The sequence below is a fragment of the Arvicola amphibius genome, chromosome 14 (genome assembly GCF_903992535.2).
Source record: "Arvicola amphibius chromosome 14, mArvAmp1.2, whole genome shotgun sequence".
Classification (NCBI taxonomy): domain Eukaryota; kingdom Metazoa; phylum Chordata; class Mammalia; order Rodentia; family Cricetidae; genus Arvicola; species Arvicola amphibius.
In genome coordinates, this window is record NC_052060.1 from 535,208 (window position 1) to 758,190 (window position 222,983).

Consider the following 222,983-nt stretch of genomic DNA (forward strand, 5'->3'; position numbering starts at 1 on the left):
GTATGTCTGTATGTATAAGTCTGTATGTGTCTATGTGTGTGTATCTGTGTGTGTCTGTATGCATGTGTATATGCATCTATATGTGTACATGTGTCCTTAACTCTCTGTGTGTGTGTGTGTGTGTGTGTGTGTGTGTGTGTGTGTGTGTGTGCATGTGTCTGTCTGCCTGTCTGTCTGTGTGTTCCTATCTTTCTCATGTTTTACCCACTCCGCAAATGGCAGCAGTTTTCTGGAGTGACTATTGAAATTTTTTCTGGCCAAGAGCCCACATCCCAGGCTTGGTTGGACAGTCTCCTTTGGGGCAAGGGCCTCCTGACAGCCTTGCCTCTCTCCTTAGAGTTTCAACTCTTCTGCCCTGGTTAACCAATTAAATCTCAGCGCCTGGAGTCAGACAGACCTGCTCCTGTCTGGCTCTACCACTTGGCAGGATCTTGAGTGAGTCTCTTAATCTTTTTGAGCCTCTGTTTCCTCAGCTTACAAAATGTAGCCAATACCAAACTCAAAAGTTTATTGTGAGGAATCAGTGGTAACTTAGCAGCAAGAGCGGCACCTCATCCAGAGCCCATGGCAGTTCCAGTTCACATCAGCTGCAGGCGTGGAGAGTGAAGCAGCTTGGGAGGTTTTCTTTGGAGCTGCGCCCAGCTTAAGCCTTCCTCCCTGTTGTTATCTATACTGCTTCTTCAAATACTGACCTAGAACCTACTTGTGTTGTAATGAACACTTATACCGGCCAAGGGGATTAGCATTATCAGGAATCGGAACGACGGTGATGATGATAATCATGTGCTGCTCTAGCCCTTCCAGAAACACAATGCTTTGAGACCTGTGATGATCATTCCAGACTGGGCTCTGGTCCTTTTTAACTTACGGTTCCCAGTACTCATCCTATCAGCTACTGTGATGATCTCGCCATGGGTGTTGCAGGGTTGCTCACAGCTGGAAAATAGAATGTGGCCAGTCTTTGCGTGTGCAGCCTACAGCACAAGGCTGCCAGAGTTGGTGAACAGAGAACAGGTCGGAGGGCACAGAGTGGGATGCTCCCAGTCAGGGAAGTTCTCGTGACACAAGAGATCAGCTAGATGGCTCAGAGATAAGCACTTGCAGAGCAAGCCTGGTGACCAGAGCTAAGGCCCCGAACCCATTCAAACTGAAAGGAGAGCACAGAGGCCACAAAATTGTCCTCTGACCGCCACACACAAGTGCACACACATACACACTAACACATTTTAAAGTTTTTGTTAGAAGTGACCCTCGAGGAATTAAGGTTAAGTGACAAAGACCACTGTCACCCGTGGTGGTAGAGCGTTCTTCTTAGGGAAGTGGAGGCTTCCCTAAGTGTCAGTTTGGGGCCTCGGGTAGGAAAGCAAGGATTTGCAGGAGACTGTTGGCAAGACTTCCTAGCACTAAGGTTTCCCACACCCAGAACTGGCATGCTTCTTGAGGACTCATGAACAACTCACATGGTCCGTCTGGGTAGGAAGCTACTGCATCAAGACCAAGAAACTCAGTGTCCCCAGCCCCATTCCATTCTGGTTGCACATTTGGGTTCTGACAGCCATTTGTTTATGCTGTGAGTGGTCTCATACAGCCCAGACTGGCCTCATATTTGCTGCATAGCTGAGGCTGGCCTTGAACTCTTGTCCCTTCTGCCTCTGCCTTCTAAGTTCTGGGAACAGTCATGCCCCACACTGTTTTGACTTTTTTCATATAGAGGAGGAGGGTGTCAGCAGTCTGCCTATCTCCATGGCTGAATTGTGTAAACATTCTTTCCTTCCTTCCTGCCTGCCTTCCTTCCTTCCTTTCTTTCTTTCCTTCTTTCTTTCTTCCTTTCATTCTTTTCTCATGGAGGTGTGAGGACAGCCCTCTCACAAGCAAGGGCTAGAGAACCTAAATGTGCCTAGTTCTAGGACTTATACATGTGATTAACTCTATATGTCCATGGCTCTGGATCCCCTCTTTTCTTCTCTCTTCTCCTCCTCTTCTTCTTTGGGTCTCACTGTATAACTCCAGTTGTCCTAGAACTCTCTATGTAGCCCAAGCCGGCCTCGACCTGTGATGATCTCCCTACCTCTACCTCCTGAGTCAGGACTTTATAGGCATATACACCATGCCCAACTAGAATCTTAGAAATCTTGATCTGAGGTCTTGTTTCCCAGTCTTTCACTTTGCGAATGACCTTGGGAAAGCTCCATAATCCTCTAAGACTTACTATGCCCTGGGGGTTCCTGACACTCAAACCACAATTCAGGGACACATGGCCACAACACCTCACAGCACATCAGATGTGTGCTGTCATAGGTCCCGCCAGCCTGTGTGATCAAGATCCACATTTTGAAAAGACTTCAGATGATTCTCATGCTCATTAAAGCCAAGATGCACTGCTATAGGTGACGTTTTCAAGTCCTAGGGAAACACTGCAGGCTCAGTTCTAAGACTGATTGTTGCTACTCTGGTAGGCCTTGTTCAAGTCACCATCTCTCTCTTAAGTCTTTTCTAGAATGACAGGAGGTTGCTGGACACCAGTCTCTGTGTGCCCTCCAGACCTACTAAGTTCTAGATGAGAACAGTACTTCTTTCATGCTGAACTCACCAGCATGGGAGTCCCAGAGCTAAGACCATGTAACTTGCCTGGCTATCCCAAGAGCAGGCTCCCCATCCTGCTCCGAAGCCCTCTCTTCTATCCTTCCCTGGCCCTCTTGCACACTATTCACATCACACTAATGGCAGCAGAAGCCAGCATCTTGCACCGATACCCTCTCTTCAACCCAGGTTTGCTTCAATGCCTCCTCTCCTCCCTTAGCCTACCTCGGGCAAGCCTGTCCTACCGAGGACAGTTCAGTCTCAGCCCCATCTTCTCATGTTGTCCATCTGTCTATCCATTCACTCAATTCTGTCCCTTCTCTCCAGGTCCAGTCTCTGGGAGATTTTAAAAGTGGGTGCTACCCCCAAGCTACCCTGAAAAGAGGCAACAACTTTTGGAGGAAAAATACAAAATAAAGACTAGATCCTACATAGTTTTGGAGTGACAGAAGTGAAGGTGGTAACATTTTTTTAAATGCCACAACAAAAGAATGAGGCCACTGGAAAGTAAGTGGCATCCATTTATTCTGTCAATCACATCTGGAAGACTGCTACTGTCAGTGTAGCATCAAGGAGGGTAAGAAGGTGAAGGAGGTGTGGGAGGCAGTTGCTAAGCCAACAGCTACCCAGGTCCAAAAGGCCTCATTTGAAACCATTTGAAGAGGGCTGGACTTTCTCCTATGAGCAGAGGGTCCAGGAGGAAGAGATATGTTTAGATTTTCATTTTATTTATTTGTTTTTTGGTACAGGTCTTTATATGCTCATCAAACACCCTATCAACTGAGCCACATCCCCAAGCCCTAGACTTCATCTTATAAAGTACAAAAGGTTCCAATCTGACAACGATTTAACTTAAGATTTCTAGGCCTTGTGATACAATAAAAAGACAATATGCATTCTGTGTCAGAAAACATATCTAGAATTTTGAAGTTTGACCTTCCCACTGGCTATCAACAGGAGGTGCAAGAAGCTGCCACGGTAGTCATCCACATATCCTGACAGTTAACACCCAACTCCACAGTCACTGCTGAACTGACTTATTCTGTAGGTTATAGACACCCATGCTTTTGACCTGTATTATTTTTAACTCACAGTGTGTTTATCAGCCCATAACCCTATCATAAGGTTACATACAGTGAGCAATTGTATGCAGGCTGTGTGTGGCTGGAATTAGAGAAGAAACTAGGCTGTCATTGGAAGGCTTTTAATTTTGTTTTTATTATTTTAAATTATGTGTAGGGGAGTGTGTCTACAAGTGGGTATGTTCACATGTGTGCAGGTACCCTAAAGAGACCAGAGGTATTGAACACCCTGAAACTAAAATTAGAGACAGTTGTGAGTCCTCTGACATGGGTGCTAGGAACAGACTTCAGGTCTTCCGGAAGAACAGAATCTCTCTTAACCATCGGGCCATCTCTCTAGCCTCCACTGAAATTTTGTTGTTGTTGTTGTTGTTTTGAATTTTTGTGGGTTTGGGGGGGGGTTCGAGACAAGGTTTCTCTGTAGCTTTGGAGCCCATCCTGGAACTCACTCTGTAGACCAGGCTGGCCTCAAACTCACAGCATTGGGATTAAAGGCGTGCACTACCACACCCAGCTTATTGTTGTTTTTAAGACGATCTGAGGAGAGTGTAGTGCCACGGGGTGAAGAAGAAGCCTCAGCTAACGAGAGGTAGACAAAGCTCATGTTACTCTTTCTTCTCCCATCAGACATTTAATTTCCTCCTGTTCAATGTACCAGGGTCTGAAGTCCAGATGTGAGCAATGCTGTCCTTCTAAGGCTCTTAGTCAAGAGGCTTAAAGGTGGTTGCCAATAGTTACACAATTATAACTGCTGCAAAACACAAAGGGGACACTGAGAGTGCTAGGGACAGCAGGGAAGACATCCTTGGCAAAGTGACTGAGCAGACATCCAACATGCACACAGGCTCAGCTGAGCTTACAGGGAGAAAAGAGACCAAGAATTTAAAGCCTGGGCCAGAAAGAGGGACTTGTAGCAAGCTAGGGGTAGCACTGCATAGTGCAGTGAGGGGAGAGGGTGAACACTGAAAGATGCTAGTAGCTCCCAAGGCAACCAGGCCTGGCTTTCTTTGGAAATATCCAACCCAGGTATCTTCTGCAGAGGTTCATGCCCCTCCACTTCTGGCAGTTTTGAGGATTAGGACCACAAACCTTTACCCATCCACAGAGCAGGCCATGGTGCAGGCCATGGATGAAGGGTGGTTGGACCATCAGTCCGGCATCCTAGAGCTACCTAGCATACAAGGTTCTTCTCTGTTCCTCCACCAGACCAATCTCCAAGCACCAGAGTGCTGAGGACACCAAGCTTACCCCTTTGGGAAACTATAAGCCCCAACTTTTGTACATCCTGCTTTCCTTCCCACCACACACACACACACACACACACCACCACCACCACCACCACCACCACACACACACACACACACATGCACACACACACACATGCACACACACACACACCACCACCACCACCACACACACACACACATGCACACACACACACCACCACCACCACCACCACCACACACACACACACACCACCACCACCACCACCACCACCACCACCACCACCACCACCACACACACACACACACACACACACACACACACACACACACACTTCCCCGTACTCGGGCCCTGAAGAGCATGAAGGCATGAGAACTGGCAGCGGTCATGTGCACGTGCCACGCTTCTGACTGGAGTTCCACTGCCTCCCCTACCTCCACACTCACTCAGATCATATGGTGCCAAGAGAGGAAACCACTGTTGGATAGAGGAGCACAGAGACACTCAACCAGAATCAGGAAATGGAAAAACTCCAAAATATCTCCTCCACATGCCTAGTCAGCTACAATGCAGACATGACCCTGACCCCAAGAGCTCCTGGGGTCACAATAGTCCTTACTGCATCTAAGAGCCCAGAGGGGAAGATACTGATCTACAGGAGAAAATTCCCTGGAAAGAGGAGTCCACATGTCTTCTCATGGAGAATTATTCTATTTTAACTCCTCATGAATCTGACTTGATAAGTATTCCTAGATAATAAACAGGTTATATTAAGTAATACTTGATCTGCTTTCCCAGTTTTCATTCATTATATTACACCCATGTGACCCCATTTGTCTCTTATTTAAATGATGTGGCCTTGCAAAAAAAAAAGAAAAGAAAGAAAGAGAGAAAGAAAGAAAGAGAGAGTGAGAGGGAGGGAGGGAGGGAGGAAGGAAGGAAGGGAGGAAGGAAGGAAGAAAGAAAGAAAGAAAGAAAGAAAGAAAGAAAGAAAGAAAGAAAGAAGGAAGGAAGGAAAGAAAGTGTAGCATTTCAAGGAGGCATGCTGAGACAGGAAAACAGAGTGGAGCTCTGTTGGCCATTTCCAGGAACCCCAGCCTGGGCCAGCCCTGTGGGGGCCTGGCATGTGGGAGGGAAATAAGGTGGATTTGAAGGGAATGGAAAGAGGAAGAGAACTATAGGACTAGTATCAGACAGAAGGGAAAGGCCGTGATCCCACAGATGGTCCTAGGCCTCAGTCATGAAGTTCGCCAGCCTCTTCTTAAAGCTACTCTTAGCAGATGTCATGTGATCTTAACCAGGAGAAAGGACTTTATGGATGAGGAGACAGAGGCCTCCATGTTTATGTGACAAGGGCTTGGTCCCACAACCAATTCTTTACCCAGCTAAAATTTGGCACCTTTGAGCAGAGGTAGCTAGAGGAAGGATAGATTCACTGGGTGAGGACACAGGCTGTTCATTTAATCTCTCAGTACATTTTTACTGAGGACTTGATCTGTACCAGATTGAGTCTGAACTAGAGTCAGGGGAGAATAAAGCTGTTAGCATTCTGCTGGCCTGCCCCCACCCCATCACCTGGAAGGATGCCCTTGCCTGTGCTCAGGTAGTACTCTGAGCTGCTCAGGGTCCTGACAAGGGCACCAGCTAAGTCGCTATAGCTATAGCCCTGTTTAAAAGGCAGACCCACCCACCCTTCCTTCCCTGCCTCTCTCTGCTTGTCTCTCTGTCTCTGTCTCTCTGCCTCATTCCCTCCGCCAATAAAAAAGTCCTCCACATGAGCCCTGTTGCATAATCACATGATGGCCTCTATTCTCTCTCTCTCTCTCTCTCTCTCTCTCTCTCTCTCTCTCTCTCTCTCTCCCTCTCCCTCTCCCTCTCCCTCTCCCTCTCCCTCTCCCTCTCCCTCTCCCTCCCCCCCTCTCTCTTTCTCTCTCTCCTGCACCATTTTTAAAATGATAACAAAAGCCAATAACAGTTCCTGCTCCTGCAATGCTAGGGACACCAACATTAAAGAAATAGGTACAGACCTAACTAGAGCCAAGTGTCCCTTGTCCCAGGAAAGGAGAAGAAAAGGAGGAGAGCAGAAGCAAGTGCTCCCACAAGACCGGCAGAGTCTCAGCAAGTTCCATCTAGAAGTAAGATGGACCAAACAAGAACAAAATAAAGGGAGGGAGATGAGCCTCCCCCGAAGCTGAAGGGGAGGGAGGACTGGTAGGGAAGAAACTGGAGCCCCATCAGGAGAGCACCCACCTAACAGGCAGGAAGCCCTGAGTCTGTGAGGCCAGCAGCACTCAGGAGGTGGGGTCAGGGCCAGCAGGAGTTCAAGGCCATCTTCAGCTAGCCTAGCTAGGGAGTCTGTCTGAGGGAAAGGGAAGTGAAGGGGTGGAGGGAAAAGGGAGGAAGGGAGGGAGGGAGAGGGAGAGAAGGAGAGAGCAGTGGGAGGGGAGGGAAGGGAAAGGAGGTGGAGGAGCATCTGAGGAGGGGTGTCCTCTTGACCCCACCCCCTCTAGGTTTTGGCTCAGCCTTGGGCCCAGGCTGGCAAGGCTCCTGCTTCTCTTTCCTGAACCTCCAAGGTGACCTTCCCAGCTTTGCTTCCTTCATTCCTGCACCCGCCTCTGCTGTGACTGGACCCACCTTCCAGGGACCATCTGATGTCCTTTCTCAGAGCAGCTACTTTCAGGGTCCTGCAAACCAGGTCCTCGGCTCCCAGAACCCCTCTGGCCAGGCTGAGAGAGGGCACTAGTGAGAGGCTTCAAAGACAAAGGGACTCTCCCAGAGATTCAGGAACTCAAATTTGGGAAAGGAGCCCCCATGTCCCTCAGCCCAGAGAACCTCGGACCACGTAACCTTTGGATTCCCCTTAACTGGAGAGAAAGAGGTCAAGTAGGGGCCCCTCCCCTTTCTCCCAGTCCCCACATTTGCTCTCCTCCTAGTTAGACACTGGAGGACCTGGTGGAACAAATGTGGGCATGGACCCTCCCTTCCTATCAAATCATTATCAGACTAAGGAGACATTATTAATCTTAACTCTTGGATGGGCGTGAGATTAAGGGTTTCCATCACTGAATTGCCCCCATGCCTGCCCACAGGAGGGAGTTAAGGGGCTAGGCTGGAGCAGACAGGGCTTGTTTGGCTTAAGTCTTAAGGTCTTTCTTCTTCTGGGTTCATTTCCTCATCATTCCTAAGGTTTCCAGGACCTCTCCCATCCCTTCATGTTTCTCTGTCCTACTCTGATTGCTCAGCCACCAGGAACCTCTGTCCCAGGAAGGTTCTTGCAAGTATAGAGTGAGGGAAGAGCTGGTTTTCTCATCTCTGCAATACTCCACTGCTAAGTGTGAATAAAAATGCTCTTGGCAAAACAAACTGCCCTCTTGGCCAACAGCCTCCCTCGAGTGCACCCCAGGCTTGGCTGTGTTCCTTCTGTGTTCCGATCATTGGTTGTACTAAATGCAAACCAGGAGTCCTGATGGGAAATCAGAGGAGGGCCGAAGACTTGGAGTGGGACTGGAATCACCCAGCCAAGCTCCTTTCTTCTACCATCACACCTTAGAGAGAGAAAGGTGAACCAAGCAGGAGCCCCGGAGTGTCAGGGAAATGTGGGAATTGGGTTCCAAAGACAGAAGAGCAGACAGAGTAGGGTCTTTGCCAAAGACCCTAAGACCTCTGTAGAGGAGCTCTGGGCCAAGCTAATGGTCAAAGTGGAAGAGGAGCTAGCTGGTGCTCAATTCCCTCTGCCTGTGCTGGGCTCCTAAGGTTGAGCAGCAGAGCGGACTTGACTGACGCCCTTGACGCCCTTGGTGGCAGAGTATAGGGAACATGTACGCATGTCTCTGCTGAACCTGAAGGCAGATAGTCAATGGGAGGAGTGCTGCAGAAGCCACGGCCACTGAACCATGCTGCTCTCCTCCCTCCAGGCTACCAATTACAGGGCTTGGATTTGTCTTCTGCCCTTCTCTGCAGAACAGCTCATGAACTGGAAAGGCCTAGAGGGTTCCCCTGCCCATTCCAAGTTCCTCTTGGAGCCTCTCTCACATTTACTTTCTGCAGCCTCTCGATCTTACGACAATGCACTATCACTCAGCTAGAACAGGTAAGGAGAGCTGCAGAGGTCAAGGCATAAGCCTCGTGCACAGAAAGGCCAAGATGATCCCAAGGAGAAGGGGTCTCTGTCCCCCTCTCTCAGACCAATGGTAAAAAACAACAAACAAACGCAGGCTCTTTCCCAGCATTCCTCACTGCCACAGTGAAAACCACTTCCTGCTTCTCCCAGTGCTTATGTCTCATTCCCAGAACTGTAAAGACCAGCACAGGTCTTTTCTGTCACCCTTCTCGGTTTAGGTGACAAAGCAGTGTAGCCTAGCATGGCACCAGGAAGTGGATGGTACTCATTGGGCCGGAATCCTGTTCAGAGTGGCTAGCCCTAAGGGCAAGGGTTTCTTCATAAAAAGAAATTATGTGTTCTTCACCTGGTCCCACCTCCTCCTAGTGGTGTGTGGGGATTGTAATCCCCATATTTCTGGTAATGAAAAATGCTTTGAGGCCTACATTCTAAGATTGTCCTTCAGCATAGGTAAAGTCCACCGTGAGGACTCACTTCCAGGTGCTCCTCTCTTTGCTGCAGGCCACAGATCTCAGTGAAGCAGACCTTTTCCACATGGCACCATTGGCATTTTTTATTGTGTAATTTATTGTTGAGAGCTGTCCTGGACACTCCTGAATCCTTATCAGAACATGGGTCCATACCCAGAAAACAGAAGCACCTGCCTCTACCCAGCTGTGACAACCCAAACTACCTCCAGACAGTGCTAGATAGCTACTGGGGGAAGGGGAGAAACTGCCCTGGGATGAGGATTGAGATCCAGTAAATTCAGCAAATCCAGGTTTTCTGGCAGAGATGGAAGCAGTGTTGACGATGTTGCAAGAGCGCCCTCTGGTGGCTACAGTTGGTACTCTGCACTCAAAGCTCTGAACTAGACTTGTGTGCAAGTTATGCTTCCAGAAATGAGAGATGGCACCTGGGAGTCTCTGAGATGAGGAAGTGAACTGGAAAGCGCAGGTGTATTTGATAGGTTGTCAATACATCAAAATGCAGGTGTATTCGATATGGTTGTCAACACATCAAAGTGCAGGTGTATTCGATATGGTTGTCAATACATCAAAGGGCAGGTGTATTCGATACGGTTGTTAATACATCAAAGCACAGGTGTATTCGATATGGTTGTCAACACATCAAAGTGCAGGTGTATTCGATATGGTTGTCAATACATCAATGGGCCAGTCTGTCTAGGGCAGCAATGGAGATCAGTCACCAACTCCAGACATCACATACTTGGCACCCTGTGACCTTTAGCCCCGTGTGGGGAAGGCTCAGGGAGCACTCAGGATTTCTCAGGAGCAGCACCTCGTGGCAATCTCAGCAACCACTGTGCTCCCGGGCCTTCCTTTGTGTTGCTAGAAACCCTGGGAGACTCATGAGGGCTTGAGACTTTAGGGAGTCTAACTCCTGGATGCCAGAAGGGACCTCTGAGATCCCAGAGGGAAGGGGTTGTTTCAAATCACAGGGAAGATGAGCCAGATCTGGAATATAAATTTCTTAGTCACCAGTCACCATAGCCACTTGGCTATAGTGTTTAAAAGTCGTTGGTGTGCGAGTTTTACTGTGTGTACAGGGTGCCTTTTAGAAGTTGACTCTGTGTGGTTTTTCCCATGTGACTCTATAAGTAAGCACTTTTCTTTCCAGGTGCTTGCCTCTGATTGTCTCAGGGCATCAGTAGTGTCTGGTGTTCTCGGGACAGTGCTGCACTGACTTTCAGCGAAGCCTCGGAAGAAGTGTGGAGGCTTAGAAACAACGGCAACTGTCCGCTTCCCAGAGCGGGTGGCAGTGTGGAGAGTCCTCATCCTCCCTTTCGTTTCCTAATGTTAGGTGATTCTGTCCCGGGGAAATATTGTTGAGCATGCATGCACGAGGGTAGATGGCAGACAGCAATCATGGCAAGTGGCAGCATGATGCAGTCAAGCAGGTATGTGGTGCATGAGGCTGATGCCCTTGGCATACACTGCCCTGGTACTCTGTTCTAAGCAGGTGAGCTAACATGATGCTAAAACACATACCTACAAGAGAATGACAAGTTGTGTATGATCATCTGCAAAATTAGGCATTCATACCGTTGAATGGCTATACTTTACATGGCCAGCCTTGCAGTAGGAGGCATGATAGGTTTATTAACACTAATATCACCACAAACATGTGAGTAAGAGGATCACTAGGCTCTATGAACTTTTCAGGTACATATAATCTTAAATGACCACATTCATACAACTATATATATATATATATATATATGCACACACATACACTTGTAATTGCAATTCAGCAGATATTTATTAAATGCTTATTATTAATTTGGCTGGTTGGTTGGTTGCTTGCTTGGTTTTTGGATTTTCTTTATTTATTGAGACAGTCTCACTATGTAGCACTGGCCAGGAGTTTTCTATATAAACTAGGCTAGCCTCAAACTTGTAGCAGTCCACCTGCTTCTGCCACACAAGTGCTGGGATTACAAGCTTGTGCCACTCTTCCCAGCTTTCAACTGTGCCCTGCTGTCATGAAGATAGGGACATGATGAAAATACTGGGTGAAAAGTCATGACATTGTAACAGATTTAGATACATGTCACTCAACTGACTTCCAGAAAGGATCATGTTTTTCAAAACTGCATTTAAATATCAGTCACTATGAGCCAACCTGTGATGATTTGAATAACACCTCCGCCATAGGCTCATGTATCTGCCTGCTTAGACACCAGTTGATACACTGTTTGGGCAGGGTTACATGTGTGACCTTGTTAGAGGAGGTGTGTCTCTGAGGCTGGACTTTGAGGTTTTAAAATCCCATGCCAGACCCAGTCTCCCTCCCTCCCTCTCCCCCGACCCCTGCCCTGCCTGCTGCTGCTGCCTGAGGATCAGAATGTAAAGCTCTCAGGTGCTGCTTCAGCGCCACACCTGCCTTTGTGCCACCACAGTCCCCACCATGATGATCATGGACTTAACCTCGGGAACTATAAGCAACGCCCCCCCCCCACATACACACACACTAAATGCTTTTCTTTATGCCTTGGCCATGGTGTCTCTCCACAGCAACAGAACAGTGGCTAAGACACCATGGCCTAAGTGCTTCCTATGTCATTTCAACCAATGCAGGGACTTCAGGAGGTAAGCCCTGTTATTAACCCATGGCACAGGTGAGGATAAGTACAGAGAGATAAAGCAACCTGCCTGAACAGCATTCCTGGTAAACTACAGAGGTAGGGTGCAAACCCAAGCAGTCTCCCCACACCCTGGCCCAGATGCAGCTGTAGGATGCCAACTGCAAAGCAGTCTTCCATTGTTACCAATCCCCAGCCTGAACCCCTTTCACTCCATCTGGACAGATGTCACAGGTAGTAAGAGAAGTCTTCTGAGCACTGGTCTTTGGAAGGCTGACTTGACAGTAAGGAGAGGCAGCAGTAGATGGTGCCCTCTTGTGTAGGGTAGGTGTATAGACCTAGGCAGTCAAGATTCCTCAAGCCTTCTCCCAGGCTCTGCCACCTCTCGCCATCATCCCCCTGCCCTGGCTGAGCTTGTGCTGTTCATCAGCTTCTTCAGCTCACAGCCCAAATGCTGCAGCAGCACGTGGAGAGGCAGCAGAGGCAGCACAGCAAAGTGTCTCTCTGTGCTGACAGCCTGTTTGCATAGCCATAGGATGGGTGTCTGCACCAATCACAGTCACTTACAAATGGTGCTTTGTGTTTGCACCAATCACAGCCCTGCTTCTCTGCCAGGCACAAAGGTTCCTCTGTGGGGCCACCAAAGGAGGTGCTCCCCCTCTAGCCTAGGCGAAAATGGTCGCAAGGTCATCTAGAGTTCACTGAGGTTTGTGGTAGCAAAGCTCGAACAGCTGCAGATTAAGGAACCAAATAGCCCCATCCCTCCAGTGTCTGCTTATTTCCTGGGAAATGAACATCAGGAGTGCTCACAGGAAACTTGACATCGATGCTAAAGAATGACTCTGTCAGGCTTAATAGTGTGTAAAACCTGCCAGCACCAAAGGAAGGAGTGAGTTCCCCTTCTCTGTCTAGCTGGGTGTCCTAGTCAGGGCGACTCCGGCTGTGATGAAACACCATGACCAAAGCAACTTGGGCAGGACAGGGTTGATGTCACTCACAGTTCCATGTAACAGTTCATCACCAAAAGCAGTGAGAGCAGGGACTCAAGCAGGGCAGGGAACTGGAGGCAGGAGCTGATGCAGAGGCCATGGAGGGTGCTGTTTATTAGCTTGCTCATCGTGCCTTCATCAGCTGCTTTCTGATAGAATCCAGAACCGGCAGCTCAGGGGTGGCTCCACCCACAATGGGCTGAACCCTCTCCATCACTAACAATGAAAAATGCCCTATAGCAAGATCATATAAAAGCATCTCCCCACTGTAGGTTCCCACCTTTCAGATAGCTCTAGCTTGTATCAAGTTGACAGACAACTAGCTAGTTATAATTTGGGTGTTCCTGTTTTAAAATCATGAACAAAGATATATCAGTAACAGATTATTGACCTTGAGAAGGACAGCAAGTTCAAGGCCGGCCTGAGATGTACATTAAAGCCCTGTTTATTTTTTAACGAAAATAACACACTATTGAAATGATATTTTAGATTTATACTGTATTTGTGGGGAATGGAGGGAGAGCAATAGGGAAAGCAAAGGGAGTGAAATGGTGGGTGGACAGCTCTTGAGACATTTCCAGCCACCAAACCGCAGTCCTGCATTTACTCCATCTTGTGTTTGTGGTTTTTAGGGTGAATGATGTTTCTAGGGTCCTTTTCAGTCACTTGAGCTAAAAAACCACTTGCCTGAAGTGTTAGTGCTATGGCTGTTTAATCGCTGGTGGGTCTCTCGCACCCTCGTCACCATAGGTGAAGCAAGGGCTGAGCAGTGGAGCTGGAGACAGCACTCAGACCAACTCATCCGTTTTCTGTTTCAAGTTCAAAGACCCCTGAAGAGAACAGTTGTTTTTGGGTCTCCACAAATAGCTAAATATGTGTTAACAATTGTTATGTGACAACCACACACAATTTTTCTGACCCCCACTTAGCAGTGAACTAATAGGAAAAAAATCTGGGACCAGGGAGATGGCTCAGCAAATAAGATCTCTTTTAAGCCTGGCAGCCTACATCGTCCCCCTGGAACACACATGGGAAGGAGAGAAGTGACTTCTACAAGTTGTCCACTGACCTGCACATGTTTACTGTAGCATGTATGTACACACACACACACACACACACACACACACACACACACACACCAGGCAATCAATGTAAAAGGAAAAAAGCTAAACAAATCCCACAGCCCCACAGCTCTAAAGATTTGCTGCCATAAAGTGGCTCCTCTTCAGCCTCTCCTTTCTTTTTCTTTTTCTTTTTCTCTTTTTGACAATGTCTCACTATGTGAAGTTGAGTAGTGACCCTCCTGTCCCCACCCTGCCACCTGAGTGTCAAGACTGTAAGTGCCACCACACCTGGCTCACATATCTGATGCTAGGCCTAGGTCAGCCCCAGCATCCATTCCAAATCCTCTTTCACCCTCCTTTTCTAGCCTCTTGGTGACTATTGCACTTCCCACTATGGCACCCTTCCCTGCTGTCCTAGTCAGGGTTTCTATTGCTGTGATGAAGCACCATGACCAAAAGCAAGTTGGGGAGTAAAGGGTCTATTTGGCTTCCACTTCCCCATCATCATAATTCACAACTGAAGGAAGTTGGGACAGGAACTCAAGCAGGGCAGGGACCTGGAGGCAGGAGCTGATGCAGAGGCTGTGGAGGGTGCTGCTTACTAGCTTGCTCCCCATGACTTGCTCATCTAGCTTTCTTATATAACCAGGACCACACCAACTCAGGGATGATACCACCCACAAGAGGCTGGGCTGATGTGGGATACCCCTCTGTGTGCTGTGAATATGTTTTATTACCATTGGTTAATAAAGAAGTTGCTCTGGCCTATGGCAGGGCAGAATATAACTCGGTGGGAAATCCAAGGAGAGAGAGAGAGAGGGGGAGAGAGAGAGAGAGAGAGAGAGAGAGAGAGAGAGAGAGAGAGAGAGAGAGAGAGAGAGAGAGAGAGAAGGTGGAGTCAGGGAGATGCCAGCAGCCTTCGGAGAAGCAGGATGTGAGGTAACAAGCCTTGAGCCTCATGGTAAAATACAGAACAATCGAAATGGGTTAATTTAAATTGTAAGAGTTAGTTCATAATAATCCTGAGCTAATAGGCCAAACAGTTTGTAATTTTAAAAAAAGTAAGCCTCTGAGTGGTTATTTTAAAAGCAGCTGTGGGAGCAGGTGAGCTGAGAAACCTCCAGCTACACTGGACCTTTCCATATTAACCACTAATTAAGAAATTGCCCTACAGGCTTGCCTACAGCCTGATCTTATAGAGACATTTTCTCAATTGAGGTTCCTTCCTTTCAGATAACTAACTAACTCTATCTTGTATCAAGTTGGCAAACCAGCAAGCACACCTTCTGTAGTCCTTTTCCCCAGAAGCCAGAGCACACAGCCCCTAAACCAACAACAGCATCTGCTCCCACAGATAACAAACAAGGAAGGTAAAACACCTACACCAACTTCAGTTAAGTTCACAAGGAGAAGCATATAGTTGAAGAGGATTCTGAATTGTCTGGAGCTTCAGGGAGGCAGGGTGGAGCCTGATTTCCTGTGCAGTAGAAAAGCCACAGAGGCACATTTTGATTTTTGTTTAAAACTCTATTCTGCATCTGAAATCACTGGCGACCTTTAACCACCAGGATCTTTCCCACTCCTCTCATTCTCAAGGCTGTTCCTATCCACTCTGGACTTCCAGCTTCAGTGTTCTGGAGAAGACTGCCCACAGCCTGCATGTTCTACATGTACAGATGCTTTGGCTTCTCTCCTTGTCTTATTCACAATACAAACGCTGACTCTTTCTTGATCTGTGCAGCCCAGGCATCAGGACCACTGGTCCAATCACCCACTGAACAAGCCGCATAAGCCTTCAAAATGCAGCGTGTCCAGTATGAAATGTCTTGGCTTCACATCTGGGGCTGCCTTTCAGCTCCCTATCTATCTAACGCTTTAATTAAGGATGCAATATCTCCATTTACACCCAAACAAAAACCAAGGTGCCAGCTTGTGCTGCCGTCCCCCTCAGTTGCTGTTCCAGGCAGTCCACAAGTCCTATCAGTTTCACCTCCTAAACGTTTCTTAAAACTATTTTCACCTGAACCACTCCACATTGGCATACGTTCAACCCCCTTCAGCCTCTTAGTGCCTAAAGTGCTAATATGATTTGTTTAAACACTCCTCTGAGGGCTGGGGATATAGCTCCGCAGTTAAGAGCACTTGCTCATTTAGAGAGGCCTCAGGTTCAGTTCCCAGCACACACATAGCAACTGGCTACCATCCATACCTCCAGTTTCAGGGAGTTCAATAACTTATTCTGGCCTCCACAGGTAATACACACATGTGATACACATACATGCAGGCAAAACAATTATACACATAAAAGTAAAAAAAATATGTTTTAAAAATTAAAATAAAACACCAATCTGATACTGAATGTGGTAGCACATTCTTCCCAGCAACAGGAGGCTGAGGCTGGAGGATAATAAATACGAGGCAAGCTCACACTATACAGTGAGACCCTAACTCAAAATTAAGTAATAACCAGGTCTGGGACTATGTCTGGGACTAAAGAGATGGTTCAATGCATAAAGACTACCATGCAAACACGAAGGCTTAGGTTTGAATTCCCAGCATCCATATAAAAGCTGAGCATGGCCACACACACCAGTAACCACGTCATTTGAGATAGACAGAGAAGACCTTGCTGTGTTCCAGCCTAGTTGAAAAGAAAGTTCCAGATTCAGTTAGAGGCTCCGTTTCAAGGTGATATGGCAAGAATTGATAGGGTAGGACACAGGCCTCTACACATATGCCTTAAACACACATACACTAGATGGATAGAGAGAGAGAGAGAGAGAGAGAGAGAGAGAGAGAGAGAGAGAGAGAGAGAGAGAGAGAGGAAGATACGTAGGTAGTATGGAGAGAGAGAGAGAGAGAGAGAGAGAGAGAGAGAGAGAGAGAGAGAGAGAGAGAGAGAGAGAGAGTTGCCCAGGCCTGGTGGCATGGGTGGATAGGCACATAGTCTCAGCTACTCAGAAGACTAAGGCAGGAGGATAGAAAGTTCAAAACCTGTCTGAACTACAGAATAAGTTCAAGGCCAATTTAGGCAATTGGGGAGATCCTGTCTCAAAATAAAAAGTTGGCAAAAGTCCAGGGGTATAAACCAGTGGCAAAGCCTTCACCTACCATATATGAGACCCTAGGCTTAATGCCGAGAGCCACAAAATGAATTAATCAGTTAATTAAAATAAACACCTGTGTTGGTTACTCTTCACTTGAGGTGTACCCCTAGGTGGGTCCCTGAAGCAATCCAGAGAGGATTTCCTGGGGAGAAAAACCTACCACAATTCCATGGCTTCAGCCCATGGGTTGGGGGCTTAGATGGAATAAAAGAAGAAAAAAATGTGCAAACATTCACAGCTCCCTGCTTCCTAGTCACTTACATGTGAGCAGACAGCAGTCACATGCTCCCCCACACATAGACATCCTTCCTCTCTGTGATGGACCACATCCCATCAGACTGTCAAAATCAATCCCTCCTTCCTTAAACTGTTTCTTCTCAGGCCATAGAAACCAGAAAAAGCAATTAACAAAACACCAGTCTTGACCATATCACTCAGCACCCTCCTTGCAAAGAAACATCCACAGCAAAAGTTCTCTATCTTCCCAGGAATGGTTGTTTATTTGTGTCATGTCACTGAAATACATACAGAGATAAGACTAGTATAAAAATGTACTTGCACCATATAAACTATAAAGGCAATGGCAATTTACAAGTTAAATGGAAACAGAACTATAAGATCAATATTCTTTAAAATGAAAACATGGCGCCAGGCGTAGTGGCACACGCCTTTAATTCCAGCACTTGGGAGGCAGAGGCAGGCAGACCTCTGTGAGTTTGAAGCCAGCCTGTCCTACAGAACAACTAAAGATACACAGAGAAATCCTTTCTCCAAAAGCCAAAACAGATAGGAAATGCAAAAAAATGAAAACATAAATTTATTGCAATAAATAATGTTTGCTGACGCCAAGAATTGTACATGCACTCCTGGGCCTGTAGCATCCGTGTGGAGCCACACTACATCCATGTGGAGCTGCACTACATGAGTCTCATCTTCCACCATGTCTGTCTGCTGGAACTTTCTTTCACCCCTCATTAACTCAGCATGGTACTAGGGCATTAGCCTCCCAGGGCAAACACAACCTTTATACATTAAGCCTCCCTCTACGCTCTTCTCATAGAAGTCACGGTACTAGGTGTCAATCATCACACATCACACAAGACAAACGCAGACACTGACGTCACTTGGCAAAAAGTGATAAAGTGCTATCCTGATGACTCAGAACGTAGTCTTCTTGTGTGTTTTTTATATCACATTTAAAATGTGACATAAAAGCTAGCCTTCCAAAGAAATTTCTTCTCCTTCTCTTTTTCCTTTGAAACATTGTCTCACTATGTAGCCTTAGTCAGCATGGAACTCTGTGTAGACCAGGCTGACCACAAACTCACAGAGATTGTCTGCCTCTACCTCCCAAGTCCAAACTTCTCCAACACAGGCTTCAAAGGCTCGATGCTGTACCCACACATGTATGGCAGAGACTGCAGTACAGCCCACCATCACTAAACATTGTGATGTGTCTGAATTACACATGCCACTGTGCTTTGGGTGACCACTCATTCCTTTGATCGGGCTCTACACACCCTCTTTCTCGCCCTCTCCCTTCAGAGCTTCATTGGCCTTTCTCTCCTCTGCACCTGATTTTCTGCAAACACTGAATAGGTCTTGTACAATGTGGTGCAGGTTGGTGGACACTCTCTTGGTAGCTGGCCTGGGCCTGCAGAGCTTGCTTTCGTGACTGTAGGTAATGAGCTATTTCAGGACCATCACTGTGAGCCTCATCTGTTTCAATCATGAAAACAGACAGCACAGACACACCAGTACAAATGCACTATAAGAAAACTTGCAGAAACAAGCTCCACCGGGAGCAGAAGCCAGGAGAAAATCCAGTCCCGGGAGCCAACCCAGCCCCCGACACTGGCGGATTAGGATTGAGCCAGCAACCTGACTCAGAGTCAGTGATCTCCCCTGGAACTGGAGTGGGTCAGAACCAGCTACCTAGGACAGAGAACGAACAACCTCCACCAGGAGCAGAAGCCAGGAGTAAACCCAGTCCCAGGACACTGGTGGATCAGGAGTCAGCGATCTCCACCAGAACAGGTACAGGGGAGTAACTGCTGAGCGAGTGAACCAGATCTAGAGACTGCTGAGGGTCCGGATGTGAATCTGGGACCTTCAAGGGAGTCGACCTAAGCCAGGACCTCTGCTAGTCTGGGCATGAGTGAACCTGGGACCTCCGAGGGAATAGGAAGGAACCAGAGGTCTCAGAGGGGCAAGGCGTGAGTCTGGGTCCTCAGAGGGAGTAGGCCTGAGCCAGGACCTCTGTGGGTCGGGGAATTGATCTGGGACATCAAAGGGAATCGGCAGGAACCTGGAACCTCTGTGGGTCTGGGACCTCTGAGGGAGTAAGCAGGTCCTCTGCGGGTCCAGGCACACCTGAGCCTGAGACATCCAAAGCAGTAGACCAGAGCCAGAAGTTTTTCCAGGTCCAACTCCAACCCAGGGACTTCTGCAGGAGAGGTTCCAGACCAGGATTTACAGAAACAGGGCAAAGCTGGAAACCTAGGCCAAAGTAGGCCTGAGACAGCAAACTCCAAGGGAGCAGAGCAAAGCACAGGAGTGCTGACCTATCTCCAGGAACACGGAGTAACCAACAGGGTAACTAGAACCGTGACACTGACTGTACCAAGGGGAACAATAATCTGAGCTTTGGATTCACTGGCACCTAGAAGATTATTCAACAGAATCTCAGACAGCCCCAACCACACCTATTAGAGGAAAAGATGAATAGAAAAGGTAAGAATACATGCAACACCACAAAGAACAACATAACACCCGTAAAACCTAAAGACCCTACAGCAGCAAGACCTGAACAACCAAATATGGATGAAGCAGAAGAAAATGACCTAAAAAATAACTTCAGGAGTATGTTTGAAACTCTAAAAGAGGAAATTAGAAATTCCCTTAAAGAAATGGAAGAAAAGACAAACAAAAAATTGGAATATATCAGCAAATCACTTAAAGAAAACCAAGAAAAAGAAATCAAACGTGAAAGAAACTATTCAGGACTTAAAAACTGAAATAGAGGAAATAAAGAAAATACAAACCGAGGGAATTATAGGAACAGAAATCATGAGAAAACGATCAGGAACCACAAACACAAACATGAACAGCAGAATATAAGAGATGGAAGAGAGAATCTCAAGCGCTGAAGATACAATAGAGGAAATAGACTCATCAGTTAAAGAAAACATTAAATCTTACAAGAGCTTAGCCCAAAATATCCAGAAAATATGACACACCATGAAAAGGCCAAATCTAAGAATAATAGATATAGAAGAAGGAGAAGTTTGACTCAAAAGCACAGAAAATATATTTAACAAAATCATAGAAGACAACTTTCCCAACCTAAGGAAAGATATGCCTATGAAGATACAAGAAGCTTACAGGACACCAAATAGACTGGATCCAAAAAAAAAGTCCTCTTGCCACATAATACTCGAAACATTAAACGTACAGGGTAAAGAAAGAATATTAAGAGCTGCAAAGGAAAAGAGCCAAGTAACATATAAATAAAGGTAGACCTATTAGAATTACACCTGACTTCTCACTGGAAACAATGAAAGCCAAAAGGTCGTGGTCAAGCGTTATGTAGTCATTAAGAGACTACAGAGGCCAGTCCAGACTACTATACCCAGGAAACCTGTCAATCACCACAGAAGGACAAAACAAGATAACCCACGACAAATCTAGATTTTACCAATACCTAGCCACAAACCCAGCCCTATACAAAATACTAGAAGGAAAACTCCAACCCTAGGAAGTTGGCTACACCAACAAAAACACAGATAATTGATGATCTCATAGCAGCACATCCCAAAGAAAGGGAAAATGCATAAATTAACATCACCAACTGTAGTGATGAGCGGTGGGCAGGCCTGCTTTTCATTCCACCCAGCTCCCACATAGCTAGCTTAGCCCCAGAAATAACAACACACAAATTGTATTCTTTTAAACACTGTTTGGCCCATTAGCTTCAGCCTCTTACTGGCTAACTCTCACATTTTGATTAACCCATTTCTAATAATCTGTGTAGCATCACGAAGTGGTGTCTTACTGGGAAAGATTCAGCATGTTGATCTGGTGGCTGGCTTCATGGCAACTGTCCCAGAGAGGAGAGGCAGGGCAATTGCCCGAGGCATCTGCCTCACTACCAGCATCCTGTTCTGTCTACTCCACCCACCTATGTTCTAACCTATCAGGCCAAGCAGTTTCTTTATTAATTAACCAATGAAACAGCAGATAGAAACACTTCTACATCAACCAACAATGAAAACTAAATTAACAGGAGATAGCAACCACTGGTCATTAATATCCCTTAATGTAAATGGACTCAACTCACTTATAAAAAGGCACAGGCTAACAGACTGGATACAAAAACAGAATCCATCCTTCTTCTGCATACAAGAAACACATCTCAATCTCAAAGACAGACATCATCTCAGAGTAAAGGGTTGGGAAAAAATACCAAACAAATGGACCTAAGAAACAAGTGTAGATGTCCTAATATCTAACAAAATAAACTTCAAGCTAAAATCAGTCAAAAGAGACAAAGAAGGCCATTTCATATTAGTCACAGGAAAAATCTATCAAGAGGAAATCTCAATACTAAACATTTATGCCCCCAAAACAAAAGCACCCTCATATGTGAAAGAAACACTTCTAAAGCTTAAATCATACATTAAACCCCATACACTAATAGTGGGAGATTTCAACACTCCCCTCTCACCACTGGACAGGTCAATCAGACAAAAAAATGAACAGAGAAATAAGAGAACTAACAGATGTTATGACTTAAATGAACTTAACAGATATCTGTAGAATATTCCATCCAAACAGGAAAGAATATACCTTCTTCTCAGCACCTCATGCAACCTTCTCAAAAATTGACCACATACTCGGTAACAAAACAAACCTCAACAAATACAAAAGAAAATTGAAATAACCCAATGTACCTTATCAGATCACCATGGTGTAAAACTAGAAATCAACAGCAATACTAATTCCAGAAAACCCACAAACACATGGAAATTAAACAATACTCACCTGAATCACCAATGGGTCAAGGAAGAAATGAAGGGAGAAATTAAAGACTTCCTAAAATTCAATGAAAATGGCCACACAACACCCAAATTTATGGGACACAATGAAAGCAGCATTAAGAGGAAGTTCATAGCACTAAACACCTACATAAAGAAGCTGGAAAAATCCTACACTAGTGAATTAACAGAACATTTGAAAACTTTAGAACAAAAAGAAGCAAACTCACCTAAGAGAACTAGATGGAAGGAAATAATCAAGTGAGAGCTGAAATCAACAAAATAGAAACAAAGAAAACAATACAAAAATCAATGAAACAAAGAGTTGGTTCTTCTAGAAAATCAACAAAATAGACAAACCTTTATCCAGAGTAAAAAACAACCAGCAAGAGCATCCAGTAATCCACTATACAATGAACAATGTACATACAGACAATATTCATCAGATCTTAATTATTTCTATCAAGTGTTAACTAAATGCCAGGTAACACTCTAGAACTTTATAGTCATATTTGCTGATTTTAGCACCATTGTGACAAAATTCCTGTTGTAAACTACTTTTAAAAAGACCTATTGTGCTCATAGTCTCAGGTTTCAGCCCTGGTTGCTTGGTCAAAACACCTTAGTGTCTGGGGTATGTACAGAGAAGGCTCTTCACCCTCTGGCAGGCAGGAAGCTAAGAAAGTAAGGAAGAGATAGGGACCAGACACACCTCCAGTGATGCCACACTGCCTAAAGTTTCCAGATTCTCCAGGAACGACTAGGAGAAGGGAGAGGGGCAGAAGAAGAAGACATGGGGAGAGATGATAAATTTGGAATAACCTCAGGTATTCTCTGTGTATTTTCCATCTTTATGCAACTTTATTTTAAACTCTATTTCTTTTATTTTTAATTTTTGGCTTTTTGAGACAGGGTTTCTGTGTATCTTTGTCCTGGAACTCATTCTGTAGACCAGGCTGTCCTTGAACTCACTGTCCTTGAACTCCCAAGTGCTGGGAGGTGTGTGTTGCCACACTTTGAATTCACGGAGGTCTGTCTGCCTCTGTCTCCCAAGTGTTGGGATTAAAGGCATGTGCCACCAAACCCAACTAATCTCTTTTTTATTTTAAGGACTTTAACCTTTTTCTTTACTCTCCCAAGCTTGCATACATTTTTAACACACTGTAAACCATTTAGAGGTTTTCTTCATCTTTGAATCTCTCTTTACTGTGTATCTCTCTCCTTTTCTGACTACATGAGTCTTTAATTTGCTAAGCAATATGGGTAGGACTAAAGCCATGGCTTTGACAGCTGGATTCAGCCCATTCCTTAGCTTTCCAGTCTCATGGCAGAGGTACCGGCCAGAGCCATGTTTATTGCTACAATTCTACAGCATTTCAAGGTCCCTGCCAGCAAGCAAGCTGCAGCAGTGTGCTCACAAATCACATTCAAATGCTCTGTGGTCAGACTGCCTGCCTGGAAGAGTCAGAGTTTGCCCTAGCAGGACGGCCCAGAAAGCCAGCATTTTAAAACAGCACATGTTTTTTCCTGCTATGGCTGAAAACCAAAAAGCATGTGGTCAGCTTTTCATCAACACCATTTAAGTGTTTCATGGCAGGGCCTCTTAAAAGAGCTGCAAGATTTTACAGCTAAAGCTGAGTCAGGAAGTCTCCCTTAAATGAGAGTGCTTGCCTCTAGCAAGCAAAGCCCACCCGAGAAAATGCTGCTATCAATAAGCCATGCTTAACTCTATTCTTTTCTGTCTAGAATAACTTCCCAAGCTCTCTCAGGTTTTATGTGGATGCAGTCGCCCCATGTTGGGTGCCATTTGTTGTCTGTGGTTTCTGTCCTGCCTGGTTTTTGTCCTCCCACCAGGTCCCACAGCCATTTAGCCCCAAAGAAATCACACAGAGGTCTATATTAATGATAAACTGATAGGCCCATTAAGCAGGAGTTTGGAATTTATTCAAATGCACAGAGAGACCTTAAATCTTCATTTTTACGTTTGTTAGGTATGTATAAAAAGTTCCAAGGAATGCACCTACTGAGTCATTCATACTTTAGAATCTGTTTATTATGACAGATGCATTGCCCTAGCTAACGCAGAGGTTGTGTGCCACAGTAACTAGAATATGCTTCCATGTGCAGGAGACAAGTTAGGGTAGGGAATAATAGAACCTAAAAATCCAAAAAGAAAAGAACTTCTGAGGGCCACAAAAGGAGAGGTGTGTGGGAAAGTGCAGAGACATAGAAAACAGGTCCTAAGAAGAGAGGGCGAAGCCAGCACAGCCTCAGCAGCATGGCTCCTAACCAGCATGGGAAACAAAAACCTCACCTGAAAGGTAGGCCAGAGGATCCTAATAGAGGGCTGCAGACCTATGCACAGGACAAGCCCCAGCTCCCACCAGCCTCAAATGTTGTCGTAGAGCTTGCTGAGACAGTGACTTCCCCAGCAGGTTGAGTCAGCAGTGAAGAGTTCTCCCAGCTCAGTTGGGTACTGAGCGACCACGGCCTGACAGAAGAGTCTCAAGGCAGAGAGCATGGACTCAGTCCACCACAGCTTCTGCATGAGAGACAGCCTGGAAAACAGAGGAGACTGGTAGGGCTAGATACCGACAAGCTGGAAAGTGAAGAGAACCCAGGCAGTGAAACAGAAAGGAAAAGCCCCACGCTTGGGCCTCATTAATTGAGAGCACCTTTGAAGTCTGAGGTCAGTGAGAAGACTGACCTCTGAGTCACCTCCACCATCTGAGAACCCTGCTGCTTCAGAGCACCACTTGTTGTCAATGGCTGCAAGCTGTCAGCAGAATCATAAAGATGCAGTAAGTTTAGAAAGTATGAAGGGGGATGTTCTGAGTGACTGACTTCAGGATCACTCTCTTACCAGAACAATAACCACCCTAGGGGTACAAACTGGGGAGAGTTGGGAGAATATGTCCAGACTATATGCTGTAAAGCTAAGTGTGGCCAACAGAGACTTCCAGTCTTCAAAGAAGGGAAGGCACTAAAGTAAAGGCAGCTCTGGTGGACAAATGTCCAAATCAGGCTTCACAGTATCATTGAATCATCCGATCACTGCAGAGACAAGAGCTCTCTCTCTCTCTCTCTCTCTCTCTCTCTCTCTCTCTCTCTCTCTCTCTCTCTTGCACATGCATACACACAGAGAGAGCATACATCTGGCAAACTCAGCTTCAAGGATCTGAAAGAATTAAAAAAAAACAGAAAAAACTCTAATGCTTCTTCCCCATCCTAAGTTTCTTTCTTTCTTCCTTTCTTTCCTGTCTCTTCCTCCTTTCTCTCTCTGTATTTATTTACTTTGCTCCTGTGTTTTTCATATGACATTTTAAATGTTTTAATAACTTAGGGCTTTTCATGACAATGAGACACCTCTGCTCCTGACAGCACCAATCTACTTCAAGAGGAAGACAGGCATCGAAGAGTTTTCTTATGGAGTTTGTTAGCCAATTGGGCAAAAAACTGCCCTTGCCTGGACTGTTGCATAAAATGGACACAAAGAACCCACAGAAAGAGGACTGCTGAACTTGCCTAAAGGTGAGATGGTCCTTCGAGGTTCCTGATTCATGAAAGAGTCTGTGAGACATTCTGCAGACAGTAGATAGTGACTGAACTGCCTTTGAAATTTTCTGCTTCATGGAAATGTCTGCTGGATACTATAAGCCTGTAGGCTGAAGATGGATGCCCCAAAGGTACAGAGGAACTTTGGGTAACTGTCCAGGCAGTGAGTTGTCTCTATCATTTCTAGAGTTTGGAAGCTGCTTATTTCTTGTTTGCTTAGGTAATATTATATCCTTCTGGAGTCTTTGATGGAGTTGAAGAATGGTTAGTTATAGTTATAATTTTTCTTAGTTATGATAAAAGATAAAGTAGATATAAATATTGTAACTGTAATTGTTGCTTGATAGCTGTTTTGTTATATGTAATTTTACTATGTTAAAGTGAAAGCTTTTCTTTTTTTGCTTAAACAGAAAAAGGAGAAATGATGGAGGAGGGTCATCTGTCTATGTGTTACTTTCATTGGTTAATAAAGAAGCTGCCTTGGCCCTTTGATAGGACAGAAAATTAGGTAGGTGGAGTAAACAGAACTGAATGCTGGGAGGAAGAAGGCAGTGAGGCAGATGCCTTGGAGCCAGTCGCCAGGTCAGACATGCTGAATCTTTCCCGGTAAGCCACCACCTCGTGGTTCTACACAGGTTATCAGAAATGGGTTAATCAAAATGTGAGAATTAGCCAATAAGAGGCTAGAACTAATGGGCCAGGCATTGTTTAAAAGAATACAGTTTGTGTGTTGTTATTTCAGGGCATAAGCTAGCCATGCAGCCGGAAGCCGGGCAGCAGGAATGCAGCCCGCTGTTCCTTCTACATGGCCCCGTGTGGTAGTATAGACCATCCTGATCAGCATGATCCTGGTGGTACCACCCTCAGAGGCCAACATGGCCACAGGTTGCAGCCCAGACCCTGGGCATCCGTGTGGCCTTTGGTGGTACCATAGACCATCAACACAGAACCTATCTGTGGTAGGACCACAGACCCAAACATGGTCCTTGAGAGCAGCCCAGGCTAGGGGGTCACCATGGCCTCAAGGGGCAGTTCAGGGCATTCAGATTTGGCATGGCCCCTTTGGCAGTGTGGCCCTTGGAACCAACATCACCCCAGGTGGTGACCCAGACCCCTGGCATAAACATAGCCTTCAAAGTATCAGGAGCTGTGGGCATCAACACAGATCCTGGCTGCAGTAGGGCCACAGACCCAGACATGGCCCTCAGCAGCAGCCCTGGATCAGATGACACCATGGCCCCAGGTGGCGATGCATGCCACTCAGATCAGCATGGCCCCAGCAACAGCACGGCCCATTTGGACACCAACGTGGCCACAAAATGCAGGCTATACCTCAGGCATCCACATAGCCTTTGACAATACCCCCAGGCCATAGACATTAGCACAGATGATCCCAGGTGTGGTAGGACCACAGACCCAAACATGGGCCCCATCAGCAGCCCAGGTTCAGATGTCACCTTGGTCCCAGGTGGCAGCACAGCCACCCAGATGGACAAGACTCGAGTAGCAGCATGGACACCAACATGGCCCCAGGCATCAGCATGGCCTTCAATGCTTTCAGGAGCCACAGACATCAACATAGACCCTGGCTGCAGTAGGGCCATGGACCCAGGCATGGCCCTCAGCTGCAGCCCAGGCATGTATATCACCATGGTACCTGGGACAGTGTAGGCCACTCAGATCTGTATGGTCCCAGCTGCTGCATGACCCTCAGATTCCCATCTGGTCTGAGGTTCCAGGTATTTCCACAGCCTTCAGTGGTATCAAGAATCATGGACATCAACACAGACCCTAGCTGCTTCAGGGCCATGGGCCCAAACAAGGCCTGATGTCATCATGTTTCCTGGTGGCAGCACAGGCCACTCAGATACCAAAATGGTCACAGGTGGTGTCCCAAGCATCCCCAGGGTCTTGGTGGCTACATGGGTCATGGACATCAACAGAGACCATGGACAGGGACCATGGTAGGGACCATGGTAGGGACCATGGACATAGACATGGCCTTCAGGCAGCAAGCCCAGGCCCAGACATCACCATGGTCCAGGTGGCAAGCAGGCTGCCAACATCAGCCCATTCCTCATTTCCCTCGCTTCTTCAGAACTGCCTCTTACCACAACACAAACAATTCTGCGTCTCTTTCACTCCTATTTCTCCACCATATTGTTATGGAATATTACTTTAACTATGTAGAGGTGTGCTATATTTGTGTATGCTGCGTTCACTTACTGATGTAAAGATGTGTTGCTGTTTTACCTTGTCTGAGTAAAGCACCTGATTGGTCTAATAAAAAGCTGAACTTTTTATTAGACTTCTGGCAGAGGAGAGACAAACAGGGCTGGCAAGCAGAGAGAATAAGTAGGAGGAGGAATCTTGGCTTGAGAGAACAAAGGACAGAGAGAGAGAGAGGGGGGGGGGGCCCAGGGCCAACCAGTCATGGAGGAATCAGGAAAATAAGACATGCAGAAGGATGAAAGGGGAAAAAAAGCCCTGAGGCAAAACATAGATGAAGAGAAACAGGCTAAATTAAGTTATAATAGTTAGTGGGGCCGGGCAGTAGTAGCGCATTCAAGAGGCAGAGGCAGGAAGATCTCTGTGACTTCGAGGCCAGCTTGATCTACAGAGAGAGTTCCAGGACAGGTTCCAAAACTACAGAGAAACTCTTTTTGCTTTTGTTTTTGTTTTTGTTTTGAGACAGGGTTTTGCTGTGTAGCCCTGGCTGTCCTGCAACTTGCTATGTAGACCAGGCTGACCTCAAACTCATGGAGATCTATCTGCCTCCTCCTCCCGAGTGTTAGGATTAAAGGTGTGTGCCACCACTGCCATTAAACCCAAATTAAAGCATTTCTAGAAGCATAACTTAACAGAACACTACAGATATCACTAATGCAGCTCTGGGAGGAAGATTTATGGTTAAATTACATTTGAAAAAGTTAAAAAGAGGCTAGAAAGATTGCTCAGTGGTTAAGGGCATGTGCTGCTTCCGCAGACAACTCAGGTTCACTTCTGCCTTAGTTTAGGTTTCTATTACTGTAATAATAAACCATGAGAAGGAGGTTATTTCACCTCAAAAATCTCTGGTCTCACCCCATCACTGAGAAAAAAATCAGGACAGAAATCCAAGGGAGGAACTGAAGCAGAAAACATGGATGAGCACCGGCCCACGGATGATGCTCTCCAGGACCCTTCTGCATCAATCATTAATAAAGGAAATGCCCTACAGACGACCAATCTTATGGAGGCATTTAGCTGCCAGAGTCCTTTTCTCTCTAAACTGTACATTTCCTATTTCTTTCTGCAGCACTTGCTCTTTTCCAGCATAAACATGCATAAGAGTGATTACTAATACCCACACGACAGTCAATAATATTAGGTTGTCTCAAAATTTCCTCCACCAAAGAAGTTAGCTCATTGCTTTTTAAATTTGTCTTTGGGGAAGTTCTTAAGACAAGGCAGAAAACAGCCACATTCTTTGCCAAAATATCAAAAGTACTCTCCAGCCCAGTTGCTGATACGGTCTCTCTGAAACCTCCTGAGCTGGACCTCAACATGGCTCTTAACTGCCTTCCAACTTCCTACTAGCACAGCACTTTACGTCAACTTCCTACTAGCACAGCACTTTACGTCGGACATGTCTCACAACACTGATTGATATTGCCAAAAAGACACCACTAGATAATAACCATCAAAACTCGGACTAGGAAACTCTTCAAGACAACCAGCATCAAAAATAAATAAATAAATAATCTACTGGAATGGAGAGTATGCTTGTGTGTATCTATTGTAATGACAGATAATTTATAAGTGAAGAAGCTTTAAAAACATCAAAATAGATAATGGTGCTCCCAGAAGCCATCGGTTATTAAGTGAAAAATTCAGCGCCAGGCTTGGTATAGTTCCCAATGAGTTGTATGTCAAGGAAGTCTCATAGACCCCTCCAAACAATACTGACTATGACCATACTCTTGGTTGCCTAACAGAACTAGATGGTAAAACCATACCGTTGAAGATGCCATATACTTTGGTTGCAGAACACTGATAAATAAAGCTGGAACTGAGCTGAATGCTTCCCCACTACTGGCTAGCTTTAGTAGTGGGGAAAAAAGTCATCAACAGTAGTGGCCTATGGTGGACACTGAATGATACAATATTATATCATGTGCCTATTGCTACAATAGTAGTATGACTGTTGAGAGAATAACCAACTGCCTTATTTTTTGACCATTTTAATTTAATTTTTAAATTTTTCCCAAAATATATTTTCTACCTTATTTATTTTTATTATTTCTTTATTTTTTAGATTATAATATAATTATAACATTTCCCTTTCTTTTTCCTCCCTCCAAATATCCTTCCTTGCTCACTTCCAAATGTATTGCCTCTTTTAAAATTCTTATATTTATATGTATGTATATTATTTACATATGTATATATATGCACACATCGTTCTAATATAAATATTATTTGTAATATAAATATAGTTTTAAACGTAATAAATATAAATATAGTTCTAAATATAAATGATACCTGCTTGTACTTATAATATTACTTGTATGTATACTTTCAGAACTGACCATTTGGTATTGGATAATCAATTGGTGTGCTCTTCCTGAGGAAGACTTTCTCCTAATCTCAGCATTCCTTGGATGCCTGTAGTTCTTTGTACAGTGCTTAGGCCCCTTGGGCTCTCCCCTTTCACATTAGCAAGTCTTTTGGTGTGGTCCTTGTTCAGTTCGTGTTTAGGCAATCCTGTTGGTGAGACTTCTGGCATCACTAGGAGACACAATCTCACAGCAAAATTCCCTGATCCTCTCACTCCTCCAGTCTTTCCCCCTCCTCTTCCAGTGTTCCCTGAGTCTGAGGTGTGTGAGTTGTTTTGTAAAGGTCTGCATTGGGACGGGGCTCTAAAACTCTGTATTTTGATAGGTTGTGGTTTTCTGTAATGATCTCCATCTGTTGCACTGTGAAACTTATTCCTTGATGAGGGGCAGTGAGGATTACATTTATCTATAGGTATAAGGATAAATGTCAAGAATGTAGCTAGGGGTTATGTTAGTTTAATAAAGTAAAGGTTATAGGCTCTCCTCTGAGATCCATTATTTCTCTAGACCTGTGTAAATGGTCAGATTTTCAGTACCAGATATAATTTACCTCTAGTTGAGCAGGTCTTAAATCCAATTAGAGATGTGTTAGTGACCACCAAGGTATGCATGCTACTACTGTACCCTTAGTATTACTGTGTCATGCTGATCATTGTTCCAGTTCATAGGTGTCAGAGATATGTGGGACTGTTGGTAGCTTCCCTTCTTTGAAAGCTTGGATGCTACCTTCTGGTACTATGGAAGTGAGTCCTCAGGGAGGAGGCTTTCAAGGTCACCAACTGATTTCAAATTGGAACTTAAGCCTACCCCACAGAAGAAATTCATGTCTCATCTCATACTGCAAACTTGGTCAAAATCCCATGGCTGGAGAGGCCATAGGCCTAGAGAAAAACACGCTACTGTCACTTTGTTAAATCAATATGCTGTCAAACTACCTCCTAAATATTTATGTTTATACCCATAAATTAGTGCTGCCCTCAGCCTCAGTCAGAGAAGTTTCTTTTCACAGCGAGCAACAGTGGTGCAGAAACTCATAACTGGTCAAAGTGCCAAAAATAAGTGAATACTGGGTTCTCAGCAACATAAGGGACATCCGTATCACTGTATAGGCCCAGGAAACATTGAGGAAGACAAGGCATAAAAAATATGCAAAAGCCAGAGGCTAGAGGAGGAATGCTATGGAACACGGTCTTCTAGACATGGCATGGCTGTTGCATTTGCAGCAGCTGTAGTTCTTGAACAAGACCTGTACAAAACATGAATGAGGAAGGGCTCAGGAGGTCCCATCCCTGGTAAAGGAGTTATTGGCAGTCAATGGCTGCTGAGAGACAGGGAGTAATCTTATTCTGGAGTATAGACTGGTAAGTTGCCCAGCTCCATTAAGTAATATCCATGCTCATGTAATAACTAAATAAATCACATAACTAAACTCATTTTAAAAAGGCATGATAGTAGGAACGGGACTTGTTGGAGAGAAAGAACTTGAGAAAGAAAAGAGGGAAACTGGAGGAGCTTAATGTGATCAAAATGTGTCATATACATATAGGGCATTGTCAAAAATAAAAAGTACTTTTTAAAAAGAACTATAAATTAACTTCAAGATCTCTAACTGAATTGATTCTAGTCAGAGTTAAAGTAGTTACTGAAGTGGGGTGTGGTGGCACACACCTTTAATCCCAGAACTAAGAAGGCTGAAGCAGGTAGATCTCTGTGAGTTCAAGGACATCCTGGTCTACTTAGCAAGTTTCAGGACAGCCAGGGCTACACAGAGAAACCTCATCTCAAAATGAACCAAAACAAAAAGCTGCTGGATATTTTCAGCACCTCAGACAGTACCATTAATCAGAAGGAAGTGTTTATTAAAACAAACAAACAAAAAATCCCCAAAGATGATTTAATTGAGCACTTCTCAAGGTTCTCTGATTTACAGAATTTTGTCAAAGTAATGTATTGTTTCTGGGGACGGAGAAATGGTTCAGCAATTAGTAACATTGGTTGCTCTTTCAGAGGACCAGAGTTCTATTGCTGGCACTTACATGGTGACTCACAACTGTCCATACAACTTCAGCTCTCAGGTGATCTGATAGCCTCTTCTGGCCTCTGTAGGTATCAGGCATTTACATGGTGAATATACATACAAGCAAGCAAAACACCCAGAAGCATAAAAATAAAAATAATTTTTTAGAAATAGTGTACCACCTCTTGAAAACTGGAAAAGTTAAACAACTCTTTTGTTGGGGGAGGAATTTTTAACTGCTTTCATAGTTGAGTTTATTGCATTTCATACTTGCACTATAATATAGATCATATTACTTTTCCTGTTTTATAGAGAAGTAATTTGGATAATAAATAAGTCACCTTAAAATAATTAATGGTTTTTAACTGAAAATGGAAACAAAATCATTTCAAAACCCATAGAACAAAAGCAAATTTTGGGGTTCCGGACAGGGTTTCTCTGTGTAGCCCTGGCTGTCCTGGAACTCTCTAGATCAGGATATTTTTCATGTTTTTATTATTATTCTCTCCCTCTGTGTCTCTCTGTCTCTCTGTCTCTCTGTCTGTCTCTGTCTCTCTCTCATGTACGTGGAGGGGAGTGTATGAACACATGTGTGCAGGTGCTCCTGGAGGCCAGAAGAGGGCATCAGATCCCCTGGAGCTATAATTGTAGGTAGTTGTGAGGCACATGATGTGGGAGCTAGGAGCTAAACTCAAGTCCTCTAGAAATACAACATATGCTCTTAACCACTGAGCCATCGCAACAGTCTATGAAAATGCCACTTAAGAAGACTGAACCCTAGGTTCAACCTTAAGAAACTAGAAAAAGAAAAACAAATTAAACTAAAAGGAAACAAGGGCCAGCATAGAATTCAACAGAACAGAGAAACAATATAGAAAAAAAAATCAATGAAACAAGAAAGCATTAATATAATGTATAAACCTATAGTTAGATAACATAAAAACAACAAATACCAAGAATAAAAGATAAAATATGGTATTCATATACATTAAAACATAGTAAAGGAACAGTTTAAATGAGAGAAGGTGAAATGGACAAATTTTTGCATAGAGTTTGAACCGATTGATCAAAATTTATTCAAGGGGCTGGAGAGATGACTCAACACTCAAGATACTTGTTGTTCTTACAGTGGACTTAGGTTTGGTTTCCAGCACCCACGTGATGGCTCACAACATCTATAACTCCAGTCTCAGTCTCAGAGGATATGTTCTCTTCAGGCTTCCGTGGGCACTAGGCACATACATGGTGTATACACATACATGCATATAAAACACTCATACACATAAAATAATAAATATATAACACTTTTGTTTGTCTTTTGAGACAGGGTTCCTCTGTGTAGCCCTAGCCATTCTAGAGCTTTCTCTGTAGACCAGAGTGGCCTTGAACTCAGAAATCTGCCTGCCTCTGCCTCCCGTGTGTTGGGATTAAAGGCATGTGCCACCACCATTCAGCAAAAAAAAATTAAGTCTAAAAGAATTATTCAGAAAATAACAGATAACCTAAATAGAGTTATATATACTAAAATGATAAACTTCATAATTAAAATGTTCTCACAAAGAAAACTCCAGGTTTGCATGGCTCTACTGGAGAATTTGTTTTAAAACATTAAGATTTATTTTTATGATTTTTAATTAATGTATGTGTGTATGTGTTTGTTAGGGTTTCTGTTACTGTGAAGAGACACCGTGACCACAGCAACACTTTTAAAGGACGGCATATAATTGGGGTTGACTTGCAGGTTCAGAAGTTTAGTCCATTGCCATTATTGTGGGAAGCAGAATGGCACACGGGCAGACAGTGCTGGAGAGATAGCTGAGAGTTCGACATCCAGATCTGAAGGCAGCAGGAAGAGAGAGTGGAGTCACTGGGCCTGACTTGAGTTTCTAAAACCTCAAAGTCCACCCCCAGTGACACACTTCCTCCAACAAGGCCACACCTACTCCAACAAAGCCACATGTCCTAACCCTTTCAAATAATGTCACTCCCTATGAACCTATGTAGATCATTTTTATTCAAACCACCACAGTGTGCATGTCTGTGTGTATGTGTACACAAGTGCAGGAACCCATGGAAGCCAGAGACAATGGCTCCCCCTAGAGTGGGAGTTATGAACCATTATGTACTGCCTGACATGGTTTTCAGAGCAAAACTCATAGCATCTGGAAGAGCAGCAAGTGCTCCTAATCTCAGAGCCATCTCTCCAGCTGGTTCATTTATTTTGTTGAGTGTGTACCTGGGTGCATGTATGCAGGTTAGAGAGGGCCACTTACAGAAGTCTCTTCTCTCTTCCACTATGCAGGTTCTAGGGATCAAATTCAGGTCATCGGTTTTTATTCTCAGATAGCATCATCTTTCATACAGACCATCCAATTCAACGTACACAATCCTAGGACCAAGAAGAAAGTTTATAAGACTGAAAGACTCAAGATGAATATACAATATGGAACTAACTATTTCTACATACTAGCAGTAGACAATCAAAAATTAAAAATTTTAAATGTCAGTAACTATAAAGTAGATATCCTAGGATACTGACATAGATGAATCTGAAATAATTATGCTGGGTAAATGAAATAATATGTAGCTTTAGATATATAATACTGATTTTGTTTAGATAATGGTCTAGAAATGTAAAGAAATCTATAGAAACAAAATGCACTAGGCACTACAAATGGAGAGGGAGAAAAGAGGAAGGATTGTAGGTGATGGATTAGATAGGAACAAAAGTCAGCTTTTCAAGATAACAAATACCTTTATTCCCTTCATTGTGCTGACAGCTTCCTAAATGCATGTTTCAAAACATAAAATTCTACATTTTGCTGTTGTGTAATTGATTCTGTCAATAATTCTTTTTTGAATATATTTTTATAACATTGTATATATGTGGTGTGTGTGGAGGAAGAGGAAATCAGGAATCATCTCTCTCCATCCGCAGAGTTCTAAGGGATGGAATCCAGCTTGGTCTCTGAACACCTTTTACTTCCTGAGCCATCTCACCAGTTCACCTTTCAGTTTTAAAGCAGGTTTCAGGCAGTTAAATCATTCCTCTCTTGGCATCTCACCTTTGTTTGTTTGTTTGTTTCTTACATCCAATTCTGGACACTCTTCCTGACAAGGACAGGAAAACTCACATGCTCCCAGCTTCCCAAAATATGGGCCTTGAATCTGAAACTGCTTTTCCTTCACACGTTCTGCCTTTGCTATTTATCTCAGGGCCTTCTCTGTTACTCAGTCTATCTCAGCTTCCACTGGGGTGATGGTACTAAGGTCACACAGACAGGAAAGTATCAGACTTGGGGAGATGAAGGGTCTAAGGATGTGGTTGTCCTCGCCCCTTGCAGACAGCACAACTGTCTCTCCAGTGCGAGTTAGAGGAAATAGTCTCTTTTAGCTAAATACTCTAAGATCCCTGAGAGGGACAAGAGGACAAATCTCCGAGGGAAATAATTCAGGAGGAGGGGTTTCCAAACTATGGGCAATTTAGAGAAATCACACTGGTCTCTGTGTTTTGGGAAACAGAAACCACACACAGTCACATAAGATCCGCACAGCCTGAAGATGGCAGGGAGCAATGGCAGAAAGGGAACACTTTCCTGGGCTCTAGTCTAGTTCTCCTTTTGACCACCAGCTGCTTCTTTATTCTAATGCTTTAGTTTGCATTTGGAAAAATCTTGTTTTCTAAACCAATGTTTGCACTTAGGCATAAAATGTTTGCAGAAATGCTTCCCAAGAAAGCAATCCCCATAATCTTCAAAGTAGAGTATGTGAGGAGATGCCATGGTGAACCTGAAGGACATATTCAAGAATGTACCCAGAGTAGCACTCAACTATAGAAAGGTAATTATTTAAGCTAATACTAATGCCCTAACATGCACACCATGTAGGAAGCAGAATGTAAGGAATGCCTAGGAACCAGAGGCAACATCACAGTTAACATTGGTTTTCTTCATATATCATGCCATTCACTGGTCAAAAACAAGACTGTCAATTGCCATAAATGTCACAGTTTTTCATGATGGCAGGGGATGATCATGGACTTCTTTCTCTTGCTGACATTCTCCCAGTAAAGGGCTAACACTAACTAGTGAGTATGATATACATGAGAAATGACTGTCAAGAACATGTAGTCTTGGGGTTGAAGAGATGGTTCAATAGTTAAGAGCACATACTGTTCTTCCTGAGAACTCAGGTTTGGTTCTCAGCACCCAACTCCAGCAGTTCATAACTGCCTGTAACTCCAGGGAGATCTCATACCTATAGCCTCTGGGTGGCACCTACACTCACACGCGCGCACACACACACACACACACACACACACACACACACATACAATTTAAAAAGAATAAGTGGCCCAGTACTTATTTTCAAAAACCAGACTAATCACAGCAAAAGCATCAATTTATCTGTCCCTTCAAAGTGAAATGAAAGCCTGTGATTGTGTGAGAAAGCCATTGCTTTCCCAGAGAAGCATTTTGAGATTGGGTTATTGGAAGCTGGGAGTTGGTGAGATGGTACAGCAGTAAAGGCACGTGTCACCAAATCTGATGACCTGAGTTTGATTCTGAGGACTCAGAAAAAGGTAAAAGAAGAGAATCAACTCCACAGGCTGTGGTCAGACCTCCACATGTACTCGCTGGCACATGTGCTACCACTGTGATAACAGGGAAGAAAAACTCTTTCAAAAGAAAAGGGGTTACTGAAAATATTTCAAATATTGTGTTTTTTTTTTACACAGCTGCATAACTAGGAAACAGGTGTGGGCACAGGCCTGTAACCCCAGCACCAGAGAGCAGAAGCAGAAGGTTTCCAGAAGTACTGTCTCAAACAATAACAAAGAAAACATTGAAGATAGAGCACGTTGGCATGTTTGGAAATTTTAAGCTTCTTAATGATGTATATCCTTTTTAATTATTTATTTATTGTGTACATATATTTATTTATTGTATACATTGTGTATGTATATATACATACACATATTTATTGTGTTCATATATGTGTGATATGGGGTAGGGGATTGTGAATGGCATGGCATGCATATGGAGGCCAGAGAACAACTTTTTATTTGTTTGTTTTTTCAAGACAGGTTTTGTTGTTATTATTTTGGAGCTCAGAGGTCAACTTTGTATGAACCCCAGGGACTGAACTCAGGTCACCAGTCTTGCAGAGTGAGTTCCTTTGCCCGTTGAGAAATCTTGCCAGCCCCTGAGTGTGTTTTAACACTATTGTTTTGCTAAAAATATAAAATTATAATACCCTTTTCTAATCATTTACAATGAACCAATTGCCCTGAGCTCTAAGGGAAGGGATTTAATGGAGACATCACTTAAGATTCACTGTTGCAAGGTCTCACACATTGTCCAGCTGTAGGTCTCTGTGCTTGTTCTCATCTATTGCAAGATGAAGCTTCTCTGATGATGGTTGAGCAAGACATAGATCTTTGAGGATAGCAGAATATATATCCTTATGTGTTATTTTATTGCTATGTTCCAGCAGTAGATCAGTGGTATGTGACCCTCCTCTAGGTACCTGGACTATCTAGTCTCAGGTTCTTGGCCACATGAGCAATGTTGGGAATGGGTTGCCACTCATGGAGTGCGACTTAAAGCCCATCAGATATTGGTTGGTTATTCCCAGAAGTTTGTGCCACTACTGCACTAGTGCAGTCTGAATTCCCCAGAATAGCACTCTAATCTTCTGTCTAGAAGATAGAAGCACCTAGTTTCCAGTCAAATAAGTTATTGTACCTGGCCTTTCCTACCACAAATAAGAAGTACAATGTTTAGTTGTTGTGGAATAATCTTTTTGTACACAATAAATATCTGTCACTCTGATTGGTTTAATAAAAAGCTGTATGTTCAATAGCTAGGCAAGATTTTCAGGCAGAGAGGATGCTGGGAAGAAGAAGGCAGAGATGCTAGGAGAAACAGTGTAAGCAGGATGAACAATATGGAGATGAGGTAATAATGCCCCAACAGAAAGTAAATTAATAGAAATGGGTTAATTTAAGTTATAAGAGCTAGTTAGAAACAAGTCTAAGCTATCTCTGAGTTTTCATAATTAATAACTCTCCATGTGGTTATTTGGGAGCTGGCTGGGGGGGGACAGAGAAAGACTTGCTACAAATAGTGCCTAACATAGGGCATGTATTTCCACATAAGTCCTGAGAAGGCTTTTTAAAAAGTTTCCAAACACACAAAAATGGAGCCAAATGCAACTTCCTAGTCTCACAGTCTCTCATATCAGCCATACAGAAATGTGTCTCCTAACCACTGCCTGTGGGCAGCGTGCATGAACTAAGCTGTGCAGCAGTTTAAGATTTTGGTCATGCAAACAGAAAAGGTTACAGATACAAAATAAAACAGGTTTAGACAGGGAAAAAAACTCTAAACAGGTTACAGTATGTTTAACAATGTGCATATGCTTAAGAAAGGAAAGAAAATGGGTATAAACAGTCACAAAATGGTAAATGATTTATAAATAATAAAAAAGAATAAGTCTGATAGAGATGTGAGATACACAGGGAGTATGGACCCCGTATGGTGCTGTGCTGATGTTAAACTTTGGATTGCTGATGAGTAAACAATAGCAGAGAGACACTGGATTATAAATACTACTAAGTTAAACAAACATATATATTTTTAAAATGTTTTGATTTCAAAATAAAAGTCAAAATATATTACATTGGGGAAGAGGTTATGCTTTTGTTTTCACAGAAAATGAAAGGCTGTGGACTGTTCAAGGTTGATAGAGATCAGATTTAATTGAGGGAAGACCCCCTGAAAATTCTGGTGATAGGCATAAAGAAATAAACCTAAAAAAACTACAAGACAGGTAACATATATTACCTGCTCTAAAACAAAAAAAATCATTTTGGCTGGCTTGTATACAACATGCAGTCCATACTTGTGTTAATGCAGCTATGTTGTTAACTTTGAAAGTTTGTGTTTTCAGAGCAAGGGGACCATACACCAATGAAAACAGGTGGCCCAGGTGGCCCAGCCTCTCAGAATGTCCCCTGTTGCAGTTTACTTCCAGAAGAGCTTCAAGGCTGCTGGCTGAGATGGTCCAGCCTCACAGACTTTTCTAGTTAGGTTTTAAACATTGTCTTAATTTTCTCAGGGTTCCTAAAAGATGCCAGCACCCCCAGACAACAGGAAGCAGTCTAGAGAACACAACTCCCACATTCCTAAGAGATGGGGTAGGTGATTTTTGGTCATTCAGTGGATTATGGATGTTTTTCCCTGTTTAGGACGTTGATTACAAATTGTTATTGGTCATGGTCTCCAAAACAAAGAAGATTAGATTCAGAAATCTCTTTCTGAAAGGTAAAGAGGATATAGTATAGAAATGATGGGATAAAAAGTTGTGTTGTTGAGTTTACTTTTGAACAATCACTAGTCTCAAATATTTTATATTGGTATGAATTTTGTATAGTGATACAAATTTAAAGTTATTTTTGTTTTACTGTATATATTTCTATTTTTAAGATATTGTACCTATGCAACCCATCAAAAATGTAATGTAAAACTTCTACCCTTGAAAGCTAATGAAGATAATAAAGAAATGCGTGTTATTAGTTAGTCATCTATAGCAATCAAACTTATAGTCATGCTACATATATTTTTAAGGTCATACAAAGATATATTTTAATAGTTGATCTTCAAACACTTCAAAGATATACAGAATATGACATTTAAAGTGATTAAATAGCATAAGGGTTTCCATGACAGTGAGACAGGTAGCATCAGTTTACTTCAAAACAGGATGATAGGCATCAAAGAACCTTCAATTGGAGTTTACTTTCTTTTAGGCAAAAGCTAGTCATTTGGGTAAGAAACTGTTCTTGCCTTGACTGCTAAAAGTATGTTGTCCAAACTGGACGAGCAGAACACAAAAGAATGACTGCCAGACTTTACCAAGACAAGGTAGAACAGTACTTCAAAAAATCCCCTGCTTCACAGAAAAGTCTGCCAGATATTCTAGGTCTGTAGGCTGAATATGGATGTTACAGATGTTACAGAGGAAGCTTGGGTGACAGAAACAACTGATTGTTCTTATAGATTTAGAAATTCCTTGCTCTTCACTTCCTGTTTACTTAGGAAATATTTTATCCTTCTCAGATTTTTGATAGGGTTGAAAACTAGATAATTATATTTATAGTTTTCCTTAGTCATGATAAAAAGTAACTTAGGTATAAACTCTGGACTCATTAACAGTGGGTAGTTAGTGTAGTATTTTCTCTGAATATTCCAAATGCAAATGAACTAGACACTGTGAATGTAATTATTGATAATTATTCTTATTGTATATAGTTTAATTTGTTAAAGTTAATACTTTTCCTTTCTATTTATACAATACCTGATAATTGTTCTTATTGTATATAGTTTTACTATATTAGAGTTAAAAAACCTTTTCTTTTTATTTAGACAAAGGGGGAAATATTGTGAAATAATTTTTTGTTCCTTTTGAATATGTGTCACTCTGATTGATTTAATAAAAAGATGAATGTCCAATAACTAGGTAGGATTTTTCAGGCAGAAAGGATGCTGGGAAGAAGGCAGAGATGCCAGGAGACACATAGCAAGCAGGATGGGCAATATGGAGATGAAGTAATAAAGCCTTGAAACAGAGGTAAATTAATAGAAATGGGTTAATTTAAGTTATAAGAGATATTTAGTAACAAGCCTAAGCTATCATCTGAGCTTTCATAATTAATAATAAGTCTCTGTGGAACTGGCTGATGGGACTGAGAAAGACTCAATACATTTAGTGTGTCTCTCTGGATTCTGTAGATAGTATATTCTTCACTTGGGTGTGTTACTCCAGACCATACACCAAGTAACTCAGAAAGCTGCTGGCTTTGTGTAGGACCTGGAATATGAAAAGGCTCTTCAACAGGTCCAGGCTGCTGTGAAGGCTGTTCTACCACTTAGACCATATGATACAGCAGACCTTATGTTATCTGAGGTGTCAGTGTCAAATAGGAGGGTAGCTGTTTGGTTGCTCTTTGGCAGTCCCTTATAGGTGAATCACAGAACAGACCTTTGGGATTTTTGAACAATGCTGTACCATCATCTGCAGACAACTTCTCTCCCTTTTAGAGACAGTTCTTATCCTGCCTTAGTGAAAAATGAACATCTGACAATGAACCACCAATGTTGAATGGAGGCTGCTTGTTGGTTCCTGGTTGCTCTCTACTTGTTTGTCCTTGTTGCCCAGAACCAAAATGATCATACAAAAACTGTATTAATTATATCACTATTTGGTCCATTAGCTCTAGCTTCTTATTGGCTAACTCTTACATATTAATTTAACCAATTTCTATTAATCTGTGTATCACCACATGGCTGTAGCTTACAGGATAAAATTCTGGGGTCTGTCTCTGGTGGGGCTACATGGTTTCTTACTGACTTGGCCCTTTTTTCTCTCAGCATTCTGTTTAGTTTTCCCTGCCTATCTCTGTTCCCCTATAACTCTGCTATAAACCCAAAGCAATTTCTTTATTGATTAATGATAATCACAGCATACAAAGGGGAATCCCACATCGCCTTTCCTCTTCTGCTTAAATAAAAAGGAAGGTTTTAAATTTAACATAGTAAAATTACATATAACAAAACAAGTATCAAGCAAGAATTACAAATATAATATTTATATATACACAACTTTTATCACAACTAAGTAAAGCTATATTATTACTATTATTTAACTCCATCAAAGATTCCAGAAGGATATAATATTGCCTAACTAAATAGGAAGTGCATTGTAAGCAAATTACAAAACTCTAGAAATGACAGAAACATCTTGCTACCTGGACAGTCACCCAAAATTTTTCTGTACCATTGGAGGATCCACCTTCAGGCTTCAGGCCCATAATATCCAGCAGACTTTTCCATGAAGCAGGAAATTTCAAAGACAGTTCTGCCTACATTAGCAGTTTATCAGTCACTTTATTTTATGTCCTGAATGTGTCTGGCAGACTCTTTCATGAAGCAGGAACCCCAAACACCTTTCTTACATTGAGCCAAGTTCAGCAGTCATTTTTTGTGGGTCCTGCATGTCCAGTTCATCAAGCAGTCCAGGCAAGAGCAGTCTCCTGACCAAATGGCTAGCAAACTCCATAAGGAGCCTCTTCAATGAAAGTCCTAAGTTATTAAAACATTTTAAATGCCATATTCTGTAGTCTTTGAAAATTTTGAAGAATTCCTATCCATCTGAAATATTATATCTCTATACATCTAGAAAATCTAACATACTACAAACTTGGCTATTATATATAATTATCTGAATTTCTTAATGATACATTACATTTTTAAATGAGCTGCACAAACACAATACCTTAATCAAGAACAGAAATATACATATAACAAAATTGACCTTAAATTTGTATCAATAAACCAAGATCCATACTAATGAAAATCTTTATAGAATATCTCCCTTTAAATGTAAAGAAACATTTATAAACAATATTTGGAAATACGGGTGTAGTTTACAAAGATTAACTAAGGCTATACAAATAGGGGTAACAGACCCAGAAGCTAGATGTGTACTAATTGAATCTTTGCTTTTGGGAATTTCAACTTAGAATGCAAAAAGACACTTGGGCCTTTAAAGGTCAGATCAGAACCCATGCATACAAGGAATATTGAGACACTTGACTATAGAACTGAAACTTGGGTAGGAGAAGCAATTTCCAATGGTATCTAAGGAGACATCAAAATGCCAAATGTTTGCATTGTGGTACAATAGGACATCTGAGAAGGAATTGTAGACAAGGAATTCCTAGGAATAATGTCTCCTCTGGGAATGGCAAGAATAGGAGGACTCAGCCTTTAGGTATATGTAAGAGGTATGGCAAAGGTCAACACTGGACCAATGAATGTAGGTCAACAAAAGACAGACAAGGCAAGCCAACCCTAAACTATCAGAAAACTCCTTGGGGAGCCTCTTGCAGGCCCCCATGATGAACAGGCCCTAATCATTCCCAGTTGCTGTGGAGAACACGTCTCACCAGGAAAATTAAAAAATCCAATGACTACTGTAAAAATCCATACTGGTCTGGATGATGGAATAGATGTGGAGGATTGTCCAAACCCTCCAGTAGGACATAGGAAATGTATATTCTGGCAGACTTCTATAAATTATCAAAGACAAAACACTCCAGTAGGACATAGAAAATGTATATTTTGGCAGACTTCTATAAATGATCAAAGACCAAAGTTAAGAGTATATATAAATGGCATTTTTATTGAAGGCCTACTAGACACAAGTGCAGATTCATTACCTCAGTATCTTGGCATCCAAATTGGCCTCTTCAAGAGGTATCAATTCCTTGGAATTGGAACACTATCTCAAGTAAAACAAAGCATGAGATGAGTCAAATGCATAGGGACAGAAGGATAGAGAGGGAAGCTGAGGCCATATGTAGCTAATATTGCAGTGAATCTGTGGGGTTGTGACCTATTGCAGCAATGGAATACCTAGATTAACATTCCTGCAGCCCCCAAAACTTATGTTTCTGGGGAAGATATTATAGATAAAGGTCATCAGCCATTCAGACTGTACAAGAACACAAAGCAATTGACAAACCTTCAGAGGTACTAATGGCCCTGCTTTTAAAGTGGTTAACTGATGGATAAAGAAGGTGTAGCACATATACACTTTAGAGTTTTACTCAGTGGTAAAAAATAATGACATCTTGAATTTTGCATGCAAATGGATGGAAATAAAAAACATTTTGCTGAGTAAAATAACCCAGACCCAAAAAGAGGAATATGGTATGTACTCACTCATAAGTGGATTCTAGCCATAAACAAAGGACATTGAGCCTATAGTTCATGATCCTAGAGAAGCTAAATAAGAAGGTGAACCCAAAGAAAAACATATATTTATCCTCCTGGATATTGGAAGTAGACAAGATCTCCGGGCAAAAGTTGGGAGCACGGGGATGGAGGGATTGGGGGGAAGGGGTGATGGGGAGAGAGAAGGGAGAAGGGGAGGATTTGGGAGAGTTTGGGGGAATAGGATGGTTGAGATGGAGGAAGGGTCAATATGGGAGCAGGGAAGAAGATATCTTAACTAAGGGAGCCATTTTAGGGTTGGCAAGAGACTTGGCTCTAGAGCGGTTCCCAGGTGTCCAAGGGGATTTCCCCAGCTGGGTCCTTGGGCAGCAGAGGAGAGGGTGTCTGAACTTGCTTTCTCCCATAGCCACACTGATGAATATCTTGCATATCACCATAGAACCTTCATCTGGCGATGGATGGAGATAGAGACAGAGCCCCATATTGGAGCACTGGACTGAGCTCCCAAGGCCCAGATGAAGAGCAGAAGGAGAGAGAATATGAGCAAGGAAGTCAGGCCCACAAGGGGTACGTTAACCCACGGACATGGTGTGACTGATCTAATGGGAGCTTACCAATGCCAGCTAGACTGGTACTGAATGAGCATGTGACCAAACCAGACTCTCTGAATGTGGCTGACAATGAGGGCAGACTGAGAAGCCAATGATAATGACACCAGGTTTTGATTCTACTGCATGTACTAGCTTTTGGGGAGCCTAGTCTGTTTGGATGCACACCTTCCTAGACCTGGATGGAGGTGGGGAGGGTCATGGACTTCCCACAGGACAGGGCACCCTGACTTCTCTTAGGTCTGGAGGGGGGGAGTGGGAGGAAAATGGGAGGATGGAAGGAGGCAGAAATTTTTAATAAATAAATAAATAAGAAACACAAAAAAATAAAATGGTTAACTGAGAAACTAATACGGGTTAAACAGTGGCCCCTAACAGGAGAAAAGCTGCAGGTTTTAGAACAGCTGGTACAGAAGCAACTAGATGCTCACCATGTTGAAGAATCTACCAGCTCTTGGAATTCTCCTATATTTACTGTTTAAAAAAATCTGGAAAATGGAGAATGGTGATAGATCTTAGAGCTATCAACAAGGTTATTCAACCTATGGGCCCTCTACAATCTGGAATTCCTCTGCCTTCTCGATTACCAAAGGGATGACTTCTCATAGTTATTGATTTAAAGGATTGTTTCTTCACTATACCTTTACAAAAAAGATAGAGAAAAATTTGCTTTCACAGTGCCTAGTTATAATAATTCTCAGCCTACTAGGAGATATCAATGGACCATCCTCCCACAGGGAATGGTCAATAGCCCCACTCTGTGCCAATACTTTGTCAGTCCGCCATTGGAAATAATACATAAGCAATTTTCTAAGTCTATAATCTACCATTACATGGATGACATTTTGTTATCTGATTTAAATGTAGATACTTTAGAAAGAATGTTTGAAGAAGTAAAGAAAATTTTGCCTAAATGGGAATTATAAATTGCTCCTGCAAAAATTCAGAGAGGAATTCTGTTCATTACCTAGGTTACAAAATAGGTTTACAGAAAATTAGAACACAAACAGCACAAATTAGGAGAAACCAGTTGTGGACTCTTAATGACTTTCAATGATTGTTAGGGATAACACCTGATCTAATAATTAATTTATACAAAACCTTAGATGATGATAAAGACTTGAATAGTCCCAGAGAATCAACAGCTGAAGTAGAAAAGAAATTGACAATTGTTAAGGAGAAATTACAGAAGGCACATGTGGGTAGGGTGAATCCAAATCATAATTGTATTCTAGTCATATTGCCTTCCAGAATTTCTCCCACAGGAATTTTAATGTGGGAGGGAGTTACTATCTTAGAATGGATCTTTTTACCACATAAACCAAGTAAAAAATTAAAAACTTATGTGGAAAAAGTCTCTGAATTAATTATAAAAGGTAAATTGAGACTTTATCAATTAGCAGGTATAGACCCAACAGAGATTATAGTGCTTTTTGCTACTGATGAAATAAAAAAGTTATGGGAAGATAATGAACCATGGCAAAGAGCTTGTGCTAACTTTTTTGGGAGAAATTAATAGCAATTATCCCAAAAGCAATAGACTTAACCTTATAAAGAGAACTTCTTGGAATCTTTCCCAAATTGTACGTGATGCACCAATAACTGTAACCCATACATTATATACTAATGCAAATAAATCAGGAAAGGCAGGTTACAAATCAGAAAAATTAAGTAAGGTGGGACAAAGCCCTTATAACTCTGTCCAGAAGGCAGAATTGTATGCTATTCTCACGATACTAAGGGATTTTAAAGAACCTCTCAATATAGTTAATTATTCACAATATGCAGAAAGAGTTGTCTTGCATATGGAAACCACTGAATTTATACCATATGATACAGAATTGACTTCATTATTCATTCAGGTGCAAGACATAATCAGGAATAGGCTTTGTCCTATATATATAACACACATCTCATATGGGTCTGCCAGTTTCTCAAACACAAGGTAATGCTGAAATTGATCAATTACTAATTCAAAGCATGTTGCAGGCCTCAGAATTTTATTTAAAAAAAATCAAGTCAATAGCAAAGGTTTAAAGGAAGAGTTTCCTATTACATGGCAACAAGCTAAGGAGATTATAAAGAGATGTCCTACTTGCTCTTTCTATAACCAAACACCATTGCCTGCAGGGACTAACCTGCAGGAATGAGATCTGGCAGATGGATGTGTTCCACTTTACAGAATTTAGAAAATTAAAATATGTGTACCATACCATAGACATGGATTCAGGTTTCCAATGGGCAACTGCCTTGAGCTTGGAAAAGGCTGACTCAGTAATCACACATTTATTAGAAGTTATGGTCATCACGGGTATTCTTGCACAAATAAAGACAAACAATGGTCCAGCATATGTATCTAAGAAAATTAAATGATTTTTTGCTTATTATAATTTAAAGCATATTACAGGTATACCAAATAATCCTACATGTCAGGCAGTTATAGTATTCTGCCTAGATAGGTAATCTTCAGCCACTTCAAGGATCTGTAGAACATGGCATTTAAGTAATTTAGGGTTCTGTTGACATGAGACATGATTGCTCCTGACAGCACCAATCTATTCCCGAGAGAATGTTGAGCACCAAAGATACTCCACTTGGAGTTTGTTTTCTTCTTAGCACAACTGGCCTTTGGGCAAGGGACTGCCCATGCCTCAACCACTGACAAAGTACATGGTATCTGGACTGGATAAGCAGGACACAAGGAAAAGGACTGCCATACCTTGCCAAGACAGGGTAAGACAGTTCTGAAAAATAACCTACCTCTGAAAATAATCTGTCAGTTATGCTAGGCCTTAGCCAAAGTTGGTTGCTTCAACATTGCAAATGAGACTTTGGGTGATTGCTCAGATAGCTAGTTGTCTCCATCATATATTGCTCGCTTTGGAAGCTGCTTGATTGCTCTTCCTGCCTACTCAAGTAATATTATCTCCCTTCTCAGGCATTCAATGGGGTTAAAGATTAGATAGGTGTAGTTGCCTTCCTCTTATGATATAGCCAAGATTATTTCCGATGGAAGACATAGACTCTTTGGAATAGAATGTTTATTAAAACGTTTGTCATGAGTTCCTTGCTTAATATTGTTTATGTTGTTTGTAATTTTATACTTGATATCTGTTCCTATTGTATATAGTTTGGTATTGGGTTTGGATCACTCTTGTTTAGACAAAATGGGGAGGTGATGGGGAAGCCTTGTTAACCAATCATCTTTAAGAGGTGGGACCAAGTTAGGGTGTGGCTTTCTGGGACCCGGAGAAAAACAGGCGCATGGCCCAGGTGCCCTCTCTCTGTGGTTCCTTCGCCACACAGCTGTCCCTTGCTGCACAGCTGAGTTTGGACTTCTCGTTCTGGTTTCATGAGTTTTCCCCTTATAATAAATAAAAATATAGTTGTTTATCTTTTAGCTAGCCTGGTTATTTCCCAAATCGAGTTAGATTCTACACACAAAGTTACCAAAAGAGCTAAGCTGCCCATCATGAGCTTGGTGGTATAAGCCATAAAGTAGGATGTGCAGAGCAGCAACCTATTATCAAATGGAAGTGGTACAGATATGATTGGCCCCAAGGAGGACCTAAATGTACAAGGAAGTTACATGAAGAAGTTACCCAAATGTCTAGGGTTTCTACTCTTATTACTATGCCATCTGCTGCCAAGCATGAACCTACAGCCTCATGGGATGTGCCCTGTGATTGACTGGCTGAGGAAAAGAAGACTAGGGCCTGGTTTACCATGTAGAAAAGGCTCAACACGTTATACAGGCACCACTCAGAAGTGGACAGCTACAACATTACAACCTCTTTCTGAGACAACCCTGAAAGACACTGACAAAGCGAAATCTTCGCAGTTGGCAGAACTTCAGGCAGTACATATCGTCATACACTTGTTTGGAAGGAGAAATGGCCAGATGTGCAATTGTTCACTGATTCATGGGCTGTAGTGAATGGATTGGCTTGATGGTCAGAGACTTGGACAGAGAATGACTGGAAAATTGGTGAGAAAGACATCTGTGAAAGAGGTGTGTGGATAGCCCTCTCCAAATGGGCAAAGGATGTGAAGATATTAGTGCCCCATGTAAATGTTCATCAAAAGGTGACTTCGGCCAAAAAGTTCAATAATCAAGTAGATAGGTTGATCCACTGTGTAGATAGAAAGTCTCTTTTCCCAGCCAACCTGTCATTGCCCAATGGGCCCATGAACAAAATGGTCACAGAAATGGAGGTTATATATGAGCTTGACAACATGGACTTCCAATCACCAAGGCTGAAACGGCTACAAGTACTGCCGAGCATCAGCTCGGCCAACAGCAGAGACCAACATTGAGGCCCAGATATGCACTATTCCCTGGGGTGACCAATCAGCAATCTAGTGGCAGTCTGACTACATTGGGCCACTTCCTCCATGGGAAGGACAATGCTTTGTCCTTACTAGAGTACATACTTAGTCTAGTTATGGATTTGCCTTTCTTACACATAAAGTTTTTTTTTCCCAAATCCACCATCTGTAGACTTACAGAATGCCTTATCCGTTGTCACAGTATTCCATACAGTATTGTTTCTGACCAAGGAACTCACTTCACCCAGAAAAGTGTACAGTGGGCCCATGATCATGGAATTCTGGTCTTACATGTTCCCCACCACCCTGAAGCAGCTAGCTTGATAAAAATATGGAATGGTCTTTTTAAGACACAGTTACAGTGGCAACAGCCTGGGGAGTTGGGGTAGAGTTCTTCAAAAGAAGGTATATGCTTTGAATATATCTGGTATTTGCATGAATCTAATATTTTGGTGTGTTAGTTAGGGTTCTTTTTGCTGTGAAGAGACACCATGACCACAGAAACTCTTATAAAAGAAAGCATTTAATGGAGTTTCACTTATAATTCAGAGGTTTAGTTCATTATCCTCATGGCAGAAAGCAAGGCAGCATGCAAGCAGGCATGACTCTAGAGAAGCTGATAATTCTACATCTTGATCTGCAGGTAACAGGAAGGAGTCTCACTGTCACACTGAGCATAGCTTGAGCAAAGAAGACTTCAAAGCCCATACCAACAGTGACACACTTTCTCCAACAAGGCATCTACTCCAACAAAGCTACACATCATAATAATGCCACTCCTTATGAGCTTATGAGGGTCAATTATATTCAAACTACCACATATCGTATGTTTTCTCCCATAGCCAGGATCCATGGGTTCAGGAATAAGGAGTGGAAGAGGGAATAATTTCATTCGCTATCATACCCAATTGCTTACTAGGAAAACTTTTGCTTCCTGTTCCCATGATTTTAAGTTCTGTTGGTCAAAAAATTTGATCCCATAGGAGGGAGTGCTCCTGCCAGGAGCCACAGCAAACATTATTAAACCGGAAGCTCAGATTGCCTCCTGGACTCTTTGGGCTTCTTATACCAGTAAGACAATAAGTTAAGAAAGGAAAAAAGTGTTAGGAAAGATGATTGGCCAGATTATCAAAGAGAAATTTGATTGCTTCAAGAACGATTATGTCTGCAATGTAGGAGATCCTTTAGGGCATCTCTTGGTGCTAGCATGTCTAGTAATTAAAATCAGTTGGAAACTACAACTTAATCCAGGCAGGATGTCAAAGGGCACAGACCCTACAGGAATGAAGGTATTTGTAAGCAGATATTTCCTGTCCCACAACCATTCTCAGATAACTGACTCAGAGGCTTATATTAATTATAAATTTTTGGCTGATAGCTCAGGCTTGTTAATAGCTAACTCTTTCACTTAAATTAACCCATATTTCTATCTATACTTTACCATGTGGCGTGCTCATCTGGCTCTCTCTGTGTCTACCGACTACTCTCTGACTCTGTCCTTCTCCTTCCCATCATTCTTAGATTGGTTGCCTGCCTGTACTTCCTGCCTGGCTACTGGCCAATCAGCATTTTATTGAACCAATTCAAGTGAAAAATATTTACAGTGTACAAGAGCAGTCACTACTTCAGGAAAAGAGCCAAGTGTAGGCAGATTTTTCTGTCTTGCTTAGCCAGCTCCCAAATAACCACACAGAGACTTATTGCTAATTATAAATGCTTGGCCAATAGCTTAGGCTTGTTACTAACTAGTTCTTACAATTTAAATTAACCCTTATTTCTCATCTATGTTTTACCACATGGCTTGGTACCTTTCCTCAGCACAGTATGTTCATCTTGCTTCTCCCATGTCTCCTAGAGACTCTGCCTTCCTTCATCCTAGCTTATGCACAAGTCCCCCCTAACCTCTTCTTGTCTAGCTATTAACCATTTAGCCCTTTATTAAATGAAAGCAACACATCTTTATAGTGTACAAAAAAAGATTATTCCACAATAGCCAAGACTTGCTGAGGTGTTTGCTGAGGGTGGAGGAAATACAGAATAGGTAGCAGAGGAAGGTGGTTATAATAAATACCAGCTAAAGCCATGTGACTAGTTGCAGAAACAAAGTTTATAATTGACAGGACTGTTTCTGCCATATTTTGTTAAGCATTTGTTTGTACAGATTTATCTGTGTTTTCTTTCCTTAACTTCTTTATAATGTTACTATCCTTGGTTATCATATTTAAATTTGAGATTTCAAAGAAACATCCCTCAAGGGACAATGGCATCTACTCTAAAGTTTATAATGTGTTTGTGGTTGTATGAGGGATAGTTATATTAGGTATTATTATGATCTGGTTTAAACATATAATGCATTTGCATATGTACATGGGACAGTTTTATCATATTAGATGTATTATGACCTGGTTATTGTTTTCATCTAGAAACTAAACATGACTTAGGGAAATGTGATTGACAAGGAGTGGACTGCAGTGGCTATTCTTAGTTGTCAACTTGACTAGATTTGAAGTTAACTAAAACCCAAGCTGCTGGGCACATCTATGTGGAAATTTTCTTAATCATTTGAAGTGGGATACCTACTTTTAATCTGGATCTTTTGAGGTGGGAAGATCCACCTTTAACCTGAGCCACATCTTCCGGTGGTGGCCTATATAAAGGACATGGAAGAAGGAAGCTTGCTCCCTGTGTCTGCTTTACATTGGACCACAGACTGTAGGACATTCTAAATAAATCCATCTCTCTCTCTCTCTCTCTCTCTCTCTCTCTCTCTCTCTCTCTCTCTCTCTCTCTCTCGTCTATCTTTCACCTATCTATGTAGATATCTATCATCTATGTATGTAAATATCTACATGATCAACATAGATATCTACATAGATAGATATCTACATAGATAGATAGATGATAGAGAAATAGATAGATTTTATAAGCTCTGTTCCTCTAAAAACCCTAATATACCAGCATACCCAGCACTTGGGAAACTGAGGTAGTGATGGCTCAGAGATTGAGCCCAGACTGAGATACTTAGTGAAAACATTGTCTCAAAACAAAACAAAAACCAACTAGGCCCTGGTAGATATGGCCCAGTTGGTAAAAAGTGCCTTGCAAGCATAAGAACCTGAGTTCAACCCTATTGTGACAGACATTTCCTGAGAAGGCATAAACAAGTATCTACTCACTCTGGAAAGGGACCAACAACAGACTACAGTACAGATACTACCAAAGTCCAACTTGGTGAGCCAGTGAGTTTTATTAGGCTTGCTTACAGGAATATGGGTAGGGACTTTCTCATAGGAGCCGAAATGACTTAAAGACAGCTATATCTAAAAGCCTAGCTCAGCATGGGTGACAGCTCACAAAAGCTAGAAACCTGGAGCAGAAATGACTTAAAGACAGCTACATCCAAAAGCCTATCTCAGCATGGGTGACAGCTCACAAAAGCTAGAACCCTGGAGCACAGTGCACACCCTGCAGCAGCTCGAAGGATGTAGTGGTCTTTCCAGGTAGGTGGCTCAGTGGGTCTGAGCCTCTTCCAGGCTGCTCGGTTGGTCTTAGAGTGCTGGACTCTCTTGATAAGTCTACAAAGATAAGTCTACAAACTACAAAGATTGTAGTTTGGCTTGTCTAAGAATGACCCTAAGCAGTCCTTATTGCTTATATATACTTGGAGACGGAGGGGCCTAGTGAATCTGGTCAGTTTCAGGACTTTCTGAAGCTAATTTGAGTTGTCTACTTCCTGTCTTAAGAAGCTTCTCTGTAGGATAGAATGTTTTACCTTCCCTTTGAACATCCTGCCTTAAAACAACCTTTTCCAACTCCCATTTCATATCTTATGTTTTAAAGTTTTCCTCCAAGATGGAAGGCTTTGACTGAGAGGAGACTGCTATACAACAAACCCCTAGGACTCACATAAGAAGACTGTTCACACAACAAAAGGTTGTGTGAACTTGTAACCACAATGCTGAGAAGGATGAAGGTGGGATGTTCATTCACCAACCGTGCTTGGCCTACTCAGCAAGCCAAGGCTGTTGAGAGGCTCTTGTCTTCAACCAGCAGGTGAAGTTGTTGGCACTTGGGGAAGAACACTACCCACAGTTGCCCTCTGGTCCCCACACGCACATCTGTGCAAGAGCACACTAGCTGTTAAGATTCTGAAGGTAAGCACTCAGAAATTTCAAAAAAGTTTCTAAAACAAACAAGATTCACAGTACCCCTCCTCAAGGTTATAGAAGCCCAACTGGCCACTGTCCTCACCCATGCTGACGGAGTGGTGATATTTTTTTTATTTATTTGTGTGTGTGTGTGTGTGTGTGTGTGTGTGTGTGTGTGTGTGGTGCAACTGCCTTTAACAGTCCTAGAAGTAACCCCAATAAATCTACTGGCTCATAGAATAGGCTTCGGTAAAATTGTTGGTGCTCTATCTGATGTGAACAGATGTGTTTATATCTCCCCTAGAAGTCACATATCTTACACGCGCGCGCACACCCATACCCCCTCACACACACCTATAGCAAAGTTCATTCATCAACCTATACAGAAAAAAAGTATAGGAAAATCTGATTTTATTAGGTCCTAAATAGATGCTTCATCAGTTTCTTTCCCTTTTGCTAACACAGGGGGCAAGCTGGGAACTTGGACGAGCTCAGGTAGGCCAAGACCAAGGCAGGCAGAAGGAAAAGTGATACATGGAAACACACCAGTGCCTGTACAGCTTCCCCAGGCAAAAAGACAATTCCTCCTCAGTCTCAACGTTTCTTTTTACTTCAGTCTTGGGACATTCTGATTACCGAGTCACTTAAGAGATTTAGAAACCGTGATTTCACGAAAGGGGTGTGTGTCATGAAAATAACATTGCCCTGAAAAGGCTTTTGCATTGAATGAAAAAGCAGCGCCATACAGGATACCCAAGCTAATCCGAGGGAAGCCGAGAAGGCAGAGCCGGTGGGCGTTCAGAGGGGCGAGGGCACAGCCAGAGGGCCCCTGGGAACTTGGAAGAGGACGCGACAAACGAGGGAAAACGAGAAGGACGGGGCAGCAGCGAGAGCGCCTACAGAGGCGCGGCCGGCCGGCGGGCACTGCGGAAACAAAGGTCGAACCTAGGGTACAGCAGCATAGGGAAGAGCTAGGCCGCAGCGCGCGGGTCTGGGGCGCGCGGGGCCGCGAGAGGTTGGGCGGTGCCAAGGAGGGGCCGGCGGCCAGCCCGGGCGAGCGGAGTCCGCGGCGGGGACGGGGCGGGCCGGGGAGGGGCGCCAGCGGGCCGGGCCTGAGCGAGCGCGCGCGGGGGCGGGGGCGGGGGCGGGGCCGGAAGCGCAGCGGCCGCGACGCGGACGCCGGGAGCGGCCGAGCGGGGTGGCTGTGGCGGGCGGCCTGGCGGGCACGGAAGCCGAGGCCGCGGCCAGGGCTCTCGGTGCCGCTGTGGAGGGTGCCCTGGCTCTAGCCGAACCGCAGCGATAGTGGGAACGGGTTGCCGGGCACGATCGGCCGGCGAGGGGAAGCGGGACCGCCGCTCCAAGGCGCTGCGGCGAGAGAGACTTTCGGAGCCTGGACGTGCAGGAGCACACAGCGCTGACTGAGGAAATTGTCTCAGAAAAAGGCCGATCAGAGGCTGGGTCTGAGCACGGGACTGGGCTAGGTGGAGGAACCTGAAGTTCGGAAGGGAAAGGAGCGTTTAAGATTTCCTGGGGTTTGGGCCAATGCTACCGTTTTGAAGGTAAAAGGCATTGCGCTTCAGGTGTTTTGTGGGTTTTTGGCTTTTTTCTTTTTATTTGAGTGTGTGTCTGCACAATTGGCTCATTTCAGAATTCAAAACCTTTAGTGTAAAAAAAATCGTTTTGTTTTGATTTTTTAAGAAATCCACCAATTTTGCTTACCAGAGCTCCACTGGACTTTGTATCGTGTACGTCCTGCTGTATGGTTTTATTTATTTTAACTGTACAAATCATCTGGAAGATTTTTCCTCGAGTGGCATTTCGGATTTGTTCAGCCTTTTTTTGTTTGCTTGTTTGTTTGTCTTGTTTTGTTTTCCTCCTTGGCATTTTAAACATTTGGAAACGAGAGATTTTTCAACCTTTGGAGCTTAAGGTTCGCTTGTCAACAGAAGGACAGTTGGGGAAACTGGATTGAAAGGATGGTTTTTATCGGTCTGCAGTTAAGACTGATATTTTGAAGTCGCATTCTTTCTGTGGTTCGTTTAGCCCATAGTGCTAACCTTAAAGAGATTTGTGGTTGACGTTTTGGTTTCTAAGAAGGTCATAGTTTTTCCTCTTTCATTTTTTTTTCCATTTTCTTCTTTTTCAAGACAAGGGGAGGGGAGGGTGGAGGGTCAGGAAAGGAGAAGACCATGTTAAGTGGTGGAAGTGGAATGGCTCTGCAGTTACCAGGGTCCTGACAGCTGGAAGAAGGATTCAGTCTGCGACTTGGGAGGCCTTCCTCTCACCTTCCTTAAAAATTTGCAAGGGATTCAGGCCTGGTCAAGACTCCCAAAGAAGCTCCAGGATTCAGGAACTGTGGAGACACGGAGAAACCATGAGCATAAGATTGCCCCATAGTATAGACAGGTAAGTTTGCAAATAATTTGGGATTTTTTTTCCCAACACTTATTAAAAAGAGTGGGAAGGAGGTGTTGTGTTTGACTGCCTGAGCTGTGGGATAGGTACGGTAGGATCTGTGGTCTCTGGGTACTGTTAGTGTACATATGTTTATAGCCTCTGTGTGTGTGCACGTCTAAAGCGTTCCACCTAGTTCTGTGCTGTCTATAACCGACAAAGAGTGACGCTAGAGGAGACAAGAAATGCTTTTGCCTTACACCAGGTGTAAGACTGACTCTGGTCCCCCCAACTTGCCAGCCTAGAGATTCCAAGCTTGGACGAAGCCTGGTCATGGGGACCCACGGGTGAATGGGGACTAGCTTTAAATATTTGGGGAGTGGAGGTGGGGTGACTGGCAGGGTTGTGGGCCTCCATCAGGCTGTCTGTTATGGGATGGTGGGACGTGGTGGTAGGGTGTTTCCCACTTAAAATGAGGAAGATGCTCTTCGCCTGAAATGTTGGGACAGAAATATCCTACATCCATATAATCAGAATTTTCACCAGTGATTGCTAGAGCTCTAAAACGTTTAGGCCACACTAGAATTTCATCCTCTTCAAATTTAAAGTTTACATCGAGAACTACCAACAGGCTGATGCTTGAGTTTTAATGTTCCAAGCTGTTCTTAATAAGCTTGACTCTGCAAAACAGGCCTTCCCTCTGCTTGAAGCCGGAAGGAGTTGTTTTGGCTCTTAGGCCCTTGAAATCAGCTGGAGGCACATGATGCCCCTTCCCCCATGAGCTTGCTCTGCCTTCCCTGTTACTGGTCCTCCAAGGGGATGGGACAACTTCGGTAGGTGTCTGCCTTGTACTTCCCCTTCTCCTCTTCAAGTCTTCTGCCTTAAAAGTCCTCCAAGGGATTGTTTTTTGTAGATATTCCATATATCCTAGCTGAATAACAGTCAAATGAAAAAACGGTATTTTCGAGGTAGAGAAGAAAATCTTTAAGTCAGCAGTTGCTGTCTCTGTGTCAGTTAACCTTTGGGTACACATGCTAATAGTAATTTCCTTTTGACTGTGGAATGCGGCCTAAAATGCATAATAATCTCCCCAAACACTACTGTTATGTTGTCTCAGGGTCCCAGTTAGATCTATTTAGCAGTCCTTCTGTAGAGAAACTGCCTTGCAATGGAGAAGAGGAGGCAGCCACAAAGGCAGTGTGGCTGGTTGGCATGTCCCTCCCTTTCCACTGTGTAAAGGATAGCTGAAGCTGTCAGAGCAAGGAGGTGAAAGGTGGTTGCATGGCTGCTCTTCTCATCTTTTTGCAGTTGGGGGGTTAGTACACCCAAATTAAGATTTGCGTGTCGAACGATTTCTATTAATTCAGGGATGTGAGCAGATGGAAACCAGGTTTTGAGGGGTGAAGGGCAGTCAGGGCTTTTGGGTTAACGTGAGATATTCCTCTGGGAGCTTGCACAACTTCACAGATACAGGTCCCAGTGTCCTAAGTGCTTTCAATAGATAGAGTGCTTCACAGATACAGTTCTAAGTGCTTTCATTAGAACATTTCTTCATTGAATCTCATAATGTTTCTCTGAGGTAGACAAATCAGAAGTTATTCACATTTTGTAGATGAGGAGACTGTGGATTCCTGGTTTGTCCAGTGCCATTTAATATTGTCTGAGGAGTGTCAGGATCTAGTCCCAAATCTCAGTCTTCTGATTCTGAATCCCTGATTCTTTTCATTGCCTCATCCTGTCTACAGAGGTTTAGAGACTCATCTAGAATGAGTAAGACACCATTTTGCGCTCTCTCTCTCTCTCTCTCTCTCTCTCTCTCTCTCTCTCTCTCTCTCTCTCTCTCTCTCTCTCTCTCTCTCTCTCTCTCTCTCCCTCGTATTTGGGTTAGGTGCTTGTCAAGTTTTCCCCTGTACTTTGTACCTATAATCTCTGGGGTTAAAACACTGTGTTCTTCAATGGGAAGAACTTACTTTGCAGGCAAGACCTTCCTTGCCTTTACCCTGCCTGCTTCTCTGCCCCAGTAACAAGGTCAGTCCTGGAACTGAGATTCCCTCCTGGCTTCCTCTAGCTGACTTCTCTGATCTTGCTGCCTTAGCTATAGAGTTATATTGTTGAACTTATGGACGTCCTAGGCTCTGTACCTTATAAATGTAAATAATTCACAATCTTTTCTTTATGTTACTCAAGCTAGCTTCCCAACTTGCTATGTATCTGGGATTCACAATCTTGCTTCCACCTCCCAAGTGATAATTTAGTCTTATGCTGTGCTGGAGGGATGGATTACAAGGAGCCATTGCAAATTATTGTTTGCAGTATTCTCGTCTATTCTATCAATTTATTATGTGAGATGGTATGTGTTTTATATAATTAATCATTTTTTATTGAAAGCAGGCAATCTAATTGGGAAATAGACATGGTTACATATGCTTATAACCATAACCACAGTACATGGGAAGCTGACGCAGGGAGGATTACAAGATTGAAGCCACTGGAGCTACATAGTGAATTTGAGGCCAGCCTGCCTCAAAAACACAGCAATCCCAAAGGCCACATAGAATTGCCACTAGTCTGAGCTCTGAAAGCAGAGGCTATGTTGGTTTACCTGTTTTTGTCCTGTCCACTAAGTTCAGTGCCTGGTGTGTAGTTGGTGCTCCATAAATACACAACAAATGCATGTTTGGATAAGTGTCGTTTCAGTGACTTCATCACATAGTTAATCTAGGGTAAATTAGAGAGAATTTCCTTGGTAATATGTATTTTCTAGAGATAAAGGGACAGGAGCCTCTATTTAGAGACAGTGTGGCTTCAATAAAGAAAACTGGGCTTCCCTCTTCGCAGCTTTTTCACCACTTTTCTCCTGTTGGTCCACAGAAGGCATGACAGTTCTTAGTTGATTTCTCTCTTAGTGATCATCAAGGAAGGGAAAACTGGGACTGCCCTGTCCTTTGCAGTTTTTGTTCATGGCATCTTTTTGACCCCTTATCCGAATTTCAGTATTTCTGAAGGTGTGTTTGTATTGCAAGTAGAGAGCATGTCTGATTCCTCGGGGTAAATGTTTTGGGGGGGCTGGGTAGATTAGGAGTTTGCTTCCACAGAACAGCTTTTCTCTGCACAAAGAAGTCGAAACCAGAAAAGTATTGTTATGCCAGGAATTCTTGGTCTTCTCCATTTCCTCCTGGTTAAAGCAGAAGTGCCATGCTAATGTCATCGCAAGGTCACACGTCTATGATTGTGCCATTTGAGAATTTCTTATTGTATCTTTCTCACAGGGCTGTTGAAAGACATAAATCAGATAAGATATTCCAAATTGCTTTTTAAATTGTGAAACTATATAAACTAGATGGTAAACTCATTTAGTTTTATTCACCACTACATGAATTAAATAATCCAAAACAAATTAAAACGGATGTGGTGGAGCACACCTTTCATCCCAGCACTTGGGAGGGTGAGGCAAGTGGATCTCTGTGAGTTCAAAGCAAATGTGGTCTACAAATCGAGCCTGAGGCCAGCCAGGGCTACACATTGAGACCCTGTCTCAAAACAGTAATAACAATAATCTTAAAACTTAAGGAGTGTCAAAAAGTTTTATTATTTGAGAAGTTTAAGAAGAACGAAATCGGGTTTTTTGTTGCAGAAATGTACAAAGTGAGGAGAACAGAAAGTAATACTGGGTAGGAGTACGGCTTAGTTGGTAGTATGCTTGCTAGAATGCAGGAAGAACTGGGTTCAGTCACCAGTACTGCATGCCTATAACCTCAGTACTCTAGAAGTGGAGGCAGGCGGATAAAAAGTCCAAGGTTGTTCTTGGCGTCATAGGGAATTTGAGGCCAGCCTAAGTTACATACAGACTCTGTCTCAAAAAGAAAAAAAAGAATACTGATAGGTGGGTGTAGTGGCCCACTTTCTAATCTCAGCACTTGGGGAATTGAAACAAGATTATGAATTCAAGGTCAGCCCACTGAAGCCTTGTCTCAAAAGACTAAAAAGAAATAATTTTTCCAGTGGTCACAGGAGTATGTTTGTGTTCACATGTATGTATGTGTGTATGTGTACATGTACTTGGTTGTGTGCACACTTGTGTGTGTGTGTGTGTGTGTGTGTGTGTGTAGTCCAGAGGTTGAAATTAGGTATCTTCCCCAATCACATTCCATCTTCTTTGTTAAGACGTTCTCTCACTGAACCTGAAGCTAATTTAATAAGGTGAAGCTGGCTGACCAGGAATCCAAATTCCAGGTCCTCATGCCTACAGGGCTAACACTTTTCCTGCTGTTTCCCCAGCTCCTCCCTAGGCATTCTGATGAATGAAAGAGACTTCTGTGCCCAATTAGATGCCACTTTGTGTGATACAGTTAGTTTGTTGTAGCTTTTGTTTTCCTCTTTTTTTTCCTTTTTTTTTGTTTTTTTTCCTTTTTTTTTGCGTTCTAGGCAAGTGCTCTACCACTAAGTTTCACAAGCAACCCTAAGAAATATTTATTGGTGATCCCAGGCCATTGTACAAGAATCTTTCAAAAGAAATGCAGACCCTCAAACTGTTAGTGTCAGGGACCTCTTCCACCTGACATTCTTGTCTCTGTCAAACTCTGGAACCAAAATCCCCAGATAGTTAACTTAGTTTGTATACTTTGTGAGTACTTTAGAAGACTGTCTCCCAGCACAGCAATAATGATCTAGAGCAACAAAGAGATAAGTGCCCTGAATTGCTACATCTTTTCCACAACATACTCTTGCTTCCATGTAGAGTATGAGATGGGAGCTGACAGTGGATTTGCAGATGAAACATTTGGTGGATAATCAGCATTGTGAGCCAGCAGCAGGCTAAGCTTAATTTTGATACTCAAAAATGTTCTAATAGAGCAAGCTGATACTTTTTTCCTGGTCAAAGTACTGTCCAGCAGAGAAACTGCCCTCCAGTTCAGGAGCATAAACAAAAAATAACGATGATTGCATCCATCAGAAACCAAAAACGAATCCTGTCCTAAGTGAGCACATAGATAAGGGGCTCTAGGCACCTACAGCCTCTCTGAAACAGGGTGGGAGACTGGAGTCTGTCCCTGAAATTCTGTAAGACATGAGTTATTTTAATTTATATTGAGTCTGTTTCACGTTATCATAGTGGCATGACTATTAAGCATATATTGTATGGGGGGGGTGATGGTGCACATCTTTAATCCCAGCATTCAGAAGGCAGAGGCAGGTGGATCTCTGAGTTCAAGGCCAGCCTAGTCTACACAAAAATGGGGGGGAGGTTGAATGAAAATTTTAAGTTAGAAATTAAAATAACTATCCACTGAATAAAAAAGGGAAAAAATGGAAGACACACAGCACCCAGGGATAAGTTTCTAAGCCATATGATAAATCTTCCAATTGAATCTTAAAAATAATATACTAGTTAAAATATATATATATATATATATATATATATATATATATATTATATTGTTGTTTTTCTAGACAGGGCTTCTCTATGTAGCCCTGGCTGTCCTGGAACTGACTTTGTAGACCAGGCTGACCTTGAACTCACAGAGATCCACCTGCCTCTGCCTCCAGAGTGCTAAGATTGAAGGCATGTGACAGCACTGCCTGCCTGATCACTTCCCCTTTTTAAAATTTATTTATTTTTATCTTATGTTTGTGTGTTTTTTCTGCATGTATATCTGCACCATGTGTGTGCGATGCCCTTGGAGGCCAGAAGAGGGCCTTGAATCCTCTGGAACTAGCGTGACAGGTGGTTGTGAGTCATCATGTGGATGCTGGGAATGGGAATGGAACTCTGGTCCTCTGCTGATACTTCTAACCATTGAGCCATCTCTCCAGCCCCTTCCTTTCTTTTCTTAATCACTGTGTTGGGGGAAACCCAAGCTTAGACCTGTAAATGCCTTCCATGGCCACTCACTCACCCCATTGATCAAACAGGATGAAAGTAGTGCTGATTCTAGTTTCAAGAAATTAAAGACAGTGGATTTTGTCTTTTAAATTAATCACAATGTATTTTGTAGGGAAAATGCCAGCTTCTTGAATTAATAGAATGGATGCTGGAGTTAGCTTTTTTCCTAGATACGTGGAAAAATCCTTATCTGCTCTGGATCTTTATTTTCTTAACCTGAAAAATGAGTCCATTGGGCTAGTCGGCCTCAAAGATTTGATCCTTGAAGTTGCTATGTTCTTAGAGCCTCTGGAAGTGATGCATGCCATGTGTTCAGTGAGCCGAGACTTTTTTGTTTAGGAATCATTATCTTGTCTCCCTGAAAAGTCATGAAGAAGGGGGGGGGGGAGGGCAGAATGCCAATGAAAAGGAAAGGAAAATAGAAATACGGGAGTGTGGGAATGGGAAGAGGAACTGTGGTCCCTGATAGAATTGGAGACAATAGATTTAGAAGACACCCAGGCTAGTTGGATTTGAAGGGAGAAAATCACAAGAGTGAAAAGAATGATACTGATAAAGATGGCAGGGACGGGATGGACTGGAAAGCTCACAACCATCCATAATTTCAGTTCCAAGATATCTGACTTCTGTGGGCACTAGGCATGTATGTGGTGCACAAACATGCATTCAAGTAAAATACTTATATACATAAAATAAATTAATCTAAAAAAAACTTCGATGGGCAAGAGACGAATAGTTAAATTTTTTAGGTGGAAAGGAGAAGCCATTTTGGGCAGAGGGAACATGAATAAAGCTTCTGGAATGGGTGTGGACTGAAAATGGTATGCTTGAGGGTATTGATAATGTGTACAAGTTGGTGAGTAGTTCAGACTTTATGGAGGAATCTGTTGAGTTTTATTATAGAGTGACTTTTAAAACAGTATTTAAAATTGGTTTGATGTTTCAGTGGGGTAAGGTGCTTGCCATCAAGCTGAACAACCTCAGTTCAATCCCTGGAACCCACATGGTGGACGGAACCAATTCCTGAAAGTTGTTTTCTGGCCCCTACATGTGTGCTATGGCAATCATGAATGCACATACACAATTAATTGTAATACAAGTCTTTAAAAAGTGATGGGTAAAGAGCAAATCCTGATGTTGATATTTAAATTAGAAGAGTTTAAATTTGAGAAACTAACTAGAAGTTTTTAATGCAATTTTTACAAAAAGTGAGTTTCTTCTGTGTCCAAATGGTGGTGACAGTGAAAACCCCGAGGCTGGGTGCACATGCATTTTGGAAGCAGCAGCAGTGAGGTTTGTTAGGGCTGAGTCTACTGTGGCTCCTGACTGGGAGACTGGTTGACTAGGAAAGGGACAGTGCTATTGATAGAATAGGAGCTTCATTAAAAGTCACTTGTCTCCCACTGGTACCCAGCAGCTCACTGAGCTCAGAGTATTGAACGAATTTATCTTGCTAAGGTTTTTGGGTTAGGCCATTTCTAACAAATAGTTTCTGGGTCCTTCATTGCAGTTTCTTAGAGAGATGGGAAAAGGACACTTGGTTCTAGGGTAAACTCTTAGAAAATTGGGTCATGCTTTGAGAAGATTAGCATATATTTAAGGTCCTGATTACTCATTTATATTCTGTTTCTAAATATTAGGCCATATTCAAGGGATTTAGAAGTTATACTAGTAGATGGATACAGAAAATAAAGGACTTTAAGGTTGAAGGTTGTTGTGTGAGCCCCACTCAGCCACTAACTAGCTATGATTAGGATTGTTTTTATAAAAGAATTTTGTGAATTCTATAGTGTAGTGTTAAGTGTTGTCAAAGAAATTGGTTGCCAAGGACCCACACTGCCCGAAATTAAACCTTTCTTGCCACTGGAGAGCCATACTTGGGCTACCCATCCTATTCTGTTGAGTCTCAACTGAGAATTGACAGGCATGGCTCTGGGAGCATAGTGAACAAAAACAGGTAGCTAGCTGGAGTGGTAACACACACCCTTAAGCCCAGCACTCAGTAGGCAGAAGTAGGTGGGTCTTTGAGAGTTTGATGCCAGACTTGTCTGTACAGTGAGTTCCATGTCTCAAGAAAGGAAGGAAGATAAATTGCTTAGGTGTATCAATCCAAGGCAAATTCTCTCCTGCTTTAAACCTGCATTTTTCTTTTCTAGGCTTATCTATCTAGCTTAGAATTCGTGGCTTCCTTCTTCAGTTCAGCCTACAGCTTGCTAATTGTGGTCATACTGCCATTTCCTACCGTCAGGTAGACCAACCTATATGAGCCCACTAAATTCATTTTAACCCCTTTGTATCAAATGTCTGTCTCCTCCAACCCCATTAGACTTCTATTTTTTATGATTAATACCACCAAGTTGTACCATACATTTGTGTTACTACTTCTTCACATACGCATAGCAGTTTGATTCTATTATTCTTTATTTGTGCAAAAGAATTAATATAAAAGGTCATTTTTAAATATACTTTTAAAAACTTGCAAATAAATAAAAGCATTACACACCAAAATTAACAAGATTCAATATCTACAACTTAATGAACCTATATATAGTTAGAGTTAGCATTCAAAACAACCTGTGACACTTCACATTAAATTTTTGCACCTATCCACCATCAAAACAGAACAAAACCAACAACAGAATTAGAACTAGAAAAACACTTAGCCGTGTGTCCTCTTTTACAACTTGTGTTTATTATTTGCATTCCTCATATAGTCAGCTTTTCTTGTTCTCTTTTCTTCATGTTAAACTGTACTCACAGGTATATTTGTTTTCATATATATCATTTTCTAGATCCCACATATAAGAAAGAAAATGTGAGGTTTTTTTGTGGCCTTATTTAATAGTATACATTCTAAGTCCATTCATTTTCTTACAATTTTTTAACTTCATTTTTCCTCAGAGCTGAGTAGTATTCCATTTTATGTATATACACCAAATTTTCATTATCCATTTATCTGTTGATGAACAACTAGATTGATTCTAATTCTTTGCTATAGTGAATAAAGCAGCAGTAAAATAAAATTTGAATTTACATAAAAGTTCATGCATAGCACCTAGCACATAGAAGACTTGGATTTAAAAAAAAAATGTGGTGCTGTCCTTTTCTTCACATTTTTTTGTTATCGCATCTTGTCCTGACCATCAGGGTTCAAGAACAGTGTGTCTTTTTTGCTTTTCTGGGTGACCTTTAGTTCCCAGGTCTTGTTCTATTAGGTGTTCTTTGTATATAACAAATACTGTTTCTAAATTTGAACTGTAGCTCACTTTTGACATTGTTAATTTCCTAAGAAAATGCCTCTAAACGCTGCCGTCAGATGGGCTGGAAAGATGGTTCAGCAGTTAAGAGCACTGACTTTTCTTCCAGAAGACCCAGCTTCATTTCTCAGCACCCAACAACTGCCTGAAACTACAATCCCAGAGGGTCCTAAGACCTCTTCTGGCCTCTGTTGGCACCAGTCATGTAGGCATATATGCAGGCAAAACACCCATATGCACAAGCACTGCCACCAGGAACTGAGATCAAGAATTCTTGTTCATAGCCCAGCATACACCTTCAATTCCAGCATGTAGGGAAGCAGAGGTAGGCAGATCTCTGTGAGTTCCAGAACAGCCAGAGCTACACAGAGAAACCCTGTCTCAGAAAACAAGAGAGAGAGGGAGAGAGGGAGGGAGAAGGAGAGGGAGAGAATTCTTGTTCATATTAGATTTTAATATATCTTGGGTACTTGGTAGTTATTGTAGGAACAGGCCAGTCTTGTTGGAGTTGTTCCCTTCGGCTTATCAGAGTTTTAGGGGATTCCCCATTGGCAGCTTAGTTTCTAGGATGTTGTTCCCCACAGAGGTCTGAAGGCAGGCTCTACCTTGCTGCTGTCTTTGCTGCCTAACCAAGGCTGGTTCCATTCATTCCATAGAGCAGGGCACTTAGAAACTTCTTTCCAAGAGACTGCGGCTGCAGAGAAAGGCCACTGTTGTTCTGGGAGGTGGTAACTGAAGAGAGTGCAGTGAAGAGCTTTGTGAAAGGGACCTTGTATCAGGCAAGAACTGCAGACCCTCTTCAGAGCCCTAGAGACAAAGGAGAACACCACTTAGGTTCCGTGTCTTCACAGGAACAGGGCTTCAGTATTAGGAGAATTCATTCATGTCTTCCCTCAAATAAGGTAGTATAACAAATCTTCACATGCCATGGTGCCACACACATTGATTCGACATGAAAAAAGATACCTACTGAACTGTTAAGGATTGGATGGTTTTGTTGAGAGGAGACAGATGTGAGGTAGTACATACTCCTCTGATACCATTTGGAGTATATGGGAAGGACACCTTTAGGTTTACAGACTTCCTGGAGGAAGAGACTTTCGGATTGAGACACAAAGTGGTAGCCAGGAAAGAGAGAGGAAAAGAAAATCCAAGCAAAGAACATCTTCCTCTGGAAGAGTAATCTGAGCTTACTAGTGGATATCATGGCCTTGGTGAGTGTTGCTGGGTAATGGTAAGGCAGGAGCCACTTTATTATGGGTTAAAGTGAGAAGAGGGTTAAGTAAATGGCGACAGACAACCAAACCAATTGTGACAATAAGATTTGGTCTATTTTTTTTCAAGATAGGACTGTTCCCAGACCAGAGGCTGTTAATCTTCAGTGTACATCAGAATCAGTTGGAAAGCCTGTTTAAAATATACTGTTGGGCCCAGGTTCCCTAATTCTGGCTCAGTGAGTCCAGGATGACGTTCCAGTCTCCTGAGAATTTGCATTTTTAACAGCTCAGGTGATAGTGATATCTGTGTTCCATGCTCTAAGAGCATCACAGTGCCTAGTGACATCTGTGCTCTTAATTAGCCTTCATTTTGTGGGTGTGTAAGTGTGGTTTTCTTGAAGCAGGGTCTTACTTTGTTACCAGCCTCCCGTGACATAAAACTCATTTTGTAGCTTAACCTGGCCTCAAACTCATAGTGATTTTCCTGTGCCAGGCTCCAGAGTGTGGCCACCACTGCTGTTAGCTCTTTCATTCTCACGGCAGTGCCTTTTTATGATTATAGATTGTCTATTTCAAGATTTATACAGCTGTGGCTCTGCTCTCTGCTGTGAATTTCTTCAGTGGATGTGAACACTGTGTTGTAGGTGGAGGCTGCTTGTTCGTTGTCTAGCTGCCCAGACCTGAGATTATAACACAAGAACTATATTAATTAAAACACTGGTTGGCCTATTAGCTTAGGCATATTCCTGGCTAATTCTTATATCTTAAATTAACCCATCTCTGCTAATCTGTGCATCACCATAAGGTTGTGGCCAATGGGCAAGGTTCCAACAGGCTCCCGTGGCGTCTTTCTCCTTCAGCGGCTACATGGCTTCTCTCTGACTCTGCCTACTCTCTCCTCCTCTATCTGCTTGCAATTCCTGCCTTGTCTATTTTGCACTGCAATAGGCCCAAAGCAGCTTCTTTATTAAAGAGTGGCATTCACAGCATAGAGGGGAAGCCCACATCACTGTGTCCTTACATCTAACCTTACATCTACCACACAGTTAGAATCCTGTAAGTACTCATTAAATGGGTTAAACTGAACCACACACATCACCTTCATCTGTGAAACGTTCCTCAGGCCTTTTCCTAGGATTGTTTATCATTCCGAATTCTGCTTTAGTCCTGCAGAGGTAGCAAAAAAATAATTCTTAGAGAAATATCAAACCAGACTGCCTAAATCAAGTATATGTAATTCGAATTTGGGATTAAATCAGAGAATTAATTCCCTGAAGTGATTCCCCAAACTGATCTCAAGTTCTGGATCATTCAATAAGAAGGACCTTTGGAATATCATTGATTTCTCTTAAAATGTTGGCACAGTTTTCATAATGTTCAGATTCCCCCTGAGCATGCTTCCTGTTCTGTTCTCTCCTTGTAGCAGCCACACCACAGCCAGGCTTCTCTGCTCAAGGCTTTGAGCGTCTGTTCTGGGGCCGTGGGCCCTTCTCTCGAAATGGCCCACAGACTACACAATCAGGTTGCCAGAGCGCTTGACCTTTAGCAAACTCCCTCATAGTGGGTTGTTTCTCGTTGTTTCTAGGTTCCCCAGACCAGTGACTCTGAGGTAAAGATAGAGGTCAAGACCAGGACAATGGCAGTTCCTGGGTCAGGAGTTTTTCTAACACTCCAGACCTTAAGGTCATTTAATTAAGAAATTAGAAGTCAGAAATTCTAGTCTGTGTGCGATGCCTGCCCCATAGCCTAGTCTTAGGCTAATAGCTGCTCCTCTGCTTTCCTGGAGACACACTCCTAAACTAGACCTGAACTTTAGGCCTGGCACATTGATTAAGGAATAAGCAAGACATGGTAAGTGTTATTAGGTAGTGTTCTAGGCTCTGAGGACACACTAGACATTCTGTGGAAGCAAGAGCTTCAATAAGCAACTAAAGAATTACTAGTTGTAATTCAAAGACCTGGATTCATACCCTATTAGGGGAAGGCAGGAGGAAAGATGTGACAGGACTAAAGGAAATGAGAGACAAAGCTTGAATTTTTTTTTGTTTTTTGTTTTTTGGGTTTTTTGTAGGGTAGGACAATAATCATGAGGGAGAAAAGAATTCAAAAGAAGATGGAGGCTTTAAAGCCGAACACGGGTGTAATGCTCTCAGACCCCTCTGTTTCCCTGTCAGTGTGCTGCTGGCAAACAAACCCTAGGCACTGCAGATTCCAAGCCCCATTTTGTTTTATGTTTTACGCTTATTTTTCTTGTGTGTGGGAAGAGGAGGAGCATGTGCCATGAAACAAGACTGGAGGTCAGAGGACCACTAGTGGCGGTCCATTCTCTCCTTCTACCGTTTGGGTCCTGGGGGTCAGACTCATGTCATCAGGTTTGTTAGCAAGGACCTTCACCTTCTGAGCCATCTCACCACCCATCAGTCCTGCCTTATAGATAGAGAAACAGGCTTAGGAAGCCTTAATGACTTGCCTAATGTCCATGAGCTAAAAAGTGATGGAGTTGGGGATTTTTCCCCCTTTTAATTCAGTGTTTAGCAAGCCCTGGGAGGACTAGTATTGTGTATTTTCTTACACTCTTGGCAAGGCTTAGGTGGCAAATAATTGCAAATCTTGTGAGGGAGCCAGACCTCAGTGTTGTTGAACAGTGGTGAAGATGACCTCTAGGAATCAAGTCTCCTGAGTTGCTATATATCTTCCAGCTAAAATTCCCTTGCCTTACAAGCTGAGGTTTGTATTTGCCATCCAGGAAGAAGGTGACTCTTCCTTTGTCTTTTGCTTGTTTAATGGTGGGGAATGAGTAGTACACTGGGCCTGGGAATTTTCTATTTCCATCCATTTGCATGCAAAATTCAAGATGTCATTGTTTTTTTACTGCTGAGTAGTACTCTAATATGTATATATTCCACACTTTCTTCATCCATTCTTCCATTGAAGGGCATCTAGGTTGTTTCCAGGTTCTGGCTATTACAAATAATGCTGCTATGAACATAGTTGAACAAATGCTTTTGTAATATGATAGGGCATCTCTTGGATATATTCCCAAGAGTGGTATTGCTGGGTCCTGGGGTAGGTTGATCCTGAATTTCCTGAGAAACCGCCAAAGTGGTTGCACAAGTTTGCATTCCCATCAGCGGATGAGAGTACCCTTACTCCACATCCTCTCCAGCAAAGGCTATCATTGGTGTTTTTGATTTTAGCCATTCTGACAGGTGTAAGATAGTATCTCAAAGTTGTTTTGATTTGCATTTCCCTTATCGCTAAGGACGTTGAGCATGCCCTTAAGTGTCTTTTGGCCATTTGAACTTCTTCTGTTGAGAATTCTCTGTTCAGTTCAGTGCCCCATTTTTTAATTGGGTTAATTAGCATTTTAAAGTCTAGTTTCTTGAGTTCTTTATATATTTTGGAGATCAGACCTTTGTCTGTTGCGGGGTTGGTGAAGATCTTTTCCCAGTCAGTAGGCTGCCTTTTTGTCTTAGTGACAGTGTCCTTTGCTTTACAGAAGCTTCTCAGTTTCAGGAGGTCCCATTTATTCAATGTTGCCCTTAATGTCTGTGCTGCTGGGGTTATACGTAGGAAACGGTCTCCTGTGCCCATATGTTGTAGAGTACTTCCCACTTTCTCTTCTATCAGGTTCAGTGTGTTCAGATTGATATTGAAGTCTTTAATCCATTTGGACTTAAGTTTTGTGCATGGTGATAGATATGGATCTATTTTCACTCTTCTACAGGTTGAGATCCAGTTATGCCAGCACCATTTGTTGAAGATGCTTTCTTTCTTCCATTGAATACTTTTAGCACCTTTATCAAAAATCAGGTGTTCATGGGTTTGTGGGTTAGAATCTGGGTCTTCTATTCGATTCCATTGGTCGACTTCTCTGTTTTTATGCCAATACCAAGCTGTTTTCAATACTGTAGCTCTGTAATAGAGTTTGAAGTCAGGGATGGTAATGCCTCCAGAAGTTCCTTTATTGTATAAGATTGTTTTGGCTATCCTGGGTTTCTTGTTTTTCCATATAAAGTTGATTATTGTCCTCTCAAGATCTGTGAAGAATTTTGATGGGACCTTGATGGGGATTGCATTGAATCTATAGATTGCCTTTGGTAGAATTGCCATTTTTACTATGTTGATCCTCCCAATCCAAGAGCAAGGGAGATCCTTCCATTTTCTGATATCCTCTTCAATTTCTTTCTTCAAAGACTTAAAGTTCTTGTCAAATAGATCTTTCACTTCCTTGGTTAGAGTTACCCCAAGATATTTTATGCTATTTGTGGCTATCGTGAAAGGTGATGCTTCTCTGATTTCCCTCTCTGCTTCTTTATCCTTTGTGTATAAGAGGGCAACTGATTTTTTGGAGTTGATCTTGTATCCTGCCACGTTACTAAAGGAGTTTATCAGCTGTAGGAGTTCTTTGGTGGAGTTTTTGGCGTCGCTTATGTAGACTATCATATCATCTGCAAATAATGAAAGTTTAACTTCTTCCTTTCCAATTCGAATCCCCTTGATTCCCTTATGTTGTCGTATTGCTATTGCTAGAACTTCAAGCACTATATTGAAGAGATATGGAGAGAGTGGACAGCCTTGTCATGTTCCTGAATTTAGAGGGATGGCTTTTAGTTTCTCTCCGTTTAATTTGATGTTAGCTGTCGGCTTGCTGTAAATAGCTTTTATTATATTTAGGTATGACCCTTGTATCCCTAATCTCTCCAAGACCTTTATCATAAGGGGTGTTAAATTTTGTCAAATCTTTTTCAGCATCTAATGACATGACCATATGTTTTTTTTCTTTCAGTTTATTTATATGATGGATTACATTGATAGATTTCTGTATGTTGAACCAGCCCTGCATCTCTGGGATGAAGCCTACTTGATCATAATGGATAATTTTTCTAATGTGTTCTTGGATTTGGTTTGCCAGTATTTTACTGAGAATTTTTGCATCAATGTTCATGAGTGAGATTGGCCTGTAATTCTCTTTCTTGGTTGAGTCTTTGTGTGGTTTTGGTATCAGGGTAACTGTAGCTTCATAAAAGGAATTTGGCAATGACTCTTCTGTTTCTATCTTGTGAAATACATTAAGGAGTATAGGTATTAGGTCTTCTTAGAAGTTCTGGTAGAATTCTGCATTGAAACCATCTGGTCCTGGGCTTTTTTTGGTAGGGAGGTTTTTGATAACAGCTTCTAATTCTTCGCAACTAACAGGTCTATTTAGTTTGTTCACCTGGTCCTGGTTTAACTTTGGTATATGTACTTATCTAAAAAAATGTCCATTTCTTTTACATTTTCCAATTTTGTGGCATACAGGCTTTTGTAGTAAGATCTAATGATTCTCTGAATTTCCTCTATGTCTGTGGTTATGTCCCCCTTTTCATTTCTGATCTTATTAATTTGTGTGTTCTCTCTCTGCCGTTTGATTAGTTTGGATAGGGGTTTGTCAGTCTTGTTGATTTTTCTCCAAGAACCAGCTTTTTGATTCATTGATTCTTTGGATTGTTTTCTGTGTTTCTATTTTGTTGATTTGAGCCCTCAGTTTGATTATTTCCAGTCTTCTACTCCTCCTAGGTGAGTCTGCTTCTTTTTTTTCTGGAGCTTTCAGGTGTGCTGTTAAGTCTCCAATGTGTGCTTTCTCCATTTTCTTTAAGTGGGCACTTAGTGCTACGAACTTTCCTCTTAGGACTGCTTTCATAGTGTCCCAAAGATTTGAGTATGTTGTGCCTTTATTTTCATTAAATTCAAGGAAGACTTTAATTTCTTTCTTTATTTCTTCCTTGACTCAGTTGTGGTTCGGTAGTTGACTGTTCAGTTTCCATGAGTTTGTAGGCTTTCTGGGGGTAGCATTGTTGTTGAATTCTAACTTTAATCCATGGTGATCCGATAAGACACAGGTGGTTACTAATATTTTTTTGTAACTGTGGAAGTTTGCTTTGTTACCTAGTATGTGATCAATTTTCGAGAAGGTTCCATGAGCTGCAGAGAAGAAGGTATATTCTTTCCTTTTTGGGTGGAATGTTCTATAGATGTCTGTTAAGTCCATTTGATTCATTACCTCCATTAATTCTCTTATTTCTCTGTTAGGTTTCTGTCTGATTGACCTGTCCATTGGTGAGAGAGGAGTGTTGAAGTCTCCTACTATTAGTGTGTGTGGTTTGATGTCTGTCTTGAGTTCTAGTAATGTTTCTTTTACATAAGTGGATGCTTTTATATTAGGGGCATAGATATTCAGGACTGAGACTTCATCCTGAATTGTTCCTGTTATGAGTATAAAATGTCCCTCTCCATCTCTTCTGATTGATTTTAGTTTGAAGTCAACTTTGTTAGAAATTAGTATGGCCACACCAGCTTGTTTCTTAGGTCTATTATGCTTGATAAACCTTTCCCCAACCCTTTACTCTGAGTAGGTGTCTGTCTTTGTGGTTGAGGTGTGTTTCTTGTAAGCAGCAGAATGTTGGATCCTGTTTTCATATCCAGTCTCTTAGCCTGTGCCTTTTTATAGGTGAGTTGAGTCCATTGATATTAAGTGATATTAATGACCAGTGGTTATTAACTCTGGTCATTTTTTTTTTCGGTAATAGTGTTTGTGTGTTTCCCTTCTTCGAGTTGTGCTGGTGAAGGGTCACTAGATGTCTGAGTTATTGTGGACATTGTTGGACTCCTTGGTTTGTGATTTTCCTTCTATTACTTTCTGTAAGGCTGAATTTGTGGCTATGAATTTTTTAAATCTGTTTTTGTCCTGGAATATCTTGTTTTCTCCATTGATGGTGAATGCAAGCTTTGCTGGGTATAGTAGTCTGGGCTTGCATCCATGGTCTCTTAGTTTCTGCAGTACATATATCCAGGACCTTCTGGCTTTCATGGTTTCCATAGAGAAGTCAGGTGTAAGTCTGATAGGTTTACCTTTATAAGTTACTTGACCTTTTTCCTTTGCAGCTCTTAATATTATTTCTTTATTCTGTATGTTTTGTGTTTTGATTATAATATGGCGGGGGGGGGATGGTTTTTTTTTTTGATCCAGTCTATTTGGTGTTCTGTATGCTTCTTGAACCTTCAAAGGAATGTCTTTCTTTAGGTTGGGAAAGTTTTCTTCTATAATTTTATTAAATATATTTTCTGGACCGTTGAGCTGTAATTCTTCTCCTTCTTCTACTCCTATTATTCTTAGGTTTGGTCTTTTTATTGTGTCCCAGATTTCCTGAATGTTTTGTGATGAGAATTTTTTGGATTTGTGTTTTCTTTGATCAGTGTGTTTATTTTCTCTATGGTATCTTCAGAATCTGAGATTCTTTCTTCTATCTCTTGTATTCTATTGGTTATGCTTGTTTCTGTAGTCTCTATTCGTTTACCTAGATTTTCCATATCCAGCCGGCCCTCAGTTTGTGTTTTCTTCCTTGCCTCCATTTCAGTTTTCAAGTCTTGCACTGTTTCCATTATCTGTTTGATTGTTTTTCCTTGGTTTCCTAGGAAATCATTTACGGATTTACTCAATTCTTCAAACTTTTTGTTATTATTCTCATCCATTTCTTTAAGGGAGTTTTTCACCTCCTGTTTAAAGGACTCTATCACTTTCATAAAGTCAATTTTTTCTACTTCTTGTTGATTAAGGTGTTCAAGTCCTCCTGTTATAAGTTCGCTGGGTTCTGGTGCTTTCATGTTGTTTTTCAAATTGTTGGAGGAATTCTTGCATTGGCACCTGCCCATCTCTTCCTCCGACTACTCCCCTATGGATCTCCTTTTACAGGTTCAGTTCTCCTTGCTGGCCAGGGAGCTCGCAGGCAAAAGGCCTAACTTTCTGCAGGCAGGCTGTTGAAACAAAGGAACTCCCACCCACCTGGTTGCACTCACTACCCGGTCCCAGCACCCAAACAGGCTGAGCTGGGGGATTTTATGGCCCCGAAGAGGGGAGGATGGGGGGGGGGGTTGTTCTGGGTGCAAGCTGGGAAGGGACAGGAAGAGAGAAGCAGTATCCTGGGAGAATAGCCCCTGCAGGAAGACCAGGAAGTGTAGGGGGTTGAGGAATGTCTGTGGTCCGTCTCCAGGCGGCTGCCGCAGGTTAGACACTCACTCACCACAATGATGGATCTTCTGGTAGAGAATCAGGTCTCCTTGCTGGCCAGGCAGCTCACAGACAAAGGGCCTGCCTTGCTGCTGGGCCTGGGAATTTCGATGAGGTTGAAGAAAATAAAATTTCAGAATTGGCTTGGTACTCTACCACCATGCAGGGTGACATCTTTAAGCTGCTTCAGGCTTATCTTCATGTGTAGTACATTTTAGTAACTAAGACTGTGCAGTAAGTAAATGACTGGTAAAATATGACTGTAGGTAGAGTTTTCCCATCCTGGGAGCTGCTTCCAGTTACTACACAGAGGCTTATATCAATTATAATTGCTTGACCAATAGCTCAGGCCCTCTACTGACGTTCAGACCAAAGGGGTGATCCTGTCCTCAGACTGCATCCTCAGACTTTATCCTCTGACTGCAGGGGTAATTCTCAGACTACAGTGGCAATCCTCAGATTGACCATCTCCACCAAACCCCAGACTGCTATGAGCTCTGGTCTCCTCCTGCCCAGCCATAATACTCCTGTCTCAACCTCCTTAGTGCTGGGATTAAATGCGTGGGATCTGAAGTGCTGGAATCACCTTTGTGTGAGCTCTGTTTCTCTCTTAGACAGATTCAATCTTGTGTAGTCCAGGGTGGCCTTGAACTAACAGATCCCTCTGCCTTTTTACACACAGTGTACAGAAGAATATTCCACAGGATACATATATTTATACAATGTACAGAAGGATATCCACAAAAAAAGGATACATTTTAAAATATTTTTTACTTAGTCTCCGGAAGTTTTGTAAGTGTATACAATGTATCTTGGTCTTATCCACCTCTAGTACCCCTTCCCATTTCCTCTGGACACCTCTTCCATCTTGTTCCCCTCCCAAATTTTTTATTTTTATTTTTTATAACTCACTGTGTCCCATTAATACTTAGGTAGAATGTTGCCTGATCTTGGGCAGGCTCTGTGCAGCTAACTATCAATGAAGTAAGTTTATGAGTGCAATGGCTGGGTTACTCTTCCCCATATTTGGGCTCTTACTTTCTTTGTGCCACATCTACAGTATTTCCTGAGCTTTGTGGTGTGGAGGATGGTACAGAAGTCCTGTTGGGGAGCTTACACCAGTTAGCTATTCTCGGCACTTTAGCTAGTCGTGAGTCCCCGTATCAATTGTTGCTGGCTGCTGAAAGAAGTTTCTCTGACCAAGGCTGAAAGGAGCACCAGCTATAAACATAAATATTTAGAAGGCAGTTTGACAACATGTTAATTTGTAAAAACAACAATGGTGGGTTCTCTCCCAGGGTCTATGACTTCCCAAGCTGTGGGCTTTTGACTAGATTTATGTACCAGACATGAATTCCCTCCTGTGGAGTAAGCCTCAGGCCCATTCACAAGCAGTTGGTTATCTCCCTTAACCTTCCTGTCACTGTTGCACTAGTGGGTACATCTTGCTTGGCAAATTGGTGGTGTAGCACTTCTAGGTTAATACCACCACAACAGCCTGCCTAGCACCTTCCCACACTGTGAAAGTCAGTCAGTAGGGAGGACGTCTCAGACAACTCCAGCTTGATTTCTCTGTCTTGTAACCAAAGTCTTCAGCTGTAGGGTCTTACCACTTAGCTCTAATAGTCAACCAACAGTGACAGTAGACCATGTTGCTTGCAAGGGTGGCCTCTCGCACTTACAGAAAGGCATCCCATAACTAACACTGAGATTTTCAGTCAATAACCCATGTCTTCTAGGAAAAAGCATTATCTACACGTGCAGCATGTTCATATTTCTTAAAAAAAATGTACTGTGGTGATATTACCTGAAGATCAGAGTGTAGAGCTAGCCACACTAGTTAGCCATAGAGGCAAGGCTGTGATGGCACACACAGTTTATCCCCAGCACTTGGGAGACAGAGACAGATGGATTTCTGTGACTTCAAAGCCACCCTGGGCTACGCGCGATTGATCCAGTCTAAAAGAAAAACAGCCAGGCAGTGGTAGCTCACACCTCTAATCCCAGTACTTGGGGGCCACATGCCTTTAATCCAAGCACTAGGGAGGTGGAGACTGGAAGGGAGAGAGGAAAATAAGGCAGGAGGAGACAGGAGCTCAAGATTCAATCTGAGGTTTCAAGAGACAGTCAGTCTGAGGATGTGTAGAGACGGCTACCCATTCGGTCTGAGGATTTCGTAGAGGTAAGACCTAGCGGTGGCTGTTCTGCTTCTCTGGCCTTTCAGCTTTCACCCCCTAGTATTTGACTCCGGATTTTTATTGTTAAGACCAATTAGAACTCATGCTACATTGTACTTTTTAATTAGTTTACAGAGTAGTGGATTTCTGTGAGGTTTTTAGACAGCTTTAGTTTTGATTAACCAGGAGTATAAATTTGTGTCAAATAGATCTGTATTTCTATATCTGTGTTATTTAAATGAGAATAATAGTATTCTTTCATTGGGGTCTTCTGAAAATTAACTGACACAGTACTTAGTTTTTAAGAACCCCATGGCTGTCAGTTTTTATTATACCATCCTTTCCTCATCTGATAGTTTGCAGCTGAGATCTGCTCCCTGGATGACTTTCCTGGTGGTGGAACTTTAAATGGGCCACTATTGTTCACCCTATCATTGCTCCTTAACAAACTGCCATAACAAGAACTTTATGTGGTATTACTCATTTATTTTGCTTTTTTTTTTTTTTTTTTTTTTTTTTTTTTTTTTTTTTTTTTTTTTTTTTTAGGGTTAATTGGGCTGAGCTGAGCAGTTGCTCTCAGCTGGAGTCTCTGGTACAGCTATAGTGTTGGAATAGAGGAGAGCTTCAAATGCTACTCTGGCACCTGTGTTACAGGACTTAAACAGCCAGGAACTTGGAACAACTAGAGCTCTCTAGACATCTCTCCTTCTCCATCCCCACACCCATTATAGAATCTCCAACTTTCCTTTCTGTTTGGTGCTAGACTTCATTCATTGTGACTTCAGGCTTCTTGAGCAAGCATCCCAGAACATTTGCGGAGGAAACAACCTAGCCTCAGGAATCTGCTAGTTACAAAGGAGTTACAAAGGCTTCCTCAAAATTAGAGAGGAAATGGAATGTAAGCTCTTAGGTAGGTAGCTAGGAAGTTAGGTAGGAAGGGCGGGGAGAGGAGGAAACAAAGGAAAGGAAAAGAAGAGTTTAGTTCTTTGGCAGTTGGGAATATGTATGTGAAGTATTTTGGTCAATTCCCCCCTCCTATTTCCCCTAAACCCTTTTGTTATGGGATAGCTTTCCCAAGCAAGTCCCCTCCTATTTTCATGTCTTTTGTTTTTTGGTTTATTGTGACTTCTGGATTTAATTAAGGTTGCTTTACATGAGTTTTGGCAAGGGGGCAGATACACTGGAGCATGGGCAGGCAATACCAGTGGCTACACTACTGAAGAAAATGACTTGTTTCCCTAGCACCTATTATTACCTGCTCAAGGAGGATTAAGCTTCCTGATCCCATCCCCCATCCATAATGGAATGGTGGTCCTAATCTTGTTACGTGGTGGCAAGCTGTAGCTACTGTGAGTTCAGAAGTGTCTTTACAGTGCTCCTCCACAGCATCCTGCTCTAATATTCTTTCCTTCCCTTCTTCCCCATGTTCCTTGGAGGAGTCATATAGGTAATATAGCTTCTTGGTAAGGAGTAGCCAGGGTCTAGACAGACAATTCACTCTTTCATTATTAATTTTTATTCTGTCCCTCCTATCCTTTAATTACTAGTTCAAAGTTAAGACACTCACTAATGAAGTCTTATTGGATTACGGCTCGATTTGGGTTTTTTCTTTCTAATAGATCTCTCCCACATAGATCCCTGTTGACTCTTTTTTAAAATAATTTAAGTAATAAATTTATTATTTATGTATAATAATAATTTGTTATGTATAGTGTTCTGTCTGCGTGTATGCTTGCACACCAGAAGGGGGCACTAGATCTTATTATAGATAGTTGTGAACCACCACGTGGTTGCTGGGAATTGAACTCAGGACCGCTGGAAGAGCAACCAGTGATCTTAGCCTCTGAACCATGTCTCCAGCTTTGCTACCCGCCCCCATTGATTTTTATGTTTGATTATTTTTTTGCCTCTTATCTATAAGTACTTTCAGAATATCTGCAACTAGACCCTATATTCTTTCTTCCTTCCTTTCTTCCTTCCTTCCTTCCTTCCTTTCTTTCTTTCTTTCTTTCTTTCTTTCTTTCTTTCTTTCTTTCTTTCTTTCTTTTTTGGTTTATTGAGACAGGGTTTCTCTGTGTAACTCTGACTGTCCTGGAACTCACTCTGTAGACCAGGCTGGCCTCGAACTCACAGAGATCTGCCTGTTTCTGTCTCCCTGAGTGCAGGGATTAAAGTGTGTGCCACCATCGCCTGGCTTATTTTTTCTTTTTTAAAGATTTGTCATTTTTATTTTATATGTATGGTGTTTTGCCTGCATGTCTGTCTATTTTTCTAGTGCCAGCAGAGGCCAGAAGAGGGAACTGGCAGTTGTTACAGGCAGTTGTTAGCAGCCATATGGGTGCTTTGAATCAAACCCCAGGTGTTCTGCAACAATTAGTTCTCTTAACCACTGAACCACCTCCCCAGCCCCAGGCTCTGTGTTCTTTAAGCAGTAACAGCTGCCTGAAATTTTTTGTCAGGTTTTTCCAGTAACTTTAATGTTAACTACTTTGCTCCTGGTTAGAACAGACAAATCCTTTACACTGATAGTTGATCCTGCACATTGGGGAAGTCTGTATATCACACTCCTTTGTTCTCCCAAATGGATCCTCCCATTAAGATCCTCCCATGTGAAAGAGCCAGTGAGGGAGATCCATTTGCCTAGTTCTTACTGATTTTGGAAAGTGCTTTAACAGTCTTTCATGACAGTTTTGAACTAGGTTTCACTGTGTAGCACAAGCTATCCTGAAACTCACTATGTAGCCCAGGCTGACTTCAACTTTTAGCAGTCCTTTCTACTCAGACCTGAGTATCAGTTTTGTACTTGTGATTATAGGCATGAACCACCACAGCCAACTGTTCTTAATAAGTTGGAGTGTATAGGCATTAAAGCTCGAAACTATATACAGTGAGCTTAGTGCTTAGACTGAGTGTCTGAGAGCAAGGTGTCTCATTTCCTTTCCAGTTTGGTGATCTTACCCAGAACTCCAAAGAGCACCTGAAGGACTGATCTCAGCAGTCTCTCTTCTACCTTCCAGTCTTCAGTGAGGAACCTCTTTCCTCCACAGTTCTAACATCCACTCTTCTGTAATCACCCGAGACCAGTCTCTTGTTTCCTCCCATAGTCTTATTTTGCTGCTCTGATATTTATAACAAAGATTGTGTGGCTTGGAGCCATCACTGTCTTGGGTTGAGTGGAGTACCAAGTACAAAACTGGTATCTGTAGACTGGCATTCCTACCAGTGTGGTTTCTTCATTAAGGGTCTGGTTCATTTAGTTTGCTGTCCTGGTGAATGGGCACTTGGTATGTATATTAGGGGGTGGGCACTTGATACTTTTTATTAGGGTGTTGTTGCCAGAACCAGGATGTAACCCAGGCAAAGAGTAAGACCCACTTAATACTCATTTCAGTACCATTTACCATGTGGCACTTTTATTGTTCAAAGCAATCTCCATCTCCTACTGTACTTTATTCTCACTGTCTACTTGTGAGGGAGAGCTTAGGGATAGAGAGGTAAGGATTGCTTTCCAGGTGACTTTAGTTTCTATTTTCTCCTCTCCTTGACTACTAGGGGTACTGTTTTTGACAGCTCTTTTAGAGTTGCTTTCCTTTTGATAAACCCTGCTCTCCCTTGAATGGAGTGCCTCCCCTCCATCCTAGTGATTAACTGGGGAGCTACTTATCTGTGTGGTCACCCAGTCTGTCCCCTAGCTCTTGGAGAGCCTTTTCCTATGCAAGCTTTAAGATTAGAAAGCAATTAACTAGGGCAGGAGGATTATCAATTTTTGTCAGAAAGATGCAGAGAAGGGATGCTGAGGAGGAAAGGATGAGATAACCAGCCTACTGGCAGCATGAGTCCTCCTGGATGGAGTCTATGGTCCTTTTCCCTGTGCCATCCTTCTATACCATCTTATGCAACAACTGTCATCATCTCCCTGGCCCTGTATTGTGTGTTTTTACATGCCTTGAAGAAGGTAATGTAGGTAAGTGATCGCAGCATTTGACTAACCCAAAGGCTGATTGGTAAGCAGAAGGCCTTAGAACCGAGAAGCAATGCAATACTTTCCAAGAGGGCAGGTTAAAGGCTCTGGCTCTCATAAGGAATGCTCACAGTGGGGTTTGGTAAAGATAAAGAGCCTTCTCTCCTTTCCTGTTTTACTTTGAAGTCATATTTGGCAGCTAATGGCTTCAAATAGAAATGTTTATTGATCCCAAGCTGATGTGCTAGGTTTACACTTGAGGTTGTATTTAATTTTGATAAGTACATGCTTAAGCCACAGTATGTGTTCAAAAAATATGAGAATAGTCATATTGGATGCCAAGGGAGTGACATCTGACACATCTTTTCAATTACTGAATTAATAATCTATTTATGTAACTATGGCACACACAGAGATTTCTTACACTATGGAATTGGTTTTTGTTTCCTTCCCCATGCATTGAATCTTCATATTGCCGTCAGAGATGAACTGCACTGAGCGGGCTGGGCACCTCTCATCTGCAGACACACTTTTAAGGATTAGTGAATTGGCTAGTTCATCTAACCTTCATGACTTCATAGTCCACAGCCATTTGAGTTATAATAACCCCTTATGTTTGTGCAACACTTTGCAGTTAGAGGGTTTTTTTAAAAAAATGTTCTTTTTATAAAACAGCTTTATTGAGATATCATCACATGATGAAGTTTACCCTTTAGGGTATATAGTTATCATTGTAACTTAATTCCAGACATTACCCCTATCATCATCCCCAAAAGAAATCTGTTAGCTATTAGCAGTCACCCCACCATACACTTACACAGACCCAACCACTAATCTACCTTTTTTTTTCAATGATTTACCTATTTAGGCATTTCATACAAAAAGAATCATACAGTATATCATTTAGCATGATACTTTGAAGGTCGATTGTTTTATAGCATGCTTATTCTTTGTATTGCCAATTAATACACTATTGTATAGTTAGTGCTACTTTTTGGTTTTACCCATTCATTGGTTGATACATATTTGGGATTTTTTTCTGTTGTAATATTGCTGTGAATATTTAGGCACAATTTTTTGGAGTTCATTTTTTTCTCTCTTAGGTATGTACTTTTGACAAAAATCACTGTATCATATGGTAGCTCTATAGTTAACATTTTGAGGTACTGTCTCAGAATGTTTTTCAGGATTGGAGAGATAACTCAGCAGGTAGAGCAAGTGAGGGCTGGAACTCGGATACCGAGTACCCATGTACGCATGTAAAGGTTGGGAGAGTGTGGTGGCTGTTTGTAAATCCAGTATGGGAAGTGGAGATTGAAAATCTCTGGCGCAAGATGGCTTGTCAGACTAACCAGATGGTTCACTGAGAGACCCTGCCTCAAGACATAAGGAAGATGCAGTCAACCTCAGAGCTTCATCCACATGTGCTTTCGTGTACACAACACATACACACACCCTCCTCCAAAAAATGTGTCAAAGGTAAGTACCGGTTACATTCTCTGCAGTTAAGGAAGGTCCAGTTCCTTCCATGTGTGAGGCTTTCAGTTCCTCAGCGCTTTTCAGACCTCTTTTTCCTGCAGTCATCCTATGTGTACACTGGGATTTCTGTGGTTTGGGTTTGTATTTCTGTTAGTAGTATTGAACATCTTTTCATGTGCTCACCCATCCTCTGTAAATTTTCTGTTCAAATCCTTTGTCTTTCTTTTGTTTTGGTTTTTGAGACCAAATCTGACAGTGAGGCTCTGGCTTGCCTTGAACTTGCTATATAGACCAAGCTAGCCTCATACTTGTAATTTTTCTGCCTCTGCCTTCAGAGTACTGCAATTCCAGTACTTGGCTCTTTACCCATTTTAATTTGGGTTGTTTCTCCTTTATTATCAGTTGTAAGAGTTAGTTTTGTTTTGTTGCTGTGTGTTTGGTGTCATGTCTAAAACCATTGCCCAACCCAAGGTCTTCCAGTATTTCTTCTAGAAGTTTTATAGTTTTAGCTTTGTTCTAGTTTTGTTCCCATTGCTCAAGTAAAGACCATGACCAAAAGAAAGTTGTGGAGGAGGAGTTTATTTTATTTTACATTTCCAAGTAACAGTTCATCACTAAGGGAAGTCAGAGCAGGAACTAAAACAGAAACCATAAAGGAACACTGCCTACTGGCTTGCTCCTCATGACTTGTTCAGCCTGCTTTCTTCTATACTGCAGGACCACCTGTCCAGGGTAATATCATCCACAGTGGGCTAAGGCCCTCCCACATTAGTTATTAATTAAGAAACTGTCTCACAGACTTACCTACAGGACAGTGTGATGGAGGCATTTTCTCAATTGAAGTTTCCTCTTCACAGATGAAAAATACCTATGGGTCACTTGGAGTAAGTTTTGTACGTAGTAGGAGGTAGGACTTTAGTCTCATACTTTTATATATTAGATATCTGGTTGTTCTGGCATTATTTGTTGAGAATGCTACTCTTTCTCCACTGAATTGTCTTAGCACATTTGTTGAAAATCAGTTGACCCTGGGACTAGACAGATGACTCAGTAGTTAAGAATGTGTACTGCTCTTTCAGAGGGCCTAAATTCAGTTCCCAGCACTACATCACCTGTAACTCTTGGCTCCAGGGCCTTTACTTTCTCTCTCTCTCTCTCTCTGTGTGTGTGTGTGTGTGATTTTTGCTAGTATCACATTGTAGCATAATGAATTTTGAAGTTATTAAGTACACATTTTTCACATGTGAGTATTTTTAAGACTGTCTTGGAGCCGGGCGGTGTTGGCACACGCCTTTAATCCCAGCACTTGGGAGGCAGAGACAGGAAGAACTTTGTGAGTTCGAGGCCCACCTGGTCTACAAGAGCTAGTTCCAGGACAGGCTCCAAAGCTACAGAGAAACCCTGTCTCAAAAAATAAAAATAAAAAAAAGATTGTCTTGGTTATTCATTTGTATTTACGTGTGAATTTTAGAATTTGTACATAAAGTTGTGGATTACTATCTTAACAATACTGAACCTTCTGATATCTTTCTACTTACCCAGGTTTCACTTGATAAGATCCCTAGTGAGTTGTAGTCTTCAGTGTACAAGTGTTAGGTCTTGAACAAATTTTGTCAAATAATTTTGCTAGTCTTCCTTTCATATTTCAATTTTCAAAACATTTTCTTAGTTTTTTGATAATAGAATGATAGATAGTGAAAGATTGGTAGAGTGATAGATGGTTAGTGTGACAGAGGTGTAGGTGCAATGTCAATGTTAACTGGATGTTGATATTGCATCCTGCAACTTTGTGGAGCTTAGCAGTTTATAGGATTTGTTTCTTTTCTTTTCCTTTTTTCTTTCTTTTCTTGTTCTTTGTAGAATCTTTGGTCTACAAAGATTCTAAGAAATCTTTCTAAGTCAAGATTATATCATCTGTGAAGAGTTAAATCTTCATTTCCTCATTCCTAGTCTGGATGGTTTTTATTATATCTTCTGCCTTATTGCCCTGACTAGATCCTCTACTAAAATGTTAACTAAACATGGTGATAATTACTATCCTTCATTTTCACTCCTAATCTTAGAGGCTCCATCTTTTTAGCATTATATATGATGCTACCTTGATATTTTTTAGACCATCCTCATTTGGAAGAGGATATTTTCTCCTTGCCCCACTGCTATGTTACTCTGACAGCAATTGATTGTCATGTATGAAACCAGCATTCTTGAGATAAATCTCATTTGACCATGCATCTGATCCATTTCCCATGTTGCTAGATTCAGTTTGTTAATGCTTAAATGAAGATTTTTTGCACTATTTGATCCTTACAACAATCCTGTGATTATAGTCCTCCAGAAAAACTGAAGCATGAATTAGTTTGCTTGTGACTAGATACCAAAACTGGAACGGGAATGAAGACTTTGTTCCTTGTAGTTTAAATAACTTACCATTAGTTTCATTTCTTTGGGCTGTTTGAGACAGGGTCTCACTATGTAACCCAGGCTTTTCTTGAACTCACAGAGATTCATCTGCCTCTTTCTCCCAAGTGCTGGGATCGAAGGAAGACCTGTGCTACCACATGCAGCCTGCTTACTTAAAAACAATTACCAATACCATCCTGGACTGGAAATTCCCAGAGAGGGCCTTTCCAGTGCTCTCATCACAGGGCCATATATTAGGATATCACATTGATTGCATTTTAGTTGTTATTCCTGCTTTTCTTTTTTTTTTATTTTTTTTCTTTTTTTTATTAAAAATTTCCATCTCCTCCCCTCCTCCTCCCCCTTCCCTCCCCTCCCTTCTACCCATACCCCCACTCCGCCCCTCTCCAAGCCAAAGAGCCATCAGGGTTCCCTTCACTATGTTAAGACCAAGGTCCTCTCAGCTCCCCCTAAGTCCAGGAAGGTGAGCAACCAAACTGACAAGGCTCACAGTGAGCCCGTCCGTGCTGTAGAGTTCATGCTCATCGCGTTGTCCTTGGTTTCTCAGTCCTCCTCCACCGTCAGCCACATTCAGAGAGTCCGGTTTGGTCCCCTGTTCCATCAGTCCCATTCCAACTGGACTTGGTGGTCTCCCGTTAGATCTGTCCCACCGTCTCAATGGGTAAACGCACTCCTCACGGTCCTGACTTCTTTGCTCATGATCTCCCTCCTTTTGCTCCTCATCAGGACCTTGGGAGCTCAATCCGGTGCTTCTATGTGGGGCTCTGTCATTTTCTCCATCCAATGCCAGGTGAAGGTTCTATGGTGATATGCAAGATATTCATGAGTATGGCAATAGGATCTGGACATTTCTGGCACCCTCTCCTCAGCTGCCCAAGGAACTAGCTGGGGGCGTCTTCATGGACACCTGGGAACCCCTCTAGAGTCAAGTCTCTGCCAACCCTAGAATGGCTCCCTTAATTAAGATATATAATTCCTTGTTCCCATATCCACCCTTCCTATATCCCAACCATCCTATTCCCCCAAGCTCTTCCCATCCTCCACTTCACCCTTTTCTCTCCCCATCCCTCCATCCCCCCATCCCACCCCACCCCCAGGTTCCCATTTTTTGTCCGGCAATCTTGTCTACTTCCAATATCCAGGAGGATAACTATATGTTTTTCTTTGGATTCACCTTCTTATATATCTTCTCTAGGATTTTTTTACGAATTATAGGCTCGATGTCCTTTATTTATGGCTAGAAACCAATTATGAGTGAGTACATCCCATGTTCATCTTTTTGGGCCTGGGTTACCTCACTCAGGATGGTGTTTTCTATTTCCATCCATTTGCATGCAAAATTCAAGATGTCATTGTTTTTTACCGCCGAGTAGTACTCTAATATGTATATATTCCACACTTTCTTCATCCATTCTTCCACTGAAGGGCATCTAGGTTGTTTCTAGGTTCTGGCTATTACAAATAATGCTGCTATAAACATAGTTGAACAATGCTTTTGTAATATGATTGGGCGTCTCTTGGGTAAATTCCCAAGAGTGGTATTGCTGGGTCCTGGGGTAGGTTGATCCCAAATTTCCTGAGAAACCTCCACACTGCATTCCAAAGTGGTTGCACAAGTTTGCATTCCCACCAGCAGTGGATGAGTGTACCCCTTACTCCACATCCTCTCCAGCAAAGGCTATCATTGGTGTTTTTGATTTTAGCCAATCTGACAGGTGTAAGATGGTATCTCAATGTTGTTTTGATTTGCATTTCCCTTATCGCTAAGGACGTTGAGCATGCCCTTAAGTGTCTTTTGGCCATTTGAACTTCTTCTGTTGAGAATTCTCTGTTCAGTTCAGTGCCCCATTTTTTAATTGGGTTAATTAGCATTTTAAAGTCTAGTTTCTTGAGTTCTTTATATATTTTGGAGATCAGACCTTTGTCTGTTGCGGGGTTGGTGAAGATCTTTTCCTAGTCAGTAGGCTGCCTTTTTGTCTTAGTGACAGTGTCCTTTGCTTTACAGAAGCTGCTCAGTTTCAGGAGGTTCCATTTATTCAATGTTGCCCTTAATGTCTGTGCTGCTGGGGCTATACGTAGGAAGCGGTCTCCTGTGCCCAAATGTTGTAGAGTACTTCCCACTTTCTCTTCTAACAGGTTCAGTGTGTTCAGATTGATAATGAGGTCTTTAATCCATTTGGACTTGAGTTTTGTGCATGGTGATAGACACGGATCTACTTTCATTCATTCTTCTACAGGTTGACATCCAGTTATGCCAGCACCATTTGTTGAAGATGCTTTCTTTCTTCCATTGTGTGCTTTTAGCTCCTTTATCAAAAATCAGGTGTTCATAGGTTTGCCAAAACCCAGGATATTCCTGCTTTTCTCAATGTGCTCATTATGTCTCTTGAGCACTAATGACAGACAAGGTAGGTATATGATTCCACTTTCTTTTTTGGTATTCAGCACTGGTGGTGCCTGTCCATTCCCCTTGCCTCAAATCTCATTGCTTCTCTCTTGAACAGCTCTTTACCTGGGACTGTGTACTTATCCCCTCCACTCTCCTCTGTCACCATAGCAACTGCTTTACCAAAGAGAATTTGCTGGAAGAATCTCAAGTTAAATCTTTTACTTTCTCCACCTTTTCTGTTTTGTATACAAACTGTTACACATTTCACTTTGAAATCTAACCAATTTTTATAGCAGCTTGCAAGAGAGAGTAGAAAATACAGGGCAAACATTTGCCCATGTCCATGTTGGTGGGAAACACATGAATTCTTTTGAATTTTCCATGTCTTCACCAATTTCAGCATTGTAATTTATCCCTGTCATTTATGAATTCCTGATCTCCAATTCTAGCATATAGGGTTTTAACATTTTTTTATGTGTATGTGCGTGTTGCCTGATATATATCTGTGCAACATTTGTGAGCCTAGTGCTTATGGAGGCCAGAAAAGGGTGTTGGATCCCCTGGAAGTGGAGTTATAGACAGTTGTGAACTGCTCTGTCGGTGCTGTGAATCAAATTCAAGTCTTCTGGAAGAACAGTGTTCTTAATTTGCCGAGCCATCCCTCTAGCCCCTAGTGTACAGCTTTTTTTAAAAGACACTTCATGAACCAGTGAAGTGGCTGAGTAGAGCACCTGCTGCCAATCCTGATGATGAAAGGAGCACATTAACTTCCAAAAGTTGTCCTCTGACCTCCTCTTCCAGACCATGACACATGTACATCTGCAACATGAGCATGCACATACACACACCCATAAATTTAATCTTAAAACAGTCATCTTAGTATTAGATCCCTGAGAGTGTATCTTCTGCAAGCCATATACTGATGTATTACAATGACAATAAAAAAGCATTTAAAAAATTATTTGTCCTTATTATTTGTGTTGCCTCTCCATTGATATGTGTATTTGGAACTTGCCTATGCATTAATAATTTAAATAACCATATGTATATTTAGACATAAAATGCAAGAGTATATGTACTTATTAATTTTCCCCTATTTTAAATTCAAACAGCATTGTCTTATTTTAGAATTTAACAGCATTCTGAAATAGACTGATTTTTATTGCCAACACAAAGAATGTATTCCTACACTCTATAGTTTAAGAATGAAATTTATTGTCTCTGATACAGATCCAATGCTGTAGTGCTGTTTTTCCTTTAATAGCTTTATTAAGATATATTTGTGCCAGGCGGTAGTGGCACGTGCCTTTAGGCGGATCTCTGTGAGTTCAAGACCAGCCTGGTCTACAAGAGCTAGTTCCAAGACAGGCTCCAAAACTACAGAGAAACCCTGTCTCAAAAAAACAAAAACTGTGTGTGTGTGTGTGTGTGTGTGTGTGTGTGTAATTTGTTTGTATACAAATGCATATATTTATAGAATTTAATTTGGTACATTTGACACATGTGTGCATATATGACACCATCTCCCAAATCAGGATAGAGAACATAGCCAGCATTCCTCTCAAAAGTTTCCTCATGCCTCTTCTAGAATTGTAATTACATATCCTTCTATTGTTTGATGTCTTTCACTTAACACAGTTGGTTTGAAGTTAGTGTTTGTCATGCTTTACATTATTTAGTATTCTGTTTTGTAGATACACCTTTTATGAACACCCACTCATGTCCAGGTCTTTGTGCAGGCAGGTGTTTTGCTTTTTGAGTTTTTCCTTCCGTAAATCTTAGAAGAATGGCTAAGTCATGTGCTAGGTATGTGTGTAATGCAGTTGGTCTGGTCACTTGTTTTGAGTTTAACTGTCTGTAGCTGGGCAGTCGTACTATATACTTCACTGTGGTGAGTGACATAGATAAACATCTGTATGTGTCTATTTGCTATTATTGCCCTAGTTTTCTTTTTGTTGCTGTGATAAAACACTGGCCAAAACCAACGTGGGGAGGAAGGGATTTAATTTACAGATTATAGTCCACCATCAAGGGAAGCCAAGGCAGAAATAGAAGTAGAAACCACAGAGCAATGTTACCTACTGGTTTATTTCTTCTGCTCAGCCAGCTTTCTCATACAGTCCATGCCACCTGCCTAGAGATGGTACAGCACCGCACACACAGTGGGCTAGATCCTCCTCCAGGATCAACTAACAATCAAGATGTCCACAGACAGGCTCACAGGCCAATCTGATGGAGGTTACTCCTCAGTTGAGGCTTCCTTTTCCCAGGTGTGTCAAGTTGACAACCGAGACCTGCTATCACAGCAATGTGTATGTCTTTTGTCCTTTTTTCACATGTTGAAGTCTTTTATCCATTTAAAGAATTTTATTTATTTTTTGAGAAAAGGCCTCATGTAGCCCTGACTGTCCTAGAACTCTGTAGAGCTCTTTGACCTCAAACATACAGAAATTTACCTGCCTCTATCTCCGAATGCTGGGAGAAAAGGTGTGTACCACTATTCCTGGCCTAAAGAAACTTTCTTTAACATTTATTTTGTATGTAATGGGGGAGGGGAGCAGTGGACATCAGAGAATGTGGTAGTTTGAATAGGTATGGCCCCATAGACTCATGTGTTTAAATGCTTGACCCATGGGGAGCACTATTAAGAGCAATAGAAACTCTTAACTAAGACAGGGAACAACTTAAGGTCTGCCCTTTTTCAACACGTTGGTTCTAGGGATACAACTCAGGTTGTCAGTTTTAATGACAAGTGCCTTTACTTGCTCCGACATCTTGTCAATTTTTTAAATTGGATATATTGCAGTATTGGCTCAGTTACTGCATTGTAAGAACTCTGTGTTCTGGACAGTTTCTGTTTTGGATGTCTTTGCTCTGTTCTCTCCTGGACTGTGGCATGTACATCTTTGCTCTGTTCTCCCATGGACTGTGGCATGTGCTCTGGTCTCTCCTGGACTGTGGCATGTGCTCTGGTCTCTCCTGAACTGTGGCATGTGCTCTGGTCTCTCCTGGACTGTGGCTTGCTATATTTTTGCCGCTGTTCTCTGCTGTTCTTGCTTCTTCATTTTGAACCATGCACACAGTGACTTACAATGATGTTTGAAGAGCAAAAGTTCCTAATTCTGATAAAATCTAGGATCAGTCTTTTTTCTAAAGTTTGTACTTTATGTGCTTAACCTCTGCAACTTCAAAGTCTTATGGTTTTATCCTGTGTTTCCATCTAGATGTGTTTTTGTTTCTGTCTTTTAACTGTGTTACGGTTTTGGTAACTTTGTACCATGTGTGAGAGAGCAGTGAGGTCTGTTGAATACACACTTGTTGGAAGATTATTCTGTCATTGAGTTACATTGGCACCAATGCAGAAAATTAGTCATCAGATGCACTTAATCTAGTCTACTCTGTTCCATTGACATGTACTAAGCAAAAGCTTTTATGATTCTTGCAAGTAACACAACTTTTCCAACATTGTTCTACCTTTAGAATTGTTTGAGTTTTTCTGCATTGTTTTCATTTTCATATAAATTTTAGAATCAGCTTATCAGTTTCTACACAAAAAGTAAATTAAAAAACATTGAAGCTATAACATTTGGCAATCACTTTGGAGAAAATTCTATTTTAGCAATATTCTGTCTTTTGACTTGTGGACATGGTATGTTTCTCCAAATATTTATGTCTGTTTTATGATGTTAGAATTAAACCCAGAGCACTTTGCACACAGTAGTTCTTTCAGTCCTAACAACCCTAAAAGCAACTATCAAGCCCACGGTAATTAAACATGAGAGTTATGCACCTTCCCAAAGGCCATGAAGCTGGTAAGTAGTAGAACTTGATTCAGATCCTGCCAGTTTGGCCACATCTTAGGTTTCTATTGCGGTGCTAAAACTCCGTGACCAAAAGCAACCTGGAAAGGAGTTTATTTCATCCTACATTTCCACATGACTGCTCATCAATGAAAGAAGTCAGGGTGGAACTCAAGGCAGGTACCTGGCAGCAGGAACTAATGCAGAAGCCATGGAGGAGTACTGCTAACTGGCTTGATCTCCATGACTGCTCAGCCTGCTTTCTTGCACAACTCAGGACCACTACCTGGGGGGGGGGGGCACCACCCACATCAATCATTAACTAAGAAAATGGACTACAGACTTACCTATAAGTGAATCAGGTGGAGGCGTTCTGTCTATTGGAATTTCTTTTCCCAGATAACTCCAGTTTGTGTCAAGTTAAGAAAAAGCCAAGAGCAAAGACCTTTGGAATCTTGGCTATTGATTACTATCCCATGCAGTTTTTGGAATCCACATAGGAGATGCAGAAATGATAAGTAGAAGCATCTTTATCGTATTGACAAAATTATTACTTAACTGACTGGGAATGAGAAAGACATAAGTGGGGGACAGGTGGAGAATGGGAAGTGAATTTTTCAGTGCATTGGACTTGAATATCTATAGGCTGTCCTCCAGGAGGTTCCATAGAGGAGTCTGAAACTTGAGAGAGTCCTAGCACTGAGAAGTATTATAAGGTTGGCTAAAGAAAGAGCAGCCTGTCTTCCAAGACAACATGAAAATCCCAGGTTAAAGACATCAACATTGTCTAATGAAGTTGAGAGGTCCATCTCAATGAGATCTGGTAAATAAAACCCTTCATATTTTTCAGTTGATGAGCTAGCTGTTGATAATTTTATTGAAAATAATTTCTTCAGGGTTCTGGCAGAAGTCAAACTGAAATTCCTTTGAGGAGTCAGTAGAAGATGGAAAACTCGCTGGTCATTGTGCACCACACTTTCTAGAAGTCTAGATGAGAAGCAGGCCAGTGCTTGGTAATAACTAGACGGGATGACTGTGTCAAGAAAATGTTTTTCCTTGGGTTAAAAAGAATTTGGTTGTGGTCTGAGTAGGTAGAGTTCAGAGAGGGTGCTGGGGGGTCAGAGTTATGGATGGGATATGAGCTTGTACTAGAGATAGAGGAGACAAGTGAGTGTTGATGTAGTGAGAGGAGGTTGAGGGAGAGGTAGGAAGTTGAAAAAACATATATAAAGGCTCCAGTTATTTTGTACTATAAGACTGCCTTATATTTATTATAACCTAAAAAATGGTAGTTGAGGAGAGCCATCAAGTTTTATAGTGGAAGACCTGACCCAGGCTGATAAACCTGGATTATGGGCCCTGAAAGCCTGACCATGACTGCTGACCTTGAAACTGCCTGCAACAATACACAGTGGTACGATTTTCCCCTAGCCGAGCGTAACTGTGTAGACGTCAGAGCAGAACTCACAAGTGGGCTCTTTGGTTGGACAGATTCAATGAGAAAATTGGACATGCAAAAGAAATCAAGAAGCTACTATCACCTGGGAGAAAGCCAGAAGGGTGTAGTGAGGTCTCCAGAAAGCCAATATGCTAAGATAAAATATGTGTGGAAGGGGGGATTTAATCTGTGTTTGCTGATTTGTTTTTTTGTTTGTTTGTTTGACTGATTGACTGATGATGTGTTTATTGAGATGGCTCCCACCCATCTTGATTCAGATACTTCTACTATTCCTTCCTCCAAGAGGAGCAGCCTCCTGAGCCTTGCTTTTATGTCTGTAGGTTGCCGGACAATGGTGCATAGCATTTGGGCATGGCCAAAGACCATGTGAATATAAAGAATTCTGGATATTTCACATCCATAGCATAGGAGTTGGAGCTCTTCATCAGATACTGCTTCTTCTTTTTCTTTTAGGGAGGGATGAAGGAGATCCTTTGTGTGAGACATGTTAGGGATGTCACTTTAGGAAAGGCAAATCTGTACTTTTGCAAGTGGACGTGTTGTGAGTAGTGTCAGGATTCAAAGTGTAGTTGCACAGTAAGTGCTAAAAGTGAAACCATAGGAATTAAAGGAATTCAAAATGGATTGTTAGACCCACAGGTTTTTTTTTTCTAGACAGAATGAGAGGAGAGGGGAATATAAGCATTCGTATCATGGATATTATAATATTTGTATTTTGAAATAGCCCCACTCGCTAGAAAAGGCCTTTGTGATATGGAATATGGAAAGAGTGGTTTAGAAATAGACCCCAGTACAGTAACAGCAAGGAAATGGAATTCATCCCTGTAATAAGACAGTCCTCCATAATATGAGCAGTCTTGACCAACCTTAGTCCAAGAAAGCATTCTGTTATTGATGTTCAGTTCAAGATAGCTCCATGTTCCCCCTACACCACCACCACGTGCCTGCCCAGTACCTCCCAAGAGCAACACCCTTACCTAAAGACTGTAGGACAGTATCAAGGAAGGGGGGTCTGACTTCTGTCTTGTCTGTTTTTCCCTTCAGTCTTGCAATACTTTTTTTTTTTGAGATATGCAGCAGCGCTTTTTAGTGTACACCGGGCTTCAATAAACTGTGTTAATATACGGCTTAAAAACCGTGAAAACAGTGACCCAGAAAAACAAATATCATATGTACCCACTCATACGTGGCTTTTAGACATAAAGCAAAGAAAAAACAGCCTACAATTCACAATCCCAGAGAACCTATATAACAAAGAGGACCCTAGGAGAGATATACATCTAATTGACATGCAAAGTAGAAAAAGACAAGATCTCTTGAGTAAACTGGGCTCATGGAGCCCTTGGGGGAGAATAAAAGGGGAGGAGAGAAGAAGAGATGGGAGCAGGGAAAAATATGTAGCTCAATAGAAACAATTTAATTTTTTTTAAATTTTAAAATTTAAATTAAAAAATAATATATATGTAATAAAAATAGAAAAATGGTGAAAATGGTGATGACTACTTTGTGCCAGACATTGTTCCAAATATTATTTAGTACTTAACAATGCTGTAGGGGACAGTTCTCTTTTTTTCTCTATTCAACACAGATAACACATTAATACCTAAACAGAGCAGTGGGCATGCAGCTAGCCTGTGTGTGAAATGTGAGGACGTTGTATGAGAGTGAGTGCCAGGAAAGACCTTTTTTACATAGCCTTACTGAGATATATTTCACACATCATAACCTTCACTCATTGGACAGTTAAGGGGGATATTAGAATGACCATAGTTTTACCATTATCACTGCCAGGTTTCATAATTTTTTTAATGCCACAGATCAGACCTTCATAGTCTTTCCCTTTGCTGTTCTTTTCAGTTTAGCCCTAGCTAGCCACTCTTTGTAAGTTTGCCTATTCTGAATATTTCACAGACATGGAATATAAAGCCTTTATGGCTGTCTTCTTTGGCTTAGCCTGGTTTTTGAAGACTCATCTATGTTGTAGCTCCTATTACTTCTTTGTTGTTGTTTTTTTAACTGCCAATTAATATGGCATTATTCATTCATCTGTTAACAGACATTTGGGCTGTTTCTTCATTAGGGCTTTTATAAATTCTGCTGTTGGAAACGTTCTTGTGTATTTCGGGTGAATGTAGGGTTTGAGCCTTGGGAATTGACTGCTGAGCCATACAATGCCTGTCTGTTTATCTTTTTGAAAAACTGCCTGTTTTCTGAAAGTGGCCCACTGGTTTACATTCCCACCAGCAACTTGTGAGTGTTCAGGTTTCTCCATTTCTTAATCAGCATTTGTTTTTTTTACATTATATGTTTTTGCTTTGGCTATCCTAGTGGATGTGAAAGCCATAGGGAACTAATAACAAATTTTATCTTTTTTGTTTTGTTTTGTTTTTTGAGACAGTGTTTCTCTGTGTAGTTTTTTAGCCTGTCCTGGAACTCAATCAGTAGACCAGGCTGGCATTGAACTCACAGAGATCCGCCTCCACCTGTCTCTGCCTCCGAGTGCTGAGATTAAAGGTGTGTGCCACCACCGCCTGACTCAACTTTTATCTTTTAAGGTATTTATAGGCATGAGTGCACACATGCATGTACATGTGGGGAGAGGGGTATATTCAAATACTTGTCTATTTCTAATCATATTTTTTATTGTTGATGTCTAAGAGTTTTTACATATTCAGGTGTAAGTTCTTTATTACGTATGTGATTTGAAAGTATTTTCTCCCATTATATCTGTTGTCTTTTCAATCTTTTGATGGTATGATTTGAAGCACAAAATTTATTAATTTAGGTAAATTTCAATTTTTCTTTTTTTCTGTGACTTGTATTCTTTTTTTTAAAAAAATATTTATTTATTTATTTAGTATGCAATATTCTTTCTGCGTGTATGCCTGAAGGCCAGAAGAGGGCACCAGACCTCATTACAGATGGTTGTGAGCCACCATGTGGTTGCTGGGAATTGAACTCAGTTGAACTCAGGACCTCTGGAAGAGCAGGCAATGCTCTTAACCGCTGAGCCATCTCTCCAGCCCTGTGACTTGTATTCTTAATCTCATGTCTAAGAAATTATTTCATAACTCAAGAACACAAAGATTCAGTAGATTTTGAAATCAGGAAGTTAGAGTCCTCCAGTTTTGTTCTTTACTCAATATTGTGTTAGCTACTCATTCATATGAATTATATATATAACATTCTGTGCCAAAAAAAAGTAATGAAAATCTGGGGTTCTAATAAAGGCTTCATTGAATTTTAGCTCAGTTAGTATGTCACATTCATATTCCAAAATCTCCTTCCTTTTGAGCATGCCTTTCTACTTGATTTTTTTCAATATTTTGAGAATTTCAGGGTACAAATTTTTGTATATATTTTGTCAATTTATTCCTATATGCTTTAATATTTTTGCTGTTAACATGGGATTGTTTTGTACGCTTGTTTGTTTGAGATAGGGCTTAGTATGTAGCCCTGACTGGACTGGAACTCTCTATGTAAGCCAGGCTGTCTTCAAGCTCATAGAGATCTACCTGCCCCTGCCTTCCAGGTGCTAGGATTAAAGGCTTATGCCAATGTTACTTTCTTAATTTTTTTAAATATTTATTATGTATACAGTATTCTCAGTATTCTGTCTGCATGTATGCCTGCAAACCAGAAGAGGGCATCAGATCTCATTACAGATGGTTGTGAGCCACCATGTGGTTGCTGGGAATTGAACTCAGGACCTTTGGAAGAGCAGCCAGTGCTCTTAACCACTGAGCCATTTCTCCAGCCCCCTCTTAGTTTAACTTTTATATTGTTCATTGTTATATATAAAATATACTTTTTGTTTGGCAATCTTGTATCTTTATTTTCATTGTTTAACTTTTATCTTTTTTGTGGATTCCTTAAGATGTCTGTGCACATTATCAAGTCATCTGTAAAGCAGGTTTTTAGTTCTTTTCAACTTGGATATTTTTCTTTGTATTGCCTGGTGGTCCTCACTACAATACCCCAAGTCAGCTAGAATTGACAAGAAGCAGACTTTCTTACCTTAGTTACATGATGCTGGGAGTAAGACAATCTTTCCTTCTTGAGCCTACTAGCTGTAGGCATCTGTGCTAGTTAGTTTTTTGTCAGCTTGACACAACTAGAGTTAACTGGTAAGAGAGACCCTCAGTTGAGAAGATGCCTCCAATGGCCTGTAGGCAAGTCTGTGGGGCATTTTCTTAATTAATGACTGACGTGAGAGGGCCCAGCCCACGGTGGGTGATGCCACCCCTGGGCAGGTGATTCTGGGTGCTATCCCAGTGATTCTCAAGCTGTGGGTTGCGACCCCTTTGGATCAAATGATCCTTTCACAGGGGTCTTATATCAGATACCCTGCATATCAGGGTAAATTACAGGATTTACCCTGTAAATCTTTACATTGTGATTCATAACAGTAGCAAAATTACAATTATAAAGTAGCAACAAAAATAATTTTATGGTTGGGGATCACCATAAAATAACATGAGGAACGATATTAAAAGGTTTCAACATTAAGAAAATTAAGAAATATTGCTCTGTGCCTTGTACTTCAGCTCCTGCCCTACATACGTTCCTGCCTTGACTTTTCTCAGAAATAGACTATGTGTAGCCAGTAGAAGTGTAAGCCACACAGACCCTTTCCTCCCTAACATGCTTTTGGTCATGGTTTTTGTCACAACAGTAGAAAGAAAACTAGGGCTGTCTCTCTTTGTTGTGGACAGAAGAGTGAGATTTAATTTGGTAGGTGCTCTGGGCAACAAACTCACATGGAGGTCTAAGCAGGATGTAATGAATTTAAAGTGGGTCTAGTAAAAGAATGACACGGTGGTTCCAAGTCCTGGAGACTTAGTGTTTTTCCAACCAGTTAAACTGACTTTATCTTCTGCAGAAGTTTTCTGTCAACTTAGACAAGACAATGAATCTCTATTTTTTTTAAACTTTAAAATTATTTTTATTATGTGTTAGTGTATGTGTCTGCTTGTGTGTATGTATAGATGAGTACAGCAGGTGCCCTCAGAGGCCAGAGGAGTCAAAACCTTGGAAACTGGAGTTAAAGATAGTGGTAAGTGGTCACGTGGGTGCTGGGAACCAAACTTGGATCTTCTGGAAAAGCAGCCAGTGCTCTTAACCTCTTAGCCATCTCTCCAGCCCTTGACTGTTTAAAACAAATCATGATTCAGACTTAACTTTTAAAGCTAGAAGGAAAAATATTATTCTTTGGTAATTTCATTCATGAATACAATTTTCTTAATTTTTCTTTTAGAAGAAAAAATTTTAAGAGTGTACTCTGTATAGTAGTTTGAATGAGAATGGTCCCAATAGGCTCATATATTTGAATTTTTGTTAGACTGTTTAAGAAGGCTTAGGAGGTGTGTTCTTCCTGGAAGAGGTGTATCACTCAGGGTAGGCTTTAAGATTTCAAAGGCTCAGGCCAGGCCAGTCTCTGGCTCATACTTGTAGATGAGATGTAAACTCCCAGCTCCTGCCCCTGCTCCCTGCCTGCCTGCCTGCCACCTTGCTCCCTAGCATAATAATCATGTACTCACCCTCTGAAACTGTAGGCAAGCCCCCAATTAAATACTTTCCTTTCAAAGTTGCCTTGATCATGGTATCTCTTCACAGCAGTAGAAGAGTGACTAAGATGGAGTATCCTAAAGAGTCTGACCTTAGGGTAGCTCTCTGTGATATGCTTTACTTTTGGATGATTGATGTCAGCATATCCTGTGTAGACTTGTGTATTTGGATATAACTTTTTGCATTTGTACATTGCACAGAGTAAACTATGTTTTGTATGTCTCCAAGCTTCTCAAGAGCTTAAGTCTCCCAAAGACGTTTTATACCTTCAGATATATTCCAGATATCGAATTCATTTCTTTTTCTGTTTGTTTGTTTGGTTTGGTTTGGTTTTCGAGTCAAGGTTTCTCTGTAGTTTTGGAGCCTGTCCTGGAACTAGCTCTTATATACCAGGCTGGCCTCGAACTCACAGAGGTCTGCCTGCCTCTGCCTCCCGAGTGCTGGGATTAAAGGTTTGCACCACCACCGCCTGGCGTCAAAATCATTTTTTGTACCAGTCAGTTCTTATTAGCCATTGGCAAAGGTGAACATGATTGTAAAGGTGAACCAGACACTGACAGACATTAAAAAATCTCTAAGTTACTTAGGAAGAATATTAAGTATAAATTTGTTTCATACTTGATAGCAGATTTTTCATAAGGATGAAAAAAGCCACTTGAAAGTTACAATTTTAAAGATCTAGTGGTATACAAAAATCTTGGTATTAAACTGCCTCCAGGGTTTTGTTAAGTCCAATCTTACTATTTGCAGGTAACTTTTTACTAGGCAGTCTGACTTTCAACTTCCAGTGGACTCAATACCAATTTGTAGATCTTAATCCTAACTGCAGCCTTGAGACTCAATAGTAACTAAGGAGGGGCTGGTGACATAGTAAAGCAGGTAAAGCTCTTGCCATGGCAACCTGAATTTGACCCTGGGACCCATGTAGACGTGGGTGGTGAGAACAATTGCACACATGCACTCAAACACATATGCATCATATACACGCACAATAATAGGTTTTTTGTTTGGGGGGTTTTTTGTTTTTTTTTTTTTTTTAAATAATAGGTTTTTTAAAGTAGCTAGGTGGAAAAGCTTTTGAAGGCAAAACCATACCGTAGTTTTTGTTCATATTATCCTGTGAAAGAACAAGAAATGAAGCTAGGCTCAGGAAAAGCAGAAGGTAAGTTGTTCTGGGAAGTGAACAGATTGAAATCTAGGATAAGTTGTCCATTTTTCCAGTCTCTCCCTATGTCGTTAACTCCCTAGCCTGGATGTGCCACCTGGCTACCTAGGGTGGAGCCCTGCATTCCAGCTCACACTTTGCCAGGAAGGAACACCTTAAAATTCCATTTAACGGCTCCCCCGACGAGCTTGAGCTCTGTCTTGGTTACTTTTCCTGTTGCTATGACAAAATACCCTGACAAAAGCAGTTTAAGGGAGAAAGGGCTGATTTTGACTCACAGTTTGAGGGTGGAGTCCATCAGGGTGGGGAAGTCGTACTGGCAGGAGCTACATCCATAGTCAGGTAGGAATACACAGCTAGCTTTCCACCTCAGTCAATGTAATCTATATAATGCTCAACAGACATTCCCAGAGTATAACTTTATCTGTGCCCAGAGGCTCGTCTGCCAAGTTGAAAATCAGTATACCACAGGCTCCCATAGATACCAAGGACTCAATAACTTAAATAATAGACATTTACTCTTCTCAACTCTGAAAGCTAGGAGTCTGAGATCAGAGCAAGAGTGTGGTTGAATTCTGATAAAACACATCACTGGTATGCAGTTGGTCATCTACTCGCCCATGTTGATGTGGCCTTCCTTTCTCCACACTGTGCTTATGAAAAGAAACAGGCTCCTGGCATCTCTTTTTCTATGAACACTAACCCCATCATCAATGCCATACTCTCATGACCTCGCCTGACCCTAATCACCCCTTAAAGCCCTGTTGTGTGACAAAACTTTTTCTGGGAAGATGCAGCATACATGTCTACCCACCCCAGATAGGGAACCCATGACAGATGAAAGTACAGATACCATAACACTCCTACTTGGTGAACTAAGAGTTTTGTTGGGTTACTTACAGGAACATGGGTGAGGGGTTACATACAGGAGCAGAAATGACTCAAAGACAGCTGCATTACTGAAACCTATCCAGCAGGAATGACAGCTCACAAAGCTAGGAACCTGGAGCACAGTGTATACCTTGCAAGCAGCTTAATGGGTTGCAGAGTGTCCTTTCCAGATGCCCCAGGAAACATCTTCCAGGCCACTTGTCTAGTCTGAAAATCTTTGTAGCTTTCCCCTGGCAGAGTCTTCTTTGCAGCTCAGTTTTTCTGGGAGTCTTTGTATCATGGCTTCCTTCCTTCTAAAGGGAGTCTCCCCTTTCATTGCTTACTCTAGCAGAGAGGGAACCTAGTGAATCTGGTCGGTTTCAGGAACTTCCTGAAGCTATTTCGAGTTGTTTACCTTCCTGCTTAAGGAGCTTCCTATAGGATGGAATTTTTTAATCTCAGAGAAAACTGTTACATAACAAGCCCCTATCTCCAAATTCTATCACATTGGGGTTTAGGCCTTCAGCATATGAATTGGAGGGGTCCATATGATTGTATAGACACAATCACTCAGTACATAGAAAAGGTTCATTCTGTTCCAGGTTCTTCATATGTGAAGTGATTGAACTTCTCTCTAGCTCTTAACATTTATATATGTAAAGTGTTTTTACATTATTTCGTAGTTTGAGAGATAGGAAGTATTTTCTCCCTACGTTGTCTGAAAAAAACAGAACTTCATAAGATTGGATTCAAATAGAGATAGTCTTGTTCTTTCATTTATTATATACTTTTTGAACTTCTGCTGTGTTCTAAGAGCTATTGCTGACACAGAAAATAATAGTAAACAAAATGGACAAAACTTCTTGTCTACTTTGAACTTAACATTTTAAAAATTAAATTAGAAATGAATTTACAAATAGATGAGGTAATAATGACTAAGATAAAATGGGTAATATTAGTAATGTGGAGCTTATAATTTTAGAGAAGGTGATCAGAAAGAAGGTTACTTTAGGTAATAGTTTAGTTAAAGGACGAGAACAAGTGTTGACATCTATGAGGCCATATTGGAAGCTGAAGTGCTACTAGGGAGAGAGCCTTATCCAGAATCTTAGCTGAGGCAAACCTTCTTGTCCTTAGATGCCAGCCGCTCACTTCTTGTCCTTAGATGCCAGCCGCTCATTTCTTGTCCTTAGATGCCAGCCGCTCACTTGTGGCTGCAGTCCGCTCTCCTCAGCACCCTTTTCTGCTTTGTATCAGACTCTCTGCTCGAATCAACAACTCTACAGTCTTTTTATAAAACAGTTTGTAGTGAATACCACCGCTGCCAGAACTGAGCAAATCTGCTGGCTTAGAGTCTGTACCAGGTCCTGAGGTAGTGTGATGCTTAACCAGTTCTGTGCCCTTCTCTCCCCTTTCAGTGCTTAGTTGCTTTTGCCTGTCATCCTTTATTCCTCTACATTTTTCTGTATAGCCCTCCATCCAAATCTTTACTCTCATCCCTTGCTCTTCTTCCTTTTGGGCTTTCCATTTTCCTCTTGCTTTGTTTTTGCCGCTCATTTGTTTTTCCTCTCTAAGTCATACTTTCTCCCTATATTTTTATTTTTTCTCCGTCTTGTACCTTGTGATGTTTATGGAGATCAAGGATAACCCAGGTGAGGAGTTCTGTGCATTTCTTCAGAGTAGTTCCACCTTGGTATCAGTAGCCTCCCCTGACTTTGCTGCCTGCACATTTAGAACCTGCAGGAGAGAGAGTCCAATTTAGCCAATTGTCAGTCAGGATAGAAACGACTGCTAATCTTGGCCAGCCTGGCCTTGCAAGAGCCCATGTCCTCTGACCCATGCCTATGGCACATTCGCACATAGTAGATTATGGGGATGGCATTCCATATTAGTCAAATCATTAAAGGTTCAGTGTGATCCAGGGAAGGAGGTACCAGTAGGTGATGAAACTTATATGTCACTGCTGCTGTCTTTACACTGCCTCTCCAGCATGAGCCTGCTGTTCCCAGGAACAGTCTTAAGTCCTAGTCTATGGCACTCTTTTGCCCATAGGATCATTCTCGGCACTTTTACTCCCAACCCCCAAGACCTGGAAAGAGAAGCAAGATTCTACCCAGTTCTGTCCTGTTACATCAGTGCTTTTGGTGAACTATGTCCTAGCTCCTTCCTTACTTTCTCAGTCTTCAGATCAGAATCCATTTCAGAGTTAAAAGGACCCTTGTAATCATCTAATTAACCAATCCTCAGATACCTAGCCCATAAGATTGTGTGGTTCTATTTTGAATATCCCTAGTTTCTCTTTAGCTATCTGACCTCTTAGATTTGTGGCTGTCCCAGTTATGCATTGTCATCTGGTTGCCAAACAAGTAGATTAAACAATGCAGTATGTATAGAGCCCTTCATCCTGAGGTAGATGTTCTGTGTGTGTGCATGGGTGCATGCACTAACTACCACTTATTCATCCTCCCAGCTGACCATCAGAAAAGGAGGGAGTACAGAGACACTTTAAGTGAAAAGGTTTGCTCTTCCCTTTAAAAAGGGGCTGGAGAGATGGCTCAGAGGTTAAGAGCATTGCCTGCTCTTCCAATGGTCCTGAGTTCAATTCCCGACAACTACATGGTGGCTCACAACCATCTGTAATGAGGTCTGGTGCCCTCTTCTGGCCTGCAGGCATATATTGTATACACAATAAATAAATAAGTGTTTTTTAAATATTTATTTATTTATTATCTATACAATATTCTGTCTGTGTGTATGCCTGCAGGCCAGAAGAGGGCACCAGACCTCATTACAGATGGTTGTGAGCCACCATGTGGTTGCTGGGAATTGAACTAAGGACCTTTGGAAGAGCAGGCAATGCTCTTAACCTCTGAGCCATCTCTCCAGCCCCCTAAATAAATTTTTTTTTTTAAAAAAAGAGCCTATCCCCTACTGGGGAAAACAAGAGGTGTGGAAGTACTTTGAGATACAAATGAAACGCTACTACAAGAATCCCTTAGTACAGTGCAGAACTCCAGGATGGTGTGTTTGTATCTGGGTTGTGCTAGGTACGTCAAACATAACTTAAAAATCAGTGGATGGAACGGCTGTGTATTGTGTTTTTCTTCTTGATCTTGTAAGACACTTCGTGTGTTTATGACAACTAAGATAGCTAGAGGAAGTTCAGTCAAGAGGCACTAAATCAAAGAAAGCTTTCTGGACTTAACTTATTTCAGGTCATGCTTTGATAAAATTAGGTCTGTACTAGATTGCTCTGGAACTTTTTCCTATCGGTTGTATCACCACAATCCTGGGCCGAACAACCTTCAGCTTCAAAAACCCTTCAGGATTTTTAAATCCATTTCCTATTTGAAACACCATTCCATCCTTCTTTTTTGTACCATCAACTTTAACATCATATTGGGAGAATCAGGCCCTGGAGGTGATCCAGTGTTCTGAGACTTCCTGAAGGCCTTCAGCATTATCAAGCAGTGCTTGGCAGAAACCACAGAACCCTGGGCCCTGAGAATATGAGGAGCAGTAAAGGAAAGCGTACGCTATTAAAAATAATTTGTTTGAAGCAGTCATAGGACTAAACTAAGCAAATCTACTTCACCAAGAAAGAGACAGTAATACTGAACAGGAGGAAGACGGTACTTGAAAGTGCTGCTGTGCTAGACTTTGAAGGAAGGGAGCATCAATCCTGCCATTTCAGGGTAGAAGAGCAGCATATTTAGAAATGAGGGCAATTGCTGGTATTCCTTCCTGAACCAAATTAGGAGCAATTTAGACAAGAGAAAAACTCCAGGACCCCTCTACTATCTTGAAGATAAAACAAAAGTTAGAATCCTAGATGCCTTTGACCTTTATTATGTCATGTTTGCCATATCCTGTTTCCAGGGCTAATCCCATTCTGGAGAGTTGGAGATTGCTTTCTTCCTTCCTCTCTTCCCTTTAGATTGATTTTTATTACTTTTGTGTTTATGAGGGGTAGAGAGAGAATGTCATATGTGTAAGGGTGCCTGTGGAGGCCAGAAGGATATCAGATCCCTTGGAACTGGAGCTAGAGGCAGTTGTGAGCCACCATGTGGTTGCTGGGAACCAAACTGTTCTCTGTAAGAACAGTCAATGCTCCAGCTTCAAGGTTACTCCTGTTTCACAAGATCCCTTTCCACATTTGGAGGAAGAAAGGACTCTCTCCTCCAGGAGGCTCCAGTGCTGTCTTTGTGAGGTGTAAGAGGCAGGTGAAAGGTGAAGAATGTTTCTCTTTTTGTGAATGCTGTTACCATTCAGCATTATTTATATCTGTGACTTGGGTTCTTTATTTTCGCACTCTACTTTTTCAGTTTCCTGGAAGTGGGTTAAGGGTTGGAAGAGAGGACAAATGGAAATTTCCGTTGTATCTCTCCCCTGTGCAGTGGTTGAGATGGGGTTTGGGTGAGTGGGGTGGAGGAGAGAGAGATGGAGTCAGCCCTGGAGGGAGAACTGCTGAGCTGATGGTATGGGTCTAATTACTCCTCTGCTTTGAGCTTGCCTGTAATTGTGGTTTCTGGGAGCCAGCATGTCCTGGAAATCTGCTGGAACAGCAGAGATTTGGGGTTTCCGCCTGGGATAGAGTTGAATTTTCCATTTGGAATAGCTTGCCCAGCACCCATTTTTGGCTGGGATAAGGGCAAATCCCTAAAGTTCAGAAGGGACAATAATCAGTATAGTTGTAGGACATAGGACTTCCTTTGGAACTGAGTAAGAGTTATGTACTCTGAAATTCTAGACATTTTTGAAAGGTTCAGAGAGGCAGTAGATAGCTAGATCTGGTAAAGAGTAGATGCTGAAAAGTTAGACCAAACTCTGTCCCTTACCTCGAACAGGGATTTGCATGTCAGTTCCTTCTTTTTATAGGGATGTCCCTAAATAATAATAGGTGAGAAAACATTATACTAAGTCGGCAACTTAAGTTCTCATTTCTCATGGTAATGAGGGTGGTAAAAGCTGGCATATTCTGAACATATATTATGTGCCCCTGTACCAAACACTTAAGTGAATTCCACCATTTACCTTCCTATTGATGCAGTGTCATAGTTATCTCAACCTCAGATGAAGCTGAGAGATTAAATATCTTGCCTGAGACAAGTGAGGATGCACTTCTGGATTTGCATCTGAGACATGAGTTCAAGTGCCAACTGTAGGTCTCATGACCCCAGGAATCTCAGCCAAGCACTTTATCTCTGTAGTTATTTTCCAAGAGTTACTCTGAGTATCAAATACAATACTTAACTACTCAGCCTACTTGCCGCCCAGTACTTAATAAATGATAAAATGGTTTTTGAAATTTTCTGTAGTACTAGATATGTAATTTAGGGCCTTTTTCATGGTAGGCAAGCTCTCTATCACTATTCCCATCCCTCAGTTTTTAAAGACAGGATTTCGCTATGTATTTCAGGTTGACTTCAAACTCGTGATCTTTCTGCCTACACCTCCTGCATGCTGAGAATACAGGTGTGTGTTTTATATGGTCATAATTTGAATTTGAATACAGAGAAAACAAGCAGCCAACGTTTGCTTTCCTGTGTTTGAGATCTGAGGTTTCAGAACATTGAAGTAAAGTTAAGACAGATATGTAATGAAGTAAAGTAGATGCTGAGGACTCTGTTTCTCTCTAGCCAAAGAACAAAGCTTTGGTACTGGGAATTGAACTCAGGGCCTCATGCATACTAGGCAAGTGCATTTTTACTGCTCCATCCCTAGCCATTGAAAGCAGAGTTTATCTAAAAAAGCTGCAGAGAAACCCTGTCTCGAAAAACCAAAAAAAAAAAAAAAAAAAAAAAGAAAGAAAGAAAGAAAGCAGAGTTTCTAGAGGTTGTGCTTTTACACTGAACTGCTTGGGTTCAAATACCAGCTCTATATTATTTATTGGATGCTTGTAATCAAGACAGTCAGCCTTTCTATAGTCCTGCATTCTTATCTAGTCCTGCATCCTTATCTGTAAAATAGTAAAGTTTTGTCCTCTCAGGGGTTATCGTGAGAGTTGTTACTGAATGTCAGCCGCTGGCCTGAGCATTTTTAAGGTGTGTTTTTAAATAATCCAGTCTTAGAAATCCTATGAAGTACTGGGTACTATTATTATCTATTTAATGAATAAGGAAGCTGAGACAAGAAATTAAGTAACCTTGAGGTGACATAGAGAAACTGGGGCATTTAAAACTGTAGCAGAGGCTCAGGAGCCTGTGCTCATAAGTGTGCTTTGTTTCAGTAAGTGCTTAAAAACAGTCTACCCCTGCTTTCATCATACTCCGTAAGAGCTTGCTAAATATATGCTTAGCACTGTGGGGTTGGTCAGCACAGGATATGGCAGGCAGGATTTGGGCTCTTAAGTTATTTATTATACATTTGGAAGGAGACATGACCAATACTGATGAAGTAATTTGAAATAAAGTAATGAAGTATGAACTCAAAACACACTAAAAGTTAATCTCATTACAGGAAAGATTATTGGGAAAGTTGGACTAGTTGAAAGAGCTTATTGGAGATGGTCGTATGTTGACAGAAGTTTCTGTCCCACCCGGTCCCACAGCTGTTCAGTACCCAAGAAACACACAGAGGTCTACATTAATCATAAACTGGTTGACCTATAGCTTAGACTTCTTATTAGCTTTTACATCCTACATTAATCCATAATTCTTGTCTGTGTCAGCCATGTGGCTTGGTACCTTTTATCAACAAGGCATTCTCATCTTGCTTCCTCTGCATCTGGGTGATGACTGCAGACTGAGCCTTTCCTCTTTACAGAATTCTCCTGTTCTCATTGCCCCATCTATACTTCCTGCCTGGCTACTGGCCAATCAGCATTTTATTAAACTAATACAACTGACAAATCTTTACGGGGTACAAGACCATTGTCCCACAGCACTTCCCTCCCCCTTTTGTTTTTCTTTTTTTTTAAGATTTATTTATTATGTATACGACATTCTGCCTCGATGTATTCCCACACGCCAAAGGAGGGCACCAGATCTCAGTACAGATGGTTGTGAGCCACCATGTGGTTGCTGGAAATTGAACTCAGGACCTCTGGAAGAGCAGCCAATGCTCTTAACCTCTGAGCCATCTCTCCAGACCCCCCTTTTTGTTTTTCAAAACAAGAACTCTGAGTCTAATCTCCTTTGTTTAGCTTTTTCCCTGACCATTATCCATAGCAACTTGTAACCAACACTCTAAACAAAGACAAACATCCATAATCAGTTTTTTTTGAGAATGTGGGCATAGTTTTCCTGGATACTTCCTGCTGGTTTGGGGCACTGATATTCTTTGGGGACCTAAAGAAAATTTAGGATTATGGTCAAGTCCTGACTGGAATATTCTATGAAGCTTGATCATCTCAACCAGCAGTCTTGAGCCTGTGCTGTATGTAGAACTCAGACATTTGGGACATCTGCTTCTATTGGAGATTTCTCAGGGGGTCTTCCTTGATCAAACCTGATTTTTCTTAGCATAGAATGAGTCCACAGCCTCTCATTTCTTATGAAAACAAAAGCAAAACCTCTTCTCCAAAGTAACATATCTTTTGACTTAAGTTTTGAAGCCAAAGCATTTTCAAAATATATGTTGGATTAATCTAGCAGTATTTATAATCAAATGTCTTTTTAGCAGCTGTTGTTCCTTCCTCAGCCATCAAACCATTCAAAGGCAACACAGTAACATACAGTATCCAGACTCTGTATTTTCCATTTTACATGGCTTTATTTTAAATTATTTTATTTTTAATTTTTGGTTTTTTGAAACAAGGTTTCTCTGTTTATCTTTGGCTTTCCTGGAACTCAATCTGTAGACTAGCCTGTCCTTGAACTCACAGAGATCCGCCTGCCTCTGCCTCCCAAATTCTGGGATTAAAGGCATGTAGGCGAGTGCCACCACATCTAATTTCTCTCTCTCTCTCTCTCTCTCTCTCTCTCTCTCTCTCTCTCTCTCTCTCTCTCTCTCGACTTTATTCTTTTTCTTTTCTCTCCCAAGCCTACATATATTTTTAAACACACTGTAAACCGTTTAGAGGTTTTCTTCATCTGAACCTATCTTTACTGTATATCTCTTTTTCTGACCACACGAGTCTTTAATTTGCTAAGTGATATGGCTAGGATTAAAGCTGTGGCTTTGACGGCTGGATCCAGCCCATTCCTTGGCTTTCTGAGCGTCTGACCTCATGGTGGAGGTACTGGTCAGAGCCATGTTTATTGCAACAACTCCGTGGAGTTTCAAGGTCCTTGCCCACCACCAAGAAGCATGCTGTCAGCTCTTCATAAACACCATTTGTTTTGTGATGGGGCCTCTTAAAAGAGCTTCAAGGTTTTTGTATTCAAAGCTAAGTCAGGAAGCCTCTCTTAAATGAGATGCACTTGCCTCTAGCAAACAGAGCCCATATGAGAAAATGCTGCTACCAAATAGCCATGGTTAACTCTGTTCTTTTTGTGTCTAGAATTTCTTCTCAAACACTCTCAGGTTTTATGTGGATGCAGTTGTCCACGTTGGGCACCATTTGTTGACAGAAGTTTCTATCCCACCTGGTCCCACAGCTGTTCAGTACCATAGAAACACACAGAAGTTTACATTAATCATAAACTTTAGCTCAAGCTTCTTATTAGCTCTTACGTCCTACATTAACCCATAATTCATGTCTGTGTCAGCTATGTGGCTTGGTACCTTTTATTAGCGAGGCATTCTCATCTTGCTTCCTCTGCGTCTGGATAACAACAGCCTTTCCTCTTTAAAAAATTATCCTGTTCTCATTGCCGCACCTATACTTCCTGCCTGGTTGCCCTGCCTATAATTCCTGCCTGGCTACTGGCCAGTCAGCATTTTATTAAAGCAACACAACTGACAAATCTTTCCAGGATACAAGAGCATTGTCCCACAGCAGTCGTATTTGAATTTGGCCATAGGAAACTGTACTGAGGGGTAACAGGGAACTATTTGGAGTCCTGGGGTTTTGAAAAAGTTTGAATTTCAAAGTTAGTCATTCATCCTTCAATGCATTTTCATTGAGTGTATATTTAGACACCGCACATTGAGGCTTTAATCATCCTTGAACCACATTTTTGATAGTAGTTCTTTCTGTAAGATGTTATCACCCATTGATGTTGTAGCCATATTCGTTTGTCTAAGTACACTGTGATATTCAAACAGCAATTAAGTCACCTAACACTCTTCTTGGGATATATTCCTGCATTAGGCAACACTCAGTGGAGACTGAGATCTACGTAGCTTGCTCAACTGCTGGGACTTTTCCCTTGTCCATCCAGATTTCTCTTTTAGAGATTACTTTTGCAGATTGGCATTTTCCAAATTGAAGTACTATTATTTCCATACTCTGGGTGGGCCCTCATTGTCATGATAAAAAAAAATCATTATACTATGATTTGTGCCTGGATAAAATCAATGTATATCTCTCCTTGGTCCCCGGAAAAAAAGTAGAGTCTATCTGGGTCATTCATTTCTTCTATCCATTATTCCCCAGCACACCACACTTTAGAACTAAGACTGTACTCTAAATTCTTAGACCCATAGTACACCATATTTAAACCTCTCTGCTACCTGATAATAAACGTAGTCAAATGCATGCTCTGGAGCAAATCTTATCATTTATGTTAATCTGTGGAAAGAACTGTAAGCCCACCTCCCTGAACCAGTAATTGTTGTCTTAATACTCTTTTCATTGTTCCTCTCAAAATAAAACTTAATTCAATAGACAAGTGTGTGTGTGTGTGTGTGTGTGTGTGTGTGTGTGTGTGTGTGTGTGTATGTCACAACATTAGCTGGAAGTAGCAGAAGCTGTTCTACAAACACTTCGTCTTCCCACAAAAGGGCCTTGGACCACCCCCCCCAAAGAAGGCAGCAGCTGATTTCCTCTATATGTGGACAGACTAGCTCTGCAGACTTGAAGAGCTGGGTGGGCAAGACTACTGGAGCATTCTCTTGATTTATAGCTTGCCTGTTTCACCTACAGTCACAGTCACAATCTGAGTTTGTTGCTGTGGATTATTTTAGGGTAGTGTGGTAGCTTTAATGTAATTGGCCCTCATAACCTCATAGAGGGAGGCACTCTTAGAAGGTGTGGCTTTTGGAGTGGGCATAACCTTGTCGGAAGTGGTGTTTCACTGTGGGGTAGGGCTTTTAGGTTTCCTATGCTCAGGATAACTCCCAGTGTCTTAGTTGACTTCCTGTTGCCTGCAAAATGTAGGACTTTCACCTCCAGCACCACCACATCTGCCTGCATGCTGCCTTACTCCCCACTGCAATGGTAATGGACCAAACCTCTGAAACTGTAAACCAGCCACCAATGTTTTCTTTATTAGAGTCGCCGTGGTATGGTGTCTCTTCATAGCAATAAAAAAAAACTCTAAGAAAGTGAGGTAAGTTTGTTCTACAAACAGTGCCTTTTTTCTGTGGTGCCAGCTCATCAGTCAACTTGAAGGGATGGTGAAGATCAGAAAGAACCAGAGTGGATCTCTTACTGATGGAACTATAATGAGAGCTGCAGGAATCTGGCTATTAGAAAAATTGATTTAATTTTTCCCTGTTTGGCCTTCTGTCAATATCCTAAGCAGATAAACCAGTTAAATTGGAATATCCATGAGGGACAAAGAATTATGCAGTATTAGAACAAGAAAGGACCTATAATAATTCATCTCAGTCTCTCACTGAAGGGAAGACAAACCCAGGAGCAAAGAAGAAAGGATTGAGCTCATATCCTATAAATAGTTTTTTCTCAATCTCATTTCTTCATCTGTAGAAGAAAGTAGCAGTGTTACCTCACCATGTTATTGGCAGGATTATATGAGTTCCTGTTTCATATTAATGCATTAATGCTTGTTATTTGCCATTTTTTTCTGCCTTTTCATGAGCATATAAAAAGACATAGACAGAGTTGGTTTAGAACCCAGGTATCTCACTGTGCCCTACCCACTTGCTTCCAGGATTTGTTCCTTCTCTCCTGTGGCAGCCTCAGTGATTTCTTCCCCTTGGGCTTTGTCTGCCTTAACTGCTCCCAGACATATCTTAGGTCTCCTGAGACTTGGTTTTTAATGTCAACTTGCACAGCTTATTAATGGCAGGATTGGTACCAAAGTCCCAGTCTCCTGATCTCCATATACTATCTTAGGTACTGTTACTCTCTTCAAAGGTAATCATTTTCTGGAGGATACAAACAAAAACAAATTAATGTGGATTGAACGTGACGGACAGTAGTGAACCATCTACATCAGAGATCTGTAAGATGGGCATATCTATGTTGAATAACTCAATTCCTGTATTTTGTTTTGCAAGACAGGTTGTAATTGTTTTGGCAGCAGCAAACTAATTATGTTTGTCTTCAGGCCCTGTAACAAGAACAGAGCCTTTTATAAAGTATTGCTATATGCTGTTCAAGAGGCAAAAATCTCACTGTGTAGCCTTGACTGGTCTGGAACTCACTGTGTAGACAAGTCTGGCATTAGAATCTCAAAGATCCACCTGTTTCTGCCTCCTGAATTCTGGGATTAAAGGTGTGCACCACCACACCTGGCTGTGCCAGTTTTAAAAATAGTGCTGGATGATGGTTAGTTAGTATTATAATTTTCTAGATAAGAAAACAAGTATACAAAAAGTAAATTATTTGCTGTAAGTCAAAAATATCAAAGGTAAAACCAGGATGCAAACCCATTCTGTTTAATTCCACAAGTCACCACACTGCTCCTTGATAATAATTTGAATTCCCAGACATAGCTTGGACAGTGAACTTTATATGAAGAATATGTAACAAATGAAGTAGAACCCATTGGAGGAGCTAGGGTGATGGTGCAATAGCGAAACACTTACCGCACAAGGATGAAGATGAGTTCAAAAATCCCCAGCCCCCACATGAATGCCAGCTAGGTGTGGGAGCCCTCCTCAAATCCCACAGTGAATCCTTGGAAATCAGCCAGTCTTGGGTTCTAGTGAGAGGTCCTGTCTCAATATATATTAAGTGGGGAACAATTAAGGAAAACAATTTGATGTCAGCCTCTGGCCTCAACCCCCCCCCACACACACACATCCACACATTCTGGAGCCCACACTCATGAACATTAATACATAAGCACCCATGGCACATATACATACACACATAATAGAAACCCCGTAAGTCAAATCAGACATTGGTTTTTTATTCCCACAAGTTCTCTGGCACCATTGATTGCTATATCTTGCAGGCAGGGCAGATTGTAGGTCAAAGGTTTTGTGGTTGGATTGGTGTTTATGTTTCTCTTTGGGTAGCTTACAGAGTACCTTCCCTCACCGATGATGGCACTAGAACATAGGGATGAAGGCTCCATGTAGGCACCAGCTTAATGTCTCCATGTTTAATGAGTTGTATGAGGGTTTTTTTGGTTTTTTTTTTTTTTTTTGCAATGGGGTCCCACTGTCCATTTGCAGAGAACAGCCTATTGTCTTAGCAACAGCCTAGGTTGTTTGGGGATTTCCATGGGACTCGCCCCCGCCCCCTTGGCCAACAGTTCAATTGATGCAGCATAATTCCAGTACTGGAAGCTGCATTTGGTGACAAGAAATGACCAGTTGGGACTCCATATTCCCCATTATTAGGAGACCTCATAGGATCATCTTCATATATTTTAGGAAAATTACTGCACTAGGTTTCCATATCATTCCTAGATGCCCCTCAATTCCAACTGTCTCTTCCTGCGTTCCCTCCCTTGACCCTATCTCCCCTTCCCATCCCCCACCTGATCCTCCTGTTCCCTCCCCACCTGCCCCCAGTCTACCTATAAAATCTATTTCCCCCACCCAGAGAGATCCATATGTCCCCCCCCCCTCTAGTTTCTTTCTCCAAACATAACCTCTCTGGGTCTATGGATTGTATGTTGGTATTTATTTATTTATTTGTTTGTTTGTTTGTTTGTTTAATGGGTAGTATCTGCATATGAGTGAATGTATACCATATTTCTTTTTCTTGATCTGGGTTACCTTCACTAAAGATGATTTTTTTTTCTAGTTCTACCCATTTGCCTCCAGATTTCATAATACCATTTTTTAATAGTCAAGTAATACTCCATTGTGTTGTCCACACTTTCATTATCCATTCTTTTTTTTAAAGATTTATTTATTTATTATGTATACAACACTCCATGTATGCCCGAACACCAGAAGAGGGCACCAGATCTCATTACAGATGGTTGTGAGCCATCATGTGGCTGCTCTGGAAGAGCAGCTAGTGCTTTTAACCTCTGAGCCATCTCTCCAGGCCTCATTATCCATTCTTATGTTGAGGGACATCTGGGTTGTTTCCAGTTTGTGGATATTATTATGAATAAAGTCTCGATGAGCTTGGTTGAGCAAGTGTCCTTGTAGTTAAGATGAAAGGATAAAGCGTCTTTTGGTTATGCTTCCATATTCAACTGAGAATTTCCCCTTTAAGGTCTGTCAGGAATTGTTTTGGAATTTTGATGGAGCTTGCATTGAATCTGTTGATTGCTTTTGTGTAGGATGGCCATTCTTATTATGTTAACCCTACTGATCCAGGGGTATGGGAGATCTTTCCATCTTCTGATATCTTTCTTCAAAGACTTGAAGTTTTTATCATAAAAGTCTTTCACTTGCTTGATTAGAGTTACCCAAGATATTTTATTTAAGACTATTATGAAAGGTGTTGTTTCCCTGATTTCTTTCTTAGTCCATTTGTCCTTTGTATATAGGAGGGCTACTGATTCTCGTGAGTTAATTTTGTATCCAGCTACCTGGCTGAAAGTGTTTATCAGCTGTTGGAGTTCCCTGATGGGATTTTTGGGGTTGCTTATGTATACTGTCATATCATCTGTAAATAATGATACTTGGACTTCTTACCTTTCTATTTATATCTCATTGATCTCCTTCGGTTATCTTACTGTTAAGACTTGAAGTACTGTATTGAATAGGTATGGAGAGAGTGGACAACCTTGTCTCATTCCTGATTTAGTGGAATTGCTTTGAGTTTCTCTCCATTTAATTTTATGTTAGCTATAGGCTTGCTGTGAACTGCCTTTATTATGTTTAGGTATATTCTTAATCTCTCCAGGATCTTTACTACAAAGAGGTGTTGGATTTTGTCAAAGGCCTTTCTGCATATAATGAGGTGACCATGTGGGTTTATATGATGAATTACATTTATTGACTTTTGTATATTAAACTGAATCTCTAGGGTGAAGCCTACTTGATCATGGTGTATGATCTTTTTGATGTGTTCTTGGATTCAGTTTGCAAGTGTTTTGAATATTTTTACATCTATGTTCATAAAAGAAACCGGTCTGAAATTCTCTTTCTTTGTTGGGTCTGTATGTGGTTTGAGTATCAGGGTTACTATGGCCTCATAGAATGAATTGGGTAATGTTCAATTTTGTGGAATAATTTGAAGAGTTTTGGTGTTAACTCTTCCTTGAAATTCTGGTAGAATTCTTCACTAAAACCATCTGGCCCTGGACCTGTGTGTGTGTGTGTGTGTGTGTGTGTGTGTGTGTGTGTGTGGTGTGGGGTGGGGCGGCAGATTGGGAAACTTAATGACTGCTTCTATTTCACTAGGAGATATTAAGTCTATTTAAATTGCTTATCTCATCTTAATTTAACTTTGGTATGTGGTACCAATAGAGAAAATTATCCATTTCTTTTAGATTTTACAATTTGGTGGAGTACAAGTTTTTTAAAGTATATCTTTCTGATTTTCCAGATTTCCTCAGTGTCTGTTGTTATGTTCCCCTTTCATTTCTGATTTTGTTAATTTGGATAATTTCTCTGCTTCTTAGTTTGGATTTGTCTATCTTACTGATTTTCTCAAAAGAACCAACTCTTTGTTTCATTGATTCTTTGTATTGTTCTCTGTTTCTAATTTAGCCCTCAGTTTATTTCTTGCTATCTACTCCTCTTGGATGTGATTGCTTCCTTTTGTTCTAGAGTTTTCAGGTGTGCTGTTAAGTTGCTAGTGTGACATCTCTCCAGGTTTTTGTTTATTTGTTTTAATGTAGGTACTTAGTGCTATGATCTTGCCATTTAGCACTGCTGTGTATTCATTTTCATTGAACTCTAGGAAGTTTTTCTTTCTTGTTTTTGTCTTGACCCATTTTTCATTTGGTAGAGAGTTGTGCAGTTTCCATGAGTTAGTAAACTTTCTGTTGCTTTGTTGTTGTTGAAATCTGGCTTTAATCCATGGTGGTCTGATGGGATGCAGGGAGTTATTTCTATTTTTTCTTCTATCTGTTGAGACTTACTTTGTGTCCTAGTATGTGGTCAATTTTGTAGAAAGTTTCATGCGGTTCTGAGAAGGTATATTCTTTTGTATTTTTGTGAAATGTTCCATAAATGTCTGCTAGATCCATTTGGTTGATACTGTCTGTTAGCTCCAGTATATCTCTGTTTAGTTTTTGTCTGGATGGCCTGTCTATTGGTGAGAGTGGGGTATTGAAGTCTTCCACTACCAGTTTGTGGGGGTCAATATGTGATTTATAAGGTGTAGTAGTGTTTCTCTTACAAAAGCGGGTGCTGTTGTGTTTGGGGCATAGATGTTAAGAATTGAATGGTGGATTTTTCCTTTGAAGGGTATGAAGCATCTTTTCTCATCTCTTTTGATTAGTTTTTTCTTTGAAATCTACTTTGTTAGATATTACTAAAATAGCCAGACCTGCTTGGTTCTTAGATCTATTTGCTTGGAATATTTTTCCCAACCCTTTACCCTGAGTGTATGTCTGTCCTTGATGTTGAGGTGTGTTTCTTGGATGCAGAATGGATTCATCCATTCTGTTAGTCTGTGTCTTTTTACTGGGAATTGAAACCATCGATATTGAGAGATAACAATGACTGATGATTGTTGATTTCTGTTACTCTGCTGCTGGTGGTGTTGGTGTATGTGAGTTTGTGTGGGTGGGTGTGTATGTATTTTTGCTTTCCTTCATTTGGATTTGCTGGTGTAAGATTATTTATTCCCCATGTTTTCCTGGGTGTAGTTAACCTCCTTAGGTTGAAGTTTTCCTTTTAACACCGTCCGTAGGGCTGGGTTTATAGATATTGTTAAATTTGACTTTTACTGGGTATAGTAGTCTGGACTGGCATCGGTGGTCTTTCAGAGTCTACAACACATCTGTCCAGTGTAGAGATGGGATTGGCGGGCTGCGTTCCTGCACGACTCCCGCACGGCTAGCTTCACCCGAAATAATTACACGGAAACTGTATTCATTTAAACACTGCCTGGCCCGTTATCTGTAGCCTCTTATTGGCTAATTCTCATATCTTGCTTTAACCCATATTTAGTAATCTGTGTAGCACCACAAGGTGGTGTCTTACCGGGAAGGATCTTAGCCTGCATCCATCTTGGAGAGGAGAGCTATGGCGACTGCCTGAGGCATCTGCCTGACTCTGCTTTCTTTCTTCCACAATTCTGTTCTGTCTACTCCGCCTACTTAATTTTCTGTCCTATTAAAGGGCCAAGGCAGTTTCTTTATTAACCAGTGAAAACAACACATAGACAGATGACCCCCCTCCATCAGTCCAGGCCTTTCTGGCTTTTAGAGTCTCCATTGAGAAGTTACGTGTAATTTTACTAAATCTGCCTTTATATGATACTTGGTCTTTTTCCTTGGCAGCTTTTAATATTTCTTTGTTTCTGTGTGTTTAGTGTTTTGATTATTATGTTTAGCACTTTCTTTTCTGGTCCAATCTATTTAGTGTTCTGTATGTTTTTTGAACCTTTATAGGCATCTCCTTCTTTAGGTTAGGAAATTTTTCTTCTATGATTTTTTTGAAAATACTTCCTGGTTGCTGGGCAGTAGTAGATGCACGCCCTTAGCCTTTAATCCCAGAACTCGGGAGTCAAAGGCAGGCAGATCTCTGTGAGTTTGAGGGCCAACCAGGTCTACAGAGTGAGTTCCAGAACAGCCAGGACTATACATGAAACCTTTTTTCAAAAAACAAAGCAAGCCGGGCGGTGGTGGCGCACGCCTTTAATCCCAGCACTTGGGAGGCAGAGGCAGGCGGATCTCTGTGAGTTTGAGACCAGCCTGGTCTACAAGAGCTAGCTCCAGGACAGGCTCTAAAGCTGCAGAGAAACCCTGTCTCAAAAAAAAAAAAAACCCAAAAAAAAAAAAAAAAACAAAGCAAACAAAAACTCCTGTGCCTTAGAGCTGTGATTCTTTTCCTTCCTCTATTCCTGTTATTCTTAGGTTTGGTCTTTTCTTAGTGTCCCAGATTTCCTGGATGTTTTGTGTCAAGATTTTTTTAAATTTAACATTTTCTTTGATCGATGTATCCATTTCTTCTATCATATCTTCAGTGTCTGGAGAGTCTCTCTTCCATTTCTTATATTCTCTTGGTGAATCTTGTCTCTGTAGTTCCTGTTCAAATTCCTAAGTTTTTCATTTCCAGAATTCCCTCAGTTTGGGTACTCTTTATTGATTCTATTTCTGTTTTCAGGTCTTGGAAAATTTTATTCATTTCCTTCCACTGTTTGTCTTTTTCTGGATTTCTTTAAGGGTTTATTAGTCTCCTCTTTAAGGACCTCTATGGTCTTCATAAGGCAGCTTTAAGGTATTCTTATTGTGCTTCAGCTGTGTTGGAATATTCAAGGCCTGCTGTGGTAGGATGGTTGGGCTCTAGTGGAGACATATGCCCTAGCTGTTAACTGTGTTTCTACGACGCTGGCCTCTAGACATCCAGGGTTGGGATGATTATAGGTCTTGGTGCTGGTTTCTAGGTTTGTCTTGGTGGGGTGGGTGTTTTTTCCCTTGGTTTCTGTTTCCTCTGGATTTTCGGAGAGTCTGATGCCTGTTTGTTGCCTGGTAGGAAATTTTCTTTGAACCTGATAGTTGTGGCCACTGAGGGTTCCAGGTAAAATGTGTTTCTGTATATTAGGAGCCGACACTTAGGGATGGAGATAGCTAGGGGTCTGAGGGAGTCTACAGGAGGGAGGAGAGCAGAGTCTGCTTATTTTGTCTTCTTTGAATGGAGGGAGACAGTGAGGAGAGGACACCCCAGAGGGTCTGCTATAGCTCCAGTGGATCTAGAGGGACTGAAGGAATGGGAAGATCTACAGACATCCTACCTGCTTTTTTGGCAGGAGAGGTTTTGGGTTAACAGGGAGTACCTGCTGGAGTTGGGGGCTGGTATAAAGCAACAAGTGGGGAGAGGAAGGTTAGGGGAAGGTCTGTGGGCTTCACAGGAGATAGGGGCAGAAGGGGAAGGAAGACTGCACTGGTGTTCTGTTGCAGAGCTAGGGATATGACTGGGAGACTGTGTTTAGAGGAGAGGAAGGATTGCTGAAGGTCTTTATTTAACTTACTTGTTTCCCTAGTCTGGTCAGCTGGAGTGTTCACCAGAATGCCTCTAGTGTTGGAGGCTGGACTACTAGGATGAGTTGGGGGAAGGAAGATTGGAGGAGGAGATATTTGTGACCCATTTTTTGGGGATGGGTTTAGAGAGGAATGGGAGACAGAAGCAAATTTTATGCTACAGAGCTGGGGATGAGACTGGGAGGATTGGATCTGGAGAAGCAAGAGATGTGTGGCCTACTTATTACCCTGATAGGAGCAGCCCTTAGGTTAGCAGGGGATACCTGCTAGGGTTAAAGGCTGAGACGAAACAATTAGTGGGGGGAAGGAGACTAGAAGGTGAAGATCTGTGGGATCCACAGGAGATGGGAACAGGGGGAGCAGGGAAGGCTGCCAAGCCGTTCTGCTGCAGAGCTGGGATTGAGACTGGAGGATTGGTTCTAGGAAAACAGAGGGAAAAGAGAAGATCTGCAGGCTGCCTATCTAGTTTTCTGGCAATGTGGGTTTTGACTGCCAGAAGTTGAAGCTGACCTTCAAGACATCTCAGACCAACCAACACAGGAGTGTAGTTGGCAGCTACATGGAAGCTGCATGACAGAAATATCTGCCAGGTGCTGTAGTGGAAAGTTAACTGGAAAAGCGACGTTTCTGTCCTTTAGTCTGAAGGGCTAGAGGCTCTGATTGCAGAACACAGTAGAGCATGGTTCATCTGTAGCCGGAGTTGGCTTGACCAGTGCTGGTCAATGGAAGCCACTCTGAGGTTTAAATTTTTCTAATAATCACATGAAAAGTGGTAAGAGGCAGGTAAAATTAATTTTGATGGTATGCATTTCATTTAATTGATGACATTCAAAGTGCTGTTATTTCTATATAAAAGATTTTGTGTGTTTGTGTGTGTATATATAAATATATAAAATCTGTAAATAAATGAGACCATTTATTTTTTCATACTAAATCATTGAAATCTGTCATGCATCTTATTTTTGCAGCATATTTCTGTGTGAACCAGGTACAGTTTGGCGGGCACTCTTAACATGTGCTATTCAGTACAAGACAAGGCCAGAAAGAGCACCCAACATAGCTCCTAGCAGCCTGCTTGTGGGATTCTCTCACTTACCTTTCTGGCATATTCTGATTGATAGTGCCCTCCTTCAGACATATGTTCTCTGCCTTCCTCAAACTCTGGGCCTCTGGTATTTTCCCATCGGTACACTCTAGTCACTGGTAGTCAGGCTCACCTTTTTTAAAAGTATATAATCTTACTAGATATGTGCTATGGCCTTTAAGTAAAATCCACATCTCTTACATGTAAGGATTCTATGTGTGTAACCTGTCCCTGTACTAACGTCACTCTGCTTCCTAACATTGCTGTGTTGCTTTTCAACTTGCAGAGCCTTTGATACACTGAATCTCACTTGGTTTCACTGCTGCCATATGAGATAGGTAGGGCAGAGTAAGTGAACCATTTATCCACGTGATTTAGGTGGAGAAACAGACTTGAGGAACTTAACAGGAGGTTTCCTAAGATTCTCCTAATAAGTAACCGAACCAGGCTGGAAACTCATGTCTTTGGAGAATCTTTGCAATTCTACCACTTGCTAGTTTTGTTTCCTTTTCTTCCTGTATTGCATTGGTGCTGACAGCTTGACAGGGTTGCTGTGACATTTTTCTGTGCTTATACATGTTATTTCCTCACCTGTATGCCCTTCCACAACAGAGCAACTGCCAGAATCCTGTCCTTTCCTGAGTACTCTGGGTAAAATCCAGTTCCTTCTTTGGCCAGTCATTCCTCAACTTTTAATATGAGTTGCAATACACTTTAACATGTGTTTGCTTGCCTAGCAGATGCCTCACTGGTTAATGTACAGGACTGAGTTATCCTTACAGTGGCTAATATTACTTCCTTTCTGTAAGTCCATGGAAAAGAAAGCCTTTCTACTTCATTTAGTCTTTATTAAAACTATGAGGTTGTGAATTCGACTCCAATTTATATGCATGGAAGAGATCACCCAAAACTAGTCATGCTTTTGATACTTTGATGTCTAAAATTCTTTTGCATTTATTATCGAGTACAAATGTGTCCTGGGGCCACTGTGCTCTAGAGAGCAAGACGTGACCGATGTTGAACTGGAAGAGTGATATTAATCTAAAATCACTCATATAGCAATTTAGTTACTGTTGAGGTTGGCACCATAGAGGGAGGGTTCGGGGAAATCCATGGTAGCTTCCCTGACATAGACCTCAAGAAAAAAAAAACAGGGAACCCCTGAGGGATGTTAAATGTTCTAACTAATTTCTTTAAAGGATAACTGAGGAACAAGTAACTCCTGTAAGAGTTGAAACTGAAGGCGGATGGAGGAGGCCAGGTCTTCTAAGGAGAAGTCAAAGGGGCTTATGCTATGGAGGTGGATTCCTGGGATGCCAGGCAATCTTGTCAGAAGGGTTCAATTGATTCAATTAAAGATCAAGAAACTTGAATTTCTGGCATGGGCCTGCATAACACTGCATGCAGAGGAAAGAGCATGTAACCAGAAGCAGGGCTGGGCTGGAGCTAAGGACACCGGCTTCAGTTTTAACATCCTAGCTGTAGGGAGTTGCTGAAGGTTATTTGGTCTTTTTTTTTTTTTTTTCATTGCCTTTGAGAAAGCTAGTGGTTCTACATTTTGTTGTTAGGAATCAGGTTTGGGAGAACCAGGTGACTTGCCTGAGACACAGCCAGGAAAGGAACCTGGACTTGGGATTGAGTTTAAAGCTATAGGGGTGAAAGGAATGGTTTTGGTTTGTTTTGTTGTGGTTTGTACTGTATGTACGTGGAGGGGTGTATGTGCCCATGCATGCATATATGAAGGCCAGACGTAAACTACCAGTGTCATCATCTGTTGTCTGCCTTACTTTTTGAGACAGGCTCACTGCCTGGCTAGACTGGCTGACCAGTAAGACCCTGAGTGCTTTGAGCCATACCCACCCCCACCCCCCAGCCTTTACATCATATGCTTCTGTGCTATGGTGTTGACAAGCTAACTAGTGCTGCCTGCCTCCTCCACACACACCCTCTTCTAATACACTCATGAAATTAGAAAGGAGTGCTTTCCTGGCCACGCCCTGCCTGGGGCTGGAGGCCTCTGCATCTTCTTCACCTTTTCACTTACAGTATACTTGTTCACTCCAGTCCTGTTTCTCTTAGCACTGACATTGTCAAGCATAGATCACCCAGTGTGATCCTGGAGGGGGAAAAAACCATGAAAGCATTTGTATAAGGATTTTCAAAGCACTTAACCAATACTTCTTTCAGAGTCCTCATACCACTTCTAGAAGAAAGAAGTATATCTTGCTTCATTAAGTGTACTTGGAGTGGGTGCCCACTCTGCGCATGGCACTGTGTTGGAACTTGCCTAATAGTCCAGGAATATTCTGTTTAACGTTAAGAGTTAAGACCTCAAAGTAAAGACAAACAGGTGTTAGCAGTATGTGTTCATTTCACACTTGAGAAAACTGATGATACAGCCAAAAGGATTTTGGGGTTGTTTTTTTTTTTTAATTTTTATTTTGTGTCTGTGAATTTCTGTCTGCTTGTATGTATGTACAAAAATGCATGCAGTGCCCACAGAACCCAGAAGAGGGCACTGGATCCTCTGGAGCTACAGAGAGTTGTAAGCAGCCATATTAGTGCTGGGTATTGAACCCAAGTCCTGTGCAAGAGCAGCAAGTGCTCTTAACTGATGAGTTCTCTCTCCAAGCCCCAATAAATTCAAAAGTTAAGGGATCTGAGGGGCAGGGGTCAAAGATTGAATGCTGTAAGTCCAGTGCCAGGGCACACAGCTGTAATCCTACCACTTGGTATGCATGTTGCAGCTCAGATGGCAGTTGGGAGCCAAGGAATACCACACTCACATGTACAACAAACCTCACACAAGATATTTATTGGGAAGGGAAACCCCAGGAGGGTGGCTGAAGCAGTAGAAAACTGAGCAGAAGACGACAGGGTTTCTTGGAGGGCTTTCCAGGGTGGCCTACGATTGAAGGGATTATATGGTCTGATCTTGAGGCAACCTCGGGGATTGGTGGGGTTTTTTTTCTGTAAGGTGGAGGCTGGTTACTCTCCTCAAGGGGCTGGGAACATTATAGCTGTTGGGGAAAGTTAGAGAACTCTGAGGGTGGGGCCTGGCCTTTGGAGCTCCTGGGGGCATGGCCTAGCCTTTGGAGCTAAACTTAAATGCCTGAGTAGACTAATGGTAGAGCCTGGCGCAGGAGGTTTCCAGGGTCTGGGCCTGCAAGCAGAGTCTGTACAGGTCCTGCATCAGGGGGACTAGTCATGGAAGGTGGAGGCAGGAGGCTTGAACTACATAGCAAGACTATCGTAACAAAACACCAAAAGTTTTAGACTTTTACTTTTGGTCAGGGGCTGGAGAGATGGCTCAGAGGTTAAGGGCACTGGCTGCTCTTCCAGAGGTCCTGAGGTCAAGTCCCAGCAACCACATGGTGACTTACAACCATCTATAAGATCTGGTGCTGGTGCCCTCTTCTGTACATGCTGGCAGAACACTGCATGCATAATAAACAAATCTTTTTAAAAATTCATTTGGTCAGCTTGTTGAGTAAAAATAGATTCTATTCCTGAAACTCACATGGTGCAAGAAGAGAAATTGTACACTTGCCCCTAAAATAATAGTAAAACGCAAATTCATGAAGCATTTCATGTTTTTAAGTCTCACTTAACCACATTTAAGAATAGGCCCCATGCAGAGCAGTAGATGAAAACACAAAATGAACTTAACAATATTTTTATAGATTTTTAGTCTCATATACTGCTTTGCTTGCCCCCCCCCCACTTTTATCTTGGTCTTCCTGGTTCTTTGCTTATAGATTATGGTTTTCAAGTTTGTATTTTTTTTTTCATTTAAACATTGCCTGGCCCATTAGCTCTAAATTCTTTTTTTTTTCTCATGGTTTATTTTTTTTATATTTAAAAATTTCCATCTCCTTCCCTCCTCCTACCCCCTCCCTCCGCTCCTCCTCCCCCTTCCCTCCCCTCCTTCTCCCCCTTCCCTCCCCTTCCCTCCACCCATACCTCCCCACCCTCCCTCTGATGAGGAGCAGAAGGAGCGAGAACATGAGGGAGAAAGTCAGGAACGTGAGGGGTGCGTTCACTCAAGTTTGTATTTTTAATGGATTTTGTCTCTCTGTTTGTGTGTGTTTCTTGTGCTTTTTCTTTGTGTTTTTTTCAAAATTTTTAAATCCTGGTTTGTTTGGTTGGTTTTCCTGTTTTTGTGAGAGAGAAACGTATGGAATTGAGTGGGTGTGGAGGGCCAATCTGGGAAGAGTTGGGGGAGGGAAACTGATCAGAATATATTATGTGAAAAATGCAGTAAATACACAAACATATGTATACACACATACATGATAGTGAGTAGAATATAGTCACCTGTATCTGGTGACTATATGAACACCTAGAATCACCCCCACTTTTTTTTGAGAAACAGTCTCACTATGTAGGCATACACTAGCATAATCATCTTCTAGAATACTTTTTCAGTATAAAATAGTGAGAGTTCCTTTTCTGTGTCTTACATTAAAACTAAAGCTATCCACAATAAAGCCAACCTTGTTGGCAGAGGTGTGGGTGAGCCAGCCCAAAAGTTGTAAGCATGGAGGAGCTGTCCCTACTACTCATCTGACCTATGGTGGTGTGGGAGGATGAGAGATGCCCCCGTTACCCCTTGCCTCTTACCGCCTGCAACAGAAGAGAGAGCTGTCCATGCCCCTCACTTGGGCAGCATAGCAGAGCTGCCCTGTGGTCGGAGGTGAGGATGACCCAGCCCCGATATTATGAGCAAAGGAGAGCTGTCCCCATTACTCATATGACATGTGATAGTTTGGGCAGAGGACAGATGGCCTCCCCACCATCTCCCACCCATCAACGCCTGAGATAGGTGGAGGAGCTGGCCCTGCTCCCAACTAGCTGCAGCACTGGGGAGAGTGGCCCCTGTACCTCACCTGGGCAGCATAATAGAGCTGGCCCTAATCATGTAAGTGTGGGAGAGCTAACCCTGAGGGCATGAAAGCAGAACTGGCCCCATCCCTTGCTCATTGCTGCAAGAGCTGAACTAGCCAAGGCGATGCTGGAGAACTCACCCTGGTGATGTGAACAGGGGAGAACTAGCAGGCTGACCAACCCTTCAGCTGCCTAGGCCTAGAACCAGGCTTATAACTTGGCCCACCCCAACATCTACCCCATCTATGATGTGTTGGAGCATGTAAAGGGAGCTAATCCACAGACTCAAAGCTGCAGGATCTCCCCAATGCAAGGCAACAACAGGGTATCCAGGAAGTGTCCTATTGAGGGTCCAGCATCAATAATAATGTAGCAGAAACCAGGGGTCTCAAACCAGACCAATGACTCTTTGCAATGAACACTTGCAAGCGAAGATATATGGACAAAGGGGTTTACTGTGTGACTCACTGTGTCATTGCAGCTTCTATGATGAGATTTTTTAATTTTTCCTTTTTTTTCATTTTTTCTCTTAAATTTTGTTTTGTTTGGTGGGTGGTTGCAGGACAGAAGGCAGTTGCAAAGGGACAGGGAAATAATGGAATCAAGATACGTGATGTAAAAGACACAGAATAAATAAAAAGAAAGGAAAAAAAGCTAAAGTGTATCACGAGTTCTGATAGGTGTTAATAAAAGCCTGGAATCAGACATTGGGGAAAATGCTGAGATCAGAGAGACAAAGGAGCAAAACTACAACCACCTTACCCACTCAACTTCCCAACCGAAAAGATACTATGCTCCTGCCTCCTTCTGCCTTATCACTTGCCCTCTCTGCCCAACCATATCACTTCTGGTCTGTCTGTACAGACCTCCAGATCTCTATGGTTATATAGTGGCTAGCTCTACCCTCTGATCTTCAGGCAAGCTTTATTTGTACAAACAAGATATCACCACACTAAAGTTATCCTAGAACCTGGCATGATGGAGCACTCTTATAATCCCAGGACTCTGGAAGATGAAGCAAGAGGATCCAGAGTTTGAAATTAGTGTGGGCTATATGGTGAGACGCTGACTTAAAAATAGTTAACTAGTAAGAAAGGACATTGGTCAAAATCTTTTACTTTACATCTATTCAAAATCTTTATATAAAATTGTATAATATATAAAATGTAATGTTTCTAATGAATCTTATGATTATCAAGCATTAAAAATTTTTATTTGTTAATAACAATCAGGAGTATTGCATGTACGATACCAACTGCTGGTAAGATTCAGTTTGAGGCCGAAAAAGTGAGGAAACTTTGATTCAACGGGGTTAACAGGGTTATTGTTAGTGATACTCTGTAGTAATTCCAGAGAGCCTCTTATTTGTATTCTGGAAGAGAAAAAACAAGTACACTGGCATTGTTCAGGATGGGGATTTTCACTGTCTGAAGAGGAAGGTGAAGCTTGGAATGGAGGGCTGGGGATGTAACTCAGCAGTAGATTGCTTGCTTAGCAGGTGAGAGTCCCAAATTCAGTTCTTGACACTGAAAAAAGGAAAACTTTTGGAATGGAGGAAATGGGGAATTATCCAGTCGTACTCATTTCAGTTTGGAAGTTGTCATTGTGAACACAAAATGTGGGAAGTGTGTTGAAAGGACCTGGACAGAAGGACACTCAGTAGCAGTGTCCAGCAGAGATTCTGGCTGCTTGTGCCAGATTCAGTTTTCTGTCCTACTTAAAGGAACCAGCAATCCTCAGAAAAGTGTTTTAGTGCAAGTCGACATACAGAACAAGGTGAACTAGAGTTTCTCTTTGTGCCAGAGAGCAAAGATGTTCTCAAAGGCAGATGTGAACTTGTTAAAAGGACAGAGGGTTTAGTTTGTAGACATTCCCATTTCTTTGGGTTTTCCTTTTATTTGCATTTATTTTATGCTGAATTTAAAGTTCAGCATTACACTCCATATATTTTTTTAAAGATACTATCTTTAATTACGTATGTATGTGTGTGTTCACGGGTTTATGCCTGAGGTGCTTGCAGAGACCAGGAGAAGGCATTGGATTTCCTGGAAGTGGAATTACATGCAGTTGTGAGACACCTAGCTTACATGCTGAGAACTAGACTCAAGTCATCTGGGTGAGCAGTACACACTCTTAATCAAGTCACTTCTTCAGCCCTAGTTTCCAGTAACACACATCCTGGGGCATATCCACGGAAGTGAAAGACAGTATTCAGGAATTGTCTTTCTTCCTCACCTTGTTGGGTCTGTCATGAATGTCACACTCTAGGCTAGCTGACTCTCCTGCCAATCACCTCCTTCTTGTAGGAATGCTGTGACATGCTACTATACCTGGCTTTTCATGTGGGTTCCAAAATTAAACATAGCTCAGCAGGCTTGTTTGGCAAGCACTGAGCCAGGGAACAAACAACGAAAAAGCATTATAGTCAATCCCAGCATCCTGGAGGCAGAGTCAGGCAGCTCTCTCTAGGTTCAAGACCTACCTGGTCTACATAGGGAGTTCCAGGCCAGCTAGAGCTACACAGTGAGACCCTGTCTCAAAACAATAACAACAAAAATTCAGTACTCTTTTTGGGCCACCAACCCTGTATCAAGCCCCAGTATTTGGCCTGGCACTCCCACCACCTGTACCATTATATCAGCCAGATGATTCTTTTTTTGTTTAATAAGATTTTGTTTATTTATTAAGTATACAGTGTTCTGCCAGAAGAGGGCACCAGATCCCACTATAGATGGTTGTGAGCCACCATGTGGTTGCTGAGAATTGAACTCAGGACCTCTGGAAGAGCAGCCAGTGCTCTTAACCTCTGAGCCATTTCTCCAGCCCCAGCCAGATGATTCTTTAAAGGAGCATACTTGGTGACTTTTCATCACTCATACCTTTGGCGTCCTGGACAACAGCTTCACGGGTGCTCCTAAAATAACTGTGATCTTTCTAGGTCAAGTGAAACATTTTCACAGATCGCCCTAGACCGCTTACAACATTTAAACATTTTTTTAAATGGTGGGAGGAGATTTCAGGTGCGGCTCTGTGGTAGAGCCATGGGGCAAAGGATAAAGGACTGTAATGTATAACTTTAGGGGAAGAAACAAAGGATGTGATTACTTTTAGCAGCTTAAAAGAGAGTGATAGAAATGTCCCAGACAAGGAGCAGTTGTAGTAACTCAAGCTCCAGGGAGTCTGATGCCCTCTTCTGGCTTCCACAAATCACCTTCATACACACAGCAGAAGCACACACAACACAGACACATTAATAAAAGAAATCTTTCTAAAAGTACAAATAATAGTAACATATAAACTCCTGGATAAGTGGTTGTTAGAGAACAGAATTCTCCAAGCGCAGCATATTTAAAATGGAAGAATAGATTTTTACCATTGAGAAATCTCAGGTAATCAACTCTCACATCACCAGCTTAGGGCGAGCTATACAACATCACTTACAATGTTTCAAAAATATTTAGCATCCCCACAATAACAGTGCTTGGCAGGCTGAAGCAAAAGAGTAACTAATTTGAGTCTAGCCTTGGATACAGAGTGAGATTCTTCCCCAAGCAAACAAAAATATTTAACCTGATTTTAATCATGAGGAGACATCAGGCATTTCCCAGATGTATGCCATTTATTCAACAAGATAGCTGGCTTGGACTCTTCAAAATTGTGGGGGTGGGAGTAGGGAGATGCCTCAGTCAGTAAAAGTGCTTGCTATACAAATGTGAAGACCTAAATTCAGATCCACAACACCCATGTGAAAATCTGGAACTGGTAGTATCTGTAATCCCAGCTCTGGGAAAGCAGAGACATCTGAATCCCTGGAGTTCACTGGCCAAACAGCCTAACTGAATTGTTGGACTCCAGGTTCAATAAGAAACACTATCTCAAAAATAAGGTGAGAATAACTCAGAAAGACACTCAGTGTTGACCTCTGACATACACAGTCATGTATAAGCTTACTCATAGATACATATACTACACAAACATGAAAATGTCATTGTTATAAGAGATAAATGGGTATAGGACTCAATAGATAGAAAGAATATATTTTTACATTTGTATTTTATGAATATGTGTGTATATATATGTGTGTGTATACACACACACACACACATATTTAAGAGCTTTGGTTAAATCCTGGATTGAGGCTTTTTAAGGGACGAATGTAAAGAACATTGATAAGACATTTGGGAAGGTTTGAATACTATTCTGTGTTAGGTAATATTCTATCAAAGCTAGTTTATCGGGCATGCTGATGGCAGTTCATATAGAGAGTCTCTCAAGGTACTTAGTATGTATACACTAAAGTAATTAAAGGTAAAATGTCACAATGTCGCTACAATCTTTAATGAGAAAAAATGTATAATGTAGAAAAAGAAGCAAATGTGGGCTGGGAAGTGACTCAGTAGTAGAGTTGCCTGTGCAAGGACAAGGACCTGCGTTAGGATCACCAGAGCCGTGGAAAAGCCAGTGCACATTGGGGTTTTTTGTTGTTTTATGTTTTTCGTTGGTTGCTTGGTTTTTTGAGACAAGGTTTCTCTGTGAAACCTTGGCTGTCCTAAAACTCACTCTGTAGACCAGGCTGGCCTCGAACTCACAGATCCACCTGCCTCTGCCTCCTGAGTGCTGGGATTAAAGGCGTGCGCCACCACTGCCCAGATAGGACAGTGCAATTTTAATTCTACTTCTGGTGTGCAGAGGACTTGCTGACTGACCAACCCTGCCAAATTGGTAAGCTCCAGGTTCCATGAGAGTTCCTGTCTCCAAAACAAGGTGGAGAGCAGCAGATGTCTGTACCACCCCACCCCACCCCGCCTGCCATGTATACTGGCACACATATACCATGTCGTCCTTTAACATCCACATACACTCTCCCCAAAAATAAATAAATATAAAGCTTACTAAATAAAAATAGAGGGATCAGAGGTGGAAAGGAGGGAAGACAGGCAAAACACAAATGTGACAGTAGGTGGATCTAAATCAGCCATTCTCAACCTTCCTAAGGTGGAGAATGATTAAGGAAGACATCTGATATTGCTGTCTGACCTACATACCACACCACACCTCAGATGGAAGGGAAAGAGGGAAGGGGCAGTAGAAAGGGCAGGGGAAGAAAAAGGAAACGGGAAGAGAAGGACAGGACAAAGCAAAGGAACGCTGTGACTCAGATGTAGTTCAGTGTAGACTGTGTGCTTTGTCCTTTTGAGAGCTGGTATGCTATGGCTCTTGGCCTGGTTAGTATTTACTCCTGAGTACAGGAGGAGACTCTGGAGAATTTTAAATAGACAGATTGATGCATTTGCATTATAATAAGCTCATCACTGTATCAACCCCATTGGTCCCTTACTCAGTTCTATTGGGATTTCTCTTTTGAACTAACCATCTCCAGTGTCTTGTCTGGTTTATGTTGTTGTTTTTTCTTTCTCTTTCTTCCTCCTATCCTGCATCATTTCTCCTGGGTCCCACGTTCCCTTCTTCTTTGATGTCTTCCTCTCTCTGAACCAAAGATCAGTCAGTAAAAAGCAGTCTCACCTGTCCAGGTAAGAGGGATGCCTCTGGGGGAAAAAAGATCCCCTTCTTGGCATTTTTAAATTTGTGTAGGGTAATGGTCTGTTGGTTGGTTGGTTGGTTGGTTGGTTGGTTGGTTGGTTGGTTGGTGAGTAAGGAATGTTTTCCTTTGTTTTTGAGACTACAGTCTCCTAGCATAACCCAGGCCAGTCTAAAAATGTTATATATAGCCCAGACTGCCTTGAACGTAAGTCTTCCTGCCTCAGCCTCCCAAGAGCCAGGATTGCAGTTGTCTGCTACCTCATCTGGCTCTTGTGAATAGTTAGTATCTTCACAAAGTTCAGAATTAAGCACAAAAGGATATAATGAGAGGTCTCTGGTCTTGTGCCTATTCCCTGGGCAACCACTTTCCCACCTCAGAGACAACCAATGTTGTTTCTTTTGTACTCTGCAAAGATATGCTAGATATTTGCATATATAACAAATATGCAAACACAGCATCTTTTCCCTTTTATCTACTGCTTTAAATGCCCACATAATTCTCTTCTCTTACCTTGATAGTATTATAGAGGTCATTCCTTACACACAGTTTTGTAAGGACAAGTTCTGTATTGTTATATAGATATGAGATCATTTCTGGTGTTCCTATTGTGCACAGTGATTCTGTACATAAGCTTCCACTTAGTCACTAACTATAGCTAGGACGGGAAACACCCAATTCTGAGAGCAGTAGCATCTGATTCTCGAACTGTGAACTTTTTTCTAAAAAACCAAAATGTTCTAAGTTTGTTTTCAGTTTTAATTGAAGAAGAGATCAAGAAATAAATCTATTGGTTGGTGATATGTGGTATTTAGAAGGTTTGAGGTCTTAATTTCTAAGCAGGATGCTACAGACTAGCTGTAGGGATGGTCTGATTGTGGAGTTGAAGTATATGGTTACCAATAGACCAGATTCCTATTCTTCCATGGTATCTGGAAGATAAATGGACTTTTCAGAGGCTCAGGCAATTGGTATGCTCCTGTTCGGGTTGCCATTTCCCTAGAAGGTTAGTACTAAATGTCCAGTTGCCATCTTAGAGAGGTGAGACTTTGAGGGACAAAGAGATAAAGCCATTCCATGCTTTGCTATGCTCACAGAGGCCTCTGTATGTGTCTGGCCCACCATGTCCTTCCAGTCTCCTCTTTTGCAAATCATCACCTAACACTAACTAGCTGTTTGTTTTTCTTGCGTTCATTTTCTCTGCTGCTCCGTTCTGTTCCATCAGCCCCATTGCAGCCTGGTAAGACCCAGCAAGCACATGTATGTTTGTACAACCTTCCTGCTGTTGTCTCTTTATTGTCTGACTCTACAAATACAAAGGGTATTTCTCTATATACCCTGCTGGGTATTAAAGAGACCATACTTGCCTGCCCAGCCAGGATTCCAGATAGGTGGTGTTGTCAGCAGTATACACATGATTAATCTCTTATTGGGATGACCAACTTACAAGGTGGGGTGGGTTAGCTTTCATTATTCAAAACTCTGGGCCCCCTCTAATAACAGAGCCTGTTCCTCTGGTCCCTCCCTTCCCAGCTTATTAGTGTGTTTTCTTTACTCCTTCTCTAGGTTAAGTAGCCTGTCTTCTCTGGGAGACTCTACACCTGAACGCATGTCCCCTTCCCACCACCGTCAGCCCTCTGACACCTCTGAAACAACAGGTAACTGCTTTGTTACATATCAGCACATAGACACAGGTATATGCCCCTATAGAGAAATCCTGTACACCCATATGTAAAACACCTGAACTTTATGTTGAGCACATAATATGTGTGTTGGGGTTTATGTTAGGAGTTTTGTGTCAGTTGTTGCTTTATAGCAACCTAGGAAGTGTGTTTTATATTCTTATTTTGCAGATAAGGAAACTGAAGCGTGGGAAAGTTAGGGAACTTTCCCATCCTCACACTTATTGGAGACAGAATTGAGACTTGAGACCAGTTCTGTTGGAACTCTAGAACCCATGCCCTGCCATCAGAGTGCTATTGCAATATGTACATATCTAGTAGAGACCGACAGCACAGACAGTCGGTAGCCACACCCCTTTGTCCTTTTCTTTCTCCTTTACTCAGTTTTCCTCCCTCCCTTTTCATTCTATGCATGAATATTATATGAATAAGAGGATTTCTCCTGGCATTTATCATTCCTTGGATTTGGCAAGGAAACAAGCCTGAGTTATCTTCTTGAGTTTTCCAGCTCTAATATCAGTCAGCTTTGGTGTCCCATTTGCTCTGTTCACTGGGTATAACAATGTAAAATTTCCAGTCAACCCACAGGGCTATTTATCTTTAATACTAGATTTGAGGAACACTAATGGACTTAGACCTACCCTTTCTTCAATCAATATCATTCATACAGGCCTAAAGAGACAGCCGTTTCAGCACCTTAGGAAAGGGTCACTTCTCATATGGAATACAAAGTCGCTTACAGGTTTTTACCAGTCACCGAGGATGGAATATATTACAGCGGTGTATGTGGACAGGGTGAATCTGGGGAACTGGATTCGTCTGGGAAAGCTACTTTAAAAGAAATTTTTTTAAGTGACTTGGATACACTGACTTTCAGTGTGACTGCCTGCCCAAATTCCTTTTCTCTACCCCAACAGGTCTTGTTCAACGCTGTGTCATTATCCAAAAGGACCAGCATGGCTTTGGCTTCACAGTTAGTGGGGATCGAATCGTGTTGGTGCAGTCTGTGCGCCCTGGTGAGTGCTGTGACCCTTCTGTCAGCAATGGACAGTTCTCAGAAGGTGGGGTGTGTGTGTGTATGCAGTAGTGCTGTGTGACTTGGAGACTGCTTGAATGGGGGAATCCCTAAGCGAATGGTGAATAAATTATTCTAGAACTAGCCCCCTATAGACACATGGGAAAGTCTCTACCACACTGAGCCAGTAGGCAGAATTTCCCTCAGTTGTGCCCAGCAGCTTGATTTTTAATTGATTCCAGATATAGTCAGGATCAGCCGTCGCCGTCACAGAGACCAAGTGGCATGGCGGCACACACTTTTAATTTCAGCACTCAGGAAGCAGGAAGTGATATCTTTTATGTGTTTAAGGTCAACCTGATCTACATACTGAGTTCCAGCTAACCAAGTTCCAACTAGCTAGTGAGTCCCTGTTTTAAGAAAGAAAACAAAAAAGAGAAACCGCCAGGCATTTTGGCGCACACCTTTAATCCCAGCACTTGGGAAGTAGGAGCAGGCCAATCTCAAGTTGAGGGCAGCCTGGTTTACAAAGTGAGCTCCAGGACACCCAGGGCTACACAGAGAAACCCTGTTTTGAAAAGCCAAAATAATAATAAATAATGATATGAAAACCTGCCCACAGAGGCCAGAAGAGAGCATGGGATTCCCTGAAACTGGAGTTACAGGTGGTTGTATGTGGTTGTGGACACCAGTCCAGGTCTTCTGCAAAAGCAGCAAGTGCTATTAACCACTGAGACATCTCTCCAGCCCTAAATAGTTCACTTTAGATAAAGGGAGTCTTAATTCCTGAATTGAAAAGTTATAATGGAGGGTTGACTATATATACCAGAAGCATCTAGATGTACTATATGAGGAGTTTAACAGATAAATACAACTTCGAAGATTTAATGACCATCTTGGGGCAAATTTACAAAATATAATATTTATACTTCTCATAAATTTGATTTGTTGTGTGTTCTTGTGCTTTTTGGGTATAAATTAAGGCTAAGAATAGAAGCTACTCACAACTATATAGTGAGCAAAACCTCTGCGCCCTCCAGTTGAAAAGGTCAATAGCATGTTCTTCTGAGCATCTCTCTTGATCAGCCAGCATCAGAAGGCCTTAGCGGTCTGTTTCAAGATGGTCTATCTCAATTGAAGAAACTATCAATGGGTTTAAAAAGTTTTTAGTAGAATGTCATATTATTATCTCTAATAATAAGAAACTAGAGAATACCTTTTGAACTTCTCAAGACTTAAATGTCACCAGTTTGAAACCTCTTGTTTTAATCCATTTCTCCAGTTCTTCTTAATATTACTTTCCTACTTTTTTACTACAGTCAGTTTACCTTTCCCGTGATATCAGATGGCTCTGTCTGACCTTAACACATCACCTGGTGGTGAGAGCTGGGTGGCGAGCAGAGCAGCAGCTGTGACTTTAGGAAGTGCACTCTAGGTTAAAAGCCATCATGTTGCTCGAGCAAAATTGGATGTCCACCCAGGATTTGAAGTTCTGATACAAAATTTCAGAGCAAATAATCTAAGACGGATTTTGGTGTGGATCTGGTGGCTTTTGGGGTGGTTATAGGACTCTGCTGACTGGCTCTTCTCCCTTCAGGAGGTGCAGCCATGAAAGCTGGTGTGAAAGAGGGTGACCGGATCATTAAAGTGAGTAAGCTTTCTCTCTCCTCCATCTTACAGTGGTGGCAGGTTCAGGAGCTGCCTAGTGCGGTGGCCTGTGTTGTTCTTCATCTCAGGACTAGCTCTGGCAGCTACTGAACCAGGGTACTGCCATAGCAGGAGAGGGACGAACATAGCTGGCTTCTGCGTTTTAGGCTCTTCAAGTTCATTGACCTTGAAGCATTCTGGAATAGGTTTTATCTATCCTTATTTCATAAATAACAGAAAATACGGTTAAGAAGAGCCAGCTGTGGCCCTCGGGTTCTTACTTCAGTCTGACCTCCACACAGTGCTGACATGAGAGGATCTTCTGGATGTAGGAGTCCTGACTACATTAAAGAGATCCTAACTACAGAGACTTCTCCTCCAGGAAGGAAGAAGCCCATAGGGCCAATAGATACACACAGGTATAACTGAAAAAAATCTATGGTTGGAGACATGGATTTTATCCCTGAAAACTTAGAAGCCAGTTTGGAACTGACAATGTAAACTTGAGTAAACAAGTAACCAGAGGTAACTAGAAAGCACTGGGAAATGGCTTCCTAAAGTAATAGCATTTTAGACTTGGAAAAAGGTTTTCACCATTACTCAATGTTATTTGTCCCTCCAACAGGTGAACGGCACCATGGTGACCAATAGCTCACACCTGGAGGTGGTGAAACTTATCAAATGTGAGTTGGTTAGGGCATAACAACTAAAGAAAATAGACTTGGTGGACTCTGGGGCAGTTTGACAAGTTTACTGATCTGCTAAGAGGCATCATTTATAGGTAGATATTGAGGCAGCTGAAATCACATCTTTAGTCTTAACATAAGCAATCAACTTAAACTGCTGCAAAACCCTAGTATGATGTCAAATAGCGACAATAGAGAACTTCATTTTTAGCACACCATCTTTGCCATCTCTCCTGACCATATCCTAAGACCACATTTCATTTACATGTCATTCTGTTCCATTCACCTTCTTCCTTATTAGCTCTCTATGGAGGCAGAAAAGGGCAAAAACACTTTAGCCGGGAATACATAACAAGTGAGTCTATACATATAATCCAATAGAAGCACAGTACTGAGGAAGTAAATAAAGAATGTGGGAGTGTCGGGAGAGTGGAAGGCTGGAGGTTGAGTGCCTGTTGTGTACCAGGCACGAGTGTGCTGGACTTTACATTGGTTCAGAATTTAGTGAGATTAAGAAGTAAACTGGGCATGGTAGTGCACCCACACAATCCCAGCATCTAAACTGAGGCAGGAGGATTTAAGGCCATTCTTGGCTACAGTGAAAGACTAACTTGAACCAGGCAGTGATGCCCTTAGTCCCAGAACTTGGGAAGCAGAGGCAGGTGGATCTCTGAGTTCAAGGTCAGCCTGGCCTACAAAGCTAGTTCCAGGACAACCAGAGCAATATAAAAAAATCCTGTCAAGGGGGGGAAAACCCGGGGGGGAGGGCACAGAGAGAAAGAAACACTACTGTGAAAAAACAAAAGGGCGGGGTGGGGGAGGTGGCCTTAGGGAGTACTCCCTGGGAGTGCTCCCTGAGATTGTGTATGGGTGGAATTGGGGTGGGGGTGAGGTGGCCTTAGGGAGTGCTCCCTGAGATTGTGTATGGGTGTAATTGGGGTGGGGGGAGGTGGCCTTAGGGAGTGCTCCCTGAGATTGTGTATGGGTGTAATTGGGGTAGGGGGAGGTGGCCTTAGGGAGTGCTCCCTGGGAGTGCTCCCTGAGATTGTGTATGGGTGGAATTTTGGTTGTGGTTTCGGTGTGAGGGATTGAGAACTTGGTTGATGCAGAGCAGGAGGACAGAAATTAGAAAATGGCTAGAACTTTTTTAAAAAAAGAAGATTTTAATCTATAGGATTGTGAGGCTTAATGAAAGTAACTACTCTTCTTGAGAATGGTGGTATTCAAACAAGCCTCTTTTTTCTTCCCTCTAGCTGGCGCTTTTGTTGCACTCACCCTCTTGGGCTCTTCTCCTTCCTCCATTGGCGTCTCTGGGCTTCAGCAGAACCCACCTCTGGCAGGAATACCCAGAGTTAACCCCGTGATTCCTCCACCACCTCCTCCTCCACCCTTGCCACCCCCACAACACATTACAGGACCCAAGCCTCTGCAGGTAATAGTTTTACTGGCACCTACAGATCACTCTAAGTCCTAGAGTTTAGGGACTCTTTGAAGATCTCCCTCATTGGAACTTAAATTGAATGGATTTGTGGTAAGCAGAAATAGGCCAAAGAGACATGTAAATACCACCAAAAAGTTAAATAAAAATGAAGTCTGCATAAAAGGATGTTCATGCTTTAGTGTCTTACTCCTCTGTGAATGAAGATGAGGCTTTATAGATGGCATCCTCACTGTGTTCCTCACTGTGTGAAGAATCTCACAGGGGACCTACCTGGGCCCCAGGTATGGACAGAAGTATCCCATGGAGATTGTTGCCAGTTGGTGTTGGGAGGGTGTGCTTGAAAATCAAAGAGGAAGAGATTGGCTTCAGAGCAAAGGGGCACCTGGCAGAGTGAAATATGGAAGACAGTCAATAGAAGAAAAATTTAGAAAGAACCCAAAAAAGGTAGAAAAGAGCCTTCAAGAGTAGAAGAGCCTGTGTGAAGACTTGAAAAAGGACAAGATGCAGATATGTGTAAAGAACAGGATTCTAGGTTGAATAGAAGTTGAACTAGTTCTTTGGAGAAGTTAGAAAACAATTCAGTATTAAGGCTAATTACAGCTAGGGTATTTAAGTTCAGTAATAAGGTAAAACAAAAAAAAAAAGATTTTATGTTTATTGCATTCCCGCAAGGTATTGAATTATCCAGAATGTACTCATGAAATCAGGCTTTACTCTCAACACCTTTCTTCACTCGGGAATGAGCAAGTATAAGAGAGTTAAGCTATTGAGCTAGTCCCCAGGTCTCACTACTATTATATTTCCATTCCTAGGATCCTGAAGTTCAAAAGCATGCCACTCAAATCCTCAGGAATATGCTGAGACAGGAAGAGAAAGAGTTACAGGTGAGATCACCGTTAAAGATAGATGGGTCTTTACTTTCATGCAGTAATTAATCCCTATGACAGCAATCTGCCAGCGTGTTCAACTTTAGTTTTTTATTTTTTGCGGCTTAATTTTGTAAACCATATCCAATTATAGTAAAACATCAGGGCCTGTGGGTATATAGCCCAGTGGTAGAGGCCCTAGGTTCAATCCCCAGCAAATAGAAAAGTACTGTCTTGAGACCATTAAAGGATTGTGTTGACTGATTTTTCTGTCCTGCCCGATTCCCACAGTCATTAAGTCCCAAAGAAATCACACAGAGGTCTACATTAATCATAAACTGATTGGCCCATTATCTCAGGCTTCTTATAAACTCTTATAACTTACATTAGCCCATTGTTCTTATCTGTGTTAGCCACATGGGTCAGTACCTTTTTCTTCAGTGTAGTCACATCTTGCTTCTTCCTTGTCTGGACAGGACTGCAGAGGGAGCTTCCCTCTTCCCAGAATTCTCCTGTTCTCATTGACCCGCCTCTACTTCCTGTTTGGTTGTCCTGCCTATGCTTCCTGCCTGGCTACTGGCCAATCAGCATTTATTTAAAATATAATTGACAGAATATAGATGATTGTCCCACACCAGGATTGCCTTTGGCCAACAAAATTAGTTAAAGCAGACCAGTGACCAGTGAGTGAGTAGGATAGCAGAATCCTATGGCTAATACATTAAGATGTTGAATATGTAAACTAAATATAAATAAATAAGAAAACAGCTAAAATGAGGAACTAGTAGAACTGAAGAAAATTGAAGTTCATTGGAATTCCTTTTTTTTTTTTAATTTTTGAGGCAAGGTTTCTCTGTAGCTTTGGAGCTTGTGCTGGAACTAGCTCTTGTAGACCAGGCTAGCCTCGAACTCAGATCCTCCTGCCTCTACCTCCCGAGTGCTGGGATTAAAGGCGTACCCTACCGCCTCCCAGCTGGAATTATTCTTAAGAGGATTCCAAAGAAGAGAAAAGTAAGCATGGGAGGTAGGGATGAGCAGATGAATACTGGGTTAGACTGATGAAAAGAAGATGAAGAGAGATACCAGTCTAGGAAATGATAGGCACAGAGACCAAGAAGATTAATTTGGCTGGAATAGGCCAGTCTGTAAGTATTTACTACATATAAAACATTGTTTTAGTTTCTGTGGTATATAAAATGGAGATGAGTTGGTTCCTACCTTGAGTGTGCTTAAAATCTAATGGAAATTTCAAATTCTAGTAAGAGGGAAGTCACAAGAACAAAGAGTTTATATAAAATTTAAAAGGAAAAACAATCACAATGCGTGTAAAGCTTCACAGTAGAAATGGTTGTTTGCGTTTGAGTTTGAAGAGTGGAACTTTAAACAGGCAAAAGAGGTAGAGGGTAGCCAGGCCATACCTTTAATTTCAACGATTGGGAGGGAGAAGTAAATGGATCTCTGTGAATCTTAAACCAGCCTGGTCTACATAGATGTTTTCAGGTCAACCACAGCTACAGAAAAAGACCCTGACTCAAAAATTAAAAAATAAAAAAAAAATTGGGGGCATTGCTAGTGAGGAAACAGGGAACAGTAAGCTCAAGGCATGGAGTTGTGAAGACAGATCTTAACAAGTATTGTGTTCTTGTGGTGTGCTAAGACTTCTGTTAGAGCAATCAGTGGAGTAGCCTTCAAGGTACACGTACGAATGGTGAATAACTAAGAAATGTACCTACTGTTTAAGGAGTTTCTGCAATACCATAGGACATGATGAACTAAATGAAGAATATTGCATTATAAATTGTGATGTGTGTATTCACATTGGTTTTACTAAGACATTGTTTACAGTATAAAACTAGACATTTAGATCAATGGACTAGAACTCAGAGCTCTGATATAATGATTACAAAATGGCCAGCTCATTTTTAACAAAGGGTACTAAGACCGTTCAATAGTGTTTGTATCTTCAACAAATGGTACTAGATAACTTCATATCTATAAACAAAGAATTAATCTGTATCCTTATCTCGCATAATTAACAAAATTAATTAAAAATGGATTAATAAAGCCAACAACCAAATGTATAAAACTCAAGAGAGATGAGAAAGGGGGACTTGGTCTGGACTGAACACTGCAGATATTGTTCTTGTTATCCCTCGGGACCGTGTCTACACAGCATTTAAATTATGTTAGATATAAGTAATGAGGAAAGAAAAATATTAAACTTTTAGAAGGAAACATATGAATCTTCATAACCTTGAATTAACCAATGGATTGTTTATGGTACTAAAAGTACAAGCATTCCCCCAAAGAGATAATTGGATATCATCAAAATTAAAACATCTGTGTATAAAGAAATATGTAAAAAATAAAAGGGCAGCTCACAGAATAGAAGACATATTTCACAATCATATATCTATTAAGGGTCTTATTACCAGAATATGTAAAGAACTCTTTCACCTCAAGAATTAAAAAAAAAGAATAAAAAAGCAAATAACAGGACTAGAGAGATGGTTCAACTATTAAGAGCACTGGCTGCTCTTCCAGAGGACCCAGGTTCAGTTCACAGCACCCATATGGCAGCTCACAATTGTCTGTAACTCCAGGTCCAGGGGATACAATGCTCCCTTCTGACCTTAGTGGGCCCTGCATGCATGTGGTACTCAGACATACATGCAGGCACAATACCCATATTCATAATAAAATAATTTTTTAAAAAGGACAACACAACTAAAATTTTGTCAAGGGCCATGATGTTTTTAAGTGGTAAGAGCACTTGCCTAGACCCTGGATTCCATTCCTACTCATTGCTAGACACAAGCAAACAACAACCAAACTTAATAAAAACAAAAACAACAACAACCAAAAAAAATTAGGTAGGAAACTGACTAATTCAAAATGTTATTTGATTTTTTTGATATTTACCTAGTTTTTTTTTTTTTTTTTTACGTGTCCTTATTATTTTTAAGAGTGTGTGTGTGTGCAGGTCCCTCAAAGTCCAGAAGAGGATGGCAGATGCTCTGGGAGAGTAACAAATGATCTTAGTTTCAGAAACCTCTTTCCAGCCCCATAAGCTTTGTTCTTATACTAAATAAAATTAGCAAAAGATTTGAACAGTTCTCTAAAGAAAGCACAAGCCAGACATTGTCACATATGCCTGGAAATCTGAGGCAGAAGGATTGCAATTTGGAGACCAGCCTAGGTTATGTAGTGAAAAACAACCTTAAAATTAACAGTTAAAGAACTACAAATGGCCAATAAGCATATGAAAAGATGAGGAACTGCTTCTCAAAATGACAAGATACTGGGATTTTTATAACCAAAATAGTAAAATATCGTTTGTGGTAAAGGTTGTAGACAAACCTGAGAAATACTTGTTTATGTTTTGTCTACAAGTTCACTATCCTAATCTATTTGCATCACCAATGGTGGGAATATAAAATAATACAGTCCCAGGAAAACATTAGGTGGTTCTTCCCATTGGTGAACACAGATGTAACCCACTCCTAGATAAATGCCAAGAAGAATTAAAATACATATTCCACAAATGAGCATTCATGACAACTCTCTCTGTAATAGCCCAAAGGAAACAACGTAGAGTCTACCAACTGATAAGAAATGTGGTATATCTACAACACAGTGGATATTTAGCCTTAAAAAAAGAATGGAGTACTGATACATGCTGTGTGTATGTGTCATGGAAGAACCCTGACGGAGCACTAACTGAAAGAAGACAAAGGCGCACGAAATGTTGCGGTTCCATATATATGGAATGTCCAGAATAGGCAAATAGACTCGTGGTTACCAGAGTATGGAAAGTTGGGGAGGTAGGTTGACTGCTTACAAATACCAGCTTTCTTACTGAAGTCATGTTCTGAAATTTGATAGTGTATTTGCACAGTTGTGTAAATATACTAAAAACCTCTGTATTGTATACTTCATATAAGTTTAAGTTGTATGAGTTATATCTTAATGACAAACTTGAAAACAGTTTTTAGGTATTACTGATTTACGCAGTACCTATCGAAGTTTCCAGGAGGTGACACTTGAGTGAGGTTCAATCACTGTGACCAAAACACTGGAAAAACAGTGCAGGACAGTGGCTGGGAAGTGACTCGGGTCACTTAAATATCTTAGATTTCTCCTAAAGACTGTGGGAATTAATCAAAGATTTTCAAATCAATCTTCTTGAGAGAAGTGTGGTTTTGGAACTGGAGAGATGATTCTGCTGTTAAGGGTATTTAAGGGTTGTTCTTGCAGAGTATCCAAGTCCCGTTCCCAGCACCCACATTGGGCCACTCACAACTTGCCTATAACTGCATTTTCTAGGCATCAGATGCCTCTTCTGGCCTTTGTGGGTGCCTGCACATATATACACTGAGGCACATCCACACACACTAAGTAAAAAAAAATGTAAGTACATGTTAAGTGAATTGACATAAAAAAAACCTTGGTGGTGGCTACTGTAGTATATAGGAGATTGACGACGCTATGACAAGAACTAGAATTTAGAACAAAAAAGAAAGAACAGGAAAGAGACATCTCAGAAGTCACATTAGGGAAAGTTACTATCTGGTTAAGGAGAAAAAAAGAGTAAAGGATGGCTCTGAGTTGGGTGCCTGGGTGCCATGGGTGGAATCTACTAAGTCACAGGAGCAAGGCTTACAGGACAGAAATGAAGGTCAGCATTGAATGAGCCTGGGCGGCATTTAGGTAGACTATCCTGGGGAAACAGCTCTGGAGAGAGGAGATTAGGCTATCCTCAGCAACAGTGTGGTCATTGAAGCTGGGATCTGGCTGAAATCAACACACCAAATCAGAGAGGAGAATTCTAAAAATTGATTGAAGATCTGTGTGAATCTTTAGCAGTATACCAACCTCTAATATCCACATCGTTTGCTGCTCTTTCATCTTTTAAAAGGTAGCTGCTGAGGTGATGGGGAAAGGAAGAAAAAAAATGGACTGTGGCTTAAAAGACAGTGTGGGTTGATAGAAGTAATTTTATTGCAGGAGTTTGCTTTTAATTTAGGGAACTTAGATATCTTTAAAGGGTAGGACACAGGGAAGGAACCACTTGAAAAAGATTTTAAAGCTGTCTGAACAATGTCTTAAACGCTTAAAATTATCAGTGGTTCAGAATGGTAAAGAATTTGACTTCTCTTATGAATCAGGAGAAGAGATAATACAGATCTTTTGAAATGGAGTAATGTTGGAAAAAGTTCTTTTCAGATAATATTATCTGCTGAGACAGGGAATGTTTGGGGTTTGATAGACATGGAAAAGATAAGTCTAAAATGTAAGGAATTTTAACAAGGTTAGCAGGTAGCCCAAAGCTTCAGGTGAAGTCAGTTCATGTGTAAACATAATATCTTTATTTGTTAAGGTTTGCTGCTGATTGCTTTTGTACAAAAGCATTAAATACCTGCTACGTATTACAGCATACAACTGCCACAGCCACTCTGGCAAGCATGTCACAGTCTTACTCAGATATTAGGGTCATCTCATGATGCAAATACTGTCATCTCCATTCCTGGCAGATGTATTCAAGCTTGTCCATGACTACCCAGCTAGTACATAGAGGACCAAGATGTAATGCCAGTCTCCTCGGCCCTGTGCTCTCACTCTGCTGCGTGCTGAAAATACATGCCTGCTCTTCAGACACCTCTAATGAAGCAGGGTTCTGGCTTCTCTAAATGTTGATGGAGCAGCGAGGCTGCATCCCGCCACCTGGCTAGCTTTACACCCGAAATAACTACATGGAAACTGTATTCTTTTAAACACTGCCTGGCACATTAGTTTCAGCCTCTTATTGGATAATTAACCCATATTTAGTAATCCGTGTATCACCACGAGGTGGTTGCTTACCAGGAGAGATCTTAACCTGCGTCCATCTAGGAGAGGCACAGCGACTATCTGAGCCATCTACCTCACTTCCTTCTTCCTGTTCTGTCTACTCCACCCACCTAAGGGCTGGCCTATTAAATGGGCCAAGGCAGTTTCTTTATTAACGAATGAAATCAACACAAACAGAAGACTCTCCTACCTCATTCCTTCCCCCTGTTGCTGTTTTAAACAAAAAAGAAAGGCTTTCAACTTTAACATAGCAAAATATATAACAACACAGTTATCAAGCAGAATTACAGTTAGCAGTTACAATATTTAGATTTCATTTATCTTTGATCCATAACTAAGGAAAGCTATAAACTATCTATTTATTCTTCAACTCAATCAAAGACCTCCAGAAGGATAACTACTACCTAAGGAAACAAGAAATATGCAACTTAAAACTCTAGAAAAGACAGAGGACAACTCGCTGCCTGGACAGTCACCCAAGTTCCTCTGTACCTGTTGGGGCATCCATCTTCCGGGCTTCAGGCCCATCGTATCCAGCAGACATTTCATGAAGAAGAAATTCCAAAGACAGTTCAGTCACTTTCTGCTGTGTCCTGCAGAACGTCTCGCAGACTCTTCATGAATCAGAATCCCGAAAGACCATCTCACCCTTTAGGCAAGTTCAGCATCCTCTCTCGCGGTTCTTTGTGTCCAGTTTTATGCAACAGTCCAGGCCAAGAGCAGTTTCTTGCCCAAATGGCTATCCAACTCCATAAGGAGCCTCTTTGATGCCCATCGTCCCTCTTGAAGTAGATTGGATGCTTGCCAGGAAAACAGACGTGTTCTCATTGTCATGATGAAAGCCCTAAGTTATTAAAACATTCTTAACTGCCATGTTCTGTAGGCCTTTTGAAAGATATGAAGAATGCCTATTACCTGAAATAGATCTCTATATATCTAGAAAATCTAACTTACATGACTACAAGCTTGACTATTATTGATGATTATCCATTAACAACCTATATTCCTAATTATACATTACATTTTAAAATGAACTACACAATTACAATAGCTTAATCAAGATCAGAAATACATATACATATAACAAAATTGACCTTAAAATCCATACCAATGCAAATTATTTATATCTATATCATATCCCCCTTTAAATGTAAAGAACATTTATAAACAATATTTGGGAATATGGGCGCAGTTATTTCTCTCCAAACTGTTTCCATGCTGAATGGGGGCGCTGTTAATTAGATCTTACATGGTGTAACCTGTGTGCAGGTTCATCTCAGTCGGCAGTTGAGTGAAGTAATTTTTTGAGGGTGTTCACAGCAACCTTTCAGGAGGACGTGGTCTATCATACCATATTGGGATAGAAGCAATTCTTTTGTGAAAACAAAAGAAGACCCTCTCCAAAGCGTCATATCCTTAGATCCAAATTCTGAAGTCAAGATACCTTTAGAACATATTTGTTGGTTTAGTTTGGCAGCCCATACAATGAAATGTCTCTCTGTACTTAGTTCTTTCATAGTCAAAAAATTCAAAGAAAACACAATAATACACAGAATCCAGACTCTCTGAGAGTTTTCCATTTTTACGTGGCTTATATTTCTTTATTTCTTTTAATCTATAACTATCTGTGCTCTGTCTCTTTAAAGACTTTGCCCTTTTTTTAAGGCATTAACTTTATTTTCTATATTTTTTCTTCTCTCTCCCAAGCCTACGTATACTCATCCAACACTGTGACCCATTTAAAGGTCTTTTATGTGTGAATCCGTCCTATTGTGAATCTGTAATTCTTTACTGTCCAGGAGCACTTCTTAAAATGCTAAGCACTTCTTAAAATCTCATGTCACACCATGTAGAGGTAATACGGTACCGCCTGTGTTCTGCCCAGTCTAAACCTTAACTGTGCTGTTATTATGGTAATTAACGATAGTTCCTGCCTGAGGTCAGCACAGTTCAGCCTGGCGGAGGGGAACCGGGAGCTGCTTGTGACTGAAACAGTAGCGCCTCTGAGCTGCAGAGCAGCAGGCTGCTCTGGATGTTGGCTCCACCTCTCTCCAATTTCAAAATGGAGGACATATCATTTTGTGCTAGCTCTGGGGCCGCCAGGTCCATCACGTTGGGCACCACTCTGTAGATGGAACGGCGGGGCTGCGTCCGGCCACCCAGCTAGCTTTACACCCAAAATAATTACACGGAAACTGTATTCTTTTAAACACTGCCTGGCCCATTAGTTTCAGCCTCTTATTGGCTAACTAACCCATATTTAGTAATCCGTGTAACACCACCTAAATAAGCTTTTCCTCCCCTCATTTGACATTTTCATGTTGTTGTCTTTAACATTTTCTGTGTCGTGATCTGGTTAGTAACTTCAGTACTTCACTCTTGAGTGCAAGTTCAGGAAGAGCTCATGTACAATGTGGGACCTCATCCAGCCCTTAGAAATAGGTCAGTATAAGGAAGAGCTTTTGGGGTTTTTTTGGTTTGATGTTTTTTCCTTTCTTTCATATATTCTATTTCTCATCAATCACCCCTTTTTTTCTGATCTTAAATGATGCTGAAATAGAAGGCATCTACTAGCAGACAGAAATCTTCTCTTCTTTGTTTTGTGATAGCTATCTGTTCTTACTGCTGGTAAATCATCTATCCTCTACTAACCAGTCCTCTACCTTTTCCCTCCTTCTCCTTCTCCTCTTCTCTTTCTCCTTGCCCCTCCCTAGCGTATCTATGAGGTGTATAGTCGGAATCCTGACAGCCTGCTAGAAGAGCAAATCGAAGGTGCCCGGCGGCGAGTCACTCAGTTACAGCTGAAGATCCAGCAGGAGACTGGTGGCTTAGTGGTGAGTGAGTGATAGTAGGCGCTGCTCCAGGACCAGCACCATGCAGAGGGACTAGTGTAGAAGGAGGAAAGCAAGGCCGAAAACCTCTTGAGCATGGCAAGAGTAGCACCAAAGAAGGTGCACTATTGCGGTACCTACTGGTGATATCATAGAGAGAAAAGCCTGTTTTATGTCCTCCTACTGAAAAGAAGAAATAGAAATAAATTAGTCTGCTTTAATCTGCTAATTACTCTTCCCTTCTGAAAAGTTTCCTCAAGGCATGTATGTTCCTACTCTGGCATTACTCAGCGTCATCCAGTAGCTTTTTCTTTAAGAATCTCCTCAAGGGTACACAAGTGCTTTCCAAGGCAGCCTCAGTTAAGGATCCCAGTCAGTTGAAAAGAATCTAAAGCCACACAGGAGAGGAGGTTGTTTATCTTTTCTTCTCATCAGGGACTTTACTATTACTGTCTTGCTTATATGCTTCAGGCCTCAGTTCTTTGGGTAAGTAAGAACTAACCTTAGGAAATTATGGTACCCAAGAATAGTAGTTTCCCAAACCCATAGAAATAGTTTAAGGTGGAGCTGGAGAGATGGATCAGCAGTTAAAATACTAACTGTTCTTCCAGGGGATTCCAATCCCTCCTCTGGCCTTCATGAGTACTACAACATACATGGTACACATGCATAAATGCATGCAAATATTCATACACAAAATAAAAATAAATATTTTTAAAATATTTTTAATTTGTTTAAGACATTTGTCTTTCTTTTTAAACTGTTCTGTCCAGAAGTTGCTAAAAACATAGGAAACTAAACTTTAAAAATCTACTTTTCTAAAGGGACTAGATTATGGACATAGACCAGCTAGTTTTGATTACCAGGTATAGTTCCCCTCAGCTTTCAGACTCATGGCCAAGTAACTTAACCACTAAGAGCCTCTCTCTTCATCTTCTTATTTATAGAAGGACAGAACAGAATGTACCTGGTAAGGTATTGCCAGGACTAAAGCATACCACTAGCACCTTGTATAAATATGTGTGTGTGCCTGCTGCCATTGTTGGTGTCTGTGTGACATGAATTTTGATTGAGACTCTGAGCAGAGAATTGTGACATTTGGGCGCTAGCCCTGGTTTTCTTCATTTAGAATGTACTTTAGAAAGATTAGTAAACATCTGAGCTTCTTTCTGTCTCCTTATTTATAACATGGGAATAACCTGTTCTGCCTGGAGTTGCTGAAAGATTGAATGCAGTTAAGGAAAGTGCTTTTTGCACAGTTCTGCAGTGGCTGGGGCACAGAGCATCATGCCAGTGCCAGTACTCCCATAGACCCAGATGTTTTTAATGCGCCTATTTATTTATTTATTTATTTATTTTTATTTCATGTGCTCTGGTGTTTGCCATGGGTGTCTGGTTCATAGAGCTGAAGTTACAGACAGCTGTGAGCTGTCATGTGGTTGCTGGGAATTGAACCTATTCCTCTGGAAGAGCAGTCAGTGCTCTCAACCACTGAGGCATCTCTCCAGCCCCAACATATATGTTTAACATCTTTCCTCATAGCAGGCTTGGGATTTTTTATTCCTTAATGGTTAGAAAATCTTTTCCTGTATCCAACCTGAATAAGGCAATAAATGCTTCACTCTTCCAAGGTGAAGAGTGAAGGGAGAGCTTTGTTAATTTTTACAATAATGATTAAACTACTTTTCTACCATTAGGGGTCACCACCTTCTCAGACTGCACATATGAAGCTGGGCATTTCCCATCTCTTCAAGCTGTGCATTTCCTAGGCAGTAAAGCAAAAGTAGCCACTTGCTATAAAAGCAAACATGGCTCTGATTGGTAGAAGGAAACAGGAGTAGGAGAGGCTCAAAGAAATTTTCCACTGTCTGGTCTTCTCTCTTTTAGGACATACTTCCACTCTATAGTGACACCAGCCAGAGAACATCTGAAGGTAAATCCCCATCGTCCTCTGGGTCTATATGAGCTTTCTTCTATGTTGGTCTCTCCCCATGGAACAGATTCCAGAATAATAAAGAAAAAGTGATATTAATACACAGGACAGTTGGGTGTATAGAAGTAAACGATGACTGAGTAAGAAATGGGAGCTACTGGGTTGACAGGTCCAAACAGCTTGCTTGACAACATGTGGCACTTAGGAGCTTAACAGATTTTTGTGAAGAGGGGTGGTGACCAAAAGAGAGTTAGGAATGAGCTGCAGACTAAAAGTAGCGGTAAGAACTAGAGTAGAGTCTTATTTTAGGTGGTGGCATGTTCTGTGCCCAGATGCAGATATGGGGAGAGGAAAAGCCCAGTATTCCAGGAGAACCTGGAGGTCACAGTATGAAAGAATTGAAGGACAGCTGGCAAAAGAAGGGAAGATGGCAGCTTCCACTTTCTTCCCAGTGCCCAAAATCAAGGCTATTCTTCACTCGAGGCCTGAGATCTTTTCTAAAACTGGTTTCTTCTCAGGCCGCCTCTCTCTGGACTCCCAGGAGGCAGACAGTGGCTTGGACTCTGGGACAGAACGCTTTCCCTCTGTCAGTGAGGTGAGTGCCAGCAGGTACATTTAAAGTGTATGCATTCAGTTTCCCACCCCTGGGCACTAGATGTCTCTGCTACTTACTGGCCACTGAAAGTCCTGGCCCATCACCTGGATACCTCTTCCACAATTCTAGCTCTAGGGACCTAGTCACTGTGTCTGGTTCCGAGTGGCTTTGACATGCATCCTCATGCTGGATTATCACATCTGGCATGTATTTTATCGCAGTTGATTGGCTCTGTTGTGGTATAAAGTGTAGGGTAAAAAGGTGGGCAGTGTTATCACTGTAGCTCATCTATGAGAGCAAGTTAATGAGCGCCACCGAGTCAAATGTGATACTCACTTTCTTTGCTGCACATCTTTTCCTACTTTAGTCATAAATCTTCAGATTTTCTTATCTCAAAGGTTATCCCTTTTCTAGTTGCTCTCAGTTGGCATATAAGATTATGAATATAAAAATAAGAAAGAATAGAATGAGTAGAAGAATGATAACAATAGTAAAATATCTATTTAGCCAGACTCATTAAACATGGAAATAAGTGTTAAAAAATATACTAAAATTGTAATATAAGTAACCTTTGGAATTCCCTTTTCTCACTGCTGATAACTGACTATTGGTGAGAGGGTGATGGATATCTGTAAAAGAATAGGTATCTTGGAAAGTAACCAGAAAGTGGTGGGATGCAGGTAACCTATAGTTTGCATACAAGAGAGGTAATATACCTGGCAATGAAGTATGTGAACTGTGACTGAGACTTCCTGACTGAATAGATACACAAGCTCTTTGGCTTTCAATAAGTCTCATGGTTCTCAGAGAGCTGTTAGGAAGAAGAGTGTATAAACAAGAACGCTGTGAGTGTCAGTAGTTATCATTATAGAGTTGTCTGAATGAGATTCCTTATCATAGAATTCTCTTCCTCTAGTCATTGATGAATCGGAACTCAGTACTGTCAGATCCTGGACTAGACAGCCCTCAGACTTCTCCTGTAATCCTGGCCAGAGTAGCCCAGCACCACAGACGACAGAGTTTGGATGCACCAGTGCTCCCACCCAGTGACCAGGTGAGAAAGATGGGAACAACCCCAGTTTGTCTTTCTCCTTTCACACCTAGAACAGAGAAAGCCTGTCTCAATTTGGGGGGGGGGGAGGGTGGTGGAAATTAATTGTATAATGGGAGGTTTATTCAAAATTTTTGTTTATTTTTGTGTATGAGTGTTTTGCCTGGGTATATGTCTTTACCACATACATACTCGGAGGCCAGAAAAAAAGGCATCAAATCCCTTAGAACTAGAGTTACACAAACACATAAATAAAAATAAAATCTAATTGAAAAATGCCTAGAGTATATAAAAACTTTTTAAAAAGCAAGAGAAACTTTAAAAAAAAAAAAAACAGCAAGAAATCAAAAACCTAGTAAATAAGTGGGCTAATGAAGTGAAGAAATGGTTCTCAAAATATCAACTACAGCCAGGTGGTGGTTACACACACCTTTAATCTCAACTCTCTGGAGACAGAGGCAGGTGAATCTCTGTGAGTTCCAGGCCAATCTGATCTACAGAGCAAGTTCCAGAACAGGCTCCAAAGCTACAAAAAGAACCCTGTCTCAAAAAATAAAATAAAATTATATATGTTGACTACAGATGGTCAATAAACATGAAAAGATATTCAACTTTATTAACCACTAGGGAAATGTATATTTCTATATTGAGATCCATACAGAATGGCAATCATTAAGAAAATACATAACAGAGGTTGGTGAAGATGTAGATTAAAGGGAACCCTATATATTGCTGGTGGTAGTATAAACTAGTCCTAGCTACTGTAGAAGTCAATATGAGAATTTCTTAAAAACTAAAAATAGGTCTTCTGTGTGACCATTGAGTGACCCTATTTCTGAGGCAGTCTGAACAGAAATCTACTCACCCCAGATAGGGAACAGATAACAGACTAAAGTCTGGATACCAGCCTGGTGATGGTGGCACACCTTTAATCCCCAGCCCTTGGGCGGCAGAGACAGATGAATCTCTGTGAGTTCAGGGCCAGCCTGGTCTACAAGAGCTAGTTCCAAGACAGGCTCCAAAGCTACAGGGAACCCCTGTCTTGAACAAAACAAAAATAAATAAGGAAGGAAGGTAGGTAGGTAGTTAGGTATGGATACCACGAAAGTACAATTTGGTAAACTTGAGTTTTTATTGGTATTACTTATTGGAGTATGGGTAAAGTATTAGTTACAAGAACAGAAATATTCAAAGATCAAAAGCATCATCAAAAGCCCACCCTAGCATGAGTGACAAATCATGAACCTCGACTTGACAAATTGGAGAATGTCTCTTCCAGATAACTCAGTTGGTCTGAAGGTATTTCTCAGTAGTCCTTATTGCTTTGGTATGCTTGGGGAAGGAGTGGCCTCGTGCATTTGATCAGTCTCAGGGATTTCCTGAAGCTTTTGAATTGTTTACTTCCTGAGTCATAAGATCTCAGAGAAAATTTCTTTATAACAAATGACGATCTGTACCACTCTGGATTACAGACATTTGCATGTCCATATTTATAGCAACACAGTTCACAGTATCTGAGTTATGGAACCAGCCGTGATGTTCAGCAACAGAGGAATGAAGAAAATGTGATGTATATACACAATGGAGTTTTTCAACCATAATGAAGAACAAAGTCTTGCATTTGCATAAAAATGGATGCAACTGGAGCTAATCATAAGAATAAAGTCAAATTAAGAGAGACAAATAGCATACATTTTTGCTCGTCTGCTAATTTTTGGCTTTCTATAGATATATAAAATCATGTTTTGTGTCCATGACATGACTGTCCCTAGAGACAAAGGAGACCAACAGGAGGAAAACACTAGAAAGGGGAAATCATGGAGCAGTGGAATATGCTCAGAATCAATATATGATTGTACAAAAACAGACAGGGTTTTCTGTGTAGTTTGGAGCCTGTCCGGGAACTCAATCTGTAGACCATGCTGGCCTCGAACTCAAAGAAATCTGCCTGTCTCTACCTCCCAAATGCTGGGACTCAAGATGTGCATCACCACTGCCTAGCTAAAACTTTTTTTAAAATAGATTTATTTCTAAAAGAAATTCTCCCCAAACAAGCTAAAATCGAGTCTTTTTTATGCTTTTGCCAGAGATTCTTAGGGCATCTAGAGAACATGGGCCTCAAAGACTGGGTGTTACAAGATATTGGAGGGTCTTGGGGTATGTCTGAAAAGAACAAATACAGCTTCCCTGCCTAGGCTCTCAGGGCCTCCGTCTTCCAATTTATTCAATACTTTCAGGGTCTCTCAATCTTTCTGGGGTAGAGATAGGTGACTGTTCAAAAAACAGAAGATAAGTATTACGGAAAGCTCCTCGAGAAAGTGCATGAATAAAATTGGTAGTTCCAGAAACAAGTCTCTCTTGGAGAATCACTAAAAACGGCAGGAAATGTAGTCACTAGAAAAATGTTGATAATTTTCCCAGCATTTGAGTGGCAGAGGCAAGAGGATCTTGTGAGTTTGAGGCCAATCTGGTCTACATAGTGAGTTCCAGGGCAGCCAGATCTACATAGTGAGACCCTGTCTCAAATAAAATTAAATTAAATTAAATTTAAAAATTGGTAGCTCAGGGCTGGAGAGATGGCTCAGAGGTTAAGAGCACTGACTGCTCTTCTAGAGGTCCTGAGTTCAATTCCCAGCAACCACATGGTGGCTCACAACCATCTGTAATGAGATCTGGTGCTCTCTTCTGGCCTGCAAGCATACAGAGAAGGAATGTTGTATACATAATAAATAAATAAATCTTTAAAAAAAAATTGGTAGCTTAAGGAACCTTTAGAAAAATCTGACCTATAAAGCATTTGAAAAGTTATGTGGTGTGAAGTCTCTTGGAGCAATTACTGGTATATCAGTTAGGATTAGTATTTTATTAAAATTCATGGAAACAGAAAAGAAAAACAAAAGCCAGGGTGTAAAGAGTTTGGGTTTTAACAGGGAATAGGGGTCTACCATAGACTGTTAAGCAGACAAGGAAATAATGCATGTTAGTGTTTGAGAAGGATCAGCTCCATCCTCCCTCACTAAGGGAGAGACAAAGGCAGATCTGCTCTGGTGTCTCTAGCAGTTACTAATCCATATACCTGCTTGTCCACCGTAGTCAGCAGCACTGTGGTAGTTGCTGTATTAGATCTGGAGAATGTGTTTAGGGAGAACAGTAGTGATTTGGTCTGTTTAAGAAAACACAAGTCTCCAAACCAGTAGCCATTAGGTGATGTCAGCTCTTTGTTAAAGGACACTCATTCCTCATCCTTTGCAAACAGAAAGAGAACATTTTTCTAATCTCCCATTTTCCTGTGTCATATGACCAGACTGCTCTATTTCTGCTGTGCCCCACCCAGAAGCAGTTGGCTTTCTGCAAGTGGAAATGGATACATCTGTGCTGAACTCAGTTAGACCTGAATGGCCATTTTAGAGTTAGGCTCCTAAACAAACGCCACTGAGGAAGTTGAATCCATGTCTTCTGTAATTTCTCATCTCTACATCTCTTTCTCTCTCTTCTTCAGGGTGTAGATCAAAGCCCAAAGCCTCTGATTATTGGCCCAGAGGAAGATTATGACCCAGGTTATTACAACAATGAGGTAACGGTTTTCTGGTTTACTCCTTTTATCTTCCTACCTTGCTTTACCCATATTGCCCTTGACTGGAAGCAGTTTGATTAGTACCAACTCTCAAATGAACCTGTAGGGGAGGAGGCTCAGCTAATAGAGCCCAGAAAGTAGAAAGCATGAGAATAATGTTTGCTGTCTGTCTCCTGTCTCTGTACCTCCCAGCCGTTCTCCAATTTTTCTGCCTTTCAGAGCGACATCATCTTCCAAGATCTTGAAAAACTGAAGTCACATCCAGCCCACTTGGCAGTTTTCCTACGTTACATCTTCTCTCAGGCAGACCCTGGTCCACTGGTAAGTCAAAATTGTCAGTCTTGGAGTGCCTGCTTCTGCTCAGTAGGGAGCATCTCTGACCACCATGCCTTATCTCTTTATGTATCTAGCTTTTATGTCAGATCCATAGGCAAAGTCAGGCATGTCCAGGACAGACAAAACTAAAAAGAAGATGAAACCTATTGTGTCATGCAGCTGACCACACCTGTAGCCTGAGGACTATCAAGAAGACCTAGGCCAGCAACGTTGTCATTCTCTGTTAATTTAGGAAGTCTTCAGAGTTCTTTAAATGAAAGTGGATACAAATTGACTGAGCAGTTGAGAGAAATTACCCTTGCAAATTTATAATGTTGCTATAAAAAATTTAGCAGGGATAAATCAATAAAGAATCTTCCATCTGAGATGATGGCATAAAGAAATACCAGCAGGGCTGGTGGTGCCTACCTTTATTCTCAACACTTGGTAAAGAAAGGCAGGTATTCTCTGAGTTTAAGGCCAGCCTCATCTACAGATTGAGTTCCAGGCCAGGGCTACACAATGAGATCCTGTCTTGGGGGGGTGGGAGGAAGAGACATTCGAGAAGATGGATGAAGTTCACAATGCCCCAAGGTGGTACCCAGAGCCATCACCTCACACCCTCTCATCCCTCCTATTGCATATAGAAACAAGGGCTGATGGTAGAGGAAGGCTGGTATTGTGTTCTTTAAAGTAAGTCTTGCGCAAGGAGTGAGTTGCTGTTTTTTTCTTTCTGGAAATACCACAATTAGAGTCCAGAATGAACATTGATTTGCTCAAAGGGAATTCATGGAATACCTGTTTGTTTAGTCCCAAATGCTGATATCTCAGAAGCATTCCTGAAAAAGATGGAGCACATCACCAAGAGAAACAAAGTAAAGCCCTTCAAGAACAGTGCATAAACAAGTGAAGACACCGCTAGAAATGTCCAGTGTGGAAGGAGACAGCATAGGAGTGATCAGCATGAAATATGCTTGAGGGAAGGAAACTGGAATGCTTACCTTTTTTCAGCCTCATCATTGTTGACATTTCAGACTGGAAATTTCTTTGTTGTGGGAGGAGATCTTAATTTGGGGATATTTAGCCATTCCCTAGTAAATTCAGAGGTTATCAGACATCCTTCAGGTAAAGTCCCTCCTGATGAAAATCCACTGCTCTAAACCCGGTTTCTCTGTTGTTCTAGCTTTTTTATTTGTGTTCAGAAGTTTATCAACAGACAAATCCCAAAGATTCCCGAGGTTTGGGGGAAAAAGCATCTGGAATATTTTCCTAGAGAAAAGAGCGGGTAAGGATGTCATGGGTTAGAATATAATTCCATACTCTGGCATCACAAGCAAAGGAAACCCAAACAAAAATATTCAAGCCAAATAAAAACAAGTTTTTTTTTGTTTTAACAAAAATGTGTTTCTTCTAACTCATCTTGAACCAGTGCTTTCAGTGCTGCTTCCTCCTGGAGAGGAGCATCTTCCTGTCAGCTTTGCTTTTCCTCCTGTGGCTGACAGGACTGTGGGGGAGCCAACACATGAGACTGCTGTTGTGCACAGCCAAAGACCATGGGGATTTTATAGCATCCTGGGCATTTCACATCCATAAAGTAGAAATCAGGGCTCTACACCAGACGCTTTTTCTTAGATTTCCTCCTCTCTTCTCCTCTTCTGGAGAGGGATGAGGGAGACCTTTTGTAAGAGGCGTGTTCTCATAGGGAGGGTATCACTGTAAGCAAGTGAGTGTCACAGCTCTGGAGCAGATCCTGGCTTATTGGGAAGCCAGGCTATATCTAGAGCCGCAATAAGACAACTCTGGAAGCTAGAGCCACAATAGCACAGCTCAGCCCTTGGAGGGAAAGGTGCCCTGACTTACCGGGAAGTTGGGCTACCTGAAGCTGGGGTGCAGTGGGGATGGTTTACCCACAGGATATATCAATCCTGCTCTTCTCCTAGAGACCTGTTAAACGTCCTAGCAGAGATATCCACTTCTTCTGTGACCCAAGATGTTGCTTCTACTACTCTCTGCTAAAGGAGAGCCTCTGCAGAAGCAACCTCTTCCTCATGAAAAGTTACTTCTTCTGCTCAGCCCTCTAAATAAACATCTCAGCAAGGTTCTTCTGTTCTTCCGAGTCTTATCTCTGCAAAGTTTTTCTGCTCAGTCCCCTAAGGGATATCCCAGCAAGGTTCTTCTGTTCTGTGCAGACAAATGAAGATCTTCACCCAAGATTCTTGAGAAAGAGATTTATTTGGGAAGGAGGAGTCCAGGAGAGCAGCTGCCTCTGCTAGGATGGGAAAAGGACAGCCAGCAACTGAACAGTCTTATAAAGGGCTTCTTAGCGGTGGAATTTTCCCAGAGAATTTTTATGCTCAGGGATTAGTTAGTTTAGTTGATCATGGGCAGAGATGGCGCTGATTTCAGGGCCAAACTGTGTTTCTCTCACTGGTCCTGGTCCTTTGGCTATAATTCTATGGTCAGGGCATGAGTCTTTCACTGACTGATTCTGGAGACTAAGTGTGCTTCTTTGGCACTGGTTTCCGAGTCAGGGTGTGTTTCTTTGGTTTTGGGTTCAGGAATAAAGTGTTTCTTTTTCTGGCTCAGGTTTCAGATCCTGGGTATGTTTCTTTTACTGGCTCTGGGTTTAGAGTCAAAGTGTTCAGGGTTTGGTTGGTTTTCCTTGACTGGTGCTTTTACCCTGCAATCACCACCAGAAAGCTAGAGATAGATTTTTAAAAGACCTTTTCTCTCTAAGAGATTAGGATTCCTGGATTCTGTTCCTTCCTCTCAAAGATTTACCTTTCCTAAGGCTGGAGATGACTTCAGTGGCTAAGAGCACGTGTTGCTCTTCCAGGGGTCCCAGGTTTGATTCCCAGCACGCACATGGTAGCTCACAAACATCTGTAACTCCCCTGCAGACACTAGCCACTCACGTGTTACACAGACATACACACAGACAAAACACCTAAACACATAAAATATTTAATTTAAGGATTTATCTCCTGTATGTCTCTTTAGTTCCACATGTAGAATATATACTACCTTTCTGCACAATAGTTAGAGATAGAGCAGTGGTTCTCAACCTGTGGGTCTTGACCCAAAGAGGTTGAATGATCCTTTCATAGGGGTCACCTAAGACCACCAAAAAACACAGATATTTACATTAGGATTCATAACAGTAGCAAAATTACAGTTATGAAGTAGCAAAAAAATAATTTTATATTTGGGGGTCACCATAGCATGAGGAACTATACTGAAGGGTCTCTGCATTAGGAAGGTTGAGAACTGCCGAGAAAGATTCTAACAACTCTCCAAATCTCGTCAGCCTTTCCTTACCTGGGTGAAGAGACAGGTGCAAGATCATCAGGTGATCTGGATCAGTGAGGCAAGGAAAGTGTAAGTTTCTAAGATTCAGCAGGCCTTGCTGTCATTCCCTAAGAGGGAGGAATGAGCCTCTGCATCTGAACTGGGTTCTCAGGGAAGTGTCAGGATCCTGCCTGGAGCATCTGCTTGCAGATGACAGTCCTTATCTTGACTTTATAATCTGATCAGCTAAACTAATTTCGAAATGATTATTCTTCTCACAGTTGGCTACTGGGGCTAATAAGGTTGGGGAAATTTGGTTTTCCTCGGTGTTTTGTATTTACTGTCTTTGGTGGGTCTTGAGTAAGAAGGTTAGAGGTGCCAGGTACTCTGCCATCACTTCCAGAACCACATCAATATCCAGCCATATGGCAAGAGATTTAAGGGCACATGCCAGGGTATCATGCTAAGTGCAGGACTAGGTGACACATTCCCAGTTCCCACTGGTAGCAAAGGAGAGGAACAGCAATGCATCGGGTAACAAAGGTTATCTTTTTGGAGCCACTCTGGGGCAAAAGAGAGTCTAGCAGCTAATCTGATAATGGTCCATTCTACATTCCATGCTTCAGAGTAAAAAAATCACTGGGTCACCCTCAGAATGTAGTATCAACTTGTCTTGTAAACTCGTGTGCCATTTCCCAAAGTCCTAGCCTAGAATTCAAGTCCAAAATTGAAGAGATGAGAAAGAGAGAAAGGGTTGGTATAGACAAGAGATAAAATAGCATTACCAGATCCTGTGTGCCTACATACTATCCATCTGCTTGGTGCTTGCAACCTCATTACTTCTGCCCCCACTCTCTTGTTTTATAGCCTCTCAGAGTGAAGATCCCTGAGACGTTGCAGGCTGAAATCGGTAAGTTGGTCATGGGTCTGGTTGCCTTTTTTAATGCCTTCCTTTTTTTTTTTTTATTACTTAAAAAAAAGTCCAAATTTCCCCTCCCTCGACTCCTCCCAGTCCCCTCCCTCTCCCTCAACAAGCCCTCCCCCACCCCTCCAACCCTAAGGGAGTGCCATGCACCCCGCCCTGTGGAAAGTCCAAGGCCCTCCCTACTACGTCTAGGTTGAGCAAGGTTTACATCCAAAGAGAATAGGATCCCATGAAGCCGGTATATGCAAGTAGAGACACATCCCCGTGTCACTATCAGTGGCCCCTCAGTCTGCCCCAGCTGTCAACCCCCTTCAGAGGAGCTTGGTTGTTCCCATGTTCATTCATTCCCACTCCAGTTAGAGTTGGTGAGCTCCCATTAGTTCAAGCAAACTGTCTCAGTGGTTGACCCCCTCATGGTCTTTAATTCCTTGCTCATATTCTCACTCCCTCCACTCTTCAACTGGATCTTGGGAGCTCAGTCCAGTGCTCCAATGTGGGTCATTGCCTCTGTTCCCATCTGTTGTTGGACGAAGGTTCTATGGTGATATTTAAGATAATCATCAGCCTGACTACAGGGTAAGGTCAGTTCAGACACCTTCTCTGTTGCTTAGGGTCTCATCCCTGTGGGTTCTCGGACATTTTTCTAGAGCCAGGTTTCTTGCTAACTCCATAATGGCTCCCTCAGTCAAGATATCTCTTTCCTTGCTCTCATATCTGCCCTTCCTCCATCTTGACCATCCCATTCCCTCAAGTTCTCCTCCACCCCCTTTCTCCTCCCCCACCCCCCGCCCCCCTGCTCCTAAATTTTTGTCTAATTTCAATTTCCAGGTGGGTCTATATGTTTTTCTTTGGGTTCACCTTATTACTTAGTTTCTCTAGGATCCTGAACTGTAGTCTCATTGCCCTTTGTTTATGACTAGTATCCAGTTATGAGTGAGTACTTACCATATTCATTTGGGGGAGTCTGGGTTACCTCACTCAGAATGATGTTTTCTAATTCCAGCCATTTGCATGCAAAATCAAGATGTCATTATTTTTTTACTGCTGAGTAGTATTCTAATGTGTAGATATGCCACACTTTATCCATTCTTCAGTTGAGGGGCATCTAGGTTTCCAGGTCCTGGCTATTACAAATAATGCTGCTTTGAACATAGTTGAATAAATGCTCTTGTAGTATTATTGAGCATCTTTTGGATATATTCCCAAGAGTGGAATTGCTGGATCCTGAGTTAGGTTGATTCCCAGTTTTCTGAGAAACCGCCACACTGATTTCCATAGTGGTTGCACAAGTTTGCATTCCCACCAGCAACGGATGAGTGTTCCCCTTGCTCCACAACCTTTCCAGCATAAGCTATCATTAGTGTTTTTGATCGTAGCCATTCTGACAGGTGTAAGATGGTATCTTAAGGTTGTTTTGATTTGTATCTCCCTGATAGCTAAGGACAAAGAATATGTGCTTAAGTATCTTTTGGCCATTTGAAATTCTTCTGATGAGAATTCTCTGTTTAATTCAGTATACCACTTTTTAATTGGGTTATTTAGAATTTTAATGTCTAATTTCTTGAGTTCTTTATATATTTTGGAGATCAGTTCTTTGTTGTGGGGTTGGTGAAGATTTTTTTTTCCCATTCAGTATGCTGCCTTTTTGTCTTATTGACTGTGTCCTTTGCTTTACAGAAGCCCCTCAGTTTCAGGAGGTCCAATTTATTTATTGATGCTCTTATTGTCTATGCTACTGGGGTTATATTTAGGAAGTGGTCTTCTGTGCCCATGCATTGAAAGTTACTTCCCACTTTCTCCTCTGTCAGGTTCAGTGTGGTAGGATTTATATTGAGGTCTTTAATCCATTTGGACTTGAGTTTTGTGCATGGCGACAGATATGGATCTATTTTCATTCTTCTACAGGTTGACATCCAGTTGTGCCAGCACCATTTGTTGAAGATGCTTTCTTTTTTCCATTCTACCTTTTTTGTCTCTTTGTCAAAAATCAGTGTTTATAGGTGTGTGAATTAATATCCGGGTCTTCAATTCGATTCCATTGGTCAACATCTCTGTTTTTATGCCAATACCAAGCTGTTTTCATTACTGTAGCTCTGTAATAGAGCTTGAAGTCAGGGATAGTAATGCCTCCGGCAGTTTCTTTATTATACAAGATTGTTTTGGCTATCCTGGGTTTCTTTTTCCATATGAGGTTGAATATCGTTCTTTCAAGGTCTGTGAAGAATTGTGTTGGGATTTTGATGGGGATTGCATTGAATCTATAGATTGACATTTTTACTATGTTGATCCTTCCTATCCAAGAGCATGGGAGATCTTTCCAATTTCTGGTATCTTCTTCAGTTTCTTTCTTCAAAGCCTTAAAGTTCTTGTCAAGTAGATCTTTCACTTCCTTGGTTAGAGTTACCCCCAAGATATTTTATGTGATTTGTGGCTATTGTGAAAGGTGATGTTTCTGATTTCCCTCTCAGCTTCTTTATCCTTTGTGTATAGGAGGGCTACTGATTTTTTTGAGTTAATCTTGTATTCTGCTACTTCACTGAAGGTATTTATCAGCTGTAGGAGTTCTCTTGTAGAGTTTTTGGGGTCACTTATGAACACTATCATATCATCTGCAAATAACGAAAGTTTAACTCCTTCCTTTCCAATTTGAATTCCCTTGATCTCCTTATGTTGTCTTATTGCTATTGCTAAAACTTCAAGAACTATGTTGAAGAGATATGGAGAGAGCTGACAGCCTTGTCTCGTTCCTGATTTTAGTGGAATCGCTTTGAGTTTCTCTCCATTTAATTTGATGTTAGCTGTCGGCTTGCTACATATTGCTTTTATTATATTTAAATATGATCCTTGTATCCCTAATCTTTCCAAGACCTTTATCATGAAGGGATGTTGAATTTTGTCAAATGCTTTTTCTGTATCCAATGAAATAATCACATGGTTTTTTCTTTCAGTTTATTTATATGGTGGATTACGTTGATTGGTTTTCGTATGTTGAACCAGCCCTGCATCTCTGGGATGAAGCCTACTTGATCATAATGGATTTTTTTAATGTGTTTTTTGGTTCAGTTTGCCAGAATTTTATTGAGAATTTTTGCATCCATGTTCATGAGTGAGATTGATTTGTAATTCTCTTTCTTGGTTGAGTCTTTGTGCGGTTTTGGTATCAGGGTAACTGTAGCTTCATAAAAAGAGTTTGGCAGTGAGCCCTCTGTTTCTATTATGTGGAACACTTTGAGGAGTATAGGTATTAGCTCTTCAGCTCTTCTTGAAAGTTCTGGTAGAATTCAGCACTAAAACCATCCGGCCCTGGGCTTTTTTTGGTTGGGAGGTTTTTGATGGCTTCTATCTCCTCGCGGCTTATAGGTCTACTTAAATTGTTCACCTGGTCTTGATTTAATTTTGGTAGGTGGTATCTATCTAAAGAATTGTTCATTTCTTTTACATTTTCTAGTTTTGTGGAGTACAGATTTTTGTAGTAGGACCTTATGATTCTCTGAATTTCCTCAGTGTCCGCTGTTATGTCCCCCTTTTCATATCTGATATTGTTAATTTGGATGTTCTCTCTCTGCCTTTTGATTAGTTTGGATAAGGGTTTGTCAATCTTGTTGATTTTCTCAAAGAACCAGCTCTTTGTTTCATTGATTCTTTGAATTGTTTTCTGTGTTTCTATTTTGTTGATTTCAGCCCTCAACTTGATTATTTCCTGTCTTCTTGTCCTTTTGGGTGAGTCTGCTTCATTTTTTTTCTGGAGCTTTCAGGTGTGCTGTTAGGTCATTGATGTGAGCTTTCTCTGTTTTCCTTATGTGGGCACTTAATGCTATGAACTTTGCTCTTAGCACTGCTTTCATAGTGTCCCATAGGTTTGAGTGTTGTGTCTTCATTTTCATTGAATTCAAGGAAGATTTAAATTTCTTTATTTCTTCCTTGACCCAGGAGTGGTTCAGTAGTTGACTGTTCATTCAGTTTCCATGAGTTTGTAGGCTTTCTGGCAGTAGTATTGTTGTTGAATTCTAACTTTACTCCATGGTGATCTGATAAGACACAGTGGATCACTTCAGTTTTTTTGTTTGTTTGTTTGTTTGTTTTGTTTTTGTATCTGTGGGTGTTTCTTTTGTTACCCAGAATGTGATCAATTTTGGAGAAGGTTCCATGAGATGCTGAGAAGAAGGTATATTCTTTCCTGTTTGGTTAGAATGTTCTACAGATGTCTGTTAAGTCCATTTGATTCATTACATCTGTTAGTTCTCTTATTTCTCTGTTAAGTTTTCTGTCTGACCTGTCCATTGTTGAGAGAGGAGTGTTGAAATATCCTACTATTAGTACGTGGGGTTTGATGTGCGATTCAAGTTTCAATAATGTTACATATGTGGGTGCTCTTGAATTAGGGGCATATTCAGGATTGAAACTTCATCTTGATGAATTGTTCCTGTTATGACTATAAAATGTCCTTCTCTATCTCTTCTGATTGAGTTTAGCTTGAAATCAATTTTGTTAGATATTAGAATAGCCACACCTGCTTGAATTTTTAGGTTCATTTGATTGGAAAACCTTTTCCCAACCCTTTACTCTGAGGAAGTGTATGTCTTTGAGGTTGAGGTGTGTTTCTTGTAAACAGCAGAATGCTGGATCCTGTTTATGTATCCATTCTCTTAACCTGTGCCTTTTTATAGGTGAATTGAGTCCATTGATATTAAGTGATGTTAATGACCAGTGGTTATTAGCTCTGGCTATCTTTCAGTAGTAGTGTTTGTGTGTTTCCCTTCTTTGGGTTATGCTGGGGGGGGGGGGTATCAGATGCCTGTGTTATTGTGGGTTGTGGCTTTTCTTCTAGTACTTTCTGTAAGGCTGGGTTTGTGGATACATATTATTTAAATCTGTTTTTGTCCTGGAATATCTTATTTTCTCCGTCAATGGTGAATGAAAGCTTTGCTGGGTACAGTAGTCTGGGCTTGCATCCGTGGTCTCTTGGTGTCTGCAGCACATCTATCCAGGACCTTCTTTCTGGCTTTCATCGTTTCCATTGAGAAGTCAGGTGTAATTCTGATAGGTTTTCCTTTATATGTTGCTTGACCTTTTTCTTTTGCAGCTCTTAATATTATTTCTTTGTTCTGTATGTTTTGTGTTTTGATTATTATATGGTGAGGGGATTTTTTTTGATCCAGTTTATTTGGTGTTCTGTAAGTTTCTTGTACCTTCATAGGTATATCCTTCTTTAGGTTGGGAAAGTTTTCTTCTATAATTTTGTTGAATATATTTTCTGTGCCTTTGAGCTGTAATTCTTCTTCTTCTACCCCTATTATTCTCAGGTTTGGTCTTTTCATGGTGTCCCAGATTTCCTGAATGTTTTGTGTTAAGAATTTGTTGGATGTAGTGTGTTCTTTGACCACTGAGTCTATTTCCTCAATAGAATCTTTAATGCCTAAGATTCTTTCTTCTATCCCTTGTATTCTGTTGGTTATACTTGTCTCTGTAGTTCCTGTTCATTTACCCAGATTTCCCATTTACAGAGTTCTCTCGGTTTGTGTTTTCTTTATTACCTCCATTTCAGTCTTCAAGTCTTGAACTGTTTCCTTCACCTGTTTGATTACTTTTTCTTGGGTTTCTTTGAGGGATTTATTAATTTCTTCCAGCTTTTTGTTTGTCTTCTCCTCCATTTCTTTAATGGGATTTTTCACTTCCTCTTTAAGGGGTCTCCATCATTTTTATTAAGTAACGTTTAAAGTCATTTTCTTCTATGTCTTATGGGTTAGGATGATCAAGTCTTCCTGTTGTGTGTCCGCTGGGTTCTAGTGGTACCATGTTGCTTTTTAGGATGTTGGAGGAGTTCTTGCATTGGCGCCTTCCCATCTCTTCCTTCAACTCTTATGTCTCTTATGTCCACCAAGAATTGGTCTCCATGGAGCTCACAGGGAACAGCATGTTGTGGGCAGGGTAGATAGCTGTCTGGCAGAACAGCTCCCTGCTGGTGCTAGGAATGCCGAAGGCCCCTTGGGAGGGGGTGCCCTGGCCTTTCTCCTACGTGGAGCTTTTAGGGAGTAGGGGTCCAGGTTCCGGGGTCCCGGGGCCACTGTTGTCTCACCTCCTATGTCCACCAAGTATTGGTCTCCACAGAGCTCACAGGGAACGACCTTTAGTGCCGTTCTTATACTGAACTCTCGGGAGACACCAAAGACAGAGAGATGGAGTCCCTGTCCCTGGTTAACTGTCCTGTAACTAGAGGGCAGAATCCATAGATGGTTACTCCAAAACAGCTTCACACTTAGAACACGCATGATAAGGCACCACCCGAGAGCTCATTTCTGCCAACTTCCCATGGGACCTCTGGGCCTTACTTTGTAGGCTCACTTATATGAAGAGGAAATTGGACTTGACCGAGGATTTCTAAGCAAGGACAGATTACTAAACGTAACTTGTAAAATTACAAAGACCAAGCTTTCCTCCATCCTACCTGCTAAGTCAGACCCTCTGGAATATTGTCTTGAGAGGATTTTTCAATTGGTTGACTATGGGGTGATTAGGTTTTAGTTTGCTAAGTTACATAACAATACAAATACCAGGAGTACCAGAGTCAGAGTGAGGACCAAGGACTGGATGATAATACTATTCCTTCCGATTCCAGAATAGTTGAGGCAATGTAAAGAAGATAGCAGCGTGGGGCTGAGGATACAGCTCAGTTGGTAGAATGCTTGCCTAACATGCATTAAAGCCCTGGGTTTGAATCCCAGTATCCCATAAACCAGGTATAGCGGCACACCTCTGTAATCCCAGTATTCAGGAGGTAGAGACTGGAGGATCAGAAGTTCAAGATCATTCTTAGCTACATACCATGTTCTCAAGGATATATGAATATGAGACTCTCCAAAAGGAAGGAAGGGAGAGAGGGGGGGGAGGGAGGGAGGGAGGACGGAAAGAAAGAAAAATGTTAGGCACAGGTAGTGTTTTCTAAGCTGGAACTAGTAGTCTACATTTGGAAAGAATTAATAGTAAAGACACAGGGAGGACAACTTACATGTACACACAAAGCAGCTTGCTCAGAAACAGACTGAGAGGTCTTTCATGGTGGCACATGCCTTTATTCTCAGCACTCAGAAGGCAGCAGTCAGATATCTGTGAGTCTGAGGCCAGACTGGTCTACATAGTAAGTTCCAGGACAACCAGGATTATGTAGTGAGACCCTGTCTAAAAAAAATAAAATAGAGAATGAGGTTGTCATTTCCAAGGCCTAGCCTGCATGGTGCCAGATGGCAGAACAAGAAGGGCACGTCTCTTGGTTCCAATTCTCTAGACCTTTGAAATGGTGTCAAGGCAGTAGAAGGATAAGTCTGTAAGAAGATTGCATGTTGATGTCAGCAGACATTTGAGCATATACCCAATGAGAAAGGCTTCAGTATTTCCTCTCATGAAGCATTTGACATCCAGACAATAATTTTGTCCTTGACTTTGATAGTATCAGAAGAATGATTCAGTCTTAAGCCTGACAACTTGAGTTCAATTCCTGGAATCCACATAAAGGTGAGAAGGGAGAACCAACTCCACAGAGTTGTCTTCTGACCTCCACATGTACACCACAGCACATGCACACATACAATATTAGGTGAAACATGTTTTTAATTAAATAAGAAGATGTTACCTGGATGGAATTCAGGTCTTCAGTGCTTTCAGACTAATGGGCCAAAAAGCCAGTTTTTCCACCAGTGTCACAGAATGCAAAACCACTTGAGGTTCTCAGAAGTTATCTCCTCCTCTAACACCCACCTATTCTGCCTTTTCTGCTTTTCCACTATAGACCTGCGCTTGCGGAACGGTGAGGACCCTCACGGTGTTTTCTGTGAAGCTCAAGAGGCAGTCACACTGGAGATTCAGGAACAGATCAATGACTATAGGTCTGCAGAGCCCTCAGTTCTCTGTGCCTCTGGAGGGTGTATCTGACTTTCCCCTCTGTGTACATACGTGTTCAGTATGGTCTTTGTTTCCCTGTTGTATCTCTGGTGTAGATCAAAGCGCACGCTGGGGCTAGGCAGCCTCTATGGTGAAAATGACCTACTAGACTTGGATGGGGACCCTCTTCGAGAGCGCCAAATGGCTAAGAAGCAGTTGGCTGCCCTTGGAGAGATCCTGTGAGTATTCAATTTCTCCACTATCTCTCTCAACTTCCCAGACAGGTTGGACTGTTTTCTACCTTCTTGTACTTCTTGCATGATCTCTTTCTTCAAAAGACAGGAGGAGATCCTACTTGAATGTGCTGAGGGACCCACATTTAAGCCTTTAACCACCTTTAACCACACTGGTGGTTGTGACAATACAAGGCTCCAAGAATACAGTGAGCTTTCTGCTTCCCCTTTCCAGCCCTTTCATGATCTTCCTCCTTCCTTGCCTCTGCATTCATAGCTGATAATCAGCATGATATTGCGCCCCTGCCAGGGGACTGAAGTGTCTTCAGTGAGTGCTCAGAACGGACTTAAGGAAAGCGGCCATTTTTCCACAAGCACAACAGAAGCTGGAGCACTTTCCAGGGAGCTTCGGCACAGCTGTTCCTGCTGTGCTCCTCCAGTTCTGTTTCTGTTTGTGTTGTTTTTCATTTGATTTTATGCGTATGAGTGTTTTACCTGCATGTATGTTCTGTGTTTCATGTACATGCAGTGCTCGCAACGACCATAAAAGGGTGTCAGGTCCCCTGCAGCTAGAGTTACAGTATGAGCCACTGTGTGTGTGCTGGGAATCAAACTCAGTCCTCCAGAAGAGCAGCCAGCGGTCTTAACCACTGATCTGTCTCCCCAGCCCCTCAAGTCCCATTTTCTAAAGCTTGTGTTATCCGAGATTTGGACCCCAGGGCAGGATTGATAGCTGAACTTCTAAGCCTAGACAGCTTTTCTTCTCAGTGTTGTTTCTTGCTGAGTAGTGACCTTAATCAATCTGTTCTGTCTCTCTGAGCCTCACATACTAAATGACAAAAGTTGTAGTATCAGTAACATGAGCCTTTCATTTTGGCATGTATCAAATGTGTTTCCACTATTTGCCAAACACGTGTACATGAGGCATCTGGTGAGCAGAGTGGTTATTTCCTTTGTGGGGCTATGTAATGATGAAAGGAGACAACAGAGGCCGGGCGTTGGTGGCGCACGCCTTTAATCCCAGCACTCGGGAGGCAGAGGCAGGCAGACCTCTGTGAGTTCGAGACCAGCCTGGTCTATAAGAGCTAGTTCCAGGACAGGCTCCAAAGCCACAGAGAAACCCTGTCTCAAAAAAAAAAAAACCAAAAAAAAAAAAGAAAGGAGACAACAGTACCTAAGAATTAAGTGGGACGGGGCGGTATATCAGAGATAACAAGCGTTAAGGGAGGAAATAGAACAGGGTGTAGACAACTAGGAGTGCCAGAGTCACTGGGTTACAGAGTTAAATAGACTAGTTCAGGTGAGCTACCTGGAAAAAGTAGTAATCAGTTGAAGATATTGACTAAATTATCTGACATCTGGGAAAGAACACTGCAGACAGAACAGCCAAGGCAGGCAGAAGTCAGGTAGAATGTGCTCAGCATTTACGGAACAGAAGTGAGACCAGCATAGAGGGCAGAGTGGAAATCAAGAGATGGAGCCAGGTAGTGGGAGGGCAGCACAATGGGGAAGATTTTAGTCCTCACTTAGCAAGTGGAAGAGCTGTTGGAACTGCAGGAGGCCACACTGTGGGTAGAAGAAATGGAAAACTAAGCAATTTAGTTACAAGGCTCCCCTATAGGAATCCCCACAAATTATAGTAAAGCAATAGCCATGAAAGTTGTGAGAAGAAATTAGCTCTTGGTGGAGTTGAGGGATAGAATCATTAAGAGAACTTCCGAAAGAAAGTCAAAGGAGAGATTCCAGGGATTCCTTCCCAAAGCATTAAAAAGACCATCAGTCACTCTAGGTGCAATTGATAAGACGGAGCAGTTTTGGACATGTTAAGCCTGTGGTCTCTTTGATGTATCAAACTACAGGTCTAAAGAGACGGCTACTTGTGCAGATCTGTCATGTGGTGACAGATCTGGGCTAGCGGGGGCTAGGGTTGCAGCTAGAGGTGGAGCTGTTACCTAACAAGCACAAGGCTCTGGGTTCCAGCTCACTAAAAAAATTAAAAATAACCGAGCCTGGTGGCACAGGCCTGTAAACCCAGCTACTTTGCGAAGCTGAGGTGCCATCAGTAATGGCACACACACCTTTATCCCAGCACTTGGAAAGCAGAGGCAGGTGGACAATTCCCAGTCCCAGTGAATAATAAAGAAAGAGGAAAGAGACCTGGAAAAGACAGGGAGGAAAGGATAGGAAATCTGGATTAGAAAGAAAATCACACAGAAAGCATAGCCTTGCAATCCAGCTTCCTAGCCTTCAGTAGTAAGGTGCCATGGATTACTTCTGCGATGCAAGCAGGCAGTACCTGACTGAGCCTGAGAGTCTAGGAACCCAACTTATAGTAGTTTCTGTTTTAAAGTAATGTAATTTGTTCTTACCAAATGGGAGCCTTCTTGTGGGTGTTTTGAAAATTAAATGGGTTTGTGTGTAAATAGCTTATAAAAAATGTCTGGCCCATAGTAATACCCACACACTGGTTCCTACTGCCTCGCTCAGGCCTCCAGGTTTCATCTTGTCCTGATGACTTCGTGCTTTGACACAGAGAACAGAGACTGAATTTGCTGCATCCCACTTTGTACTCGAAGGCATCAGTGTCAGTATCATCATTGCCAGTTGAATCCCTGAGGAAATAAAAACTCTCACCTCCTGAGCTTCAAAGGCTCCAGACCTTGTGTGCCCTACCAACCCTTCTCTTTCCTCTAAGAAAGGACTTCCAGCTCTGCCCCGAGAACAGCCTGTCTCAAAGTCCAAGTGATCTGTTCTTTCATTACAGGTCCAAGTATGAGGGACGCCGGAGGTGAGCAAATCCTTGGTGTAGTTCATTTGCAACGTTCAAGGTGGGAAGAAGAAGGGCTGAGCTCTCCTATGCTTTTCATTTCTGCTACCCACAGGAAAGTTGTAACCTTACAGGACATGAGTCTGTGCAGGGTTAGTTCCCAGGTAACTAACCATAACATGCAGGACTTAGAGGGTCCAGATCCTTGATGCATAAGGACCACTGCCTGGTATATGGGTCTACCCCTTGGTGTGACAGGCTGGCCCTCGGTGGTCATGACTTCCCAGGCCTGCTTCAGTTCATGTACTCACAACACCCCTAAGTCTCCCTTCCCATTTCTTACCTTAAAGAGAGATTTCACCTCCCAAAGAAATAATGGTGGTAGAATCAGTCTGTGGTGGGCACCAACAGAGAGGAAAGCATCTTCTTTCTTGGCACATTTTTTTTAATCTCGCATATTGGCTTTATTTTTGTCAGCTTAAAGTGTGTCTGCATTCCCTGCCTACACACACTTCGTAAGGGAAGAGATAGGTCATGAAGCCAAAGTGGAAGTGTTTCTGTACTCGCTCCATCGAACAGATAATCTGTCTACTAAATTACAGGCCAAATACATTTTGAGCACAGAGCACTAGACAGTTTCATTTGTTCGTGGCAATTAGAAGCACCTTGACAGCCCTTTCTTTTTTTTTCTTTGTTCTCAGGGATGGGGCAGGTGAAGGCAGTATGCCTACTTTAAACCCCATTGTGTGTCTGAGGACATTGGCTATAGACTTAACCTGTCCTCCAGGCCATATTTTAGGGCCTTTGTGTCCCATCCCCTGACTAGCATCCCTTCATAGGAAGAGAGTTCACTGCTTGGATTTCTGTTGGGAGCAGTGAAGAGATTTGGCCAGCTTCTAACTGCTGTTACATTTGGCCATCCAGACTTTACTTTGAATATGTTACCCCTTTCCTTCTCCGTGGGATAGCTGTAGGGAGACTGTCCTGAGCTAGGTTTTGGTCCTTCAACCGTCTATTAAGAAACATTACATATTGGCAATATATATGAGCCAGGCGGTGGTGGTGCATGTCTTTAATCACAAGCACTTAGGAGGCAGAGACTGGAGGATCTCTGTTGAGTTCAAGGCCAGCCTGCTAGTTCCAGGACAGGCTCCAAAGCTATACAAAGAAACCCTACCTTGAGAAACAAAATACAAAACAAAACAAAAGAAGAAACATTACTTGACCTTTGACCTTTCTGGTTCATAACACTCTTGTCTTGCAGTGTTCCCATGGAGTTTGCCCTTTATATCTATATGAGCCATGCTAGAATCCTTCTTCAGGAGTCAAGACCCTCCAGCACAGCAGAAAAGGCCCAGTCTGCTCCTGATAAGGACAAGTGGCTACCCTTCTTCCCTAAGACTAAGAAGGTATCGGAAGTGCCCTAGAACATAGCTGACTTGGAGCAGTCCTCTGTGCTGAGGCAGATCAGGAAAGCCATTTCACAGCTTTCCAGCTACAGCTCCCTCCTTTCTCTAAACCCAGCCATAGGTGGGACGTGTCCATTAATATATAAACCTGAGTCAGCTTTCCAGTGACTTGTTAAGGGCCAGTCTTGGGAACAGGGCATGAGTGATTAGCAGTCATGTCTGTTTGTTGGGACCACCTCCAAACTAGTGTCTCCTATCTCAGCAGAGCAGCAGTTCCAAGAAAGAAAAGGATGCCTTGGAGGACAAGAAGCGAAACCCCATCCTCAGATACATTGGGAAGCCCAAAAGCTCTCCTCAGAGCAGTGAGTATTTTGGAGAGCAAAAGCCTTGACCATTCTTTGGTAGAGAACTCAGCTCTTTACCTACATAGGAAGTGGAGGGTCTTGCCATGTTTCTGGGAGCCATGGCTAAACTCTGGAGCCTTTGGCTTCCTCTTGGTGCTGCTGTTCTCCCCCGGGCCATATCCAGTGCAGTCTCATTGAGGGAAGGCGAGTGTTTCAGAGCCAGAGGGGTTACCCTTGCTTACCCTTGGGTCTTAATCTGGGAACTCTGAAGCAGTTGTAGCTACTGAATAGTCTACCTGGTGATCTGTAGTTCCCTCTTTGTCCCATCGCCCCTGGTAGGTATGTACACTCCTGTGGTTTTGTATTTTTGGCCCTTGTTGAGAGGTTTGAATGACTATAGGTGGACCTGGCAGGAGAAAGGGGCAAGATCCATGATATCATCAGTAACTGAAACACCAGTGACCCTCCTCCATTGGTTTCTCATCAGCCATGTGTCATATGTCTAGAAACTGTCAGTATTTTCAATCCTGAGTTTCATTGGGAATAGGAAGAGTGGTTTTGGCCTGCATTGAACTTGGTAACATCAGGAAAGAGAGGAAGAGGGGACTCTTCCAGATCTGTTTTTGGCCTTTCATTTTCGAGCTTGATACAATTTTTTATTTTGACTCTTGCAACATTAAATTAACTTTTCCTGGTTTACTTTTGGTTTTTTTTTTTTTGTTTTTCTTTTAGCATTTCATATTCCCTTGTCCTCTGTGGAAGGTAAAAGGACCATTTTCTTCGGGGTTATCTTCTCATTAGCATCAATTTTCCAACTCCAAATTTTTGCTATCCCCTTTTCCATCTGGTCATATCCAGTCCCTCCTTCTTCCCTCCTTTTCCTTCTCTCCATCTCTATGTATTCCTCCTTTCTGCTACAGCTTCTCTGTGACACAGACTGCTGGGGTCACTCTTCTCACCTTGTTAGCTGCCAGACCTTTTTTACCTTACGGGGTTTCCTTGAGGTTCTGATAGAGACCAGCCTTCTTGGCAGCAGCTTCCTTGTGGCCCTAGCCTTTGCTCTTCAAAGTGTGTTAACTTGTCGCTGTAACAAAATATCTGAGATAAATAACTTTAAAAAAGAAGAAGTGTTTAATTGGGCCAATAGTTTCAATCCATAATCACTTGGCCCCATTGCTTTGTGGTATGGTAAAAAAAAAAAAAAAAAAAAAAGTACAGGGCTGGAGAGATGGCTCAGAGGTTAAGAGCATTCATTGCCTGCTCTTCCAAAGGTCCTGAATTCAACTCCCAGCAACCACATGGTGGCTCACAACCATCTGTAATGGGGTCTGGTGCCCTCTTCTGGCCTGCAGAAATACAGACAGACAGAATATTATATACATAATAAATAAATAAATTTTAAAAAAAAAATACATTATACCTTGAATCCCAGCACTCAAGGCATACGCAGGCTTACCTCTGTGAGTTCAAGGCCAGCCTGGTCTACGAGTGAGTTCAGGAGAGCCAGGGCTGCACAGAGAAACCCTCTCTCTCTCTCTCTCTCATCATCTCTCTCTCGTCTCTCTCTCTCTCTATCTCTCTCTCTCTCTCTCTCTCTCTGCACATGAATTGCAGATGCCAGAGCAGTTGGGGTTCCCTGGAGCTGACTGATGTGGTTGCTGAGGTTGAACTTTGTTCCCCTGGACGAGCAGTGCACACTCTTTATGCTGGGCCTCTCCAGCCACATGCCCCATCCATGTGCTCCTTAATTCAGATTTTATCACTCTGATTGCTTGATTTGATTTGGGCTTCTAAAATTCCTAGGATATCAAACACCCACTGCTAGAAAGGTCCAATTGATACTCAGTCTTCATCTATCACCTGTTTGGTCTGGTTGCTAATAGCAATAATGGGGGTGGGGGGGGCTTTAGAAGTCAAAGGTCAACCTAAAGTGTCAGTCCTCATGAGACATCCACTTGTTTTTGTGATCTCTCTCACTAGAGCTTGGGGCTCACCAATCTCTAGCAGGCTGTCTCCATCTTTCTCGTAATGGAATTACAAAGCACTTTGCCACCAGACCCCTGACTTTTTAGTTGGGTGCTAGGGATTCATCTCTGGTCCTCAATTCTTGCAGCAGCACTCAGAGACTGGAGGAAAGGGAGCAAAGTCTACTAGTGAAACTTGCCTAGGTTAAAAAGCCAGGCAGTGGCGGTTCACACCTTTAATCCCAGCACTCAGGAAGCAGAGGCAGGTGGATCTCTGTGAGTTCGAGGCCAACCTGGTCTACAGAGAGTACCAGGTCAGGTTTCAAAGCCACACAGAGAAACCCTGTCTCCCAGTCAATAAATCAATCAATAAAAGTGCTCCTTTCTGTTTCCTGTCGCTACACCGAGTTACTCAGCGATACCAGATCTCAGGGCTACACCTGCTTTTTGCCGCAGCCACACACTATACAGAGCACACCTACACATTAGTCAGGTAACCCATGAGATAGGAATGGTAAATTCTGCCTGATGCTGTCAGCTATGGGATAGCCCTAGGTTCTCATGTAATTGCACAGACAAGCCCACCATAGGCACACAACAGACTATGGTGAGTCTCTGGTGACCCCCATCCCGGTGCACATTTATTCTAGGACACGTCCTAGACAAAAAGCAAGTGATAGTAACAGCCACTGTAAACACACCCAGCCACTTACTTACAAAGTTTGAGAAAAGGACCACCCTGGCCATCTGTCTCAAGGTGGGGCTGTAAGTGTAGAAAAGAATAGACAGATGTTTTTTGTTCTCTCAAAGCTTGGGAATCTTCCTTTGAAAGTCAGATTTATGCTACGAGCAGGGTCTGTTTTAGACAAGGAGTCTAAACTAAACTGCACATGTAGAATCTCTAACGTCATTTTTGTTGCCAGTTCCCTAGATACTTCTGCCTCCACCTGCTACCCAAGCCCTGGCTCTACCTTCATGTGACTCAGTTTTTGACTTGAAGATGACTCTTTATCTCTTCCCTGGCTCCCAGACACTGGGCTTAGGGCTAAGCCCCCCTTTGCGGGGTTTTCAAGTATTATGTCTTAGTGTGTCCTCCCTCTCTGTCCCTTGCTTGTTTCTCGAACAAGACTGGCTCCCTAAACTGTCAGCTTGGGGAAAGGGCTATTGAATACAAGGATAACGTGTTGCCTCTGTTCCTCAGGTCACCTACCTCTCACCGATTCTTTAATAATGGAGCTCAAAGCTGGCCATAGGAGTGGGATAGAGAGTTGTGGGACAGGGAGGGGAGTGTATAAAAGTGATAGAAATTTGAAAAGGGCCTGAGATTCAATTCAGCAACATGGTTGGACTCCATGTATATGTGGTTTTGGTCTTCGTGGCTTTTTTCTTTTTTTTAGACCTGCTGTGTGACTTTAGGAAAACTTAGTCATTGCTTTCAGGTAGTGTGAAAAGAAGAGACCTAGAAAGGGTAGAGGACCACCCAGGACTACACAGCACATTAGAGAAGAACAGCAGGCCTAGCCCATGTCCCCTGCCTTCTGGGTCCCATGCTGTTCTCATCTATGCTTGTTCATTGCTCTGTCTTCTGGGATAGAGGGGGAGTAAGGACACTGGAACAGAAAGCATAGTACCCCTTCGTTTCTTTTGCCTGCAGTTAAGCCAGGCAATGTGAGGAACATCATTCAGCACTTTGAGACAGCCATCAGTATGATGTCCCAGAGCCGGGGACACAACGACTCTCAACAGGGAAGCTTTCCTGAGGACCTGCTGGAGAGTGACAGGTAGCTGTAGCTGGATGGGGCCAACCAGGCATGGGCAGGCTTCAGCACTAGGTTTTAATCCCACTGCCTTGCTCGCTCCATACTGTACTGTGGGTCGCAATACAACCTGCCCACTCTAAGTAACTGCAGAAAGTATAATGTGTTGGGATTGGGCCATGGAAATCATGAAGGCAACCTTTAGGCTGACCGCCCTAACTACTACTAAGCGAGTTCCATCCCAAAACCGAGCTGGATTATTTTATCCAGCAGCCAGTCAGAAGGATAAAGGCCGAGAGAGGCACAAGAAAGTCTTCGTCTATTAGAAAGCTTTAAGCTAGGTGAGATGTCACACACCTTTAATCTCACCCAGCCCTAGGGAGGCACAGGCAGGAGCACCTCTGTGAGTTCCAGGCATCTTGGTCGAGTTCCAGGGCCATCTTGGTCTACCTTGTCTCTGAAAATAAAATAATAATTTTTTAAAAAGCTTAAAAACGTTTTTCTGCTGACAGCTTTTAAAAGACAAGCAATAGTGGGAAATGAGTCATCTGTCTCAGCAGGCCATAGAGTCGGTTGGCTCTAGACAGATGATTCTTCCCTTCAAAACGAAAAAGAGGGCAGGTGACACATGTCTGTAATCTCGGCACTCCAGACACTGAGACAGGAGGATCACTGGGAGTTCAGTGCCAGCCTAGGCTATAAGTAAGACCCTATCTCAAAAAGGGTGGGGATTGGGGAGGGTGCTGTCTCATTTTCTGCATCTCTGTTGGGTATCAGGTTCTAACAAGGATGTTTGTGTAGTTTAACACATGCTCCTGACTGGCATGAGGGCGGTCAAGTCATGGCTACAGCCATCTTTAAAATAAAGATTGCCTGTAGTCAGAAATGTCATTCTTGAGGTACAGTACTGCAGCCTTTTGTATAGGAAAATAATTCCATTGTACAATCAAGTTTGAAAGCCACTGAGTAATAGAGGCAGGCAGAGAGGCAAGTCCAGAGGCAGCAGTATTGATGTTCTAGTCATCTGCCTTTTAAATAACCATCCGCTCCAAACCAGACATTCCTGGCTGGAATGCAAGTTTATTCTTTCTGTTTTATATTAGCCCTTCATAAATTTAGTTCATGTCAAAGGATTTAGCCATAGTAAGAGTTAACAAAGATTTTGGGATGATAAACTTTGGAGATTTGTACTATGGAGAGAGGTTGAGCTTATCATTTGTAGGTAAATTAGATACAAATTACATAATTGCTATGAGACAGGTGTGATATTTTGGACATGTCAAATATTTTAAGTTTGGGAGATGTCAATACCTTGAAAAAACATTTGAAAACACTTACAGACTTGCACTCTTGGCCTTGCTAGGTAAAATTGCTCTAGCTGAGACGTTCACCAAAATCCTAAAGCTATTCTAAGCAGAAGCCTTTGGATTTTATTTGTAAACTCTGTGGCAGTCTTGAGAGAGTAGTATGCACAGGAAGACAATTTAGGTTGCTGCAGATGCTTGGTGTTGAGTGCCCAAGGGTTCTTTTAGGAAGTTACAAAGCTTTGTAGCCCTCTAACCCTACTGGAAGAGGTTTGTAGTGATGGCTGAGGACACAGAAAACAATGTGAGCTGATCTGGATTAGAATTGTTCTTGTAGATTTCTGAGGAGTAACTTCAGTAAGACATCAGTTGTCAAGTTGTTTGCAAACCCTAAAGACAAATTTGGGTCCTCAAGAGGTGAACTCTGTGTTGAATCCTCTGGCCTTATAGAGAAAGTGTAAATTAAAATACAAGGTACTTGGCTCCCTGCTACAGCAGCCCACTTTACTGTTAAGCACTCTCTAGACATTTCAAGGCCTTCTGTTATTCCAGACACAGAACAGGATATAGATTATTAACAAAGGGACATCCCAGCAGGGCCTAGTGGTGCATCCAGGGGCATCTAGGGGTCAGAGATGTTGGGTGTCTTGAGGCTGATGGGTGTCTTGAGGCTGCAGACTCAACAGATGTCAGTCCTCAGTTGTCAGTGTCTCACCAAACCCCAAGAGTGCTTGTTAGCCAAGCAGGACATCCAGGGATGAACCCCCGCCTGTCTGTAACCAAGCCCTGGAAGCATCTTTCCCAGCCATGTCTCCCTGGAAAGGAAATAGAAGCTTAGGAAGGGTGCTGTCAGAGTAGGAAAAGGAGAAATCTGCATCACAGCTAGAGTAAGAATCCTACAGCAGATAACATCTTCTGACAGCCTGGGGAATTACAGAGCCAAAGTGTAGGAACCATTCCTCCCTCAGAGAAAGTCTTGTCAAGGAAAGATCCACCTCAAGAGTCAGAGAAGAGAGTAGCTGGTCCAAAACTGGCAAGGTGTACTGACCATGGGATGGCCTCCAGGGCAGTGGACCTACGGCTTCTGATGAAAGACTGTGATATATCCATGGGTCTTCTAAAAGGATCATGGTGTCTTAGGGCATCTGAACACATCACAACACTAATTCTCTTAGCCTAGTGGTTCTCAACCTGTGGGTTACAACTCCTTTGGGAGTTGAACAACCCTTTCACAGGTGTACATATCAGATATTTACAATCCATAACAGTAACAAAATTACAGTTATGAAGTAGCAATAAAAATAATTTTATGATTGGGGGTCACCACAACTTGAGGAACTGTATTAAGGATCACAGCATTGAGAAGTTGAGAACTACGGTCTTAGCTTAAGGTGAAGAAGAGAAACTAACCAGTAAGCCCACTGAGGAAAGTGAAGAGTCCTGTAGAGCAGCCAGAGTGGCTTGTCATTGAGCAGCTTTTGGGCCCTCATGTTTGAGCCTTTCAGGGCCAGGTGAAAAACCTGTGGTATTGAGGCACCTTTGGAGTTGGATAGCAGGTAAAAGGTAGTCACATATCACATCTCAGAGTTCCTGTCCCTCCTTAGCAGTTTCACGCTCAGAGATTCGCCTGGGCCGCTCTGAGAGCCTCAATGGGCGGGAAGAGATGAAGCGATCTCGCAAAGCAGAGAATGTGCCCAGATCTCGCAGTGATGTTGACATGGATGCTGCTGCTGAGGCCACGCGCCTTCACCAGTCAGCCTCGTCCTCTGCCTCCAGCCTCTCCACCAGGCGAGTAACCTCCAGCGACCGTACGTACCCGATGCTACTTAGTGTGGGTAGATCTATTGTTGTTGTTGTTGTTGTTACTATTATTGTGATTATAATTATATATTCAGAGTTGGTATTTTCTCCTCAGGTCTCTTGAGAATCCACCCCCCCTTCACACCTAAAATGGGCCGCAGGTAGATGGTGAGCACTGTGGTACTGTTTGGTGTCTCTGTGGCACATCTGCGCAGCCACCTCCACACATCTAGGGGATGCCTAGATGTGCATCTCTTCTCCATGGGCCTGGTAAAAGCAGGTTGAGTAGGAGAGCGACAGAACAACCTTGAATGTAAGTTACCCACTAGTGAAGCTGAGCTCCCCATTTTCCCTAGGAGCATTGAGTCCCCCAATCTGGGATTCTGTACAGATGTTATCCTTCCCCACCTTCTGGAGGATGATCTGGGCCAGCTGTCTGACCTCGAGCCAGAGCCAGATGTCCAAAACTGGCAGCATACAGTAGGCAAGGACGTGGTGGCAGGGCTGACACAGAAGGAGATTGACCGACAAGAGGTCATCAATGGTGAGAACCTCCCTTGCTTCCCTCATCTCCACTCATGCTTATGTGGGTAGGAGAGCTTCTCCAGGGCACCTCATTAGTGGTGTTAGTCAAGGGTAGAGAGCCAAGCACTCCACTTCCCCCAAAGAGTAGTGACTCTAGATCAGTGGGTCTCAACCGCCTTTGAGAGGGGTCTCATATCAGATATTTACACTATGATTTATAGCAGTATAAAATTATAGTTAAGAAATAACAAAATATTTTTATGGTTGGAGGTCACCACAACATGAAGAACTGTATTAGTGGTTGCAGCATTAGGAAGGTTACTAATCTTTTTCCCCTGTCTCTCCTTGTCACAACCCCTGCTCAGAGCTGTTTGTGACAGAAGCATCCCATCTGCGAACACTCCGGGTCTTGGACCTCATCTTCTACCAGCGCATGAAAAAGGAGAACCTAATGCCTCGGGAAGAGCTGGCGAGGCTCTTCCCTAATCTGCCTGAACTCATAGAGATTCACAGTAAGGCGCCTATGTCCCTCCGGTCTCCCTCTGCCACCTTTCACTCTGCTTTAGTTTGAATTCCACCTTGATCCCCCTAAGTATATAACCCCCACTACTCCCGCTGAGAGAAACTGACAGATAGCTTGAAACTAACCCTCCAGATCCAAAGTAAAGGTTTCCAGACTTCTCCATGGAACTACTGTCAAAAATGCCTTTCTCCTAGTCATACACTGCATATGCAGTGTGGCTCCACCCCAGGCATTTCTGCTTCTTCCTTCTTACCACAGATTCCTGGTGTGAAGCCATGAAGAAGCTCCGGAGGAGGTCCGCATTATCAGAGACATCAGTGACCTCATGCTTGGCTCGGGTATGGCAAGGAGGAGATTAGAAGAAAGCAAGATCCCTTTACCCAGAAGAGAGGATAGTCAAGGGGGAAGGGGTGCTGCTCCCTGGGAGGAATGTGATACCTGGACCATGTCCTTTCTGCTTCTTCAGTTTGATGGTCCTGCCCGAGAGGAACATCCAGCAAGTAGCTGCACATTCTGTTCCTATCAGTCGATTGCCCTAGATGTTAATCAAGACTAAACAACGTAAGGAGAGCCGGTTCCAGCTCTTCATGCAGGTATCCTGGACTGTGTCTTAACCCTCCCTCAGCTCTGTCATGCTCACCAAAGATCTCCTAACGTCTTCTGGACCCAACCTTAACTCCTCTACCTAGAAGGGCACCTAGCAGTGCCCTCTACCTACCCACATCTCCCACACCAGTACTGTAAAGCATTACCTCTAGAGCCAAAGATGTCTTTGGTTGAGAAGTACTCTAGACTAGCAGGCCCCTAGAAACTAGTGTGTACTTTCCTGTGAAATAGGAAACGATACTGCCCTTCTGTTTGACCATCTCTTCCTGACAACCTCACCCCTCCCTAAATGTTGAAAGAAAGATCTGCCACCATTTCCAAGCGATCCATCTGGGGTTAGGACCTACTTGGCATTTCAAAGCCATCTTAGCCCTGAACCCTAAAGGAACTCCCAATCACTAGTTGACCTCTTCCTCTGTCTGCTTGCTTCTTGCTATTCAGGAGGCGAGAGCCACCCTCAGTGCCGGAGGCTGCAGCTTTCGAGAACCTGATCATCTCTGAAATGCAGCGGCTCACTAAGTACCCACTGCTGCTAGAGAACATCATCAAGCACACAGCGGGTAGGGCATTCACTAGTGCCTTGTGGCAGCAGACTTCTTTGCTTCGTCGTCACAGCTTTGTGATCTTAGCAAGCCCAGACCTTTGAGATCTTCTTCCTTGTCCCTGGTACAGTAAGTCTCAGAGAGGAAAATGACTGGAAATGTGGTTTGGAAATATGAAGTGCTGCACAGGCAGAGAAAACAAAGGCCACTTCTGGCTTCTGGGGCCTCTATAATGAACCAGGAAGCATGGACCCAGTGACTGCCCGTGAGGGCAATGTTGGTACCACTGGGCAACTGTGAGCTCCTTCAAGGGCTCTGCTCCTTCAAGGCACCTTTGTTGGGTGCCTCTGCGCAGCGTACAGAGATATAACCAGGGGACTAGCTGATGACTCAACAGAAATTCACAGAAAAGGATGGAAGGAGAGAACCAACTTGACAAAATTGTCCTCTGACCTTAGCATACACACTGTGACATGGCTGTATGGCTGTGCACACACACACACACACACACACACACACACACACTAGTAAGTAAGCAGATATGCTAAGCTATATATAACACTAGGAGAATGATGAGCATATGAACTTTGCAGGCAGAAGCACTAACTACTACACATTTCCCCGTTTGGTAGGTGGCACATCTGAGCATCAAAAGCTCTGCCATGCCCGGGACCAGTGCCGAGAGATTCTCAAGTTTGTAAATGAAGCAGTGAAGCAGACAGAGAACCGTCACCGATTAGAGAGCTACCAGAAACGCCTAGATGCCACTGCCCTAGAGCGGGCCAGCAACCCCTTGGCAGCAGAATTCAAGGTAGGAGGTGGAGGCTGCAACACTGGCAGCCCCTCACACACATCGTTTTTGGGCCCCCTTAGGAGCAGAACTCAAGTCAGCCCGGAGAGTCTTAGAAGTAAGAGCCATGGCCTGTCTGTGATAGGGTGGCATGGTTAGGTCATGAGAGGCACACCCTGTTAATGTCACTCATCCCTAGATTAACAGGAACAGACAGCCTCACTAAGTAAAAAGTAGATGTTGGACTTAGCCTCAGGAAATAGAATGGGGTAGGACTGGAGGTAAAGGCAGAATAAAACTGAAGAGAAGGTCAGGAAAAGCAGCACTGTCTCCTTAGAAAGTTAGATGGCATGTAGTAGGCCAAGTGGGAATCCCAAGTCAAAGCCCTTGATTTGTACCCAGAGCATCACAGGCACAGGGCTTCGTAGCACACTTTACTTCTCTCTGTCCCCTGCAAGAGCTTTAAGGTAACAGTTGTTTCCTACCCACTGATTCCCAGCACCTTAGCAAATATCCATGCACAGTGATTCTTAAAACTTGTTGCATGAATGGAACGATGGTGTCTCCTTTCAGAGCCTGGATCTTACAGCAAGGAAGATGATCCATGAGGGACCCCTGACCTGGAGGATCAGCAAAGATAAGACCCTGGGTATGTGCCAGGGACTGGGAATTAGAAGGAACCTGTGGTGAGTGTGCTTCTCCAGGTCCATTCTTCTCTGCTGCATAAGCTTTAAAAGCTGCTGCTCTGAGGGTATTGGGATGCCTGGGAGGCATACATACACAACAGGATGGCAGCCAGAGTGGGAAGGGAAGACAGAGAAAAACAGAGTTGTAGCCACTGGATTCCTGTGGCCTCCTAGTCCTGGGCATGGACTTCTAATAGCCTCTGGGTGACTGTCTTAATTGTCAGACCTGCAGGTGCTGTTACTGGAGGACCTTCTGGTGCTGCTGCAGAGACAAGAGGAGAGGCTGCTGCTCAAGTGCCACAGCAAGACAACTGTGGGCTCTGCGGACAGCAGACAGACCTTCAGCCCTGTGCTGAAGCTCAACGCTGTGCTCATCCGTTCTGTGGCTACAGGTACCGTGAGGACATGAGCCAGCAAGTTTGGGGCCCTGTGTCTTGTTCATCGTCCACTCTGCAGTGAGCACTGGGGGATGTAGGCCCATTCTGGAGCTTTGCAAGACTTGAGGTCCTATGTTCCTTTCCTATCTTGGCCCAGTCTAAGCAGAAAGATCTGGTCCAAGATGGCAGGGTGAGGGGCAGGTAAGGGACCATGGTGAAGATGGACAAGGGGTAGCCAACCTTAAAGACCATGATGGATGGGATGGGGGCACTGGGTAGGGCTGAGGATGTCAAAGCAAGAATGAAAGAAACAGGAGTAGACATAAAGAATAGGACAGATCTTGTTGCAAGAATGCCTTAGGCAGAGCAGAGTTTCAAAAAAACCATACCTACAGCACAAACCCGAGCCCAGAAGTTTGAGGTAGCAGGGCAGTCAACCACATTCTCTGGGATCACCATCATCAATGACACCTGACCTCCCTGAACAGCTCAGAAAGGATGGGGTAGACATGAAAAGATTTGGTGCCCCGAAGCACTATATGCACATCAGCCCTCAGTTAGCAGAGCAAGAGGGAAGTAGGAATGGCCCTGACAAATGTCATTGGGGGCCCATAATTGCCTGTGTCTTTTGGCGAATGCCAATTAATCCTGATGACCCAGGTTTATCTCGTAGTGCTTTCTTCAGGTTGGGGACCATGTCCGCCATGCCCTGTGTAGACTTTCTGCCTTTCTTTCCTCACACAGATAAGCGAGCCTTCTTCATCATCTGTACTTCTGAACTGGGCCCTCCCCAGATCTATGAGCTGGTTGCATTGACATCATCGGACAAGAATATGTGAGAATTGATTGGAACCAGAGTGGTGTGTAGAAGGATTTGAGCAATAAGACCAGGGCTGGGCCCCAGAGCAGTTCCTGAATGGAGGACTAAGAAGTTAAAGGCAACATAGGCACAGAGCAGCAGAAGCCATCACCCAGGATGTAACCAGGCCTGGGCTAAGTAAAATAAATCCATGTATATCTACTCCATGTTTCCCAACACTGACTGCCAGAGGAAGTATGGCACAGTGGGCAGAGACAGGTTAAATCAGTTTCTTCCCTCTGGGTTCTCATTTTGAGAGGGGGAAATGAGTCCTATCAAAGTGTTAGTATCTAGTAATTGGTAGCTATGAGTCATAGAAATCTAGGGGAATAGCCAGTGAGAAGCGTTGATGGAGGTGAAAACCTGCCTAGCAGAAGGTCCTTGAGACAGGATGTGGAGAGGGCTTTGAAGGTTTTTGGAAGTAGGGTCCATAGAGGACAGGGAGTGTGCCTGGCCTTATTCTCACCACTGGTCTTGTGTTTCTGCCGAACAACAGATGGATGGAACTCTTAGAAGAGGCCGTGCAGAATGCCACCAAGCACCCTGGAGCTGCCCCAACACCCATCCATCCTTCACCACCAGGATCCCAGGTGCCAGCCTACCAGGGCTCCACCCCTAGCAGGTATGGTGCTTAGCCCTCCAGTTCCCAGCACCATTCCCCGTCCAACCTGCCTTTCTTGATACTCCTCAGCCTTTCACCACTAGGGTAGACAGGTAGCCTCCACAGAGAAATATCATTGGGAAACAGATGAAAGAACATGCCTCTGCTTCTTTGACTTCTGTCCTCCCTGCTCTCTCCCACCACCTCACATTTGGATATAGTGGAGATGCCCCTAAGCAGGGTTCTGGTAAGAATGCAGCTAGAGGAGGAGCTAAGCCAACACCCAGCTTCTGCTCTGTCAGCCTGTGCAGCCCATTCAGGTGGTGAGGCCCAACTCCTCCTTCCTTGCACCCTGCTCCTTTATTGCCTGTGAAAGATCTGAGGGGACCAGACTGGATTTCATGGCACATTGACAGGCTGGCAAAGCTAGAATTGCCACCAGGTGGTCTGCTTTGACTTTAATGATTTCTTCCCTCAGGGTAGAAATACATGACTCAGAAGTTTTCCATACTGAACCAGAAACCAGGAACTATCTGTAGGGTAAGGCCCCTCTCCATCATGTGGGAAACCAGCATTGTCTTTTTTTTTTTTTTTTTTTTGTGGGTATGGGTCAGATTAAGGTGTCAGATGATGAGAGAGTCCATCAGGGCAAGAGGTATGAGGGTACCATTTGATAAAGTGAGTAGAAGGGAAATGGAGAGAAAATGACTGACAGTTTGACCAACTTTTGCTGCCTCTGTGGGTAACAAGGTTAGCAGAGAAATACCCTTGCCTGCTTCAGCCAGTGGTACTGTCATGAGCAAGATGCACACAGAGAGTGAGGAGTATTGGGGTATGCAAGGACTTAAGATGTCACTTTTGGGATAGGATGTAGAAGGACAGGTATTTTAGGTAACTTCTCTTTGAGGTTTTTTATTTTTAAATACTTAAGATCTTGAGTTTGTTCCCTGCCTATGTCACTCATCTGTGTTCTTCCACTAGAATGTCTTTCTCTGTGTCCCAACATCCTTCATAGCTTTGTTCCAGCAGTTTGCTCCATGATTGTTTTTGGTTGTTTATGTCAATTAGTAGTATAAAACCAGCACTTCTAATGCCCATACCCTATCTGTTTTATCTTTTTCACATAATACTCAACACCTTCTAACAAATGCCTGATTTCCTAGTTGGATTTTGATTGCTCCCAGGCACAAGTCTCTGACTGCTGGTATTGTCAGGGGTCTGGTATGGTGGCGGCCACAGGAGGTGCTCCATGAATTCCATAGAGCTTGCTAACCAGGGTTCCCAAGCCCTGGGTCCACAGTTGGACATGGGCTCACCTCATACTTCTACTGTCCCACAGCCTTAACACACATATCCAAAACAGGCCCTGGGCCCCAGCAGAGTTTTTCAAAGAGAAACAGCTGGTAGCACAAGAAAAGCCTGAGCAGGAGGAGGATGCAGAGGAACTGAGAGCCCTGCCTCACCCTTCCCCTTCCCTGGATGGAGAAAACAGAGGCATCAGGACAGGGGACCCTGTCCTTCTGGCCCTTACAGGACCCCTCTACTCATGGAGGGACTTGCTGATGCTGCCCTGGAAGATGGTAAGTGCCTCAAATGACTTTATCATTGGCCCATGGTATCCCAGTAGCATAGCCCATATGAAGTTGTCACCTTCTACCTACTCAAAGGTTCTTACTTATGGGAGCTGTATGCAGGAATACCAATAGTTAGCCAGAAACCCAGCAGCTCCACGCTTAGACTGCAGGCAGATTGGACTGTGTTAGTGGCAGGAGCAATGATACCCTCATCTCCCCTGAGCTTTCCCATTACTAGGCTGTGGTGCAATCCTTCATCTGGGAGGGCCATTCCTCTGTCTTTCCTGCAGTGGAGAACTTGCGGCACCTGATCCTGTATAGGCCTGCTGCCCGGTCACACTGTGAAGACTCAGGCTGCTGGCAATCCTGACGATGACCTCACACCCCACCCCTTCTGTCATCAGCATCACCTCTCACCCCTGGGACCCAGGATCCCAGGGCAAGCTCCCACTATTAGGTGACAACACCCTGAGGCTAGAGGGAAGCCAGCCAGATGGGGAGGATATGGCTCTCTGTTCTCTGTGCACAGCTGCCCTCCCCCAAGGACCAGAAATTCGGCATCTGGGACTCTCCTGAGCTGGATAGAAATCCAGCTGAAGAGGTTTCAAGCACAGAACCAGCAGGAAGTTACAAAGTTGTAAGAAAAGGTAAAATATGTTTTTGTGTCCGTTGTGTTCACACTTTTGCTGAGGGTGAGATATGAAATATTGCAGGGAGACACTTCTTTTTTCCATCTTTCTCCTGGATCCGTTGTGAGCACTGGCATTAGGACCTGGGGAAAAAGACATGTTGATATGAAGAGGCCCTGAAGTCAGACAAGCAAGGCTCAAAGCCCTCATTTGCTAGTTAATGTCTGTGTATCTTAGACAAATTCAAAGTATATCCTCATTTCCTTCTGTAATAGAGCCAGCACAGAACAAACTTCCAAGAAAAGTTTTTGGCTATTCTTCACTGATTATCTAATCTAGAGAAAAGAGTTGGAGTGGGGAAGGAAGGAAGGAAGGAAGGAAGGAAGGAAGGAAGGAAGGAAGGAAGAAGGAAGGAAGGAAGAAAAAAGTCACTTTTCCCAGGAGATTCAGTTTTAGAAAAATGAGGGCAAATACCTGTTATTCCAGAAAGTGGCTAAGAACAGAGGAGCTTAAGACAAAGCTAGGAAGGCTCTTGGAAATGGGGGTGGTCTGGGAGCAAGTGCATGCACAGAGTGGTAGAGAGGATATTCCAATGTTGGGGATACTGTGGGCAGCTCTTTGACAAATCCAGCCAGGCCTGAATAGACCAGGAAGGCAATGGAGGGAGAGAAGGCTCTCCTGAGGAGTGTGGCCAGAATGGTCATGCCAAGTCTGGGCCACTGGAGGCTGAGAGATTGTCTGACATCAGTCCCTTGTGCCTTGCTTGCCCCCTGCTCTGGTTTGCCAAAGGCTGCCTCTCCTGGGCTTCTGGGAACTGACTGCTCCTGCTCTTCCAAGGTGACTTGGTAGAATGTTCTCTTCAGCTCCCGGGGAACATGGCCATTTATGTGAGTCTTTAGTACTCACTTTGTTCTTTTCTTCCTTTATCTTGTTGTCCCCGACATGCCCACTTCTTTCTCCCTCTCCTTCGTGCTCTCTCTCCCTCCTTTCCCCTTGTCTTATCTCTCAGTCTCTCTTCTCCCTGGTGGTGGTGTCGGTGCAGCCAAGGTGGCGGGCAGCAAAGTTATCCCTGCACTACCAGAGAGTGGCCATCAGAATCTGAGCTATCTGAAGTGGAAGGCGGAGCACAGGCTACGGGTAATCAACTTCTTCTTGGAGCCAAAGCCAGGCCAGGCTGTAGCCAGGGGTCCCATGGGATAGAATTGGCCTTGCTGTCAGAGTTCTTTTAACCCACAAACATCCTGTGTGCTCCCTGAGCTCTCTGAGATGGTTGGGAAGTAGCACGTGAAACCCAAAACAGCAAGGAAACCTGTACCTCCAGCTTTGAAAAACCATTCACTGGGAGATGTAGAGGCCCATTTCAGAGCTTTCAGCCTATGCTCGGGTCTGGAAGAAAGCAAGAAAGTCTGGCCAGTGCCCACACTCCAGTGTATTTAACCTGACATCCTGAACAACCACTTCCCAATCCTGTCCACTCCTCTAGTACGGTGGTGAGAAAGGTTTGCATGGCTTTACAGTTCCTTTGTGTTTCTCCGTAGTGGGTTCTCTGCCAGTCAGTTGGTGTTCTAGGGATGGTGACGTGTAGGGCAGTGTTTGACGTGCATCATTGAAATACTGCTGCCTGCCGTTTTCCAGAGGGGCCTAAAACCTCTTACCCCTTCCTTCCATGAGGTGGGAGCCACTCTCTTTCTCCCTCAGCATAACACCTCCATCTTGCCCCTTCTTCATTCTCATCGCTGAGCATCTTCCCTGGCAGGTGGGAGCAATTGCCATCTAAAGGGAAAAGCATGGCCCTGTATGCAACTAGGTTGTCTGTAGAAGCCTCCCTGGCCTGTTCTGTCACAGGGTACTCTGAGCAGTGGGAGAATGACTTAGACGTCTCTGCTTGACTAATCCCTTTCTCTTGCCATCGGTGTAGGGGAACTGTTTTTATGTCAGCATGCCAACAGGACCTCTGGACTCCAACACTGAGCCTACCAGGATACCCCTAAGTCCCTCACAGCCTCACAGCCTCCCTGCATGGCCAGCGGAGCCTCAGCACCAGAGGGGAGGCGTTGGGGATCAAATGTGTTCCAGCTGCTCTTCCCCCAATCTGGTCCTCAGGGATAGGGGTGTGATCTTCATACCATCGAGCAGCTTACCATCAAGCTCCACAGACTCAAGGTAAGAACGCATGACCTTCCATCCATTATGCAGGACAGTTATGTATTCTGGATAAGTAAATGGTCCATGTGTATAGATATACGTGTGGTGTGTGTGTGTGTGTGTGTGTGTGTGTTGTGTACGGTATACATATATATGTATATGGAATTGAGCCTAGGGCTTCATACATGCTAGACAAACACTCTACCATTAGGCCCCATCCCAGTTGAGGAAGTGTGTATCTTCTTACTGGAGTCCTAGGCCACCTTCACCCTCAGCTTACCTCTGAGCCTTAGCCCTGGGACTCACACGCTCCTCCTACAACTCTTCTAGGACATGGAACTGGCCCACAGAGAGCTTCTCAAGTCCCTTGGAGGAGAGTCGTCTGGGGGGACCACTCCTGTGGGCAGTTTTCACACAGAGGTAGCCAGATGGACAGATCACTCTCTCTCTCCTCCAACCAAGGAAGCACTGGCCTCTGACTCCCAAACCAGTCAGGAATTTTGCCCTGAGGAAGGTAAGTAAAGCCAGTTCCTGCACTGCCACCTTGAGGGAATGCTATAACCTATGAATGAGCATAACCAAGTGCTCGGGGTGGACCCATGACTCTTCCCCTAAGGTGTGACCAACACATTCCCTCAGCTTCAGAAAGGGATCTTTGCCAGGAAACAGAGGCAGCCGAATTTCTGTGAGTTCAAGGTCAGCCTAGACTATAGTTCCTGAACAGCCAGGGCTACATAGTGAGAAAAAGGGTTAAAGCATGTGTCAGAGAACTACTTCTTGCCTTCCACCCATGATCCCCATGCTCCCAGTTTACTCAGGAGATCTTGTCTTCTCTACTTCCCAATGTAGATTAGATCCATGATGTTTCTCTTAGGGTCCTCTTTGTTGTCTTGGTTCTCTGGGATTATGAATTATAGGCTGGTTTTTCTTTGCTTTATGTCTGAAAGACACTTATGAGTACATATATTTGTCTTTCTGGGTCTGGGTTACCTCACTCAATATGTTGTTTTCTAGATCCATCCATTTGCCCGCAAATTTCAGGATGTCATTATTTTTTTCTGCTGTGTAGTACTTCAATGTGTAAATGTACCACATTTCCCTTATCTATTCTTTGGTTGAGGGGCATTTAGGTTGTTTCCAGGTTCTGGCTATGACAAACAAAGCTGCTAATGAACATAGTTGAGCACATGTCCTTGTGGCATGATTGAGCATCCTTTGGGTATATACCCAAAAGTGGTATTGCTGGGTCTTGAGGTAGGTTGTTTCCTTATTTTCTGAGAAATCGCCATACTGATATCCAAAGGAGCTGTACCAGCTTGCACTCCCACCAGCAATGCAGGAGTGTTTCTTTTACCCCACAACCTCTCCAGCATAAATTGTCATCAGTGTTTTTTGATCTTGGCTATTCTTAGAGGTGTAAAATGGAATCTCAGAGTTGTTTTGATTTGCATTTCTCTGATGGCTAAGGATGTTGAGCATTTCCTTAAGTGTCTTTCAGCCATTTTAGATTCGTCGGTTGAGAGTTCTCTGTTTAGGTCTGTACTCATTTTTTTTATTGGATTATATGTTCTTTTGATGATCAATTTCTTGAGTTATTTGTATATTTTGGAGATCAGCCCTGTGGGGTTGGTGAAGATCTTCTCCCATTTTGTAGGCTACCGTTTTGGTCTTGTTGACCGCGTTGTTTGCTTTACAGAAGCTTCTCGGTTTCAAGAGGTCCCATTTATTCTCTCAGTGTCTGTGCTACTGGGGTTATATTTAGGAAGTGGTTTTCTGTGCCAATGTGTTCAAGTGTATTTCCTACTTTCTGGTCTATGAGGTTCAAGTGCAGTGTGGTTGGTTTTATGTTAAGGTCTTTGATCCATTTGGACTTGAGTTTTGTGCATGGCAATAGAAATGGATCTAATTTCATTCTTCTATATGTTGATATTCAGTTATGCCAGCACCATTTGTTGAATATGCTTTCTTTTTTCCATTTGATATTTTTTGCCTCTTTGTCAAAAATCAGATGTTCGTAGGTATTATGGATTGATATCTGGGTCTTCAGTTTGATTCCATTGGTCATCCTGTCCTTTTTTGTTTGTTTTTGTTTTCGAGACAGGGTTTCTCTGTAGCTTTGAAGCTTGACCTGGAACTAGCTCTTGCAGACCAGTCTGGCCTCGAACTCACAGAGATCTGCCTGCCTCTGCCTCCCAAGTGCTGGGATTAAAGGCGTGTACCACCACTGCCCGGCTCTCCTGTCTGTTCTTATGCCAATAACCAGGCTGTTTTCAGTACTGTAGCTCTGTAGTAGAGTTTGAAGTCAGGAATTGTGATGCCTCCAGAAGTACAGGGCCCTCTTTTTTAAATCCTTTGTGTATATGGATGCTTTGTCTGCATGTAATGGAATGCTTAAGGAGGCCAGAGGCAACTTTTATACTGTGAAATTAGAGTTACAGATGGTTATGAGCTGCCATATATAGGTGATGGGAATTCAACCTGGGTCCTCTGGAAGAATTCTTCCATTCTAAGAGCAAGTGCTCTTAGCTGCTGAGTCACCTCTCCAGCCCCCAGAACCCTCTTTTTATGTTGAAGAGGCCATGTACCAGGAGGGCCAGATTTTCCTCTGCTGCAGGTTCTTAGTGGCTCAAACCTGGGTCTCGAGGGAAGGCCACTGCCACGGCTTAACTCAGAGTTAAACACTCACCTGTCTTGGTTTTGGAGGCGAGACAGAAGTGAGGTGCTCAGAGACCTTCTGAAGTCCCACAAGAAACAAGGGTTGGACTGGCAAGATGGCTCAGTGTTTAAAGGCATTTGTACCAAACCTGACCATCTGAGTTCAAGCCCCAAAACTCACAGTGGAAGGAGAACTGACTCCTGCAAAGCTGATTCCACACACACTCCATACACACCAGCAAAATTATTTTAATGAAAATAAAGGAGAGTTTCTGGAGAAGAAAGCTTTGTCACCAACAGCTGGTGCTGAAGAGTTAAGCCTGGGACTTGAAACAGAACATTGCAAACCTAGCCAGCTTCTCAACCCTCACCGTCCTCCCACAGGCTCTGACACCCGCCTGGAAGACAGTGCCACAGACACAGCTGCATCACCAGGACCATAGCCATCCAGACAACCAGAGCCTCGGCTTCTCCATTCTACCAGAGTCTGGCCTGAGCCAGAGCACAACACTAGGAGACCCAAGCCTCCCCTTGACAGACGCCAGAGAACCAAGGAGAGACCGCATGTTGCTTGATCTGTTCACACTGGACAGAGTCCAGTGTCCATGTCTCCCATTAGCCAGATCTCCATGGCATTCGTCTCCTAAGCACGCTGGTCACAGCAGTAGGTCTCCTACAGTGGTCTGCCCCTTCACCCACATAGCTACGTAGCATATGTGGGGAGTACTGGGTGCACAGTACCCTCAGGTGTACAAGACAAAGGAGAAGGCTTATGTGTAAATGCACTTTTTTCCTCCCCTTCTTCCTAGGCCCAAGACAGCTGGGTGTCTGGCTCTCCTCTGTCCCTTTAGTGTCCTATGTCTATTGTATGTGCATTTTTTGCCATTGTAAATAACTTAGCCTTTTTTCTGTCCCTGGAATGCTCAACCCGTCAGAGACCAATAAGATGAGAGCCAGTCAGCAGCCCAGCTCAGGGTGGTGATGGTCTGTGTTCCACAGGCAGGGAGGTCTCCCGGACTCCAGCGCTGTTAAGAAGAGCCTGTGGGGAGCACCGTGCCTCACTCATGCTCACCCCTTCCCTATTTGCCCCATAGAAACAAATACAGCAGGTACGTTAAGGAGCTCAAAACAGACCCTAAGAAAGCAGAGTCCAAGTTAATTCAGGACCCTTCCCCGGGGGCCACAGCAACATTGGCTCATCGCCGTGCCCTCACTCCACTCCCCACTGATGAACACACACACTGTGCTAGGTGTATATATACATATATATAAATATATATAATATATAAAATATAGATATGGAAATGACTGTTTTGCTGTTAAAATAATGTATACTCTTATTTTCTTCCTTTCATGGTTAAGTTTTTTTTAAAGAAAAGTTAAATATTCTTCCATTGTGGCTGTATGATTCTTAGACTGATACAGGGTATGTTGGTTGTGACTGGTCAAGAATGAGTAGAGGGAGCCAGAAGAGCCCCTCCCACACCAGGTCTTGTCACCTCTCCCAAAGTTTCAGGTGTGTGCCTTCTCAAAAGAGGTTAGACAAATGAGGAACGGGATCTCATAACCTTTCCTCAGCTGTACAGCGTGAAGAGGACAGTCCTCACTTCCCTCATCCCTCTCCTTCCCGTGCATCCCATACAACAGCCATAGCTGTTATCAAGTAGGGCTGAAGACAGAGGACCTGGCAGAGGTAACTGGAGAAGCCATCATGGATGATCAGTGCTGGGACTCAGAGCAAGGAGAGAGATGTCCCTGGAGCCATTCAGCAGCCAGTGCTGAGGCAGCAAGTTGGCAAGCAGAGGGCCAAGAGATGAAAGAGATAAGAGATGTCCTCTTTACCTTGGTTGGAGATTCCCTGTAGGTTAGCATGGGCTCTCCAAAATTTAGAGGCAGCCTGGCAGTCCCAACTCTTGGATGTCCATGATTTCAAGTTGCTGACCTGCCATGTCTAATGTTTGGCCTTTGGTATGCAAATATGGCTACAGTACCCTCTCCAGAGTGCATTTGTCTCACAAGCCAGGCAGCACATGGGTTGGAGAGAAGCAGCAAGGATGCTGGGGGATGGGTCCTAGCTCCAAGCCTATTCCCTCCATTATCAGCTATGTGCATGCTGGCAGAGATGGGCTAGGGGGTGCTGCTGGGACACTCGGGAGGTGGCTTTGTAGCCAGGAGCTACAGTTCATCCCCCAACAGATATAGTGTAATTCAGGCCACCACTCTGCCATGTCTAGCCAGGCAATATGAACAGACTCAGGAGCCCAAATGTTCCCAACAGTTCTGAAGTGATTTTCAAAGAATAGCACAGCAATAGACTGATACTGATCCAAGGTGTCTCCCATGGGAAGCCTAGGTAGCTGTGGCCTCCTCCTCCCTGACCTTGGCCTTCACAGGGTCCCTTGGCAGCATCAGTTCCTGAATCATGGTGTATGTTGGACACTGTGGGTCAAAGCAGTTTTTCTGAAAGAAAAAAAAAAAAAAAAACACATTAGCAGGAATAAAGATTTGTCTTCAGGAGAAAACAATGCCCTATACAGTGTTAGGGCTGGTAAGCAGGGTAGGGCAGTCATGCCACTGGTGACAACAGAAAACAAAGGTTGCTGCATTGAAACAAACAATCGGGACAATGAAACCTTCTGGAAATGGGCCAGGAACTCACCGCCAAGGATAGCCACAGCAGCCCCAAGGGACCCTTGGATGAACTCTTGGGCTTGGAGACCTGAACCTGGTATTGCACGGCAGTAAGGAAACCTTCCAACCCCACCTCTGTAATTCGGTTTCCTGAGAGGAGACACAGACAGTGGTACCTGGTATCACACCTGGTAGCCTGACTCCCCATCCCCAAGTTCACTAGGCAGGACTGACTTTTTAACTAGCCCTCTACCCCTGTTCTTTCCACTTCACACCTTCCCCCCATTTCCCCTTTCCGCTGTGATTCCTCTTCTCCACCTCACTGTCTCACTCATGCCCTCCCTGACGTTGCACTTCCTCAACCCCAGCCCCATGTCTGACAAAACGATGCTCAGATACACCCCATGGAGCTTTGGTGGCACCCCTTAGCAAAATGGAGCCTGGGTAGTCCCGTGGTAAGGACAAGTAAGGCGTGCAAACATACGGAGGAGGTTGAGGTGCAAAAGGACCTTGTTCCCAGGCATGAAAACTTTCCCATCTCGGTGCTCCACAGGCTCCAGGAGAGGGTTGACCATCTCTGTAGCTTCAACAACCAGCTGCTAAAGCAGAATACTAATTGCAGCAGAGGAGAGGGGAGCTGGTCAACAGGCCATTCATTCATTCATTCATTCAACATACAGGTTTTGAGTGCTGGTTAAAATTCAGGCTGTGTCCTAGGTGCTGGAGAAACAAAGATAAATAAGCCCATACCCTCAAAAAATTCCTTGGTGTGGGGAACCAGAGGATTAAACAAGAATGTAGTGTGGCTGGGCCCTTAAGAGTAGAGACCTTAAAAGAGGCAACCTGAGAGTGAAAATTGAATGTGTACAGATATTCAAATGAAGAGGGTGGGCTCCCCAAGCAAGGAACATGGTGTGTGCAAAGGCCCTGGAGCCCTGAATTCACGAGGGACTGAGGTTTTAATAAGCATTTGTAACCCTTCCGTTAAAGAGCAGTTGGAAAGCTGATGGTCCTGATGAGAAGGGGCAGTGTGCCCAGGCAAAGAAGACTGTAATGTGGGAAATAGAAAGCCATCCTCCGCCAGAAGTTGGATGCCGGAAGGCTTTCCCTTCCAGGAGTATGTGACAGGGTTGTGGAGTCTCCTCATGGAGAGAATGGAGAGGACAGGGTGGAAGACTGGAGGAACTGGGAGCCAGGAAGTAGATGGCCCAAGGAAGGCTTCCTAAGGATGATTGATCCTGCATGGGGCAGTGTGGTGACAAAGTGCCTTAGCACCTGTGCAGTGTTGGAGGGGCAGGTGAGGAGCTGAAGACCTTAGAGAACAGAGCTGCAGGTGTCAGCAGATCCAAACTGGGGCTCCTGGACAAGCAGGTAAAGGGGCCTGTCTGCCGCATGGGAAGGGAAATGGGGAGTTGTGTCATCTCCACAGTAAGTGCAGGTCAGATAGGATCCCATGTGGGCTCCAGTGAAAACCGCGGATGGCACGAACCTCGGACTCCAGGAGGATGCTGCGCTTCTCTTTGCTCCCCGTCTTGGGCCCTTTTCCCTTGCTCATCTTCTGCTCGGGAATGGTGACCTCTGGGACCAGAAGAGGAGCCAGAATGCACAGAGCAGACCCCCTGACACCACCCAAACTTCCCAGAGAAAGGGTCTTGTTAAGGCAGAGTCCTCAAACTCTGAGACTTGGGTGAGGAACATCTGCAGTGAGCTCCCCTCTAGCTGGACAGCCACAGGTCTAGTCCTGAGAGATAGGGTCACAGTGTCTAGGCCAAGTAGAGTGTCACTCATCATTTCAGGGTGAGGAATAAATAAGGCCCAAGGAGAGACGTGACAGAACTGCTCCTGGCAGACATAGCCAGGCCAAAGCCAGCTCCTGCACGCTGTCCAAAGCTCTTCTTCCATGTGGGAAGATCCCTAGAGAAAGGTGCTCACACTTACTCCCCTTGCCTGCCTTCGAGGCATCTTCTTTCTTAGGGGTTCCTTGTGTGGGTGACTGCCCGGGGCCCGATTTCTCTTCCTTCTTTACAACTTCCTGTGAAGGATGTAAGAAGACATAATGGATGCCCTGCCTCCCAGAGGGAGAGAGTAGGAAGGTTGAGCCTCAGAGACATCTTCAAAAGCCAAATCCATTTGCCTGCCCTATACACCATAGAAGCTCCTCCCCTGCCTATTCAAGGCCCAAGGTTCCCTTTCACCCAGCACACCTACCCCTGACTTCTCCTTTTTCTTGCCCAGGCCCTTAGGTGTTTTCACTGTCTGCATCTTTTCTGGCTTCTCCGCCAAAGCAACACTGCTGATCCCCATCGTCTGAGACTTCTCACGCTCCGTTTTGGAGTCCCCATGTCGGGAGGAGGAAGGCTGCACTCAAAATTGTGAGGGTACAGAGAAAATAATTAGGTTGTTTCCCTTCCCCACCTCCCTGCCTGTCCATTGGTCTGGGACAGAGTTGCTGTTGGCAAGGAGCCAGAACAGATGAGCACAGGCTGGAGGCTCAGGTTTTCGTCACAGGAGGGAAAATAGCTCACTTTGAAACTGTTTTATTGTTGTTGATGATGATGATGATGATGATGGTTTGTTGCAGTGGTAGGGATCAAACCGAGTACCTGTGTGTGGCAGGCAAGAACTTCATGTACTGTACTATACCTCTAGACCTTGGCTTTACTGAGTCAGGGTCTCCCTCTGTGGATCTGGCTGTCCTTGAACTCATCTTTCATCTGCCTCCTAACTGACAAGGCTTGCATTGTGCCCAGCCAGCAGCTTTTGTTGAGCTAAGTTCTAGGCAGTATTTCAAATGCTTTACAGTAACTCATTTAATCATTTCAGCTCTGTGGAGAAAGTCAGTTACCCTGCTTAGTTGAGGCAAGTGAGACTGGGAGGTTAAGCAGTGATAATGTGGGGAGAATTTCAAGCCCAGGTATCTTTTCTCTTAACTGCACTGCCAAAGTGGCAGTGTAGTTAGAGCACCAACTGGGTTTGACAGAGACTGGGTCTCCAGAATCCAGAAAGGCAAGAGGCTCGAGGGAGTTTGAGTCATGGGCAGCGGGCAGAAAAGCAGTCTTCCTAGGACCAGGCAGCTCCTCACCGATCGCGACCGCTCCTGCGATCCTTTCTCCAGCAGCAGGCGCCTCCGCTCCACCACCTCCCTGTGGGTCAGCTCAAAGGGGCGCAGGACCTGAGGCAAGTCCAGCTCCCTGCATCAGACACCTGCATCAGATCCCCTCCCACCCTGCCCAGCATGCAAAAACCCACCTCGGCCAGCTTCAGTGCTCCCTTGTCTTGAATACGATTGTGCGCCAGGGACAACCGGAGGAGAGAGCGGTTCAGCCTCAGGCCCTGGAGAACAGAGAGTCCTGTAAGCCAAGGGCAAGTCAGCGTCCCCAGCCCATCTTGCCCAACAGCACACACATCCGCAATGTAGCCTGCACCCTCGTCTCCGATGTGGTTGAATCCCAGGTTCAGTGAAACAAGCGTCCGGTTGCTGTTGTGCAGTGTGGACAGTGCCCGGCCTAGGAGCTGCGCCCCGTGGTCATCGATGTTGTTGTTCCTCAGAGACAAGTGAGCAATCCTGGGACAGGGACGGGAGAACCAGTGTTCTTGGGGCTTGGTTCTGTCTGATCTATAGGTGGAGGGGCAGGAATTAAAGGTGAGGACTGAAGATAACTCCAAATGGGGGATAGGCCAAGAAAGGAAAGTGAAGTCAAGGAGTCTCACGTGCTGTCCAGTCCCATGAGCTTGTAATAGGACTGCTCCGGTAGTGGGTTCCCTTCCAGAGATACCTTCCTGAGAGTGAGAGGGATCTGAGGAATCACCAGGGAGGCCATGCAAGGGGGAGGGGGACAGTGCAAGTATGGTTCTTTGAGAGCATCTAGAAAAGTCTAAGGATATCCCCTAATGACTAAAATATTCCCCAGGCTAAAATTCCGGAAGTATGACCATGTGAGGGCCCTGCTCTCGCACATCTGTCTGATTCGCAGGAGGAAAGCCCACACGGATAGCACAGAGGGGTATTTGTGAAGCAAGAATGTTAACTCTAGGGTCCTGTAGGAACCTGGAAGGGGCAGACAGCTAAGCTGGGTTTATTCTTGTACAACAAACCAATTGTAGGCTATCTTAAACCTGGCTCTGTCTTCTACCCATCCACCCTGTGATTCCTAGATGGCCAACTTAGCACCAGGTCTTCCTGCACACAGCCTCATGAGGAATTGCATGAGCTACTCCTCCACATCCACATCCCCATATATGCAAAGCAGCATCTGTTCCTGGCTCCTGCTCACTGTACTGAGTCATGGAGATGATTTCTAAGAAGGGTGGGGCTCGTGGGGAGGATGGGACCTCAAAGGGCTCTGTGGATGCCATGTAGACTAAAACAGTGGTCTGGGGTGAGAATTCCCACCCAACAGACTTGCTAACTCTGTAGGTATCCACTTCCCCCCATCCACCCCCTGCAGGCCCCTTAGGCACTGGGGCCTGACCACAACTGACCTGAGTGTGGAGGAACAGAGAGGCAAAAGGGCGATGAATGTGGTCAGGGTCTTATCCGTCAGCCCCACCTTCCACAAGCTGGTATTGGAAACAGAAACAGCTGGACTCCACCCTCCCCAGCCGGCCAGAGGCTGACCTCCCACAGCGCCACTCACTTGATGGCTTGCAGCTGGCTGAGGGAGGGCAGACATTTGGAGAAGATACCCAGAATCCGATCCTCAACTTTCCAACCTGAAGAAAGGCCAAAGGTATGTCAGGCCTTGGAGGGGCTTGATAGGAACTGTTGTGAGCTGTGGGAGTAGGGGGTGGAGCTGGAGGGGAGTGGCAGAGGCAGTTGGGGAGGGGTGGAGCTGGAGGTGAGAGAGGAGAGGCAGGGGCAGTGGGGGTTGGAGCTGGAGGGGAGTGGCAGGCAGCGGGCGGCACTCACCTCGGATATAGATCTCTTTCACTGCCTTGCTGTCCTCCGGCTCCATCTCCACCTGAATGGTGGGCCGAAAAAACACGTATTTGCTCTCCAGGCTGTTCTGGCTACAGGATGCTGACAGCCGCTGGTCCTCTAGAAAACAAGGTGCAGTGTAAGGGCACCCACAGTGTAAGCGTGCCCCACCAGTGAATGAGCTGGGTGGGCTATGTCTCACCTTGGGTGGGTTTTTCTGACATGGAGGCAGAAGGGACAAAGTTCTGATTGGGCCGTGGCCGGGTGACAACTTTGGGAAAGTCCGTGTAGCCTGACCGTGCGCAGAGCTCGGCGAAGTCTGTCTCCAGGATCCCAGAGCACTGGTATTCCTCTGCAGGGGTGGCAGCAGAGTGAGCCCCGCCCCGCATTCAGCGTGGGAACCTCCATACTCACAGCAACTCCAAGGTGGAAGCTACCATGCTAAGACCTATGCTGAAAACACTGGAGGAAAGCAAGAGCTCACAGAGGGGACAAGACCTGCCCATTAACAAGGTCAAGGGCTGCTGACTTGTTAACACTTTTTTATATAGTATTGCTAGTTGGTCTCCCAGAGTTTGTAAGTATTGAAAATCCTCATTGCCTTGATAAGTTTTGTTCCTTCAGTCTTGCTCATCACCTACCATCTTGAGGTTCTGCAAACTTGGTGTCTGGCAACCCCAAGAGACCCTTGCTCTTTTCAGTTCTCTGTGTGGTAGCCCAGGCTCCTCCAAACCAGCAACCCACAGCAGCACCCAGGCCACAGCAGCAAAGGACAGTGTCCCAGCTTACCCAGAGCCTGCATGACACACCAAGCTCATTGAGGCAAAGGTGAGGGGAGCTTTGCTCCTGTGCCCAGCTATCATAGGAAATCCCCAGCCAGTTAGACTAATTTACCCAGGCTTGAACATCCCAACACCATAGCCGTCCCCAAAGCCTTCACCCAGCCTCTCTTTGTTACTGCTGTGGAGCCTCACTCCTGAAGGTCCACCCTCACATGCTCCTCCTTCCAGTTTTCTTCCCATGAATTCCATCTCATCCCAGCTCACATCTCAGGCTAGAAACCTGGGTTTCTAGAGTTGGGTCCCTCACTTCTCTCTCTCCAGTTCTTCACCAACTCACTTCTACCTCCCAGGAGCCTGACCCACCCTCTTGCACCTCCACTTCCATGCCAACTATCACTGTCCCTAGACCAAGCTCCTCTGTCACAGCTCACCGTACTGCTGCCCTTCTCTCCTCTCCCTTGCTTCTTCATATACTGCCAGTGTTTCTTGTTCTCTTTTACTTCCTCAAAACACAGTCTTGCTTTGTATACAGCCCAAGTTTTATAAGGAACTCAAGTGCCTGCTGCCTCAGCATCCCAAGTGCTGAGTTTACAAGTGTGCACCATTTATGCCCAGAGAATTCAGTGCTATCTTGTCTTCCCTATGGGAGATGCTTTTTCTCCAGTCCATAATCTGCCTGTCCTGGCCACTGGCATGGACAGGGAAATAGCACCTGGCAGAGGGTGGACCCTTGGAATCTTTTCCCAGGTTTTATCTTCATTTCAGGTTCAGCAGGGCCCTGACCCTCTTTGCTAACAAAAGCATCAAATTTGTATCAAGACACCGACAATTTTTTTTTGCACTTAATTGGTGAAAATTAGGTTCTGTCACTTTCTACAAGAAAAGCCGTGATCCTATTCATCTAACTTTAATAGTTTTCTTTAAATATGCCAAAGCAGAACTGTGTCCGTGGCCACAGGGCAGATACTCAAAAAGTAACTGTTGGCTAAATGAGTATCTATAGAGCTCTGCTCAAGAGCCCCTCCTACAGCATCATGGGGTATGTCAGCATCCCCAGGAAATATGTATTCTTTAAGGCCAACTCCTGAGGAGACCACCTTTAGTCTCAGCAGAGATAAAATTCTGAGTTCTGGACCAGCCTAGTCTATATAGCAAGTTCCAGACCAGATTTAATTTAATAATAATAATAAAGCAAAGTTCTGACCAGCCTCAGCCCTGCCAGCATACCAGGATTTTTTGGCTCCTCCTCACCCACTGGAGGCAGGGCAGTTGCTGGCTTCTCCTTAGCAGCCCGCTCTCCCTTCTTGGTTACGGCACCGGATGACTTTTGGGTCCCGGGACGTGGTGTCCTAGGTGAGGTCCCCGTAGCACTCGGCTCATTTGACATTCTGGTGGTTCTGGACCCCGTGAGTGAGAGACTCTGTGGGCCTCACCCTGAGGATCGCCACTCACCAGACCCAGTTGGCCAGCAACTGCAGGATCTGCGCGAGTCCCTCTCCAAGACAACGAGTCTGGGTGGGTGGGGCTGTGGCCAGAGCAACTGGCAAAGACTGCACGTGGCCAATGGACAGATGCCTGATTGCCCTGGGCTGGAGCGAGTAGGCGTGTCTGTTGGGCTCAGACAGCACAGGATCCGCGTGTCCCGAGTGGGCGAGCACCTAACAGTCCCTACTCATGGAGATGTGGGGAGTGGGGCAACACTGAGAATGGAGGACACTCAGAAGAGGGGTTCAGGTCCATTCTCTAGAGAGAGGCCCTAGTGGTAAGGGCCCAAGCTAGCTGCTCAGGCTGATACTGAATGCTGGTGGCTCAGTCTGGTAATGATTTGATCCGGGAGGTCCCATCCTTGCCATTTTGTTATCCTGGGCCTCTTTGAAGTTTTGCTTCCTCTAGCCTGACACCTCATTAAGTGCTACCACATGGACCCCAGCATTTCAAGCATTGATGCTTCTCCCTGCAGGGAAGTTACTTCTGAAGAGCTCTCCAAACTAGGTTCTGAGGGACACTGAGAACACAAGTACTAGTATTTACCACAGCTATCACTGGTACTGTCATTCAGCCACTAAGCTTTTAAAGGAACATTTATTGACTACCGTGCGCCAAGGAAAAACAGTAGTGAGCATAAACAGTACTGCCACTAGGGGGAGGCAGAGGCTAATCTAGTAACAGTACTCCTGCCACTAGGGGGAGGCAGAGGCTAATCTAGTAACGTGACCATCACATCTGAGTGCAGTCTGAGCCCCGCCCCCACCTCCTGTAAATGTGACACACACCTTTAAACACAGCATTTAAGAGGCACAGGCAGACAGACCTCTGAGTTCAAGGCCAACCTAATCTACGTAGTGAGTTCCAGGACAGCCAGGCTTACACAGTGAGACAGTGTTTCATAAACAAAACAAGCCCAAGCCCTGCCTGGCACCATTCTTGCCTTTTACAGGTGCATGAAGAAGCAGCCGTAGCTATGAAGAGAGAAGGGGGTGGGGCCGGCTCTCTGTGGGGTATGTGAAAGATAAGAGTCAACAGATAACACAGGACCTAGGCTGAACTCAGATGTGCCAGTCCCTGGGGGAGGAAGAAGGATACCAGGTAGCCTTTACTCCAGAAGAGAGAAAGCAGACAAAAAGAGGTAGGCTGCAGGGCCATTGAGGCACAGAAAGTTTGTGTGTAGCCCAAGAAGTACCAGGAAGATACACACCACAGGCAGGGCGCCGTCCTCTGAGCAAAAACAGAGGATTACCAAGTAAAGGGTGAGCAGGCAGTGAGGGTCTGCTGTTGGAGCCGGTTAAGATTGAAGTCTGGCTATCCGGGAAGCACAGAAGGCAGAACTGTGCCTGGCACTGTCTGAAGCCAACCAGACGCAGACACAGTCCTGCCTGGTATATATACAGAAAAGGTACCCAACACATATTTTTGAAATCAGTCTGAAACCAGACGATATACAACAACATTCAGCCCACAAATGATGTCCACAGCGCCTTGGGGATTCAAGGAACTGTAGGAAGGGAAAAGGGAGTTAGACAGTTTGTCAATTTGTGTCTCCCTTGGTGGAAGCTGAAGGCTGACATCAGTCTCTCTGCTCACTTCATCAAATGTGCTTGTTAGTGGCCTGCCGGCCCAGTCCCTCTCCTGGTAGGGTATACAGGCACTGTCCCATGCAGTGCTGACTCTTCAGCGGTCCTGGCGCCGAGGTGGGGGTGATGGAGGATGCCGTACCGGAGGCAAGTCATAGTGTCCAGGGATGTGGCTGTTCTTGGGTGAGTCATAGTGGCCAGGAGGCAGGCCTGGAGGAAGAGGGGGCATGGAGCCCACAGACTCTTCATCTGAAGACAGAGAGGAAAGGATGAGGTAACTCCTCGAGGCGTTCCCTGGCTCTCCCTACCCTGTCCACCTCAAAGGATATGAAGACACTGTCCCACAACTCAGTCTCACTTTTCCGGATGCTAATTCTACCTCTCTAGTGCTATACAAGCACCATCTCAAATACTCAACCTTCAGGTGAGGAACAGACTCGAAGAAGCAGGGCAACTCTCCAAGTGTCATGCCTGGTTTGAGGCCAAACCACCCAAAGGCCTTGCTCTTGCCATATCGTGCCACTACCTCCTTCTCTCCCTTCCCCTTCTCCCTTCCTGCTTCCCGTGTTCCAGTGCCCTGTAGCCCCTTCTGGGGACAGGGAGGGCTCACTATGGCTCAAGAGGCTGGGCTGCTCATAGGTGCCACTGTCTCTCTGTGGCTGCTGTTGCCGCTGCTGGCGGTCCCGGAGATGAAGGGGCTGCCTGGGAGGAGACACTGATGGGGGGCCTTTCATCTCCACATAGCTGCTTTCTCGAGGTTCCCCAGGCAGGCCAGGCAAATCTCTGATGGTAGCATAGGGGTTCTCACTGCTCAGGGACATAACGCTTGCCCCCAGTCCCTCTTCCAAGGTGGGACCTAAGGATCAAGGAAGGAAATCAGGCTTCTTAGAGGCACCGGCTCTTTGACCCAGCTTCCCTTCCCTTCCCTTCCTTGTCTATGCTCATACCTTTAGGACAAAATAGTCCTGGGCCGTTCCTGTGGCTATAGCTACAGCTATAGCTTCGGTCCAGGTGACCGGAGCCTGAGGAAAGTCAAACAAAAGTCAGACCCCTGGTCTCCTCCCAGGCATTGTCTGGATCTAAGCTCTTCCCCCATCCCAACCCCACCAAGATGATCCAGCAGGTGAGGCTGCACACATCCACCTCCTCGGCCTCTTACTCCAAGCACCTACCTCTATCATGGGGCTCTCGTCGGTGCTTCCAGTCAGCGGGCAGTGTAGCATGGTTATCACGTCCATGGGTTCTGCCTGCTCGCTCAGATGCCTGGGAGCTGGCAAAGAGCTGACTGCCTGGAACCTGATGAGGGACAGTGCGTCAGGCAGAGCACAGGGTTGAGGCTTTCGCCCACCCCCAGAGCATACCCCTCAGTGCACTGACCTTGTTAGGGGGTGGGGAGCTAGGAGAACACTGGGACAGTGTGTGGTAGCTAGGGTTGGAGTAGTAGTGACTGTAGCTCGGAGAGACATCTGCAGGACAGAGGCCAGGACAGCAGCAGTGTGACCCCCTGACTCCCTCCATCCTTCCACCCCACATCCCATGGGGAACAGGCAGCAGCACCCCACTGCCTATCACTCACTTAAGCCCGACCCTGGCTCACCTGGCATGACGTAATCTGAACCATCCAGCCGCCCAGAGCTGTAAGCCACTGCCAAGTGCTCATGTTCCTTTCCCTTTTGCCAATGGCGGTAACCAATGAACAGTGCTACCAGGGCCACCACAAGGGTCCCCAGCACTGCAATGCCAATCACTGCACCCAGTGAGTTATGGGTCACGGGAGAGGTGGGCATTATGGTGGAGGACTCCTGGCTTCCTGTGAGATAAAGTGGGCACTGAGACTGGCACCTCGGTTCTGCTAGTGAACATGGGTGCATTCGAAGGAAGAAAGAGATGGTATGAGGACCCTGGGTCATAGAACCTTGGAGCCCAAGAACTTACCAACCTTGCAGGGTGCACCACTGCGTCCTGGGGGACAGACACAGGCCCCGGTCTCCGGGTGGCACCTCTCTCCAGGACTACACTGGCATCGCTGGGAGCAGTTGACACCAAATACTCCTGGTGGGCAGCCTGGAGAGAACCAAGGAGGCAAGTAGGGGTCACAGAGCCAGCAAATGCAGCCTCCTCTTGGATAAGGGCTATGGTGCACTCAGGGAGTTAGCTCTCTGTTGGTACCTTCCAAGCAGTAGGGTCCAGTCCAGCCTGGAGTGCAGGCACAGCTCCCATCCTGGGGGTGGCAGGTTCCACCATGATGACACTGACAGGGTTGGGAGCATTTGAGTCCCCAATGGCCTGGGGGACATGCTGCAGGAGACAAGGGCTGTCAGGCAGGGCCAAGCCACCCTCTCTGCATGAACGCTCGCTCGGCCCTCAGTATCTCTGAAGTCTTGAGCTTGGCCTTTTCGTGGGGGTACTAAGGCTCTAAAGGGCATCTACACACCGGTGGCTGGAATGCTCATCTCCAGCCATCTTGGCCCACTGTCCCCTCACCATCTGCTCCTGACTCCCTAACAGCCATTTCAGAATAATGTCCCCAGTGTTAGGGAGCCAGAGCTTCTCGACAGCCCCCGGAGGGCTCAATACTAGGCTTGTTTTTTGTTTTCAAACATCTGCCTCCTGCCAGGGTATTGGGATTAGAGCCTAATACATCATCTGTGTGTGATCCTAGCAAATCACCTAATAATAGACACTACTGAACTCTAGGCAGAAAACACAAACAACAATCCAAATACTTCACCAAGAGCACTTCCTTGAGGCCCTGACAGAAGTACAGGCAGCCATCTCTGGGCAGCAGCTTCCCCTCTAAAACATGCTTCTGCTGCCTAGACTACTCGTTTCTTTATCATATAGTTATGTGGAAGATGACACAATAAAAGTAATGTGAGAAAGATATAAAACAGCCATGGCTGCTGGGGGAAGGAGAGCCATGTTCCAGTCACTAGCCCCACACTGGCAAACAAACTAGACTCAGCAGGTTATAGAAAAGGAATGAACACTTGTGTAGGAGAAAGACATTAGGGGGCATGAGGGGGAGCGGGAATTCATCAAGACTCATAGCATATATGTATGAAATTTTCAAAGAATAAATTAATAGTTTATATATTAATTTTTTAAAAGGAAGAGAAAATAAGAATATGTCCAAGAGGGGACTTTTTGAGATTTGCTGTTCCATAAGTACCCTGCTCTTTCCAGGTTCTGGAAAGGCAGAAAACTTTCCCTCTGACTTGTTCACTGCTGCGTCCTCCACCCAAACCAGTTCCCAGTAGGAAGGTGATGGCAGGATTTTTCCTATTATACAGATAACCAAGGTGAGTGGGGGGCCTTCTGCCCAGAGCCAGGAGACTGAGGTTCCAGGGCTCAGCCACCCAAGCAGCAGGCACTCCCGCTCACACATAAGCAGCTACGTACATTCAGAGCAGTCAGAGCCTGTCCAGCCTGCCAGGCAGTAGCAGGTCCCATCCGAAGGGTGGCAGGAAGAATGGTTGTTGCACTTGCAAGGCACACAGCGTTTGCCGTAGCGACCAGGCTGGCAGGCTGGGGAAAGGGATGCCTGGTGACTGGGGGTCCTGGAGCAGGGTCTCCCTCCCACCTTCCCTTGGTTAACTGTCCTGGAGATGGGAGTCAGCGACAGAAGCCAAGGGGTGGGGGTAGGGGACTCCTGCATCTGAACTGCTAACAGGAGGGGGTGGGGTACAGGGAGTCTCACGCCTCTGGCAGGAGGGGCCTCGGAACCCTGGCGCACACACACAGTTGCCATTCTCAGGAACACAAGTACCCCCATTTTTGCAGGTGCAAGTATTGCTGCAGTTGGCTCCCCAAAAGCCCTCTGGGCAAGGCAGGTGGCAGCGTGTGCCTGAGGGAGACAAGTAAGTGTCACCTCCTGTAGAGTACACTCCCAGCTCCAGAGCAGACCTGAGACCCAGACACCCAGAATGCTCACCCATCCAGCCAGCCTGACATCGGCAGCGTCCATGAACAGGGTCACAGCCATCAGAGTGGTCACAGTCACACACACTGGCACAGCTGTCACCGAACTGCCCTTTCTTGGAGAGTAAATGGAGGGGAGAGCAGGCCAGTCAGTTGAGGGGTGCTGTGCACTCCCCTCCCCCAGGCAGGTGGGCTGTGATCACCCACCGGGCAGGGAAACTGGCAGTGAGTTCCGTGCCACCCAGGAGTACAAGTACAAGCTCCCGTCTGGGGGCTGCAGACTCCTTCGTGGGCACACTGACAACTGGTATTGCAGCTGAAACCCCAGGTGCCAGGAGGACAGGGCACAGAGCAGTTACCGCGCTGCCAACCTAGAGAAGACAGAAGGGATACACTGGGTGTGGGTCGTGCCAGCTTTATGCTGTGAGCTGGGCATGAGAAAAACACATGAACAAACAGCTCAAAGACTCCCACTGATGCCGCTCAATTGTCTGGGCCTCCACAATCTCTCTGACCCCACCTCAGCCATTAACAGTGTCTTCTCTCCCACCTGGGCCTCCTGTCTCCCCTACAGAAGGAGGCTAGTGACAAACCCAAGCTCATAGTGGACCCCACCAGGCCATCTTGGGGTAACAGGGAGAAATGGGGGCTAAAGACTTGATGTTTGGTTAAGTCTGGATTTGAATTCAGCCTCAGGGCTGCCAACATGCCTCAGTAATAGCCTTTGGAAGACCTGGCTGGCACAGTCAGGGTTCACTTCAGTAGAATGGAGGGTGAGAGGTGCTTGGCACAGAGCTATCTTTTGATCTGCACATTTAAAGGAAAGTATGACATTTGTAGGGAAGAAAAAAAAAGCAAAGTGACTAGGGCATCTTGGCTCTACCTGTGATTCCAGCACTCCAGAGGCTGAGGCAGGATAGGTGCTTGGACTCTGAGTCTATCCTGGGCTATATAGTGGGACCTTGTCTCAAAAAAAAAAAAAAAGGATAGGAAAGGGAGAAGGGGAGAACAGGACAGGGAGGATGAGAAGGGACAAAGAAAGAAAGTGTTCTAGTAGGAACTATCCTGAATCCGTTCCCACAAGCTCACTTCCAATAAGTTTTGCCCTGGTAGTGCTTTCTTCACACACACACACACACACACACACACACACACACACACACACACACACGCGCCCCTCCCAAAGACCCTAGTCCATTACCTTCCTTGCAAATGCATGTGCCATCGATGGGGGAGCAGGCGATGGCATTTTCACAGGAGCAGCGGGAAGAGCAGTTGATCCCATAAGTGTCCGGTGGACATAGGTTAGCACAGTGAGGTCCCTGAAAGCAGAGGGCCACATGAGTGGAGGTCGAGCCCCACCCCGCCCCTCCTTTCCCCTTGGTGGGGCACAGCCTCACCGTGTAGCCTGGTGCACACCGGCAGAGGCCGCTGTCTGCAAGGCAGACACCACCGTGCAGACAAAGGCAGTGCTCCTGGCAGCCTGGCCCGTGTGTGTCCTGTGGGCAGCTCTCGTTGCAGTGTAGGCCCGCCCAGCCTGGCTGGCAAGCGCACTCGCCATGCATAGGGTGGCAGCTGTGGGCATAGGAGGGGACACAAGCATCTGAGCCGTATTACAGAGGTCCTTTCCTCCGCAGAGCCCGATCAGGGAGCAAAGAGGCTCCGCGGACCCGGAGAGCCAGGCTGGGCAAGGAGCGATGCCCAGGCAGCTCCTGCTCCCTCCCCAAACCCTTCCCAGATCATTCTGTGACTTCGATGCCACCCTTCCCTATACCCTGGTGCTGTTTCCCTGGTGGCTCTAAAACAAGAACCTGTCTCCCTGACTGTGTTTCCCACAGCCCACCTCAGACTGTGTTCTGGGTCGCAAGTGCAGGGCTCCTGGCAGCTGAGACCATAGAGGCCATCTGGACAGAGGCGCTCAGTGCAGCGGTCGCCTGTGAAGCCATGTTCACACAGACAAGCGCCATTGGCAGGAAAGCAGCGGGCACCAGGAGCGCAGTCGCAGGTCTCAGCACAGTCTTGCCCAAAGCGGCCCACGGGGCACTCTTCATGGCACCTGGGTGCCGGGTTAAGTACGGCTGTATAAACTGGGCTCCTCCACCTCCTCCTGACCCACCCCAGTTCCCTGGAGCCACATGCTCACCGATCTCCAATATAGCCAGGAGCACAGTGGCACTGCCCAGTAAACCGGTCACAGAGGCCACCGTTATGGCAGCGACATTCATGAGTACAGTTGGGTCCATGGAAACCATCCGGGCAGGGTAGGGAACAGATGACACCCTGTGAGTGAGTGAAAACTCATTAATCCCCTTCTCGTGGCCACAGGCTGGTAGAAACCCTCATATGCTCAAAGCCCTCAAACCTCTCCAGGGTCCTGAGAGTCCATCTCAAGAAATCCTGGCTCATAGCCCTGTCTAGAGCCACCCTCGTTATTCTCTTAGAAATCCCAACTCCATGCACACAGTTCCACCCTTCATACCATCCAGCCCGGTGGACAGCTGCAGTAGCCTTGAGGGACCTGGAAAACACCTCCATTTTGGCAAGGGTTGGTTCTGGGGCAGAAGCCAGCAGTGCCCTGTGAACAGGGCACATTACAGCTGTGGAATAGGGGTGAGGTCAGAGTATCGTCAGGAAGAACCTTCAGCTGGCCCTCTTTTCTCCTCAAGGCTGGCTACCTGCACAGGAGGAATCTCTGGGGCAGGTAAATGGCACGGACACCCCAATATCAGCAGAAGGGGAGAGCAGGAGGTGTGGCAGCAAGCAGGCTCCTATGCCCCTTCTCCCCTGCTCAGGTGGTCCCCTCCTGATGACTGCTCCGACTACAGTTTTTCTACTCTGCAGAGCTCAACACCCCAACCCTGCCTGCATGTAGCCTTGCAAGCAGGTGTGCCCAGGTCCTTCTCAACTCAGCCTCACCTGAAGACATGCCCCCCCACACTTGCTCATGCTGTGATTATGGCAGCTGCTTAGCTGGGACCCAGAAGAGCAGGACTGAGAGCTTGGTCTCTCAACTCCACCATTTCCTCATATATGGTCCTGTGTCTATGACCTCATCACACACCTGGGTCCTGTTCTCCCTGGGGGACAGAAGCAGGCTCCATTCTGGGCATCACAGGAAGCCCCATGGCAATGGCAACCGAACTGGCAGGCAGGACCATAGTGGCCAGGAGGGCAAGGCTGAAGGCAGTTGGGGGGCTGTAGGCCAGAGGGGCAGAAGCATGCCCCACTCTTGGGATCACAGGAAGTACTGTTGCCACAGTGGCAGAGCTTGTCACACCGTGGTCCCCACACCCCTGGGGCACACTCTGTGGAACAGAGAGCAGAAGGAAGTTACCAGGTACTTAGCCCCTCTCTGGGTTCCACACACCCATCTCCGGAAAAGGCAGGCAGCAGCAATGGACTCGGATAAAAGGCCATCCCCGGGTCACCAGCAACTCACCGCTGGAGCAGTCGTCACCCCGCCAGCCTGGTGCGCACTGGCACCTGTTAGGAGCCACACAACGACCGTGGACACACTCCTGGGCACAGAGTGCTGGCCAGAAATGGAATAAATGAGAAGAATCCCTTCATCCCACCCTCTCACCTTTGATCTAGGAAGCCAGAGCCAGAGCCTCCCATGTGAGGGACCTGCGGGTCCTCAAGCATCAGCTCTGTCTGATATAAAGACCTGGGGAGCAACCCCAGGGTCATAGGCTCCCTCAGTCCTTTCTGTATACATGCTTAAACATCTTGTTGGGAAATGGTGAATTCTCAAGTGGTAGTTGGATGGAGATGTGGTCAGAAAGGGTAGGGGCTGAGGTGAGGGCTAAGTCAGGCTGGAAAACTAGCCTGCAGGGACTGGTGACAGAGCTGGCGACAGGGTCAGAAGATGGCAGGGGCCCCTCTGAGGACAGACTCACAGATGCTAGGGGACGAGAGACAACAGTCTCCACTTCCAGCCCCTCTTCTGTGCCTGCTGTTGCTGGAATTGAGGGAAACCTAAAGGAGCGGACAGTAGCAACCCACCCACCATACCCCTTACTAGGGCAGGGAAAAACCCAAACAGATGGGTCCCAGTTCATTCCTACCCTGACCCAACTCAAGACTCACGAACACAGGCTCCACTGCTCTCATAGTAACCCCCACAGCACTGCAGGCGTGGGCGGGAGTCCGTCTTCACCACCTGACGGTACACAGTCCGATAGACAACCCTGCAGTGGCCCAGGAGGTGGTGGCCATCAGTGCTCTTAGCTGAGACCCTGGCTGCCCCACCTCTGCCCCCCACCCCCATCGCACCTCAGTGAGGCAGCAGAGGGGTCAGAAGGTGAGTGTTCCCTCTCTGCCCCACATCAGCCACACCTTCACAAGTCATCTGGGTACCCACCATGGATAGTATCCTCTAAGCACCAAAGGTTCTGAGAGGGGCCAGACCTCGACTAATTAGCGACTCTTTTTTTTTTTTAAGGATTCAAATTTAATGTGAGTTTTCATGCAAAGAGTGACCTAAGTGTTGGTTTGATTGCATATGCCATGGTACAGCCGGGAGTCAATGTTTCCTTTTAGAATGTGGTCTGAATTCATATTAGAATTTCAACAAAACACCATCTGCTGCTGAGATGCAGCGGTGTTGTTTGTGGTTGACTGGTTGGTTATTTGGTAGTTAGGTTGTTTGGTTATTTGATTGGTTGTTTCTTTGGTTGGTTAGTTGGTCAGTTGGTTCATTGGTTTTAGAGATACAAAGGTTTGCTCCAGTTGTCTCAGATGTCTGCAGACCATTTCTGAACCAATACCACTTTCCATCAGTGAAAATTTAAAATCCCTGTGGCCCTCTCTATGTTCAGGCCACGGCTCATTGTTCCTTCAAGGACAGCAGCAGCTAGTGACTCTTAAAAGGATAAAGCACTCACGTGGGCTGAGGACAGGTGTGGGGGTCCTCCCAGGGCCTGTCACAGGACTCCGTGGGCAGCAGGCTGAAGGGGCGTAAGTGGGACTCCTTCGTGGTGGTGGTGAAGCTGTGGAATGAGAACAGTTCAGACCCTGAGCTGGCAGGGTACAGCTGAGAGCCAAGGCCAGGCTTCCCCGTGTAGAGAATCTGAACACCCCAGTATTTGGGCTTCCTTACCCTACTCCCCACCCATCTTGTCTAGAGGCTCCTTCTAAAACTGGGACGTGCTGGGACTCCTCCCACCCTGTGTAACCATTTCTCACCCTGAGGGCCACAGGAATCTCCACACTCACTCACAGATGCACAAATGCACGCACCAGTCAGTGTGGGAAGACTGAACTTGATTGTTCAACCTTGACCAAGCTGGCAGCAATGAATCGAAGCACTTTCGGCTAACTTCTGCCCTGGGTCCTGTTTTCCAGTCCTGTCCCTACCTTCTCCCTACCCCCACCCCAGCAGCTCTTCTGCTTGGTCTACACTAAATGACTCCCTCCCACAGGGATCCAGAGACAAGGACAGGTCAAAATCCAGGTCAGAGATGAGATAGAGACAGAGACAAGGGCAGAGCTGAGGAGACCAGAAACAGACTCCTCGGAAGAGTCACTTGTCCGGGACAAGCATCAAGCTTGGGGCCCTTCTCACCTTTCCCAAAAGGTACAGACATTGGGATCATTGGAGTTGAGCGGTTGGGTCAGACCCAGGCCTAAGGCCAGGAGGAGGAGACGCAGAAGTGGCAGCATTGCAGAGGCCTGAAGTAGGGCACACAGCAACTGAACAGTGCAGCCAGCAGCCCAGAGAACACACCTGTAATAATGCAAGCAGTAGGCATGCTGAAGAGACCAGCCCACTTCCTCCTCGGTCCTCTGGTCCACATGGCAGGACTCCAGCTCCCCCAGGACCCCAGAAAAGTTTCCTAAGCACACTTCCATGGCTCCGGGTCTCAGCTCAGTTTGGTAACATACCAACTCCAGCCCTCGTTATTCCTGGAATTCTGTACCACCTTGCTTTTTTGTCTGCTCCCTGACAACTCCACACCCCACCACCCCACCCCTGAATATACTCACACACACACACACACACACACACACACACACACACACACACGTTCGTCTCTTTTAGAGCCTCCTGGTACTGTTCACAACATGTCAACTTCTAGTGTCACTTGACCACCCCCTAGCCTAGCAAATAAATACTAAGGACCCTGAAAGGTGGCCACAGTGTGAGACTGGGGCCCAAGAAGGGGGGTTCTAAGGGAAGCCAACTTGGGCTCAGTCCAAGAGAACTTTCAAATGGCCAGGACAGTTCACTATCATATGCTACTGAGAGCCAGTTTCCATCACTGTATATGGGCAGATGGGAGTTCAAGCCACTGAATGAAGTACTGTCGGCAAGCTCTTGCCATGGGGAATGACAATAGGGCTGCATCTGGGTGACCACACAGCCACTGGGTTGCTCCAAGGGTCAATTTCCACCTTTCTCTGTCAGCTCAAGGAGCCTAGGCCCCACCCCAAGAGTGGGAAGAGTCAGGACCCCGGATGGGATGAGTCCTCCTCTGACTGCCTAGGCTCAGGAAAAGCTGACTACAGGCCCCCTCTGTGTCTGCATTTCTAAAGCTTGCCCAGGCTCCCTGCTCTACTCTCCAGAGATACCCACATCTGCTTGTCATTATTTCCCTGAGAAGAGAGGTCACGGGTGCTGGCCCCTTGCACCCCTGAGTATCTCTGGAATGCTTGTTGCAGCCCCACCCCTGGCCCCCCACCCATATATTCTGGCTGATCATGATTCTCTCAGCTCAGCCAGGGTACCTTCTTCCCTAACTGAACCCCAATTTCCTGCAGTGGCCCATACCCAGATTTAACCCCCTAGCATCCTCTTCACTCCATGTTACTGCCACCCAGAAAGAACTCCCAGCTCCTTCCATGGGTCAGAGACACTAGACCTCATACCTCACAGGGGCCCAGCTGAACCCCTAATCTTCTCAGCCACTGCTCACTTGACCAGGTAACTCACCAGTGATGCCAGCATGGGCCTGGGAAGCCAGAAGATGTCCCGGGGATCCCAGTGCTCAGGATGTAGATCCTTAAGAGAGGAAACCCAGTTGGCTGGCTGGAAGTGTGGAGCTCCACACCACTCTACTCTCCTGTCGGGTGACGGGGCCCCATTTAGCTGGCTCGGCTACGGGGCTGACATTGTGGCCTTGGGGAGATGGGAGCCCTGTGCCTATGGAGCCACACCATAGTCTGAGGTACCACTGCTACTCACAACCTGATCCAGTGAGTACCACCCTACAAATCTGCCCTTACCTCCAGGCCAGAAATATCAGGTGTTGTCCCATCTCCCCATTCAGTTCAGCTGGGGGCTCAGGACAGCCCTGCACAGAACAGGGTGCAGTGTTACAGGAGATACCTAACTGTAGTTCTGCTGGGATGCTAGTTGGCTGGAGAAGGCCTATACCTTCCCTCCTCCCAAAGGCCTTCAGGGTGGGGCCGCACTGCGGAGGAAGCTTCAGCTGCTCTGTCTAGGGCTAGAAGCCAAGGTGGGGTCAGCAGAGACCAGTGGGTGGACAATAGGAAAGGGAGATGGGGGAGGGGGTCCTAGCAGAAAGCAGAAGGATTTTACCTGACCATTCCCAGCCTGAGAAATAAACACGGGCCTAATGAGGAGCTCAACGCCTCTGAAGCTGGTTTCCGGCAGGGGAGGAGGTGTTACGGATGACTGGTGCACCTGATGCCTGTCCCTCTGAGCCTCCAGCTCCTCTCTAGTCCCAGCAGAACCCAGACTCTATGACTATACACCTATCAAGGGGCTTAGTCCTACATTCCTAGATCCTTGCCCCCAGGAGACCCCTGTTGGGCCCCCTCTGCCCAACTTTTATCTCCCACCAAGTTTCTGTTTTGACAAAGGGCTTTTCCTCACAGCCAGCAAAATGTGACCCTGTATTGTTCTGAGATGGGTCAGGCAGAGTGAGTGACTTTCATCGTGGAAAGTGCTGCTATCCAGTCCACAGAGGAGGAAGCAGACTCAGTAAACATAGGAGCCTGCCCAAGACCCACAGTCAGTGGTGGCGGAAAAGGGATCCAGACTCCACCATCAGCAGCAGAGGCCTCCCAATACTTCTGTTTCTGGATGGAAATAAGAAACCCAGGGGCTTGATATCTTTACAGCTTAGTTATAGGAGTAGGGAGCTGGCCAGAGACTGGAGCAGCGAAGGGAAGGGAGGGAAGGCTGCCACCAGAACTAGATCAGAGGCGTGGGAACTGCGCGCCCGCCCGCCAGAATGCAGTCAAAACGAACAACTTTTCTCTCCCACCTCCACATGCAAATTGCTGGGCTCTTGGCCAGGCTCAGCTCCATTTCCTGCCTACAAGGCTGCAAGCTACATTCCTGTCTCTCAGCCTCCAAGTCCCACTGGGCCCTGGCCTGTTCCCTCTCCAAGAGCCCCTCTACCCTCTCTGTACCCCAGCCTCTGGGAGGAGGAAGTAAGTCTAGGGCCTCTGGGAGCTGGTAGATGATAGAAGAGCAGCCTTAACCAGAAAGCAGCAAATGGGAATGATGGAGTAAGACACAGGAATCGCCCTTTTACCCCAGCTCCGGGAAGGTTATTGTAAAGATTAAATGGTGACACACTTGGGGCCAATCCATAACACCCATGCTCCGTCCACATTAGTTGTACCCAACATCCACAGGACCCCGTGCTTTCCCCTGGCATTCATTCCAGGAGAAACTGAAGTTGATTTTGTTTTGGTTTTCGTCTTTTTCTTTTTTTTTTTTCTGAAGAACCCCATGATGATCCGGGAATAAACAAGGTTGAAAATGCTGACGGGGAGAAAGTAAGTGGTGGGGGAGGTGGAGGGCAGGAACCTGATCCCCAGAATGTCGGGCTGTCTGCCAGGTGCATCTTCAAGCTAGAGTCAGTACCAGGGCAGGATCCCTGAATTCCTGCCCTCTTTCAGCAGCAGTGCCAACCCCAACTCCCTAATCTCCCCCATTTTGCAGTCCGAGTGTCTAGTCCTGACCCTGTCACAAACTGTATGATTTTGGTTATGCCACTTGAGACCCCTAGGCCTCCCTACTAACCAGGACTGTTTAAACCTGGCATGGTTTTACACCCTTCTCATCAGCACTTTCCCCTTCCATTGCTGTCTGATCAGAGAGTCTTCTGCATGCCAAGGCTGTCATGGACAGTTGAGTGCACACAATGTCTTCTGCCCCCCAAAAGGGAAGGATGCATGGGCACCCACACTACATGCAGCTTAGCTTGATGTTGAGATGGGCACTTGAGTCCCATTTCTCTGTGCCTTTTCCTGAGCTGCCTTTGCCACTGAGACACACAGATGTAGTGAGACCCCAGCCCACACCTCCACGTTCTCCCCCAAAAGAGCTGACTCTGCCAGCGGCACCTGCCCAGCAGCGCCTCACACCAAGGTCTCCACAAGCACAGGGCCCCTCCCAACCCAGCCAAGCCAGGCTCCAGCACACAGGCATGTCTGCATGTCTGCCGGATGGAGGAACAGGAAACCTGAGCAAGGCCGACTGGAGGCTGGGGCAACGGGAGCAGGCAGGGGTGAGAGGCTGGCCTGCTTCTGGCTCAGGAAACGGCAGCCAGAGAGGCTACTATAGGCCTTGTTTACTCATCAGGAAATAGAGAACCAGCAGGGATTCTGACTCATGACCTAAGCCAGTCCCACAGCAGCTCTGACTACCACCTGGGCTACCTTTTCACTGAGGAGAAAGTAGGGAGGGTCCCCTAAAATGAGTCGACCAAGGGCTGTCTGGCCACCAGACTGGGACAAGAGCAGCTTCCCCACTGGCCTGCCTTCCTTGCTGCCACCCAAAGATTACCTCCAGAAATTATAATTCTGGCAGGGCTAGGCGGCTTTTTTCTTATAATTTCAACACTCAGGGGGTTGAGGTAGGAGGATAATTTATTCTGAGCTACATATAGAGTAAGGCTGGTAACAATTAATAATAACGTTAATAAATAAAACCCCATAGTACAGCTCTGCTCTGCCACTGCCTCCCCCCACTGCCTCCTGTGCATCTCCGTCACAGGAAGGCCAGCCATACCACACATCTAGTCTTGTGACAGCCACTGAAGTCGACAGCCCCACATGCATCTCACCAGGCAACCATCTCTGCTCAAGCTTCCTCCAAATGTCCAGTTGCCCCCTGGCTTCAAGAGCAGCCTCCGCCAAGAAGTTCCCAGTACTCAAGCCTCACCTTCCCTCCCTGTCCTGCAGACTTAATGGCCATGCCTCCCATGGCCCAAAGGAGTTCTGGTTATTTTTCCTGAATCTGCTTGTGCCACCTGGCTCCAAGTGGAATGATCCCCCTCGCACATGGGGATGACCTAGCCAAAGTCAGTACCTGTGTCCCCCCTCTAAGAGCAAGAAGAACTAACCCAGACCACTCTAGGGGCTGTCAGTAGAACACTGCAGTCTAGGATGGGGCTGAGGGGCTCTGTGACAAACACATCTCCCCACCGCTTTCTCAGTCTTCCATCCTGACAACACACTCCAACATCCATCGGCATGGACCCATGTTTCCTCCCAGCTCAGTCCAGGGCCACAGTGGGCTCTCACTGGTCTGGGCTTGCTTGGTGGTGCTGGAAGTGGAACCCTGGTCCTTGAGCATGCTAGGCAGTGCTACACCACTGAGCTACCCTGACTGCTCATAACGTGTATCCATGGCTGTCTGCCACCGTGTCAGTCAGCACCCACAGCAGGCAGACACGGAACCGAGTGCAGAGCCCTACAGCTTTCCTTCTGAGGCTTCCCCTCAGCTCCCGCTCAGGCCCCCCAAAGACAGTGCCGTGAGGATGGCTCCACACCTGCCACACTCAGGGTTGGCCTCCAAGCTCCCAGGTGATGAGAGCACAGAAACGCAAGGCGCTGAGCTGCCTTGCATGGAGATGGACTGGATGTGAGTCCTCAGCCTGGGTCTGGGGCCACAGATCCTTCAAACACAGGGCTGAGTCCCAGATGCCCTTTTGTGGGTGTGGGCAGCCACAGGAAGAAGCCCACACTCGGGATCCCGCCTCGGGGCTGCGTCTCAGCGTACGTGCAGGTGTGTAACGTTAGTATCAGCCTCGGGGAACTTTCCCTCCTCTTAGCTGTTATGCCCCTCCTTCCACCACTGTGGCTTCTCCAGTCTCTTCTAGACACACAGTTCTCTCTGGGCCTTGTCCCACCAGTCTGCGTGTCCGTGTTGTGTCTGTCTGCCCCCTCCTCCTGCCTTTCTGCTAGCTGTCCCCACACAGAGCAGGTGCCGCCCTGCACCAGCTGGGATGAGGCCTCGTGGAACTTCTTCAGAGAGTCCTTTACTGCCGCTGTGGCAGCCATCTTCTCTAGGTTTCCATTGGTAGAAAGGGTGCCTGGGGAGGGTTTCCTCTCCTGGGAAAGTCTGATAGGGCATGCTGGACTGGAGCGGGGAAGAAGTCAACCCTCCTACTTCACCCCCTCTGAGAAGATGTCATCTGTTGGAGAGCAGAAAGGGGCAGACTTTTGGGAGGGTGGGAGGCCTGTCCACACCCATCGGCCCATAGACACACAGATAGTTATACTCTGGGATGGACTTGGTTTGGAGAACAGCCTCCATAGGCAGGGGCTGAGAACTGACCCCTTATCCGGCTCTGCCTGGAGCTGAGGCCTGGCTGAGCCTGGGAACCTCAGCCAGCACATGCTGTTCCTATCTCTTGGGACTAGGGTCACAGTCCCCAGCTGGGGCAGCAGGCACTACTAAAAGACCAAATCAGGGAGTCATGAGTCCATGGCGAGAGGCTGGAAATATGGAGGAGAGGTGAGGGGGGCCTTACTGGAGCTTGGGCTTGTAGGCTCCAGGACCACCATCTGCCTGACGATGGACCCACATCATTCAGACAGCCTTCAGAGGCCATAGGTGCCTATGGCTGACCTCTCTCCTACAAGGTGGAATAGGACTTGCAAATCTACAAACACTGAGCAGGTCTCTTTCCAGGAGACATGTTTCCCTCAGCTACAGGAGGAAACAGGCATGGTGTTTTCATAGTCCTCCAGAAAGAGGAAATTGAGGGCTGGACAGAAGGCAAAGTTTAGGATTACTTTTCGGGGCTTCAGTACTACCAAGGTTCTAGCAAACTTCACACTGGAATCCAGGACTTCCAGGCTGCCTTCCCCTGGGCAAAGAGAACATACTGGCTGGGGTTCCTAATCCTCACAACCACAGTAGCTTTCCTTTCCACTTAGGTGGATCGCCCACTTTCTCTCTCAGGGTCGGCTCACTCTTTCCTTTCTCTTCTCTCTTCACTTAGGCAGATCTTTCTCTCCCCCCTCTTCCCTAATCTCTCTCTCTCTCTCTCTCTCTCTCTCTCTCTCTCTCTCTCTCTCTCTCTCTCTCTCTCTCTCTCTCTCTCTCTCTCTCTCTCTCTCTCTGTGTGTGTGTGTGTGTCTCCCTCCCTCCCTCTCTCCCTCCCTCCCTCCCTCTCTCCCTCTCTCTGAGCGTCTGTGTGTCTGTCTCTATCTCCTTCTTTCTTTTCACTTAGACGGCTCCCACTCCCTCCACCCCATCTCCTCGGCGCTCTGCGCCTAGTTTCATCCCGGGGGTCTCAGGCTCCAGAGCCCAGGACTGGGTACTCACCTGCCTCGGAACTCGGAGCTCGATGTGGCGTGTGTGCACCGAAGGGTCCCGCTAGCCGCTAGCCGACGGAGGGAGCCGACTGCAGGGGCAGGAAGGGGGTGGGCCTGGGCTTGGGCCTGGGCCCAGGCAGGAAGTCCGCGCGGGGAGGCTGGAGCCGGGCCGGGTGGGGTCAGGCCTCCACACGCTTGTCTGCGAAGTGGACGAGGAGAGCCGCCCAACGTGACAGGCTTACGACCGGCCCTAGCTCCCGGCGTCGCTGTCCACCCGACGCCCCTCTTTCCTGCCCGGCGGCTCCCTCTGGCGGCCCTCTAGGGAGAGGCACCCCCGACCTCTATCAAGAGGTCAAGGCAAGATCTGAGCCGGTCTCCAACAGATTGCACTAAGCACCCAGCGATCCACCATAGCCAGGGTTCGAAGCAAAGACAACTTGGGTTTTTTGGGTGTGGATCATGCTACAGGTCCTGGGTTGAATTCTCAGCAGCAGGGCCACTTAATAAAAAGGAGCTCATTTGGCTTGATAATTATTGTTCTGAAATTTTATTGTGGCAAAATATACGTAATCTAATATATCCTTTTTCAACAAATGTTAAGCGAACAGTTTAGTGGCATTATTTCAACATGTGTGTAACTTTTGGTTCTATCAGTTTCCAGAGCTTTTCCCTCATCCTGGTCTGAAACTGCTAACCATCGTAACGTCAGATGGTGATAGCTCAGCTCAGCCTTTGCCCCTCCACATCTAGCTGACTTCACTTGGCATGGTGTTTTATTAGTTTAGACAAGTGTGCTCATCGGTGTAACTGCCATCCCAATAAAAGCATGCTTTAAAATGTCCATCTCCAGCTGGGCGTTGGTGGCGCACACCTTTAATCTCAGCACTTGGGAGGAAGAGGCAGGCAGAGCTCTGTAAATTGGAAGTCAACCTGTCAACCTGCTCTACAAAGTAAGTTCCAGGACAGTTAGGGCTATTACACAGAGAAATCTGTCGAAGAAGACGAAGAAGAAGAAGAAGAAGAAGAAGAAGAAGAAGAAGAAGAAGAAGAAGAAGAAGAATAGGAGGAGGAGGAGGAGAAAGAGGAGGAGGAGGAAGAGGAGGAAGAGGAAGAGGAGGAGGAGGAGGAGGAGGAGGAGGAGGAGGAGGAGGAGGAGGAGGAGGAGGAGGAGGAGGGAAGGAGGAGGAAGAGGAGGAGGAGGAGGAGGAGGAGAAGAAGAGGAGGAGGAGGAGGAGGAGGGAAGGAGGAGGAAGAGGAGGAGGAGGAGGAGGAGAAGAAGAGGAGGAGGAGGAGGAGGAGGGAGGAGGAGGAAGAGGAGGAGGAGGAGGAGGAGGAGGAGGAGGAGGAGGAGGAGAAGAGGAGGAGGAGGAGGAGGAGGAGGAGGAGGAGGAGAGAGAAGAGAAGAGGAGGAGGAGAAGAGAAGAGAAGAGAAAAAGAGGAGGAGGAGGAGGAAGAGGAGGAGGAGGAGAAGAGAGAAGAGAAGAAGAAGAAGAAGAAGAAGAAGAAGAAGAAGAAGAAGAAGAAGAAGAAGAAGAAGAGGAGGAGGAGGAGGAGGAGGAGGAGGAGGAGGAGGAGGAGGAGGAGGAGGAGGAGGAGGAGGAGGAGGAGGAGGAGGAGGGGAGGAGGAGGAGATAATGAGATGGCACAGGTGGTAAAGGCACTTGCAAACAGACCTGATGACCTGCGTTTGACCCCGGGAGCCAACATGGTAGAAAGTGAGAATTTCAAAAGTTCCCAGAACCCACAGTAATACCATGGCACATATCCCCTCTCCATTATAACATAAATAACTATAATATTTTAAATGACCATCTCCCCCAGTTTACCTGCCCTTCTCTGCAAGAATGATCCAGATTCCATTCTCCTAACGGAAGCTCATGAAATTTTGATTTGTTTTCTGTCACTGTGGATTTTTTCTAGAATTTTTGTATAAATGCAATCATGTGTATATACTCACTTATGTCTGCACCAGGCTTTTTCTTTTGGGCTACCAACCAGTTCCAAATAATGACACAGAGACTTGTTATTAGTTTTGAATGCTTGGCCTTGGCTTACCTCTTTTCTTGCTAGATCTTATAACTTAACCTGTTTCTCTTCATCTATGTTTTGCTTCGGGTTTTTTCCTTTTCTTTCTTTCTTCCTTCCTTTCTTTCTTGCTGTCTCTGTGTCTGGCTGACTTCTGGCCCCAGGCATGTCCCTCTTTCTCTCTTCCTCTCTCATTCTTCCCTCTTCCCTCTCAAGCCTAGATTTCTCCTCCTCTTTATTCTCTCTGCCTTCCAGCCCCACCAATCCTTCCTCCTACTTAGCTAGTGGTCATTCAGCTTTTTATTAGAACAATCAATGCATCTTCTCATAATTAAACACACGTCCTTACATCATTAAACAAATAAGTAACACACTTTTACACAGTTAAAGTAATATTCTGTAGCATAAACAAATGGAACACATCTTTGCCCAGCTAAAATAATATTCCACAACATGTGTCCTTCTTCTGTCCCTCACCATAAGACTTTGGTCACTAGGTGTGGCAGCAGTAGGTGTGGCAGCAGTAGGTGTGGCAGCAGTAGGTGTGGCAGCGCCAGGTGTGGCTGTGCCAGGTGTGGCTTCAGTAGGTGTGGCAGCAGTAGGTTTGGCAGCATCAGGTGTGAAGCAGTAGGTTTGGCAGCAGTAGGTGTGGCAGCACCAGGTGTAACTACCTGTCACAGCAGCTGATAACACTGGGCCTTTTACAGTTGGAACTACTGCAGCTAGGTAGTCTGCATGCTAGGTAGTCTGCATGCTAGGTAGTCTGCATGCACAGGTTCCGTGTGGCCTCATAGTCGCTGACCCTGGTAGCTGTTCAAGAACAGGATCACTGTGACCTGACAGTTACTGGTTCTCGGGAATTGTGGTTTCAAGTCCTTTGTGTATAATATTTGCTGAGTTTATTTTTATGTGGATAATCAAGCCAAGAGTCAGGCAATGCTGCTTAATAGTTGTTTTCTTGTTTTTGTTTTGTGTGGCAAGTTTTTGTTTTATTTTAATTTGGTTTGGTTATGGTTTTGGTTTATCAAGACAGGATTTCTCTGTGTAGCCCTGGCTGTCCTGGAACTCACTCTGTAGACCAGACTGGCCTCAAACTCGGAGATCCACCTGCCTCTGCCTTCCTAGAGCTGGGGTTAAAGGCCTGTGCCACCACCGCCCGCAATAGCTGCTGTTTTGATGGTAAAGTGTGCTGAGCTCAGGTGCACTGGATGGTACCAGTGTTTTGGGAAGGAAACACAAGGTTGGACTTTGATTCCACTAAATTTCCAGCAGGGGGCAATAGACACCAACACATCGCTCAAGGGCAGGCAGCAGAAAACCTGAGTTCCAGTGGCCTTGGAAGTTAACTGCACAGCTCATCTTAAGTGACAATGGAAGAGAAAAGGTAAAGCATGCACGTGGTTCAAATTTCACTCTGCATTCAGCTCTGAGCCCTCGCTTGGGGGCCACACTGTCACACATCCCATTCCTGCTAAGAAAGTTCAGCACTTGGGCCCCAGTCACAGCAGACTGCCTTCTAAATACCACATTTTCACGACTAGTGCTTCGTCCAGCCCTCAGCCAGGGCGCTTACAGCAGTAGGCGATGGTGAATGCAGAACCCAGAACCAGCCAAAGAAAGGGCCACGAATACATGAAGTATTAGACCCAACAGGGAGCGTTGCAGAAGGGGGGCAGAGAGAACCCACAGTAAAAAGATGTCTAGACGTGACATGACTGTTGCACACATGAGCCCAGCACTTCCTGGAGGAGCTGTCATTAGCTCCAGTGTGCAGACACCGGTGTCACCCTTGCCACTGTGGAACCTCCCACCCTCACTGAGCGAATGACTCTAGCTAAACTCAGTGGTTGGTTCAGGAGAGGGAGGGGCTAAGGGAGAGGAATAGGCAGTGAAAATACATAAAGTTATTACATAAGTATCTGAAACTGACAAAAATGGGGGGTTAAACACCTGAACCTACTTCCCCATTCCCACTTTGTTGTCTGTTTTTGTTTTGTTTGCCAGATAGGGCTTCTCGTAGTTTGGAGCCTGCCCTGGAACTCGCTCTGTAGACCAGGCTGGCCTTGAACTCACAGAGATCTGTCTGCCTCTGCCTCTGCCTCCCGAGTGCTGGGATTAAAGGTGTGCGCCACCACTGCCTGGTTCCCTCCCCACTTTTACTGAAGCCTTCTCTCAAACAGGGTGGAAGACGAGGACTGACATGTGAAGGTCTTCTCAGACCCACGCTGACATTAGCACACATGCACGCACCCACCCACACCCACAGAACAACGATAACCCTCTGCACAGAGTGGCTTGTTATGTAACAAGGATGGTGATGGTGGTGTTAAAGACGGGGTGTCAGAACCAAACTTGCAGGAACTTCTCAGGCCACAGTAAAGCTACTGGAGTTTGCTCTGTGTGGGATGAGAAGCCATTGGATAGCTTGACCAGAGGCAGGGCTGATCCCCACAAGGGACATCGCTGTGCTGAGAACAGGCTTCGGGAGATGTGGAACCCAGGAGCCCAGTGAAGCGGCTGCTCTGCTCAGGGATAAGAGCTGCTGAGGAGCCAGGGCTGGACACCTCACCCTCTTCAGTGGGAGTAGTCTTACAAGGAATCCGAGAGCTGTTTGCCTCCCAGGAAGTTTGCTCAGAGTCTCTCAACTCTCAGGGAAGGTTCCCTGACAGAGCTCAGGGAGGACACTGTGGGTGGAGACCAGGCTGTCCCACTGTCTTCCGGTGCTGTGGGTGGAGACCAGGCTGCCCCACTGTCTTCTCACTCAGCTTTGCTCACAAGGATGAACGTCACCCTCTCTAGCATCCAGTTCTGTGTTCTCAGAGCCCCCAGAGATGTGACAGCAAACACGAAAGCAGAGGGAGAGAGTACCTCTGATACCCAGCGTGCATCATGTAGGCACTGGCCAGCCTGGCCTTCCAAGGAGCAGAGGAGGGCTGCTCAGGAAGGCCCTGTGGGAGGAAGCATACTGGCTGCTCACTCTTCTTTCCAGCCAGTCCCTCATAAACACCTGGCTACATCTGACGATGGGAAGGGTAAGCTTTGCCCTTGCAGAGGAGGCCAGCTGACTCCCCACATCCTCCTGAGGTCAAATCCACACTTTTCAGTCTGCCCCCGGGTTCCAGCCCTGCCTGTCCCTGCTCTGCTTCTGCCTCCTGCCAGCTCGCCTGGCACTCAACTTCCTCATCTTCACCCTCCACTCTAGCTGCAATCACAGCACACCCCCTGCATAAATAATTGGGGCTGATTTAGGGGCTATCAGGGGAAGGGGGGGCTAATGGAGGCTGTGGGGGGCACCCTGGTGAGGGGAAGGTTGAAAGGCAATTAGCTGGACAGGTGGCCTGGGAGTCACCTAATGTTCCTGTCTGCAGGAAGGGCTAGTGGGGGCCTTGAAGGAGGGGGTGGCTTGCTTCACCCCCACCTACATCCAGAGATAGATTTGAACTCACAAGTGGCAAGAGAGATCTGCCACTTCCTCAACAGGAGAATCAAGGATACACCAGGAGGGAGTTCCAGGAAAATTATGGCAGGGTGTAGGGGTAGAAGTGGAGGCTCTGTGGTGAAGGCAGGAAACTGAGGGAGGAGTCAGGGTTTCCTGCTGCTCCACAACACACACTCACGCATGCACGCACGTACACACACGCACACACACGCACACACACGCGCGCGCGCTGGCCCAGCTGAACCTGATCCCTCGCTGGGGACTGGGGACGAGCTCCTGATTAATACCAACATTAGCCCTGAACATTCACTGTCCAGCCTCTCATCATTAATTACCTCCTCTCCCAGCCCAGAAGATGGGAAACCAGCTCCTCTGGGGCAGAGAAGTGAGCTTCTGAATCCCTGAGCAGAAGAGCGCCAGGCCCTTCTCGTCCAAGGCGGTAGAGGGAAAAGTTTGGTTCTTACCCTCCATCTTACCCTACGTATCTCCCTCTCTCAGCCTCCAGCAGACACCCACAGGGGGCTGTCTGGAGAAGGTGGGTCTGATACCTAAGCCCTCCTGGCCTACATCACCTCAAGATGGCAGGAATGTGCAAAGCTCTAGGTGGAGAAACGAGACTGTACCAACCACTTATAGGGCATCCCATGCAAATAGGAAGCTGAACACAGGCCAGAGTTACTCCCCCATGACACGGGACAGACTGCTCATCAGCTGCCTGGGGGGCAGGTAAGGGCTCAGGACAGGCTGGGAATCCGCCACCT

General features: G+C 43.9%; 3 protein-coding genes across 6 annotated transcripts; 1 reads left to right on the plus strand and 2 right to left on the minus strand.

Annotated features, from left to right (window-relative positions):
* Window positions 1-54,521: 54,521 nt before the first annotated feature.
* On the plus strand, window positions 54,522-190,202 carry Arhgef11 (Rho guanine nucleotide exchange factor 11). The gene is given in 52 exon segments (XM_038311601.1): window positions 54,522-55,749; window positions 130,810-130,901; window positions 131,843-131,941; window positions 133,538-133,587; window positions 134,213-134,270; window positions 135,527-135,705; window positions 136,527-136,598; window positions 145,145-145,264; window positions 147,149-147,194; window positions 147,713-147,789; window positions 148,706-148,843; window positions 152,340-152,414; window positions 152,634-152,735; window positions 153,913-153,972; window positions 153,975-154,022; window positions 156,885-156,927; window positions 164,726-164,822; window positions 164,934-165,056; window positions 167,815-167,838; window positions 169,082-169,226; window positions 169,492-169,588; window positions 173,189-173,227; window positions 173,230-173,279; window positions 173,281-173,315; window positions 176,183-176,383; window positions 176,511-176,525; window positions 176,527-176,556; window positions 176,752-176,939; window positions 177,286-177,432; window positions 177,702-177,781; window positions 177,910-177,943; window positions 178,491-178,528; window positions 178,531-178,609; window positions 179,224-179,402; window positions 179,955-180,030; window positions 180,292-180,459; window positions 181,189-181,279; window positions 181,800-181,925; window positions 182,383-182,464; window positions 183,119-183,125; window positions 183,297-183,439; window positions 183,442-183,484; window positions 183,769-183,797; window positions 183,799-183,861; window positions 183,863-184,000; window positions 184,002-184,125; window positions 185,117-185,194; window positions 185,197-185,242; window positions 186,025-186,224; window positions 186,227-186,270; window positions 186,583-186,766; window positions 189,292-190,202. Coding segments are annotated over 52 exon segments (4,593 nt in total). The 5' UTR covers window positions 54,522-55,717; the 3' UTR covers window positions 189,351-190,202.
* Lrrc71 (leucine rich repeat containing 71) lies at window positions 189,236-198,625 on the minus strand. The gene is made up of 15 exons (XM_038310922.1): window positions 198,466-198,625; window positions 196,659-196,808; window positions 196,448-196,576; window positions 196,176-196,251; window positions 196,021-196,098; window positions 195,250-195,318; window positions 194,944-195,103; window positions 194,788-194,871; window positions 194,621-194,710; window positions 193,747-193,896; window positions 193,477-193,570; window positions 193,028-193,116; window positions 192,023-192,134; window positions 191,567-191,688; window positions 189,236-191,367 (listed from the first exon to the last, which is right to left on the minus strand). The coding sequence occupies exons 1-15, from the start codon at window positions 198,623-198,625 to the stop codon at window positions 191,257-191,259; spliced, it is 1,674 nt and encodes a 557-aa protein (XP_038166850.1). The 3' UTR covers window positions 189,236-191,256.
* A 676-nt stretch (window positions 198,626-199,301) lies between these two features.
* Pear1 (platelet endothelial aggregation receptor 1) lies at window positions 199,302-216,970 on the minus strand. Of its 4 annotated transcripts, XM_038311513.1 has the most exons (25): window positions 216,769-216,970; window positions 211,458-211,525; window positions 211,165-211,233; window positions 209,797-209,958; window positions 209,117-209,221; window positions 208,320-208,420; window positions 207,670-207,762; window positions 207,292-207,535; window positions 206,710-206,827; window positions 206,374-206,510; window positions 206,074-206,286; window positions 205,631-205,805; window positions 205,432-205,552; window positions 204,438-204,601; window positions 204,244-204,346; window positions 204,010-204,156; window positions 203,712-203,837; window positions 202,479-202,607; window positions 202,245-202,373; window positions 201,907-202,119; window positions 201,687-201,775; window positions 201,482-201,605; window positions 201,257-201,331; window positions 200,920-201,165; window positions 199,302-200,558 (listed from the first exon to the last, which is right to left on the minus strand). In XM_038311513.1, the coding sequence occupies exons 2-25, from the start codon at window positions 211,487-211,489 to the stop codon at window positions 200,407-200,409; spliced, it is 3,267 nt and encodes a 1,088-aa protein (XP_038167441.1). In that variant the 5' UTR covers window positions 211,490-211,525; window positions 216,769-216,970; the 3' UTR covers window positions 199,302-200,406. The 4 variants fall into 4 exon arrangements, with proteins under 4 accessions (XP_038167441.1, XP_038167442.1, XP_038167443.1 ...); XM_038311514.1 differs by lacking the exon at window positions 211,458-211,525; XM_038311515.1 differs by lacking the exons at window positions 211,165-211,233; window positions 211,458-211,525.
* Window positions 216,971-222,983: the final 6,013 nt, after the last annotated feature.

Bases quoted from the DNA above. Each gene is read 5' to 3' on its own strand.
- Pear1 (XM_038311513.1), bottom strand. From the start codon at position 211,489: ATGGGACAACACCTGATATTTCTGGCCTGGAG. The intron at 206,287-206,373 runs GTGAGCATGTGG...CCCGGCACCCAG, and splicing joins CCTGGCTATATTGGAGATCG to GTGCCATGAAGAGTGCCCCG. The intron at 204,157-204,243 runs GTGAGCATTCTG...TGTCTCCCTCAG, and splicing joins ATGTCAGGCTGGCTGGATGG to GCACACGCTGCCACCTGCCT.
- Lrrc71 (XM_038310922.1), bottom strand. From the start codon at position 198,625: ATGTCAAATGAGCCGAGTGCTACGGGGACCTCACCTAGGACACCACGT. The intron at 193,897-194,620 runs GTGAGGAGCTGC...TTTTGAGTGCAG, and splicing joins CGCAGGAGCGGTCGCGATCG to CCTTCCTCCTCCCGACATGG. The intron at 192,135-193,027 runs GTTCGTGCCATC...CTGCTTTAGCAG, and splicing joins GCATCCTCCTGGAGTCCGAG to CTGGTTGTTGAAGCTACAGA.